At 43.9% G+C, this 210,236-nt stretch overlaps 2 protein-coding genes and 1 long non-coding RNA gene across 6 annotated transcripts; 1 reads left to right on the top strand and 2 right to left on the bottom strand.

Moving 5' to 3' along the window:
* Positions 1 to 26,424: 26,424 nt before the first annotated feature.
* LOC121282443 (ADP-ribosylation factor-like protein 6) lies at positions 26,425 to 79,425 on the bottom strand. The gene is made up of 6 exons (XM_041196150.1): positions 79,303 to 79,425; positions 58,182 to 58,243; positions 57,697 to 57,765; positions 28,364 to 28,458; positions 27,570 to 27,699; positions 26,425 to 26,473 (listed from the first exon to the last, which is right to left on the bottom strand). The coding sequence occupies exons 1-6, from the start codon at positions 79,423 to 79,425 to the stop codon at positions 26,425 to 26,427; spliced, it is 528 nt and encodes a 175-aa protein (XP_041052084.1).
* Positions 79,426 to 85,221: 5,796 nt separating this feature from the next.
* On the bottom strand, positions 85,222 to 125,629 carry LOC121281745. Of its 2 annotated transcripts, none has more exons than XR_005943922.1 (3): positions 125,523 to 125,629; positions 124,762 to 124,852; positions 85,222 to 85,648 (listed from the first exon to the last, which is right to left on the bottom strand). It is a non-coding gene; the product is annotated as an uncharacterized LOC121281745 (long non-coding RNA). The 2 variants fall into 2 exon arrangements; XR_005943923.1 differs by lacking the exon at positions 85,222 to 85,648 and adding an exon at positions 119,141 to 119,320.
* A 74-nt stretch (positions 125,630 to 125,703) lies between these two features.
* On the top strand, positions 125,704 to 209,103 carry fhdc2 (FH2 domain containing 2). 3 transcript variants are annotated; one of them, XM_041194676.1, is made up of 13 exons: positions 125,704 to 125,915; positions 144,733 to 145,342; positions 147,595 to 147,656; positions 156,390 to 156,492; positions 162,205 to 162,290; positions 165,082 to 165,182; positions 165,784 to 165,854; positions 166,212 to 166,319; positions 185,110 to 185,180; positions 187,505 to 187,622; positions 194,530 to 194,640; positions 199,039 to 199,200; positions 207,474 to 209,103. In XM_041194676.1, exons 2-13 carry the CDS (start codon positions 144,920 to 144,922, stop codon positions 208,761 to 208,763), a joined length of 2,706 nt encoding a protein of 901 aa, XP_041050610.1. In that variant the 5' UTR covers positions 125,704 to 125,915; positions 144,733 to 144,919; the 3' UTR covers positions 208,764 to 209,103. The 3 variants fall into 3 exon arrangements, with proteins under 3 accessions (XP_041050610.1, XP_041050611.1, XP_041050612.1); XM_041194677.1 differs by lacking the exon at positions 194,530 to 194,640; XM_041194678.1 differs by lacking the exons at positions 125,704 to 125,915; positions 144,733 to 145,342 and adding an exon at positions 145,487 to 145,548.
* The last annotated feature ends 1,133 nt before the right edge of the window (positions 209,104 to 210,236 follow it).

Genomic DNA, 210,236 nt, shown 5'->3' with positions numbered 1-210,236 from the left:
CAGATGCCTTACCCACTGACTGTTTTATAGGGAGCAGCTCAGGGGTGGGCGGGAAGGCAGAGACTAGCCACATGTCCTATTTTACGTGCCTTCCTCACCGCAAACACTCCCAACAGAGGGCCATAAATTCAGCCCCCTGCTTTTGAATAGTGGGTTGATATCTAGCACGGTACTTGCATCTGATGATAATGGAGTGGCAACCACCTTTCTTGCTGGTCCTCCTGTTAGCAGGTTGTGAGGAAAGCTAATGGCTTCTGCACATTTTTTTAAAGGATCTTTTTACATGCTAAACCCAGAGCACGAGCAGCTGAATTTAAAAGCATGGAAGAAATGCGTTGCCTTATGTGCTGCTTGGCATGCAAGGGAATTATGATGTCCTACCACTCAGAATACATCACAATGAAGTAACAATGACAACTTCCCAGTGACAAAATGTGCTGTAAGTGTTCCAAACTGGGCTTATGTACAACACTTCTATAGCAATTGTGAGCAAATTTAATTGGACTTTAAAATCAAAAATGTGGAATACAAAATAAAACTAGCTTGCCTTTCTCCATTCAATCACATCAGAATTATTTACTACTTCATTTAGTGTTAGATAAAACAGAAACATACGCTTACACTGATTAAATTCTCTATTGCACTGCATCATTTATAGAGGTGCTAACTAAGGTTAATCTTCTGTAGATGATTTCAAACTGCAAAGATTCATGTTACAATTAACCCTGAAATTGACATCACGCAACAACTGCATTTCCACTCTGACACCTACCACTGACTATCACATCAATTTATTTCAGGACAAAATCAGTAACCTCGATTTATTTTAAGGTTTTAATATCATTTGGTAGTTTCAGTTTACAGACAGCATCACTCAGGTCTTGCTAATTTGGACACCATCGAAATCTCACAATTAGATCCCAGACTTTACCTCACTTGCTGATATTATTCTATGGGCAGGATTTTTCTTTTGTTGGGTGGATGCGACGGGCTGGCTGGGGCCAATTAGGAGCCGCCCTGCGTGAAATGAAAGAGCAGATGCAGGGGCCTGTAGGCTGCCAGGCCCAAGGGCGACCTGGCGGCTGGTTTAAAAGTGGTAAAGGCAGCCCCTGGAAGGCAGCCATGGAGGACATCCCCTGAACCTTTGCGATGGACCCGAGTGCAGCTAGATGTGGCAGGCAGGGGTGCAGGTCAGGTGGGCACACGGCACCCCGCTTTTCTGATGAGGGCCTCACCGTCCTCCTGGAGGAGGTGGCTGCAAGGATGGACACCTTTGTCCACAGGGATGGGAGGAGCAGGCCATCGCATTCACCAAGAGGGCATGGGAGGATGCGGCAGTAATGGTGAGCAGCCATGATGTGGTGCGGCGCACATGGGTGCAGTGCCAGAAGTGCTTCAATGACCCGCTGCACTCAGGAAGGCTGAGTACCATGTTGGCGTGGATCAGTGTGCAGATGTGTTAAGGTCAAGCCGTTCCCCCCACCCCCCCGTGGACCTCAGGGGTGCTAGAGTCTGAGTACCAACTGTCATTCACGCCGGAACTGGCCGAGGGGGTGAGCCCTGGCTGCTTGGACTGAGTACCTTGTGGCTCAAGGACCACGATTTGCAAGTGCCCTGCCAGGTGGTCCTCAGCTGGGGTTGGCCAGACTGCAATGGTGCCGCAGCTACAGAGTGAACTAATCAATGCTCATCTGTTGTTTCAGGAGAAGATGGCCCACAACAAAATAGAAAGGTCGCAGACTGGCGGAGGCCCCGCTAGCCTCCTATTCCTATCGAGATACAAGCAAGATGCCTTGCAGCTCGAGAGCCAGCATGCCCCACATGCAACCGCGCATGGAGAAGCTGAGGTGCCAGACCAAGTTAAGAGTCCAGCGCACAGATTGCTTGTGCAACCATTCTAGTGTAGTCTCTTCATTGATGTAAGCCTCAAACCTGAAGTCCCCATTGATCATTGGAAGATGATGGCACCGTGATGCTGATCTCCATTGTCTCACCAGGGTACCTGGCATGCACAGTGACAGTGTGATGACTTAAACTAATGACATGCCTTTCTTCTCCCTTTTAGGTTCGCCAGCTGGCGTTCGCTCTCCAGAGCCTGAAAGGCCACCCCTAATACCAGAGGACCACCGGGCATCATTTGCACCTGCGTCACACCCGCTCTCTGAAGCAGGCACCAGCGCAGATACCAGCACCTCAGTGGGCATTAGAGTGGTGGCTAGTATCTCGGTGCACATTGGTGAGGGCACTTCACAATCGCTTGAGGTGCAGGCAGAGACAGAGAGTGCCCAGGGCGCCGACAGTCAGAGGACTGCTGGGGACCAGGACGATGCTCGGTCGAAGGCTGATGATGAGCCTCCGGAGTTGTCTATTAGGCAGCAATGCTGGATGTCCAGTGAGATATGCAGGAGGATCTGACGGAGATCCATGAGGGTATGCAAGCCATGGTCTCTGTTGTGGAGGAGTCCATGTGGAGCATGAGCACTGTATTAATCATCATGGTTGAGTGCACTGCCTCCTCCATTGAGTGGCAAGTCTCTTGGAGATGCAGCTCCAGGGTCAGAATCAGAGTACCTGGGGTTGTGTTAGGACCTGCAAGCCCTCACACAGGCACTGACCTCAGGTGGTCAGTGTCAAAGTGGGAGGTCGATGAGGCACCCAGTATCCCAGCTAGGTGCTTGTCCATCAGTGGTGTGCAGGGAGGTCTACAGCAACTCGCTTTGGCACATGAGCTTCCAATCGTCTCTGAGGGCTCCTCTCAGAGCACTCTAAATGATGGCAGCAGCTCCTTCGCCCCTCCACCAGTGTCATGAAGCTATTTATGTATAATGTTATTGAAAATTATTTTTAAATTGGACTTGTTGTAGGGTCTGTATCTGTGGGTGTGTGGCTTAATTAGATTAAAGCCAGATAGTCTGGGTGCTTTGATGTATAGTAGTTTTGAGATGTTAACTGGGTGAACAGTAAGCTAAAGCGTATATTTGCAGTTGTTGAATAAACCATTCAAAAGAAGGGAGTAAAATCTTGCACCTAGCTAGGAGACACCAAGCAATATATTACTCATAAAATTGGTGCTATGAAAGGGATTTTTTTGTTGGAAGAGGTGGAGTTCAAAGCCCTAGAGATACCATGAGAATTTACATTCAAAGGGAAAACTAGTTATAAAGAAACCAAAGGAACCAAATTGTAAGGGACCTCATTTTGAATTCGTAAGATAAAATGTGCTTTGCTTGGTGTCTGTTTAAAGTCTATGGGTTGTTGTTGCCTTGGTGAAGATTTACCTGGGAGTGATTAATTTGGGCATTTGTTTAAAAACGATTATGGTAGTAATTTGTAGACATGTGTATGTGTTTAATTAGCTGTTAAAGTTTTATGTAAAAAAAACCTCTTGAGACTTGGAGGTTTAATTTCTGAATTCAGAGCTCATCTCAAACATACTAATTGAAAATATAGGTTATGACAGTTGTTCATGTTTCCCTCTGGGATTTAAACAACTCAGCCTTTACCAACAGCTAGGTCATAACAGACAGTGACCATGGCATCTGATGAGGCTGTGGTGACTGGGGAGATGTCAGCTGTGGCACTGGCCACTCCCTCCCAGGCAGGGCCAGCACAGGTCCACTGGCCAGAGGATGACCGCCAAGGTCATCAAGGCCAACAAGGCAGCAGGCTATCTCCAGGGGTGAGCACCTAGACACAGCACTCACAAACGTAAGTTAAAGGCACCATGAGCACAAAAGGACAGGTCACGGGTGATTTTATGTTCAGTTTTGTTTATTTTATGTATATAGGTCTGATGTTGAATACCAGAAATGTTTCTGTTATGATTTTTGAACTGTCAGAATGTCGTAAATTGTATTGTTGTCATCATTGCGTGAGTATGCTTCACCTTTTTATTTCACTGGTGTGGGGAACGCAAGTCTGTAATGCTAGACATAAGTGGCTCTGAACTTTATTGCACAGGCGCTGAGTGTTCAGACATCCGGGATGAAGACAGCAGCCCTAGCAAGTGGTTGAAGCTGACCTTTGGTAACCTAGCTGAAGGAACGTTGGATCAAGGCGTCCCTGGTGTCCCTGCCGCCCTGCAGTTACTGAGTTCTGGCTCCAAGTCTTCAGCATTCTCCTCACTGTGCTCCTCTTTGGACTCACTACTGGACACACCATCTGTGGCCTGTGCAGCTATATCAAGATCCTCTTCCTCCAGTGGGTCCCCCTTGCCAGTGCCAGACTATGGAGAGTGCAGCATGCAACAACCATCAGTGACACCCGCTCTGGGAAGTATTGTAGTGCTCCCCCTGAACGGTCCAGCCATTGGAAGCGCATCTTGAGAAGACCTATGGTTCTCTCTACCACCGCCCTTGTGGTTGTCATATTGTAACGCATCTGTGCCTCTGTTCTTGGGTGGCTGAGAGGCATCATGAGCCACTTTTCAAGAGATAGCCCTTGTCACCCAGCAGCCATCCATCCAGTCAGGCTGAAGTACTGAAGAGCCTCAGCACCTGGGAGTCTCAGGATATAAGCATCATGGGAGCTGCCACGGTACCTTGCACAGACTTGCAGAATCTGTATCCTGTGGTCACACAGTATCTGCATGTTCATGGAGTGGAATCCCTTCCTGTTGACAAAGGCACCTACCTGAACTACTGGAGCCTTGATGGCCATATGTGTGCAGTCGATGGCACCCTGGATGCGGGGGAAACTAGCAATCGCTGCCAAGCCTCTCGCTCACTCAGCCTGACTGGCCTCGTCCGTATGGTAAAGAATAAAGGTCAGTACCTGCCTGAACAGAGCTTCTGTCACCAGTTTTACGCAACTGTGGACAGCTGATTGGGAGACTCCACACTGATCCACTACTGAGCCCTGGGAAGAGTCGGAGGTATAGAAGTTGAGGGCCACTGTAACCTTCAAAGCAACTGGCATAAGATTTTCACCCACATAGTAAGAGCTGATCTCAGGCCCAATCATCTGGCAAATGGAGGTCATGTTTTTCCCTTGAGAGGCAGAGCCTCCTTCAGCATTGCATCTCAGACATATTGAGGTAGCTACATCGCTGCCTGTAAACCCTGGCAGCAGGATAGTGGCGTCTTCTTCGGCCTCTTCCATCTTGGACAATCTGCTGGCCCTGCACCCCTTGTGCTTGCACCTCTCCTCCCACAGGCCCCTGCTCTTGAAGCTGCACAGGTACACGTGGCCTGCTCTCTCTTTTGCCCCTCTCTTCCTCCTCAGAAAGGTGCCTCAAGCGGAGACCCCAATCCCCAATATCAGGGTAACAGAATTTTGTCTGATATCTGGAAGGGTCCACATGGTCTGAATCCTCCAAGGGCCTTGCAGACAACAATTAGTCCTGAAATGAAGCTGGAAATGCTAAGAATGAAGCCCCAAACAGAGATGAGGCTGTCAAGTACCAATAAGCAACCAGCAGCAAACTATCTCCTCACTCTTCACTACTCACGCTGGCAATGCTGCTGACCCTTTTTATCCCGTCCTTGGATGAGGTTTGTGAAAATGCTGGCTGGCCGCCTGCCCGTTTTGTCCATGCGGTGAGCTGGAAATCGCATGGGCAAGGAAAAATCGCATCCAATTGGACTCTTAAGGGCCTTAAGTGGCCGCTTAATTAATGACAGGTGCTGCTCCGGCCCAACCATCTTCAGCTGCTTCATCAATGACCTTCTTTGCATCATAAGCCTATGTCAACAAGGGTATACTTAAGATGTTCGTTGATGATTGCACAATATTCAGAACCATTCGTGACTCCTCAGATCCTGAAGCAGTCCATGTCCATATGCAGCAAGACGTAGACAATATTCAGACTTGGGCTGATAAGTGGCAAGTAACATTCACAACACAAAAGTGCCAGGCAATGGCAACCATATCCAACACGAGAGAATCTAAAAACCTCTACTTTACATTCGATGGCATTACCATAATTGAATCCCCCAAAATAAACATCCCGGTGTTATCATTGGCCATAAGGTGAACTGGACCAGCTACATAAATACTATGGCTACAAGAGCTGGTCAGAGGCTGGGAATTCTGCAGAGAGTTACTCACCTTCTAATTCCCCAAAGCCTAGCTACCATCTACAAGGCACAAATTAGGAGTGTGAGGTAATACTCTCCACTTGCCTGGATGAGTGCAGCTCCAACAGCACTCAAGAAGCTTTACACCATCCAGGACAAAGCAGCCCACTTGACTGGCACCCCATTCAACACCTGAAACATTCACTTCCTCCACCACTGACGGACAGTGGCAGCAGTGTGTACCATCTACAAGATGCACTGCAGCAACTCACCAAGGCTCTTTTGACAGCACATTTCAAACCCCCGACCTCTGATGTCTAGAAGGACAAGGACAGCAGATGCATGGGAACACAACCACCTGCAAGCTCCTCTCCAAGTCTCCCACTATCCTGACTTGGAACTATATCACCATTTCTTCATTGACGCTGGGTCAAAACCTGGAACTCCCTTCCTAACACCTCTGTGGATAACCTACACCACTTGGACTGCAGCGGTTCAAGACGGCAGCAGACCACTACTTTCTCAGGGGTAATTAGGGATGGACCTAGCCAGCGATGCCCTCATCCCATGAGCAAATGCAGCAAAAACTAATGGCTTTCTCAGCTGTTTCAGAAGGCAGTTAAGAATCAATCGCATTGCTGTGGGTCTAGAGTTATGTTCAGGCTAGACTAAGTAAGGACAGCAGAATAATGTCCTGCAAACACTTGTGAACCAGGCAGGATTTTTACGACCATCCAGTGGTTACATGGGCCTGAATTTTTCCTGCGTCGGGTGGGCTCAGCAGGAGTGGGTGGGGGGGTCGCGGAGCTGGCCACTGCCCACGGTTGGCTCCTCACCAGCGGCAGCATTGAGCACTGCCTGTGCGGGCAGGGGAGAGGAGGGAAAGAAGCATGTGCGTGAAAGAGCGCTTGAATCTCCCTGAGGCCATGGTCACCATTACTGATACAACCTTTTTTTTTAAATATTCCAGATTCATATAATTAATTTATATAATTAGGGGGAGGCGATGTTGTAGTAGTATTGTTGCTGGACTAGTAATCCAGAGACCCAGGGTAATACTCTGGGGACCTGGGTTTGAATCCCGACATGGCAGATGGTGGAATTTGAATTCAATAATTATCTGGAATTAAAAGTCCAATGATGACCAGGAAATCATTGTCAATTGTTGTAAAAACCCATCTGATGCACTAAAGTCCTTCAGGGAAAGAACTCTGTCATCCTTACCTGGTCTGACCTACATGTGACTCCAGACCCACAGCAATGCGGTTGATTTTTAAATGCCCTCTGAAATGGCCTAGCAAGCCACTCACAAAGACACAAAAAAGGAATGAAACCAGACAGACCACCCAGCATCGACCTAGGTACCATAAATGACAACAGCAATTGCAGACCTGTCGACCATGCAAAGTCCTCCTTACTAATATCTGGAGGCTGGTGCCAAAATTGGGAGAGCTGTCTCACAGACTAGTCAAGCAACAGCCTGACATAGTCATCCTCGCGGAATCATACCTTACAGATAATGTCCCAGATACCACTATCCCTGGGTAGGTCTAGTCCCACTGGCATGACAGACCCAGCAGAGGTGATGGCATAGTGGTATACAGTCAGGAGGGAGTTGCCCTGGGAGTTCTCAACATTGAATCCGGACCCCATGAAGTCTAATGGCATCAGGTCAAACAAGGGCAAGGAAACCCCCTGTTGATTACCACGTACCGCCCTCCCTCAGCTGATGAATCAGTGTTCCTCCATGCTGAACATCACTTGGAGGAAGCACTGAGGGTGGCAAGGGAGCAGAATGTTCTTGGGGTGGGGGACTTCAATGTCCATCACCAAGAGTGGCTCGGTAGCACCACTACTGACTGAGCTGGCCGAGTTCTAAATGACATAGCTGCTAGACTGGGTCTGCGGCAGATGGTGAGGGAACCAACAAGAGGGAATAACATACTCGACCTCATTCTCACCAATCTGCCTGCCGCAGATGCATCTGACCATGACATTATTGGTAGGAGTGACCACTGCACAGCCATTGTGGAGACAAAGTCCCGTCTTCACATTGAGGATACCCTCCATCGTGTTGTGTGGCACTACCACCGTGCTACATGGGATGGATTTCAAACAGATCTAGCAACTCAAGACTGGGCATCCATGAGGCACTGTGGGCCATCAGCAGCAGCAGAATTGTACTTGAACACAATCTGTAACCTCATGGCATGGCATATCCCCCACTCTACCACTATCATCAAGACAGGGGATCAACCCTGGTTCAATGAAGAGTGCAGGAGGGAGGACGTGTCAGAGGCAGCACTATGCATACCTAAAAATGTGGTGTCAACCTGGTGAAGCTATAAAACAGGACTAACTGCGTGCCAAACAGCATAAGCAGCAAGTGATAGACAGAGCTAAGCGATCCCACAACCAACGGATTAGATCTAAGCTCTGCAGTCCTGCCATATCCAGTCGTGAAAGGTGGTGGACAATTAAACAACTCACTGAAGGAGGAGGCTCCACAAACATCCCCATCCTCAATGACGGAGGAGCCCAACACAGCAGTGCAAAAGATAGGGCTGAAGCATTCGCAAAAATCTTCAGCCAGAAGTGCTGAGTGGATGATCCATCTCGGCCTCCTCCAGAGGTCTCCAGCATCACGGATGCCAGTCTTCTGCCAATTTGATTCACTCCACATGGTATCAAGAAACAGCTGAAGGCACTGGATACTGCAAAGGCAATGGGCCCTGACAACATTCCGGCAATAGTACTGAAGACTTGTGCTCCAGAACTTGCTGCGCCCTTAGCCAAGCTGTTCCAGTAGAGCTACAACACTGGCGTTTACCCGGCTCTGTGGAAAATTGCCCAGATATGTCCTGTACACAAAAAGCAGGACAAATCTAACCCAGCCAATTACTGCCCCACGAATCTACTCTCCATCATCAGTAAAGAAATGGAAGGGGTCATCAACAGTGCCATGAAGCAGCACTTGCTTAGGACTAACCTGCTCACTGATGCCCAGTTTGGGTTCTGCCAGGGTCACTTAGCACCTGATTCGTTACAGCCTTGATTCAAACATGGGCAAAAGAGTTGAACTCCCGAGGTGAGTTGAGAGTGACTGCCTTTGATATCAAAGCAGCATTTGACCAAGTGTAGCATCAAGGAGTCCTAACAAAACTGGAATCAATGGGAAACAAGGGGGGAAACACCCTCAACCGTGTCCGGCCCATCTCCCGCGCATCCACCCTCACGCCTTCTCCTCCCTCCCAGAAACATGATAGGGTCACCCTTGTCCTCACTTATCACCCCACCAGCCGCCGCATTCAAAGGATCATCCTCCGCCATTTCCGCCAACTCCAGCATGATGCCACCACCAAACACATCTTCCCTTCACCCCCACTGTCGGCATTCCGTAGGGATCGTTCCCTCCAGGACACCCTGGTCCACTCCTCCATCACCCCCTACTCCCCAACCCCCACCTATGGCACCACCCCATTCCCACGCAAAAGATGTAACACCTGCCCCTTCACTTCCTCTCTCCTCACTGTCCAAGGGCCCAAACACTCCTTTCAAGTGAAGCAACATTTCACTTGCATTTCCCCCAACTTAGTCTACTGCATTCGTTGCTCCCAATGCGGTCTCCTCTACATTGGAGAGACCAAACGTAAACTGGGCGACTGCTTTGCAGAACACCTGCGGTCTGTCTGCAAGAATGACCCAAACCTCCCTGTCGCTTGCCATTTCAACACTCCACCCTGCTCTCTTGCCCACATGTCTGTCCTTGGCTTGCTGCATTGTTCCAGTAAAGCCCAACGCAAACTGAAGGAACAACACCTCATCTTCCGACTAGGCACTTTACAGCCTTCCGGACTGAATATTGAATTCAACAACTTTAGGTCTTGACCTCCCTCCTCCATCCCCACCCCCTTTCTGTTTATTCCCCCTTCCTTTTGTTTTTTTCCAATAAATTATATAGATTTTTCTTTTCCCACCTATTTCCATTATTTTTAAATATTTTAAAATCTTTTATGCTCCCCCCACCCCCCCACTAGAGCTATACCTTGAGTGCGCTGCCATCCATTCTTAATTAGCACATTCGTTTAGATAATATCACCAACTTCGACATCTATGTGTTCTTTTGTTCTGTTGTCTGTGACATCTTTTGATGATCTGCTTCTATCACTGCTTTTGCCTACAACCACACCACCCCCCCTCCACTTCTCTCCCCCACCCAACCCCCCCCCCACCACCTTAAACCAGCTTATATTTCACCCCTTCCTGGGATTCAGCTAGTTCTGTTGAAGGGTCATGAGGACTCGAAATGTCAACTCTTTTCTTCTCCGCCGATGCTGCCAGACCTGCTGAGTTTTTCCAGGTAATTCTGTTTTTGTTTTGGGAAACCCTCCACTGGTTGGAGTCATACCTAGCACAAAGGAAGATGGTTGTAATTGTTGGAGGTTGGTCATCTCAGCTCCAGGACATCACTGCAGGAGTTCCTCAGGATAGTGTCCTCAGCCCAACCATCTTCACCTGCTTCATCAATGACTGTCCTTCCATCATAAGGTCAAAAGTGGAGATGTTCGCTGATGACTGCACAATGCTCAGCACCATTTGTGACTCCTCAGATACTGGGGCAGTCCATGTCCAAATGCAGCAAGACCCGGACAATATCCAGGCTTGGGCTGACAAGTGGCAAATAACATTTGCGCCACTCAAGTGTCAAGCAATGACCATCTCCAACAAGAGAGAATCCAACCATAGCCCCTTGATGTTCAATGGCATTACCGTCACTGAATTCCCCACGATCAACATCCTGGTGATGACCATTGACAAGAAACTGAACTGGACTAGCCACATAAATAATGTGGCCATAGGAGAAGGTCAGAGGCTAGGAAGAGTGTGACGAATAACTTACCTCCTGACTCCCGAAACCTGTTCACCATCTACAAGGCACAAGTCAGGAGTGTGATAGAATAATCCCCACTTGCCTGGATGAGTGCAGCTCCTACAACACCAAAGAAGCTGGACACCATCCAGGACAAAACAGTCCGCTTGATTGGCACCACATCCACAAACATGCACTCCCTCCACCACCGTTGCACAGTTGTAGCAGTATGTAACATTTACAAAATGCAGTGCAGGAATACACCATGGCTCCTTAGACAGCACCTTCCAAACCCATGACCACTACCACCTAGAAGAACAAGGGCAACAGATAAATGGGAACACCAACACCTGGAAGTTCCCCTCCAAGCCACTCACCATCCTGACTTGGAAATATATTGCTATTCCTTCACTGTTGCTGGGTCAAAACACTCTAACTCCCTTCCTAATAGCACTGTGGGTGTACTTACATGACATGGATTGCAGCGGTTCAAGAAGATAGCTCACCATCAATAAATGTTGGCCCAGCCAGCGAAGCCCACATCCTGTAAATGAATAAATAAAAAACTGAGTTTAAATTCCCCAGTTACTATGGTGGGACTTTAACTTGTATCTCCATATCATTAGTGCAGGGCTCTGGATCACCAGTCTAGTAACGTAACCAATATATTACATTTCCTGGTAAACTGAGGAAGAACCTTGCATTCCCCCTCTAAACTTTTTAGGAACTGAAGTTTAGATGCCAAATAATGTATTCAAGGCTCAAAATAAGGAAGAGGAACTTGAGTTAACCTTGAAACATTACGACCTTCCTCTGTACAATCCATTAATGTAAGCAAGAGTTTGCTTTAGTAACAAAATAGACAACCTGAGATTGCCAATCACCTGCACTTCTGCTTGTAAAGCTCCTTAGTGACCCATTTAGCTACTAGTCACCATGTCCAACTGTTGGCCATGAGCATGTGCACAAGATGCTATCATGTTTAACCTTATAAATGCATAAATATGTTAATGAATTCTATGACATGGATTTTATTCACAATGTGCACAAGTTTCAATTTCTGCTGGCTTCTTTAGTTAGTTCAGGCTTTGCAGTTCAGTTTCTCAGTTTTGGTAACTCTTCACTGCTTCATGGATCTGATCTGATCTGGAAAATATATATATATATTTTGAACACATAATGATGAGAGGTGTTTGTTTGCTTAACAGATTATAAACATTGGGTCCAAATTGTGGATCAGGTCCACTTTAAGATATATGCCATTTTTACAGCCTACTACAGCTGCATCTTGTTGTTGTGCCAGATATACTTTCAACAAGAAAATTCATCATCCTGTTTGCTTGTTGCTACAACTTGGTGGCCTTAGGTTAGTGAATTTCCTCAGTATGAGAGTTTGAGCAATCTTAACTATATCCTTGTTGACATCGGCTTGTAGCAAGTATACTCAACTGCAATGAGATGGTCAAATCACACTAAACACGGTTTCATGTGAAAAATAGAAATGTTCTGCCCTTCTAGTTGGTTGAAATGATTGTTAGTATTCCTCCTTTTGCAACTTGCTGAGTGGAAACAATAATAAGCAAAATCAGCTTTGTCATGCCAAGCAGTTATGAGGACATTACACATTTTTTAAAAATTGTATGCCTGTTTTAAAAAAGGGCACTGCTGATCTTTAAGGTGGCTGCCACAGGTCACCTTACTTTTGGAACAGGAAGTTAGCCAACCTTCTGGAAGCTTCTAAAAGGTGGATTACAATGAACATACCTGCACCACATTTTTGTCGAATGTCGCACCTGCCTATGTCAGGAATTACCCCAAAATAGCAAAGAAAATAAGACTGACCTCATGCTTTCTGTCTCTAGGACTACCAGGTAATAAAGGGGAGCTAACAAAGCTGATTACACCCAAGAAAGTGCCAAGGATCTCTATCTGCCTGTATTGTATGTCAATGGTTTTGACCATGGGAGGTGGAAGCTTCTTCATTAATATGAACATACTGTTGATTGTTTTCCATCATATATCAATGGCCAATTGTCACATGACCAGAAGACTTTAATTTTTGAAAGCCTTTCTCTGTAGGCCCTGCTTGCTTTTTGCAGCACACAGCAGATTGCAGAATGCAGGAATAACGTCAGAAGGAATATCACTGCTGCAATCAGGCAATAACCATCTCCAACAGGACAGAATCCAACCATCGCCCCTTGATATTCAATGGCAATACCATCACTGAATCCCCAACTATCAACATCCTGGGGGTTACCATTGACCAGAAACTGAACTTGACTAGCCATATAAATACCGCGGCTAGAACAGCAGCTCAGAGACTCGGAATCATGCAACGATTAACTCACCTCCTGACTCCCAAAGCTTGTCCACCATCTACAAGGCACAAGTCAGGAGTGTGATGGAATGCTCCCTACTTACCTGGAGGAGTGCAGCTCCCACAACACTCAAGTTTGAAATCATCCAGGACAAAGCAGCAAGCTTGACTGGCACCACATTCAGAAACATTCTGTCCCTCTACCATCGACACACAGTAGCAGCAGCATGTACCATCTACAAGATGCACTGCAAAAATTCACCAAGGCTCCTTCAACAGCACCTTCCAAACCTATGACCACTACCATCTAGAAGGACAAGGGCAGCAGATAGATAGCACCTAGCCACTCCAAGCCACTCACTATCCTGACTTGGAAACATATCGTTGTTCCTTCACAGTCGCTGGCTCAAAATCCTGGAATTCCCTTCCTAACAGCACTATAGGTGTACCGACACCACATGGACTGCAGTGGTTCAAGAAGGCAGCTCACCACCACTTTCTCGAGGGCAATTAGGGATGGGCAATAAATGCTGGTCCAGCCAGCAAAGCCCACATCCCGTGAATGAATTTAAAAAAAACTAGCCTTCTACCAAGCCACAGGGTTAAAGTTTTAAAGCCTCCTTGGAAGCCTATTTCCAAAAGATCCTGAGTTTGCCTGGAAAAGGGAAACTGGTCCTCTGGTTACAAGTATTATCAAGGCTATCTACTCTACTTGCTATTCATCTCTTATTCCGAAGAAACACCACAAAGTCCTTTCTTCAGCTATCTGGACTCGTACTTCGATAAAAACAAAAAAACTGCGGATGCTGGAAATCCAAAACAAAAACAGAATTACCTGGAAAACTCAGCAGGTCTGGCAGCATCGGCGGAGAAGAAAAGAGTTGATGTTTCGAGTCCTCATGACCCTTCAACAGAACTAGGTGAATCCAAGGAAGGGGTGAAATATAAGCTGGTTTAAGGTGTGTGTTGGGGGGGGGGGGGAGGTTTGGGTGGGGGGAGAGAAGTGGAGGGGGGGCGGTGTGAACCTCAGATTTCTAACCAACACATTTACTTACTGTTCTACTTGAATTTTAAATATTGTTGAGAATATTAGTTCATAATTCATGTTTTAGAATATAACTTTTAGTTTTAAGAATTAAAGTTCTAACTAGATAAATGGGACATCCAGTTGAGAAACTGGTAAATACAACTCTGATGTAAATGTAACTCAAACAAGCCTGTGTTTATTGCACTTAAAAGGTGTTTATCTTGCAAGGTCAAAGTTGTTAGTGAAAAAAACTTGAACAAACATGATCCAGCTCTAAGATTGTAAAGGAGCCAGGGAACCTGGAGAGAGTGCAATTACACAAACTAGAAATATAAATTATTAATATGGGTTACAGAATCAAACAGTTGTGTTGAAGGTAAAATAATTAATTTACACTTCTGTTCAAGACATTCCAAAGCATGCCATATTCTCATAGAGATGGGGCTGTGGGGGTAAAAGGTTCTTTTGTTTAAGTTATCTGTGTACTTGCTTAGAAAGTATGCAGTTGCAATTGTGCTTTGATGTTGACTGGAACTCACTGGATTGAGAAAGCCAGTAGGAGATGATTGTTAGTCAGCCTGCACTTTAAGCAGCGAAAATGCTAACTTTATCATTCACTATGCGGAACGTGGGTGGGGCTCAAATTCAGTTTGGATTTTGTGAAGGAAGAAGCACCTGGAAGCATCTAGTTTGAAGCAAGATAAAGAAATCTACAGTGGCCCTCACAGTGAAAGACAGTTAGCCTTGTGGCATAAGTGAGTCAGTTTGGAGACTTGGAATTTATGAAGGGAGAAAGAAGCTGGAATATTTACCTTGCTTGGTGCTGGAGCAAGAAATCTACAGTAACCCTCATAGCAAAAGCCAGCAGTTAACTTAGAGGATGAAGTTAAGCCTAAGTGTGAGCTGAGAAATCCACAGTCATGAGGCCTTACTGAAAAGTTAGAGGATTGATTACCAAAAGCTAATGGAAGGATCCTCATGATATTTCATACCTCAGAGAAAGCTGGAATACTGAGGAGAATTAGAGTGAATTCCAGAGGGCTGTGGCATACCTTTGAGTTGATGTCTAAAGAAATGAATGACCCTTCAAGATTCTTGTAATGAATAAGGGAACTCTTGGGAGGTAGATAAAAAGTAGAACTGAGTTCATAGCATAAGAAGTTAATGTTTACTTTGCATAAGTCTATGTACATTAAAGTTTGTTTTTATATGAAAACATGAAATCTTGTGCCACAGGGTTTTAGGATTTCTCATTAAACATTAGCAGTCTCTAACAGGATCATACACTGACAGAATCGAAGAAAACAAAATGAAAAAAGAGTAGGCAAATAAACGTGAATATGAAATGAAAAGCAATGGATACAAAATGTTAAATTACTTACAATTTCATAATTCTCCATTATCTAAGCAACATATGACTCAGCCGTGCACACTAAGATCTCAATCCTGATTGGGTTGCCCATGAAAGTCACTAAATGAGTCATAATACTCCCAAAAGTAGGGATGATCAAACCAGGTGGCTTGTATCTTTTCTATGGGCCAGCTAAATTGACATTGATCAACCCTTTGGAGCAGACATAAAAGAAATGCTGTGAGGCACTTCAGAGGTGGAGTATGGATGGTAAAGAGGAGAGAATAGGTTAAATTAGGTTAATACAGGCTAATTAATTTTCATATACGTCTGTCTTCCTCCTCCTCTTTGGTTTCCCTGCATCATCCCAGATGAGAAGACTGAGAAATGACCTGTTCTCTTATGCTACTCTCTGAACCAGTAGATGACATGTAAGTGTAGTTTGTGGTGACCCTCCAACCTGATTGCTTCTGTCAAGAATGCTGAACTTTACAAGATGGTTATGTTTTGAAATGTACCTTTAACTCAAAGTAAAACAGAGAATTCTGAATAAAGACCCCAACTCAGAAACATGCCTATATGATCCAATTGCCATGGGGAGAGAAACTCAAACAGAGACCCATTGAGGTGGGATGGCAGTTTTAACATCTTTCACAGTATCTTACAAACAAAGGACAACTGATGTTTGAGACACAGAAACAAAGGAGCTACTGCTGTGGGAAACCAGAGAGAACTGTTTTGTGTTAACAACCAAGCAGGATGCTGGTTAAAGTTCAATTTCTGTTCAAAAGAAACAGGACAGAATAGATGGGGCTCTTGGAGATTTGAGGAATGGAGAGATGTACCTTGATGGAGGTAATCATATCTGGGAAAACTCAGGCTTAGGGGAAGATTGTTAAAGGACACTGGAAGTTTCAACCTGGTTTGGTGAGGAAAAGTGAATCTCAGCTGGAGAACTGTAGGACTGTTCCTGTAATGCTACATGTCTGACAGAGGCATGGCATTGCATAAAAGCATTTCATAAGACATATTTCGTTGTGTTAATGAATGTGAAGCTTAAATTTACTTTAGTTTGATGTATTAGTTGCCTCTTAATTGACGTTCAATCTTTGTTAATTTTAGTTTGTTTGTTACAATAAAAGTCATAATATGTGAAATCTTGTCCTTCGGTTCTTTCCATTGGTCATTGGGAAACTCATCTCTTTTTACAAATTATCTGTCTCTACGAGGATCGTAACACTTTGCACATCCACTCAGCATCTCTCCATAATAGCATGCTTCAGAATAGAACCTAACATCTACAGAATATTTTTATTTATTTATTTATTTTTAATTATATTTCATTGTGCAGCAGATTGTCTGATAGATAGTATACACAACTTTGTAAAGATAATTGGTGAAGTATGATATTTCTGGTGACCATACCAAACTTGCCCTGGTTAGGGAAGCTGATGTTTTGAGTAATGCTGCAAATACTGTCTACTTCTGCATTGGATGATCAGACCACACTAGTCACTACTTATTTCAAGAGTTCAAACCAATCTCTTAGATCACTGCACCACTCAGCCAACTGTTAAAACATAAAAATATTAAAATAGAAAATCAAACAAGTTGATCAACAAAGGTTATCTAAAATATTACCTTGTAGCCACTCAACTCCATCATGTAGTCCGTCTCCTTTTAGAGCACTGCAGGCACTAAGGGATAAAACATAAGGATAAAAACGAGAATACTGCTCACAAACTCTTCTTGATTTGGAAGAGGCATTGGATGTCCAAATTAGGGAAAGAAAGCAACTTTAAATGTAAGTAAGATAATTAATGCTCAATCCATTGAAATGAAAAAAAAGCCTCCAATTTTGTTTTTCAAAAGAATTGACTCATGGCAACAAGGTAGTAAGGAATGACAAAAGGTCATGCAAACCATTGAAGCTCCTCTCTTCAATGCAATAATTTTCATTCATGGCGCTAATTGTGTTTTGAATTCACATTTCATGGTTGCTGAAAACTTACTTTTGCCCTCATCAAACCTTTTCATTCATTTGTTGATGATTCCACTTTGCATTCACCACCTTTGTTCAGATCAAATGCACTAGGTGTTCATGTTCTCCTGAATTATTGAATTATTACATATGTATCCTCACAAAAGCTCCTAAATGGGGCAATGGAAATCTTATCACTTTATTTTTCAATAATTTATTTTATTTCTTAAGTCTAGCCAACAGTTTCACTTCTACCTTTGATGGCCATTCCACTTTTAGCGGTACAGCAGATATTTCTCTTGTGCACTATGCTGAAGAGCACTCTCACAGTAAGCCTTCTCTCCCTAAAAATTTGAACATGACTTTATATATTCGATATATGATAATATAACATTGTTCAGGGGTAAACAAAAACTCCTGTTGCTGCAATTATCTTAATGAATTGACACAAGCCTCACATCCTCCTTGTCTTCGGATAGCAAATCCGACTTAAACCATAGACCACAAATCACAAGGTAAAAAAAACAGACATTAGCTGAAAATCATAACAGGCTTCACTTAATCATGGAATGTTCAAGTTGCACCTCATTCGATATATAACAATAAAAGATGATACACTTTGCTAACTCTAACCACAATGGACAGTCCAACTTCCATCTCTTTGGGTTCAAAAGCACTCAGTCCCCTCAATCTTCATAATAACCACTCCTAGCTACAGATTTCTCTATCATGTATAATTCAAAGGAGTACGGTCTTCTATCCAGTCTTTTATCTATACCTTGATATGAGAACTCCCTGACATGCTAAGTCAATGATTTAGTTCTGCCTCCAGTTAGGTAACTAATTCTTTGTGAATCCATACTGAGTCCTCAGTCTAGACATTTGTGATCTTCTGGATTAAAATTACATTTTCATATCAGAAAGCAATGATGTATTCCTCCCAACATGGAGAAAACAAGTCAGCAAATTGCGACAAACAGCTGAAAGATTCTCAGTATGAAGCAATAGAAATTTAGAGTGGCCACATCTCAAGTATTAAAAATTATGGTATTAATTTTGATTTGAAATTTGACAACATTTTCATCAGACTCTGTTGGGGAAGGAAACAGTTAACTCACAAGGAGTTCAACTGCTAATTATCAGCTAACAACCTAAGTACCCATTTGAATGTATAAAAGGGAAAAAACGTGAAGCAAGTTCTTTCTGTAGAGTTTTATGCACCAAAAATAAAACTCTGTTTGAAAAAGCTGGTCTCGGTCTCAGTCTTTATTGTCAAACAGCTATTGGAGCTTAACAGTGGTAGCAGAGGATGGTTGTTACTTGTTAGCAGAAGATTGGAAACTAAGCTTCCTTCAGACCAAAGACTGTATTTGGAGTTAACTTTGAGAAGAATGGTTTGGAGTAATTTTGGAGAATAGCTGAATCAAAATGTAGAGTTTCAGGGTATGATTACCCACTGATGTTTTCTGAGAGTGAATCCTATCAGCAATGGAAGAATGAAATAACCATGTGGACACTGGTTACATCCTTGGCGAAGAAAAAATAAGGAATCGCCTTGGCACTTTTGTTGCCGTACAAAAGCAAAATAAGATGCAAAGTATTTTTGGACTTGAAGCCTGAGAATTTGAACATGTATGAAGGTTTGGAAACATTATTAGATTTTATGGATAAGATCTACCAGAAGGATGACTTACGAAGCATAGTCAGATCTTGACAAATTTAGAAAGTTGGAGGATAGTTCCATAGAAAATTACATAATGGAATTCAGTAAACTATATGCAAGATTCCCCAATCAGCGCTGGCATTTAAGTTACTAGGCTGTGCCAAGGTATCAGATATGGGCAGGCTTCTAGTTTTGACGGGAGTTAAATTTGTGGAAAGACACACACTGCTAGAACAGATGTCAGAAGCTCTTAAAATAAGTTCCTCAGGAAACATTCCTTTCGGTCAGCGTTCATGATGCAAATGAGCCATTTGGCGTGAAGACAAAAAAATGGATTATACAATGTGAACAGGATGGCGAGATCATCTAGAAACAGGACACAGGTATCAGTACAAAAGGAGATTTGTAACCAGAAAAAGAGGACAGAAACACCTTTAACAATTATGGCAGGAGAAAAGAATTGGGAAATTCCAACAAAAAAATTGAACCCCAGAAATGCCTAGGGTGTGGCCAATTGGGGTTTTAAATGCAATTCAAAATACCATTATGAACTGTCCTAAACAATATAATAAGGTGTTCGAAATTAAACATGAGACAGAAGGCTTAGAAGAAAATGGAGATATTGACCAAAGAGAGGGCACTGTATTAGTTACAAAAAGTTTCAGCCCAGTGATGAATATCTGGGTTGCAGAGTCCTTCAATTGTGTAGTGCTAGATAGCAGATGCACGTCCACTGTGTGCGCAATAGACTAGTTAAAATGCTACCTGGACTCCTTTAAATGACAAGGACCAGAATAAGTTTAAGGAATTTGAGAGTTCCACCAGTTTTAGATTTGAAGGTGATAAGACCTTTAAATCTTTAAAAGGGTAGTGATTCCCTGTAAGATAACTGGAATCAATCATTTCATCAGCACAGACGCTAGTGTCTAGCAAAATAACATTACTGTTGAGCAGGCCATCAATGAAAGCGCAAATGAAGCTGGACATGGAAAATGAAAAGGTCATTGTATTTGGAAAACCTGTGGATTTACAATCTACTCAATCTGGACACTGCTCTATTCCTTTAATGAAACTTTTTTTTTACCAAGGAAATTAAAGAAGTGCGATTAGCATCAGGGAATAAGAATTTACAGGACAGAAAGCTAATTGTGTTAAAATTGCATCGGCAGTTTAACCACCCCTCTTCCCAAAGATTAAAAATTTTGTTAAGGGATGCAGGAATAAGGGATGGAGAGTACACTAAACTTATAAAGGAGATAAGCGATAGATGTGATATATGTAAGAAATACAGAAAGACACAGTCATGGCCGATAGTGAGTCTGCCCTTAGCAAGGGATTTCAATAAAGCTGTAGTGATGGATTTAAAGGTGTGGGATAAAGAAAAGAACATTTTTATTTTACACTTCCTAGATTTGGCAACAAGGTTTAGCATATAGTAAAGAAAATGGTCATGGAAAAGTGGATAGGGACCGGATTGGGACCACCAATGACATTCCTCACTGATGATGGGGGGGAATTTGCGAATGATGAGTTTTTGGATAAGTGCAAAAACATGAATATAATAGGTATGAATACAGCAGCAGAAAGCCCTTTTAGTAACCGAGTGAATGAACGGAATCACGCAGTGATAGGTGAGATGCTTCGTAAAACATTGACAGATAGACCAAGCTGTAAATTAACATCAGCTCTAGCATGGGCTGTCCGTGCCAAGAATTCACTGCAGATGGTTGGGGGCTATAGTCCATATCAGTTGGTTTTTGATAGAAACCCAAAAATTCCTTCAGTCCTGAGTTACCATTCCCCAGCTTGAGAGAGAACTACGATTAGCTCTACCTTCTCTGAGCATTTAAATGTACCTCAGGTGGGTAAAACAGCGTTCCATAAAGCTGAAGTTTCAGAGATTTGTGGGTCTGGAAAGGGTTGTAGGAAGGGATGAGGAACCGCGTACTTCTCATACCGATATGTTGCACGATTGTGAGGACCAGTTGCTGAAGTTGACAGGGTATTTGAAGATGGACACAGTAATTCGGACGAACAAGATGAGGTGATTTGTCCCAGAGGGCAGCTGCCAAAAAGCTGGCACTAAAGTTACATACTTGCCAGAAGGGGCCAGTCAATTGCAGAATGCAACAATTGTAGGTAGAGTAGAGAAGGCCACTGGAAAATATAAAAACTGGTTAAATGTACGTGATAAGGGACAGGAGGTTAGGCCTATGGATTGGGAACATGAAGTACAAAAATAGAAGGCATGGAAACATAGTATCAGGTCAGACAGTGGGTCTAGGAGTGAACATGCCTCTAGGGAGAGATCGTGAACGGTTGAAAGAACATCAATAAATGGGAGAGGGAGGTCAAACAGTAACAGTCCGGAGCGTGATAGAGGGCGTCGCTTAACAAGGTCAAGGAATATGGCACAGACTGGTAATGCTACAAGGAATAGAAGCCCATGTGAACGAGAAGTCTTAATAGCTTCAAACAAATTAGATGATAAATTAATAAATGATGCCAAACAGCAAGAACTACATAGTTGGAAAGAATTTGGGGTATACAAGGAGATGCCAGAAAGGGGACAACCAGCTCTGTCTCATAGATGAATATGCACAGAAAAGGTGCCTCCTGATGGGACTTATAAAGTTAAAGCCAGACTAGTGGCACAAGGGTTTGAAGAAAAATTGGGTGACCAGGATATAAGAGTAGATTCACCTATGGCAGGAAAAGCTATTCTGAAGATCATTTTAGCTCTGTTAGCTACAAATGCTTGGGAATGTATGTCCATTGATCTTAAACCTGCCTTTTTGCAGGGACACCAACTTCAAAGGGAAGTTTTTCTCCATCTACCGAAAGAGGCGCCAAACGCATAAGCTAAAAAAATGCATTTATGGCTTAAGTAACACCTCCAGAATTTGGTATTTCTCATTGAGTTCAATTTTGTCAAAGTTGGGCTGTCCTCAGTTGGAAGCAGACCCGGCAATGTTTTATTGGCACCGTGGAGGGAAACTTGCAGGCACCTTTATGATGCATGTAGACGATTTTTTGTGGGTAGCAAATTTGAAATAGTTGTCACTAATAGGCTCAGGACAGAGTTTAAAACTGGAAGTCAGGCTTCTGGTGCGTTTAAATACATTGGACTGGAAATCAGGCAGAGCTGATCACATGTCATTTTACATCAGCAATCCTACTTGGAACCTCAATCCCATTGCAATTAGTTATGGTAGGGCCTCCCTGAAAGATATAGCGGCTTCTGAAATGGAAAAAGAGGAACTCAGAAGTCTAATTGGGCAACTCAATTGGCTAGGCAAACAAACAAGGCCGGATGTCAGTTTTGACATTTTGGAATTGAGCACTAAATGAATAATCCCAAGGTTAAAGAAATCATTTGAGCAAACAAAACATTAACAAAATTAAAAATGGTGTAGTGTGTTTTCAAATTCTTATCCTTGGGTGATCTTAGAAAAAACTGATTGCGTTTAGTGATGCGTATTATGCAAACCTATGTGATAGATTTTCAAGTGCTGGAGGATTTATAATATTTCTCATGGGAGGAAAGGGTAAATGTTATCCTTTGGCATGGGAATCTAAAAAGATAGGAAGAGTTGAAAAAGTATGTTAGCAGCGGAAACTCTAGCCCTTGTTGAGGCAGTAGATGTGGCATTCTTTATGTCAAAGATGCTGGCAGAAATTTTAAATGGGACAAAGGGTAGAGTCTATTAAGTTCCAATAGGGTTTGGCTATGAGGACCGAGACCAAGACTTGGCTTCTTCAAACAAAGTTTATTTCTGGTGCATAAAACTGTACAGAGAGAACTTGCCTCACCTGTTTTCCCTTTTACTCTTATGAGCAATCAAATAAACTAAATTAAAGAAAACGAGGGACGAAGTAAGAAGCAAACCCAATTTAATGACATATAGACAGTAAGTCACTTTGGGGAAAATGTTCACTCTACAAAATGCATTAATGAAAAGTGTTTGCAAATTGACATTGCAAGCTTAAAACAGATGCTAGAGAACAAGGAGATTGCCAAGATCAAATGGACTGATAGCAGCTACCAATTATCTAACTGCTTCACGAAAAGAGGAGTGAGCTCCAAAAAGTTACTGGAGATCCTCAATGAAAGACATCTTTTCCTTTGAGAAGATCAGAAAAAATATCCTTTTAGTGTGGACATTTCTATACATGTGTTTTTTTTAAGAAGGGGGAATAAGGTGGATTTATTAAATGGAAAACAAATATATTGATCTTTGTTATGGAAGAGAAGATCTATCTTTTTTTTTTGTTCATGATTATATATACTTAAGGGTTTCTTAAGAAGAGGGGAATCTGTTGGGAAAGGAAACAGTTAACTCACAATGAGTTCTATTGCTAATTATCAGTTAACAACCTAAGTACCCATTTGGCCAACACTGGGCCTGACCAAGTTGGCCATCAGCAGGTCCAGGCTGTGGGTGACCGAGGGGGTCATCTGGCCCGACTGTCTGCCTCTCTCCTTGGTAACGTTCGCGGCCGGGTGTCCCTGGAGAGGGAGCACATGGTGTCCGCCGGCACCATCGAAGCCTTCCATGCTAGGTGGGCACCGCAGAGACTGGAGTGCTTTGTTGACCCCTTGAACCACATTTTAATTTGATTGTTGTAAGTTTCCTTTAAGATTAGATTTTCCTTTTGCAAAGGGGCTGTTTCTTACTTTGTCCCTCCTTTTCTTTAATTTAGTTTATTTGGCTGCTCAAAAGAGTAAAAGGGAAAACAGGTGAGGCAAGTTTTCTCTCTGTAGAGTTTTATGCACCAAAAATGAAACTCTGTTTGAAGAAGCCAGTCTTGGTCTCGGTCATTAATGCCAAACAGCTATTGGAGCTTAACAGACTCCACCCTTTGTTCCTCATCAATTGACATGTCTGACCGCATTATGTCTTAAAATCAAGCTCCCTAATGTTCTCCATTATGAAAACCAGCTTCAAGTTTAATTTACTTTTTTCGTCAACCATATCTTTGGTCATTGGCAAATCTGTACTCGTTAGTATCATTGATTATTATTCCTTATTAGAAACAGTATATTGTTAATTATGATCATTGTTAGCTCTTTTAAGACTAAGAAATGCACATTTCCATTCTAGCAGGTGAAAGCCAATTAATATGTCTCCAATTTCCATTAAACAAGGTGAAAATTTCCTACATTACAAGTGACCACACTTCAGAAGAATTTCATTGGCTGTCAAGCACTTCAAGACATCCTGTGATTGTGAAAATCATGATATATATGGAAGTCTTTCCATTTTTTATTAATGTAGATACATCAGTAAGTCAGTGATTGATTCCTGTTGAAACAAAATATGCTAATGTATTTAATAAGCAAAGGCAATTAGATGTATCTCTTTTACAATATTTTTAATGGGTTTCCAATCATCTCATATTCCAACTGGGGACTTCATGCCATCATCTTAAAGAATAGTTAACTATCTAATTTAATTGAGAAATACAGTCTTCTTGAATGAACTGTTTCAGTATATTTTCAAGGGATCTGAAGTGGTACTTTATTTATAATATGTAAGTCAGAATTGTGCACAGTGCTCTCTGTGGTCTAATCAAAGTGTTGTAACTGGTATGTATTTCTATGCAGTATAGAATGTTTTGTCACAGGGAGTAGCTGAGGCAGAGAGCAATGCATCTTATAATAGAGAATTGAAGAAATATGCAAAGAAAATTGAAGATACAGTAACTTGGGCAGAAAGTGGGCAATAAAATTGGACTGTCACAAGGGCCAAATGACCCATGCCTTGCAAACTTCCTTGATTGCACAATATTGCGGCTTAATTCTCGATCCAATACAGAGTACATTCAAACCACCTACTCAAGACAAGGAGAATCATTTGGTGACACTAATATATTCCAGTAAGCTGGTATACAGTGATAAGGACAGTCAGTTCAAATCCTGGGTCTTGCCATCATTTACCTAGGTATTGGGCAGATTGTGAAGGATGCAAAATCTGCTTATGGAATGGCTGTTGACATTGAAGCAGGATAGAATACCTAATGTAAAAGTGAAAACCATGACACTCTTAAACAACTCTTCATAAACCTGAAGGTTTAAATACTCCAATATTAGAGAGAATTTTCCTCTCTCCCTACCTATCTTGTGTTTATTTTGCCAATTCTACTATGGTAGCGTTTCTCTGAACTTTCTGATTGTCCCTTATGAACTCGTAGTATAGCATCCTACTTCCTCTACCTTCTCTTTTCATCCCTGAAGTAAAGATGTAACAGTCTTCTACTCAACCATTCTTTTTGCAAGTCCTCAAACTGTGGAATTCTTTGGTTCCCTCGGGTCTTTTTCTCCTACAGCCTTTAGATTTTTTCACTTAAGTTTGGTGTCAACTAATCGCCCATTTCTGAGTTACCTTGTTTTCTCTTTTCAACCTTGGTTGGTCATCTGCATGGTGGACCTTGGTTTATTGATTAACTAGATTTAAAATTTTCACCCTACAGTATATGGTTCTAAAACAAAGTTGTTCAATTATCCTAGTATAATTCAGTGTTTGAATATGTGGGTTGCTGATCAAAAGTCACAAGTTTAGCATTTTGGACCATGAATGACCTTATTCGTACAGGTGTCTGAATTTTAAGATGATGCATTTGGTATATACCTAAAATGCTTAATGGAGTTCTGAGATATTGTATTCTGACATAGGTGACTAGGTACAATTGATTATCAACATGATCAACATCAATCTGACCAAGGTAAAATTGAAACATGAAGCAGAAATACTTGTATTTTCTATCCATTCACATCTAAATTCCCCACATGCTACACACTAGAACACACCTAAGAAGAATCAGTCAACCCATCCCAGATCTGTTTCTCTACCTACTTGGAGGTCTACCAAAAGGGTATAGTTAGCTCAACCTCTCGATCTGTCAGAAACTTGCTCATATGCCTTTCCTAAAACTAATTGTCATTCTTGTCAGTAGATTTGAATAAAACTGTCGGGATCAATAGTTTGCAAAGTTTTTTTAAGGTGCCTCATGCCTTTATAGTTTTGTATAGTTAAGTTAATAAATCTACAAAAAAAATCTTGGTACCCTCCTCTACATTGATTCCCAACTCTCCAATTCTATCATTTTTTGATTTCTTTCTCTTCACTTGTCCCACTATCTCAGTTTATTTTTCACTTTCTATTTTCTTGTCCTTTCTTGCTTCCAAGGCTGTTTACTCTTGCCTCTGCAGCACATAGTATTTGAGCAGTTGGGCAGAGAAACTACAAAGGCAAATATGGACAAGTTGAGAGAGCTATACAGGTCTCTCAATCACTCATAAAGCAGGCCTTTAAAAGCAGTCCTCGAAAATAGAAAAACTTGCTCATGCTATCTTTTGGTCATGACTTTTCCAATTGTCTCAAGTAGTGGAAGCATAACACTTTACTCCCTTCCACCATTGAGGAAGCCAATGTTAAGCAGTCTTCGGTAGTCATTCCTTATGAAAGCCCAGACAATGAGGATGAACACGTGTTTTGAACTTGTGTGCCCCAGTACAAAGCACCATCTACTTCTCACCTGACATCTACATGTACTTTTCAGCAGTCTTCACTGAATAGCTTTCAGAACACAGGAACAAAAGTAGGCCATTCAGTGCCTTGAAATCTGTTTTTTGACTGTATTTACCTGCTTTTCCTCATATATTCACTTACCTTACTCAAAAAAAACTAGCAGTCTATGACTTCAAAATTATAATTTACTTAGCATTACACAGCCTGTTGCACAGGGAATTGCAGTTTTCCTCTACCCTTAATGTGAAAAAAAGTTCCCAATTTCACCAATCGGTTAGCCAAGCTCTAATGCCCCCTCTTTCTGGTTTCCCCCACCAAAGGAACAGGTTTCTTTGTATCTACCATAACAAATCCCTTTGTTATTTTAAACACTTTGATTAGATGGATTATCCCTTAACCTTCTAAACTCAAGGGAATACATACCAAGATTATGCCAACTGTCCCCTTGGTATCAATCTGGTGAATCTGCAACATATCTTTCATGAGACCAGGGCCCAAAAACTGAATGCATCCTTTCCCAGCTTTTACAGACCAATCCTCTTAAGATAAAGATCAACATTCCATTCACCTTTTTGATGATTAAGGAACCCAGGTTGACTTTTCTCTCTACCATAGCCCAAGGATGACAAGTCCAACAATATTAACCAAGTGTTACCTAGCAGAGGTCAGCTAAACTAGTACAAACCAGGCTTTAAACCTGGGACTTGCCCTACAATTTTTTGAATGAAGATCAGTAACAAACCAAAGGTCAGTTACTCTATCGACTAAACCCAACCATATGACATGTTTCTGCCATCCATTCACCTACCATATGTGCCAAGGTCTGTCCTTGATGTTATTAAGCTCCAACATCTGGGACACCATAACTGATGACAAAGCATCGCTCAGGTCCATTTTATTTGCAAAAAAGAGAATAGGGGTTGGTCTGTGCTTGACATCTGCAAGCACAAAGATGATATTCTTTTAGTTTCTGTGCAAAACAAGTTTACGTCTGCACCCGAAATCAGAAACACAGTATCCAGTTTCTCAAATACCTGGATCAACAGTGTTTCTTTTAAATTCCTCTGCTCCTTTCTCCTGAAAACACTCACTCGTGTAAGGGCATGGTTTTAGAAGCACCAGGAACCCTTTAGTCTTTTAAATTCCTATTCTTCACGTGCAAATCTAGGCAGTGAACAAATTTCAAGCTGTCCAACCACTGAGGGCATCACCACTCAGTTGTTTATTTTCCACTTATACACACAAGTGTGCTTGCTAGCAGGGATCACAGGAGTGACAAATCACAGTTCGGCCATTGAGCACAAAAGTGAAGTGGAGTAGAGGATCCAACTGAAAGGAAAATTCAGCAGATCTTCTACCATGAGTTACGATTAGCACTTCTGCTAACTGACAAAAGTCAAGGAATCCTCCTATCAGTCAGAGTATGCAAAGCATACCTCTAGATTCTGCCAAAGACAGGAAAGAAAATTCAACTTAAAAGAACAGGAAAAAGTACTAACATAATCTGACATGAAAATCTACACCTTTATCTGAATTCAATTATGTACCAAGGAGTTCACTGCAATATCTAAAATAGAGACCAGACATTGAGTCCTACATTACCTGGATGTATGAGGATGGTGTCTAATTCTTGTTTAGCCACGATAATTCTCAGTTTGTCCCCACAGTCAATAACAAAAATAATAGCATGGGCATCCCTGCAATGATGGAAATGTTGTAACTTTTAGGTGAAAGAATTGCACTAATATTCACCTTTTTTGGTCAGAAAACTCACTTCCCTGATGTTAACAGTTCTGTGAATCAAACAAAATATTTGTAGCTGCCTAGTTAGGGTTTTTCATTCTTCAAATGTGCACTATTCTAATGAAGCTCAATGTAAACTTGAGAAACAGCATCTCAAATTGTGGTTATACAATTTACAACCTTGCAGATTCAATATTGAGTTCAACAATTTCTTATCATAACCACTGCCCCCAGTTTTTCAGATGGCAGCTATTAGTTGGCGATGATTCTGCTTTCCCCATTTACAGCTACTCTAGACCCTCTTTTGTTTATTTATTTGAAACAATATCATCTCCTTTTGCTTTGCACCATCATCCATTTTGTCTTGCTTTCTACCTAATTACAAACCTTTCCCCTCCCCCTTCTGTGCCTCTACTTGTTTAAAACCTGTTACATTTCTAAGTTTTTCCAGTTCAGATGGAAGATCATCAACCCAAAACATTCATTCTGCTTCTCTCACCACAGATACTGATTGATCTGTTTAGTATTTCCAGTGTTCTCTGTCTTTATTTCCGATTTCCAACATCCGCAGGATTTGGTTTTGTCCCATTAATGTAATTAGAGTGTGTAGGGCATCTGGTAACTATTCAACTTTTGTCTCCAAGCTAAGATACTTTAACTTGCTATTAGTTTACTAAATTCGTAACTAGTTAACCAATCAAAAAAAATAGGATTACAAAGAGTAAACAACCAAGAGAAACAGGCCATTTGGTTCAACCAGTTCATGCCAGTGTTTATGCTCCACTCGAGCTATGTTTCATCATCTAAATCTACCATTGTAACCTTCTATCCCCTTCTCCCTCAAATGCTCTAGCTTCCCCTCAAATGCATCTGTACTTCAACTACTCCCTGCGGTAGCAAATTCCACATGCTCACATCCCTTTGGGTGAAGAAATTTCTCCTGAATTCCCTATTGGATTTCCTGGTGATTATCATATTGATAGCCTCTAGTTATGCTCTTCCCCACAAGAAGAAACATTCTCCCTGTGTCCAAGACCTTTCATAATTTAAAATACCTCTATCAGGTCATCCCTCGCCTTTCTTTTTTCAAGTAAAAGAAACCCAGCCTGTCCATTCTTTCCTGATATGGAAACCCATGCATTTCTAGTATCTAGTATCCGAGTAAATCTTTTCTGCATCCTCTCCAATGTCTCTATACCCTTTTTATAATATGGTAATCAGAACTGCACACTGTACTCTTGAGTATGGTTCAATATAAGTTTAGTATAACTTCCCTATTTTTCAACTTTATCTCTCTGGGAATAAAGCCTAGTGTTTGGTTTGCTTTTATTATGGCTCTGCTAACCTGCAGTGCAACTTTTAGTGATTGATGTATTTATACTCTGAGGTCCCTTTGTTCCTCTATCCCACCTAGACTTGCATCTTCTCAGAGATAAGTGACCTTCCTATTCATCCTACCAAAATGTACCACCTCACATTTATCTGTTTTCAACTTAGTTTGCCCATTCTGCAGGTTTATTAATGTTCTCCTGGAATTTGTTGCAGTTGTTATGATCCCAGCTGACGTTACTACTGGATAAGCCAGATTTCAGGGTGCAACCCAGCTTGATAGATTCTAACTTTTATTTTTTGTTTAGAAACATAGAGAGTGGCTACTCAACAGAGCCACAGGAGTCAGCTGATGAACTTTTAACAAAAGACTAAAACATTTATTAAACAAGAAAAGCCTAACGATATGACAATACTCCTTCCCCCAAACTATGGCCAGGATTTTCCAGTCGTTGGGCGGGCTCGGCGAGAGCAGGTGGGAGTGGTTGCGGAGCCGACTGCCACCCGCGCTCGGCTCTGCACCACAATTTCACAGAGGCGGGCCAATTAAGACCCACCCTGCGTGGATCACGAGCAGGAGCACTAGTGCTACCTGTGCGAGCGGGGGGAGGAGGGAGAGTCGGGTCCAGTGCGCAGTTCGCGCATGCATGCGAAAGATCGCTTCAATCTCCCTAAGGCATGGAACTACCTCAGGAAGATTGAAGCGCTTTTGAAAAAAAAATTAGTAAAAGTTTAATGAAACATGTGCCCTCATGTGACTGTGTCACATGAGATGGGACATGTTTTTATTTTCAAAATAAAATTTTTATTTCATCAGTATTAGTTTTAGGAAACCTCATCCCGCTCATGGATGAGGTTTCCTAAAAAACACAAAGGCCGCTTGACCTTTTCGCCTGTCTGCCAACTGTAAGGTTGGATGGGCAGTGTAAAATTCAACTTAATTACCTAGTTAATGGCCTTAATAGGCTGTTCAATTATCGGCAGGCATGCAGCCGACTCCAGCATGCGCCCGCCGAATGAAATATCACGCGAATTCACAATGATATCGGGATGCACGCCCAACATCATCGCACGTTATTTTACATTCCGGCATGTTGGGTGCATGCCTGCACTCCGAATGTAATATTCTGCCCTATATCTTTACAGATATATACTGATGTGTAAGGATAACATAAGTTATATTCACAGTAAACACACAGTCCATGTAAACCAATAGGCGACCTGTGATCAGGCGCACCACACTCTGAAACCAATTCAAAGATGCCATCCCAAACAGATGCTATGGATCCCTCATCAATTCCCCCCCAGACGCTTGTTACACTGTAAGCCAAACGGTCTCATTGAACTCCGTCTTTCACATGAGGGTTTCCATCTCAATGCTCGAAGAACTTGCTTTGGAATCTTCTCCCAAAATGCTTTCTCTCACACGCTTTCCACAAGGGTCCATCTCCAGGGTTATGATCTGTCCTTCCAATGTTCCTCTGCCCTGGATCACCATGTGCATTCAAGCTTTGCCTTCCACGCACTCTCCCTGAGGTACTTAGCCATGCCAACAGAACACCATTGCTTCACATGCCCAGAATAAGCAGTCACCAAACTTCTGCTGTCTCCTAGGATCTTCTGGCTTCTCGCAAGCCTATTTTGCTTTAAATCTGCATCCAGCAGCTTTCTCCCTTAAAGCTTGGAGCCTTTCTCTGCTCCTCACTCAACTTCACTTAACAGGAGCTTTTCCAGGTTCCTGTTCATTCCCTTTGATAGAAGGTCTTCTTGGGACCCCACTTATTCTGTTCTTTGGGGAAACCTTCCTGCAGCTCCCTCCTGTCCAGCTTCTCCGAACTCCTGTTTCCAACTTTAGCTTGGGACTTGCTATCTGTCCATCTCCTATGCTGCTTCTGCTGGCTGCTTCCAACCTTACAGGATAATTCAACTGAACTGAAACTACATTTTCTGTTTTTTTCGGTCTCTGTGGTCCCTGTGTGGGCCTTCTGTTGCTAGGCAACAGCCCAGTCTTCTTCTGCGTCATGTCTGTTTTAACTCCCCTTCAAGAGTGGCAAGCCTCATTAAAATGCAGACATCTTTTAAAATGAAACTAAAACTTAGGTTCCACATTTCTTAACACATAAATACAGAAATACAAATTATACTTAAAGCTAATACTCGTTCCTAATACCCACAAATATAAATATAACTTACTGAAATTACTTCTAGTTCCTAATACAGTTCTTTTCAGGATTAACTATCCCACCCTCAAATTGGTGACATCCACAAATTTAGAAATTGTGCTTTTGATTTCAAAGTCCAAATTGTTAAAGTAACATGTAATTATTTTCAATTCATTCACAGGATGTGGGCTTCTCTGGGTGGGCCAGCATTTATTGTCCAGCCCTAGTTGCCCTTGAGGTGGTAGTGCACTGCCTTCATGAACCGCTGTAGCCCATGCAGTATAGGTACACCCAAAGCGCTGTTAGGAAGGGAGTTCCAGGATTTTAACCCAGCGATAGTGAAGGAACGGCGATATATATCCAAGTCAGGGTGGTGAGTTACTTCTGGGAGAACCTCCAGGTGATGGTGTTCCCATCTACCTGCAGCCCTTGCCCTTCCAGGTGGTAGAGTCGTCGTGAGTTTGGAAGGTGCAGTTGAAGGAGCCTTGGTGAATTCCTGCAGTACATCTTGTAGATGGTACACACTGCTATGCTCGGTGATGGAGGGAGTGAATGTTTATGGACGTGGTGCCAATCAAGTGGGCTGCTTTGTCCTGGATGGTGTCCAGCTTCTTCAATGTTGTGGGAGCTGCACTCATCCAGGCAAGTAGGGTGTATTCCATCACACTCTTGACTTGTGCCTTGTAAATGGTGGATAGGATTTGGGGAGTCAGCAGGTGAGTTACTCGTTGCACGATTCCTTGCCTCTGACCTGCTCCTTTAGCCACAGTATTTATGGCTAGTCCAGTTCAGTTTCTGGTCAACGGTAACCCCCAGGATGTTGATAGTGGGGGGTTCAGTGATGGTAATGCCATTGAACATCAAGGGGCGATGGTTGGATTCTCTCATGTTGGAGATGGTCATTGCCTGACATTTGTGTGGCACGAATGTTACTTGCTACTTGTCAGCCCAAGCCTGGATATTGTCCAGGTCTTGCTGCATTTGGGCAGGGACTGCTTCAGTATCTGAGGAGTCATGAATGGAGCAGAACATTGTGCAATCATCAGCGAACATCCCCATTTCTGACCTTATGATGGAAGGACAGTCATTGATGAAGCAGCTGAAGATGGTTGGGCCTAGGACACTACCCTGAGGAACTCCTGCAGTGATGTCCTGGAGCTGAGATGACTGACCTCCAACAACCACAACCATCTACCTTTGTGCTAGATATGACTCCAGCCAGCAGAGGTTTTTCCCCCTGATTCCCATTGACTCTAGTTTTGCTTGGGCTCCTTGATGCCACACTTGGTCAAATGCTGCCTTGATGTCTAGGGCAGTCACTCTCAGCTTCCCTCGGGAGTTGAGCACTTTTGTCCATGTTTGAACCAAGGCTGTAATGTGGTCAGGAGCTGAGTGGCGCTGGCAGAACCCAAACTGGGCGCCAGTGAGCAGGTGCCGCTTGATAGCACTGTTGATGACCCCTTCCATTACTTTACTGATGATCGAGAGTAGGCTGATTCATCAATGACCTAATTGGCTGGGTTAGATTTGTCCTGCTTTTTATGTACCGAACATACCTGAGCAATTTTCCACATAGCCGGGTGAATGCCAGTGTTGTAGCTGTACTGGAACAGCTTGGCTCAGGGCGCAGCAAGTCCTGGAGCACAAGTCTTCAGTACTATTGCCAGAATATTGTCAGGACCCATAGCTTTTGCACTATCCAGTGCCTTCAGCTGTTTCTTGATATCACATGGAGTGAATCAAATTGACTGAAGACTGGCAAACATGATGCTGGGGACCTCCGGCACTTCTGGCTGATTATTGTTGCGAACACCTTATCTTTTGCATTGCTGTGCTGGGCTCCTCCATCATTGAGGATGGGGATATTTGTGGAGTCTCCTCCTCCAGTGAATTGTTTAATTGTCCATCACCATTCACAACTGGATGTGGTAGGTCTGCAGAGCTTAGATCTGATCCATTAGTTGTGGGATCGCTTAGCTTTGTCTATCATTTGCTGCTTATGCTGTTTGGCATGCAGGTAGTCCTATGTTATAGCTTCACCAGGTTGACACCTTTAGGTATGCCTAATGGTGCTCCTGCCACACCCTCCTGCATTCTTCATTGAACCAGGGTTGATCCCCTGGCTTGATGGGAATGGTAGAATTGGGGATATGCTGGGCCATGAGGTTACAGATTGTGTTCAAGTACAATTCTGCTGCTGCTGATGACCCACAGTGCCTCATGGAAGCCCAGTCTTGAATTGCTAGATATGTTCGAAATCTGTCCCATTTAGCATGGTGATAGTGCCACACAGCACGATGGAGGGTATCCTCAATGTGAAGGCGGGACTTCATCTCCACAATAACTGTGCAGTGGTCACTCCTACCGATAATGTCATGGACAAATGCATCTACCGCAGACAGGTTGGTGAGGATGGAGTCAAGTATGTTTTTCCTTCTTCCCTCACTACCGGTCACAGCACCAGTCTAGCAGCTATTGTGAACAGCAGCGGTCCCAACGCTGATCTGTGTGGAACACCACTTCCCATCTTCTGTCATTCTGAATAAATACCCTTTACTCCCATTCTCTGCTTTCTGTCTTGAATCCAGCTATCAATCCATTCTGCCTCTTGACCGCAACTCCATATTCTCTAACCTTATTCATTTGTCTATTATGGGCACATCAGACTTAACCAAGACAGATTCTTAGTATGCCCATGCTAACCCACACATCTCTCTCTTTCATCCTGCAGAAGGAGTACATCAGGATCATGGAGCCTGGTGACCTAGCTGTGTGCTTCATGGCTTACAGAGACTGAAGACAACAGAAAAGAGAGAAACTGAGGCGCCAGGCTGCACAGAAGAAGGAGCAGCACCCTCTCGAAGAAGGGGCGGCTGGGGCTCCCAGGCATGCCGCCAAAGAGCCATAGCGAGCCATTGCTGGTCGGCATCTAGCTAAACCCAGGGTCTATAGACACCACCTTTCATTCCTGGAGATGACCAAGAACCAATGTCGCCAATGACTGTGCATGTCCAAGGAACAGGCCAGTTGCCTCTGCCAGCTACTGCAGGATTTGACGCCACGGGGACATGGAGGACATCCACTGCCAGTGGCTGTGAAAGTGACAGCGGCACTCGATTTCTATGCCAGTGGGTCTTTTCAGTGATCCACAGGTGACCTATGTGGGATATCACAAGCCTCCATCTACAAATGTGTCCATGAGGTCACTGATGCCATCTTCGCAAGGGCACACGACTTTGTGCATTTTGTCCGGGACTAGGAAGGCCAGGTTGCAAGAGTGATTGGATTTGCCTAGATTGAGTTCCCACCGGCGCAGGGTGCCATCCACTGCACTCACGTGGTGCTCAGATCTCTGTCGCAACACGTGGTCAAGTATGTCAACTGCAAGGGTTTCCATTTGCTGAATGTGCAGCTGGTGTGCAACCATCACAAACACATCCTGCAGGTCTGCTCCCAGTTTACAAGAAGTGTCCACGACTCCTCCATTCTCAGTCGGTCACAGTTCCCCGAAGCCTTCCAGGGGCCACAGAAGCTGCAGGGATGGCGCCTTGGGAACAAGGGCTATCTGCAGAGGAAGTGGCTGATATCACCCGCGTGGTGGCCTCAGAATGCAGCAGAGCAAAGGTATAACGAGGCTCATGTGGCAACTCGCAACTTGGTGGAGCAGACCATCAGGATGCTGAAAATGAGGTTCTCGTGCCTGGTCCAGTCTGGTGGAGCCCTGCAATATATTCCACAGAGGGTGTCACACATCATCGTCATCTGCTGCGCCCTTTACAAGCTGGCGCTTCAACAGGGAGAGGAGCTGGCTGAGGAGGAGCTGGACATCTCCTCCGATGAGGAGCATGTTGACTGAGGGTGGGGAGGTCCTTGGAGGTGACAATGACGGGAATTAGGCCCTTGCACTGGCTAGGTGAGACAGGTGTGCTTGGGAGGCCTTCATAGCAGCTAGATTTGTGGATGATGAAGATGACATGCAGTGGGGTGACCCCATAGATCCTCACATTGCATCTATGAAAGTTTGATTCCAGTCTGGCTTATGGCAACGTACATACTCTCTGTGAAAATGCTCCTGTCATGGAGACGCAGTGGAGGTCCTAACAGCCACTTGATTCCAGGAGGATGATGACGTCATGCAGTGAGGACACTCTGTAGATCTTCACATAGCCTCTGAGAGTGCCTGACTCCTGTCTGGCCAAGAACAACTCGCTTGAGCTCTGTGACCAGGGTCATATCATAGAGACGCAGCCATGAAACTTTAAACGTATGTGATCCTTTGTCCGCCTTCAGCACCTGAGCCTTTCAGGAGCACAGCATCACTGGTCGCAGATGCTGAAGAGATGGGGCCAGCCCCACCTTAAAAGCACATAGAAAGACAGTACTCTGTGACGCCTGCCCACAACAGCAATGACCAGCACCACCAACATGCAGGCATTAGTAATGTGTCCAGGAAGTGTGAGGCCAGACCATCACTTTGGTCTGAAGGCTGTACAAGGCACAGGGAAGAGGCCCTGGACTGAGACACCTGTCTTTATCTTATGTAGAAAGGTTTCACATCTGAGTGAACAGTGCTCATCAGAACATGGAGCCATAGGCAGGGAGACATTCTTGGGAGTTCATCAACAATAGTGAACCGTTATGTACAAGTGATTAACACCCATGCCCAGCTGTGCAACTACACCTTCTTAACTTTCCTAACCCTGCCACTATGTCTTGGGTGCTCTCTGGCCATCCACAGCAGAGGTGGAGGCAGCCTGCTGATTGCTACACCCTGTCTGTGACCTTGGCAGGCGTCCTCTAGAGGGTCGAGACCTGGAGGACCCCTGACTGTTTTTCGGGCCCTGCTGTGTCTGTGGAGCTGCAGCTGCTGTGATCACAGGAAGAGGGGATTTGGATGGGCTGGACACTCCCGGAGTCACTTGGATGGATGGCCCCGAGAAGGTACACCTGCTGATCCTCCTCCTTATAGGTGCCCAAGGGCTGTGGCTGACTCCTTGAGGAGAAGAAGTAGCTGGAGTGAGATTGAGCTGCCCTGCACCCCTCTTGTGTACATGCTGGAAGCCAACTATGGCATCAGCAATGGAGTTGAGCCCACGCAGCAGTGCAGGAGCGATGTCCTGGACCAAGGTCTCCATGGTGGCTACCATCCTACCAGCGCTGACCTTGGTGAATTGGCATGCCAGCTGTTATGTTTCTTCTATTGGGTTGCTTTGCTCAGTGAACACAGTTGCACACCTATCTACTGATGAGTGAGTTGGTAAACAAGACACTGCAGACGCAGAGACCCATGTAAGATGAAGTAGTTGTTGTTTATTAACACAAGTAACAGAGCACTAACACATGTGCTTCTCAAACCAGACCCTATTCTAAACTACTGATTAACATTGTAGCCCGCACTACACAGCAATGGGTAATGCGATCACGTGGTCAATCTGCTCACATTCTCTTAAGGGTGTATTGCACCTCAGATTACCACATCCCTCCCCTTTACTCGAAAGTACAATTTACAATCCTTACAAAATATCAACTGTTTACATGAATAAACTATTTATAAATTAAGTCTTTCTGGAGGCTTCTTCAAACACGTCAAACGTCGCAGTTCTATGACTTCGGATGGTTTATCCGAGGCCTCCCTCTCATCTGTCCACTAGGCTCTCCAGCAGGAACCTGTAAGTTTGTTTCTTCAACTCTCTCAGGCTCAACAGATCCAACAGGCACTTCCAGACCAAGTGGAGTTCCTTCCACATGTGGTGTAAACTCCAACGGGAATGCTTTCACCCTCTTTTGAGCCCCATCACATACACTCCTGCTGCCCCTCCCCTCCAAGTTCAACTATATGAAGGGCAACTGTCAGGAAGGTTCTGAGAATCAGGATGTTGGGCAACTCTAAATGAAACACAGCTATGATCAACTTCTTGTTGTGTAAAAAAAAATTTCGGGGCCTTGTTAGTAATTCTGCTTTTTCTTTCTACGGGTCTTCTTTTGATGGGTTTCCTTCTCGGCACTGCTGAACTTAATCAGCCTTCTTTTCAATTTCAATATTGGCCAGACTAGGCTCAGGTATAAGCTCAACTTGAGTGAACTCAGTGGTTGAGTCTTCCAGCATTTCCTCTTCTGTCAGCTCCTTTGGAAACTCAGGGGTCTCTATTTTTAAATCTTCTTGGCTTTCACATAGCTGATTCTTCAGCTCTTCCATTTCTTTTTTATATTTGTTAGTTGTTTCCTGGAGACTTAAGCATTCTTGTGCTTTCTCGGCTAATTGATTCTTCATCTTGGCCAGAGATATGCTGAATTCTTTCTGTTCTTCCTCATACCTTTTTAGTGGTACAAATTGGGATCTGAGGGAATCTTGTAATATGCGAAAGCCCTTCAGCAGGTTTTCTTTTTCTTTTTGGAGGTTACTGATTTCAATTCGAACTCTGTCCTGAAGCATCACCTCTATGAGTTCCTTTTGTTGAGTCTTTACATACTTCTTTTTCCAAACAGTAACATTTCCTGCTTCTGATTGAGATCTCAGTAGTCTCTCAAGATTAATCTCTCTTAACCAGCTCCTTCTGAGGAGACTCGATCCTCTGCCTGCTATCACTATTAGGGGTAGATTAACATACTGATTTCCATACTGTACTGGAACCTTATATATACCTCTGACTCATATGTCCTCACCAGTATACGTCATTAATTTAGCACCTGAATTTTCCAGGTTTAATGAGTGGTCTCCATTCAGATATTTGAACGTACATTTGCTCCATGAACATGGCTGCACGCCTATCTACCGGTGAGTGAGCTGGTAAACAAGATACTGCAGACACAGAGGCCCATGTAAGATGAAACACATGCTGTTTATTAACACAAGTAACTGAACACTAACACATGTGCTTCTCAAACCAGACCCTATTCTAAATGACTGATTAATATTGTAGCCTATGCTACCCACAGCAATTGGGTAATGCAATCACACGGTCAATCTCCTCATATTCTCTTAAAGATGTGTGCACCTCAGATTACCACACCGGCACAATCACCTCCACCTGAAGGCCGACGGGCTGCTCCATTGTGCCTTGCAATCTGAGGAGTGCAGCGGACATCCCTTCCTGATCCTGAGCTTGCCTTTGCAGCTTCAGCAACTGTGACATGATCAACTCCACATGCTCGTCATCTGACTCAGATTCAGCAAACTTCTGGCCTCCAGCAGTCCTCTGAGTGCCGGACACCTGGGTACCTGGTACACACTGTTTCTACCTGCAATGGATCAGAAAGTGCGGTGTGCTCACCAGACTGTGATCTCGAGGCTACTGTAAAGCGAGATCCCACCAAGGTATGTGCCTCTGAGCTGGTGGAGAGTGTGGGTGAGCACTGTGATAGGACGTCAAGGCGGGTGCATCCAGACTCTCTTTCAGTGGTTTCTTCAGGGCTTGGTTGGGGGGTCTGGGTCGCAGACTCCATCAGCTGTTTCCCAGATTTGCCTGCAGAAGGGTGGGGAGATAATTAGTGAATGGCAGTGGCCTGTGAAACAGGACACATCAGTCACAGCATGGTTGTCTGATGGATGTTGCACTGCTGGATCCTCACTTGTTAGAGCACCACCGACCTCACTGTCAGACCAGGGACGGTCCAGATCCTCCCAGGCCAGCTGGATGGCTCTGTTTTCAAAGTTCATGTGGGCCTTGATTTCAGGCATTCTTCCACCAGTCTGCGATCTTTCCCTCTTGTTGTGTGCCAGCTTGTCCTCCATGAATAGAGATGGAGAAAGTGTAAGCAGGACGCCTGCCAGGCAAGATGATAAGCATAAAAGCAAAATACAGGGATGCTGGAAATCCGAAACAAAAACAAAAATATCTGGAAAAACTCAGCAGGTCTAACAGCATTTGCGGAGAGGGATACAGTTGATGTTTCGATCCGTATGACCCTTCATCGGAAATAAGACATATAGAAATGAGATGAAATATAAGCTGGTGGAAGTGGGTGGGACAGGAGAGCTTGATAGGGGGCCAGTGATAAGTGGAGGCCAAGAAGAGACTGCCAAAGATGTCATAGACAAAAGGACAAAGGGGTGTTGATGGTGGTGATATTATCTAAAGGATATGCTAATGGGGACATTAAGGGAAGCAAGCTAGTGGCAGATGGCCCTAGTGTGGGTGGGGTGGGGGGAAGGGATCAAAATGGGCTAAAAGGTGGACATGAAACAATAGATCAAAATAAATTTAAAAATAGGAGGGAAACAAAAAAAAATAGTGTAAAAAAAAATTATAAATTATTGGAAAAAGGGAGATCAGAAAGGGGGGGTGGGAATGGAGGAGAGAGTTCATGATCTAAAATTGTTGAACTCAATATTAAGTCCAGAAGACTGCAAAGTGCCGGAAGATGAGGTGCTGTTCCTCCAGTTCGCGTTGAGCTTCACTGGAACACTGCAGCAGGCAGTGGACATGTGTGCATGAGAGCAGGGTGGTGTGTTGAAATGGCAAGCGACAGGGTGGTCTGAGTCATGCTTGCGGATAGACCGAAGGTGTTCCGCAAGGGGTCAGCCAGTCTGCGTTTGGTCTTTCCAATATAGAGGAGACCGCATTGGGAGCAGCAAATGCAGTAGACTAAATTGAGGGAAGTGCAAGTGAAATGCTGCTTCACTTGAAAGGAGTGTTTGGGCCCTTGGAGGAGAGGGGAAGTAAAGGGGCAGGTGTTGCACCTTCTGCGGTTGCATGGGAAGGTGCCGTGGTAGGGGGTTGAGATGCAAAGGGTAATGGAGGAGTGGACCAGGGTATCCCGAGGGGAACAATCCCTGCAGAAAGTCGCCAGTGGGGGGGGGTGGGGGGGCTGAAGGGAAGATGTGTTTGGTGGTGGCATTATGCTGGAGTTGGCGGAAATGGCAGAGGATGATCCTTTGAATGCGGAGGCTGGTGGGGTGATAAGTGAGGACAAGGTGGACCCTATCATGGTTCTGGAAGGGAGAGGAAGGTGTGAGGGCGGATGCACGGGAGATGGGCTGGACACGGTTGAGGGCCCTGTCAACCATTGTGGGTGGAAAACCTCAGTTAAGGAAGAAGGAAAACATGTCAGAGGAACTGTTTTGGAAAGTGGCTTCATCAGAACAGACACAATGGAGGCGAAGGAACTGAGAGAATGGGATAGAGTCCTATAGGAAGCCGGGTGTGAGAAGCTGTAGTCGAGGTAGCTGTGGGAGTCGGTAGGCTTGTAATGAATATTGGTATACAGCCTATCACCAGAAATTGAGACAGAGAGGTCAAGGAAGGGAAGGGAAGTGTTAGTGATGGACCAGGTGAAAATAATGGAGAGGTGCAAATTGGAAGCAAAATCAATAAATTTTTCGGATCCAGACGAGAGCATGAAGCTGCTTCAGTGCCACTCAATGCAAACCGGAGGAACAGCACCTCATCTTCCAACCAGGCACTTCGCAGCCTTCCGGACTTAATATTGAGTTTAACAATTTCAGATCATGAACTCTCTCCTCCATCCCCCCCCCCCTCTCCGATCCCCCTTTTTCCAATAATTTATAATTTTTTTAACACTATATTTTTTTCTATTTTTAAATTTATTTTGATCTATTGTTTCATCTCCACCTTTTAGCCCATTTTGATCCCTTCCCCCCACCCCACCCGCACTAGGGCCATCTGCCACTAGCTTGCTTCCCTTAATGTCCCCATTAGCATATCCTTTAGTTAATATCACCACCATCAACACTCCTTTGTCCTTTTGTCTATGACATCTTTGGCAGTCTCTTTTTGGCCTCCACCTATCACTGGCCCCCTATCAAGCTCTCCTGTCCCACCCACTTCTACCAGCTTATATTTCATCTCATTTCTATATGTCTTAGTTCTGCTGAAGGGTCATACAGACTTGAAACATCAACTGTATCCCTCTCTGCAGATGCTGTCAAACCTGCTGAGTTTTTCCAAGATGATAAGCATGTTTGGCATGCGTGGGTGGTGAGTGGTCCCATAGATGGGATGAGGACAATGAAGGCGTGAGCGAGTGAATGGTGATGTCCCTTGAACCGGCAGTGAGAGAGGGCTCTGTGGATGTGTGATTGGTTGGTGAGTGTGAGAGTTGAGTGATGAGAAGAGTGACTTGCCCAAATGGAATGGAGATCATTCATCTTCTTGCAGCACTGAGTGCTGTCCTCTTTGAAGGGAGTTGGCACTGGCCATCGCAACCCAAGCTGCCAGCTCACTGAGGCTGCTGCCCATCCTGCAGCCAAACTAAGGGTAGAGGATATCATAGCGAGCCTCCACTGCATCCAAAAGGCACTCGAGGGACCTGTCACTGATCCTGGGGGCTGCAGTCTTTTTGCCTTTCAGGGCCATGCATTCTTTGCAGCAGTTGTAGGCTGGAAGCATTGAGATGTGTGTGTGCAGCTGGACTTTAAATATGGCGCCCAGCGTACTGAAGCAGAGGCGATGGCATGGAATTGGCGTGTTTCCCAGAAATGCATAATTAACATGGAGGGTTTGAGACGATACGGCGTGAAAAGCAACCATGGCGGCAGGCAGGTAAAACATCATTTTACAATCCACCCACTACTGCTCTTAGGGCGGAATCATCCCAAATTTGCACTATATTTTTCACTCAACTTCCTAATTTGACTGCATATTTCTTCCTTCACCTCCCTTCCACTATTAGGTGGTCTATAGACTACATTATTGATCCTTTATTATCTATTATCTCTATGCATATGGATTCTATTTTTGTGTTGCTGTTAACTGTGTCCCTTTTTTCTACTTCCCTAATGTTTTCCTTAATATGGAATATGTACAGCGACTCCACCTCCCCTTTTTCCCTCCCTATATTTTCTCAGTTTGTTATACCCTTATTATAAATAATGATAGACAGGTATGGCAGGACAGGTGGTGTGCCATGACTGCAACATATGGGAGTCTGTGGAAAGCACTACAATCCCAGACAAACACATCTGCAGTAATTGTCTACACCTCGAGCAACTTTACCTCAGAGTTACTGAACTGGAGTCCAAGCTGAAGGCATTGTGGGCATCATGGGGAGTTACCTAGGCACTTTGCATCAGGGAACAGTCACACCCTTTACGTTAAAGAGAACTTTAGAGTTAGCCAATGGTCAAGGACAGGAGGGTATGACTGCAAGTCAGGGAGGTATAGGGATCCAGGATGCAGTGATGGAGGAGCCTTGTGCTTGACTTTGATCAGCAGACATGAGGTATTTGTGTTATGACTTCCAACATATCTTCTCGTGGAGTGGAGATTGGGAACTCCAAGTGCCAATGAGCCTCGGGACTTTCAAACGCGTGCAGAGTCAGCGATGCATGCGCAGTACAGCATTTGAAGTTCTGTGGACTGAGGGCATGGGCTCAGTGTGTCTGCGCAAAAAGAAAATGGCACGAAATCCTGATCATGCACCATAATCAGAAAGGAGAGCCCAGACAGTGGACAGGGAGAGGGGACAGGAAGAGGCCAGAGTTAAGAAGAAAGAGGAGCAGAAAAAAGGACTCAAAGCAGAGAAAGGTTGGCAGATCTTAAGTGGAGAGGGCTCAGGAAAATCTGTGGTGCTTCAAGAGGGCTCAGTAGAAGCCCTGGCAATCAAAGGGCTGAGGAGAAGCCATGAAGATCTAAGAAGGCAGTAGAATGCTGTGGGCTTTTGGGGCAAGGTACTCCTTCGGAGCAGTAATATTCTGCTCGCGCAGCTGAAGAGCTGAAGTTGAGCTTGTGAGTCCATGCTGAAGAACAAACTTGGGATCAGGGGAATGGAGTTTTGGGAGATGAGATTGAAACCATACGAGTTTTGGATAGACTTCCAAGATGAAGACTGGAATCTGGATTGGGAGAGCCCAGCATTTAATGCAAAAGTTAAGGCTGAAGCATTTGCAAAAATCTTCAGCCAGAAGTGCCAAGTCAATGAACCATCTCCACTTCCTCCGCAGGTCCCCAGCATTACAGATGCCAGTCTTCAGCAAATTCGATCCACTGCATGTGATATCAAGAAACAACTGAAGGCACTAGATACTGCAAAGACTATGGGCCTTGACAATATTCTGGCAATAGTACTGAAGAATTGTGCTCCAGAACTTGCCACGCCCCTCGCCAAGCTGTTCCAGTACAGCTACAACACTGGCATCTACCCGGCTATGTGGAAAATTGCCCAGGTATGTCCCATCCACAGAAAGCAGGACAAATCCAACCCGGCTAATTACCACCCCACCAGTCTACTCTCGATCATCAGTAAAGAGATGGAAGGGGTCATCAACAGTGCCATCAAGTGGCACTTGCTTAGCAATAACCTCACTGACACTCAGTTTGGGTTCCGCCAGGATGACTTAGCTCTTGACCTCATTACAGCCTTGGTTCCAATATGGACAAAAGAGCTGACCTCCTGAGGTGAGGTGAGAGTGACTACCCTTTACATCAAGGCAGGCTTTGACAGAGTGTGGCATCAAGGAGCCCAAGCAAAACTGGAGTCAATGGGAATCAGGGGGAAAACTCTCCACTGGCTGGAGTCATAACTCGCAAAAAAGAAGATGGTTGCGGTTGTTGGAGGTCAATCAGCACAGTTCCAGGATATCACTGCATGATCTCTTCAGGGTAGTGTCCTTGGCCCAACCACCCTCAGCTGCTTCATCAATGACTTTTCTTCCATCATTAGGTCAGAAGTGGGGTTGATCGCTGATGATTGCACAATGTCCAGCACCATTTGGGACTCCTCAGATACAGTCTGTGTCCAAGTGCAGCAAAGGCTTGGGCTGGCAAGTGGCAAGTAACATTCGCACCACACAAGTGTCAGGCAATGACCATCTCCAACAAGAGAGAATCTAACCATCGTACCTCGACATTCAATGGCATTACCATTGCTGAATCCCCCACTATTAACATCCTTGGGGTTAGCATTGACCAGAAACTGAACTGGACCTGCCATATACATACAATGGCTACAAGAGCAGGTCAGAGGCTAGGAATCCTGTGATGAGTAACTCACCTCCTGACTCCCCGAATCCTGTCCACCATCTACAAGGCACAAGCCAGGGGTGTGATGGAATACTTTCCATTTGCCTGGATAAGTGCAGCTTCAACAACGCTCAAGATGCTCGACACCATCCAAGATAAAGGAGCCTGCTTAACTGGCGTCCCATCCACAAACATCCTTTCCCTCCAGCACCAATGCACAGTGGCAGCAGCATGTACCATCTACAAGATGCACTGCAGGATCTCACCAAGGCTCCTTAGGCAGCACCTTCCACACACATGACTGCTACCATCTAGAAGGACAGGGGCAGCAGATGCATGTGAAATTCACCACCTGGAAGTTTCCCTGTAAGCCACTCATCAACCTGACTTGGAAATATATTGCCGTTGCTTCACTGTTGCTGGGTCAAAATCCTGGAACTCCCTCCCTAATAGTACTGTGGGTCCACCTACACCACATGGACTGCAGCAGTTCAAGAAGACAGCTCACCATCTCCTTCTCAAGGACAACTGGGGATAGGCAATAAATGTTGACCTAGCCAGTGATGCTGAAATCCCATGAATGAATAAAGAAAATTCACAGTTTTGCTGACATCTGGGGGGTTGTTGAGAAATCCATGGAATCTGTCTTGGTTGCATCCGCCATTCATTGTGCAGAGTGTATTATCTATGTTCGACCACAGTTTGCCTGTTAATTCACATGTACCTCATATTAACCCTAAATGTTAGAATATAAGTTAGGTATTGTAAATAGTTTTTTTTCCAACCTTGTCTAGTAAAGTTTATTTTTGCTTGTTCAAAACCGTGGAATCTTGTGGCTTTACTCTCTTAGCAAGTGTCTCAAATTTTGTCCAATTTTTAAAAAAAAGTTATTGGTCCCTCACCGGATCTTAACAAAAACATGGGAGTCTGGTCAAGGATCATAACATAAAATGGGGGCTTGTGCAGGATTTTTAATCCACAGAAAGATACAAGTGCTGGTACTTGCTGGGATTAAGGTTGATCAGATTTCCACAATGAATTTTACTATACTTATTGAAAAGCAGAATGGCTTTGTCAATTGTTATGACTTTTCTGGATGGGAAGATTTATCCCTGTGTAATTTGCAACAATTTACCAAGGTTAGATCAATCACATTAGCAGAAAAGTTGAAGTTAGAGGTAAAAGCAGGGGCTAAGAAAGCAGATATCATCGAGGTAATGGCAGAGAATTTGGGATTGCAAGAAGAAAAAGTTATTCCATTTAGCAATTCAGTTGAGTTGGTTAGAATTTGACTGCAGATGAAGCAGCTTGTGATGGAAAGAGATGGAGAAAAGCAAAACCTTGAATTTGAAAAAGAAGTGGAAATGCAAAAGTTTGATGTTGAGCTTCAAAGAGAGAAAGACATCAGACAGCATGAACTGGCTAGAGAAAAGCTTGGGTTACAGGTTGAAAGAGATGAGTAGTTCAGATAAGGAATCGGGTCCCACTCCAACCTTTGATAAATCAATGAGTCTTCGCATTGTGTCTAAATTCACTGAAGACAGAGTTGAGAGATATTTTATCTCATTTAAAAAGGAAAAAGGTGGCTACAAATTCAAGTGACCAAAGGATACACGGAGTCTCATTTTGCAAATCGTTTTAGTCGGGAAAGCTATGGATGTATATTCCAGCCTTTCGGAATAACAATCCTCAGATTATGGGATAATTAAAACTGTGGTATTTAAGGCATACTAGCTTGTCCCTGAAGTATATCAGCTGAAATTCCAGATTTTAAAAAGACTGAATGAATCATTTGCTGAATTTGCTGGGGAGATGGAAATGTTGTTTGACAGGTGGTTTCGATCACTGAAGTTAGAAAGTTAGAATAAACTTTTGAGAATGTGAGAGAGCTAATAGTACTGGAAGAATTTTGAAACAATATCCTAATGTCTTTCAGGTCACACCTGGGAGACCATAGGATTTCTAAGGTAAGGAAAACAGTAGTTTTGGCAGATGTGTATGATATTTCACATAGGCAGCTAGGGGGCAGTAGATCTCCATTTGTAAACCCACAGGGAAGTTGGAAGAATAGAAATGAGGATAACTTTAGGGAGCAGGCAGAAGCTGTTCCAATCAATAGGAATGTGGGTGTAAAGGATAGTAGTGATAGAAAGAAACCAGTATGCTCTTATTGCCATAAGATGGGGCATATAAAAGCAAATTGTCAGGAGCTGAATGGTAAATCAGCATCAGTAATAAGGAGGCCTAAGGAGTCTTTGAGAAGGGCTGTACCAGTAAATGAAACCAGTGGTAAAACATAGCAGTGGTACACTTGAAATGTGTTCCCCAGAACCTACTAGAAAGGGAATATAGCTCAATATGGTCAAGGGGACTTTCCTTGGATACTGCTAAAGTGAGGCTGTTTGCTGAAGGTTATAGAGACTTTGTCTTGAAGGGAGAAGTGTTCCATTATTCCTTCAATAAAACAAGTCAACAAATTGATATTGTGAGAACTACTGGGGCAGGTCAGTCATTGATGGTGGCTGATGATACGATTTGTGTTCCAGATGGGTTGATGAAAGAGTAAGCATTAATAGGGGATCTTTATGAAACTTATGAACCTGTTCCCTTGTGTAAAGTTAATTTATGAAGTGACTTAGTAAATGGAATTGTTGCTGTGGCAATTGTTTCTAGTTTACCTATTGAAGGGGTAAATTTCATGTTAGGTAGCGATTTAACTAACATAGATGAAAACACGGCGACGACTGTGTTGCAGCAGTTGCTTGTTCATTCTGACCTTGCCAAACACCCCAAAATTACTGTGGTCAAAAATGAGAAGCTTATTGCTGATAACAAACAATTGAAGGATTTTTCTTATTCTTTCATGGGACGTTGACATTGCTGACAAGGCCAACATTTGTTGCCCATCTCTCATTGCACTTGAAATGAATGGCTGGCTAGGCCATTTCAGATAGCAGTTAAGAGTCAACCGCATTGCTGCGGGTCTGGAGTCACATGAAGTTCAGACCGGGTAAGGATGGCAAGTTTCCTTCCCTAAAGGACATTAGTGAACTAGATGGTTAGATCAGTGTAGGGAACCAACTTTTAGGCATGAAAGATGAGTTTATTAACGAAAAATGAGAACTGGTTAGAACACTGGATTTATTGGCCACAGGAAGTAGAACACTTAAATGAGGGCTTGAAACGTCTAAATGATAAACTTGTTGAAAAAAATTCAACAAGGATAGACTATCAATTAAAACTTGGTGAACTTCAAGTATCAGAAGTCAGTATCGTGAAAAATGCCTTGAACAGGTAAAGGAACTGCTGATGAATCAGAACAGTTGGTTGAATGTGGAATTAAAAACCAAGACCGATGAACTGTAGGTATGTCATTGTGAAAAGTGCAATGAAATTCTCAAACTCCGATGCATTCTGGAGAACAAGAAACATGAGATGTGTGGTTTGAAAGTGCAGATCCAGACCTAAAGGCAAATAAGGATAATTTGAAGAAACAAACTGAGGAAGTAACAAATGAATTGAAAAAGTCTAAGGAGCAGTCAGTAACCATGGAAGAAAGATTCCGAAATGAACTAAGTGCCCATTAGAAATTGTTAAATTTGTATTAGGGTTCTGCAGATGATTCTGAAACAAAGGCAACTGAATTGACCAGAGCAGTTGCTGAGCTGAATGAAAAGATTAAAAAACTTGGAAAAGAATTGGAAAATAAGAGAGTAAAGAAATATTTGGATGAAATTGTGAGAGGAATTGAGATGAGGGTTCCAAGTTTGTGTCAGTGAGAATATAAACTTGTGCAGAAGTCTATAGCACATCTCTCGGATAAGGTAGAAAATGACTTGAGCAAAGAGAGGAAAATGCCCTCAGTGCAGGTTTATTCATCTGGATCAAAACAATGGAACGACAAAATCTGTTATGAAAGAAGTGAGTGAAGAAGATAATTCTGAAACTGGTTGTCATTCAGACATATATTCTGTAGCAAATTTAAAGGACTCATTGAAGGCATATTTCCATTAACAGAGGAGAAGAGTAAGAAAAACCCCATGTTCTTCTGTATTAAAGTTGAGAAACATAGACAAAGGTTATTTGTATCTCATAGTGTGACTAATTTATATCTACATGGGAAGAGTAGAAGATGGCCAGTGTATCAGTTTGCATTTACACCAGAAAGGTTGAACGCCCATGGTACAAAATAGAAATGCAAGCTGGTCAAGATGTTTCTAAAGAAAACTTTAAATGTATTTTCATTATCTTTGGTTAACCATGTAAAGATTTTGGAAACAATCCTATAATTGTTGATATTCAAAGTGGATAGGAAAAAAGGCAGGTTCTAAGCTATGATGATTCTATTATGTTTGAAATCTGTTAATCCTACTTGTTACATTACTGGCTTTTGTTTTGGTTCAGCCTTTATAACTTTATAATACAATATGTGTAATTGGGGAATAAAATGAAAAGATTTTCTGTACAGTATTTGATAAGCTATTTGTTACAAGTTTTTATAAGTATTTCTTGGAAAGATATTATTAAAAAACCTTCCCTATGATGAAGCTTCCTCTCTCCCAAGGGAAGGAAGTTTGAGATCCAACTTACTCTCTCATGGAGTGGAGGTTGGGAACTCCAAGTGCTGATGAGCCTCTGGAGTTTGCATATATGGGCACCAGGAGTGGGAAACACATGAACAATACAGCATTTGAAGTTCTTCAGGCCGAGAACACAGCCCCAGTGTGCCTGGGCAAAAAAGAAACCGGTGCGAAAACCCTGACTATGGGATTGGGAGCAGAGCACCATAATCAGATGGAAGTCCCAGGCAGACGACAGGGAGAGGCTCCAAGCAGGGGATAGGGAGAGTGGACATGAAGAGATCCCAAAGGAAGTTCCAGACAAGGGAGAGAAAGATGGGGCAGAGAGAGGTTGCTGTTAAGAAAGAGGAGCACAGAGAGTGGATCCAAGCAGATAAAGGGCCACTGATGGCAAACCTTAAGTGGAGAGGGCTTGGGAGAAGCTCTGGCGAAGAAAGCGGGCTCTAGAGAAGAACTGAAGATCTAAGAAGGCAGCAGAAGGTTAGTGGTTTTGTGCTGCAGGCCACTGGGGCAAAGGTACCCCTTTGGAGCAGTAGTATTCTGCTCAGCATAGCTGAAGAGCTGCAGTTGTTCTTGTGATTTGGGCTGGAGGGCAGACTTGGGAATCCAATGGAACAGAGTCTCAGACGATGAGATTGAAACCCTGTGAGGTGGGCCATTGTTGAGGTCACCAGAGTTGGAGCGACTTTTGGAGAGAATTCCAAGGCGAGATCTTTGAAGGTGAAGACTGGAATCCCTTGTAAGCGAGACAAGGCAGGGATTTTCCGGCCCCGTTGCGGGTGGGACCCGTCATAGGCGAGGCGGCACCCCAACCAGAAGTCCATTGACTTACAGCAGGACCAGACGATCCCAGCAGCGGGTAGGTGCAGAAAATCCCTCCCAGAGCTTCAACAAATTTGAGTGACTCACAGTATTTACTGATGTCTGGGTTGTTGAGAGATCCGTGGAATCGGTCTTGTTCACGTCTGCCATTTATTGTGCAGAGTGGTATGTTCAATCACTGTTTACCTATTAATTCATATGTACTTACCAATCAGCAAGGCCATCTAGCAAATCCTTTTGGATTTGTCTTCAGCCTACTGAGGCAGGGCAGGGACTCTCTAATGCTCAGGCACACTTTACCTGATCAAGGGAACCAATATTGGGAATGGGGGTCTCATGGGAACGCATCCCCTGCCCTTGCTGGCACCCCCTCTTCCCTGGTATCCCAATTCTGTGCCACCTACCTTTGTCCAGGGATCCAGCATTGATCCAAGAGAAATACTGGCAATGGCCACCACTCCCAATGGCACTGCCAGTGCTGGAGAGCTGTTGGTCTCTGATTTCCACCCTGCTTAGAGCTTAATTCAACGGGATGCCTGACGTTGTGCAGCTAAGTGCTAGATTGCCTTGAAATAGTATCATGGCTCCCAAAATTGTTCAACACAGGGTTCCCACTGGTTTTGCAATCTGTAGTCATTAACCCTGCCTGAAACATTAATTCCCTCTCATGGTTACAAGGTGACCAAGGTTGGGAAATAAATATTCCAGGGTACACAACATTTCAAAAAGGTAGACAGAATGGAAGAGGATGGGGAGTAGCCCCGCTATTAAAGGATGGCATAAGGCCATTAATGAGAAAGGATCTTGGCTCAGAAGGCTGGAAGTAGAATCAGCATAGTTAGAGATTAGGAATTCAAAGGGCAGAAATTGCTGGTGGAAGTAGTTTATAGGCCACTAATGGCAGTTATAACTTTGGAGCTTGTAACAAAGGCAGTGTAATAATCATATGGCACTTCAATCTTGATATAAACTAGACAAATCAAAATGGCAAAGGAAGTCTGGAGTTTGAGTTTGTAGAATGCTTTTGGGACAGCTTCATGGAACAATATATGATGGAACCAACTAGGAATAGAGCTAGCTTAAATCTGGTGTTGTGCAATGTGGCAAGTCTATTCGTAATGTCATGGTAAAAGAGCCTCTGGGAGTAAATGATCATAATGCAATTCTATTCACTATTAAATTTGAAAGCCACATATTCCAGTCCCAGACAAAAATCTTAAATTGAAACAAAACCAATTACATAGGTATAAGAGGAGAGCTAGTTGAGTTTAATTGGGTAAATAGACCAAAGACACAACAATAAATAAAGTGGGATACATCTAAGGAAACAATTCAAAAGGTTCAACAAAAACACAATTCATTGAAAAACAAAATCAGAGCAAAGAGCAACCAAAAGGTTTTTAATGATAGAAAACTTAGAACATGACAGTAAACTAATTAGGAATATAAAAACAGATTGGTAGAGCTTGGAGTGCTGCTTTGGACTGCATTAGAGTGCTTCAGTTGGAGTTTGGTGAGAGACCGACTTTTAAGGGTTAGTTTCTATCTAAAGTCGAATCTTTATTTAATTTAGCAACTAATTAAAAGGTGCTCATTGGGTTTGGAGAAGGTGAGTTTTAGTCTAACTAGAAAATAAGTTATGCAGGCTCTGCTTGCAGGTGGTAAACTGGTTAACTGGCTTAAACAGGTTTTCAGAAGCTAAATTCAGACAGCATAAAAGCAAGTCATCGACAGTGCTGTTTTCATCTGCACTGGAGTGCTGCTTTGGGCTGCATTAGAGTACTTCAGTTGGAGCTTGGTGAGAGAGGGAGTTTGCTAAAGAGGGTAGGAAGTGGTCCTTTCATTTTTTACATTTCCTCAGTAAAAAGAGTGGTGACCTTGTTAAGGAGGACCTGGTAAGTATTTCTTGTGTCCTTAATATTCTCCAAAACTAGAGGAAGTAAAAGTAAAGGGAGTAATTTGAGGGTAAGTCATGGCAGGGTAGCTCAGCCAAATGGTATGCTCCTCCTGTGCCATGTGGGAAGTCAGGGACACTTCCAGTGTCCAGGGTGACCATTTGTGCAGGAAGTGACTCCAGCTGCAGCTACTCGAAGCTGGAACTGCACCTGGAGTCACTGTAGAGCATCTGCAAGGATGAGATTTTTGTGGATAACACATATAGTGAAGTGGTCACACCACAGGAAAAGAATGCACAGGCAGAAAGGGAATGGGTGACTGGCAGCCTGAGTAAATGCACTAGGCAGGTAGTGCAGGAGTCCTCTGTGTCCATCTCCCTTTCCAACAGATTTTCCATTTTGGATACTGTTGGGGTATGATGGTTTCTCAGGGGAATGCAGCAAGAGCCAAGTCTGTGGCACCATGAGTGACTCAGCTACACAGAGGAGGGGAAAAAAGAGTGGGAGAGCAATAGTGATAGGGGTTTCTATCATAAGGGGAACAGATAGAAATTCCTGCAGCTGCAGACTTGACACCAGCATGGTGTGTTGCCTCCCTGGTGCCAGGGTCAAGGATGTCACTGAGCAGCTACAGGTCATTCTGAAGGGGGAGGTTGAACAGGCAGAGGCTGTAGTCCATATCAGGGCAATGACATAGGTAAAGAGGGATGAAGTCCTGAAAGCAGAATACAGGGAGCCAGGAAATAAATTAAAAAGCAGGACGTCAAAGGCAGTAGAGTAGTCTGATATGAAACTAGGGTCCTAAATCTTAACAAAGGAAACTATGACGGTGTTGGGCGAGTTGGCTAAGATGGATTGGGGAACTTAATTAAAAGGTGGATTGACAATGGCTAATGTTAAGGAACGAATGTATACATTGCAAAAATTATACATTCCTTTCTGATGCAAAAACACAATAGGAAAAATGCCCCAACCATGGTTAACAAAAGAAATTAAGGATAGTATTAGATCACAAGAGAAGTCATATACAGTTCATGGAAAAAGTAGCAAGCCTGAGGATTGGGAGCAGTTTGGAATTCAGCAAAGGAGGACCAAGAGATTGATTAAGAAGGGAGTAAACTAAGCATGAGAATAAAGTTGCGAGGAACATAAATGGATTGTAAAAGCTTCTATAAGTGTATAAAAAGAAAAAGATTAGCGAAGAGAAATGTAGGTCCCTTGCAATCCAACATGGGAGAATTTATAACAGAGAACAAGAACAAGGACATGGCAGAGCAATTAAACAACTACTTTAGTTCTGTCTTCATGGAGGAAGATACAAATAATTTCCCAGAAATGCTCTGGAGCCAAGGGTCTAGTGAGAAGGAGGAATTGAAGGGAATTAGTATTGCTAAAAAAATAGTGCTGGAGAAATTAATGGGACTGAAAGCTGATAAATCCCCAAGGCCCAATAATCTATATCCCAGGGTACTAAAGGAGGTGACCATGGAAATAGTGGATACGCTGGTTGTCATCTTCCAAAATTCTGTAGATTCTGGAACAGATTGGACAGATTGCAGGGTGGCAAATGTAACCCTACTATTTAAAGACAGAAGGAGGGATAAAACAGTGAAATTACACTACCAGTAGCAGTGAAAATGCTATAATACAGGTTGTGATAACAGGACACTTAGAAAATATCAACAGGATTAGACAAAGTCAGCATGGATTTATGAAAGGGAAATCATGTTTGACAAACCTACTGGAGTTTTTTGAGGAAGTAATTAGCACAATAGATTACAAAGAACCAGATTACGTGGTGTATTTGGATTTTCAGAAAGCTTTTGATAAAGTTCCACATAAGAGGTTAGTGTGTAAAATTAAAGCACATGGGATTGGGAGTAACACATTGGCATGGATTGAGAGTTGGTTAACAGACAGGAAACAGAGTATAGGAATAAATGGGTCTTTTCTGGAGTGGCAGGCGGTGACTAGTGGGGTGCCTCAGGGATCAGTGCTAGGCCCCAGCTATTCACAATATATATATCAATGATTTGGATGAGGGAACCCAATGTAATGTTTCCAAGTTTGCTGATCACATGAAACTTGGTGGGAAAGTGAGTGATGAGGAGGGTGTTGAGAAGCTTCAAAGTGCTTTAGACATGTTGAGTGAGTGGACAAATACATGGCAGATGCAGTATAGCATGGATAAGTTTTAAGTTATCCACCTTGGTAGGAAAAACAAAATGGCAGAGTATTATTTAAATGGTGATAGATTGAGAAATGTTGACATAAAAAGGGACCTGGGTGCCCTTGTACACCAATCACTGAAAGCAAGCATGCAGGTGCAGCAAGCAGTTAAGAAGGCAAATGGTACGTTGGCCTTCATTGTGAGAGTATTTCAGTACAGGAACAAGGATGTCTTACTGCAGTGTACAGGTCCTTGGTGAGACCACACCTGAAGTATTGTGAGTATTGTCTCCTTACCTAAGAAAGGATACACTTACCATATAGGGAGTGCAGCGAAGTTCCACCAGACTGATTCCTGGGATGGCAGGATTGTTGTATGAGGAGAAATTGGGCCAACTAAGTCTGGAGTTTAGAAGAATGAGAGATCTCATTGAAACATATAAAGTTCTGATAGGGATGGACAGACTGGATGCAGGGATGATATTTCCTCTGTCTAGGGGGGTCTAGAACAAGGGGTCACAGTCTCAGGTTACAGGGTAGACCATTTAGGACTGAGATGAGGAGAAACTTCTTCACTCAGAGGGTGGTGAACTTGTGGAATTATATGCCACAGAAGGCTGTGGAGGCCAAGTCACTAAATATATTTAAAAAGGAAACAGATAGATTTCTGGACTCTTAAGGCGTCAAGGGGTATGGGGAGAATGCGGCAGTACGGCATTGAGATGAGGATCAGCCATGATCATACTGAATGGTGGAGCAGGCTCAAAAGACCAAATGACCTATTGCCCCTATTTTCTATGTTTCGATGAGTAAATAAAAAGGAGAGTAGCCAAAGTAGATGTTACCTAGAGGTAGAGACAGGTGAAGTTAGCATTGTGAATGAGGAAATGGCAGAGAATTGAACAAATATTTTGTGTCTTCACAGTAGAAGACACAAATTATATACCGAAATGGAGGATAATCAACTGGCTAATAACAGTGAGGAACTTAAGGTATTTCATATCAGTGGAAAAAAAGTATTGGAGAACCTTAAGGGCTACAAGCCGACAAATCTGCAGGATAAGGTGCCAATGAAAAGATTAATACACAAAATGAGGGCTCATGGAGTTGGGGTAATCTATTAGCATCAATGGAATATTAGTTAACAAACAAGAAACAGAAAGTAGGGATAAACGGGGCATTTTCAATTTGGCAGGCTCTAACTGGTGGAGTACCTTAAGAATTAGTGTTGGGGTCTCAGCAATTTACAATCGATATTACTAACTTGAGGAGACTGAAACTAATGTATCAAAGTTTGTTGACAATACAAAGTTATATGAGAATGTAAACTAAGGAGAATACAAAGAGACTGCAAAGAGATATCGACAGACTAAATGAGCGGTCATCAAGCTAGCAAATACAATATAATGGTGGGGAAATGTGGTGGAGGAAATTTGGTAGTCAGAATTGAAAAGCAAATATTTTTGAAAAGATGTGAAACTTTTAAATGTTGATGTTCAGAGAGACTTGGGAGTATTCATACAAGGAACACAAAGTTAGCAATCAGGTACAGCATGCAATTAGGAAGGCAAATATCATGTTGGCTTTTATTGCAAGGGGATTGGAGTAGAAGAATAAGGAAGTTTTTCTACAACTGCACAGTGCTTTGGAGTACTGTGCATTATTTTGGTATCCATATCTAGGGATGGATATACCTGCCATCGAGGCGGTACTGTGAAGGTTCACTAGATTGATTCCTGGAATGTGATGGTTGTCCTATCATGAGAGGTTGAGTAAATTGCACTTATACTCTCTGGAGTTTAGAGAAGAGAAAGGTGATCTCACTGAAACATAGAAGCTTCTGAAGGGAGTTGACAGGGTAAACACCAGTTGTTTCCCCTGGTTAGCAAATCTAGAAAATGGAAGCACAATCTCAAAATAAGGGTTCAATCGTTTAGGACTAAGATGAAGAGAAATTTCTTCACTCAGAGGTTATGGACCTTTGGAATTGTCTGCCCCACAGAGTTGTGTCTGTGTCATCATTGAGTATATTCAAGACTGAGATTGATAGATTATTAATCCATCAGTGAATCATGGAATATGGGGAGCAGGCTAGAAATTGGAGTTGAGGAAGATGATCAAGCCTGATCATATTGAATGGCAGAGCAGGCTTGAGGGACAGCATGGTCTACTCCTGCTCCTATTTCTTATATTCTTATTCTGGACAACTCAAGCAAATGACTGACTCCACTGAACTCAAGAAGGTATCTACTGCATTCCTAAGTTTGTAACTTACCCATTCTCTCTCAGTTAATGCTGCCATTCTCCTTTATTCTCCTACTCCAAAGCACTGCTCCCAGCATCCACCCGCTTCCTCCCCCACTCTCAGCACCACTCCCAGCTTATCTATTTTTCATTCATTCATGGGATGTGGGCTTTGCTGGCTGGGCCAGCATTTATTGTCCATCCCTAGTTGCCCTTAAGAAGGTGGTGGTAAGCTGCCTTCTTGAACCGCTGCAGTCCATGTGGTGTAAGTACACCTATAGTGCTGTTAGGAAGGAAGTTCCAGGATTTTGCCCAAGCGGCAATGAAGGAACGGTGATATATTTGAAATCAGGATGGTGAGTGGCTTGGACGGGAACTTCCAGGTGGTGGCATTCCCATTTGTCTGCTGCCCTTGTCCTTCTAGATAGTAGCACTCATGAGTTTGGAAGTGCTGTCTAAGGAGCCTTGATGAATTACTGCAGTGCATCTTGTAGATGGTACATCTTGTCGATGCTGCTACTGTGCGTTGGTGGTGGAGGAAGTGAATGTTTGTGGATGTGGTGCCTATCAAGTAGGCTGCTTTGTCCTGGATGGTGTCAAGCTTCTCGAGTGTTGTGGGAGCTGCACTCATCCAGGCAAGTAGGGAGTATTCCATCATAGTCCTGACTTGTGCCTTGGAGATGGTGGACAGGCTTTGGGGAGTCAGGAAGTGAGTTACTCATCACAGAAGTCCTAGCCTCTGACCTGCTTTTGTCACCACAGTATTTATATGGTTAGTCTAGTTCAGTTTCTGGTCAATGGTAACCCCCAGGATGTTGAAGTGGGGGATTCAGTGATGGTGATGCCACTGAACGTCAAGGGGCATGCTTTAATTTCCCGTTTTTCTTTCCCATCATTGTCATCTAGTACCTTTTTAAACTGTAACTCATCGAATTACACTGAAGAATATATCTAATGATACATGTAAGTCAGAACAAATGCCATAAATTAACAATTCACAGATTCTGTACAAAATACACAATTGCACTCATGCATTTTACATATCATTTGATTTACTGTCATCTTACTTACTTATAGTAGTTTTCCCAGAGGCTTCGATATCTTCCCTGGCCAGACATATCAAACACAGTGAAGGACAATCTGAAATTGAACAAAGTAACCAACAGAAAAAAAGTGATAGATAATAATGTATGATTACTTTAATTTAGTGAAGGCTTGTTTTAATCTTTATCTATCCTAGCCACGTGAAGCTGTGAGCGGAGGGCAAGTGCAAATACAGAGAAAAACCAAAAGAGAAGTTTGTGATCCCACTGGTTTAATACATCGTCCTTTCATCTTTCAGCTTTGAGCCTGAATTCAGTCCACAATAATACCTCTGCCTGCCAATGGTAATGATGCTAACTAAAATGGATTGGGGAAGTCTCAATGGCCCACCACTAGAAAAGGTCCAGAATTTGGACATTTTTCTCCAGAGGCCACATAGATAGTGCAAAAAAAAGAGGTGGGGCAGTGTGGGAAAAGAGAGAGCATTATTTATATAAATCCAATTACTGTACCTTGATGTAGAGAATTTCTCCACACTAAATCCAATTGTCGGAAAAAGCTCCTCAGCTTGTGCCTGAAGAATGAGGGGAAAAGGTTTAAATCAATTTAAAACACTTAGTATATAGAGATTTTGTTTAACTATCCCTACCTTTTTACTTCAGATATCACATTTTACGGACACTAAAATCACAATGTGACATTCAATAGTCTACTGAAATGTAAATTAAAGGGACCTAGTTTCAATTCTCAATTTGTGCAACTTTTCCCTGCCCGCAGTGTAGATACACTCTTGGGATAAGGAGAAGGAAAGTCACTTTGGGTTCTCATTCTTGTCCACTTTCCATTGACTCTGAAGAAGAGTCATACAGACTCGAAACATTAACTCTGTTTCTCTCTCCAGAGATCCTGCCAGACCTCTTGAATTTTTTCAGCATTTTTAGTTTTTACTTCAGATTTCCAGCATCCGCAGTATTTCGTTTTAATTCCAGTATTGATTCCTGCTGTGTTCACCTCTCCTGTAACCTCCAGTTTGAATTCTTCCAGTTTTATGCCCCTCAAAATAAAACCTAAATAGGCATAACCAAAGGCATAATTCTTCATCCTCCTTGGCCTGCAGCTTTTGACACACCAACTTCCTTCAACAGTCTTCAGTCTAGCTCCAAGTGACTGTCTTCGATTGGTTCCACGCTTATCTATTCAAACAAAGCAAGAGTATCTCCAGCAATGTCTTCTCTTCTGTACAGCACCAATCATTTCCAGAGACTCCCAGTAATCCACTTTTGAACCCTCAGCTTCTCCATCTAGATAAGATGATAAGAAATAGGAGCAGGAGTAGGTCATACAGTCCCTCAAGCCTACTCTGGCATTTATCAAGCTAATGGCTGATCATCGATCTCAACTCCACTTTCACACCCAATCACCATTATCCCTTCTTTCCCTTACGAATCCAAAAAGCAATCAAGGTTAGCCTTGGATATACTCAATGACTGAGCATGCACAGCTCTCTGATGTAGAGAATTCCAAAGATTCATAGACCTGAGTGAAAAAATGTCCTCATCTCAGTCCAAAATGGCCGACCCCTTATCCTGGATAATGCTAGTTCTAGACTCTCCAGCTAAGGGAAACAGCCTTTCAGTATATATCTTGTCAAGCCGTCTCAGAATCTCATATGTTTCAATGAGATTACCTTTCATTCTTCTACACTCACAATATCTTCTGATAGAGCAACCCTCTCATCCTGGGTGTCAATCAAGTGAACCTTCCTGCATCTCTTCAAAGGCAAGTCTATCTTTAGTGACATCGATTAAAACGGTACACAATACTCCAGGTGTGGTTTCACCAAAGCCCCATACAAATTTTTTTAATATTCGCTCATGGGATGTGGGTGTCGCTGGCTAGGCCAGCATTTATTTCCCATCCCTAATTCCCCTTGAGAAGGTTGTGGTGCTTCTTGAACCACCACAGACCCCGTGGTGAGGTACAGTGCTGTTAAAGAGATAGTTCCAGGATTTTGACCCAGTGACAGTGAAGGAACAGCAATCTAGTTTTAAGTCAGGATGGTGTGTGACTTGAAGGGGTGCTTGCAAGTGGCAGTGTTCCCATGCATCTGCTGCCCTTGTGCTTCTAGGTGGTAGAGATCGCAGGTTTGGAAGGTACTTTTGAAGGAGCATTGGTGAATCACTTCAGTGCATCTTGTAGATGGTACACACTGCTACCACTATGTGTGAGTGGTGGAGCAGGTGAATACTTAAGGCGGTGCCAATCAAGTGGGTTGCTTTGTCCTGGATGGTGTTGAGCTTCTTGAGTGTTGTTGGAGCTGCATTCATCCAGACACAACTGCTTCAAGACTTCCTTATTCTTGTACTCCAACCCCCTTACAATAAAGGCCAACATAACATTTGCCTTTTGAATTGTTTGCTGTACTTTCAGGTTAACTTTCTGTGTTTCATGTACTAGGTCACCCACATTCCTCTGAACAACAAACTTAAAAAGTTTCTCAGCATTTAAATTATTTTCTATTTTCCCTTTCAAAAACATTTCCCCACATGAAACTCAATTCGCCATATTCTTGCCCACTCACTGAACCCAGCTATATCCTTTTGCAGCCTCTTTGGGCTGAACATTGCCACAAGCAATGGGGAACCGATCCCCTGCATTCTAGTAGAGTGCCCGCTAGTTTAATGTTATGGGATGCGGCCAGTGAGCGGTAGCCAATTTGTAGGCCATCTCACAATTTACTATCCAATTAAGGACAGTGAGCGGGGTGCAGAAGGAGGGACAATCAGAATGCCCAAAGTGAAGGGGAACCAGAAGCCTCATTGTGAAGGCTGTGTGCTGCTGATCTGAATGGAGCAGGAGATGGCAAACGATGGACGTGCAATAATGATGATCTGACTAGCAGCCAATTCTCCCCCCGAACACTACCTAGTGTATCCGGCTACAGGTACAGCATATCCATTTGCAAGCCTTTACAAGTGGATGGCCTGAGGATTGCCAGTTTAATCCTTCAAGATGAAAACTTCAAATTCACCTCATGGTGCCCTGACTCCCCACTATGCACTTGCCTTATGAGAGTAGACAAGCTGCAAACAAAGCGGGGGCCCCATCTGCCTTTAGCAAAATTGCAGTCCATTCAAAAAAATGCCTGCTAATTACAGCAATAATTACTGTGACTATCTGGCTGCTGCTGCCAGGCACGTTGCCATTACTGCTGCGCTCCTGCACTCCAGGAAATGCATGAGGAGGTGGGAACATGTCAGGAAGGCAGCCTTTCACTTTTTTTCCTAAATTTTCCAGCCACACCCAGCATCCAGAGCCACCACCACGGGGCTGGGAAAATTCTACCCTTTGCATCCTTCTTACAGGTTACTTTCACCTTACTTACCCCAACAGCATCATTGTCGTAATCCATGGGGTCAGCCAATGACATCCAGTTCTACCTCTTGACAGCCTCTCAAATCGCTCCCTTATCTCTTACATCCAGTTGAACATCACACATAATCTGATAGTGCTATGTTGACTTTTAAATGAACCTTTCATTATATGGAATTATATTATACTAAGATAGTTAAAATAAAAACGTGTTTAAAATATTTATTTTAAGATAGCTTAGTCGGGATTTATTTTATTTTAAAACAATTTTAAGGGGAGGCGGTGGCATAGTTGCAATGTCACTGTACTAATAAACCAGAGAGGCAGGCTAATGCTCTGGGGACATGGGTTAAAATCTCACCATTACAGCTGGTGGAATTTAAATTCAATTAATAAATCTGGAATTAAAAACTAAACTCAGTAATGTGCCATGAAATTATCATGGATTGTTGTAAAAACCCACCTGGTTCACTAATGTCCTTTAGGGAAGGAAATCTGCCATCCCTATCTGGTCTGGCCCACAATGTGACTCCAGACCCACAGCAATGTCGTTGACTCAAATGCCCTCTGAAATGGCCTAACAAACCCCTCAATTGTATCAAACCACTATGAAGTCTAAAAGGAATGAAACCAGACAGACTACCTGGAATCAACCTAGGCACCAGAATCGACAGCAGCAAACCCAGCCCTGTCAACCCTATAAAGTCCTCCTTACTGACATCTGGGAGCCTGTGCCAAAATTGGGAGAACTGTCCCACAGACAAGTCAAGCAACAGCCTGACATAGTCACCAAATCATACCTTATAGACTCTGTCCCAGACACCACCATCACCATCCCTGGGCAGGTCGACGAGAATGGTTCAAGAGACAGGAGACTTCATTTACATAGACAGTCTGGAGAAGCTGAGGTTATTCTCCTTACAGAATAGAAGGTTGAGAGGAGGTTTGGTAGAGGTGTTCAAAATCATGAAGGTCTAGACAGAGTAGATAAAGAGAAACCATTCCTATTAATGGAAGGAGGAATTGGTGAATGGGAGGACATAGATGTAAGATAATTGACAAAAGAAACAAAGGTAACATGAGGAAAAACTTTTATGCAGTGAGTGGTTACACTTTGGAATGTACTGCCTGAAAGGGTGGTGGAGGCACATTCAAACTCGAGTTTCAAAAGGGAATTTGCTAAGCACCCGAAAGAAAAAAAAAATGGCAGGGCTACAGTGTAAGTGCAGGGTAGCCAGACTAGCTAAATTGCTCTTGCAGAGAGTCAGCACGGGCTCGATAGGCCAAATGGCCTCCTTCTGTGCTGTAACCATTTTATGATTTCATGATTCAAGGCACAGATGGATGTAACTTAGCTTGCTCCATTAACATTATAAGCACAAATTGCTGTGAAGGATGTCTTTGAATAAATTAGAGATCAGTTTCTCCTGAACACATTCTGAGCTCAATTATAATAACAACTAGCATTTATTTAGCACCTTTAATATAGTAAAATGTCCCAGGCACTTCACAAGAGTGCTATCAAAGAAAACTTGACAAAATTTGATACCGAGCCACATAAATGGGATATTAGGTCAGGTGGCCACAAACCTGGTAAAAATTTTAAGGAGCATCTTTAAGGAGAAAAGAGAGGTGCAGAGGTTTATGGAAGGAATTCCAGAGTGCAGGATCTAGGAGCTAAAGACATGGCTGCCAATGTTGGAGCATTAAAAATCAGGTGCGCAAAAGAGGCCAGAATTGGCTAAATGTAGAGATCTTAGAAGGTAGAACCTAAGAGTACAGCACTGCTCATGCAGAGAGCACATGACCCACACCCAGGTTCAGTTGAGTGTTGGACAGAGTTGTGTGTATCAGCAAGCATGAAGACAGCTCCTAGCTGTACCCTTTACTGTATATTTGTAAAGAGCTCTAAGAGTCAATAAGGACCTACAATTAACCTACGTATGCCTATGAAGACTTCTTCAGACCTACGAAACTATAACCAACACCCTACAGCAAACAGGACCTCGCACATGTTAGGATACAAGGAGAAGAATTTTTCATTAATTCAAGTTTATGGAGGTTGTAATGTGAGATTCCTGTCAGAACAGCATTGGAATGGTCGGGCCCAGAGGTAACAAAGGCACAGGTGAGGATTTCAAAAGCAGGTAAGCTGAGGTACAGTGGAGATGGGCAACCTTATGGAGGTGGAGGTGGGCAGATCTGGTAATGGAGACGATATGAAGTCAGAAGCTCAGCTGAGAGACAAATAGGATGGCAAGGTTTCAAACAGTCTATTCAGCCTCGGGCAGTAGCCAGGTAGAGGTATGGAGTTTGTGGGGCAGGAACCAAAGACAACAGCTTAGATCTTCAGAATATTTAATTAAGGGAACTTCATGCTTGTCCAACACTGGATGTTGCGCAAGTGGCATGACAAATCAGAGGCAGTGGAGAGGTCAAGAGCGGCAGTGATGAGGCACAGCTGGACATCATCAGCATACTTCAGGAATTTCATGTGTTTTAGATGATATTGCAGAGGAGCTGCATGTAAATAATAGGAGGGGACAAAGGACAGGTCCTTGGGGAGTTCCAGATGTAACTGTGCACAAGCAGGAAGAGGAGCCATTGCAGGAGATTCTCTGGCTATGACTGAATAGATAGTAATGGAGCCAGATAAGGGCAGCCTCATAAAAAGAGGAGAGGTGTTGGAGGAGCATGGCAGAGTCAACCACATCAAATGCTACAGGTTGTTCAAAAAGGATGAGGAAGGATAGCTCACCATGGCCACAGTCACATAGGATGTCGGTAATGCATTTGACAAGGGCCATATCAGCGCTGTTGCGGGGCAGAAAACTGATTGGAGCTGCTCAAACATGGAATAGTGGACAAGATGGTTACAGATTTAAGTAGGACTCTTTCTAAAAACTCTGGCCAGAAATTTTCCGTCGGCGAGTTGGGGGCAGGGCCTGCTCGCCAATGTGAAAATGATGCAGGTCAATGTTGGGGGTTCCCCCTGATGTCGTCCCGCCCCATTTAAATATTCAGGAAGGCAGGCGGACAGCGAAATCAGCTGTCCGCCCGCCGACCTGTCAATGGCCAATTGAGGATAATTAAGCCACTTAAAGGACCTGCCCGTCCAATCTTAAGGCTGGCGGGCAGGCCAGGAACCCCAGCAGGCTTTTGAAAAAGCATGAAACCTCATCCACTGGTGGGATGAGGTTTCACGTCTATTTAAAAAATCTTTAATAAAGCTTTTGTCATATTTACTAACATGTCCCATCTCATGTGACATTGTCACATGAGGGGGACAAGTTAATTTTTTCATTATTTTATTTTTGAGGTTTATGACACTTTCACTGATCTCCCTGAGACAGCAAAAGAGCGCACTCTGAGAGTTGGGGAATCCCTCCTCCCCTGCACAGGAAGTACATAGCGCTTCTTGTTGGGCAGCCCCCGGGCGGGCCTTAATTGGCCCACCCACTCAAAATGGCGATGGGGCCCGCTTCATCTGCCCGCCTGCCGCTGAGCCGGTCCGGCCCGCCTGCCCATCAAAGGCAAAATTCTGCCCTCTGCTTCTGCTTCTTTTGCTTTGGTTGTGTCACATCACGGACGAACATCTGTATTCCGTCAACATTTATGAATGTGGTTAGCGCAAACTGAACCAGACATGACGTGCTGTTATGGTAGTCATGATAATGGAAATACTTATAAATGGGGATGATCTAAAGTTGTACTTTGAAGATTTCAAGTGATGGGGCTGTGACTATTTCTTTTGGCAGCTTGTTCCACTATGGGATTGTTCCTGGAAAGAAAGGTTGTGATACACTATATTGGAAACAAGTGGCCTTTGTAGTTTGTCTGGGTGACTGCCTTATGTTTTGTCATTGCCAGGGGCACTAGGTAATTAGTTCTGTCAATTCCCACCAGTTCATTCCACATTTTATAGAACATAACCAGTTTCCTTTTCTCCCTGAGATAAAAACAAAAAAACTGCGGATGCTGGAAATCCAAAACAAAAACAGAATTACCTGGAAAAACTCAGCAGGTCTGGCAGCATCGGCGGAGAAGAAAAGAGTTGACGTTTCGAGTCCTCATGACCCTTCGACAGAACTTGAGTTCGAGTCCAGGAAAGAGCTGAAATATAAGCTGGTTTAAAGTGCGTGTGTGGGGGGCGGAGAGATAGAGAGACAGAGAGGTGGAGGGGGGGGGTGTGGTTGTAGGGACAAACAAGCAGTGATAGATAAAAACAAAAAAACTGCGGATGCTGGAAAGCAGTGATAGAAGCAGATCATCAAAAGATGTCAACGACAATAGTACAATAGAACACATAGGTGTTAAAGTTAAAGTTGGTGATATTATCTAAACGAATGTGCTAATTAAGAATGGATGGTAGGGCACTCAAGGTATAGCTCTAGTGGGGTTTTTTTTATAATGGAAATAGGTGGGAAAAGGAAAATCTTTATAATTTATTGGAAAAAAAAGGAAGGGGGAAACAGAAAGGGGGTGGGGATGGGGGAGGGAGCTCACGACCTAAAGTTGTTGAATTCAATATTCAGTCCGGAAGGCTGTAAAGTCCCTAGTCGGAAGATGAGGTGTTGTTCCTCCTGTTTGCGTTGGGCTTCACTGGAACAATGCAGCAAGCCAAGGACAGACATGTGGGCAAGAGAGCAGGGTGGAGTGTTAAAATGGCAAGCGACAGGGAGGTTTGGGTCATTCTTGCGGACAGACCGCAGGTGTTCTGCAAAGCGGTCGCCCAGTTTACGTTTGGTCTCTCCAATGTAGAGGAGACCACATTGGGAGCAACGAATGCAGTAGACTAAGTTGGGGGAAATGCAAGTGAAATGCTGCTTCACTTGAAAGGAGTGTTTGGGTCCTTGGACGATGAGGAGAGAGGAAGTGAAGGGGCAGGTGTTGCATCTTTTGCGTGGGCATGGCGTTGTGCCATAGGAGGGGGTTGAGGAGTAGGGGGTGATGGAGGAGTGGACCAGGGTGTCCCGGAGGGAGCGATCCCTACGGAATGCCGATAAGGGGGGTGAAGGGAAGATGTGTTTGGTGGTGGCATCATGCTGGAGTTGGCGGAAATGGCGGAGGATGATCCTTTGAATGCGGAGGCTGGTGGGGTGATAAGTGAGGACAAGGGGGACCCTATCATGTTTCTGGGAGGGAGGAGAAGGCGTGAGGGCAGATGCGCGGGAGATGGGCCGGACACGGTTGAGGGCCCTGTCAACGACCGTGGGTGGAAAACCTCGGTTAAGGAAGAAGGAGGACATGTCAGAGGTTTCCGTATCTCTCTGTTGCCTTGTTCACCTTCATTGCTTTCCATTTCCCTCCTAGTGTTTGACAAGGTGTTTACTAAAACCCGCTTTCACAGCCATATCTCCTTTCTCAGTGACTGTCTCCGTCTCCGACTTACCCCACGTGGATTTCAACTGAAATTCCACCCCTCATGTTTCGAACCCACCCAGGATTACAGGTATCTCCGGGACATAAAATGTTTCTCGGACTGCTGTTCCCGTCACATTCTGAAATCCACTCTCAGTGCCATGCGCCGCCATATGAACACACTCGACCTCTCCCTCCAGCAGCACCGCCGTACCCTTTTTCAAAGCTGCGCGTGCCCTCAGTTTCATTTTATCCTTCGGCTCATCCGACGCCTCAACAAGAAACTTTTTCTCTTTCTCTCAAGTGCTAAGGAACGCAAGCTCCAACAACTCATCGACACCAACACCCATCTAGGACCCTCCACCCCTGCCTGTCCCTCCGTCCCCACCCTTTCTTCCAGTCCCAACCCCAGCCGTGTATTCACTATACCCCCTGACCTTCCCCTCTCCGATGCTGAACGTTCAGTGCTCAGCAAAGGACTTAGTTTCATACCCTTACGCCCTCACCTCAATGAATTTCGGGCTCGGCATGATACTGAACTCTTCTTCCGCCGTCTTCGTCTCCGGGTTCACTTCTTTGGGCAGGAGTCCTCTCCCAGTTCAACGGATCCTTTTACCCATCTCCAATATTCTCCCTCCACCTGGACCCCTCCCTCTGGATTCTTACCTTCTCTCGATCTTTTCATTGAGAACTGTCGGCGCGACATTAGTCGTCTCAATTTCTCTGCTCCTCTCACCCATTCTAACCTGTCTCTCTCTGAACTTACTGCACTCCATTCTCTCAGGTCCAACCCTGACATTGTCATCAAACCCGCTGACAAGGGTGGTGCTGTTGTTGTCTGGCGCACTGACCTCTACCTCGCGGAGGCTGAGCGTCAACTCGCAGACACTTCCTCCTACCTCTCCCTGGACCATGACCCCACCACTGAACATCAAGCCACTGTTTCCAGGACTGTCACTGACCTCATCTCCTCTGGGGATCTTCCTCCCACAGCTTCCAACCTGATAGTCGCCCAACCTCGGAGAGCCCGCTTCTATCTCCTACCCAAAATCCACAAACAGAACTGCCCCGGTAGACCGATCGTGTCAGCTTGCTCCTGCCCCACAGAACTCATTTCTCGTTATCTTGACTCCTTTCTCTCTCCCCTTGTCCAGTCCCTTCCCACCTACATCCGTGATTCCTCTGACACCTTACGTCACATCAACAATTTCCAGTTCCCTGGCCCCTACCGCTTCCTCTTCACCATGGACGTCCAATCCCTCTACACCTCCATCCCCCACCAGGATGGTCTGAGGGCCCTTAGCTTCTTCCTCGAACAGAGGCCCGAACAATCCCCATCCACCACTACTCTCCTCCGTCTGGCTGAACTTGTTCTCACACTGAACAATTTCTCCTTCAACTCCTCTCACTTCCTCCAAATAAAAGGTGTGGCTATGGGTACCCGCATGGGCCCCAGCTATGCCTGTCTCTTTATGGGGTATGTGGAACATTCCTTGTTGCAGTCCTACTCCGGCCCCCTTCCACAACTCTTTCTCAGGTACATCGATGATTACTTCGGTGCCGCTTCATGCTCTCGTCAGGACTTGGAAAAATTTATTAATTTTGCTTCCAATCTCCACCCCTCCATCATTTTCACGTGGTCCATCTCTGATACTTCCCTTCCCTTCCTTGACCTCTCTGTCTCAATCTCTGGTGATAGACTGTCCACCAATATCCATTACAAACCCACCGACTCCCACAGCTATCTCGACTACAGCTCCTCACACCCCGCTTCCTGTAAGGACTCCATCCCATTCTCTCAGTTCCTTCGCCTCCGTTGCATCTGTTCCGATGATGCTACATTCAAAAACAGTTCCTCTGACATGTCCTCCTTCTTCCTTAACCGAGGTTTTCCACCCACGGTCGTTGACAGGGCCCTCAACCGTGTCCGGCCCATCTCCCGCGCATCCGCCCTCACGCCTTCCCCTCCCTCCCAGAAACATGTTAGGGTCCCCCTTGTCCTCACTTATCACCCCACCAGCCTCCGCATTCAAAGGATCATCCTCCGCCATTTCCGCCAACTCCAGCATGATGCCACCACCAAACACATCTTCCCTTCACCCCCCTTATCAGCATTCCGTAGGGATTGCTCCCTCCGGGACACCCTGGTCCACTCCTCCATCACCCCCTACTCCTCAACCCCCTCCTATGGCACAACGCCATGCCCATGCAAAAGATGCAACACCTGCCCCTTCACTTCCTCTCTCCTCACCGTCCAAGGACCCAAACACTCCTTTCAAGTGAAGCAGCATTTCACTTGCATTTCCCCCAACTTAGTCTACTGCATTCGTTGCTCCCAATGTGGTCTCCTCTACATTGGAGTGACCAAACGTAAACTGGGCGACCGCTTTGCAGAACACCTGCGGTCTGTCCGCAAGAATGACCCAAACCTCCCTGTCGCTTGCCATTTTAACACTCCACCCTGCTCTCTTGCCCACATGTCTGTCCTTGGCTTGCTGCATTGTTCCAGTGAAGCCCAACGCAAACTGGAGGAACAACACCTCATCTTCCGACTAGGGACTTTACAGCCTTCCGGACTGAATATTGAATTCAACAACTTTAGGTCGTGAGCTCCCTCCCCCATCCCCACCCCCTTTCTGTTTCCCCCTTCCTTTTTTTTTCCAATAAATTATAAAGATTTTCCTTTTCCCACCTATTTCCATTATAAAAAAAACCCCACTAGAGCTATACCTTGAGTGCCCTACCATCCATTCTTAATTAGCAAATTCGTTTAGATAATATCACCAACTTTAACTTTAACACCTATGTGTTCTATTGTACTATTGTCGTTGACATCTTTTGATGATCTGCTTCTATCACTGCTTTCCAGCATCCGCAGTTTTTTTGTTTTTATCTATCACTGCTTGTTTGTCCCTACAACCACACCCCCCCCCCTCCACCTCTCTGTCTCTCTATCTCTCCGCCCCCACACACACACCTTAAACCAGCTTATATTTCAGCTCTTTCCTGGACTCGAACTCAAGTTCTGTCGAAGGGCCATGAGGACTCGAAACGTCAACTCTTTTCTTCTCCGCCGATGCTGCCAGACCTGCTGAGTTTTTCCAGGTAATTCTGTTTTTGTTTTCCTTTTCTCCCTCTTTGCTGTAGTGATTCCCATTCTAAATCTTTGATCAAGGATGTGACACTAGTGTATTTCCCATACTGATTCATGCAGAATCATGCATGTTTGAATTGCTTCCATCTTATTTATGTCTCTAGCCATATGAGGATCCCCCACACAGCTTGCATAATCCAAGACTGTACAAACAAGTTTGATAAACTGCAACTCTAATATTTTTGTTGCGATACCAAAGATTCCTCCTCAGAAATCCAAAAGCCCTGTTTGCTTTGGATATTATCTGCTGAATGTAAAATCCCCATTGAAGAATGTTTCGAAGGTGAACCTCCAAGTACGCTGAAGAATTTGATTACAGCATTTACAGCAATCTGTTGGTGAACCCTATTTGTTGGTGATGCACATAACGTAGTATTTTTTGGCATTGAATACCATCTTCTATTGGTCCTGCCATTTCTGCAATTCCAGAAGCTCATCTGGCAAGCAATTTATATGATTTTGAGTTTTCCCTGATGCGTAGACCACAGTCATCTGCAAATAGTCTAATGCAACCATAATCATATGGAAATTTAAAGCACTTCGTTTGATTAATTGATTGATTTTATCTCAGTATAGCTTAAGAATGCAACCACATTCTTTGCATCACTGTTGTCCAGTAGAAGCCCCAGGTATGGGGTGCATTTTAGCAACACGCACTGATTTTAGTAGAACTCTTCTTACATAGAATACAAGCAAATGTATTTCACATGTATATTTATTTAAATGCATACTGCCATTCAATGTGAAAATTTACGATCTTTCTCCTTCACCAATGTTTGGAATGATATGAATTTATCAACAAAAGACACATCTTAGTAAAGTTTATAGGTTTTTGACAGGCAATTGTTAGCAGTATTTTATCTTCATCTGAATGACTTTTAAGAAAATAAAAACATAAGGAGCAGGAGTATGCCATTAGGCCATTCAAGCCTGTTCTCCCATTCAACACAACCATGGCTGATCTACCTCAATTCCACCTTCCTCCACTATCCCCATATACCTTAATTCCCTAAGTATTCAAAAACCTATTGATATCTGTCTTGAACATATTTAACAGCTAAGCATCCACGGTTTTAAGGGTAAAGAATTCCAAAGATCCTAATCCTATGAGTGAAGAAATTTTTCCTCATCTCTGTCCTAAATTGGCAATGAAATTTCTAAGTCTGTGAGCCCTAGTTCCAAACACAAAAGGCCAGGGGAAACAGCATCTGCCCTAAGAAGCCCTTTAAGAGCTTGATACGTTTCCACGAGACCACCTCTCATTCATCAAAATTCCAAGGAATAGAGCCCCAGCCTACTCAATTTCTCCTCAAAATGCAATTTTCTCATCCTAGGAATCAATCTAATGAACCTTGGTTGGACTATCTTCGAGGCTGTTATATCCTTCCTTGGGTAAGGAGACCAAAACTGTACTTAGTACACTAGATGTGGTGTCACCAAAATTCTAGACAATTACAGGAAGACTTCTCAGGCAAAACTGTAATCGAACATTGGGCTGCAACTAAATAGGAGATGGTTTGGCTACAATCAAGGTACATTGCCATGAGAAAGAAAGGTAGGGCAAACAGAACCAGAGCTCCCTGGATAAGAAAGAAATAGAGTGTAAGATGAAGCAGATAAGGATGCAGATGTTAACTTGATTATATAAATGAGAACCAGGCTGAATACAGAAAGTTCAGAGGGCAAGTGAAAACGGAAATAAGGGGAACAATGAGAGAGTATGAGGAGCGACTGGTAGCTGACATCAAAAGAAATCCAACAGTCTTCTATGTGTATATAAATAGCAGGCGGGTAGTATGAGGAATGATGGTGCCAATTAGCAACCAAAAAGGAGACTTACAACTAGTGAAAAAGGGCATGGTTGAGGTACCAAGTGAGTACTTTGCATTTGTTCTTACCAAGGAAGAGGATACTGCCAAAATCATAATGAAAGAGATAGCTGAAATGCTGAAAAGGCTAAAAATCAATAAAGAGGATGGACTAAAAAGATTGGCTGTACTTAATGTTGATAAGTCAGCAGGACCAGAAGGGATGCATTTGAGGATGCTAAGGTAAGTAAGAGTGGAAATTGTGGAGGCACTGGCCATATCTTCCAATCCTTCATAGTTCCAAGGGTGGTGCCAGAGGACTGGAGAATTGCAAAATGTTAGAGCTTTGTTCAAAAAAGAGTGTAAGAATAAACCCAGTAAACCAGTCAGTTTAACCTCAGTGATGGGAAAGATTTTAGAAACAATAATCACAGGACAAAATTAATAGTCACTTAGGCAAGGATAGATAAATGAAGGAAAGATAGCATGGATTTGTAGAGGTATAATGTGTTTAACTAACCTGATTGAGCTTTTTAATGAGGTAAAAGAGAGTGTTGAATGAGGGTAAGGCAGTTGATGTGATATGTATGGACTTCCAAAAGGTGTTTGATAAAGTGACACATAATAGGCTTGCCAGCAAAGTGAAGCCCATGGAATAAAAGGGACAGTGCCAGCATGCTCCAAAGTTGGCTGAAAAACAAGGTACTGAGAGTAGTGTGGACATTTGTTTCTCGGACTGGAGGAAAGTATACAGCGGTGTTCCCCAGGAGTTGATTCGAGGACCATTGTTTTTCTCGATATATATTGACTTGGACTTGGATGTACAAGACACAATTTCAAAATTTTCAGATGATACAAAACCTGGAAGTAGACTGTGAGGAGAACAGTGAAAGGCTTCAAGAGAATATAGACAGGCTTGTGTGATGGTGAACATATGGCAGATGAAATTTGATGCAGAGAAGTGCAAAAGAATGAGGAGAGGCAAAATATAAGAAGTAAAAGGCAGAATTTTAAAGGTGCTTCAGGAATAAAGAGATTGAGAAGGATATATGCACTAATCTTTGAAGATGACAGGGCAGGATGAGAAAGTGGTTAAAAAGGCATATGGGATCAGGGCTTTATAAATAGAGGAATAGAGTACAAAACTAAGAAGGTTATAATTAACCTTTATAAAACTTATTTGACCTCACCTGGAATATTGTGTCCAATTCAGGGCACTGCACTTTAGGATCGGCAGGTCACCCACTACTATATGCATCTCCTCCCTTCATCACTGATGTACCTTGACTGAAGTGTGTAATATCTACAGGACGCACTGCTGCAACTCACCAAGGCTCCTACATGGCACCAAGTTCCACTCCAAGTCACATATCATCCTGACATGGAGATATATGACTATTCCTCCATGGTAACTGGGTCAAAATTCTGATAACTTCCTACCTTACAGCACCGTGGGAGTACTATACAGTCTGCAGAGGGTCAAGAAAGCAGCTTACTGCCACCTTAAGGGCAATGTGAGGTGGACAATAAATGCGGTGTTGTCAACGTAGGCAACAAACCAACAATGAAGTAGTGAATGAATCCCCTCCTAATATGGTACTGAAAGAAAAATGAATAGCACAGTGTCAAATACAATGAAATGTTTTCTTTTAAAAAAAATTTTAAAATTTTGCATTGATACATAAGAATACAAGCCAAAGCTACACAGGTAACTGCATGAGGAAAGGGATAGCAACAACTGGCCAGTTAGGAGAACATTGGCAGGCTTAGAAGCCATTAAATCAAGCTGAAGAATCGCAGATAACATGCATCTTAGCATGCTGTAAGTAGGAGCTACAGGTCTGTGCAGGGGATCTCTACATTTTACTCCTAGAAGCATGTGATGATCCATCCACCTTTTAAAACAATATTATAGAACCATAGAAAAGTTACAGCACAGAAAGAGGCTTTCCAGCCCATCGTGTCTGCACCAGCTGAAATGAAAAAGTAATAAAAATTTAACAAACACTAGCTGCCCATTTTAATCCTACCTTCCAGAACCTGCTCCTTAGCCTTGCAGGTTACAGCACTTTAGGTGCAGATCCAGGTGTCTCTTAAACGAGTTGAGGGTTTCTGCCTCCATCACCAAACCAGGTAGTGAATTGCAAATAACCGCTTCCCTCTGGGTGAAGACATTTTTCCTCAGGTCCCCTTTAATCCTGCTACCAATCACATTAAATCTGTGCCAAAATATCAAAATATTTATTTTGGTGCTGCTATATCCTGACATCCAGTTCCTACTCTTTAGAAGAGACCTTTCCTACTGCTTCCAGACACTATGATCACCCACTAAGTACTTTCACAACCCTCCACAGGATTCATTCAGATCCTTGCATCCTCTTTCATGATCCCCTTCTCTGGAAATCTTACTGTACCCTCTTCTCTTATGCTAGAATCTATTATTAAGGAGGTAGTAGTAGGACATTTAGAATATCATAATAGTTAGGCAGAGTCAATATGGTTCTGTGAAGGGAAAATTGTATCTGGCAAATTTAATAGAGCTCTTTAAGGATGTAACAAGAAGGTTGGACAAAGTGGAACACATAGGTGTGTATTTAGATTTCCAAAAGGCATTTGATAATGTTCCATGTAAAAGGTTACTGCACAAGAGAAGTGCCCATGGTCTTGGTGGTGATTATATTAGCATGGAGAGGGGATTAGCTAACTAACAGGAAACAAAGAGTCAGGATATTTTCAGGTTAGCAAACTGTAATGAATGGTGTGCTACAGGGATCAATGCTGAGACCTCAAGTAGTTACAAATTATATTAACAGCTTGAATGAAGGGACACCTGTATTGCAACCAAATTTGCTGATGGTACAAAGATAGGCAGAAAAGCAAATTCTGAGGAGGATACAAAGAATCGGAAAAAGAATATAGAAAGGTTATGTGAGTGGGCAAAAATTTGGTAGACGGAGTATGATTTGGAAAAATGTGAGGTTGTCCACTTTGACAGGAGGAACAGAGAAGCAGAGTTCCCCAGCATCACAGATGCCAGTCTTCAACCAATTCAATTCACTCCACGTGATATCAAGAAATGGCTGAAGGCACTGGATACTGCAAAGGCTATGGGCCCTGACAACATTCCGGTAATAGCACTGAAGAATTGTGCTCCAGGATTAGCTGCACCCCTAGCCAAGCTGTTCCAGTACAGCTACAACACTGGCATCGACCCAGCAATGTGGGAAATTGCCTAGGTACGTCCTGTCCACAAAAAACAGGACAAATCCAACCAGGCCAATTACTATGCCATCAGTCAACTCTTGATCATCAGCAAAGTGATGGAAAGGGTCATCAACAGTGCTATCAAGTGACATTTACTCAGCAATACCCTGCTCACTGATGTTCAGTTTAGGTATTGTCAGGTCTACACAGCTCCTGACGTCCTTACAGCCTTGGTTCAAACATAGACAAATAAGCTGAACTCCAGAAGTGAGGTGAGAGTAACTGTCCTTTGTCATCAAGACATCATTTGATTAAGCGTGGCATCAAGGAGCCTGAGCAAAACTGGACTCATTGGGAATCAGGGGGAAAACTCTCCAATGGCTGGAGTCATACCTAGCACAAAGGAAGATGGTTGTGGTTTTTGGAGATTAATCACCACTGCCCAGCCATCTTCAGCTGCTTCAGAAATGACCTTCCTTCCATCATAAGGTCACTGAATTTGTGCAGTTTTCAGCACCATTCACAGCTCCTCAGAACATATACAACAAGACCTGGAAAACATTAAGGCTTGGGCTGTCAAATGGCAAGTAACATTCATGCCACACATGTGCTGTGCAATGACACCTCCAACAAGAGTGGATCTAACCGTTTCCCCTTCACATTCAATGGCATTACCATCGCTGAATCTCACTCTATCAACATCTTGGGGGTTACCATTGACCAGAAACTGAACTGGACCTGCCATTTAAATGCTGTGACTACAAGAGCTGGTCAGAGGCTAGGAATTCTGCCATGAGTAACTCACTTCCTGACTCCCTAAAGTCTGTCCACCATCTACAAGGTTCAAATCAGGAGTGCGATGGAATACTCTCCACTTTCCTGGCTGAGTGTAGCTCCAACGGCACTCAAGAAGCTTGACACCATCCAGGAAAAAATAGCCCATTTGATTGGCACCTCATCCATCACCCTGAACATTCAGTCCCTCTTCCGCTGATACACAGTGGCAGCACTGTGTGACATCTACAAGATGCACTGCAGCAATTTACCAAACTTTGACAAACCCACAACCGCTACCACCTCAAAGGACAAGTGCAGCAGATGCATGAGAACACCACCACCTGCAAGTTCTCCTCCAACCCTCACCCCATCCTCACTTGGAACTATATCACCGTTCCTTCACTGTCAGTGGTCAAAATCATGGAACCCACTTCCTACACCACAAGGCCTGCAGCATTTCAAGAAGGTGGCACACCACCATCTTCTCAAGGACGATTGGATATGGGCAATAAATGTTGACCTAGCCAACGACACTCGCACCCTGTGGAAAGAATTTAAAAAATAGTTAATTAGAGACAGACTGCAGAATGCTGCCATATAGAGGGTTCTTGGTGTCCTTGTTGCAGGTACAGCAAGTAACCAGGATGGTAAATGGAATGTTGGCCTTTATTGCAAGTGGGATGGAGTATAAAACTAAGGAAGTCTTACTACAACTGTATAGGGCACTGGTGAGACTGCACCTGGAGTAGTGTGTGCAGCTTTGGTCTCCTTATTTAAGGAAGAATATAATTATTTGGAAGCAGTTCAGAGTAGGTTCACTAGGTTGATTCCTGGAATGAAGGAGTTGTCTTATGAGGAAAGGTTCAGCCTATACTCATCAGAGTTTAGAAGAATGAAAGGTGATCTTATTGAAACATAAAGGATTGTGCTTGCAGGAATCTAGAACTAGGGGGCACAATTTAAAGATAAGGAGTATCCGAATTAGGAAGGAAAGGAGGAGGAATTTCTCCTCTCAATGGGTTGTTAGCTTTTGGAATTCTCTTCCACAGAGAGCAGTGGAGACTGGGTCATTGAATATATTCAAGGTTGAATTAGACAGATTATTGAGTGATGATGGAGTCAAGAGTCACGGAGGAAGGGCAAGAAAGTGCCATTGAGGCCAAAATCAGATCAGCCATGATCCTATGATGGAGCAGTCACAATGGGCCGAATAACCTATTCCTTCCTACTCTTATGGTCTTATGATCAAGGAGGGCAACAGAAGTAAACCAAAAATCCAGAAGCAGCACGTGTGGAAGAGGCAGACAGGAAGAGACTTCCAAGAGAAACAGATAGTGAAAAAATAAACAGAGGGCCAGTGAACACAACAGACTAAAAGTGGAAACAAGCAGAGGGAAAGAAAAAGTCAATGCCTATGGCATGATAGAAAACAGTGAGAAAGTAAGGATTCAGCCTTCCAGTCAATGAAAACTACCTGATTTTGCTGAATTTGTTTAAATTTATCATACAGTCAGCAACACGATTGACAATTTTGCAATTAAAAGCCAACTCCTCCAACAACAACAACCACCACCCCCCCATGCCCCACCACCACCAGGTTCTGAACATTCTGAACAATCAATTGAGAACAAGCCAAGTATTTTGGGTCACATTCTCCTGTGCCTCCTCAATACTACCAAAGCCCTGTAGACCTCGCAGCTCTATTCAAAGCTCCATTGTTTTACCCTTCCACCAGAAGAAACAAGCCTGCTAGTGAGATCTTGGGAATTTTTAGAAAAAGCACTGGCTGTGTTTTCCACTCTGTCATAAGGAGTAACTAGCATTTGTTTCTTGCAGTCCCGCCTCAATTAGGACTCAATTCAAGAACTCCAAATCAGGTCAGCTTATACAAGCAGACTTTCCCCCAGAGAAGAGTACTTTTCATGACTAACACTCATTTTACTTTAATATAAAAGCAAAAAACTACAGATGCTGGAAATCCAAAACAAAAATAAAAATACCTGGAAAAACTCAGCAGGTCTGGCAGCATCTGTGGAGAGGAACACAGTTAGCGTTTCGAGTCCGTATGACTCTTCAATAGAACTAAGTAAAAATAGAAGAGAGGTGAAATATAAGTTGGTTTACTGAGAGCTGCGAAGGAGGTGTGGGAACAAAAGAAAGATACCCTGGAGCCACTGATTGGCCTTGGCTCTCAAAGGCCAAAGCTGAAAATCCCTTCACTCCCCCGGCAGCATTCCATAGGGATCGTTTCCTCCGTGACATCCTGGTCCACTCCTCCATTAGCCCCTACTCCTCAACCCCCTCCCATGGCACCCTCCCATGCGACCGTAGAAGATGCAACACCTGCCCCTTTACTTCCTCTCTCCTCACCGACAAAGGACCCAAACATTCCTTTCAAGTGAAGCAGCTTTTCACTTGCACTTCCTTCAGCTTAGTCTACTGCATTCGTTGCTCCCATTGCGGTTTCCTCTACATTGGAGAGACCAAACGCAGACTGGGTGACCGCTTTGCAGAACACCTTTGGTCTGTCCGCAAGCATTACCCAGACCTTCCTGTCGCTTGCCATTTCAACACTCCACCCTGCTCTCTTGCTCACATGTCTGTCCTTGGCTTGCTGCATTGTTCCAGTGAAGCTCAACAGAAACTGGAGGAACAGCACCTCATCTTCCGACTAGGCACTTTACAGCCTTCCGGACTGAATATTGAGTTCAACAATTTTAGATCTTGAACTCTCTCCTCCATCCCCACTCCCCCTTCCCGTTTCTTCCTCCTCCTTTTTGTTTTTTCCAATAATTTATAAGGATTTTTTCCCACCTATTTCCATTATTTTTAAATGTATTTCCACCCATTGTTTATTTCTACCTTTTAGTATTCCCCCACCCCCACTAGAGCTATCTGTACCTTATCTGTCTTGTCTTCTACTCTTAATTAGCACATTCTTTTAGATAATATCACCACTTTCAACACCTCTTTGTTCTTTTGTCTGTGACAGCTTTTGGTTATCTCCACCTATTACTGGCTGCTTGTCCCAACAACTAATTCCCACCCACCCCGCACCCCCCCCCACCCCACCTCCCCACTTAAACCAGCTTATATTTCACCCCTTTCCTATTTTTACTTAGTTCTGTTGAAGGGTCATGAGGACTCGAAACGTCAACTGTGCTCTCAGCCGCCGATGCTGCCAGACCTGCTGAGTTTTTCCAGGTATTTCTGTTTCTGTTTTGAAATTGCGAGCAACCCTGTCCCAAAGGCACATACCAGCTGTCAGACTCCACCCACATTATGAGTGATTCCACCAGGAGGTGGTGGCTGCTGTGGGAACCTGGCAGTTATTTATCTGAGTAGACAGCAGGGGAAATTTACCAGTCCTCTGAAGGCTTCCCAATATTGAAAAAGGGTCTGTAAATCTAAATTATCAACAGACTAGAAGGAAAGTAAGTTATTATAATGGCTTGAAGATCACTAGACAGAAAGAAGGGTGGGGAATTGTGACGCCAGATGGGAAAGGGGAGCGGGGACAGATAGTGGGTTTCCACAACTTTTCAGCTCTTTTCATAAGTGCTCTGCAATGGGCCTCATGAAAACAAAGGGGGGAGGGGGAAGGTTCGCGCCTGTCTGCCATTGCACGGCCAGGCAATTTTTTTAAAAGAGATGCTCCAAAGCGAGACACACACAGTTTGGATGCTTCGATTCTTTATCTAAAATGGAGTTGTGTAACATTGCCAGCCACTTAACTAAAAAGGTTTTAAGTTGTCAGACGTATTCGATTCCTGAAATTTTATTGGAATATACATAACGTCAGACTGCAGCAAAGTCAATTGAATGTTCGTTGTGTAAAGAGGAGGTTTCAATTATATATGGGGAAGGATAAACTACGCGCCCTTGACGGGGCGGGACAGGATGTATTTATAATGCATGAATGAGGGGATTAATCGCCACGTTATCTTCCGTACTCACACTGGCAGGCTTCAAGCGGTTGATGATTGTGCTCTTCCCGCTGTTATCCAGCCCCAAGCAAAGGACATTCACGTCCCTACGCTTCATCCTCAGCCAAACGGCTAATTTATCCAACAAACCCATAGTTGGATTGGGCAGCAGTGACCCGGCTCTCCTATTTGGTTGCCAGGTCGCGCTGCTCTCTCTTGTGTGTGTCTGCAGTGACGCCACTGCAAAGCTCAACCTCACTGTACCTGCACTGGGGACCCAGGCATCAACTTTGCTGCTCGCACCCTGTGCTGGGATATCTACCCTGAAAAAGAACAAGGTTGCAGCCTGGGGACAAGGAGCCAGGGGACACCATATGTCCCGTTTTTTTAAAACGACATGCGTGTTGTGCCTGTGTTGCAATCAAACAGCAGCTGCACCACCACAAAATACGGTTTCTGCTGGCTTTCAGTTAACTGAGCAGTCTTGAAGAAAGAGCACGAATCCAGACTGTAATAAAGATTGCTTTATATTGGTATTCTTAGATTGTAGTCGACGAATCTGACTCTTAACCGAACCCTTAGAGGCACTGAGTGGCCCTCAATGTCACCAAGCTAAATGAAGGGACACAGTTTCAAAGTAAGAGGTCTCCCATTTGGAACAAAGATGAGGAAGAATTTCTTCTGTCAGGAGGGTTATTAATCTTTGGAATTCTTTACCCCAGAGAGTAGTAAAGGCTGGGTCATTGAATATATATAAGGCTGAGTTAGACGGAGTGAAGAGTTAGGGGAGGCAAGTGGTAAAGTGGAATTGAGGCCACAATCAGATCAGTTATGATCTTAGTGAAAGATGAAGCAGGCTTACTGGGCTGAATGACCTACTCCTGCTCCAATTTCTTATGTTCTTACAAAAGAAATCCAACAAAAGTGCCCATTTTTTAGAAGGATATAAACACCCAAATCATAGCAAAGAAGAAAGAATTGAGCAAATTAAATCATAATATTTTCTGTATCAACTATGCACTGCAGTCTCCGTTGTGCCAACTGTTTGTGAAAGCCCTCATGTGTAACAGCAGGCACTGTCTGCTCCTTCTGCAGGGTCACCCAGGCACAGACATAGCCACAGAAGAGAAACAGGCAGCCAGTGTGACCACACACACAGGCCACAACTGCCTTAGCCTCTGGATGGCTACCTTGAGTTAACAAGCGTATGGTTGAAAATAATAGACGTTGTAGAATATAAAACTTGCACTTTAGGGATTTATATTGTATTGCAAGGGCAGTGTTGGCCAATATATAAACCATGAGAAGCATGTGGCTATTTGGGAATCCAGGGGCAGAATTTTGGCCTTATCGGGTGCGCTAGGCAGAGGCGAGCAGAAGCAGCCGCAGAAGCAACCGCCACCCTCGATCGGAGCCTGACTGCGTTTTCATGCTGGAGGGCCAATTAAGAGCCGCTAAGTGTGAAACGGGCGTGGCAGCGTTCAGCATTGCCTGTGTGGGAGGGGGGGGGGGGAGGAGTGCGAGCGTGGAAGTTTGCGGATGCATGCTGGAAAAGCTCCTTGAGGTACCTCAGGGAGATGCAGATATTTGAAAATTATAAAGTAAGAATTTTAAAATGTTAAAAACATGTCCTCTCATGAGCAGGTATTGTTTTTTATTGATTCATGGGATATGAGCTTCATTGGCTGGGCCAGCATTTATTGCCCATCCCTAACAGCCCTTGAGAAGGTGGTAGTGAGCTGCCTTCTTGAACCACTGCAGTCCATTTGGTGTAGGTACACCCGCAGTGCTGTTAGGAGGGAATTCCAGGATTTGACCCAGCGACAATGAAGGAACGGCAATATATTTTCAAGTCAGGATGGTGAGTGGCTTGGAGGGGAACTGCAAAGTGGTGGTGTTCCCATCTACCTGCTGCCCTTGTCTTTCTAGGTGGTATTGGGTGTGGGTTTAGAAGGCACTGTCTAAGGAGCCTTGGTGAATTCCTGCAATGCATCTTGTACATGGTATACACTGCTGCTACTGTTCATCGGTGTTGGAGGGAGTGCATGTTTGTAGAATCAGGCGGGCTACTTTGTTCTGGATGGTGTCTGGCTTCTTGAGTGTTGTGGGAGCTGCACTCATCCATGTAAGTGTGGAGCATTCTATTACACTCCTGACTTGTGCCTTGTAGATGGTGGACAGACTTTGGGGAGTCAGGAGGTGGGTTACTCACCGTACAATTCCTAACCTCTGACCTGGTCTTGTAGCCACAGTATTTATATGCTAGTCCAGTTCAGTTTCTGGTCAATGGTAACCCCCAGGATGTTGATAGTGGGGGATTCAGTGATGGTAATGCCATTGAACATCAAGGGGCGATGGCTGGATTCTCTCTTGTTGGAGATGGTCATTGCCTGACACTTGTGTAGTGCGAATGTTACTTGCCACTCGTCATCCCAAGCCTGGATATTGTCCAGGTCTTGCTGTATTTGGACATGGACTGCTCCAGTATCTGAGGAGTCATGAATGGTGCAATCATCAGCGAACATCCCCACTTCTGACTTTATGATGGAAGGACAGTCATTGATGAAGCAGCTGAAGATAGTTGGGCCAAGGGCACTACCCTGAGGAATTCCTGCGGTGATGTCCTGGAACTGAGAAGACTGACCACCAGCAACCACAACCATCTTCCTTTTTGCTAGGTATGACTCCAACCAGTGGAGAGTTTTCCCCCTGATTCTAACTGACTCTAGTTTTGCTCGGGCTCCTTGATGCCACACTCTGCCAAATGTGGCCTTGATGTCAAGGGCAGTCACTCTCACTTCATCTCAGGAGTTCAGCTCTTTTGTCCATGTTTGAACCAAGGCTGTAATGAGGTCAGGAGCTGAGTGGTCTTGGCAGAGCCCAAACTGGGCATCAGTGAGCAGGTTATTGCTAATCAAGTGCCACTTGATAGCACTGTTGATGACCCCTTCCATTACTTTACTGATGATGGAGAGTAGACTGATGGGGTCGTAATTGGCCAGATTGGATTTGTCCTGCTTTTTGTGTACAGGACGTACCTGGGCAATTTTACACGTAGCCGGGTAGATGCCAGTGTTGTAGCTGCACTGAAACAGCTTGGCTAGGGGTGTGGCAAGTTCTGGAGCACAAGTCTTCAGTACTATTGCCGGAATATTGTCAGGGCCCATAGCCTTTGCGGTATTTAGTGCCTTCAACCATTTCTTGATATCACATGGAGTAAATCGAATGGGCTGAAGACTGGCATTTGCAAAGCTGGGAACCTACGCAGGAGGGCTAGATGGATCATCCTGTTGTCACATCTGATTGAAGACTGTAGCAAATACTTCAGCCTTATCTTTTGCACTGATGTGCTCGGCTCCTCCTTCATTGAGGATGGGGATATTTGTGTACCTCTTCCTCCAGTGAGTTGTTTAATTGTCCACCACCATTCACAACTGGATGTGACAGGACTGCAGAGCTTAGATCTGATCCATTGGTTGTGGGATCGCTTATCACTGTCTATCATTTGCTGTTTATGCTGTTTGGCATGCAAGTAGTCCTGTGTTATAGCTTCACCAGGTTGACACCTCATTTTTAGGTATGCCTGGTGCTGCTCCTGGCATGCGTTTCTGCACTCTTCATTGAATCTGGCTTGATGGTAATGGTAGAGTAGGGGATATGCTGGGCCATGAGGTTACAGATTGTGTTCAAGTACAATTCTGCTGCTGATGGCCCACAGTGCCTCATGGATGCATAGTCTTGAGTTGCTAGAAGTATTTGAAATCTAGCCCATTTAGCATGGTGGTAGTGCCACACAACACAATGGAGAGTATCCTTAATGTGAAGACGGGACTTTGTCTCCATAATGACTGTGCAGTGGTCACTTCCACTGATACTGTCATGGACATCTGCGGCAGGAGGATGAGGTCAAATATGTTTTTCCCTCTTGTTGATTCCCTCACCACCTGCCGCAGACCCAGTCTAGCAGCTATATCATTTAGAACTCGGCCAGCTCAGTCAGTAGTGGTGCTACCATGCCACTCTTGATGATGGACATTGAAGTCCCCCACCCAGAATACATTCTGCATCCTTACCACCCTCAGTGCTTCCTCCAAGTGGTGTTCAACATAGAGGAGCACTGATTCATCAGCTGAACGAGGGTGGTACATGGTAATCAGCAGGGGGTTTCCTTGCCTGTGTTTAACCTGATGCCATGAGACATCATAGGGTCCGGAATCCATGTTGAGGACTTCCAGGGCAACTCCCTCCCGACTGTATACCACTGTGCCGCCACCTCTTCTAGGGCTGTCCTGCCAGTGGGACAGGACATACCCAGGGATGGTGATGGTGGTGTCTGGGACATTATCTGTAGGGTATGATTCCGTGAGGATGACTATGTCAGGCTGTAGCTTGACTAGTCTGAGACAGCTCTCCCAATTTTGGCACTAGTTGTTGCCCCCAGATGTTGGTAAGGAGGACTTTGCAGGGCTGAGATTGCCATTGTCGTTTCTGGTGCCTAGGTCGATGCCAGGTGGTCTGTCCAGTTTCATTCCTTTTTTGAGACTTTTTGTAGCAGTTTGTTACAACTATTAGCTTGCTAGGCTATTTCAGAGGACATTTAAGAGTTAACCACAGCAGATTTCCTTCCCTAAAGGACATTCCTGAACCAGATAGGTTCTTACAACAATCGGCAATGGTTTCATGGTTAGCTGCTGTGGCAGGATTCAAACCCGGGTCCCCAGAGCAGTACCCTGGATCTCTGGCTCACCAGTCCAGCAAGAATACCACAACATCATGTTATGAATGATATTTAAACATTTTTATTTAATTTTCATTTGCTGCTGGAAACCTCATCCTGCCCATGGATGAGGTTTCTTAAAATATCCAAAGGCCGCTTGGCCTTTTCACCTGCCTGCCAACTGTAAAGTAGGACAGGCAGTGACAAAGTGAATTTAATTATTACTTTAATGACCTTAATAGGCTTAATTGTCAGTAGGCACGCTGCCGACTCCCATGTGTGCCCGCCGACCGAAATATTGCGCAAGTGTGCAATGACGTTGGGACGTTCATCCGACATCATCACACGTCATTTTACACTTGTTTGGGTTGGGCGCACGCCCACCGACGAGTGGAAAATTCTGCCCCAGTTGTGGCAATTTTACATTTTTGATTTATAAGTTAGAAATGAGTTGTTATGGACAGGAGGGGTTTAGTTTAAACAGCCCTGATTTCTCCTTTCACCACCCGTCCATAGACAGAAAGGTGTTTTACCCCCTTTATGAGTGTTTATCCCCAACTTCTCAGTTTTGGAGTGATCCAATCCTCTATTAATGATGCCACAGCAAACTCAAGTTACAGTAAAATCAGAGGGTTAGTTTATTTTACACACGCTCAAAACACCAGGAGGGCGGTCACTCCGTAACCCTAGTACATTCACACAATAAAAGAGGGATAAGGGAAAGAAAGAGGTACAGGGCAAAGACCACAGGAAAAAAGAAAAGAATTATTTTTTACTTGAGCCCAGAGTCCAGTAAATCACTTCCTAAGGAAGGTTATTTCAGTTGGTTTTGCCTGGCAGAAGTCCTGGGCCAGGATTTTCTGGTCGTTGGGCGGGGTTGAGTGGGAGCAGCTGCAAATCGGACCGCCGGCCGAGATCAGGCTGCAACCACCATTTAACGCTGGCTGGCCAATTAACCCTTCTGCCAGCTTGAATCGTGCGCTGCAGCACTCACGCTGCCTGTGTTGTGGGTGGTGGGGGAGGAGGGCGAGTGCGTGAGTGCGCACAGGAAAAGCTGCCTCAGGAAGTTAAAGACTTTTGAACATAAAAGATAAAGAATTTTATAATGTTAATAACATGTCCCCTCATGTGAATCTGTTACGTGGGCAGGGACATGTTACAAATTAGTTTGAAAAATTTTTATTTGCTTTTAAAACTCTGATCGAAACCTCATCCCGCCCGTGGGTGACATTTTGTAAAAAATCCAAAGGCCGCTTGGCATTTTCGCCCACCCACCAGCCGTAAGGTTGGACAGGCAGTGAAAAATTTTATTTAATTAGAACTATAATGGTCTTAATAGGTCTGTTAATTGTCAGCATGCATGCTGCAAGCTCCCTCGTGCACCCACCGACCAAAATATCGCACGAGTGTGTGATGATGTCGAGATGCTTGTCCAACGGTGGTCATGCGTCACTTTACACTCGTTCAGGTCGGGCACGTGCCTGCCCAACGAGCGCAATATTCTGCCGCTGGTCTCTTTCCTAGGAGCTTGGTTGAAGGCTGAGGCAAGTGAAGATGCAGCAAAGTATTCTTGTATTCTGGGAATTAGTTTACTTTGTAGGCAAAATTCAGGATTCTTTCTGGAGACCAGGCTTTGAGAGAGACGGAGGTCAGAGGCAGGCTGGAAGTGAAACAAATTTCTTTTAGGTTTTTTTTTCATGTCTTCTTGGCAGATTAAAAAAAGTACTTGCATCTCTATTACACTTTTCATAATTTCATGATACCCTAAATGCTTTAGAGCCAGTTACATACTTTTAAATTATAGTCATTGCTGTGGTGCAGGGAAAGACACCAACCATTTGCAGATAACAAGGTCCCACAAACAGCAATGTGATAATGACCTGATAATATGTTTCTTATTAAAGTGATTTAATTCATCTCACTGGGAAAATTCTTCTGCTCTTTTTTGAATCATGCCGTGGGATCTTTTATATTCACATGAGAGGGCGCTGAGGCCGTGGTTTAATGTCCCATCTGAAAAATGACACCTCCAACAACAAAACATTCCATTGGTACTGCAGTGAAGTGTTGATCCAATGTGGGAATTGAATCCACAACAAACTAATAGAAGTGAGAATGCTACTTAGTGAAGACAGACACGGTCATTGGACATATGATCTCAATGCTCATATTTACATGCCATATGTGTGGCCTTTCACCAGAACTGGAAAAAGTTAGATATGGAATAGTCTTGCAGACCTTCTTTTAGTCCTTGTCCCACCCATACCTTGCTCAAAATTTATTATATCGTAAACTTTTCCTGGTTCTGGTGAAAGGTCACAGACCTGAAACATTTACTCTGTTTCTCTCTCCATAGGTGCTGCCATGACCAGCTGAGTGTTCCCAGCATTTTCTGTTTTTATTTCAGATTTCTAGCATCCACAGTATCCTGCTTTTCAATTACTGTTACAATTAATACTAGGAGTAATTTGTCCAGTTTTGGTATCCACATACCACAATATCAAGACTAAAGAGACGATACAGAGGAGTAGCTAAAATTATACACATTTTTGTGAATTTTAGTTATTAGGGTGGCTCCACATGTTGGGGCTATGTTTATTGGTGAAACATAAATTTAGAGGAGATATGATGTTTATTAATGATAAAAGGATTGGATTTAGTTTGGTTGCTAGGTTATTTAAAGTGAATAGTTAAGTGTAGAGCTATTTTACAAAATCCTTGGGCTAAGACTTGGATTAGTTATCAGAAAACGTACTTTTTTCTTCTGAATATCATTTGCCTCTGGGACAATTAACCGTATACATGGTGAATATGAATTCCTGAAGTCTTTCAAGAGCTGGACAAGTTCATGAGAGAGGATATTTCCAGTTATAGAGGGTAAATTGCATGTTAGGATTTAAAAGCTATTGTTGGTTCCAAGAGCTTTGCCTTAAGGACTCAAAAGAATCTCCTACAGTTTTTCCTCAATTAATCTATTTTATCCTCTCACAGCAGATTGCATTTTAGAGGGCTCAGTTTAAAAATATCTAGAAATCAATTCATATATATCATATCATAGGTTTATATTTAGTACTTGTACCATGGTGAAACATTCCAAGAGTTACAGGAGGTAACCAAAGAGGTAGTCAAAGAAATACATTTTAAAGATACTTTTGAAGGTCAGAGATATCATAAGACCACAAAATAGATACCAATAAATAGAAATAAATGAGTGTGGAGCAATCGAGTTGAATTAACAGACAGGAGAGTGGGAAATAAGGCTGAAGGGGCTTTTTTATTTGTTCATGGGATGTGAGCATCACTGGCTAGGCCAACATTTATTGCCCATCCTTAATTGCCCTTGAGAAGCTGGTGGTGAGCTGTCTTGAACTGCAGCAGTGCATGTGGTATAAGTACACCCACAGTGCTGTTAGGGAGGGAGCTCCAGGATTTTGATCCAGTGACAGTGAAAGCAGAGATAGGGTAGCACAAGACCATAGAAGGATCTTTCATTGAGAATAAGGATTTTAAAATCAATTTTCTGGGAGACAAGGAACCAGTGAACGTGGGTGAAGTATAGAAAAGGATTTTGGAGTTTATGTATTACGGATCTGGGATGGACAGTGGATGAGGATTACCAAAGAACTTGAAGTAAATGCAGCAACAGGAACAGACATGGCCCTGAACCAAATGTGGCATTTGAAGCTCAGCTCAGAGTGAAACTGGACACCCATGTTACATAGAGTAATTTACAATGCAGAAGGAGGCCATTCACCCCTTTGAATCTTTCCCAGCTCTCCATAGAGCAATCCAGTCAGTTCCATTCTCCCACTCTACCCCTATAGACTTGCAAATTTATTTTCTTCAAGTGCCCATCCAAGTTCCTTTCAAAATCATTCATCATCTCTGCTTCCATTACCCTCATGGGCAGCAAGTTCCAGGTCATTAACACACACTGTGTAAAAAAGTTTCCCTTGCATCTCCCTTGCAGGTCTTGCCCAAAACCTTAAATCTGTGTTCCCCAATCCTTGTACCATCAGGTATTGGGAACAAATTTTCCTTGTGTACCTTATCTAAATCTAGCAAATTTCTCCTCAAGAACAACCTCATCTTCTCCAACCTTACCTTTATTTAAAATTCCTCATCCTTGGGAACCATACTGGTAAATGTCTTCTGCATCCTCTCAAGGACTTCCACACCCTTTTCCTAAAGTGCAATGACCAGGGCTGGAAGCAGTATTCTAGCTGTGTCCTAAACATAGCTTTACAAAGATTCAGTATAACTTTCCTGCTTTGGTACTTAATACCTTTAGTAATGAATCCCAAGATCATGCATACTTTGCTAACCAATCTCTCAATATATCCTGCCACCTTCAAAGATCTATGCACATGCACCCCCAGGTCCCTCTGTTCCTGCAAACTCTTCAGTACTGTACCACCACCAGGGGTCAAAACACATTTTCTAGTGGCTCTTTTTGAGAAAAAGAACTGCCAGCTTAATTTTCTTGAAGGCTACTTTTTTATCTGCAGGAGCTACTTCATGGTTTTCTGGGGCTCCCTTTACCATTTTCACCAATTCCTTTATTAGGTGATACAGTCACCTTATGTGATCTTATGATGCAGATTATTATGTCACCTTATGATGGAGATACCTTGTGTATTTGTGTTGAATTTTTTTCATTATTTAAATAAATAAGATAGCACAAATATCAAATGGAAGGAAGCTATATATAAAATAATCACAGACACATGTCTAAAATGGCCATTTTCAACACTAAACAAAGGAAATCCTGAAATAAGAACAAACCTGCATCTATACAGTACCTGTCATGACCTTAGGAATTCCCAAATCGCTTTACAGCCAATGCAGTGGTTTTGAATTGTACTCACTGTTGTAACACAGCAGCCAATTTATACATAAGTTTCCACAGCAGAAAATTGATAATGACCAGATATTCTGTTTTTGCAATTTGCTCCCCCGTATGGGATGGTGAGGAGAAGAAGGGGAATAAATTTGGGGGGAGTTTGGTGATGCCACTGTCCTCTATGTTTAACCCTAACCTCAGTTAATGGGAGAGATAGCCTCCTTTCCCACTGCTGGTTTGAAGGATACTGTATGGAACAATATTTGAACAGCCTTAAGCCCAGTCCGTATTGAGTTTGGGGCACACCAGGTCTGCAAATACAGCTCCAGATTTCCAACATTGTGTAACAGGCCACGTGAATGGCTGTGTGCAAAATGAAAGGTCTCATTGTGCCGATAGATAGTCATCTTCATTTGGAACAGGGTGAATGGAATTTAGCTGTTTGTTGTACATCCGGCCTTGATGCCAGCCTGAAATAAGAAAAAGTTCCATTCCCTCAACATTGACAGATTCACTTACTTTGAAAACAACACAATAATGAAGTCTTAGAAATTTTATTTAGGAAAATTCTCTTTAGATAAAAATTATGAAGTCAATCTTGACTTTTGGGAGCTTTTGCTTCTTAAGAGCTTTGGAGGCAAGAATTTAATTCAAAAAGGAAGGTTTTCTGAGCAGCTTTTGATTAAGGGCTTGCAATCTACAGGTCAGGAAACATAACCTGACATGATCTTTACCCCGCACCTTGTTACTGGGTTTCCAGCCGCCTCTTCCCTCTTCTTGTTATCCCGCAGCTGGTTGAAGCAATTGTGATGGCTCGGCCTAAAGTCTCCTACATGGCGGCAGGGAAACCAGCCAGAATGACTGCTCCTTAACCTTGAATCACAGGTTCCCTCCCTCCTGCCCTTGTTGTTCCTCCAATTATAGATTCTGTCTCTTGAAGAACAGCAGAAGCAGGAGGGAGGGAACCTGTCATTGGAGGAGCTGAAGCAGCAAGCTTGGGTGAAACAGATCTATGATTGGAGGCGGAGCTCCTCATAGATTCTGTCTCTGCCACTCTAGCTACTTCTCCAATCAAAAGAGATGAGGGGTTGGAGTTGACATCTCTTTCAATATTTTGAATTTTTTGCCCCCCTCTGATTTTTTGTAGGCTATTTGTGAGGGTTCAAAGGTGAATTTGCCCACTGCCCTGGTGTATTTTGAACCCTGCTGCACACTTCTTTATATTAAGTTCCAACTTCCACTTATCTGCCCATTATGCAGGCCTATGTGTGTCCTGTTGTCGTCAATTTGTATCATCTTCACAGTCTGCCACACATCCATGTTGGGGATGATCAGCAAATGTGGAAATTTTACTCTGTATTCCAATAACAAAGCTAGTAACATGTAACAAGAAAAGCAATGGTCCTAGCACTGACCCTTGGGGAACCCCACTGCCTACCATCCTCCAGTCTGAAAAGCAACTATTTACCACGATTCTGTTTTCTGTCCTTAAGCCAATTTTTTTAATCAAGCTTACAGTGACCCCCTATTTCTTGAGCCACAATTTTGCTAAACAGCCTTTTATGTGGTACTTTGTCAAATACTTTCTTAAAATTCATATCCACAACATGCATTGCATTCCCTTCATCCCTCTGTAGCTTAACCAAAAAATTCAATTATATTAAGCACGATCTGTCTTTTACGAATCCATGCTGGCTATCCTTAATTAATTCAAACCTCTCCAACTGCCTGTTGATTTTTTTCCCCCTGATTATTGTTTCTAAAACCTTATCCACTGCTGATATTAAACTAATTAGCCTGTAGTTACTAGGATTGTCCTTGCACCCTTTCTTGAACAAGGGTGTCACATTTGTCACTCTTCAACCTTTTGGCACTTGCCCCATATTTGGAAGTTTATCACTATCTCTGCCCTCACTTTCTTTAACAACCTGTAGTGCATGTCATCTGGATTAGACGACATGTTAACTCTAAGCCTAGCCACCCTTTCCAGTACCTCCTGCCTCTCAATTTTCACCCTATTACATTAGCTCCACCATCTCCATTTCTAGCAATATTTTGTCAGCATGCTCTTCCTTAGTAAACAATGATGCAATGATACAATGTAGTTATTAAGTATTCTAGGCTTTCCCTGCGCCTCTAAGTATATATCACTCTGTCCCTAAAAGGACCCAATCTACCTCTTACTACTTGCTTACAATTTACTTGCCGGTGGAAGATTTTTGAATTCCCTTTTATGTTGACTGCCATCCTATTCTCATATTCTCTCTTTGCCAGTCTTATGTTTCACTTCACTTCTCCTGCTGCTTATTGTATTTGATCTGATTCTCACTTGAAGAATTCACCTGACATGCATCATACACCCTCTTTTTTTCCTATCATATTCTCTATCTCCTTTGTCATCCAAGGAGCGAGCCCTGGCTTTGGTTCCCCTACCTTTCACCCTTGCTGGAATGTACCTGATGCATCTTCTCCTTAAAGATCGCCCATTGTTCCATTACTGTTTTTCCTGTCAGTTTTTAATTCAATTTTATCCTGGCTAGATCCCTTCTCATCCCATTGAAATTAGCCCACTTCCAATTTAGATACAGCATGGAATTCAGCCTCAGCATTCAGGCAGAAGAGTTCATGGAAGGGAAAATCAGTGTCTACAGTGTGGAATTTCTGACGGGGCACAAATAAGGTGCAGTTGGTCTTCCTAATCATGAGTTTATGTTCTGGCTCACCCTTAACTTAGTATCAGACAATGTGACTGACACAAAAGCAAAATACTACAAAAGCTGGAAATCTGAAATAAAAATGTTACTTGTTACATCTCTAACTTTATCCAGTTCTGATGACAGGTCATCGATCTGATACATTAACTCTGTTTCTCTTTCCACAGACACTGCCTGACCTGCTGAATATTATGAGCAGTTTCTGTTGATTCTGCTTTTCCCATTTACACCTCCTGTAGACACACCTTTGGTTCTTTATTTGCCCCATTACCATCTCCTCTTGCCTTGCACCATCAGGCCTTTTGTCATTTAATCTGGTGTCCACTCTATCAGAGACCATCCTTTTTGTTCCCTCCCACCCTCCCCACCAACACCCCCCCCCCGCCCAACCCCACTTCTCTACTTGCTTAAAAACTGTTACATCTTAATGTTTTCCAGTTCTGACAAAAGGTCATCAACCTAAAACATGAACTGTTTCTCTTTCTACCGATGCTGTCAGACCCACGAAGAACGTCCTGCATTTCTGGTTGATTTAAAGTGGCTCACATCATGCTTATGAAAAATGTCAGAATGATAAACAAAAGGACCCTATAGCTGGAGCTTTGGAGCATACTGGAAATAACTGCAATAACTGAAGAAGAAGCCATTAGATGCATCCCACATTCTCCAATTAATTTCTTTCAAATTGGCAACCATGCACTGTTGGGTATCAGGGGCGGGGGGGAGGGGGGGGGGGGGCAGGCGGGGGGGAGATGGTAACTGGAACAGGAGATTGAGGGAACTAATTTCCAGGCTAGACATGAATTTTGAGCTCAAAAAACGGTGCAACAGTGACCAATTTCTATTTCAGTTTTGCATCATTTATATTTCATTTGTACTGTTGATATGTACCATGAAACTGAAATATTATTCTGGTAAAAGAACTCATGAAGGTGCAAGCACCATTGGAAAAAGCCAATTAGGTCCTGAAGAGTAAAATGAGTGTATTTATCTTTGGGTGGTATGCACCCCATCAAATTGTACTGCCACTCACCACAAATATGTTTGGTTTTCTGGTTCTTACCCCACAATTCAAATCCAACAACAGCCATGATCAAATACTTTAAAGGATGAGGTGATGTGGGTGGTCCAACATCATCTCCAACAGCTTTCACATGGCCTTCCTGACCTGAATCTTAATATTCCTAATGATTTAATATGGTCTGGCCTTTCTTAATTGGTGAGACTTTCAGCTATATTTAGGAGGCTTCCTTGCTCCTGCTTAGTCACAAAACTGTCTGCTCACACCTCTTCTCCACTAACCTTCATCTGACTGCTAAATTCAGTTCTAACCACCATCTCATAATTTATAAATATTTTTGTGGCATAGTTAGTGAGCTAAAAAATACATTCTTTGCACTCAGCTTGTAAACATTAATTATTTGAACTACTTTTCAATAATTAACTGCTAAAATGTCATTGTCAAATTCTGAATGATCAGCACACTTCCTGATTTAATGAGTATTTTAGAAGAATAAATTACCAACCACTACACATGATGTCACCCTCCTGCCTGAACAGTCTTTATCTTTGTGTAGAAGCTAAAAAGCATCTCAGCAGTAACGAAGATTTGAGTTTTCAGCATGACATCATCTATTCCACTGGAACTTTCTAAACTGTCTATTTCTTATTATTTGACTTTTGAAGTGTAATTATCTCATGCCATAAACTTGGAAAATTCTGTAATAACATTCAATCTGTATCAAATGAAAGATAAAAATATCTAACAGTTACAGATGTTCAACATTCACTCATCTTAGGTGGGTAGTGGGCGCAGGGAATCTCATTAATCAGGAAAAGGAAGCTCGCTGTAAATTTCCCCAGTCAAGAAAGGCCAGCCCAAATTAAACCTTTAGGAATATTAGGATTCAGGTCAGGGAGGCCATGGGAAACTTTAGGAGATGATGGCGGACCACCCACAGTGGCGTGAGGACTGAATCACTTTTGGGTTTGGACCTTATTTGTATTGGGTTGGCAAGAGTGTTGAATGAATGTTATGGGCAGCTCACTGATTTGGGGGAACAGGAAACCCGGCAGCTCCACAGTAGAGCCAAGCTGGAAGAAAACTTTAAAAGCGGATCACATTACTTCAGTAATGTGACTAAAAGGAGCAATACTATCCTAATTTATACACATTATCAGTGGCTGTTTTGTTAGTATAAGAAACAGGAGCAAGGATAGGCCATTTGGCCCTTTGAGCCTACTCCATCATTCAACAAGATTATGTCTGATCTATCTTAACAACATCTTCCTGCATTATTCCCCTATCCCTTAATTCCCTTAGTACCCCAAAATCTATTGAAACAACTAACAGTCCTTAGAGGTAAGTCATTCAATGCCCAGTACCAATGTGTGGAATGTGCATTGGCATGCTCCACCCATTGGCACTAAAAATTGTAGACAGAGCCCTACAATCAATGTGGTACCCCAATTTCAATATTAAAGTAGACTTCTCCTGTTTCAGGTGGGGACTCTGGCCACCCATTTCCAGGCTTGTCTGAAAGTCAGATTATCTCAGTGATTTAAAAATAATGAGCAATTACATGCTGCTCCAGTTTCCAGCGTTAACAGCATGGATGATCAGTGAAATTACCCTCTTTGTTTTTGAAGCGACCAATGTGTCCATTCACCCAATTAACAACTACAATCTTTCTTTTTCTCCAGCTTTTTTTTTGCTTTCTCTTGCTCTTTCATTTTTGGCTCCACGTCTCTACTTCTGTCATTTACTCTTGTTTGTGCCCTGTTTTAATTTCTCTTTCTGTTTGATTTTTCTCAACAAAACTGCACATTCACAGGTTGTTAACAGGCATTGGGCACTTTCTAAATAGCGAAAAACCAGAAACAGTGGAGATCCAGAGAGATGAGGGGGTCCATGCACAAAGATCATTAAAATACCATCAACACGTGCAGAAAATAATCAAAAAGGCTAATGGAATTCTGGCATTTATATCTAGAAGACTAGAATACAAGGGAAGAAGTAGTGTTTCAGCTTTGGTTAGATCACAGGACTGTGAGGACTGTGAACAATTCTGGGCACCACACCTTAGGAATGCAATATAGGTCTTGGGGGAGTACAACATAATTACAAGGAGAGGCTATACATACTAGAGTTGTGTTCCCTGGAATTTAGAAGGTTAAGAAGTGATTTGATTGAAGTTTTCAAGATTTTAAGGGAACAGATGGATAGGTAGAAAGAGAGAAACATTTTCTGTTAGTTGGGGAGTCTAAGACAAAGTATGATAGACTAAAAATTAGAGCCAGATCCTTCAGGGGTGAAATTAAGAAAAACATTGACATACAAAGGGTAGTAAATTAGGAAGCCTCTTTAACAGACAGCAATTGATGTTGGATCAATTGTGCACGTAATTTTCTGCTCCTGCCAGCAACAAGAATCGTGGCGGGTGGGGGCACTAAATTTGGGGCATGAAGGAAAAAGTCAGTTTCCTGGCGGCAGGAAATAAATTTGGAATTTTGTTCTCTTGACTTTCAAGGTGGGTTAAAGGTGGGTTGAGCTTCCTGATGAACAATATCAGAACCCTATTTGCATGCATTAGCATCTCATACACGTTCATTAAAAAGCACCTCATCGGAATTAAGCTCCCCCTCCAAATTAAGTTCCAGCCAGTGAGAATTTAGAACGTTCAGTTTTACGACTGTATATAAGAGGCATGCACCTGGTGAGCTTCCATGAATTTGAGGTCCCTAGATGTTGCTTTCTCCTTCTTGAGGACCTTGCATAACTTCATCATATCGAGTGCTGTTAGCAAATGCAGTGCCAAGGCTGGACAAGGGAGGCAGGCAAAGGCTAGAAGTGGGGGTGGGGTAGGGCGGATGGTTGGAGTGAAGCCCGGACAGGGGTGGGAAAGTGCCCAGGGAATGGTGGGTGTGGAATCAGGGGAAGGGGGGGGGGAAGAAAATGCCCGGGAAAGTTGGGGGGGGAGGGATGGTGCGGGTGGTGAGAGTGCCCAAGGGAGGCAGGAAGGAAATGTCTTAGAGGGCGGGGTCAATGATGATGATGGAGGGGTCCTTAGGAAGAACTCAGGTTACAGGCAATAGGAGGGAACAGTCGCAGTCAGAGGGAAGAGTGGGATACGATGGGGTGGCAGGTCCAGGGTGAGAGTCTGGTAGGTGAAGGTGTCATCAGACGGATCATGGCCAAGGATAAGACAGGTGGCTCGGTAACGGGAGGGGGCAGGGTCAGGATGGACAAGGGGACGGTAATGGATGTCGGCTGTGAGAGGAGGAAAGGCATGTGGTAGGGTCCAGGGTAACAGTGGGGGGGTTTCAAGGGTGACAGAGAGGAAAGGAATGGTGATATTGGGTGAGTCTATGGTGATGGGAGAAAATTTCTGGGTGACTCAGGGCAAGTAGAAGGTGGTGGACCAAGTTTGAAAGGTGACGCACACCATTTTTCAAATCTGACCTTGACCACGCAATTAGTCAGTCAGTGGGATCCCTCGAGATGGGAGGAGGGTCTTTTTGGGTGGGTGGAGTTCAAGGTCAGCATATGTGGTGAACTAAAGGGACACCCTAAGGATTATGAGGCAAACGGATGTCAAAGATGCTCACTTGTGTTCTCTTCTCTATGGTGAAGCCCGCATTGCAGCAAATTTGTTCCTGACTCATGGGTCTCATAACATCGAGATCCAAGCAAGGTGTGGAGCTGCTGTTCATCCTGTGCCATTTGCCATCGGCTGCAGTCAGAGGCAGGGTGAAGGGAGGGAGGGAGGTGGAATGCCTCCAAGGGGCACGGCTGGTGCAGGACAGCCAACTTGCAACTCCAAAACTCCATTCTGCCAGGTGAATGGTCATGGCTGACAAGGGATCATGGGGTTAGTCTTTCTATGCTGCCAAGGCAGTGGTCTCTTTATAGAATTTTGAGGGTGGTGGAGACAAGTGGAAAAGTGTCTGCTTCAGGCTTCTTGCACATGGCTCTCGTTACCCTGGTAAAAGAGTAATGTCTCCATGCGCAGTCACATATTAACAGGAGGAACACACATCCTCTGGTCCTCCAGGATGTCCTGTACCTGGAAGGAGTGGGGTGAGATGCCATATCTAGGCGAAGGCCAGGTGAAGAGCTTAGCATTGGCCTATTGCCTTTGATATGGAGGGAAACCTGTAAAGGACATGGTAACTAAATGTCTCACTTCAATTCTTTCGCACATCCACTGAGGCGTTGATGGTACAGGCTGCAGACAACCCTGCCTTGGTAATGGCTCTCATCCGGATGAGGAGAAGGAGGGCCCATCGCAGGTTGGCACAGGTCCCAGGAGGAGCAAGGGCCTGAGCAGCAAGAGGCAGCAGACCCTCCATAAGGTTAAGAGGTTGGTGAACATGGAACATTGCAATGGCAAGCATTGGCCCAAACATGGATGTATCACCGGCAGTGCTTTTATCTAGAGATGAGCGAAAGGTAATGCTGGAGGTGCCCTCGTATGTCCTGGGATGTGGTTGCTCACATCTGTCAGCTTCTCCAATACGAGCTGCAGCCGTAAGGACTTTATAGGAGAATGGGTGCCCTTTAAATATGGCATCAGTGACCTTCGACCACATGAGGTAATGGCAGGGCGGGAGACTTCTTGCCCGTCCACCATGAGATTCGCCAAACTCCTTGCAATGCATAATTAATGAGCTGACAAGCAGAAGATTGCACATGTTCACCCGAACAATGGGAACCATGTCAACTTTCCTACCTACCATGGGACTTACTCTCCAGAATGGAAATTCCACCCTACAAATTTGATCATGTTTTGTTATCCAAAGATATTGAGGGGTATGAGGCAAAGGCAGGTATATGGAGTTAAGTTACAGACCAGCCAAGATCTCTAGAGGAACAATGATTGAAATCCTGTGGTTTGACATAATGGTACAAACTTTTGTCAATGAATTGCCATCAAGATATTCTTCCCAAAAAATGCCAGTTCCAATTACCACTTGTCCATTGGCACTTAAATGGAGTGGGCAAAGTTGTAGGGGGGTAGTGGGGGGCAGTGAGGAGGTGGAAGTGGCCAAGCCCTTTTGACTCTCAGTACCTCAAATGGAAGCCAAGTAAATGCAACAATAGAAATGGCATTATCAACAATATAGCAATGTCCCAGAGTAGATATTACAGAATTGGTCATTTTCAGTCAACTGTGTAAATCTTTTCCAGAAGAGTGATATTTTTTGGCCATCGGGCTGTGCAACGTTAGCAGAGTTCTCCTACCATTTAAAGTGTGTTCTGGATAAATTTGAGCTTTGCAGTGGCTAGATGGATTTCCCTATAGCTGCAGTTCTGCCTGGAGGCTATTGAGGAATTATGCCAGCTGTTGACTGAAGACATAGATTTCACATGCAGGAGGAACACACAAATATTTGTAATGGTAAAGTTACCACTGCAATGATTTCTAAAAATCACTGGACCTTTCCAAACCACGTTAGATGACTTTTGTCATAATAGTCAGCACTGAAAAAGGATACTTTATTCAGGTTCAAATCCCACCATGGCAGCTGGTGGAATTTAAATTCAATTAATAAATCTGGAATATAAAGTTAGTCTCAGTGATGGTGACCATGAAACTATCATCGATTGTTGTTAAAACCCATCAGGTTCACTAATGTCCTTTAGGGAAGGAAATCTGCCATCTTTACCCGTTCTGGCCTACATGTGACTCTAGATCCATAGCAATGTGGTTGACTCTTAACTGCCCTCTGAAATGTTCAGTTCAAGGGCAATTAGGGATGGGTAACAAATGCAGGATTTGCCAACGACGCCTGCATCCCATGAAAGAATTTTGAAAAAGGTGGCATCCCGAATTTTTATTTTCCCACACAACACGCAAAACAAAGAACACAATAGTTTAGTTCTACAAAGTAGCAGGATACTTATAGGTTCAGGGACCAATTAACAGCACACATATGGCCTTGAAAATCCCCTATAGCAAATCACTCAGCTTCATTAACAGGAAGGGATTTTACCTGATTAACTTCAAGATAGAGTTTGATACCCCAATCACTATGTTTATGCCCACCACCCAGGAATTGTATGACTTCAAAGGCACCTACATTCCTAAAAGCTGCTGACTATTATCTCATTGGTAGGAAACACACTTCACTAAATAGAATAGATTCAGAAAACTTAATGAAAAAAATAACATTTCAATTACACCTAAAATGATCTGTGCCCACTGCACCTGCTAATTTACCTTACTCAAGTTTTTAATTCTGCGAGCTGATCCCTGACTGACAGGAAGTTGAAAGGTGGGTCTTGGGATAGTTTCTTGAAACCTTTGAGAACTGTCTCAATGAAACCGTGTGCCTGAGGGACCTGCTTCAAGTGGTCTTTCTCTTGCAATACTATGGGGTCCCAGGTCTCAAGCCCCCTCGTTTGCTGTAGGACATTAATGGAAATGAAAATCAGGCAGGTTTTATAATGGTGCCAGCATCAGTTTTACACCCTGGCTCCAATTTAAAAATCTACCTTTTTGTATTGTTGCAAGTAATAAAAGGTAATCTGAGACATTAATTTAATTTAAGTATAGAAAAACAAAAAAACTGCTGGAAATCCAAAACAAAATTAGAATTACCTGGAAAAACTCAGCAGGTCTGGCAGCATCGGCGGAGAAGAAAAGAGTTGACGTTTTGAGTCCTCATGACCCTTCGACAGAACTTGAGTGAATCCAAGAAAGGGGTGAAATATAAGTTGGTTTAAGGTGTGTGGGGGAGGGGGGGTGGGGTTGGGTGGGGGGAGAGAAGTGGAGAGGGGGGTGTGGTTGTAGGGACAAACAAGCTGTGATAGAAGCAGATCATCAAAAGATGTCACAGACAACAGAACAAAAGAACACATAGTTGTTAAAGTTGGTGATATTATCTAAACGAATGTGCTAATTAAGAATGGATGGTAGGGCACTCAAGGTATAGCTCTAGTGGGGGTGGGGGGAGCATAAAAGATTTAAAAATATTTAAAAATAATGGAAATAGGTGGGAAAAGAAAAATCTATATAATTTATTGGAAAAAAAAAGGAAGGGGGAAGAAACAGAAAGGGGGTGGGGATGGAGGAGGGAGCTCAAGACCTAAAGTTGTTGAATTCAATATTCAATCAGGAAGGCTGTAAAGTGCCTAGTTGGAAGATGAGGTGTTGTTTCTCCAGTTTGTGTTGGGCTTCACTGGAACAATGCAGCAAGCCAAGGACAGACATGTGGGCAAGAGAGCAGGGTGGAGTGTTGAAATGGCAAGCGACAGGGAGGTTTGGGTCATTCTTGCGGACAGTCTGCAGGTGTTCTGCAAAGCGGTCACCCAGTTTACGTTTGGTCTCTCCAATGTAGAGGAGACCACATTGGGAGCAACGAATGCAGTAGACTAAGTTGGGGGAAATACAAGTGAAATGCTGCTTCACTTGAAAGGAGTGTTTGGACCCTTGGACGGTGAGGAGAGAGGAAGTGAAGGGGCAGGTGTTACATCTTTTGCGTGGGCATGGGGAGGTGCCATAGGTGGGGGTTGAGGAGTAGGGGGTGATGGAGGAGTGGACCAGGGTGTCCCGGAGGGAATGATCCCTACGGAATGCCGATAGCGGGGGTGAAGGGAAGATGCGTTTGGTGGTGGCATCATGCTGGAGTTGGCGGAAATGGCGGAGGATGATCCTTTGAATGCAGAGGCTGGTGGGGTGATAAGTGAGGACAAGGGGGACCCTATCATGTTTCTGGGAGAGAGGAGAAGGCGTGAGGGCGGATGCGCGGGAGATGGGCCGGACACAGTTGAGGGCCCTGTCAACGACCGTGGGTGGAAAACCTCGGTTAAGGAAGAAGGAGGACGTGTCAGAGGAACTGTTTTTGAAGGTAGCATCATCGGAACAGATGTGACAGAGGCGAAGGAACTGAGAGAATGGGATGGAGTCCTTACAGGAAGTGGAGTGTGGGGAGCTGTAGTCGAGGTAGCTGTGGGAGTCGGTAGGCTTGTAATGGATATTGGTGGACAGTCTATCACCAGAGATTGAGACAGAGAGGGCAAGGAAGGGACGGGAAGTATCAGAGTTGGACCACGTGAAAATGATGGAGGGGTGGAGATTGGAAGCAAAATTAATAAATTTTTCCAAGTCCCGACGAGAGCATGAAGCAGCACCGAAGTAATCATCGATGTACCGGAGAAAGAGTTGTGGAAGGGGGCCGGAGTAGGACTGGAACAAGGAATGTTCCACATACCCCATAAAGAGACAGGCATAGCTGAGGCCCATGCGGGTACCCATAGCCACATTTTTATTTGGAGGAAGTGAGAGGAGTTGAAGGAGAAATTGTTCAGTGTGAGAACAAGTTCAGCCAGACGGAGGAGAGTAGTGGTGGATGGGGATTGTTCGGGCCTCTGTTCGAGGAAGAAGCTAAGGGCCCTCAGACCATCTTGGTGGGGGATGGAGGTGCAGATGGATTGGACGTCTATGGTGAAGAGGACTCCCTTGACTCTCTTGACTCCCTTCTCTCTCCCCTTGTCCAGTCCCTTCCCACCTACATCCGTGATTCCTCTGACACCTTACGTCACATCAACAATTTCCAGTTCCCTGGCCCCAACCGCTTCCTCTTCACCATGGACGTCCAATCCCTCTACACGTCCATCGCCCACCAGGATGGTCTGAGGGCCCTTAGCTTCTTCCTCGAACAGAGGCCCGAACAATCTCCATCCACCACTACTCTCCTCCATCTGGCTGAACTTATTCTCACACTGAACAATTTCTCCTTCAACTCCTCTCACTTCCTCCAAATAAAAGATGTGGCTATGGGTACCCGCATGGGCCTCAGCTATGCCTGTCTCTTTATGGGGTATGTGGAACATTCCTTGTTCCAGTCCTACTCCGACCCCCCTCCACAACTCTTTCTCCAGTACATCGATGATTACTTCGGTGCTGCTTCATGCTCTCGTCGGGATTTGGAAAAATTTATTAATTTTGCTTCCAATCTCCACCCCTCCATTTTCACGTGGTCCATCTCTGATACTTCCCTTCCCTTCCTTGACCTCTCTGTCTCAATCTCTGGTGATAGACTGTCCACCAATATCCATTACAAACCTACTGACTCCTACAGCTACCTCGACTACAGCTCCTCAGACCCCGCTTCCTGTAAGGATTCCATCCCATTCTCTCAGTTCCTTCGCCTCCGTCGCATCTGTTCCGATGATGCTACCTTCAAAAACAGTTCCTCTGACATGTCCTCCTTCTTCCTTAACTGAGGTTTTCCATCCACGGTCATTGACAGGGCCCTCAACCGTGTCCGGCCCATCTCCCGCGCATCCGCCCTCACGCCTTCTCCTCCCTCCCAGAAACATGATAGGGTCCCCCTTGTCCTCACTTATCACCCCACCAGCCTCCGCATTCAAAGGATCATCCTCCGCCATTTCCGCCAACTCCAGCATGATGCCATCACCAAACACATCTTCCCTTCACGCCCCCTATCGGGCATTCCATTGGGATCGTTCCCTCCAGGACACCCTGGTCCACTCCTCCATCACCCCCTACTCCTCAACCCCCTCCAATGGCACCACCCCATGCCCACGCAAAAGATGTAACACCTGCCCCTTCACTTCCTCTCTCCTCACCGTCCAAGGGTCCAAACACTCCTTTCAAGTGAAGCAGCATTTCACTTGCATTTCCCCCAACTTAGTCTACTGCATTCGTTGTTCCCAATGTGGTCTCCTCTACATTGGAGAGACCAAATGTAAACTGGGCGACCGCTTTGCAGGTCTGTCCGCAAGAATGACCCAAACCTCCCTGTCGCTTGCCATTTCAACACTCCACCCTGCTCTCTTGCCCACATGTCTGTCCTTGGCTTGCTGCATTGTTCCAGTGAAGCCCAACGCAAACTGGAGGAACAACACCTCATCTTCCAACTAGGCACTTTACAGCCTTCCGGACTGAATACTGAATTCAACAACTTTAGGTCTTGACCTCCCTCCTCCATCCCCACCCCCTTTCTGTTTCTTCCCCCTTCCTTTTTTTTCCAATAAATTATATAGATTTTTCTTTTCCCACCTATTTCCATTATTTTTAAATATTTTTAAATCTTTTATGCTCCCCCCACCCCCACTAGAGCTATACCTTGAGTGCCCTACCATCCATTCTTAATTAGCACATTCGTTTAGATAATATCACCAACTTTAACACCTATGTGTTCTTTTGTTCTGTTGTCTGTGACATCTTTTGATGATCTGCTTCTATCACTGCTTGTTTGTCCCTACAACCACCCCCCCCTCCACTTCTCTCCCCCAACCCAACCCCCCCACCACCCCCCACACCCCCCACCCCCCCCCACACCTTAAACCGGCTTATATTTCACCCCTTTCTTGGATTCACTCAAGTTCTGTCGAAGGGTCATGAGGACTCGAAACGTCAACTCTTTTCTTCTCCGCCAATGCTGCCAGACCTGCTGAGTTTTTCCAGGTAATTCTGTTTTTGTTTTGAATTTAATTTAAGTGTCAATTGTGGCTCAGTGGGTAGTTCTGCTGCCTCTGAGTCATGAGGTTTTTGGGTTCAATTCCTACTCTAGACCTTGAGGGCAAAAATCAAGGGTGACAGTCCAGTGCAGTACTAAAGGAGCACTGTACTGTCAGAGGTGCTGTCTTTTGGGTGAGACATTAAACTGAGATCCCATCTGCCTGCTTAGGTGGATGAAAGATTCCATGGCATTAATTCAAAGGACAGCAAAGGAGTTATCTCTAATGTCCTGGCCAATGTTTTTCCCTCAATCAACTTCACAAAGCATAGATGATCTGGTCATTATCACAGTGCTGTTTGTGGAAGTTTAGTGTGCACATGTTGGCTGCTGTGCTTCCTATATTACAACAGTGATTCGACTTCAAAAATTGCTCAGTTGGCTGCAACATGCTTTGAAACATCCAGTGGTTGTGAAAAGTGCTATATAAATGCAAGTCTTTTTTTAATGAAACCAAAAGCAAAATATTGCAGATCCTGGCAATCAGAAAATTATAGAAATACTCAGTAGATCACTGTGGAAAGAGAAACAGAATTCACGTTTCACCTTTCATCAAAACTGGAAAATGTTAGACGTGTAACAAGTTTTAAGCAAGTGCGAGTAAGGGGGGAAAGATCGAAAGGGAATGCCTGTGATAGGGTGAAGGCAGGAGAGATCAAAAAAGGATGATGGTGCAAGGCAAAAGAATATGGCAATGGAAAAGTAAAAAAACCAAAAGATAGATGCAGAGGAGGTGTGAATGAGGAAGCGGAATTATCAGCAATAGCTGCCATCCGAAAAAAATTAGGACAAGAGTTATGATCTGAAATTGTTCAATACAAACCTGAGACAAAAGATCTGTGAAATGCTTAATAGAAAGCTGAAATGCTTTTGCTCGAGGTTATGTTGAGTTTCATCAGAATACTATAGGAGGCGGAGGACAGAGAAATCAGCGTATGATTGGGGCAGACAAAATAGCAAGCGTGCAGCACACTTACAGGCTGAATGGAGCAAAACAGTCAACCAATCTATGTTTGGTTTCCCCAATGCAGAGGAAACCACACCATGAGCAGTGAATACAATATACTAAACTGAAAGAAGTACAAGTAAATCACTTCTTCACCTGGAAGGAGAGTTTGAGCTCTGGATGGTGAGGAGAGGAGATAAAGTGGCAGCTGTTGCATCTCCTGTGCTTGCATGAGGAGATGCTGTGGGAAGGTGGAGGAGTGGACTAGGTTGTTGTGGATGGAATCGTGCCTTCAGAATGCTGAAATGGGAGGGAAGTAGAAGATGTGCTTGGTAGTAGAATCATGCTGGAGGTGGTGTAAAATGATCCGTTGAATGTGAGATTGGTGGGGTAGAAGGTGAGGAGGAGGGGAACTCTACCATGGTTCCAGGAGGGAAGTTGAATACAGAAGTTCAGGTAAAAGGAGTGGACACAGCCAAGGGCCCTGTTTTTCATGCTGAAGGGAACTAATCAGTTGAGGAAAAAAAGAGGACATATGGGAAGCATTAGTCCGGAAGCTGGCATTGTCAGAACAGATGCAACAGAGATGGAGAAATTGAGAGAATGGAATAAAGTCCTTACAGAAAGTGGGAGGATGCACAGTTAAGGTAGCTGTGGGAGTCAGTGGGCTTATAGTGCGTATTGGTCAATAGCCTATCTCCAGAAATGTTAATGAATTTGCTTTGGTGTTGTTTTCTTATAGACTGCAAATAACAAGCATTTTTTGCTTCTATGTGTTAATGATTGAGCACACCATATCCATTGCTTTTTGATCTTTTCCTGAATGAGAATAGAAAATAAGGAATAAAGCACAGTAACAGAATCCTATAAGGCAGTCGAGTTTTTTTGCACCAGAGCAACTGCTGAGGTGGAAAGGTCTCAAAATCAGCAGGTTCAGAAAAGTCAGAATGTAAAAAAGTTAGTCTATTTTATGTCAGAAAACAAGTTGCCCCAGTCACACCATCCTGACTTGGAACTATATCATCATTAGTTCATTGTTGCTGGGCTAAAAACCTGGAAATCCCATACTAATAGCACTGTGGACTGCAGTGGTCCAAGAAGGAAGCTAGCCACCACCTTCTCAAGATCAATTAGGGATTGGTGATAAATGCTGGTCTTGCCAGTGACATTTACATCCCGTGAATGAATAAAAGAAAATGACCCAATGAAGTCAGGTGCTCATTATTTCCATGTTATTGCACTATGACAAGTTGCATTGGTGGAAATAAGCACATTTGAGTAGAACTATTGCTTTATAAGCTCACCTTGTTGTAAATAAGACAGCTTAATAATATAAGCCAAGCTTTGTCTCATCTAATATCAACTTTGCTTTCAATGAGCTTGAAGAAACACATGTGAAAGACATGAGAATCCAATCCTGGACAGAAGGGGGTGCTATCGTTACATCCTGACATTGTGAACCAGCTTCCAAAAAAGGGTCATTGAAGGATCATGAGGACTCAAAACGTCAACTCTTTTCTTCTCTGCCGATGCTGCCAGACCTGCTGACTTTTTCCAGCTAATTCTGTTTTTGTTTCAGCTTCCATAAAAGATGTTCAGATCGCTTAAGGGGACAACTGATGCCATTGAACCTAAGAAAATATCTGCAGCAGGCCTGAATTTGCAACATTCATATTGAACGGACCTTATACACTGAGCTATTTGATACTGCTAAGGTATCAGTATTAAGGGAAGACCTTCAATTTTTGAGCTGTAGGATTTCAAGTTACATTTTGAATGGAGATTTGTAGAACAGGTTAGTTTTACTACTCTTTTAGTACCAGGTTATTTTCCTAAGCTTTGGAAGAGACCTGGCTGAAATAATTTTAGTTGTATCATCTTCAATTTACAGTTTTGGTATCCCACAGTGCACATGGTAGACCTATACCCACATTGCTGTTAGGTGTAGAGTTCCAGTGATGATGAAGTGACAGTGATATATTTCCAAGTTGGGATGCCATGGCGTGTAACTTGGAGTGGAACTTACAAATGGTAGTGCTCCCATGTGGCTGCTACCCTTGTTCTTTGAGGTGGTAGGCATCATGAGTTTGGAAATTGCTGTTGAAGAAGTCTTGGTAAGATGCTGCTTACCAACAACAACAGTGCACTGTGAAAGGAGTGAATGTTTAGGTAGTAAATGGGGTGGCAATCAAGCAGACTGCTATGATCTAGATGGTTTTGAGCTTTTTGAATATTGTTGGAGCTGCACTTATCCAGGCATTGGAGACTATTCCATCACACTCCTGACTTGTGCCTTGTGGATGGTGGAAAGGCTTTTGGGAATGAGGAAATTAGTTAATTGTGACAGAAGATCTAGCCTCTGACCTGCTCATGTAGCCACAGTATTTATTTGGCTGGTCCTATTAGGTTTGTGTGGCATTTCTGCACACCAGCCAAGCACAAATATGGTAAGGCTCATACATTTACCAGATGCACTATCAAGCAAACAAAAATCATGTAAAAGTAGTGCTTCTCAAGCCTTTACAGGTCCGACAGTATAACCCAGAGTTTTCCAAATCATCATGGTCTAATTCTCCATAATATCATTTATGAAAGAAGCTCCCTCATGCAGCAGCTTCCAAAAGGCCTCAGAAAAACAATTCGAGGACATGGCTGAGGAGAAAAATTAAGTAACAGCACGAACATTTTGCCAACTGCAGGAACAACCCATCAGATCTTAATGCAGAAACTTCCTCAAAAACTTCAAGAATCTCTGATGAAACATTTTGATGAAAGGTGAACCTGACCTACTGAGTTTTTCCATCATTTTTGTTCTTACTTCAAGAACCTGTTCCAGCTCTCCCAGCATATTTCCAATCCTCCAATAAACAACATTTCCAACATTAGGATTCCTACTCCACTTATCTGTTTGCTCATTTGTTTCCCTAGCCCCACAAATGAAATGGTGCAAGCACTTCCAATACCTTGCAACTATCATTTATTTTAAAAAGTCATGTCCCTAAAACTAGTTCTTGCTACCTCAAAGTTTTACCTTCCTATCAATAGTGTGTGGAAAACTCAACCACATAATCCTTCTGCTTCTTAGTGCAATCACTGTGGTAGCTGTGTACCTATCTGAGAGAGGTTCCTGAGATCCAGGCAATTCTTGAACTCTATGAGTATGGCTCCATGATGAGCCAGTTTTAGGCTGTTGCTATTCTTCAGCAATCAGGACAGCCTAACATTGCCTTATTGTTAGCACATCATAAGGGGTGACAGAGTCGTGAGATCTTGCCTGTCTCTTCTCCTGGGCTTCATGTCATCACGCTCAATGAATTATGGGCCATCAGACCCTATGGCAACAATGATATTATTAGAGTCCCTGGTTCTCTCCATTCGATCAGACATCTTAGGCTGGATTTTACTAGCCCATTGGGTGGCAAGGGTGCAAAATGTACTCTGGGTGGGGGACTTCAATGTCCATCACCAAGAATGGCTCGGTAGCATCACTACTGACCGAGCTGGCCAAGTCCTAACGGGCATAGCCGCTAGACTGGGTCTGCGGCAGGTGGTGAGGGAACCAACAAAAGGGAAAAACACACTTGATCTCATCCTCATCAACCTGCCTGATGCAGATGCATCTGTCCATGACAGCATCGGTAGGAGTGACCACTGCATGGTTATTGTGGAGACAAAGTGCCACCTTCACATTAAGGATACCCACCATTGTGTTGTGTGGCACTACCACTGTGCTAAATGGGCTAGATTTTGAACACATCTAGCAACTCAAGACTGGGCGCTGTGGGCCATCAACAGCAGCAGAATTGTACTCTAACGCAATCTGTAACCTCATGGCCTGGGATATCCCCCACTCTACCATTACCATCAATCAGGGGATCAACTCTGGTTCAATGAAGAGTGCAGGGGGGCATGCCAGGAGCAGCACCAGGCATACCTAAAAATGAAGTGTCAACCTGGTGAAGCTATAACACAGGACTACTTGCATGCCAAATAGCACAAGCAGCAAGTGATAGATAGTGCTAAGCGATTCCACAACCAACGGATCAGATCTAAGTTCTGCATTCCTGCCACATCCAGCCATGAATGGTGGTAGATAATTAAATAACTCACTGGAGGAGGAGGAGGCTCCACAAATATCCCCATCCTCAATGATGGAGGAGCCCAGCACATCAGTGCAAAAGATAAGGCTGAAGCATTTGCTACAATCTTCAGCCGGAAGTGCCGAGTGGATGATCCATCTTAGCTTCCTCCAGAGGTGCCCAGCATCATAGATGCCAGTCTTCAGCCAATTCGATTCACCTCAAGTGATATCAAGAAATGGCTGAAGGCACAGGATACTGCAAAGGCTATGGGCCCTGACAATATTCTGGCAATTGTACTGAAGACTTGTGCTCCAAAACTCGCCTTGCCCCTAACCAAGCTGTTCCAGTACAGCTACAACACTGGCATCTACCTGGCTATGTATAAAATTACCCAGGTGTGTCCTGTACACAAAAGCAGGACATATCCAACCTGGTCAATTACGTCCCCATCAGTCTACTCTCCAGTAAAGTAATGGAAGAGGTCATCAACAGTGCTATCAAGTGGCACTTGATTAGCAATAACCTGCTCACTGACGCCCAGTTTGGGTTCTGCCAGGCCCATTCAGCTCCTGACCTCATTACAGCCTTGGTTCAAACTTGGGCAAAAGAGCTGAACTCCCGAGGTGAGGTGAGAGTGACTGCCCTTGACATCAAGGCAGCATTTGACCGAGTATGGCATCAAGGAGCCCTAGCAAAACTGGTGTCAGTGGGAATCAGAGGGAAAACTCTCCGCTGGTTGGAGTCATACCTAGCACAAAGGAAGATGTTTGTGGTTGGAGGTCAGTCATTTCAGCTCCAGGTCATCGCTGCGGAAGTTCCTCAGGGTAGTGTCCTTGGCCTAACCAACTTTAGCTGCTTCAACAATGACCTTCCTTCCATCATAAGGTTAGAAATGGGGATGTTCGCTGATGATTGCACAATGTTCAGCACCATTTGTGACTCCTCAGATACTGGAGCAATCCATGTCCAAATACAGCAAGACCTGGACAATATCCAGGCTTGGGCTGACAAGTGGCAAGTAAGATTTGTGCCACACAAGTGTCAGGCAATGACCATCTCCAACAAGAGAGAATCCAACCATCGCCCCTTGATGTTCAAAAGCATTACCATCACTGAATCTCCCACTATCAACATCCTGGGGGTTATCATTGACCAGAAACTGAACTGGACTAGCCATATAAATACTGTGGTTACAAGAGCAGATCAGAGGCTAGGAATTATGCGTCGAGTAACCCACCTCCTGACTCCCCAAAGCCTGTTCACCATCTACAAGGCACAAGTCAGGAGTGTGATGGAATACTCCCCACTTGCCAGGATGAGTGCAGCTCCCATAACACTCAAGAAGCTTGACACCGTCCAGGGCAAAGCAGCCCGCTTGATTGGCACCACATCCACAAACATGCACTCCCTCCATCACCGACACACAGTAGCAGCAGTGTGTACCATCTACAAGATGCACTGCAGGAATTCACCAAGGGTCCTTTGACAGCACCTTCCAAACCCATGACCACTACCACATAGAAGGACAAGAGCAGCAGATACATGGGAAGTCCACCACTCAGAAGTTCCTCCCCAAGTCACTTACCATCCTGACTTAGGAATATATTGCTGTTCCTTTACTGTCACTGGGTCAAAATCCTGGAACTCCCTCCCAACAGCACGGTGGGTGTACCTACGCCACATGGACTACAGTGGTTCAAGAAGGCAGCTCACTACCACCTTCTCAAGGGCAATTAGGGATGGGCAACAAATGCTGGCCTAGCCAGCAAAGCCCACATCCCATGAATGAATAAAAAAAATTGGAGATGGGATGGAAGGGGGGATGGATGGTAAATTGTGTCACGAGGGAAGCAGATGTGTTACCACCATCAGGAACAGCAGTGGCCAATTAATTAGTCTATCGATGGCCATTTTACCACAATTCCAGAATTTTACTGGCATTGTACAGCCCCAGTCATGTGGACAGACTGCCAGCCAAATTGGGACAGCCTCCCGGCTTCCCTAAGGAAGAGAGGCCTTCCTTCCCAGATGCTCCATGCGGTGTGGCACCCAGCAGCACTGGCTGCCCCCACAGCTCCATTGCCACCACTGGAAGATTCATCCCTCCAATTGCCAAGGCCTACTGCCTGGCCCGGGCACACCAAAAAAATTCTTACTGGCGCTTTGAGAGTATGTCAACATGGAGCCACCCCTCTCCTCTTTGCAGCCTCAACAGCCAGCTCTTTCAGTGACGTTGAGGCTGCAGAGCTGCTGGCCCTCTGATTGGGCCAAAAGCTAGAAAAAGCAGGCTGCCAGCCTTAAGTTGTTGGTGGTCCTGGCAGCGGCCTCTTAATTGCTTGTAAAATTACTGCTGCAATTCCACAGTGTACTAGTAAAATTCTGGCCCTTGTCTTAGGAGTCACTGTGTTGGCCACCGAAGAACCGTATGGCGGCATTATGAGAGATGTAAAGACTGGCATGATGGTCTCTCTCATGAGGGACTCTATTGCAGATATCTTTGGTGCTGCCCCTCCCACCCCCCCAATGTTGCCTGCATGCTTTTAATCCTGTGCATTAGAGCATCACATGTGCAGGAGTGGAATCCTCCACACCTGCACCATAGAGTATGTTGAAAGTTACTAGATAAAACTCAAATCATCCACCCATGCTTCAAAGGCCTGCCTTGAACAGCTATGGATAGAGGTGACCTCACCCTCTAGCCAGGTGATTTCTGTTCCTAATGGGTTATCAGCAGCTGTTCTTGCACGCTTTCTCCTTTGGATCACATAGTCTGTTGCCTCATACTGTCTGACTATCTAAATCCCCAATGTGGGTGGCTCTCCACTGGATCTAGTCAGAGTAAAATTGAGACGCAGAGAATTTCTGCAAGAGTCCATGTTTCAAGGACTAAGCCAACTGCGTTTGCCATATTTGCAAGAATAGAAATGTGTTAGGAATGCTGTTTGGTAGCAGTTTACTGATCAGCAGCCTTTGCCAATAGTGGACACAAATCTATTTATGCATTCTTGTGTAAGCAAACTTTTATATCAGGAATTCTATGAATTAATTGGATGGAGTATAAAGTGATATACAAGCCCTGATCTGGAAGTATGCCACCTGTTTCTCTGTTTCTTACCTGCTGCTCCTCCAAATCATATAAGGAATTTGGATGATCTGCTCCTCACATGAAGCCAGAGGATACAAAGCTGCTGTTCCCCAAGCAGCTGCAGAGAACTACCTCCTACAATGATGTACATTCTTCTAATAGAAGCATGCATTGGTTATGACTGACAGATTGAAATCTTCCTATTCCTAAATGCTCTGTGTGGCTTGTGAAGAAAGGAAGCTATAGCTTGCAGGTACCAATCACTGACAGGTTTATCAGTGGATTCTGCAGCTTTCTGCTAAAGGAAATGGAGCAACACATAATTGGCCCATCCACATAAAATGACAGCACGTAGTCGATCATGGGCAGCGATCCACCCCATGCCCACCCGTGCCCACTCCCACCCAGCCTGCCCGACATGCTGAAAATTCTCCCCAGGAGAAACAACCTTACAGCATCTACTTGCTTATACCCCCACAAGATCTTATAAATTTCAATGAGATCACCTCTCATTCTTTTAAAGTCCAGAGTGTATAGGCTAATCTATTCAATATCTCATCATCGGACAACCATCTCATTCCAGGAATCAATCGATTGAACCTTTACTGCACCACCTCCAAGTCAAGTATATCCTACTTAGATAAAGGGATCAAAACTTTGCATAATTCTCCAGATGTGGTCTCATCAAAGCTCTGTACAATAGTAGCAAGACTTCCATACTCTGGTACTCCAGTTCCCTTTCAATAAAGGTCAACATGCCATTTGCCTTCCTAAATGCTTGCTGTACCTGCAAGCTAACTTTATGTTTCTTGTCTCTAAACATTGACATTTAAATTTTCTTACCATTTAAAAATATTTTGGTTTTTTATTCTTCCTACCAAAGTGAATAACCTCACACTCTTCCATATTATGCTCCATCTGCCACCTTGTTGTCCACTCACTTACCCATCTCTCCCTTTGCAGCCTCTTGTATCCTCCTCACAGCTTACAGTCCCACCTCGCTTTGTATCATCAGCATACTTGAACACATTACTCTTGGTACCTCATCTAAATAATTAATAGACTGTAAACAACTGAGGCCCCAGCACTAATCCTTGTGGCACCCATTAGTTACAACCTGCCAACCTGAAGATGCTCTATTTGTTCATGTCCTTTAACCAATCCTCATTCCATTTTCATACATTATTCCAAATCCATGAGCTCCTGTGTCATAGACTTTTATATAGCATTTTATCAAATGCCTTTTGGAAATCCAGATACACTACATCCACTGATTCTCCTTTATCCACCTTGTTAGTTACATCCTCAGAAAACTCTAATAAATTTGTCAGACATGATTTCCCTTTCTTAAAATCATGTTGATTCTGTCTAATCATAATATTATTTTTCTAAATGCCTTGTTTATACCCCTTTAATAATAGATTCCAGCATTTTCCTGATAACTGATGTCAGGCTAATGGGCTGTAATTCCCTGTTTTCTCATTTTCTTTTTCTTGAATAATGGTGTTATATTTGCAACCAATCTATTGGTACGGAATTTTGGAAGATCACAACCAGTGTATACAAAGTCTCTGCAGCCACCTCTATCAGTACCCTCAGATGTAAAGGGCTGCATTTTTAGGGTCCAGTAGCGACTAAAGAGCTACTAACTACCCTTAACATTATGGTTAGTTAATTGGGAGAGTGGCACAAATGGGGTTACAGCATAACATTGTCCTTGAAGGACTAATCCCTGGAGGCCATCAATAGGAGGGCCAGGTCATTATACTTGATGAAGATGGACAGTCATGGGGAAAGGTATAGACCATCTTTGAGGTTATTGAGCAACCATAAAGATTTACAGGCAACCCAGCTGGATTATTCTAATTTGATTTAATTCTAGGGCCTTAATAAGTCTCAGTGTGCATACTATCTGCGCTCAAAGTGCTTACATTGTTCAGTGCTATTGGCCTCAGGCATCAAAACTCCATAATATGGGGTACCCTTTAACAGCAGCTAGAAATTTGAAATGTTGTACATGTTAAACATATTACAATTATTCAAAATATATATAAATTCACAAAACTGTGGCTGCTAAAGTTGAAAAACTTGTAGTATTTTACGTGCTGATGGCTAGACTTTCTGCTTTCTTCCACCAAAGTACAGGCACTTACTGCGATTTATAAAGGAGTTTAGGAAGTATTATGTTAATGATGTTTGTGTTTCTGAAAGGCCACAGGCCATGAATAAAGCCCAGCAGGAAACCAAGCTTGTTTGCAAAAAAGCATTCATACTCAGCCAACATCCAAGAGACCCATTCTCTTTCTCTTTTCACTTGTTTTCTGGCTGTGACACAATGTAAAACCATTTGTGAAAACCACGTCTTGCACGTCACCCTGCACAACAAAACTACAAGCTTTAATATTGCTCCTAATGAGCTGAAACATGAGGTCAGAGTTGAGTAAAATTGCCACTTAATCTGAACACAATCAGTTTCCTCAGTCTGTGAGGAAAGAGCGAGTTGTATGGACAGACATAGGGACCATGTCCTGTGTCATGTGCATGCGCAGATCAGCTGTTTACTCATCTTTGATTCAAACACCATTCACACCATCACAAACCTGGAGATGATGGCAGATGCTTTCAAGCAGAGAAATTATAAAGTATTATTTATTAACAAAAATTCAGTATATTAGAGATGCAGACAAGATTTTCTCAAAATTGAGATCCTAATTATGTTTAAAATCTAGTGAGGAGGAACATCTGTTTTGGGTATTTTAAAACATTGTAGTGAGCAATCTTCTTGTTTTGAATAAGGAAAAATAATTTGATGAGATGATTATAAACAAAGGAAGTTGAATGAAAACATAAAAAATAACTTCTTCATGCAATCATTGACAGAATCAGACTCCCATTCAACTACTGTCTTAGCTCAAGCCATCAAAAGGTAATTAGGTCAATTACTGATTCAGATGAGAGTAGAGAAAATGTGTTTGAGGTAATGAGAAAATAAAATATGGTCCAGTTGTTTCCTTAAGTTGGATGGCCTGCTTGGTCTTTTCTTATTCCTACAATTTTGCTGTTGTGTTTGAACAACTAATTGACATAAAGACTAATTTTGTAGCTGTTACAGTGTGGAATTACTGCCATTAGTACAATGGTCTGCCCCTGCCCTAGTTTTCTAGGTACATACTACTAGCCCAGGTCAAAGGAGCATGTTGGTCGAAAGGTTGGGCTCCACAAATAATGAGGTGGCTACTTAAAAGAGAGTGGTAACGCAGAATGTTATAAATTTGGGTCTTGGCTTAGACTTCCTCTCAAAGACAGTAAATCCTCTAAGCAGTCTGAACATCTTACGCTTAATAAGTGTCCCTGTGCTGGCCAATGTCTAACCCAGTGTACAACTCAAGTAGCTATGATCTGAACTGAACACATGACTTTAGTATGCACCATCACATGCGCTGCTCTAATCTTTTCAAAGGTAAATTGAGAAAACATTTGGTCAAACCAGCCCAGATATGAATCATTAAATGGTTTTAATTCACAGCAAGTGAATATATGGAACAAAAATTATGTTGGGACTCACTGTTCAATCAGTTCAACTTAGCTTTCCATAATAATACAAAAACAATGAACTTGCAATACTTACCCATGTCATTGGCTCAATTCGCTTGGCTTAAATAAAATGTAACTTACTTCCTAAATTCTTATTTTCTGAGACTGACAAAAAGCTTGCCCATGCAGCTTTCTGTTTACAAAACTAACTGCCTGCATTTCTGCCCTTCTTCATATCTTCCTGCTGGGGACAGGGTGAGTTGCTTATTGGACATGATTGTCATCCAGATGTCATACTGAAAGGTAGAGGCAGTCCATGGTAGAATCCAGGAGTCACACACAGCTAAAGTCTGAGACGAAGCTTGTGATGCACGCTGGCCTGTCAGATGGTGCTTATGGCCCCTCATGTACTCACCACCATGCACCCCACCCCACCTGTGAGCAAACAAAAGACACAAGTCCATTTCACTGTGCATGAAGTGTGTTGTAGAACAGTTTCCCAAACAACTTTTTTCCCTATGTGGCTAACACACTGTCCCAGAATGTGTCCTTTTAAATTTAGCCTGTGAGATGCAGAGTGAGCTTTCTGATTGCCAGCCTGCACTTTATGATCCCAATCACCTCTTCCCTGAAATGCTTGATTTTAATTCGCAAATTACCTATGGATTGGATGTATCCAAAAATACTGGAGGAAGTAAGGGTGGAATTTGCAGAGGCACTGACCATAATTTTCCAATCCTCCTTAAAATAAAGGATGGTGCCAGAGAACTGGAGAATTGCAAATGTTACAACCTTGTTCAAGAATGGTTGTAAGGATAAGTCCAGCAAATACAGGAAGTCAGTTTAACCACAGTGCTGGGAAAGCTTTTAGAAATAATAATCCAGGACAAAATTAACAGTCACTTAGACAAATGTGGATTAATTAAGGAGAGCTAGCACAGATTTGTTAAGGCAAATCATGTTTAATTAATTTGATTAAGTTTTCAATTAGGTAACAGGATGAATGAGGGTAATGCATTCGATGTAGTATATATGGCCTTCCAAAAGATGTTTGATAATGTGCCACATAACAGACTTGTCAGCAAAGTTGAAGCCCATGGAATAAACAGGATAATGGTAAAGAGAGAAAAGAGTGGTTGTTTTTCAGACGGGCAGAAGGTATATAGTGGGATACCCCAGGGGTTGGTGTTAGGACCACTGTTTTTCTTGATCTATAGTAATAACCTAGACTTGGGTGTACATGGCACAATTTCAAAATTTGCAGATGACATAAAACTTGGAAATATTGTGAATTGTGAGGAGGATAGTGATAAACATCAAGAGGATATAGACAGACTGGTGGAATGGGCCAAAAAATGGCAGGTGAAATTTAATGCAGAGAAGAAGTGTGAAGTGATTAATTTTGGTAGAAAGATCAAGGATTGGCAATACAAATTAAAGGGTACAATTCTAGAGAGGGTCCAGGAACAGAGAGACCTGGGGGTATATGTGCACAAATTAATGAAGGTTGCAGGGCAGGTTGAAAAGTCAGTTAACAAAGCATATGGAATCTAATTTAAAAAGTTCCTCTTTTTATTAACAGGGGGGTAGAGTACAAAACAAGGAAGTTAAGATAAATGTGTAATAACCACTGGTTTGGCTTCAATTGGAGTATTATGTCCCATTCTGGGCACCACACTTTAGGAAGGAGGTGAAGGTGTTTAGAGGCGGTGCAAAAAAGATTAATGAGAATGGTTCCAGGGATGAGGGACTTTGATTATATGAATAGGTTGGAGAAACTGGGGCTGTTCTCCTGGAAAAGAGAAGATTAAGAGGAAATTTTATAGAAATGTTCAAAATTTTGGGGGTCTAGACAGAATTGATAGAGAGAAACTGTTCTCATTAGCAGAAGGATCCAGAACCAGGGGACATCGATTTTAGGATGATTGGCAAAAGACACAATGGCGACATGAGGAAAAGCTTTTTTATGCACAGAGTGGTCAGGATCTTGAATTCATTGCCTGAGAATATGGTGGAAACAGATTCAACAGATACCTTCAAAAGAGAATTGGATAATTACCTGAAGAGAAAATAATTGCAGGGCTATGGGGAAAAGATGGGGGTGTGGGACTTAAGTTAGTTGCTCTTGCAGAGAGCCAGCATTGACACAACAGATCAAAAGGCTCCTTCTGTGCTATAACCATTTGATGATTCCAGGAGTTACATGGATAAATTGGCAAAACTATGGCTATTCTCCATAGAGAAGGGAAGAGTAAGAGGTGCTTTGGTAAAGGTGTACAAAATCATGGGACATCTAGACAGGGTTGATAGGCAGAAATTGTTCCCATTGACTGAAGGATTGATAACCAGAGGCTACTAATTTAAGATAATTGACATATAAAAACCAGAGGCAACATCATGCAGTGGGTAGTTAGAATCTGGAATGAACTGCTGGAGATTGTGGTAGTGGCAGTTCAATCGTGGATTTCAAAAGGGAATTGGATAATCATCTGCAAAGAAAAAATTGCAGATGGGGAAAAGGTGGGGAACTGGAGATGGCAGAGTTGCTATTCAGAGAGCTGGCACGAACAAGATGGATCAAATGGCCTCCTCCTGCACCTTCCGTGATTCCCTATTACAACCTCAAAAATATGGATGAATTAACTATGATTCCTGCACATGCAGATTTTTTCAACCAAACTCTAGCCACCTGTATTTCTATGGTTATCCTCACCACCTGAGTGTGGGAACTTATCATTTATATAAATAGTAGTCCTTTACCAGACCACTATGTCCCATTAAGAAAAAGCAGCCAGTATCATGCAGCCTGCTTATGTATGACCCACTTACCACATTTAGTTGATGGTAAGGAGCCAACCTGTCTATATCAGTGATATTGCCTAACTGGTCATATCCTATCTTAGAAATCTCCCCTCCAGCTTCATCTGCAGCAGGCAAAACAACTGGCTTGTTGAGTGTATTGTATTCCCTGGTTTTGCTGTATTTCCCATACATCTGATTTATCTCAGAGCAATACAGAAATAACACTAGTTCGAAGTCCACAACAGGTTTATCTAGAGTACTTTAAAGTATTTCAGCCCATATTCCAGGGCCTTCTACAAGGTGTCAGTTACTTAAGCTCTCTCGCCTCACCGCAGGCTTAAGCAATTAAGCACAGTGAACATAGATCGATAAAACAGACTAACACAATCAAATGCCGATCAGTTAAACCATTGAACACCACACTGAGCAGTTTGTCCTTACTGTAATGCATTTGGTCTCCCACCTGTACAATTACTCAGCTGAACTTGCAGAACCATAAAGATTAATACATATGCCTACCTGCTTGAGAATTTTACATTTTCCTCAGGTAGCTAGATTCTTAAATTGTATGAAACAGTTTTAGGAATATGTTCCATAGTCTGTTATACCTTTGCTTTCCAGGTACATCTTTCTTTCAACTGGATAGCCATTTCCTCATAAGTGCCGAACACAGTATGGATGGATTTTCAGCTTCTGGCCAATATGGGCACAAGTCTATAGAATGGCTGCCCCACCAGACTGGAGCTGCAAGGCTGCAAAAGTTTTTTTTGGGTCAAATTTGAATGGAGCCATGAGCTGTGTTTAAATTTTAAAATTGAAATGAATTACTGAAAGTTATGAAAAGTAAAAGAGAATGAGCACCAGGACTCAGAAAGAACAACATTTGGGAACTACAATTCACCCTTGTGGCAGCAGAAGAAAATGACAGAGATGATCTTACCAGTTAGATATGCCTGAACGTGAGGCTGTAAAAGAGCAGTTCCATAACACAGAGGCTTCTTGCAAGTACAAGGAAACTTAACAAAATGGCAAGAAAGAAAAGGATTGTCAGCGATAGAACAATGCACAGGAAAAGGAAAACTGGAACCGATGTTCACTTGAACTGGCTGAGACATTAATTAGTAGATGGGTAAATAGGGTCCAGTTAATCAGCCTGTAACTCTTCTACTAAATCTAATCTTCACTAAGTTTAAATAAGCACACAACATTGATGAACTTTTAAGATAGGATAGTGAAGTTTTTTGTAGAAGGGTGGTACCATCACTTAGTCTTAAACCACTTTCTATGTGGGCCACAGACTGAGTAAATTATGATATTGTAAGCATTTTTGATTACCACTACCTATCTGTTGATGCCAAAAAGAATGCAAGCAGAAATTGCAAATGTTATGGAAAGTAGAGGATCGTGTTCGGTACAGACATAAACTAACCATCTCCCTTTGACATTCAATGGATGAATCCCTAACTATCAACATTCTGGGAGTTACCATTGACCAGAAACTGAACTGAACCAGCCATATAAATACTTTGGCTATGACAGCAGGTCAGAGGCTGGAAATTCTGCAGAGAGTAACTCACCTCTTGACCCCCTAAGCCTGTCAGCCATCTACAAAGCACAAGTCAGGAATGTGATGGAATATTTTCAACTTGCCATGATGAGTGCGGCTCCAACAACACTCAAGAAGCTTGACATCATCCAGGACAATGCAGTCCACTTGATTGGTATTCCAGCCTCCGCATTAAGAATTTACTCTGTCCACCACCGACACACAATGGCAGCGGTGTGTACCATCTACTTTTCACATGGTTAGCCCTAATACACAGAGGACTTTCTGTCCTAAGGAAACAAAGGAGAGAAAAAGATGTACTGCAGCAATTCAGCAAGACTCCTTCAACAGCACCTTCCAAGCCCGTGACCTCTATTACCAAGAATGACAAGGGCAGCAGATGTATGGGAGCAGTACCACCTGCAATGGCCCATCCAAGCCACGCACCATCCTGACTTGGAACTATATCACAGTACCTTCACTGTCGCTGGGATAGTGAAGGAACAAAATCCTGGAACTCCCCTCCAAACAGCACAGTGGGTATATCTTCTTCACATGGACTGCAGCAGTTCAGGAAGGTAGCTCACAACCATTTTATTAAGGGAAATTAGAGATGGGCATTAAATGCTGGCCTAGCCAGCAACGCCCACGTCCCATGAACGAATAAATAAACTAGCCATAAAAATGGAAGCTCTTTAGAAATTGTCATTATGAGTGAGAGAATGTACCAGGTTATACAGTATAAGGCAATAATGTTAAGAAATCATTTTAGAGAGCAGTTTAAGGGGTATACTTGATTCATCAAAAGTATATGTCTTTCAGTCAGCTGTCATAGTGGGCTGATCGTTTGGTGCTCACAATCACAGGGAAGCTGAAGAGTCAATGGGAAGGCAAATATATCACATGGATAAATTTGCAGGAAACTAAGATCCAGACGATCAGCCTGTACCTTGTGAACATGTGCCCAGTAGTCTGGCAACTCATACGGCAATGCCACAAATATTAACTGTTACACAATAACTAGGCATAATTTTGGGAGCATGGTCAAATGTGTGTTTTGTTAATGCTAACACATCAAATTTCCCTAGATTAATGGACACTTTTCATGTGCTTTAGCCCTAATACACAGAGAACTTTCTGTCCAAAGGAGACAAAGAAGGAAAAAGTAGCCAGACACTGGCAGAGTTGAGATACAAAGTGACAAAAGACAGACAAGCAGAGATAAAGATTGAGAAATAAAGAAAAAATACACAGGAAGACACGGGAAGGAAAACAAAAATGCAGACATGGAAAGAAAGACATGGAGATGTTCCATGTATATTACTGAAATGTTTTACAATATCAGTTTTGAATTGACAGGTGATAAAGTAGCTACACAATAAATCAGAATAGATTTTTATAGGGTATACCAAGTCAACTTTTGAAGGCAATAAGATGAAATAAGTGGAAAATAAAGACGTTTTTGTTTCACTGAAACAGAGGCTGAGATGAGCAAGATCTGTGTCATGACACTGGCAGACAGTCAAACAAAGCTGAAAGAGATTGTTTTTTCTTGAAAATTCACAAGGATCAGGGCTGTTTTTACAGCCTCACATGGACAGGATATTGATTCACCCTCACCAACTGGAGTCTGGAACATACTGATCTTATCCATCTAAAAACCTATCCGCAATCAAGACACAGTTGCCAGCTACCGATCCTAATCCAGCAACTCTGATGATATTAAAACATTTAGATGGTTAAGTTTTGTTTTTATTTAGGCAGAAAGAATGAAACAGTGAGCCCTGCTACAGAAACATTTGCCTGGAACATTTCCAAATCACTACTGGTGTCTCAGATTAGGGTGTATGTTACATTATCAATTGATTTGTGCTGCATTTTTGTCTATGATCATTAGAAATAGAAATGTTAGTATCAGAAAAGACTATTTGGCTGTGTTGCTTTCCTCATGAACAGATTTAACACAATTCAATTTTCCTGCTTTCTCCCTGCACCTTTTTCTAATTAAAAATCTCATTTTCCTCCATAATTACTTTTTAAAACCTGTCTGCATAACATATATTGATTTATGCATCTTGTTCTTCCTTGGCAAAACTTACCATTTAAATGATTTTTAAAATTCTTTTGAAGTATGATTTCACATTTTTCTTTACAATTGATTGCTGTAATTGAATTAACATTCATAACTACTTGTACATAAACATTCCATATACTGTTAAGTCTGAGTGAAAACATTCTTCATTATTTACCCTAATGCAGAACAAAAGAAATAGGAGCAGGACTAAGATATCTGGCCTGTCAAGTGCCTAAACAATGCCTTTCTGCACTATCCCCAGGTCCATGATTCTCTTAGTCACCAAAAGTCTATCAATTTCTGACTTGCACATACTCAATGACTCAGTTCTCTGGGATAGATACCGTATATACTCATGTAAAATTTTTGAGACTAAATTTTTAAGGAAAAATTTAAGGTTTGACTTTTACATGAATAATATTTTTGAGGGGTGACATGTGTGCTTGATTTGGGCCCAGACAGCATGAAACTTTGTTTTTTTCCCTCTCTCATTCATGGTGCTTACTGCCCTTGAAGGAAGAACATTAGAATTAGGAGCAGGAGTAGGCCACTTGGCCCCTCGAGCCTGCTTCTCCATTCAATAAGATCATGGCTGATCTGATTGTAACCTCAACACCACATTCCACCTACCCTCGATAACCTTTCATCCCCTTGCTTATCAAGAATCTATCTACCTTTGCCTTAAAAATATTCAAAGACTCTGTTTCCACTGCCTTTTGAGGAAGAGCGTTCCAAAGATTCACTCCCCTCTGAGAGAAAATATTTCTCCTCATCTTTGTCTTAAATGGATGACCCCTTATTTTTAAACAATGACCCCTGGTTCTAGATTCTCCCCAAGAGAAAACACCCCTTCCTCATCAAGCCTGTCAAGACCTCTTAGGATCTTATATGTCTCAATGAAGTCGCCTCTTAATCTTCTAAACTCCAGTGGATACAAGCCTAGCCTGTCCTACGTTTCCTCATAAGACAACACTCCCCTTCCAGGTATTAGTCTACTAAACCTTCTCTGAACTGCTTCCAATGTATTTACATCCTTCCTTAAATAAGGAGACCAATACACAGTACTCCAGATATGGTCTCACTAATGCCCTGTATAACTGAAGTCTTTCCTCTCTACTGTTATATTCAATTCCCCTCGCAATAAACAACAACATTCTATTAGCTTTCCTAATTACTTGCTGTACCTGCATATTAACCTTTTGAGATTCACGCCCTAGGACACCCAGATCCCTTTGCATCTCAGAGCTCTACAATCTCTTGCCATTTAGATAAAATTTTAAGCCAAAAATCAGATAAATACAGTAGCAATTTAGAGGGATTGGTAAATCACAAATGAGCAAGGTCTAGTGAAAAGAAGAGGCAAAGAGACAGTTTGTATGAGAGCAAGTTACTTTCACTGCTATGGATAATGCATGGCTAGCTGGAAGAAAGGATTGTGGGTCTTGCTGGAAGATGCTGCTCAGGTCCTTGACAGCCTCTCTGTTGAAGTGCAGCACTCTTCTAAAAATTGGAGGTAGGTGACTCTGGGCCTATAGACCCTATGGGAAAGGTAAGGATGGCTATGAGCAGCCTCCTGCCTTCTAGTCTTGTCACAGGTCTGGTAGCAGCTGAGTTTCCCAGATCTGCTACTACTGCTGTTTCTCTCCCTCCAACGAAAGCAGGGTAGCCAGATTGACTCTCATGTTGAACTTCTGATTCCCAGCATTCCAACATTTAAGACCATTTAATTTTTTAATCGGCAAATCAATTAGATATATTTTTATATCTGTTAGACGGTTTCAACTCTTATTGTATGCTAAATAAGACAGTTATTTTGAAGTGACTATTTATTATACTGGCATAGTGCTTCATTTCCTGACACAGCCTTTCCTCTTCTTTTGGAAAGAATTGTTTCCATAGCAACCTAATAAGAGTCTGAGAACAATTTTCTCTATATTAAAAATTAATGTTAAATATCAGCTCTACTTCTTAATAGTTTGCATTATAGGCAATCCAGGGAAATAGATTTGAAATCATGCTTGAGTATTAATTTGTTTGATTTCATAAAATATTTACATGTGGTGATAAAAGTCTCCATTTAGAATGTCCGTTCAGTAATAACCCTTTGTTACTCATTGGAAATTCATTACTCATTACAAAAATAAAAAAACCTGGAAAAACTCAGCAGGTCTGACAGCATCTGCGGAGAGGAACACAGTTAACGTTTCGAGTCTGTATGACTCTTCAACTGAACTAAGGAAAAATAGAAGAGAGGTGAAATATAAGCTGGTTTAAGGGGGGAGGGTGGGACAAGTAGAGCTGGATAGAGGGCCAGTGATTACTCATTAGTTTGGTGAAGATAATATTTACCAAAAGGTTGTAAAACAATGTTTTGACTGTATCAGTTCAAATCCCAGGGGAAGAGAGAGTGAAAGGTGTTGTTCTATGAACAAACCAGTCTTAACTAACAGGAAGAAAATGTAATTTTCAGCGTTAAACCCAAGGGAAAAGTCTCATGGAGTAAGAGTAACCTTGTAAAGGACAATGATTCAGTCCCACCTACAGCACTGTATACAGTTCCAGTCACTACAGTAGGAACATCTTAGCTTTAGAGAGGTTAGAGAATGACGGGCTAGTGGCTAACTTCCTTATGGTGCATACTTCCAACAGGATCTTAATGGAGCATGTTTCTGCAAACCTCTGATACTTTGACAGAGGAGTGCTAGAGTACAACCAAGACAAGATTCCAAGTTAATTGAAGCCTGTTGTGTTCAGTACTTTTCTCCACAAAGGAGCCTAACCATGGAGCAGATAGGACAAGAAATGCTGAAACAAGAGAGGAAAATGACAGGATCAGCTACAGGTTAAAATAATTGATTGTGCGACCATGAGCTCCAGTCAGCAAGAATCATCAGACAGGTTCTAACAGAGAAACTTAAGTGTTTTAAATTTCCAAAACAGAATAGCCATCTCCACATGTACCCAGTATCTGGCCTACTGAAACTTTCCTTCAACTGAACTTAGCTTTATATCCATACCTCTGCATGCTCCATCATTTTTGCATAATAGCCTTCATGTCTCCCATACCAAAAGAAAACTGGCAGGACTCATTACAGTTTTACGCAATCCAACTTTTCTCAAACCATAAAACTTTTGGCACTGCTGTATTTCAACCTGGTCTTTCCCCTTTTTGAAAATGTATGGTTTATGTCTTCTACTTCCTATCCACATGCTCTTTGAGGAATCTCACACTGGGAGGAGGAATTGACATGGATGGCCGCTGGGCATTCCCTCAGCATAGCTATAGATCTGTATGAGAACAGCCAGCTGCACAGCCATGAAGGGCTCTGTGAGGGCTGCTTCTCCACCTCAGCAAAGGACATGAGTCCAAGATATGCAGGCCCCCAGTTATAATACTGTGAGGGTATCTTTGCCCTTGGGCAAGGATAGGGTGTCCACTGCATAAGCAGCCTACTCCTCATTTGTCTTTTTCTTCCACCATTTCCTCCCTCCTGCAACTCTTGAATTTACTTTCTTGCCAAAATAGGAGTGTGTGATGCAGGATGCTGTGAGGTGCTTAACTGTATGTTGAGCTTGGCCACCTCCTCTCCTGGCCATTTGAAACAGTAGAGGAAGGACACACTTACTCAAAAACATTCCTTAAAAACATCATCTCACCTGCAGTTTAATGAAATACTGCAATGTCTACCAATGGCACTGGTGATCCCTTCTCGCATCTATGTTGGCCCATGTTATCTGCAAATTTCTCCTATAAGCAAAAACGTGACAGATGTTGGAAAGAAAAGCTTGAGAGACAAAGTGCTCCATCCAAGCCAACAGGACACTGGCTACCTTATTTAAGTATGTGAACATACACGTTTAAACTTTTGTGTTGGGTCTCACTTAGAATTTGTCACTTGCTACATTTAATGGTTAACAGATACACTATGTCCTAGAAGAACGTTAAGTATGTCTATGCATTTAAAAAAAACACGCAAAGGACGATGGTCTATATTCCCTGTGATGGTACACCAAGTTTACAATAAAAAGTAGTTTAGGTCCTTTACAAGGCAACCTACTCCGACGATGCTACATATTTGTACACTTAACGTAACAATCTTGCGCAGTACAAGTTTTCCTTTCACCTCTACCCGTTTTGCAACACATCACATCACCATCCATGCTGCTCTGTCAGTACTTCTCCTTAAGTAAAGCCACAATTCGCTGCAGCGCCTCCAATAATTGATTAATATGTCAATATAATTTATTTCTTAACATATCGTAATAGTTTTCAGGGAAAGAGAATTATCCCAATAATCTTATTATATTTCAAAATTAGTCGATATATATTGAAACTATTTACTATTTTAATCTTACAGTGTTGCACACTGGTTAGAAAGGCTGTCATACATTCATCACTTAAATAATATGGTATTTACTCTGTTTATTGTTTCACTGGTCGGAGGACTGACGGTGGACTTTGCTCAGCATTCCTCTCACTTATCTCATTCATCGAGGTCGTAGCGCTGAGTTCCTACTGTTGCAGTTCCGCAGCGTCTTTTATTGCGCCAGATCTCCGAAGACTTTCATTCCGTCATCGACCCACCTGTTGATGGACACTCCCATTTGCTGAGCCAAGTGCGTGATGTGATCGCTGTGATCCGCAGCTATTCAGTGGGTTCGTATCCCAAAGGCAGTCCTTTCTCGCGGATTCAAACTTTTAAGACTTTGAAAGAACAGAAAATTCAGGAAAAGGAAACCGGATGAGAAGGGAGGGCAATGGAAAAGAGAAAAGTAGAGATCGGGATATAAGGGAAGAGCGATTTCGACCGGTAAGAATCTGATCGCAACCCAGAGAAAAGTTTCTGGAGTTGAAATTGGAGGTTGGGTCGGGGGTGGGGTGGTCGAGTGCGGTGGTGGCTGATGTTGGAGGTACGGTTTTGGAGATCTGGGATTGATTTAGAAAATAAATACGACCCAATTCCTTGATACCATTGGAGGTGGATAGACTTGTCCCAAAGTACAGTCGGAGCAGAAACAGACACGTCCTCGTTCACTCCAAGATCCACATTAAGTCTCACTCTAATGCGGGCCCGCCGATCAAACCCATAACATTTGGAAAGCTTCGTTCAGAAACCTACGGTTTTAAATGTTAATCTTGACATTTTATTTACTTTTTGATGTTCTGGAATTATGCATCAGGGTTAGCAAGATGATTCTACTCTCACAATGTTCCAGAATTATACTGTATATAATTATAGCATAGAATCCAGAATATTACTGTAAAGAATTATACTGCATAGAATCCAGAATTATACTCTATAGCAGTACTGAGCTATTTGGCGACAACTTTTAATGTTGCAATCAAGTTTATTTTTGGTCCGATTTATGGTTCTTGCTTGCTTTCTAGAGTGCTGCTGTAATTTTGCATATTTTCAGGCAATACCTTTAGGTATAATATTTGCTATTTGAGGTTTATTATGTTGGCGTTGTCAAAGCTAAATAATCATATCTGATCAACATTAAACCTTATGGACTGGAAGATCGCAGATTTGATTCCCTGTCTGTGCTGACTTAACTGGTTTCCTGGCAGTTTTAAAGTATCTCAAATATGAAAATAAAAACATTTGTGCCCGTTCAGAATCTCATGATAGCCCAAAGGGAGAAGAGTGATTACTTGGCAGGAAAAAGAGTAGGCTGATAGCCCATTGGAAATAATTGGATAAAGCTTTAAGTAATGGACAGAAAAATCTAATTGAGTGTGTTTGACTTATTATTGGCAACAGTAATGTCCAGCCCGTGTTCCTTCTTTGACCTAGCTCTTTCGTACTGGAAATAAAAGTCACAGCACATTGTGGCTGTGGGAGAAGGAACAAAAGACACAAGAACAATACATCATCAAGTGTTGAATTTTATGCTGTCAGGTCGATCTAACTGGCAGCCTCCAGTCTGAGGTTTGCAATCTATTGTTGATTATGAACATAAATCCTTACATTTTCCCAAGGACATTGGTGTCTCCAATATGGATAGTGTCTGTTGCCCCCTGTAACTACAGGGTAACAAAACTGTCCACAGGTCCATGCAAGATTATAACAAATGAGAGCAGGAGTGCACCATGTGGCCCCTTGAACCTGCTCCACCATCCTACAATCATGGCAGATCTTCAGCCTCAACTCCACTTTCTCACCTGCTCTCTGTATACTTTGATTCCCTGAGAGACCAAATATCTGTCTACATTAGCCTTAAATATGTTCATTATTGGAGCATCCACAGCCTTTTGGGATAGAGATTTCTAAAGATTCACAACCCACACGTTTCTCCTCACCTTATTGTTAAATGATCAGCTCCTTACCCTGAATCTGTGCTCTTCTGTTCTAGATTCACCAGCTACCTCTAGGGATCCAATGTTTATTTTAGCCAATTCTTTTTATATACTTGTAAAAGATCTTAGAATCGTTTTATATTCCTGGATGGTTTACTCTCATTCTATATTTCCCCTTTATATCAACTTTTTGGTGGTCCATCGGTGGTTTCTAAAACACTCCATATTCTCAGACTTACTATTATTCTTCGCAACATCATAAATCTCTTTTAATCTAATACTATCCTAAACATCCTTGGTAAACTACAGATTGATCTTTCTTGCTGAGTTTTTGATTTTTAATGGAATGTATTTTTGTTGAACATTTTAAATTGTTTACTTAAATCCTTCCATTGCTTATTTATTGCCATGGCTTTCAGTCTATTTACCCACCAACCTTAGGCAGCTCTCCCTTCATACCGATATAATTGGCTTTATTTAATTTTAAGCCTTGTTTGGGACTGGAGTATGTCACTTTCAAATTTAAAATGGAATTCAATTTTATTATGTTCATTAAAAATGGCTTTCAAAATTACATAGCACAATCAGGTGCTGCACACAATTGTGGCAGTAATGCTTAAATAAAATCTGTTAATGCATTCACAGCAGCAGGCATCCTCCTTATAAAGAAACTACAGCTGTTCTTAATATATAAAAATAAAGAAAAGGGGGGGTGGGTGGGATCCATGGAAAATTATGCTAAGAAAAATAAAAAGTCTTAAAAACTTTCATTATTTATTATATATAACATCAGGAAAGATGTTGAGGTATTAGGAAGGGTACAGAGGAGGTTTCCCTTGATATTACCAGGAATAAGGGAATGCAGTTATGAGGAGAGGTTGGAAAGGTAGGACTGTTCTCCTCAGAACAGAGAAGGTTAAGGAGGTGACCTAATAGAGGTTTGCAAGATAAGAGGTGTTGATAGGATAAATAGAAAAAAATATTCCCTGTGTTGAGTGGTCACATATTCAGAATCATTGGCAAAAGATCTAAAGGAGAAATGAGGTGAATTTTTTTCACCCAGAGTTGTTGGGATCTGGAATGCTGAAAAGGGGATGGAAGCTGTTTCTAAAAGTAATTTCAAAAGTGAGTTGGACAGGTACTTGAGGATGAGGAGCTTACAGAGTTACAGACAAAAAGTGAGATTATGTCACTAAGCATGACTGCTTCTCAAAGAGTGTGCACAGATCTGATGGGCCAAACGGCCTCCTCCTGTGCTGTAAATTTGTATAATTGCATAGAAATGTCAGACAAAGCTTCAGATTTAGATTCCTTTTAGATTCATGAGTGAAAATTCTTTGAATGAGATGCTCATTTTGTATTCATTCATGGGATGTAAACATCGCTGGCAAGGCCAGCATTTATTACCCACGCCTAATTTCCCTTCAGAAGCCGCAGTCCACATGGTGTTGATGCACTCACAGTGCTGTTAGGGAGAGATTTTGGCCCTGTGACAGTGAAGCAGTGGCAATATAGTTCCAAGTCATGGTGGTGTGTGACTTTGAGGGGAACTTGCAGAGATGTGTTCCTATGCAGCTGCTGCCCATGTTTTTCTAGGTGGTAGAGTTTGGTTAAGCAACGATGGTGTTAAAGGAACCTGGGTGGGTTTCTGCAGTGCATCTTGTAGATGCTATACACTGCAGTTTCTGTGTGCTGGTGATAAAGGAAGGTTAAGGCAGTGATGGGCTGCCAATTAAATGGGCTGCTTTGTCCTGAATGGAGTCAAGCTTCTTGAGTGTTGTTGGACCTGCACTCATCCAGGCAAGAGGAGCGTATTCCATCCACTCCTAACTTGTGCTTTGGAGAATGGACAGGCTTTGGGGAGTCTGGAGATGAGCTGCAGAATTCCCAGCCTTTGACCTGCTCTTGTGGCCATAGTGTTTGTATGGCTGATCCAATTAAGTTTCTGGCCAATGGTAACACCAAGGTGTTAATAGTTGGGGATTCAGCAATGGTGATGCAGAACTTTAAGGGGAGATGGTTAGATTATTTCATGTTGCAGATAGTCATTGTCTGGCACTTGCAAATGTTATTTGCCATGTACCTGCCCATGCCTGAATATTGCCCATGTGGGCTTGGACTGCTTTAACATCTGAGGAGTTGCGAAAGGTACTGAACACGGGTAGCCATCAGCGAACATCTCCACTTCTGCCCTTATGATGGAGGGAAGGTCATGGATGAAGCAGCTGAAGATAGCTGGACACTACCCTGAGGAACTCCTGCAGAAATGTCCTGGGGTCTGAGATGATTGGCTTTCAACAATCTCTATGGGTACCCACATGGGCCCCAGTTATGCCTGTCTCTTTATGGGGTATTTGGAACATTCCTTGTTCCAGTCCTACTCAGGTCCGCTCCCACAACTCTTTCTCCGGTACATCGATGACTGCTTCGGTGCTGCTTCATGCTCTCGTCTGGACCTGGAAAAATTTATTAATTTTGCTTCCAATTTCCACCCCTCCATTATTTTCACATGGTCCATCACTGACACTTCCCTTCCCTTCCTTGATTTCTCTGTCTCAATTTCTGGTGATAGACTGTCCACCAATATTTATTATAAGCCTACCGACTCCCACAGCTACCTCAAGTACAGCTCCTCACACCCCGCTCCCTCACACTCCATCCCATTCTCTCAGTTCCTTCCCCTGCGTCGCATCTGTTCTGATGATGCCACTTGCCAAAACAGTTCCTCTGACATGTCTTCCTTCTTCCTTAACCAAGGTTTTCCACCCACGGTGGTTGACAGGGCCCTCAACCATGTCCGGCCCATCTCCTGCACATCCGCCCTCACACCTTCCTCTCCTCCCAGAATCATGATAGGGTCCACCTTGTCCTCTGTCCTCATCACCCCACCAGCCTCCGCAATCAAAGGATCATGCTCCGCCATTTCCGCCAACTCCAGCATGATGCCACCACCAAACGCATCTTCCCTTCATCCCCCCAGTGGCATTCCACAGGGATCGTTCCTTCCGGGACACCCTGGACCACTCATCCATCACCCCCTATACGTCAACCCCCCCTCCCACGGCATCTTCCCATGCAACCGCAGAAGGTGCAACACCTGCCCCTTTACTTCCCCCCTCCTCACCGTCCAAGGGCCCAAACACTCCTTTCAAGTGAAGCAGCACTTCACTTGCACGTCCCTCAATTTAGTCTGTTGCATTCGCTGCTCCCAAAGCGGTCTCCTCGACATTGGAGAGACCAAATGTAGACTGGGTGACCGCTTTGTGGAACACCTTCGGTCTGTCCACAAGCATGATCCAGGCCTCCCTGTTGCTTGCCATTTCAATGCACCACCCTGCTCTCATGCCCATATGTCTGTCCTTGGCCTGCTGCAATGTTCCAGTGAAGCTCAGTGCAAACTGGAGGAACAGCACCTCATCTTCCGGTTAGGCACTTTACAGCCTTCCGGACTTAACATCGAGTTCACCAACCTCAGATCATGAACTCTCTCCTCCATCCCAACCCCATTTCTGATCCCCCTTTTTCCAATAATTCATAATTTTTTACATTTATTTTTCTTTTCCCACCTATTTCCATTATTTTTAAATTTATTTCCATCTATTGTTTTATTTCCACCTTTTAGCCTATTTCGATCCCCCAACCCCACCCCCACTCGGGCTATCTGTCACTTGCTCGTCCTGCTTTCTACCCTTAATGTCACCATTAGCACATTCCTTAGCTAATATCACCACCGTCAACACCCCTTTGTACTTTTGTCTATGACATCTTTGGCAATCTCTTCTTTGCCTCCACTGGCCCTCTATCCAGCTCTACCTGTCCCACCCCCCTCAACCAGCTTATATTTCTATATTTCCTTAGTTCTGATGAAGAGTCATACGGACTCAAAACGTTAACTGTAAACCTATCCACAGATGCTGTCAGACTGCTGATTTTTTCCAGCTATTTGTGTTTTTGTTTCAGATTTACAGCATCTGCAGTATTTTACTTTTACCTCAACCATCCTCCTTTGAGCTAGGTATGATTCCAACCAGAGGAGTTTGCATCCTGAGTCATGGTCCTTGTGCCACACTTGGTCAAATGCTGCCTTGATATCAAGGGAAGTCACTGTCACCTCACCTCTACATATTTTATGCCCATGCATAGTTTATAAACATCTCAACTTAATAAGGTTGTTTTATTTTCATATTGTAATTCTGCTATTTTTGAAAATCTGGTATCAACTTGGATAACTTTCATTCTTCTTCCAGAAAAAGGCAGGTGTGAAGGAAATAAGTAATATTTGAGCTGAATGCTCCTCTGAATTATCACTCAGGCTACATCCTCAAAATTGCTGCTAAAACGCTGCACCAAAATTATCTTCCCAAAAAAAGTGATAGTTGTTGCTCACTGGGGAACTCTTCCATTGTATGTAAATGGCATTAAGGGCTAACCTCTCTGACCCATTTCCCCAAATTCTGCCCAAACGCACCCCAAATAATTCCTGTCATTTTGTAAGTTTACTCTGGAGCTGCAGAAGTTATTGCTGAGTTGTATACCACATTGAGGGTTGCTCTATGTGCTGCTACAGAAGGTTGTGATTACTTTATCTGCATATCAGCCTCTTCAATACCAAGGCAGTTCAGTCAGAATTTTTGTTGCTAGTTTAATTTAGTTCAGCTCAATGTATAGTATTGCACTGAGGACAAGGAATATCTCCACGGCAATTCCTCTATTATGCAATGAAGAGGAGAAGGAGAATGACATGGAAGGGCTTGACAGGAGACTTGTAGAGGGAAAAATTTGTTTACAGTGCTACACAGACTTAAAAGCAAAGAACTGCGGATACTGGAAATCCAAAACAAAAACAAAAACAGAAATAGCTGGAAAAACTCAGCAGGTCTGGCAGCATCGGTGGAGAAGAGCACAGTTGACATTTCGAGTCCTCATGACCCTTCAACAGAACTAAATAAAAATAGGAAAGGGGTGAAATATAAGCTGGTTTAAGGGGTGGGGGGTGTTGGGACAAGAAGAACTAGGTAAAGAACCAGTGATAGCTGGAGATAACCAAAAGATGTCACAGACAAAAGGACAAAGAGGTGTTGAAGGTGATGATATTATCTAAAGGAATGTGCTAATTAAGGGTAGAAAGCAGGACAAACAAGGTACAGGTAGCTCTAGTGGGGGTGGGGTGGGGTGAAGGAATACTAAAAAGGCTAAAAGGTAGAGATAAAACAATGGATGGGAATATATTTAAAAATAATGGAAATAGGTGGGAAAAGAAAAATCTATATAAATTATTGGACAAACCAAAAAGAAGGGGGAAAAATGGAAAGAGGGTGGTGATGGATGAGAGAGTTCATGATCTAAAATTGTGAACTCAATATTCAGTCCAGAAGGCTGTAAAGTGTCTAGTCGGAAGATGAGGTGCTGTTCCTCCAGTTTGCGTTGAGCTTCACTGGAACAATGCAGCAAGCCAAGGATGGACAGTTCCAGTTCTGTCGAAGGGTCATGAGGACTCGAAACGTCAACTCTTTTCTTCTCCGTCGATGCTGCCAGACCTGCTGAGTTTTTCCAGGTAATTCTGTTTTTGTTTTGGATTTCCAGCATCCGCAGTTTTTTGTTTTTATCAAGGATGGACATGTGGGCATGAAAGCAGGGTGGAGTGTTGAAATGGCAAGCGACAGGGAGGTCCGGGTAATGCTTGCGGACAGACCGAAGGTGTTCTGCAAAGCAGTCACCCAGTCTGCGTTTGGTCTCTCCAATGTAGAGGAAACCACATTGGGAGCAATGAATGCAGTAGACTAAGTTGAGGGAAGTGCAAATGAAATGCTGCTTCACTTGAAAAGAGTGTTTGGGCCCTTGGACGGTGAGGAGAGGGGAAGTGAAGGGGCAGGTGTTGCATCTTCTGCATTGCGTGGGAAGGTGCTGTGATAGGGGGTTGAAGGGTACGGGGTGATGGAGGAGTAGACCAAGGTGTCATGGAGGGAATGATCCCAATGGAATGCCGCCGGGGGGTGGGGGGTGAAGGGAAGATGTGTTTGGTGGTAGGAGTTGGCGGAAATGGGGGAGGATGATCCTTTGAATGTGGAGGCTGGTATGGTGATAAGTGAGGACAAGGGGGACCCTATCATGTTTCTGGAAGGGAGGAGAAGTTGTGGGGCGGATGCGCGGGAGATGGGACTGACACGGTTGAGGGCCCTGTCAACCACCGTGGGTGGAAAGCCTCAGTTAAGGAAGAAGGAGGACATGTCAGAAGAACTGTTTTGGAAAGTGGCATCATCAGAACAGATGCGACGGAGGTGAAGGAACTGAGAGAATGGGATGGAGTCCTTACAGGAAGCGGGATATGAGGAGCTGTAGTTGAGGGAGCTGTGGGAGTCGGTAGGCTTGAAATGGATATTGGTGGACAGTCTATCACCAGAAATTGAGACAGAGGTCAAGGAAGGGAAGGGAAGTGTCAGAGATGGACCATGTGAAAATGATGGAGGGGTGGAAATTGGAAGCAAAATTAATAAATTTTTCCAGGTCTCGAAAAGAGCATGAAGCAGCACCGCAGAAATCATCAATGTACCGGAGAAAGAGTTGTGGGACGGGGTCGGAGTAGGACTGGAACAAGGAAGGTTCCACATACCCCATAAAGAGACAGGCACAGCTGGGACACATGCGGGTACCCAAAGCCACACCTTTTATTTGGAGGAAGTGAGAGGAGTTAAAGGAGAAGTTGTTCAGTGTGAGAACAAGTTCAGCCAGATGGAGGAGAGTAGTGGTGGATGGGGATTGTTCGGGCCTCTGTTCGAGGAAGAAGCGGTGAGCCACCAGACCATCCCGGTGGGGGATGGACGTGTAGAGGGTTTGGACATCCATGGTGAAGAGGAGGCGGTTGGGGCCAGGGAATTGGAAATTGTTGATGTGACTTAGGGTGTCAGAGGAATCATGGATGTAGGTGGGAAGGAACTGGACAAGGGGAGAAAGAAGGGAGTCAAGATAGCGAGAAATGAGTTCCGTGGGGCAGGAACAGGCTGACATGATCGGTCTACCGGGGCAGTCCTGTTTGTGGATTTTGGGTAGGAGGTAGAAGCGGGCCGTCCGAGGTTGGGTGACTATCAGGTTGGAAGCTGTGAAAGGAAGATCTCCAGAGGAGATGAGGTCAGTGACAGTCCTGGAAACAATGGCTTGATGTTCAGTGGTGGGGTCATGGTCCAGGGAGCGGTAGGAGGAAGTGCCTGCGAGTTGACGCTCAGCCTCTGCGAGGTAGAGGTCAGTGCGCCAGACAACAACAGCACCACACTTGTCAGCAGTTTTGATGACAATGTCAGGGTTGGACCTGAGAGAACAGAGTGCAGCAAGTTCAGAGAGAGACAGGTTAGAATGGGTGAGAGGAGCAGAGAAATTGAAACGACTAATGTCACGCTGACACTTCTCAATAAAAAGATCAAGAGAAGATAAGAATCCAGAGGGAGGGGTCCAGGTGGAGGGAGAATATTGGAGGTGGGTAAAAGGATCCATTGAACGGGGAGAGGACTCCTGCCCAAAGAAGTGAGCACGAAGACAAAGGCGGGGAAGAAGAGTTCAGCATCATGCCGAGCCCGAAATTCATTGAGATAAGGGCGTAAGGGTATGAAACTAAGTCCTTTGCTGAGCACTGAACGTTCAGCGTCGGAGAGGGGAAGGTCAGGGGGTATGGTGAATACACGGCCCGGGCTGGGATGGGGACTGAGGGACAGGCAGGGATGGAGCGTCCTGGATGGATGTTGGTGTCGATGAGTTGTTGGAGCTTGCGTTCCTTAGCACTTGAGAGAAAGAGAAAAAGTTTCTTGTTGAGGCGTCGGATGAGACGAAGAATAAAATGAAACTGGGGGCGTGCGCAGCTTTGGAAAAAGGTGCAGCAGTGCTGCTGGAGGGAGAGGTCAAGTGTGTTCATATGGCGGCTAATGGCACTGAGTGTGGATCTCAGAATACGACGAGAACAGCAGTCCGAGGAGCGTTGTATGTCCCGGAGATACCTGTAATCCTGGGCGGATTCGAAACATGAGGAATGGAATTTCAGTTGAAATCCACGTGGGGTAGTCGGAGACGGAGACAGTCACTGAGAAAGGAAATATGGCTGTGAAAGTCTTGTCCCAACAAACCCCTCGCCCTTAAACCAGCTTATATTTCACCCCTTTCCTATTTTTACTTCGTTCCGTTGAAGGGTCATGAGGACTCGAAATGTCAACTGTGCTCTTCTGTTTTTGTTTTTGTTTTGGATTTCCAGCATCTGCAGTTCTTTGCTTTTATCTCTGTGTTTAATTGACTGTCACTTCTCTTCAAGGAATGCCTACCTTGAAGAAGTTTTATTCTACTCTCCGTCAGCATTTTCGTATCTCTCTTTTGCCTTGTTCACCTTCATTGCTTTCCATTTCTCTCCTGGTGTTTTAACAAGGTGTTTACTAAAACCTGCTTTCACAGCCAAATTTCCTTTCTCGGTGACTGTCTCCGTCTCCGACTTATCCCATGTGGATTTCAACTGAAATTCCATCCCTCATTTTTTGAACCCGCCCAGGATTACAGGTATCTCCGGGACATACAACGCTCTTCGGACTGCTGTTCTTGTCGCATTCTGAGATACACATTCAGTGCCATGCGCCGCCATATGAATACACTCGACCTCTCCCTCCAGCAGCACTGCCGCACCCTTTTTCAAAGCTGCGTGTGCCCCTAGTTTCATTTTATTCTTCGTCTCATCTGACACCTCAACAAGAAACTTTTTCTCTTTCTCTCAAGTGTTAAGGAATGCAAGCTCCAACAACTCATCGACACCAACACTCATCCAGGACCCTCCACCCCTGCCTGTCCCTCTCTCCCCATGCCGTCTTCCAATCCCAGCCCCAGCCGTGTATTCACCATACCCCCTGACCTTCCCCTCTCCGACACTGAACGTTCAGTGCTCAGCAAAGGACTTAGTTTCATACGCTTATGGCCTCATCTCAATGAATTTCGGGCTCGGCATGATGCTGAACTCTTCTTCCGCCGCCTTCACTTCTTTGGGCAGGAGTCCTCTCCCCATTCAACGGATCCTTTTACCTACCTCCAATATTCTACCTCCACCTGGACCCCTCCCTCTGGATTCTTACCTTCTCTTGATCTTTTCTTTGAGAACTGTCAGCGTGACATTAGTTGTCTCAATTTCTCTGCTCCTCTCACCCATTCTAACCTGTCTCTCTCTGAACTTGCTGCACTCCATTCTCTCAAGTCCAACCCTGACATTGTCATCAAACCCGCTGACAAGGGTGGTGGTGTTATTGTCTGGCGCACTGACCTCTACCTCGCAGAGGCTGAGCGTCAATTTGCAGACACTTCCTCCTACCTCTCCCTGGACCATGACCCCACCACTGAACATCAAGCCATTGTTTCCAGGACTGTCACTGACCTCATCTCCTCTGGAGATCTTCCTTCCACAGCTTCCAACCTGATAGTCACCCAACCTCGGACGGCCCGCTTCTACCTCCTAACCAAAATCCACAAACAGGACTGCCCCGGCAGACCGATCGTGTCAGCCTGTTCCTGCCCCACGGAACTCATATCTCGCTATCTTAACTCCCTTCTCTCTCCCCTTGTCCAGTTCCTTCCCACCTACATCCATGATTCCTCTGACACCCTACGTCACATCAACAATTTCCAATTCCCTGGCCCCCAACCGCCTCCTCTTCACCATGGATGTCCAGTCTCTCTACACCTCCATCCCCCTCCGGGATGGTCTGGTGGCTTTCCGCTTCTTCCTTGAACAGAGGCCCGAACAATCCCCATCCACCACTACTCTCCTCCGTCTGGCTCTACTTGCTCTCACACTGAACAATTTCTCCTTTAACTTCCTCCAAATAATAGGTGTGGCTAGGGGTACCCGCATGGGCCCCAGTTATGCCTGTCTCTTTATAGGGTATGTGGAACATTCCTTGTTCCAGTCTTATTCCGGCCCCCTCCCTCAACTCTTTCTCCGGTACATCGATGATTACTTCGGTGTTGCTTCATGCTCTCATCGGGACCTGGAAAGATTTATTAATTTTGCTTCCAATTCCCACCCCTCCATCATTTTCACATGGTCCATCTCTGACACTTCCCTTCCCTTCCTTGACCTCTCTGTCCACCAATATCCATTTCAAGCCTACCGACTCCCACAGCTACCTCGACTACAGCTCCTCACACTTTGCTTCCTGTAAGGACTCCATTCCATTCTCTCAGTTCCTGTGCCTCCGTTGCATCTGTTCTGATGATGCCACTTTCAAAAACAGTTCCTCTGACATGTCCTCCTCCTTCCTTAACCGAAGTTTTGCACCCACGGTGGTTGACAGTGCCCTCAACCGTGTCCGGCCCATCTCCCGCGGATCCACCCTCACACCTTCTCCTCCCTCCCAGAAACATGATAGGGTCCCCCTTGTCCTCACTTATCACCCCACCAGCCTCCGCATTCAAAGGATCATCCTCCCCCATTTCTGCCAACTCCAGCATGATGCCACCACCAAACACACACACACACCTCCCCCCCCGCCGGCGGCATTCCATAGCGATCGTTCCCTCCGTGACACCCCCTACTCCTCAACCCCCCCCCCACGGCACCTTCCCATGCAACCGCAGAAGATGCAACACCTGCCCCTTCACTTCCCCTCTCCTCACCGTCCAAGGGCCCAAACACTCTTTTCAAGTGAAGCAGCATTTCACTTGCACTTCCCTCAACTTATTCTACTGCATTTGTTGCTCCCAATGCGGTTTCCTCTACATTGGAGAGACCAAACGCAGACTGGGTGACTGCTTTGCAGAACACCTTCGGTCTGTCCGCAAGCATTACCCAAACCTCCCTGTTGCTTGCCATTTTAACACTCCATCCTGCTCTCATGCCAACATGTCCATCCTTGGCTTGCTGCATTGTTCCAGTGAAGCTCAACGCAAACTGGAGGAACAGCACGTCATCTTCCGACTAGGCACTTTACAGCCTTCTGGACTGAATATTGAGTTCAACAATTTTAGATCATGAACTCTCTCCTCCATCCCCGCCCTCTTTCCATTTTTTCCCCCTACTTTTTGGTTTGTCCAATAATTTATATAGATTTTTCTTTTCCCACCTATTTCCATTATTTTTAAATGTATTCCCATCCATTGTTTTATCTCTACCTTTTAGCCTTTTTAATATTCCTTCACCCCACTCCACCCCCATTAGAGCTATCTGTACCTTGTTTGTCCTGCTTTCTACCCTTAATTAGCACATTCCTTTAGATAATATCACCACCTTCAACACCTCTTTGTCCTTTTGCCTGTGACATCTTTTGGTTATCTCCAGCTATCACTGGTTCTTTACCTAGCTCTTCTTGTCCCAACACCCACCCCTCCTTAAACCAGCTTATATTTCACCCCTTTCCTATTTTTACTTAGTTCTGTTGAAGGGTCATGAGGACTCGAAACGTCAACTGTGCTCTTCTCCACTGATGCTGCCAGACCTGCTGAGTTTTTCCAGGTATTTCTGTTTTTGTTTTTGTTTTTGTTTTTGCTACACAGACTTAAATTGATTTCCTAGAGGCAACCAGCTCTGTGGTGTTATCAGTATTATCAGTGAAAAATGCTAGGAGGGCTGCACAGATAGTGGGCCCATGGTGTTGCCTGCCCTGGTTAATCAACGGTAGTGTGCAGTGATGCTACGCAAACACAAATTTCTCTCCCCTAGTGTGTGGCAACCCATATTTTTCTAAGGTGAGGATATATTACCTAGATTTTTCTGAACATCAGTGTCTCAGAAGGCTTTGCCTTCCAATGGCTGTTACCCCTCCCCAGGAGGTATTGGGGAGATATGTCAACTATTGACTGTAGGTCTACAGCTCATTTCCACATGAAGAATGCACTCCTGGTCAGCGTCTCACTTTGAACTCTCCATAAACTTGAGGTCATCCAAACTCTGCTGTGTGTCCTAACTTGGCTTTGGAACCAGTACCATCACAGCGCACCAATTCGTTAGCTCTTTTACAGGTGAAATGACTCATTGTCTTACCACTGAGTTGATCTTTTTCTTTACCATTGGAAGTTAAGGGTGTGGAACCCTTCTGGGGTATATAAACATATTGGTTTTTCTTCTGGGCTTCGTGTTATACGACATGCTGTTTTTAGCTCTCACAATCCTGTAAATAACTTAGGAAATTCTGTTCTGAAATCTCCTGACTGACCTTCGCCATTCTTTTTCTTCTTTTCTGCAAATTATATTCAATTCCATCCAAGTCTTTCTGCTTAAAAGTGAACAACTCTGATCTTGAATTACATACAGTACTTCATTAATTACGCTCTCTCTGTGTTTTAAAGTAGCTGATAGTTGTCCCATAACTTTTACTTCTGTTTCTCCTGATCCATGTAACTTTTTGCAGGATGGTTGAAGAACTCTGTTGTTTAACCATGGTTCAGCAACTGAATGAACCAAAACTGCTGCACCAGGACCTCTGCATTCCAATAGTTTCCACTTACTTCTTTAATCTTTTCTAAGAAGTATACCTCAGTGTCTTGTGAATCCTCAACTTCATGGACTCAGTTTCTTTTTAAAACCTTATATTTGTTCTGCCATTTTTTTACTGTGACATACTGCCTGAAAATGCCCCATCTTTTTTGCACTAGTGACATTGCGCATCTTTGACGGGACAACTCCCATGATTGTACCTTCTGCTTTTGTACCAGCAACAGCTAGTCTGGGCTCCAGCCATAAATTGCTTTACTTGCTGTACATGTCTCCTTATCTCTATTTTTCCCTTTTTCATGTCTGACAAATTCAACTGCATCTGTTACTTTGGGATTCAGGCTGTCTCCCTCTCCTCTGACAACCAATTGATTCTGCCTCCTGATCTCGACTTGCCTATTTAATTGAATCGCCTTGCCAGATTTCAGCCTTCCTGAGACTGCAAATTATCTGATAATGCACCATCCATTACTCCAACAGCTACTGGCTAATTGGCTCTACCTTCAGATTACTGTACTCACGGTTTTCAGCTAATCAGTACATAACATTAATAAATGTGTTGATGCTTTCCCTGTATCTCTGGGTACGTTTATTGAATTTGCACCTTCCACAATGGTATATCTTGCAAAGATTGAAATATATCTCCAATGCATCAATGATGTTGGCATATGTAGCTTTACTCTCATCAATTCCTAGGATAACTAAAATTTCATCCGCACAGTTGCCCATTGTGTACAAAAATGTACTGACATGCTAACAGTCTGGCTTTGCTGTGAGACTCAATGTAGTGTGAAATTGACTTGGAGCAGTTTTGCCATGCTTCAGCCTGATTAGGCCCGCAACATTCTAGAAAAACTCTGGTAGAGGTAGAGATTTTTAAATTACCACCTTTTTGCCGCTTTCCATCATATACTATTGTGTTGCTGGGTTGGAGGAGTTTCAGTGAACTGAATTTTACCTTTGGCGGGCCTAGGAGCGGCCGGATAATGGACCGCCAACCATGATAAGCCCCCGACTGCGATTTCACACTGGCTGGCCAATTAATGGCCAGTGAGCATAAAACGTGCCCTGAAAAGCTCAGTGCTGCTGGGGTGGGGGGTGGGAAGAGGGTGGGTGATGACATCACTGCAGGCGTGGGTGAGCACTGCGAGACAGCTCCCTGAAGGCAGACAGCAGTCTCAGGGAGCTGCAGATCTTCAGATGATGAAATAAATGTTTAAACAGCTGCAAAGAAAAGTCCATGCATCACAATCAAGCACCTGAAAAAATGCTGTCCACAGATATTTATTTTTATTTTATTTCACAATGGAGATTTCACCCTGCCCTTGGATAAGTTTTGATGAAAAATGTAAAGGCCACTTGGCTGATTTGCCCATCTGCCAACTGTAAGGTTGGACAGGCCACGAAAAATCAGAGATAATTGTGCTGTTAATGGGCTTAACTGCCCTCTTAATTATTGGCAGGCGCACTTCCGACTTTTGCACCCGCCCGTCGAGCGAAATATCGCACGAGTGATGACATCAGGATGCTCGCCCAACATCATCTTGCCCTATTTTATGCCTGATTGGGTTGGGTGTGCGCCCGCCCACGGCACGTAAAATTTTGCCCAATAATTCCCGAAGACTGCAAACACAATGGCTGAGAGTTTCTGGCCCCATTGGGCAGGACACTCTGCAGGAGATTCAGCGGCCCACGATTGCCTTTCGGCAGGGCTGGAAAATCCCACCCTATAACTTTATTGTAACATATTTATAGTTATGAGAACACTCCCAAAACTTCATTTCATGCTGCTTTCTCCTCGAGTCTTAGATCACATAAGTGAGTATATGTCACTTCCTTCTATTACATCACAGATTATTACTGTTAACCCTTTATGGTACTTAGTTTAACATACTTCATAATTCTACAAAACAAAAACAGAATTACCTGGAAAAACTCAGCAGGTCTGGCAGCATCGACGGAGAAGAAGAAAGTTGACGTTTCGAGTCCTCATGACCCTTCAACAGAACTGGGTGAAATTAGGAGAGAGGTGAAATATAAGCTGGTTTAAGGTGGGTGGGGGGAGGTGAGAGAGGATGGGGGGCGGGGAGAGAAGTGGGGGCGTGTGGTTGTAGGGACAAGCAAGCAGTGATAGGAGCAGATAATCAAAAGATGTCACAGACAGAAGAACAAAGAGGTGTTGAAGGTGGTGATATTATCTAAACGAATGTGCTAATTAAGAATGGATGGCAGGACACACAAGGTACAGCTCTAGTGGGGGTGGGGTGGAATAAGACTAACCGGGCATAAAAGGTATAGATTTAAAAATAATGGAAATAGTTGGGAAAAGAAAAATCTATATAAATTATTGGAAAAAACAAAAGGGAGGGCGAAGAAACAGAAAGGGGGTGGGGATGGAGGAGGGAGCTTAAGATCTAAAGTTGTTGAATTCAATATTCAGTCTGGAAGGCTGTAAAGTACCTAGTCGGAAGATGAGGTGCTGTTCCTCCAGTTTGCTTTGAGCTTCACTGGCACAATGCAGCAAGCCAAGGACAGACATGTGGGCAAGAGAGCAGGGTGGAATATTAAAATGGCAAGCAACAGGGAGGTTTGGGTCTTTCTTGCAGACAGACCGCAGGTGTTCTGCAAAGCGGTCGCCCAGTTTGCGTTTGGTCTCTCCAATGTAGAGGAGACAGCATTGGGAGCAACGAATGCAGTAGACTAAGTTGGGGGAAAGTGCAAGTGAAATGCTGCTTCACTTGAAAGGAGTATTTGGGCCCTTGGACGGTGAGGAGAGAGGAAGTGAAGGGGCAGGTGTTACATCTTTTGCATTTGCATGGGGAGGTGCCATAGGTGGGGGGCTGAGGAGTAGGGGGTGATGGAGGAGTGGACCAGGGTGTCCTGGAGGGAACGATCCCAACGGAATGCCGCCGGTGGGGTGAAGGGACCAAACACATCTCCCCTTCACCCCCCCCCCCCCACCCCGCCACCGGCGGCATTCCCTAGGGATCATTCCCTCCGGGACACCCTGGTCCACTTCTACATCTGTTGAAGGGTCATGAGGACTCAAAACGTCAACTTTCTTCTCAGCTGATGCTGCCAGACCAGCTGAGTTTTTCCGGGTAATTCTGTTTTTGTTTTGGATTTCCAGCATCCGCAGTTTTTTGTTTTTATTCATTACACTACACTCTGTTCTTCTCTTTTTGGCTTTAAAATGCTCCTTAAAACCTAACTTTTTGACTAAGCTTGTGTTATCTGCCTTAGAAACTCCTGATATGGCTCCATGCCAAATTTTATTTGATTATGCTCCTGTGAATCAACTAGGGATGTTTTGCTACTTTAAACATGTGATTATAGATACTAGTTGTATTTAACCACTGCCTTAAATTTCTTTGTTACTCAGTCCTTCCAGGTATGATTAGGTGACTATTGCTGAATTAGTCAAGCAACTGCTCTTCTTTGCATCTAGGGGGTTACTGATACTCTATTGTGGAGGCTACACAATTCTTATCATTACCAATGGAACCATATAAACAACATGAGAGAGCTATCTAGGTCTATAAACTGTCAAGATTTCAACGTGCAAGAAGCAATTGACAGAATGCATGTGCCACTCAAGGTCCCATATGATAACCCATTAAATGTGATGAACAGGAAAAGCTTTCATTTAATAAGTATAAAGCTGGTGTACAATGCCAATTACCTTGGCAGTGTCTAACATGACTCAGCAAGCCCTTTCACCTGCGACTTATTGCAAGAAAATAGGGTGTTCTGTCATACAACTTTTATGGAAAAAGGCCAGCAACCATATTCCAGCACTGGTGATTCTGAATCCCTCCTCCCCTCTCCCCTGTCCTTTGCTTGAAAAAGACCAGCCATTTACAATTTGACACAGTCAGTAGCCTAGTGTATCTACGTTGAACCCTCTCTGACATCTCAATATCCTTCCAATGGTACAGAGTCCAATATTATAATACCCACAGTACTGTAACTGAAGCCTTATTAATATTCTAGATAGGTTCATTATCCTTGGTTATTAGAAGGATTGAATGTGAATCACTCTGAATTGAAACACATCCCAGTTTAGCGCCTTCTCAAAGTGCAGCAGCAAATTACGCATTAAAATAAAACATATCCATTTATATCAATTAAAAAAGTTGTATAATCACTAGTTTTTACCTTAAAAATTATTCTGACAGGCAAAGAAAAGGTACATAGTACTTCTAGTTGACTGCTAGATGCAGAGGATTTATAATTTCATTTAATGCTTCTTTTGGTTCTTGCATTTAGTTATTGAGGGTGTTTTGCATTAGTTGGCTCATTTACTGAGGGTTGCTAGACTGTCAGGAAAACTTCCATCAATTGAGAATATTGGTAGAAAGTGTTGCCAAGCAGCCCAAGATTCTAAGATTCTACTTCCAGGAAGTGATGAGATGGGAAATTCAACAAAGTAGAAGTGAATGTGCCGTCCACTGCTCTCTGATAACATGGGTCAGTGGTCAAACATTTCACGCCAAATCTCCTATAAATGACAAACTGATTTGTAACAGGCAACATTCCTGATGAGACAGTTAAATGACTGTAAAGCCTAATTTTGGATGCATCTGCTTTGCTCATCAAACAATATACTTCTTTCTTGTGTTCTGTTCCCAATCCATTATGAGGATATATATGGGAATGCCCATAGTGAACTTCATGGTAAGGACTCCATGACAGAAGCAACAGAGTCCTCTGTATTAATTGCTGAAAAGAGCTTGCAGAATCATTTTTTTGTTGCAAAGAAGAGAATTAATTTTTCTTATTGTTTTCTATCTCCATGCTACCAAGGACTAAGCAATTGAATAATAAATGTAAATCTTGGGAAGCCAAATACTTTGCTAATAGCCTGTATTTTCTCTTATTTAAGGATGGAAACAATGAAGGATCTGTGGTCACATTAAATGAAGAACTGCAAATGATAGCTGAATACAGAAACTATCGAGTTTCTGCATACACAGAATGATAATGGAAGTTTGCATCTCAGGATGCTGACTAATGTTCATCCTGATGATGAAGACTGTCATTGATGCTTCTCAACAAAAGGCTATAATGAGATGATTATGGAAATGACAGTAGCAACCAAATGTGCTGAATCTATCAAACTTTCCCCACCTTCCCTTCTCTGTCCTCCAACACCATTTTCTTCAGTCCCCAATGTTGGTACTCCCCTAGTACCAAATGGAAGCCTCCCAATGACACTAATACCACCACCACCACCACCACCACCTTTTGGGTCATCATCTTCTTCAAGTTCTGTTCGGAAATCAAAATTGAAAAAGGTGAACTGGATCACAATTCCAAAAGACAGGGTTTTGGGGAAAGACAACATCTGGACAACGGACAAGTATGATGATGACTTTCAGTTAAACACTTTAATAATGGAGGAGTTATTCGAACAGGTGGAGAATGTTTCACTCCATGGCTGTAAACATCGGAGAAGCTTTAAAAACAATTGCCTAGATCCCACCAGTGAAAGAGTAAGTCAGCTTGAGTCAAAAAGTTTAAGTACCTGACCTGGTGGAATTCACTTCTTGTGCCTGATGGTCTCTGGTGGAAGAGTGTCTCTGAGTGGAAGGTTTTGGTGTAGCCGTATCCTGCATCCCTCTGTTGTTACTTCTTTCTTGTGTTCTATTCCAAATCCATTATGAGGATGTTTATGGGAATGCCCGTAGTGAACTTCATGGTAAGGACTCCATGACAGGAGGGTGGGAAGCAATAGAGTCCTCTGTATTAAATTGCTGAAAAGAGTTTGCAGAATCATTTTTTCATTGCAAAGAAGAGAATTAATTTTTCTTATTGTTTTCTATCTCCATGCTACCAAGGACTAAGCAACAAGAAGTGAAAATACTTCAGGAGGGCAGGCAAGGGTAGCATGTCACCCTGGTACTACTGCACTCTTCATGTTTAGCCACGGGTTCAGTTGGTAGCACTCTTACCTCTGAGTTACACGGTTGTGGGTTCAGGATCCATTCCAGAGCTTGAGTACACAAATCAGAGCTGACATTCCAGTGAGGGAGTGCTGCACTGTTGAAGGTGCCATTTTCAGGTAAGACATTAAACCAAAGCTTGGTCTGCCCTCTTAAATGGATGTAAAAGATCCCATGACACTATGTTGAAGAAGAGCAGGGGAGTTATTCCTAAGCCAAATTTGACCTGTCAATCAATATCATGAAAACAGATTATTTGGTCATTATCACATTGCTGTTTATGAAAGCTTGCTGTTTGCAAATTAACTGCAACAGTGACATTACAACAGTGTCCACGCTTCAAAAGTACTTCATTGGCTGTAAAGTGCTTTGGGACATCCTGTGGTTTGAAAGGCACATTATAAATGCAGGTCTTTCTTTTCTTTTGTTCTGCTGTATAATGCCTCTTGCCACCTCCTGATCTTTCTGTGGATGGCAAATTGCAGCATGTTGTGAATGTTGCTCGCTCCCACTTGGAAGAAGTCAGTTGTGAAGAATAAAAGAATGATGGTGATCTTCACAACACTAGGAGCTCTATCCTCATCCAGGTTTTAGGTTCCAGGTCTTTCTGAAGGACATGACACAACTCCGTCACTTCATCTTTAGTGAAACAATGCCTCCTGGATCATCCAACGTAAGACTGGTGCTCCTGGAAGACTGTCTCAATGTAGAGCTTTCTGAGGAGGGCTCTCCTTCTCTTCCCACCTTGCACAGGTTCTCATCTTTGCCTCTTCCTCTGCTGTCCTTCTCATGTTTCAGAGCAAATGGCATTGCAGATCCTGGTCCCAAACATGTAATTATGTATTTTGAAGTGTGGACACTTGTAATGTCACTGTTGCAGCAAGCTTCCATAAACAGCAATGTGATAATGACCAAATAATCTGTTTTTGTGATATTGATTGAGGTCAAATTTGGCTTTGGAATAACTTCCCTGCTCTTCTTCAACATAGTGTCATGGGATCTTTTACATCCATTTGAGAGGGCAGACCAAGCTTTGGTTTAATGTCTTACCTGAAAAATGGCACCTTCAACAGTGCAGCACTCCCTCACTGGAACGTCAGTTCTGATTTGTGTACTCAATCTCTGAAATGGATTCTGAACCCACAACCTTGCAACTCAGAGGTAGGAGGCAAGGCATGTAATTTTCTGCCACTTTGTGGTCAGCAGAAACCTTCAAATTCCTCCAGCAACTCACCACAGTGCTTCCAACAACTTTGCCTGAGCACAAATAAATCAAATGCAACTTGTTGCCCTTTAAATAATCTGGAATAAGGCCCATCTTGATTCCTAATGCCTGTTGTTTCAAAACTGAATAAGGAAAGCATTCCATGCACATTCATTGGCAATTTTAGTATTCATGCATTGTATCAACCCTGCTGACACATGATCTCACCCTTTCATAATCTTATAGGCGAATGCAGGGGACTTGCGTGTGCCACTCCAGTTGCCTCACACCTCAGAGGCCATGTGGAAAGTGACCAATGGCACCTCCTGTGCTTCAACTCTGTAGTCCCACTAGAAGCAGCACTAAATAAATGAATTTTGTGGCCAGCAACCATTTCTCACACAGCAAGGTCTGACTAACAGCAATGAGATTTGTTCTTTTTCTCTTTTCTGTTTCTTTCTGTAAGTTATATCATGCTTTCACACTGTTTTCTTTTCATGCTGTTTCTCACTTTCACAGTAACTCTCATGAATTCTCCCCCTCCTCCCCTACCAGCACTTCTCACTGTGACCATTGGATTTGTTTGTTTTCTTTGTAGATATCTCTCCTGGATTCCAGAAGAAGCATGAATGTGGGGATATTTCTCAAACAGTTTAAAAGGTAGAATGCAGCCAGATTTTAATTCTGATAGTTGACGCATATTAATGTCCAAATTAGTGTCCTGTGAGATCTTTCAAAAATTGTTTGCAGTGTTGTTGGTTCACTATCTGGCTTCTTTACCTTAAGCATTCTGAAGAATGGAATTTTCTGAAATTCAGTTCTTTTGCACATTACACTTGGGCACAGTGTTTTAATGTGGAGGCACTGGATTGTGTAATAGTCTCTTGCACTCAATGCCAGGATTTTCCTGTCCTGACGCAGGCAGGCCCCACTGCGGGCGAGGCGGCACCCCAGCCAGAAGTCCATTGACTTGCGGCAGGACCGGAAGATCCTGGCAGCGGGCGGGTGCAGAAAATCCTGCCCAATGTTTCTTGTTGGAAAGAGAATAAGGCCTCATGAATGACCTACCCTACTGTAACAAGGTTCTATCTGTTTGCTTTACTGCAGCAATACATTTCAGCCACCTTTGTCAGAGATGGCCAAGCGTTTGGGTAAAGACCAACCTCTATTAAGCATGATTGCTATTTGTTTGACCTATACCTTTTGTCTTTCCTGCCATAGTAAGTCTTATTGGCAAAAAAGGAATTGTTAATATCGCTGTTTAGACCTCGGAAGCATGCAACCTCTGAACTGCAGTCAAGAAAGAGACTGCTTTTTACAGATATAGTATCTCAGCAAGGGGTGGGGGTTGGTGGGTGGGTCAGTTGCCTCGGTTGGCCAGATGGTTCAGAATAATGCCGACAGCATAGTTCAATTCCCATTTCAGCTGAGGTAGACTTGGGATCTGCCCTCTCACCCTGCCCCTGAGCGTGGAAAGCCATGGCAAATCACTACTGACAAAAGCTGTCAAGAAAACAGCTTAGGATGAAGCATCAGCAGACTATGAGCCAAGGTCCTGTCTTCAGGCAGAATGCACAAAAATGAATGTATCTGAGCTAATGCTTTCCTAATAACTATAATGATATTATCTTATTCATTTCATGTTTTGTCAGTCCCACTGTCTTCATCCAGCTCTTCAGTTCACTGCTTAATCCAGCCATAAAACAATGTGAAGAGGGTTTTCTTCCTCCCTCTCAAAAGACGATCTGAGTCCATATAGTCATAATTTTGGAGGGCATTTAGCTAACTGGCAGCAAATTAGAAACTCATGAATGTAACCTGTTCCAAGAATACCTTTTAAGAACTGGTGAGAGGACGTCTCAAAGGAAAGAAGACCTTTTTATTATATCTGGCCTGTTCCGTTATATAATCAGATGGGTAGGAAATGAATCAACTGCATCCAACTGAGAATGCTAAACAGGATTGACTATAGCAAAACTGATTAAGGTGGGATTTGATGAAATCAATTCAAGCACCTTAACCAGATTGGTAGATGTAGAACTGTGCAGAGGAGGATGTATACAGTTTCTCCTGTCATGGAATTTAATATGACGCTTTCCATCTCATAAGTTAATAACTACGTTTCAAATGTATTATTTAGTTTAGATCAGTTGGATTCTACCAATAATGCATTAATTACTCCAGTGCTGCAGGACCTTAATGCACACTAGTGTATTTCAATGCAGTACTAAGGGAGATAAAACAAAATACTGCAGATTTTGGAAATCTGAAACAAAAACAAAAATTGCTGGAAAAACTCAGCAGATCTGATAGTATCTGTGGAGAGAAAGACAGATTTAACATTTCGAGTCCTGATGACTCTTCTTCAAAACTAAAGTAGAAATGTGGTGAAATATATACTGGGATTTTCCATGCCCGATGTTTGGTGGCGTGAACGGACAATATGGCAAGAAGGCCAAAAGTCGGTTTCACGATGTTGTGAAACCACTTTGCGATCTTCCGTTCAGCCTGTTGATGGCTGGCTGTGTTTCCCACCATCAGACGTCGGGAACCTCATTGTTACATCAGCATATCATTATAAGGTCAGCCCTCTGGACTCATCCCCCCTGCTGGATCGTCCGCCTCTAACAGCATATATAAAGCATGCACTTGGCAGGCTGCACTTTGAGGGGAACTCAGAGGTGATTGCACAGTAACGTTGCAGAGCGTTTGGGAGGGGTTCCTGTTGGACTTAAAGGTTGAGGCGCGTTGGGGTGAGGGTGGGGGTGGGGAGGAGAGGCAAAGGCTGCCCTGCAATTGAGGTGACTTTGGTTGGGGGATGGTGGGGGTGCAAAGACTGTCCTGTGTTTGAGGCGACTTGGGGGGGGTGGGGGGGTGGCAAAGGCTGCCCTGCAGTTGAAGGTAACACACAAGCACATGCAGGGTTGAGTGGGGGGGATGGGTGAAGGAAGCAGCCACACATTAGGGACACCTTGTACCAAGTGACAATTCCTCTGAAGCTGAGACAGTTCAGGCTCAGCCACATTGATGTGACTGGAGTCAGGTCTCCAGCTTATCTGCCCATTCAAGCAACGCTGAGGCATCGAAGTGCTCCAGAGCTTTTCATCCCTCGGGCACAGGCTGCAAACTAATGAGCTTTAGTGGACCGCAGAACAGTTGGACAACTGGGCATGTTGTACAATCTCCTTGCTAAAGCTGGCCGTGGAACAGAGACTGGTGGAGGCACTCACAGCCTCTTGTAATGTCATCATCCCAGTTTGGAGCAGTCACCCCCATGGTTCAAGCTAACAGTGCAGCTTTGCAGCATGGGTTAAGAGAATGCCTGTATCTGAGCTGAGAACACAGTGTGCAGTCCAATGGGCTAAGCTGCTGCCAATCGGTTAGACGGAGTGGGGTGGAGGAAGGTGGGGTTTTAGGCAGCCATGCAGCGCACTAATCTCAGGCCATCCAAATGACCTGCACTTTCTGGGATGCGTTAGGGGACTTCAGACTTAACCAAGAGATGTTCTTTAGTACACCCATGCTAACCCACACATCTCTCTCTTTCATCCTGCAGTAAGAGTACATCAGGATCGTGGAGCCTGGTGAACTAGCTGTATGCCTCGTGGCCTGCAGAGAGTGAAGACAATGGAGAAGAAAGTGACTGGGGCGCCTAGTTGCACAGAGGGAGCAGCAGCACCCTCCAGAAGAAGGGGCAGCTGAGGCTCCAGCACACACCACCAAAGAGCCACAGCAAGCCGTCGCTGGTCAGTGCCTAGCTAGACCCAGGGTCTATAGATGCTGCCTTTCATTCCTGCAGGTGACCAAGAGCCAGTGTCACCAAAGACTTTGCATGTTCAGGGAACTGGTTGGTCACATCTGCCAGCTACTGCAGGATTTTGCGCCATGTGGACATGGAGGGCATCCACTGCCAGTTGTTGTGAAAGTGACAGCGGCACTCAATTTCTATGCGAGTGGCTCCTTTCAGGGCTGCACAGCTGACCTCTGTAGGATATCACAAGCCTCCATCTTAACCACCATGAGGTCACGGATGCCATCTTCACGAGGGCACACGAATTTGCGCATTTTGCCCAGGACCAGGAGAGCCAGGATGCAAGAGCAATTGGATTTGCCCAGCTTTCAGTTTTCCCACAGGTGCAGGGTGCCATTGACTATGCTCATGTGGCGCTCAGATCTCCGTCACGATACACGGTCAACTATGTCAACCGCAAGGACCTCCATTCGCTGAATGTGCAGCTGGTGTGCGACCATCCTGCAGGTCTGCACATAGATTCCAGGGAGTGTGCACGACTGCTGCATTCTCCATCGGCACAGATCCCTGATGTCATCCAGTGTCCATAGACGCCGTAGGGATGGCTCCCAGGGGACAAGGGCTGCCTGCAGATCACGTGGCTGATGACACCCGTCTGGTGGCCTCAGACTGCAGCAGAGCGAACGTATAATGAGACTCATGCTGCAATTCGCAACTTGTTGGAATAGACCATCGGGGTGCTGAAAGTGAGACTCTAGTACCTGGATCAGTCTGGTGAAGCCCTGCAATATAGTCCACAGAAGGTGTCACACATTGTCGTCACCTGCCTGCATGCTTTACAACCTGGTGCTGCAATTGGGATAGGAGCTGGCTGAGGCGGAGATAGAGGAGCTGGAGGTCTCCTCCAATGAGGAGGATGTTGACAGGAATGAGGTGAGGAGGTCCTCGAAGGCGATGATGACGGCAATGAGGCCCTCGCACTGGCCAGCTGAGGTGGGCGCATTCGACAAGCCCTCATAGCTGCTAGATTTGTGGAGGGTGATAACAACATGCAGTGAGGAGACACCATAAGATCCTCACATTGCATCTATGAATGTTTGACTCCAGTCTGACTTATGGCAGCACTCATATCCTCTGTGATAATCATGGAGACTCAGTGGAGGCCCTAATAATTGCTCGATTGCAGGAGGACGATGACAACATGCAGTGAGGACACTCCATAAATCTTCACATAGCTTCTGAGAATGTCTGACTCATGTCTGGCCTAGGACAGCTCACTTACGCTCTGTGATCAGGGTCATATCATGGAGATGCAGCCATGAAACTTTAAAAGCACCTGATCCTTTGTCTGCCTTTAGCACCTGAGCCCTTCAGGAGCACAGTGTCACTGGTCACAGATGCTGAAGAGATGGGAGCCAGCCCCACTTTATAGGTGCTGAGAGCACACAGAGAGAATGACGGAACTCTGCAATGTTTGCCCACAAAATTCTGGCAGCAATGACAAACACTGCCGAGGTGCAGGCATCAGTAATGTGTCCAGGGAGTGTGAGGCCAGACCATCACTTTCCTAACCCTGCTGCTACATCTTGGGGCTCCCTGACCTTGGCAGGCGTCCTCTGGAGGGACAAGATCTGGAGGCCCAAGATCTGGTGGGCCCTGGCCTGCTTTTGGGGACCTGATGTGTGGCAGTGGCACCCTCCTCAGCGTGTGCAGCTAGAGCTGCTGAGATCACAGGAAGAGGGGATTCTGATGGGCTGCACACTCCTGGAGTCACCTGGGTGGATGGGCCTGAAGTATGCACCTGCTGATCCTCCTCCCTATGGGTACCCTTGAGGAGAAGGAGTAGATGGAGTGAGATTGAGCTGCCCTGCACCCCTCTCGCTTACATGGTGTTGGAGGCCAACTATGGCATCAGCGATGGAGTTCAGCTTGCATAGCAGTGCAGGAACAACGTCCTGGACCAAGGTCTCCATGGTGACCACCATCCTACCACTGTTGACCTCGGTGCGTTGGCATGCCGGCACTATCATCTCACAGTGGAGCCAATCGGACTCCTCCATTGTGCCTTGCAATCTGAGGAGTGCAGTGGACATCCCTTCCTGATGTTCCCGAGCTTGCCTTTGCAGCTCCAGCAACTGTGACATGACGGAGTCCACAGGCTCGTCCTGTGACTTGGACTCAGCAGATCTTTGGCCTCGAGTAGTCCTCTGGGTGCCAGATACCTGGGAAGTCACTGCTGCTGCCTGCTGCGCATCATAAAGTGTGATGTGCTCACCCGATTGTGATCCTGAGGCTACTCTAATGCTAGGTCCCACCGAGGGGTGTGTCTCTGCACTGCTGAAGAGCGTGGGTGAGTGCTGTGACATGACTTCAAGGAGGGTGCCTTCAGAGGTTTCTTTGGGGCTTGATTGGAGGCCCTGGGTCGTGGACTCTATTGGCTGTTTGGCAGATGTGCCTGCGAAAGCAGGGAGAGATAATTAATGCATGGCAGTGGCCTGTGGAACAGGACACATCAGTCACAGCATGGTTGTCAGATGGACATTGCACTGCTGGATCCTCACTTGGCACATCATGCCGACCTCACCATCAGCACAGGAACAGTCCAGATCCTCACCGGCCAGCTGGGTGGCTCTGTTTTCAAAGTCAGGTATTCCTCCACTGATAAGTGACCTCTCCCTCTTGTTGTGCGCCAACTGGTCCTGCGTAAGTAGAGATGGAGAGAGTGTAAGAGTGACACCTGCCAGGGCCAGATGATCAGTAGGCCCGGCTTGTGCGGGTGGTGAGTGGTCCCATGGATGGGATGAGGACAGTGAAGGTGTGTATGAGAGAGTGAATGGTGATGTCCCTTAAACTGGCAGTGTGTGAGGGCCCTGTGGATGTGTGATGGGTTTGAGTGTGTGAGTTGAGAGTAATGGGAAGAGTGACTTATTCTGTTGGAACGAGAGAGACCATAAATCCTCTTCCGGCACTTGGTGGCTGCCCTCTTTTGCAGCGCGTTGGCGCTGACCACCGCTGCCACCACCTCCCAAGCCAGATTAGTGGTGTTTTGGCCAGAGCTGGGGTAGAGGACATCACGGCGAGCCTCACTACATCCAAAAGGCGTTTGAGGGACGCATCATTGAACCTGGGGACTTCAGTCTTCTTTTCTTTCAGGGCCATGTCTTCTTTGCAGCAGTTGTGAGCTGGAAGCACTGAGAGGTGTGCACGCGGTTGCACTTTAAATATGGTGCCCAACATGATGAAGCGACGAGAGAATGGTGTGGCAGGTGAATGAGAGACTGCCTGCCATTGAAATGGTGTGTTTCCTGGGAAAGCATAATTAATGTGGCGTGTTTGGGACAATTTAGGGGGGGGGGGGGGGCGGTTAGGAGCTTACCAGAAGGGGACTGCAGCATCTTTATGTTCTAACTCCCATGTAGGATTTGTTGCTGTCCATTGTTGGAATGCCATTGCTGAGGCCATTGCTATTCGCAGGCCTCAAACCATTGAAGATGATGGTATCCTCATACCTGATCCTTCTTCTCATATCCCACTTTCTCCTCATCCCACACTCCCTTCTAATTTACAAGCTGCTGATGGTATAAGCATACTTCCCCACCTCTGCCACTCTCAGCACCACAAACTTACTGTCCCTTTTTCAGATACCCATGAGTTGCAGCCTGGCCAGGCAGTGGAGGAACATCAAGAAGAGAGCAATGATGAAGACACATAATCATTAATTGATTTCAAACTCACAGCCAACAGCTCAGATATGAACACTACACATATTTTCAAGGAAAGATTAGAGGTGGGGTCTGCACATGGTTAGATACTGGGCGCAAGTGGGCTGCAGCCAGGATGGGGAGGGGCAGTGTTAGTTGCTAGCTCACCAAAGGGCGAGGTCACACATTAGTTTCACTGCTGAGGACTCAGATCAGGAGTTTGATGGATCAGCCTACAAAAGAAAGCTGATGGCTCTGCACACCTAAATGCTTGGTGCATTGGGAAACCTGCCAGAAAGCTTACAGTCAATGTCAAGGAGCATGAAAGAGTCAGCATCAACTTGGCACAGGGCTTTCCGCAAAGCTTGGAGGCTGTCATTTGCAGCATGCAAGTGGTGGCTAATTCTGTTCACACAGTCATGGACCCAACCATAGTGCAGCAACTAATAGCTAATGTCTCAGCTTCCACTGCAGCATAAGCAACTTCCAGCCAATATCTGTCTGCTGCAGTGGAAGCTTAGACTGCTGTCATGCAAGGCCAGCTTGCTGCCGTTCAAGCTGAGACTGCTGCCATCATGGCTGTGGGTTACAATGTATAGAGGGGCTTTTGGGATGTCCCAGCAGTCCTGCAGCATGTCTTCCAACATGTTACTAAAATTGCTGAGGTGCCACCCCAGAGGAATGGCAGTGGCTCCAGGGAGTATGAACCTGCTGTTCTCTCTCAGAAAGACAGCACTTATCCTCCCATTCTGCCAGTGCCCTTGCTGTTGCCTGTCAGCCAGCTGGCTCAGACTGCTGCTGTTTATGCTGCAATGGTTTGTCCGTGACCGGTCCTTTTAGGCCCAGAGCTGCTCGAAATCATCCTCCAAGACTAATTGCAGTCTTTCACTGAAAGTCAGCAGCCTTCTGCCAGCCACACCCCAGCCAATCAAGTAGCATTGTGTAGGAATACTTGGACAGGCAAAGGCAGGAAGGGAATGCACAAGCGTGATTAGTTGACTTTTGCATGCAAACTACCGTGATTTCATTTATGAATTTGGTTTGGAATGTTTATTTTGTGGTCACTTATATTTCAGCACTGTGGTCAAGTGATAGTTGTGATTAATGCCAGAGGGAAGTTAAGATGTGGGACTGTAAGTGAATGGGGAATTGTGGTTGCGGTTACTGGTATTGCACTCGGTTGAGTTCTTCACATACAGACCAGCCGGAAAGGACCTGTTTATGTTGTCTCCTCCCTTTGTACTTGTCATGGGTGCCATTTTGGAGCTCTAGGGCCAGTCCGAACATCCAATAAAATGGGTCCCACAAGCCCAATTTCTCACCCCAGATCTCTGCAGAGGTAAAATCCCTGATTTCCAGAAAATAAAATTTCAAAATATCTCCTTTGGTGACCCATTGGGATCAGGAGGAGATAACAGCTGCTGTAATATGTGGAGAAAAAGACTGAATGCAGTTGCTTAAAGGAAAACAAGCTAATAATTTTGATGAGACCGTTCTACCGTATAAGGAGAGCCACTGGAAATGTTTCTTCTCTTTGCAGAGGTACTGTGTATTTCCAGCATTATTCGTTTTCTTTTTGTTTTATATTATCCATCACACGCTGGATTTGTTGTTTTAAGGTTTGCCTAACTGGACCAACTGGCTACCAATAAGAGGAGATAAAATTTTCCTTCAGCCTGAGCACAAATTTTGTTCAGTAGAAATTTGCTTGAGGTTTCAAGAATGAAGGTTTGAATAATTAGAAAGGAACTAAAAACTAGAGAAAAGGACAAGCTTTTTTAAATCTTTTCCTCCGATCTGAGGAGTGTGGTGCCAGTTGTGTAACTGAAGCAGGCTAGGAAAATTGGGCCAAAGGAACTTTTCCTATTATTTTTCAAACACTGTAGCCATCACTATGAAAGTAGTATTATACTGAATTTGATCATTTCTTTCCCTCCCAAGATCGGTGTGGGAAATTGTGGAAGATATTAAAAAAGGAACTGCTGAAGGATATGGGGCTGAGGAATTGAATAAGCTGCTGAAACTACTGCCAGAAGCTGAAGAGGTAAACTTGTCAATTACGAGCACTATTGTAAGATGGATATCTCATGAATTTGGTTTATTGGAGTTTGTAAAACTCGAAACTAAAATCTATTTCTCCCAGTTTGTGTGCTCTAGTTGCAAGAATTTCTCTCATGGAGGACAGTAACATTGTGATAATGTTACTGGGCTAGTAATCCAGGGGTCTAGATGAATGCTTTGGTGATATGAATTCAAGTCCCCCCAAGGCTGGGGAATTTAAATTCAATTAATTAAAAAATCTGGAATAAGATTACAGTCTTTGTCATTAAAAACTATTTAGTTTATTAACGTCCTGAAGGGGAAGAAATCTGTCATCCTTAGTGATCTGACCTACATGCAATTCCTGATCATCAACAATGTGGTTGACTCTTAAATGCCCTTTGAAATGGCATAACCATTCAGTTGTATAAAACCGCTACAGAAAAAAAAGCACTGTGGTTGTGCATACACCACATGAACTTCAGCAGTTCAAGAAAGTGGCTCAGTACCAACTTCTCAAGGGCAGCTAAGAGTGGACAATAAACGCTGGCCTTGCTTGTGATGCTCAGATCCTAAGAACAAATAAAAAAAAAGCAACTTGCAATAATTGTGATCCTTCACATAATGTGCTTTAGCCCAACTCGAATAAGTACAACAGCTTGGCTTTTATTCTATTTTACTGCAGAATTATTAAAAGAACAAAAAATAGATTTCCCCTTGAAACTGTTTCTACCCCTCACTCTGTACATTGGATGTTATAGTCTGCACAATTGGATTTCACTTCGTAGTTGGATAATGTTCTGGATGTAATAATTCAGTTTCATTTTTTTAAATTTCTTGCCCTAAGTGGCAGTTGATTGGTTCAAGCCTTGTCATCAGATTGTGATTGGTATAGATGGAGAATTCAATGAGAAACCATTCTGGTGGCATTGAACTGTGGAGGCAGCATTTTAACGATCCCCAAATAGTGGGAACAGAGAGGGGGATGGGGCCAGTAAAATAGTGGGTGCCACATCAGGATGGCTCCTGATGCAATGCCACTGCCGGAGGATTTTCCTAGTGTTGGGTTGCAAAGCAGAGTGGCTGCCTGCTCTAATGAAGAGTGCAGCCGATTTGCATTCTTAAAGGCCCCTTTAAGGGCCGTTTTCAGAGGCAGATGGCATTTTACCAATGGTGGGGCAGCCCCGCATGCGGAGGCTGCCAATTCCATAGTTCACCCTTGCTCCCTGCAGCAGCCTTGTGGGCCATTGGAGCTGGAGGCCACAAGGCCCAAAGAGCGGGCCATGGGCAGAGCAGGTCACCTCCACTGCCCTACTGAGCCATCCTGAGGGACTTCCCCATTTCCCCTCCATCTTGAGGGGCTTACCACCCTTCACCCTGTAAATTTTAATTTTCAAATACTTCTTTGAGGGTGCTTCCATTTAGAGGTGCCCCTGAAATCTCCTGCCTGCCTCAGCAGCACCCATATCTCCCAGTGGTGCCGTTGGGACTTCAGAGCTGTCAGTCCTCAGATTGGGCTGGCAGCATCAGGAGCCCATTCACCATCCTTAATTGAATGGCTGGCCTGCAGGTGGCGCTTGTCCTGCTGCCAACAAGTGCGGACTTGGGACCTGCTTTTCGCACTGACATCAGGGTCCGTGGTAAAACTCAGCCCCTGGCTTTCAGGATAACCCTTGGGTTAACATTGTGATTGATATTTGTCAAAAAGGTTGCAGTAGATGGGATTTCATTCTTTTGTGAGATTCCACACTACATTTATCAGCTTTCTTCATATTGGCTACTTTCAGTGCTCATAAACTTCATTTCTCTTACAAGTGCAATTGTTTAAGACTAAAGTTTAGAAATTATTTTTGTTGCAATTTGTGTTATATTTCTACACTATTTTATCTGAGTTGTTATACGATGCAAAATAAATACCAATATTGCCAGCAGTAACCTCGAGGCTTAAATCACAATTTCTTCCGTGGCATTTGATGGGGGATATTTCTTTAAGTTCTTTGTAAACACTTCATTTATATCATTCGCAACTCCAACCAACAGCTATCACTTCTCACTTTTAATGTTCCCACCCTTACTTCATCTTTAAGTACAGACCTTTTTCAGTTTATTAACTCCTCTGATCATATTCCCTCTATTGTAAAACTACTTTGGGTTTCATTGCTCTTGCCAAGTATTTTTTTAACTGAACTGTTCTATGAAGCCCAAGGATGACTGAGACTTCGAAACTGCCCTCCATTTAGGATGATATTTCAGAATTCCTCTTCAACTCATGAACAGGAAAAAAAAACTTCCGATCTTATAGTCATCTCTAACTTCATTTCTCTCCCCTCTCTTTCTATTTCTCTCTCTTGTAACATTTTTGCCTTTCTCTTTTTTATCAATATCATCATGGTCATAGTAGCCTGTTCTTCTCTTGTTTCTGTTAAACCCCTAAAATGTTGTCCTCCATGATCTTCCTTCCATTTCTCTCACAGTGTTAAAATCAAGACTCATCTTACCTGTATCTTGTTCTTTCCCATGATCTTAAAAACTGAAAATCTAGCTCTTGCAGTCTTTCCTTATCCCTACAATTTATTGGTTTTGAAAGCACAGGTTTAATATTACCAAATTACTACTCTTGATTTGCCTTGACGTTGGCCAGAATTTTCTGGGATTTGGCAGTGAGTGTCATGGTGGATGGGAGGGACAATATGGCGAAAGAGCCAAAATTGGTTTCACACCGGCATGAAAGCACAGCGGGATCATTCAATGGTGCCTGCCGTGGCGGAACACCAATCCCACTGGAGCCTGGTGTGAACCTGCTTTGCATCTCACTAATGGAATGAAAAGGAAGGCCTGACTGGAATCGTCCCCACATGCAAGATTTACCATTACGCCGTTGGGAAAACACACTGGCCTCGAACACATCTGGACAAGTGTGATGTGGAGAAGTTCAGACTCACCATTAGTGCCTAGCTCAGATCGTGGACATCCTAGGAGCAGAAGATGCTGGGGCCCGCCAGCTACCGGACCCTGGAGGAACACATGCATCGCATACCAGGTGGATTGTCATGGACACGGCTCCACCACTAAACAGCTCTCGGAAGGTGGGAAGTGTCCATTGATGTCTCGGGTCTGTTTCGAAACATCACATTCTTGGCCATAGGCTGCTACGGATGATTGTGGGGGTAGGGGGGAGAGAAACGTCAAGTTGTGAGTGGGAGAAGAAGGTTTAGGTTGATTGGGTATACTGCGGTGGGATAGGGGGAGGTTGGGAGGGGTGGACGAAGGTGTTGAGGGGTGAGGTTAGTGGGGATACAAAGGTGCCAGGGGGTGAGGTTGGGAGGGGGAGGAGGGTGTAACGGGGGAGAAAGCTGCAGGTGGGGAGGTAGATGTAAGGGGGGAGGAAGGTATAAGGGAAGGAGTTCTGAGGAGGCAAAGTGTTCACAGTGGGGAAGGACTTCGGGGGAGGAAGGAATTTGGGGGGAGGAAGGATTCCAGGAGGAGAAAGAAGTTTGGGAGGGGGAAAGGATTCTCGAGGGAGGAAAGAGTCCAGGGGGAAGAAGGAGTTCAGCTTGCTGAAGGAGTCCAGAACGAGGAAGGAATAAGGGTGGTGGAGGGATTAATTGTGGAGGAGGGAATAAGTGGGGAGCAATGCCCAGGTTAATGTGCAAGGGTGGGGTCTGTAGAGTCAATGACTGCTTCCTAGAGAGTGAAGTGAGGGTGGGTGTGGTAAGAGGGAATGGTGAGTATGAGAGGGGGCAGAGTGAGCTAGTAGGGTAGGAGGGTAAGGGTGTGACAGTAGTGGTAGAAGGGATGGCAAGGGTGGTTGGTGAGGCCTTGGAGGCAGACATGGACCGTGGGGGTGGGAAGAGGAGGTCAATGTGGATGGGGGTGGGATTCTCAGGAAGGTAGGGAATGCGCACGTTGACCTGGACATCCTGGAAGGAAAAGGGTTCTGGTTGGTAGGTGACAGTGGAGAGGTGGAAGGTTATGCTGGGGGGGTCAACAGTGATGGGGAAAAGGTCATGGGTGACTCGGGAAGGGGAAAGGATGGAGGAACATATGAGAAACTTGACTACGACCATGTTTTTCAAATGGAAAGCGAGCAGAGCCTCGTGTTGGACGAGCATAGGTGCCGCATGGGAGTGCAGTCAGTGGGTGGGCAGAGATGCAGGTCAGCTCAGATAGACGACTGAAAGAGAACTCCAGCAGGCAGCAATGAAAATGCTCAGGACATTAAGATGGGTGTGATGGAGGAATGCTCGGCGTGAGTGGGAGAATGCTTGCACGAGGCTCCACAAGGCCTTGCTAAACACACACTTCCCCCTCCAGAATCACTTGTGGTCCGGCAGCATGCAGATGAACTGCTGGTGGGGGATATGCAAGGGGAAGACTCACGAGGACTGTAAATGAAGCTGAAAGACACCATTGCACATTATTCAGTGAAAGTGAATATATTTTCAAGTTATAAAGTGACAAAATGCATTCACACGTGCAACCACATGTGATCAGAAATTCTTAACTTTTTTAGGCTTCCCACTTCTTACAGGTGCTGCCCTGACAGCTGCAGGAGGGGTGGAGACAGCTTGTGCAATGGTTGACCCTGTTGCCTCTGATGACTTCGGCATGGGTCCTCTGGAGAGCCAAGGCCTTGTGGGACCCCGACCTGCTTTGGTTGATTTCCAGTGGGCCAGAGAGCAAGTAGAGGAGGTCACAGGCGAAGGGAGAGGACAGCCTTTGGGGTTCCTGAGTGGATGGCCCAGGGGTGTCCAGCTGCTGCACCTTCTCCCTTTGGGCGCCTGAGGGCCACAGCCTGACTCTTTGAGGGCAAAGAGCACCTGAAGGGACGTTGAGATTCCCTATTTCACTCTCACATTGCCACTGCAGGAATTCACCCATGGCTACTGTGATGGAGTGCAGGGCTGCATGCATCTCCGCTGTCTGCTGGACCAGGGTCTCCATGGCATCCGCCATTCTTCCCATGGAGACCTCCATATGTGCACATATGAGCACCACTTCATCAGAGAGTAAGCAGACACACACCTCTGCCTTGCATGCCACTCCGTTGAGGGCTTCCAACAGTTCTGCATAATGCTCCCTTGCCTACTGCTGACTCTCTGCGATAAGTTGGGAGGCCGAATTCAGAGGCTCGTCACCTGACTTGGACCTCACAAATGCATCTTCCCCAGCCGTCCTCTTAGTGCCGGGAAGCTCAGCTGAACCTGCCTCCTCATGATGTGGAGAATTGCCCATGCCGTAATCACCAGATTGTGAACCTGAGTCTGCTCTAGATCTAGGTCCCAACAAGTTGTGTCTCTCTGTGCTGGTGGAGGGTGTAGGTATGCGCTATGACAGGTCTTCTAGGCTGCTTATTTCTAGCTCTTCAATGGAGGAGGTGCCCGCTTGGCTGGAGGTGAGGACCTGGGTGGAGTTGAGGGACTGGCTGACTGAGGGTGTTGGTCGCTTGGCGGAACTCCCTGTGAACCAAAGTAGAGATAATTACTGCATGGCAGCAGAGTCAAAAGCAGGACAAAGAGCACTCACAGTTGCGTTGGGCGGGAAGGTGGTGGGATGGGAGACCGCCCTATTTTACGTGCCCCCCTTGCAGGAAACACACCCGTTGCGGGCACATAAAATTGAGCCCGTAGTAAACATCAGGTACCACATTCAAGGTACCATGCTGAGGTGAGCATTTAGATCACTAACTTTATTTGAATTTATTGTACTATTTCAGGTAAAACGCCTCAAAGAGTTTGAAGGAGACCAGAGTAAACTGTCTAAGGCAGACCTCTTTATGATGCTGTTGGTGAGAGTGCCAAGGTAGGATTATAACATTTTAGCAAATAATCCATTTTGTTAATGTTCATAAGGAATCAATTAGCATAAGGACTGTATCTGTTCAACTGTGAATTTATTGGAGCTTTTCAGTAGATTGCACTTGGAAGCCACACACAGGGCAGATTTACACTGAGAGAAAGAGCATGTACTACATTTACAAAATTGTGCAACCACCAGGTCCCATATGGTATATCACCCTCAGTTCTCTACTTGTGACTTTAGAACTGAGGGCTGCAGGCACAGAAACACATTAATTATAGCCCACTGTCAGATGTAACTGGGCCATCACCATTTCTTTGTGGCCAAAACCTACACTCCAGATAATACTGACAGGCAAGGGCAATTCTAAACTCCTCATTTACATCACAGACCACCTCATCTGGTGCCCCGGCATCATCGGCCTTTCTTACCCCTGCCCAACATCCACTCCGCAACACTGCCCTTTTATTCCCAAACCCAACCACCACTTGGCAACACTGTTGTTCCTGCCCCAGCTCCCTTTAGTTCTTGTTATAGGTTCAGCCTTTTCACAAAGACAAGATCTTGTGAAACTCCCGGGAGCAGGAAACAAGGTAAGCAGGGATACTTCATTGAGCGGGGGGTAAAATGTCAGTGTCCGGGTGGTGGAATCAAAGTTAGTTATGAAGTTGCTGGCAGATTGAGGGATGATCGTGCCTCCCGACAGCAAATGCTGGGAACCTCTTTTTAGTACAATGGCATGCCATGCATGCTCATTAAAGTAAATTTGCCAGATTAAGTCATACCTTTGGAATTAAGCATGCAGCAACGAGAACCATGTACCTTCAGATTCACAAGTGGTTAAAGGCGGCATGCAGTAGGCGGGGTAGTCTTCCTGGTAGATCTGGACTGAATAGGAGCTGCTTTTCATGTATGGGGAATTTTGTTGAACCAGTGGGGAGGAAGCATTGATGCACTGAGATCAGGTAGTGGCTGGAAAAGGAGGATGGGGCATGGCTGAGTGAGGGAGGAAGGGAGATGGCAGCCCCACAAAGGCATGTGTAAGACAGAAGAGGAAGCTGACTACATAGGGAAGATCAATATCTACAGATGGTAGGTCAAGCATGAATGTGGGATGATCAAGGGCTATGCAGGGAAGGTCAACGGTGAGGTCCTGAGATTGAGGGTAACAGAGGGCAGGTCAAGGATGATGAATGGCAGGTCAAGGGTAACGTGGGCAGTTCCAGTGTGCTGGGGGCTGACTGTTGGTGATCGGGGAAGCTCTAAGATGAATGATAGTTGGTCATGAGTGATATGGGGGTGGGTCAAAGGTCACTGAAGGCAGGGCAAGGGTGATGGAGGGAAGATCAAAGGTGCCTGAGGGAGGATACAGTGTGATTTCTTCCAGTTCCAGGGAACCAGGTGGCTGACAGATCTGAAGGGGGCAGGGGATGGTCACAGAAGATCTAGGGATTACAAACTCCTCACATACAGCCAGACTGATGCTGTTGGGTGGCAAGCAGTAGATGCCTGTCCAAGCGCAATTTAAATATGGCACTTGGATCTTCAGCCCTGTGAGGTAACAATGGAGCTGGTGACTTCCTGTCCATCCCCACTGTATGATTGGCTGAGGCCCTTGCGTCATTGACTGGCCGTATCATGATTGTGTATGGCCAGCTGCTCCACCTCCAAATGCAGGCACATCCAGTCCTGGCGCAGGGACCTTCAACGCAAGAAAATTCCACCCTATATCTTTTCTCAAACTTATGGTTTGAGAACAGTTTCAATGAGCAGACCATGTTCTTTATAAACTCTGCTGTGTAGGGATTAGCATAGCCTTGGTCTAATGACTAATCTGAATTACAATAAATCACTTTTCTAGTGAGTAATTAGAATGCTCACCATGTTTTCCTGTCACCCGAGAAGGCAGAATGTATTACTGAAACACAATGTAGGTCAAAATACTGTCAGGATTTATTTATTGTAAAATAGTACAAAGAAGTAGAAAGGTTGGATAGATGCTAGCCAGAACAATGAAATAAAGCTTACAACAAAGGCTGAATTATTAGTATTTAATTTACAAAATAAAAATAAACCTTGGATTAGGGTGACTGATTTGTTTAGACTGGTGTGCCTCATCCCTGACTGACTCATCTTTTTAGCACCATAACACGGTCCACACTGAAAAAACATTGCTACATTCCAAAATCAATGCCCATATGTGGTGGGAGCACAGATGATCTAGTCAATATTAGGATTAATATTTTCATTGCATGAAGTAAGCTAGTGGAAGACAACAAGCATCATATTAGTGTGATGAAAAGAAGCTGACACAACTCTTCTAGCAAACGGCTAAGGTTCTAAGTGTATGAACTTATGTCAATAACGTGATAGTGTCACTTTATTTAATTTTATAGGACAGCTCCAGCAGACACCCTTCAGGTGCAAAGTGCTGTTGTGTTTGTTGTATTAAATTGATCCCCAGCAATACTGATCTCCAGCAAAAAAAGCTCCAAAGTTGTGTGCAATACAATGGCTGTTCAATATTGTAGTGGATCCTTGGTTTAACACCAACTCCAGAGGATCGATGAGTCAGGTATCCCTACTGCAGCACTGGTTCATTGGTTATTATGAAATAAAATCACAGATTTAACAACAAAGACCGACAATGCACTGTTGCATTACTCACCTAATTGTTTCTCTCTGTGCATGTCTGGAAGGAAAAATTATGAATATGTTGCTGACCCTGGTGTTTGGAGGAAATCTTTATTTTGCTGTTTCTGATACATGGGAATAAATATGGTTTATTTTGCAGTTACTGCTTGCATTTGGAAGCCATGATTCTTAAGGATGAATTTGAGCCACAAATAAAATCGCTTCAGACATCTATTTGTATATTGATAAAGGCTGCACATGGTAAGATCCTGAAACTGAATCAGGGTATGCATTTCTGTGAATGTGAATACACATGCAGCTACATTCAGATCTTTATAATTAATTACTAACATTGTTTCCTAAATTCATGTTTAACCATTCACTAACTTTTTATGATTGTGTCATCTTGTATGCACAGAATTGAAGTACAACATTGAATGAAGCAACCCTACTGGTGTCTAACTCAGAGACAAAACCTAAAGTAAAACAAGGAAAATTCACAAATATTTAAAAGACTTGTAATTTATATCGCACTTTTCATGACCATATGATGTCCCAAAGTACTTGACAGCCAATGAAGTACCTTTGAAGTGTAGTCACTGCTATAAATTTTGCATCTCAGTTTGAAAATCAGTTTATCTTCCTTAACATTTTCATAACCCCAGGCAGAAGTCTTGCCCCACTAGACATGCCCCTCAATCACAAAGTCTGTAACAATGCATCTAAATTGTGAACAGGAATTCATACCTGCAATATTATTTGTATATTTGTTTTTTCTATGCGTGTAGCTGTTAGTGTACTGCAAGCTGTGCATGTGTGAGAGACAGTTCTGAATGTGCATAAAGCCTTCGCTGTCTTGCAGAACTACGGAACTGTGATGAGTTGCATAATATCTTGAGGCTGGTGTTGAAAGCTGGAAACCACATGAATGCTGTAAGTACTTTGAACTGAGTAAATGTACCAGCACAATATTTATGATCATCCTTTACTTTTACATGCTCACTACCAAAAATGCAATTTTTCAGTTCCTTCGAAGTCAATCCACAACCAGCAGTTTACCACCTCTACTGAAAATTAAAATTACTCAGTGTCAGTAATGCATTGAGGGTTTACTGCTAATCATGCTTTTGTTAATAAGTATGATGACCTGTCTTGTCATATGTTTTCATATTAATATTCCTTTTTAAAGATTGCAAAGCAATGTGTGAAACACTGTTACACTTACACAAGCTTGTAATATATCTCTGGATAAGAATGCAAATTTATCTTGTGTTCTTATTCCATTTACAGGGAGGATATTCAGGAAATGCTGCAGGATTTCGGATTGCATCACTGTTGAAGCTTGCTGACATAAAAGCAAACAAACCTGGCATGAACCTGATGCACTTTGTGGTCATGGTAAGCATTTTGAACACAGGGCACTGCCAAGAGATCTGTCCCTGGGCCCTATTGTTGGAACATTGGTCACTTCGCTATTGGTCTATAAGCAGAAACACATTAGGAAGTAAAATTTGTTCTGGTTTTAAAAACAGGAAATTAAATAACCCTTTGGGAACTAAAATTCATTGAGATGAATTCACTTCATTTTGTAGTATGGAATAATGATAGCAACAAATGCTTAATGACTGTGGTATCTGTGGCTCAGTGCTGGCGCTCTTGTCTTCAAGTTAGAAGGATGCGGTCCCATTCTAGAGGCTTGAGCACATAACATAGGCTGACACTTCCATGCAGTACTGAGATAATGCTGCACAGTTTGAAGTGCCATCTTTCAGATGAGACGTTAAAGTGCTTTCTCAGCAAGATGTAAAAGATTCCATGGCAGCATTTGAAAAAGAGTAGGGGAGTTCTCCCAGTGTCCTGGCCAACAATTATCCTTTATCCAGAACCTAGAACTGATAATTTATTAATTTATTTCATTGCTTGTAGGAACTTGCTATGTGCCTTTTGTCTACTGTATTTTCTACATTACATTAGTGACTAAAATGAAAAATATTTCATTAGTTGTAAAGTGCTCTGAGAGGTTCTGAAGTCACAAATGATGCTACATAAATGCACATAATTCTTTCTAATAGGGTATAAATGCACATTTATAAAGGGGCATATTTCATTACCTCTGCCATTTTCTATCGATAGGGAGACTTAAGTCATAAGTTGGCTTTTGTAACTGGCAACAAATTTAGTTAATATGTTTATAGCACACAGATGAATGGCCTGTGGCATTGCATATGATAAGTTAATGCCTCTGAAGCATGTCTCTTGCATCTTCTTGTTGAGATTTCTGTCTGTCTTCATTCCTCTTGTGCATTTGTGCCTTTCTCTTTTGTTCCTCTTTCAATATAATTTTTCTTACTCATTCCTCTGCTCTCTTCTGCTGTATCTGTTTTTTTCTCAGAATGAAGGATCTTGCATGGTTTGGTGAGCCCTGATGGCTACAAGCTGCATTTTACAGTGGTGAGCTTGAGGAAATTGCAGTTTGCATTGCTCAGGGGTTCTTTTCCCATCACCTCTCCCTATGCTGCTTGCTTTCCCTCCAGCCCTTAATTTCTATTGGGTCTCCCACTTCTTTGATTTCTCTGATTTTTCCCTCCTGTACACTCTGCTGCACATCTTTCTTCTCCATGGCTCCTTCCCTCACCAAGTATCCTCTCATATTTGTCATGTTTTTATAATGATTTAAAGGCACCAGTCACTCATAAGGGATTTGATAAACACATTGTGGGTTCATTTATATGGCAGAATTACCCCGCCCCTAACCCCGCCAGCAGCAGGCATCATGGTGGGTGGGGCTGAATAATCCCGTGGGAACAGGAAAATCAGTTTCCTAACAGTGAAATTTGACAACGGGAACTTGCAGTCCTGAATGTCTTGGTGGGATAATGGTCTGTCACCAATCTGGCCATAGGCCATTGGGAAGCCCTACTGCATTCCATTGACTGGATTTAAATTAACCCCTGACTGGAATTCCACCCCACCCCCCTGCCCCCCTCACCCCCACCGCCTAGTCATTCCCCCCGCCATCGTGATATCCTGGCAGTTTGGAACACGTCCGGATCAAAGTGCTGTGCACTTGTCAGGACTTACCTGGAAGGAGGCCAGGGACAGCTGTTGGACGCTGGAAAAGATGGAGGACTCTGAAGCTGGTGGTTTCCTGAGCACCACATGGTCTATCGATTAGGTAGGCCATCGCTCACGTGGCTTCTACGAGCAGCATTCACATTGATCAGGTGTACTCTATGAGAAGCTGTCACATCGCTTCGGTGGACTGTCCAGCAGGTGAGCAGCAGCATGAGGTTGTGTGGCATGGCGATGGTCTTCATATTGTGGGGACAAGGAAATTGGGAGGAAAGGAAAGAAGAGGTGAGGTGGGTGTGGAGGTCTAGAGGTGGGCGGGGAATGTTGGGTGTCATAAGGGAGGGAAAGAATGAAAAGTTCAATGCAGAGAAGTGTGAAGTGATTCATTTTGGCAGGAAGAATATGGATGGACAGTATAAAATAAAGGGGGGAAACTCTAAAGGAGCTGCAGGAACAGAGGGACCTAGGTGTATATGTACATAAGTCATTGAAGATGACAGGGCATGTTGAGTGAGCAGTTAATAAAGCATATAGTATCTTAGGCTTTATTAATAGGGGCATTGAGTACAACAGTAAGGAGGTTATGTTGAACTTCTATATGACAACAGTTAGGCCTCATCTGGAGTACTGCGTCCAGCTCTGGGCGCCATACTTGAGGAAGGATGTGAAGGCATTGGAGAGAGTACAGAGGAGATTCACAAAAATGATTCCAGGGATGGAAAACTGTAGCTGTGAGGATAGATTAGAGAGGTTGGGTCTGTTTTCCTTGGAGAAAAGAAGGCTGAGAGGAGACTTGATAGAGGCATTCAAGATCCTGAGGGGTATGGACAGGGTAAACAGAGAGAAACTGTTCCCATTCAAAGGAGCATCAAGAACTAGAGGGCATAGGTTCAAACTAATTGGCAAAAGGAGTAGAAGGAATGTGAGGAAAGCTTTTTTCACCCAGAGGGTGGTTGGAGTCTGGAACAAACTTCCTGAGTGTGGCAAAGACAAGTTCGATCAAGGTATTCAAAAAGGAATTGGATGGCTATCTGAAAAGAAAGAATGTGCAAGGTTACAGGGATAAGGCAGGGCAATGGGACGAAGTAGAATGGTCTTTCAGAGAGCCAGTGCAGACTTGATGGGCTGAATGGCCTCCTTCTACTTTGTAAAGATTCTGTGATTCTATGAAAAGCTGCAGAGTTCTAGGATAGGTGAGGTGGTTTATGGAGCATGGGAAGGGCCGTGGTGGAGCCCAGGCAGTAAGTGGGTGGGGACGGGGGTGGGGGGGGGGGGGGGGGGGGGGGGGGGGGGTGCGGGCGCGTGATGTGCAGGTGTGAACGGGCAGTGAGGTGTGGCGAAAAGATTCAGAGGGAGGGGTTTGTGGTGTTTACTGCTGAATCCTGGGAGGGCAACCTGAGGGAATTGTTGGTATCAAGGGATGATGAGGGTTAAAGGGGGCAGTGGGATCCTGTAGGCTTGGAGGGTGAGGATCCTGTGATGGTAGGTGAAGGGGTGCAGAGGGTTGTTGGAGGGCAGACAGATATAAATGTGGATCCTGGGAGTTGGCAGGATGAGGGGGGCATCTCTACAATTATTGGGGTGGGCTCCTCAAGGAAAGAACGTTAACGTCAACCCACACTGGACGAAAGGTGATGGGGGCAGGGGCGGGTTCTAGGGTGACTGTGGGGAGGTAAAAGGTTGCACTAGGAGTATCAATGGTTATGTGGGGGAGGGCATGGATAATGGGGGGAGGTTGAAAGGTATTGGACTGTGCCTCAAAAGTGACTCGCACCATGGCCGCTCACAACTATCCAGTGCCTCATGGTGGAGATGTTGAGATGTTGAATGGGATTTGGGTCATTGGGTGGATGGAGCTACAGGTCAGCTTAACTGGACAACTGAAGGGGAACCCCAGCATGTAGCTGTGCCAAAGCAAAAGCTTGGGAAATGAGGGTGTCAATGGCAAAGGAGCAGCGTGCATGGAAGGCTTCTCGCACATTGTTGGCAAGGCCCCTGGCAAAGATCAATGCCTCCCTGTGCAAGCATGCTTCGAGGGAACATAGACTCAGCCTGGGTTGTCCTCCTGAACATAGGTGCTGCACATAGGCTTAACAACTGGGAAATGCAATCAAAACATATCAGACCTTCTAAAAGTGCAGGTGACAATATATTTACAAAAGTCTATCAACTTTGTGAACCAGTGCAACCACATGTGACATCAGAACTTGTTAATTTTTCTTTGCCTGCCACTGCATCTAGGTGCCACCCCAACATCCGCAGCAGGGGTGGAGGCAGCCTGCTGACTCCTATGCCCTGTTATCCTTGAAATCTTTAGTGGGCGTCTTCTATGTCCTCAAGGCCTGGAGGGCCCCGACTTACTTTGGGTTTCCTGCTTTTGTGCAGCTGCACCCTCTGTGGTCACAGAGGCCAAAGCTGATGGGGTCACAGACAAAGAAGAATCCGAAGGGCCGCACACTCTCTGAGAGTCCTGAGTGGAGATCCTGGGGCGTCAGCCTGCAGCTCCTCTTCCCTTTGGGAGCCTGGGGGCACCTCCCTGGCTCCTTGAGGAGAAGGGGCACCTGGTTGAAGGTTGAGGTGCCCTGTCCCCCTCTCGCATAGCCACTGTGAAACCTCACCAATGGAAACTATGATGGAGTGCAGGTCTGCGCACAACGCCATCAGAAAGTGTGTTCTGTTGGACGAGTCTCCATGACATCTGCCACCCTCCCCAAGAGATCTCAATGCATGCACATGTCAGTACCACCTCAACATATAGCAGGCAGACAGACTCCTCCACCTCACGTGCCACTCTATCGAGGGCCTCAAACATCTCTGCCTGATGGTCAACCGCCTCTTGCTGCATCTTAAGCATCTTGTCTAGGACCACTCCCAGAGCCTCGTTATCTGATTCGGACTTTGCAGGGGCCTCTTTTCCAGCAGTCCTGTCTCAGTCGAGTGCCTGTGAGCTTGGCTACCCCTGCCTGCTCCTGCTGTGTCCATGCGGTGACCACCAGAATTGAGACCCTGCCTGAACTAATTCTCGTATCCACTGAGGAGCGTGTCTCTGGGCTGGCGCAGGATGCAGGTGACTGCTGTGGCAGCTCTACAGGTCCAATCTCGACGGTGTTCCCGTCATCCTTGCTCCTCTGTGGGCTGGCGCTGGTGGTGGAGTCGGGTTTGGTGTCTGGCCTCAGCCTCTTCTTGCTGGCATCTGCAAGTGCAAGAGGACAGAGTGAGTAACTGCATGGGCTGCCTACAGCATGGCACCACACATTACCCTTAGGTTTTTCAGTGGAGACATTAAGCATTGTTTCTTACTGGATGGAGGGAGGACACCTAACTCACCGTCTCCACATGCCCAGTCCCAATCCTCCCCTGCCATTTCAACAGCCCTATATTCGGATGGCATGAACTGCCTGAGTTGAGCCATGCCTCTTCCCATCCTCCCTCTCTCGCCGCTAGTTGCACGTCAACTTGTCCTGCACAAGGAGAGAAGATGGTTTGAGAGAATTTGGAATGCAGATGGCATACACATGCTGCCATTCAACAGCAGCAACCCTCTGGCTTTACTTTTATTTGTTCACAGGATGTGGATGTCGTTGGCTAGGCCAGCATTTAGTGCCCATCCCTAATTGCCCTTGAGAACATTGTGGTGAGCTGCCTTCCTGAACCGCAGCAGTCCATGTAGTGTAGGTACACCCACAATGCGGTTAGGGAGGGAGTTCCAGGATTTTGACCCAGCGACAGTAAAAGAACAGCAATATATTTCCAAGTCAGGTTACTGAGTGGCTTGGAGGGGAACTTACAGGTGGTGGTGTTCCCATCTTTCTGCTGTCTTGTCCTTCTAGATGATAGCAGTCATGGGTTTGGAAGGTGTTGTCTAAGGACCCTTGGCGATTTCCTGCCGTGCATCTTGCAGATGGTATATACTGCTGCCACTGTGTGCCACCTGCATCCCAAATGCTCTCAAACCATGGAGGGAGTGAATGTTTGTGGATGGGGTGTCAATCAAGCAGGCTGCTTTGACGTGGATGGGTCAAGCTTCTTGAGTGTTGTTGGAGCTGCACTCATCGAGGCAAGTGGAGAATATTTCATCATGCTCCTGACTTGTGCCTTGTAGATGGTGGACAGGCTTTGGGGAGTTGGGAGGTGAGTTGCTCGCCACAGGATTCCTAGTCTTGATGCTATCCTGAGGAACTCCTGCAGTAATATGCTGGAACTGAGACGACTGACCTCCAACAACCACAATCATCTTCCTTTGCGCTAGGTATGACTCCAACCAGTGGAGAATTTTCTTCTTGATTCCCATTGACGCCAGTTTGGCTAGAGCTCCTTGATGTCACACTTAGTTAAATTCTGCCTTGATGTCAAGAGCAGTCATTCTCACCTCACCTCTGGAGTTGAGTTCTTTTGTCCCAGTTTGAACCAAGGCTGTTAAGAGGTCAGGAGCTGAGTGGCCCTAGCGGATCCCAATCACATTGCTAACCACATGCTGCTTGACAGGACTGTTGATGATCCCCTCTATTACTTTATTGATGATTGAAAGTAGACTGATGGGGTGGTAATTGACCGGGTTGGACTTTTTGTGTACAGGACATACCTGGGCAATTTTCCATATTGCCAGGTAAATGCCAGTGTTGTAGCTGTACAGGAACAGCTTGGCTAGGGATGCCGGAATATTGTCAGAGCCCAAAGCCTTTGAAGTATCTAGTGTCTTCAACTATTTCTTGATATCCTATGGAGTGAATCAAATTGGTTGAAGACTGGCATCTATGATGCTGGGGACTTCCAGAGGAGGCAGAGATGGATCAGCCACTCGGCACTTCTGGCTGAGGATTGTTGCAAGTTCTTCAGCCTTATCTTTTGCACTGATGTGCTGGGCTCCCCTCATTTTTGAGGGTGAGGATATTTGTAGAGTCTCCTCTTCCAATGATTTGTTTAATTGTCCACCACCGTTCACAGCTGGATGTGGCAGGACTGCAGAGATCTGATCTGTTGGTTGTGGAATCGCTTTGTTCTGTATATCACTTGCTACCTATGCTGTTTGGCATGCAACTTCACCAGGTGTTGTAATTTCACCAGATTGACAACTTATTTTTAGGTATGTTTGGTGCTGCTCCTGGCATGCCTTCCTGCATTCTTCATGTCTACTGTATGCAATGTGAAAAATGCACTATAGCTAGTCCATTAGGGTTCCAGACTGGTGAGAGCACATGTGGAAAGAAGGATAGGCACAAGGAGGCATGGCATCAGTTGTCCTTGCTGGTGCCCTCTATGCCAGGCAGCCCCCTCCCCTACATACACTTCTAGAATATGAGCTCTCTGTGTAGCAGGGTCAAGGACTCGCAGTCACCTCTCTACCTGCAGAGTACATGGACTGCACTATGGCTATGAGGCATCAACACATCACGTTGAGAAGCCCTTTATACATGGGCAGCACAGATGGTGGCCTGGCCACTGGGGCCCATGTCCCACTTTCCACTCCATGAGGTGAGTTCAATTACCCTTGCAGCACAGATGAGGTAATTCATCCTTTTTCTACATTCCAGGGCTGTCCTCTGGTGTGCACTATTCATACTCACCACCCTGGGAACTGCCTTCCATGCAGTGTTTGTGAGTTGGATGGGCCTCTTCCTCCCATACCTGGGTTACAGGACATCTTTCCTGTCCTCCACTGCATTCAGCAGTATTTCTAGGGATGATTTGCTGAATCTTTGTGCCACTGCTGCCTGGGGTCTCTGAGCTACATAGACCACAGTTCAGAGTGGAATAAAGCTGCATCTGTCTTTTAAATATGGTGTTTAGTTATGACAGTGAGACTTGCAACTTCCTGCCTGGTCCACTGCTGACAAGATCAAGAAACACCCAGCTGCATAAGTTATGAATCTAGAATCACGCGATTAGGTGTGATTTCCTGCCATGGGACTTAGGCCCAGAGTGAAAAATCCTGGCCATTGAAACTAGGCACATGAGAACATATGTACATCGATAGAAAGCTTGAAGACATCAAAGCTGTGTTGTGTTCTGCTCACAGACAAAAGTGAAACTAAAACTTCCCTTCTAGTGATGTCTTGCTGCTATCCCTTAAAGAAATATTACAACATCCCCTTTTCTTTTTAAAGGTACTTACCCCCCTTCCAAAGTAGTCAAACTTGTTGTCCCTACTGTAAACTCGGCAATCCTGTACCTGCATTTTTATCGTGATTGGTCATCTTCTGCTGCAGTTTTAAAAGCTGCTTTCTAGTTTTTTAGAGAGCAGAATGGGTAAGAATAGGTAAATAGGTATACACTGCTCTGCTGAACATGGCTACCAGTGAAAGAGTTGTTGTACTTAAAGGTGTCCTCTCAGATGTAATATTGCAATGTGTAGATCTTGCTTGGCCTGTCTATATTTGAGAATTAGGAATTTTACTGTACAAATCATTTGTTCAGTTAGGCCATTAGATCTAGAGTAATGAGGAGAAGAAGTAGTGTGATCGATATTTCACTTCTCGCACAGATCCTGAAATGGCTTACCCATAAATTGCGGCCTGTTATCCATAATGATCTCTCTAAGCACACCAAATAAACTGAAAATAGCAATTAGACTGTGCACAACAGTTGTACTTGACGTATTGTGCAATTGTTAAATGGGGTACTTGGTAAAGTAGTTGATGATGACAATGAAGTGCCATGGACATGAAAGAGATTGGATGCGATTTTGGACCAAGGATAGGTAGGAACTTCATATGGAATCAATGGTTCTTTGTTCAGACTTGGCATATGCTCTTGGCATGCCTCGCACTTCTTGACAATGACTTCAATACCTGGCCAATAGGCTGTCTTTCTTGCGAGTTTTCTTGTTCAATCTATGCCCATTTGTGAGTGATAAAGCTGTTGAAGAATATCAGGTTACAAAGATTTCAGTATGATGACCTGTGTGTCTTTAAAAATGACTCCCCGGGAGATGCCCAGCTCTTCCCAGTAAGGCCAAAATGGTCTCATGTGTTCATTGACATGCCAAATTGAATCAGGCCATCCTTTGGTGATGGTTTTTGACAGTTTCTGTAATGTGGGATCTTTTACCATTTCTGTTTGTAGCTGCTGACATTTGTGTTGTGCAAAATGTACCCAATCAATGGACAGACTTGCATTCTCCTGCAAGTGTAATGTTGCAGCTCCCCTGAAACTGCCAATTTTGTTGAAATATTCTGGATATTTTGATGCTAGGTCATGAACTGAGGTGATAGTAGTTTTTGACGTTGATCTGCCTTGTGATGTCTGACTAATTCCATGGATTGTCACTAGTTTGAAGTCACAATCGCTGGGCCTTCAGTCTCCTTGATGTAGAACACCTGTGATACCCAGGAGGATTGATTGTACTTGCACTCCAGGACTATGAATCCTGCACATGGAATTAGTGAACCGTTGTATGCTGAAAGTTACACAGTAGAAGGTTTCACCATGGCCTTCCATGTCTGTGGATACATATCTTTTAGAATTCACAGAGGTAGCATGTTGGCACTTGCTGCTGTGTCAACCTTGGCCAATAATGAATAGTTGCCAACTTTCTTGGAGCAGATAATTTGGATCCTGGCAAATAATTCGGAAAATGTGATGGTACGTATGTTTCCCATTAGTTGAAACACGTGTTCACTGCTCTTTGTCTCGTTGTGCACATCATTGTCATTATCTGGTTTGTCAGTCACCTCATGTACATGTTTCTGATGGGATATTGGATGGTTATTCTTATTGCTTGAAGGTATCTGTTGTGTACGGTATGTTTGGATCAGTGCACAGCTCTTCGTAGTTGCATCAGCCTTTGCTCTAGTGCACTGCTGCCAATGGCCCATGCTGCCACATGCATAATAGAATAGATTAAAAGCTGGGCATTTCCTTGATGCATGCAGGCAGCCATACCTTCCACATGAATTGCTAGCTTTGAGTGTTCTAGTGAATACGTCAACAATTGGGGTGGGACTTAGGACCTGTAAGCTTTGTCAATCTGCGAGGATTGCTGCGCACTTACGTCCATCCTTGAATAGGTCTTCGATGCTATACGTTTTGGCCTTGCCCAGCACATCCTACTGGAATGCTTCTGTGGGGGTGGATGTGATCACAGATTCAACAGTTCTGTCTGCTAGTTCTGCCTTTGAAAAATCACAGTATGGTACCCTCTTCTCTGCATCTGCTGATGAAATGGTCTATGAATTCTGCAGGCTGTTGTCAAAATGACACGAGCTCTAGTGGATGAAGACAGACGTTTAACCTGATTCTGAACCAGTCTTCCAATGTGGTCCATATCTTTTGGGATCCTTTAGCTCATCTGCTGTTAATCCTGACATGTTCAGCCTGTGTAGACCTTCAATCCCATTTGCTAGGCAAACTTTTATGGCTTGCTTGTCTGGTTCAGGCATACCTCCATCAAGAAACTTTAGTTCTGTGTGCTGTTTAAAAATTTTGAATCCAGATAGTAAGTCAGCTGCATCCCAATTCAAGCTGGGGAGTTTTGTTGACATTTTGACAATATCCCTTTGATCTTTTTCTATGGCATCTGGGATGAGTGTCGTGTGCTATTCTGAAGCTCCACCCATTATAATCACAACCTTCTCTGGCCCGATTTTTATGACAGTTTTGTTTGTTTTTTTTGTTTGACTCTCCCTCACTCGCTATTTCTCCAGCTCACACCTTGGTCACTCGCCTTTCACGACTGACCTAACCCGGTGCTGGTCCTCTCAACACACTGTTCCATTCATGGAACTGATAGACTTTGTGCTGCAATCTCCCCACAAGGGATCTGTCTGTTTACCAGCTCTTTATTTGAACAGTATCTCTGCACTGTGTCTTCAGAGCTTTTCTGTGTAGTGACCACACTGTGACTTCAACACCCTCTGATGCTGCGAACTCTTTAGTCTGACCAAAATGTCAAGAGTCATCTCATGCCATGTAGCATGATCTAAGGCTGTTCATCATTTTGTATCTATACTTAATCTTGCAGTCAGGCTGTTTGACCACCGTATTGTATTTTTATGATATAAAGGCACCAATCAATCATAAGGGATTTAATAAACGTGTTGTGGGTTCATTTATTTAAACTAGGCACATGAGAAGATGTATACCTGGATAGAAAGCTTGAAGACATCAGAACTGTGCTGTGTTCTGCTAACAGGCAAAAGTAAAGTGAAAGCTGGATCACATGACTTGCTTCCCTTAAAGTGATGATATGCTGCTATCCCAATATCTACCCCATTTCTTCTCCTCCATGTTCATTAGCCTTGGTTGCCTCATCTCCTCTCCTCCCTCAGGCAGAATAATGCCTCACCCTCATATTTGTAATTCCACAATCCCCTCACAGTAGCCAAAGGAAAGTGGGCATCCCAGCACTAAGCTAAAAAAAAATGACATTGTTTTTAAAGTGCTTCTGGCACAATAAATAAAATATAGGGAAGAATTTTAACCCACTCTGCCTGAAGGGAAGAGGGCTGGGGCCTTTAAAATTGAGATTTAGCCTCATCGTCCCATTAATGCTGGAACCTTGCTGGCCAATGTTTTAATTGTTCATTGAAGCAGGTGGAAGAATAATAATTATTTGCAAATCAATGTTCAGTTACATCAATGGGCCTGAGCAGTGAATTCACTGCAGCTTCCTTGTCAGGTGAAGGCAGGTCAGAAGCTGTTGAGAAGCCAAGAAGGTCCTCCAAAGTAAACTATAAAACCTTTCGGAAGCCAAGAGGAGCAGGAGTCATCCGTGATACCCCACCTGAACCCTCTCTCCACCACTTGCCTTCTTGTCAGTGAGTCTTCTTTTGGAACAAAAAATTAAAAATTCCTGGAAAAACTCAGCAGGTCTGGCAGCATCGGCAAAGAGTACAGTTGAGTTTTGAGTCCTCATGAACCTTCAACAGAACTAAGTAAAAATAGGAGAGGGGTGAAATTTAAGCTGGTTTAAGGTGGGGGGGGGAGAGAAGGGGGTGGGGGGTGGTGGTTGTTGGGTCAAGCAAGCAGTGATAGAAGGAGATGACCAAAAGATGTCACAGACAAAAGAACAAAGAGGTGTTGAAGGTGGTGATATTATCTAAAAGAATGTGCTAATTAAGAATGGATAGCAGGACAAACAAGGTATCTCTAGTGGGGGTGGGGTGAAGTAAAACTAAAAGCGCATAAAAGGTATAGATAAAATAATGGAAATAGGTGGGTAAAGAAAAATCTACATAAATTATAGGAAAAAACAAAGAGGAGGGGGAAGAAACGGAAAGGGGGTGGGGATGGAGGAGGGAGTTTAAGATCTAAAATTGTTGAACTCAATATTCAGTCCGGAAGGCTGTAAAGTGCCTAGTCGGAAGATGAGGTGCTGTTCCTCCAGTTTGCGCTGAGCTTCACTGAAACAATGCAGCAAGCCAAGGACAGACATGTGGGCAAGAGAGGAGGGTGGAGTGTTAAAATGGCAAGCAACAGGGAGGTCTGGGTGATGCTTGCGGACAGACCGAAGGTGTTCTGCAAAGCGGTCACCCAGTCTGCGTTTGGTCTCTCCAATGTAGAGGAAACCGCATTGGGAGCAACGAATGCAGTAGACTAATTTGAAGGAAATGCAAGTGAAATGCTGCTTTACTTGAAAGGAGTGTTTGGGCCCTTAGACAGTGAGGAGAGAGGAAGTGAAGGGGCAGGTGTTGCATATCTTGCGTTCAGGAACGATCCCTACGGAATGCCGATAGGGGGGGTGAAGGGAAGATGTGTTTGGTGGTGGCATCATGCTGGAGTTGGCAGAAATGGCGGAGGATGATCCTTTGAATGTGGCAGCTGGTGGGGTGATAAGTGAGGACAAGGGGGACCCTATCATGTTTCTGGGAGGGAGGAGAAGGCGTGAGGGTGGATGCGCGGGAGATGGGCTGGACACGGTTGAGGGCCCTGTCAGCTACAGTGGGTGGAAAACCTCAGTGAAGGAAGAAGGAGGACATGTCAGAGGAACTGTTTTTGAAGGTAGCATCATCAGAACAGATGCGACGGAGGCGAAGGAACTGAAAGAATGGGATGGAGTCCTTACAGGAAGTGGGGTGTGAGGAGCTGTAGTCGAGGTAGCCGTGGGAGTCGGTAGGCTTGTAATGGATATTGGTGGACAGTCTATCACCAGAAATTGAGACAGAGAGGTCAAGGAAGGGAAGTGAAGTGTCAGAGATGGACCATGTGAAAATGATGGAGGGGTGGAGATTGGAAACAAAATTAATAAATTTTTCCAGGTCCTGACGAGAGCATGAGCAGCACCGAAGTAATCATCGATGTACCGGAGAAAGAGTTGGGGAGGGGGTTTACTTCATCTATTTGCATCAGTGAAGAAAGAAAAAATATTTCTTCAGCACTTCTCATGATTTCAGGATGTCCCAGAGTTCCTTGCTGTTTTTTGAAGTGTGGTCACTGCTATAATGTGGAGAATTTATTTTTTATTCATTCACGGGATGTGGGCTTCACTGGCTGGGCTAGCATTTATTGCCCATTTCTAGGTCCCCCTGAGAAGGTGGTGGTGAGCTGCCTTCTTGAACCACTGCAGCCTGTGTGGTGTAGGTACACCAACGGTACTGTTAGGAAGGGAGTTCCAGGATTTTGACCCTACAACAGTGAAGGAACAGCAATATATTTCCAAGTCAGGATAGTGATTGGCTTGGAGGGGAACTTCCAGATGGCGGTGTTCCCATCTATCTGCTGCCCTTGTCCTTCTAGATGGTGGTGGTCAAGGGTTTGGAAGGTGCTGTCGAAGGAGCCTTGGTGAACTTCTGCATTGCATCTTGTAGATGGTACACACTGCTGCTTCTGTGTGTTCGTGGTGGAGGGAGTGAATGTTGGTGGATGTGATGCCAATCAAGCGGGCTGCTTTGTCCTGGATGGTGTCAAACTCCTTGAGTGTTGTGGGAGCTGCACTCATCCAGGCAAGTAGGGAATATTCCACCACACTCCTGATTTGCACCTTGTAAATGGGGGACAGGCTTTGGGGAGTCAGGAGGTGAGTTACTCTTCGCACTATTCCTAGCGTCTAACCTCCTCTTGTAGCCACAGTATTTGTATGGCTAGTCCAGCTCAGTTTCTGGTTAGTGGTAACCCCTAGGATGTTGACAGTGGGGGATTCAGTGATGGAAATGCCATTGAACATCAAGGGGCGATGGTTAGATTCTCTCTTGTTGGAGATGGTCATTGCCTGACACTTGCGTGGCGCGAATGTTACTTGCCACTTGTCAGTCTAAGCCTGGATATTGTCCAGGTCTTGCTGCATTTGGACATGGGCTGCTTCAGTATCTGAGGAGCCGCGAATGGTGCTGAACATTGTGCGATCATCAGCGAACATCCCCACTTCTGACCTTATGATGGAAGGAAGGTAATTAATGAAGCAGCTGAAGATGGTTGGGCCTAGGGTACTATCCTGAGAAATTCCTGCAGTAATTTCCTGGATCTGAGACGACTGACCTCCAACAACCACAGTCACTTTCCTTTGTGCTAGGTATGACTCCAGCCCGTGGAGAATTTTCCTCCTGATTCTCATTGACTCCAGTTTTGCTAAGGCTCCTTGATGCCACACTCAGTCAAATGCGACTTTGATGTCAAGGGGAGTTACTCTCACCTCACCTCGGGAGTTCAGCTCTTTTGTCCATGTTTGAACCAAGGCTGTAATTAGGTCAAGAGCTAAGTAGCCTTGGCGGAACCCAAATTGGGTATCAGTGAGCAGGTTATTGCTAAGCAAGTGCACTTGATAGCACTGTTGATGACTCCTTCAATTACTTTACTGATGATGGAGAGTAGACTGATGGGGCGGTAATTGGCCGGGTTGGATTTGTCCTTTTTGTGTACAGGACATACCTGGACAATTTCCCAAATATCAGGGTAGATACCAGTGTTGTAGATGTACTGGAACAGCTTGACTAAGGGTACGGCAAGTTCTGGGGCAGAAATCTTCAGTACTATTGCCGGAATATTGCCAGGGCCCATAGCCTTTGCATCATCCAGTGCCTGCAGCCGTTTCTTGATATCACGTGGAGTGAATCAAATTTGCTGAAAACTGGGATCTATGATGGTGGGGACCTCCAGAGGAGGCTGAGATGGATCATCCATTTGGCACTTCTGGCTGAAGATTGTAGCAAATTCATCAGCCTTATCTTTTGCACTGATGTGCTGGGCTCCTCCATCATTGAGAATGGGGATATTTGAGGAGCCTACTCCTTCAGTAAGTTGTTTAACTGTCCACCACTATTAACGACTGGACTGCAGAGCTTAGATTTCTTCCGTTGGTTGTGGGATCGTTTAACTCTATCATTTGCTGCTTATGCTGTTTGGCACACAAGTAGTCCTGTGATATAGCGTCACCAGGTTGACACCTCATTTTTAGGTATACCTGGTGCTGCTCCTGATATGCCCTCCTGTGTGCTGGCCAGCCAGTTTGAGCACACAGGCTCCCGTAGACAGTAATGTTGTATCTTTAACATACATCTGAGAGGTGGTTGTGGTCTCAGATTAGCATCTCACCTGAGTACTGGCACCACGGACAGTGCAGCACTCTCCCTGGACGTGCTCAACTCTCTGGAGTGGGACTTCAACCCATAACCCACTGAACTCCAGAGAGCAGAATGCTCCAACATGGTAGATGCCCATGTCATTAAGGGTACATCTGGCCTATCTGCCATTGTAGCAGCTCTGGACTGCCCTGCCGAGGTGGCGCAGCTTGGTCTAGTGGCTGTTGTGGAGGGCGAATTGAGGGAGGGGGTGCTGTGGGCTGCAACTAAAGTGTGATTGTTCCCTTTTGTAGGGGAATTTTTTTTTTTTAATTGTTTTTACTTATGCAGGGATCTGATCATATTCCATATCTACTGCTGGATCAGTTGGGACATTTCCAATGACAAACCTGCAGTATCTGTATGCTGGGTCATAATGAAGGCCTGGGTTATCAAGAGTCTGATATTCAGAGAGCCCCTACTCTCAGCTCAACATCCCGCCCTCCCCTTATGATTACAGTGGTAATATGCCAAATGGTCATGGATTTTCAAGGCCAATATCTTTTGTAAACGTCAATGTTCCCATGGTCTATACAGACTGATCTATTTTGTTAGAACTTTGGCACAGATTTGTAGGTGGATCAGAGGGAAATCTGGCAAAACTCAGAAATATGACAGTAGCAAAATCACAAAGAAAATGAAAGTGCTTGTGCTCCAGGGGCCTTTAATCCTGCCCTTGCATAGCAATTTGATTAAAACGTGCTGCTAGGCTACCTGTTTTGCTTGTGCGATGAGTGCAAAATCCCCCAGGCAGTGTAAAATCGCGGTCAATAGGCTTTTTAGTTGCATTAATTGGCCCTTTAATTGTTGGCAGGCATGCCTACCAACCTCAACATTGCATGCATGCACAATGATATTGGGATGAAATTCCAATGTCATTTTGTGCAATTTTATGTACATTCACCTCAGGATGTAAAATTCAGGCCAAAGATTCACAACCCTCTGAGAGATGAAATTCCTTCTCACCTCCATCTTAAATGGGCGACCCATTATCTTGAAAATATGTCCCGTAGTCTTTAGATTCCCCCAGAAGGAGAAATATCCTATCAGCATCTACCCTGTCAAACCCTCTCAGAATCTTATATATATTTCAAAATGATCACCTCTCATTCTTCTAAATTCCAAAGACTATAGGCCCAACCTGCTTAATCTTTCCTCTTAATACATCCTGGGGAGTTATCATTAACCAGAAACTGAACTGGACCAGCCATATAAATACTGTGGCTACGAGAGGAAGTCAGAGGCTAGGAATCCCACAATGAGTAACTCACCTCCTGACTTCCCAAAGCCTATCCACCTTCTACAAGGCACAAGTCAGAACTGTGGTGAAATACTCTCCACTTGCCTGGATGGGTACAGCTCCAACAACACTCAGGAACCTCAACACCATCCAGGACAAAGCAGCCCGCTTGATTGGCACCCCATCCACAAACACTCACTCCCCCCACCACTGACTGTGCACAGCAGTGTGTACAATCTGCAAGATGCACTGCAGGAACTCATCAACCCGCCTTAGACAGCACCTTCCAAACCCATGACCACTACCAGCTAGAAGGACAAGGGCAGCAGATAGATGGGAACACCACCACCTGGAAGTTCCCCTCCAAGCCAATCACCAACCTGACTTGGAAATATATTGCCATTCCTTCACTGTTGCTGGGTCAAAATCCTGAAACTCCCTCCCTAACAGCACTGTGGGTATACCTACACCGCATGGACTACAGCAGTTGAAGAAAGCAGCTCACCAACACCTTCTCAAGGGCAATTAGGGATGGGCAATAAATGCTGGCCTAGCCAGCGACGTTCACATCCCATGAACGATCAACCTAGTGAACCTTCAATGATTCTTCAATGAAATTAAATGGAGTATGAATGGAATGAAATATTCCCAAATAAGCCTCATTAAATAATTTGTATAAAGTGTTCAATTGAATAAAATGTGCTCCAGTGTCACAACTTATAGAGGAGTTAACTGTGGTTAGAGCTGGGAGGTGGAATTTGGAGGCACAGCAATGCCCCCGAGCATTGGAAGGCCTGCAAGAATGTAGAAGATCATATATGTGACTTACAATTTAATTTAAAAGTGGTTCGAAGTATCATATCCAATTGTAGCTACCAGGTTTGACAAAATTGTAACATAGATAGTGTGAGAAATGGAGCATATACTAGACGCAACACTTCTAACATTCTCTGAACACATGGTAGGATTACATTCTGGAAGACACAGGAAAAATAGGCAATTGAAATACTGCTGTATAAAATGCATTTTGAGCTGGTTAAACTTAAGAAATATTCCAGTTACGTGAAAAGTTGCAAGAAGCCAAATGGATTTGGGCGGGATGTGAAAAGAGATTCAGAATAATAAAAAGGCATGCACAATGTTTTTAAATCTGTATGGACTTATTTAAATAAATTCATTAATCCACTACATTGGGAATGTTTTATAGACACTGCATGTATTTAAAATAATTTATTGTCATCTCAATGATATTCATTTACAACTAAAACTGACAGAAAACACTTGCCTGACTAATATCAGCAGTTGTTGTTGTCTTCCTCATGTTGAAGAAATGTGCTCTAAGGTTTAACTTTGCAGATATTGTATCAAACATTTTTCAAATTTTAAGTCATGACCTTTTTCTTTAATTGTTTACAGTTCTGGGTATTTAGGAAGCTTTTCATGATGTTTCAAGTCATTTGGCAATGTTTAGCTGTGGGAAAAGTTGTTGTTCCAAAAACAATATCTTTCAAAGTTATGCATTATTTTAATAATTAAAAAAATCAATCTCTGAAAAAGCACTGTCTTCCAAGTGGCTACTTTCTTCCCCTTGCTGTTACATGTCTTTTTGCTTGCGTGATTAAATTCTGTTTGTCGGAGCATAAATTTGATTGACTCTAACTAATTGGATGATTTTCATTTACAATGTGGTAAGTTAAGACATGAACCTGAGAATGGAATGTTTATAGCTCCGTAGTGATTATGTATGATTAGCATGGTTAGCACCTATCATAAGGATTTTTGTTCTCAACCCTCCTTAAATGAGGCCTTTCTGTTTCTTCAAGAGCAGGTATTTAAGAGAGCAAACAATAAACTTTAAATGCAGGTTTGGCTTTTTCTCTGCCTTTCATGTCCTTCTGAACTGTGTCATCAGGCTTCACTTTAATTGCATCTCATCTTCAGCTGTCACTGCAACCTTCCTCTTCACTTCAGTTCTCACTGCAGTCTTGCCCCTTCTCTTCCCCATCCTATCATCCCAATTTTGGTTGTGAGGAATCAATTCCAGGCCAGAAAAAAATTCCTTTCTATTTGTACATTGCATCTTTGTGAGAAGGTGCACAACCTGCCAATCATTCTGTAGGACAATAATCCAAGTGATGCAGCTACCAGAAATTCTGCAGGATGTTGAATTTAAATAGCAAGTCTGAAACCTCAGCTGGATTTGTTCTATTCAAATATCATTTATCTGCAATTGTTAATTTAATGATTAGCTGCATGAGTGCTTTATGTGCAGCATTCTGCAGAAGCAACATGAGGTTTCAGTCACTGGTATATTTGAGATTCTTCATGTAATAAATCCATTATAGCTGATTTCTTTAGCAGACTGGTATTTATTTTGTTAACACAGGAAGCAGAAAAAAAGGACAAAAAGCTTCTTTCCTTCCCAGATAAACTGGAACACATTGGAGCAGCTGCCAGGTATGGTAAAATTTTCTCCCCCACTATAGGCTGCACAAAATTATTTGCAAAACCATGCAGTTTTGACATCTGTCTTAATTACTACATACTTGCTAATATTTCACCAAGTAACACATATTTTAACAGCAACTAGTTACCTTCTCTAAATCTATCCTTGTAACTGAAATCCCTCATCTCTAGTACCATTCTTCTAAATCTTTCCTGTGCCCTCTTTGAAGCCTCTAAATCCTTCATAAAGTGCAGTGCCCAGAATTGGAGAAACCGAAACAGTGTTTTATAACGGTTCATCATCAGATCACTCAAAACTATGCATATCCATCTGCAACCTCCTCACGTCATCTTCACAACATACTTTCCTACCTATCTTTGTGTCATCTGCAAATTTAGCTGCCATATCTTCACTGCCGTCATCTAAGTCATTGATGTAAATCATAAAAAAGTTGAGGCCTGTGGTACGCCACTTATCACATCCTGCCAATCAGAAAAAGACCCACTTATGCATACTCTCTGCTTTCTGCTAGCCAGCCAATCTTCTATCCATGCTAATATGTTACCTACTACACCATGCGCTTTCATTTTTTGTAATAATCTTTGATGTGGCACCTTATCAAATGCCTTCTGGAAATCCAGTGTATGTCCACAGGCTCCCCTTTATCCATTGCACATGTTACTCCTTCAAAAAGCCCCAATAAATTGGTTAAACATGACCTTCAAAAAAACTCCAATAAATTGATTAAACATGATTTTCCTTTCACAAAACCATACTGATTCTTTCCAATTGCCTTAAGCTCTTCTAAGGGCCCAGCTATAAGCTCCTTAATGATCGATTCTAATAACTTCCCCACGATAGACGTCAAGCTAACTGGCCTACAGTTTCCTGTTTTCTGCCTCCCTCCCTTCTTGAATAGAGGGGTTATATTTGCTACTTTCCAATCTGATGGAACCTTTCTAGAATCTAGCAAACTTTGGAAAATTAACACCAGCGCATCAACGACCTCATTAGCCACCTCTTTTAAGACCCTAGGATGTAGTCCATCGGGACCCGGAGACTTGCCAGCCTGCAGCTTCATCAATTTGCTCAGTACCATTTCCCTGGTGATTTCAGTTTCACCAAGTTGCTTTCTCCTGTTCACCTCCTGATTTGCAGCTATTACTGGAATGTTTTTTGAATCCTCTATAGTGAACACAGAAGGAAAATATTTGTTCATTTCATCTGCCATTTCCTTATTATCTACTATTAACTCCCCACTGTCATTCTCTAGAGGACCAACACTCACTTTACTTACTCTTTTCCTTTTTAAGTACCTGTAAAAACTCTTGCTATCTGTTTTTACTTTTCTAGCTAGCTTCCTCTCATACTCTAATTTCTTTCTCCTGATTAACCTATTAGTCATTCTCTGTTGTTCTTTATATTCTGTCCAATCATCTGCCCTGCCACTCATCTTTGCGGTGTTGTATGCTTTTTCCTTAAGTTTGATGTTCCTTAACATCTCTAGTTAACCACGGATGGTGGATCCTCACCTTAGAATTTTTCTTTATAGTCAGAATGAATACTGTGAAACACCCCCTTAAATGTCTGCTACTGCTTCTCTATTGATCTACCCTCAACCATTCGGCACTAGTCTCTATTTCCAGTCTCTCATATGAGCTGGTTGTTAAAAAGGGCTTTCCTCAAATTTTCTTGAGTAATTGCTGCCCACCACCACCACCCCCCAACCCCAGCAAAAAAATTACGTATTTCACAGCTGGAGTTATGAACTTTTGCGTATTAATACTGGATTGAGAAGGATTAAGTGATCTGCATTGTAGGTGCTTAATGATTGGCTACTAGTTTCTAGTATCTGCCAACTACTAATAAAGTAACATTCCCATATTTTTTTAAAAAACATGCTTCTCTATAATTTTGTTTGTGTGTCATTAAATGTAAAGATAAACAGAGGAAACTTTAGCCACAGATGACGACTGAGGATTTGAGAAAGTGATTTTTGAATTAGGGATGAGAGGAACAGAGAAGATAGTTTATATCCAGGTTTGATCTGTTTGGCAATGGCAGAGATGGCCGCTAAGATTATATTACAAGTAACCAGTCAGAATTTGGCTAAGTTTTGCAGCTTCATAAAGGCTTCTATTTTAAGAGATAATACAGCAAATTTTAATTAGATATTGATTGATGTGTGGATATTTAATTTTACCTTTGATTGAAGCATATTGCAGGGCTGATTGACATACTGTAATGCACTAGCACAGAGTTTCCCAAATTATACATTTTGAACTGAGGAGAACCAGTAAAATGCATGATTAAATGTTCACTGTTTGACTTTCAGATTATCCGAAGATGGTATGACAGAGGAGCTAAATAAGCTGGCAGAAAGACTTGCCTCTCTGCAGACAAATTTAAATGAAGATCCAGAGCTTGAAGCACAGATGGCTCCCTTTCTACAGGTAAAAGTGGTTAAAGGTTTTAACACAAACTGATATAAATACTGTAAACTTCCCACTTATTTCCACAAAGATTGTTGAAATTGAAAACAGAAGAAAGTTAGAATTGAAGGCACTGAAACCTCTTTCCGAAGGACTGATAGTAAGTGTCATTTAATGTATAAAATATCTAAGGTTATGAGCTCATTAGCTTTGGTAGAAAGGTGCATTTTTGTGTTTGTGATCCTTACCCAGTTCTAACCTACTTATATTTGAGCTGAATCTGAAGTCTTTCTTGATTAAAAAGTAAAACAATTGTGTCCCCAGAGTCTGTACTGAATCCAGGTTCACAAGTCCAATTCTGTCCTTAAATTCAGCAGCATAGGAATTTCTTGTCCCAAAAGCCCTTGGCACTATAGTCACAGATTCTGGTCCATTTCTGCCCGACAGTATGGTTATGGATTTCCAATTTTTTCCCCATTTATTTCTGAGGTCTGGCCTGTATTTATTGTTAATCACTTTTTACCTTCAGAGCATTAAAAATCAACCATTTACTGTGAGACTGGAGTCATGTGTAGGCCGAATGAGATTAGGATATCAGGTTGCAATTGGATGTTAGTGAACCAATTGGACTTTTATGACAATCCAGAAGCTTTTATGGCCATTTTCTGTTCCAAACCCACAAATTACCACACTTAATTTCACAATCTTTGGTTGGTTGTCCAGTACCGTAACTGCTAGGCTGCCATACCCATTCTAGTGATACATGGTCACTGGCTCTGGTCCCAGTGCTGATTGTCACATAATAGGAAATTTCTGTATTCTATTTTTACATGATTTAATAAACAATGGGTTGTGATTTGAAAATTAGCTACAGTCAGTTATATCTTACTGTAAAATGGTAACGGTGACCAATGTATTAATTGGTTACTTAAATCAGATGATGGTTATAGAACATACCTGTCATTGGTGGATTTCCTTTGTTTGTGTCAACACATCCATTCCAAACCCAGTGAATTTTAAAATTTGTTTGATGGCTGGGACTAGCTGTTAACATTGTTAATTTATATGCAGTAAGAGATGGGGGATATTCATGGCTGAACCAGTAAAGAAAAATGTTTGGAGGAAGACAAATCTAACATGTTTCCCTACAATGTGAGTTCCGTTGTGCTCTTATGCAGCTCCTAGACTTAAGATATATACTTGAAACGTTTTCCATGACCTGAAAATACAGCTCCAATCATTCATCTTTAGTCCTATCTTGAGAATAGAATTCCATGGATGGAATATTGCATATTGGCATAATCCAAATATAATCTCACATTATAAAGGTCTATGAAAGAGAGTTACATCCAAGAATCAAGTCACATATCAAGCTGTAGAACAAATACGGTCTGGTACATTGATTCAATCAGTGCAATTTAAATATTGTACTTCTGGTAACTTATTGGCCCGGATTTTGTGGTGTAATGGTGAAAAAACTGTCAGCATTCGCTATCTTTACTCAACTAAAACTGAGTCTGGAGTCCGCACATGCACAGAATAACGTGAAAATGTGGAAGCTTCACCAATGATTCTAAGGTCTGGATTTTTACAACAGTATTATTATGAAAATGGTGGAAGAGTCCCAAATCCCGTCCCTGAACTCGGCACCTACCATTTTCACAGGGGCAGGAATAGGTATGAGTTGGGATTCACGCAGACTGCTGCCCATAGAAATCAGTAGCTGCCTCCACTCCTGTGATTTTGATGTGAGAGGTGGCTGAAACCTGATGTGCAGATTAGACCTGGTTGGAGTAGGTCTGAAGTTTGTGGGTTCATTTGGATAGCCAGGGTACCCATTTGGAGAGGTAAGGTATTCCTTTCGATATGGTCCCAGGACACCTTTGGGAGAGGTCAGTTGCCCTGTGGGGGATGTCAGATGCCCTTTAGATGAGGTAAAGTGTCGTTTGAGATACTAAAATTAGGCATGAATGTGTGTAAAAGGTGCCTAAACACATTGGAACTGTGAAGCTCATTGGAACTGTCAAAGACAACTGACAAAAGCGTCAAAAAGAACAGTCATGAGGAACTGCCAAAAACAATTATCAAAAATATCAAGAGGAACTGACAAAAACAACTGTTAGAAGTTTCAAGATGAACTGTCAAGAACGATTGTCAAAAGTGCCAGGATAAACTGTCAAAAGAGCTGTTAAGCTGTTAAGGCATTTAAAAGTCCCAGCCTTTAACTCTTTGAACCAACTGTCCGAGTGTTAAAAATAAAATGATTGCCTGTTATTTCACTCTGTCTGTTGACGTAAGCCTTAGGGATGCATGACTGATTTCACAACCGTCCATTATCACAGTAGGGTACCTGCCATTTTACAGTTTAATTGAAAGCTCCAAGTGGTATGGACTCTGAAATGGGACTACGAATTCCAATGCTTGTTTTTAGAAGGGGTTATGCAATTGAATGAAATATCTGTTGTCATAAGGGATAATGTAGTTGAAGGAATGTAAATGTAATAAATGGGTTTTTATGAATGAGAGGGTTTTTAAAAAATATTGTCTGCAATAGACACTGAGAACTTTATTTAATCTCAGCATGGGTCCTGAGGTCTGCCTTTGTTAGCTACTTGATGAGTTGGCATGGTAGGTGTAAGGGCAAAGGGTGATGCATAGGGGGCATATGTTGCCAGGGAGGTTATGAGATGCCATGAGGGTGGGCAGAGGGGCATGATTATGTATGGAGGGTGTGAGGGGCCATGAGGAGTGGGTGGGGGCATGAGGTGATATGGGTTGGCATGGACGGAGTATGGGGAAGGGATGCGGGGGGGGTGAGAGGATGTGAGGGGTGATTGCTGAAGACCTGTTTTATGTTTTTCTGGGTTTTTTAAAAACTTCAATACAGTGCTAGTGCACCAAAGTAGGCCTTCCGCCTAGCCCACCTCCACACCCGACATATTGCACACTTGTATGGGGTCGCCCAGCCCGACCCCTGGGGGAGTGGGGGGGTCCACCCCAGAATGAAAATCTGACTTTCTGGGCCACTTGCTCTGGGGTCATGTTTGCGGAGCCAGAAAATGTCCTGACTCTGTGCTCCCAACACAGGGGTGAAAATTCAGGCCTATGCTTCTCCAGAGAGTGTGCTATAGTGGCAATCTCAGACTGCAATCAATGGGAAATCTTATGAATTAATGGGAACTTCCACTCTTATATTGTTAACCTTAATGTAAAAAGCCCTTGAGAAAGTTGCATTCTGTTACATTTTGTTGAATGATGTGTAACTGGGATTTTAACATCATACTGACTTTATAATTACTGCCAAACACCCTCACTGGCCCTGAGAAAGCTAATTTTATAGTTGTAGAATGCCAAATGATTAAATATGATTAAAAGGTTCCGCATATTTTTAAAATAATAATTTTTGAAGTTTGTTGATACTGGTATTTTAACTTCAGTCCAAAAATAATCATAATCATTTATTTCACTGTCTGAAATTTAAATTAAAAGTGAAGGAGAGAAGAACATAATAACATAAGAAATAGAAATAGGAGTAGACCATTTGGCCCCTTGAACCTGCTCCGCCATTCAAGAAGATTATGGCTGATCTTCTTGTGTTTTGATTTCCACACTCCCATCTAACCTCAATAACCTTTGATTCCCTTACCTAACAAGAATCTATCTACCTCTGCCTTAAAATATTCAATGGTCCCACTTCCACCACCTTCTGAGGCAGAGAATTCAAAAGTCGCACAACCCTCTGAGAGAAAAAAATTCTCCTCATCTCTGTCCCCTAGCTCTGGACTCACCCACAAGAGGAAAAATCCTTTTAACAACCACCTTATCAAGTCTGTTCAGGATCTTTTATACTTCAATCAAACCACCTTTCACTCTTCTAAACTCCAGTGGAAACAAGCCCAGTCTGTCCAACCTTTCCTCATAAAACAACCCACTCATTCCAGGTATCAATCTGGTAAACCTCCTTTGAACCGCCTCCAATGCATTTACATCCTTCCCTAAATAAGGAGTCCAAAGCTGCACACAGTATTCAAGCTGCAGTCTCACCAATGCCCTCGGTGATGCATAACATCCTTACTTTTATGTTCAATCTCTCTTGTAATGAAGGATAGCATTCCATTAGCCTTCTTAATTACTTGTTGTACCTGCATACTAAATGTATAACTATATATAAACAGTTTTAACTCCCTGGTTCGCTATGTGTGAACACCTCACCAAGCTGCTTACCTGTTTGTTGATAACTGTTGTGGTACACCGAGATATCCCTTTCACTTGATGTCAGATTTAAATTCCTGTCAAACGAGGAAGAATTATTCCACAGAAATCAAGAGATCTTTGTGGGCAGTTTTAATTGAAGTTAGCGATGAGCACTGTTGCTTTGTCATTGACTTTTTCTATTATTTCACAGGATGTGGGCATTGCTGGCTAGGCCAGCATTTGTTGCCCATCCCTGATTGCCCTTGAGAAGGGGGTGGTGAGCCGTTTTTTTGAACCGCTGCAGGCCATGTGGTGTAGGTACACCCATGGTGCTGTTAGGAAAGGAGTTCCAGGATTTTGACCCAGCGGCAATGAAGGAACGGTTATAGTTCCAAGTCAGGATGGTGTGTGGCTTGGAGGGGAACTTGCAGGTAGTAATGTTCCCATGCAAATGCTGTCCTTGTCCTTCTACTTGGTGGAGGCCATGGGTTTGAAGGTGTTGTCGAAGGAGCCTTGGTGAATTGCTGCAGTGCATCTTGTAGATGCCACACACTGCTGTCATTGTGTGTCAGTAGTGGAGGGAGTGAATATTGAAGCTGGTGGATGGGGTGTCAGTCAAGCGGGCTCCTTCGTCCTGGAAGGTGTTGAGGTTTTTGAGTGTTGTTGGAGCTGCACCTATCGAGGCAAGTGGAGAGTATTTCATTATGCTCCTGACTTGTGCCTTGTAGATGGTGGCCAGACTTTGGGAAGTCAGGAGGTGAGTTACTCACTGCAGAATTCCCAGCCTCTGACCTGCTCTTGTAGCCACAGTATGTATATGGCTGGTACAGTTCAGTTTCTGATCAATGGTAACCCCCAAGATGTTGATAGAGGGAGATTCAGTGATGGTAATGCCATTGAATGTCAAGGGGAGATGGCTGGATTCTCTCTTGTTGGAGACGGTGATTGCCTGGCAATTGTGTAGCAAAAATATTACTAGCCGCTTATCAACCTAAGCCAGAATGTTGTCCAGGTCTTGCTACATATGAGCATGGACTGCTTCAGAATCTGAGGAGTCGCAAATGGTGCTGAACATTGTGCAATTCTCAGCAAACACCTCCACTTCCGACCTTATGATGGAAGGAAGGTCATTGATGAAACAGCTGAAGATGGACACTAAGACACTATTCTGAGGAACTCCTGCAGCAATGTCCTGGGGCTGAGATGATTGATATCCAACAACCACAACCACCTTCCTTTGCGTTAGGTATGACTCCAACATGTGGAGAGTTTACCCCGATTCCCATTGACTCCAGTTTTGCTATGGTTCCCTGATACCATACGCTGTCACATGCTGCCTTGATGTCAGGGGTAGTTGTTCTCACCTCACCTCTTGAGTTCAGCTCTTTTGTCCATGTTTGGAGCAAGGCGATAGTGAGGTCAGTAGCTGAGTGGCCCTGTCGAAACCCAAGCTGGGCATCAGTGAGCAGGTTATTGCTGAGTAATTGTTGCTTGATAGCACTGTCGACAACATCTTCCATCACATTGCTGATGATCGAGAGTGGACTGATGGGTTGGCCGGGTTGGATTTGTCCTGCTTTTTTGGAACAGGACATACCTGGCAATTTTCCACATTGCAGGATAGCTGTCAGTGTTACAGCTGTACTGGAACAGCTTGGCTAGGGGTGCAGCTAGTTCTGGAGCACAAGACTTCAGTACTATTGCAGGAATGTTGTTAGGGCCCATAGCTTTTGCAGTATCCAGTGCCTTCAGCTATTTCTTGATATCACACGGAGTCAAGCAAATCTGACTGCAAAATGCAAGTCATTACCTCTTAAGAGCTTCTGTGTATTATTCTACTTGTAAATAAATTTGACTACTAGCTTTAACGTAAATGCTAAACGCTATTTACATCATTCAAATGTAATAAGAAGAGTATTGTTGTCAGAGGGAAACTGCATGGTATATGATAGTTGAGAACTCTGTTCAGAAATTAGTAACAAATAAGAAGGCAATTCTTTTCACCTTAGTTTGCTTATCAAGGATAAAGCTCACAATTCATCTGCTGTAGCATCTATTTGTTAGTTAAGTAATTCCAGGGTCAATTGCTCTACTACCCTTTCTGGAAGTCCATTTCATGTTTTTATAACACTTCGTACGGAATTTGAACCTACATTCCCCAGTCCTACTTCCACAATTTAATTTGAAGTAAAATCACCTTTACAATTGCCTTGATCACTCTGTATATTTCTAAAAGATCTAGGGGTAGGAATTTGTCTCAGTTGGTGCCTGATGTTCAGTTGCATTGCAATTAATTGAATTAAATATCAGAAGCTGCATATAACAGTGGCAGATCAGACACCATCCATTTTGCGCCATTGACTGGACCAGTTTCTACACCCCCTACTCTCGGGTGTCTTCTTTTAAGGCTGAAAAGCCCATGTTTCTCAAGGTTTTTCGCATAATTTGACTCTTTCTCCTCAGGCTTAGCTTTGTGGCCCTTCTCTGCATTATGCTTGAATGTCTCCCTTGCTTCTTGGCAACCAGAAATAAGCACAATATTCACAATCTGATTAGAGCACTATGTAGTTTGATAATGAATTCCTCTGACTTGTATTCTACTGTTTGAACTTTGTTGATTGTTTCAAAGCATTAATTGCTCTAGTTATCACTGAGTCTCTTCATCTTTCATCTCCACCCTTAGCTATTTGAACACTTTTCATGGATTAAATTGTCCAATTTTCCTTGTGTACAGTGCTTTATACTTTGGGCAGGAGAGAAAGCGGTGGTCAGTGTCAATGCTGCCCACAAAAGGTTGGCTATCCAGAGGAGAAAGAGGATGAATAATCTCATCTTTGCCAACAGGGTAAGTCAACCATCTCATCACTCTAAACTCACACACTCACAAACCCATCACATATTCACTGGCATCTCACTGACTGCCAGCGCAAGGGACATCACCACTATCTATCTCATCCACAGCCTCACATCCTCTCAGACAAAGGCTGCAAAACAGTGGCCACCAAGTTGGACTTTTACTTGTAATGTGCGTGTGTGTTTTTTAAATTGGAAAATACTTTGCCTTTCTACACTGGACATTTTTTTATATCTCTAAAGCCTCTCCATATGGCCTCATCTCCTCTGGAGATCGCATCCTTATCCCGTCCATGGCTCCACCTGGCACACACACACGCACACCTGGCATCCTTGTCATTTGGATGGGCATTTGCCTTGCTCACACTCTCCATCTGTCTTTATGCAGGATAAGGTCACGCACAATCACCGGGAGAGGTCCCAGACCGGGATGTGGTGCCAGACATCAAGGTCCTCACTCCCTTCGAAGACCATGCATTAGAGCTGACCAGAGAGGATGTGGACTGTTCCTGCAGTGTTGGCGAGGTTGACACAAAGCATCCAAGTGAGGACCATGCACCAGATCATCCCTCTGGCAACTCATGTGTGAATCCACTGTTCTATGTATTGCGACAGCCATGCACTAACAATCTCCACTTTCTCACATAGGCACATCTGCCCCGTCACCTTCAGGCAACCTTGGCCCTGACTCCATACTGACAGCACCTCGGATGAGGACCCTAAGGACACCTCCCTCAAACACCCGCCACAGCGCTCACCTACACCCTCCACGGTGACACACACCTTGGTGGGACCTACATGTACAGAAGACTCGGGTTCACTAACTGATTAGCACAGCATACAATCTATTCCACAGCAGGCTGAGGCAGGGGCACCTGAGGTTGATGGCACTTGGAGGAGTGCTGGAGGTTAGGGATCTGCTGAGTCCAAGTCAGATGACAAGCCTCTGGACTCGGTCCTTAATCAGTTGTTGGAGCTGCAGCGAATTCACGGAAACAGCAGGGAGGGATGACAGTTGACAGTTGCATTTCTCAGATGGCAAAACACGATGGAGGATTCCGTCCACCTTCAGTACGAGGTAATCAGGCCGTCATGCCAATTCACTGAGGTCAACACTGGTAGGATAGCAGCCGCCATGGAGAGCTTGGTCCAGGACAATGGTCCTGCACTGCTGTATGGGCTGAACTCCATCGCTGATGCCATAGTTGGCCTCCCACAGTGTCAATGCGAGAGGGCTGCAGGGCAGCTCAATCTCACTCCAGCTTCCCTTCTCCTCAAGGAGTTAACCAGGGCCCCATAGGGAGGAGGATCAGCAGGTGCATATCCCAGGGCCATCCACCCAGGTGACTCCGCGAGTGTCTGGCCCATCTGAATTCCTTCTTCCTGTGACCCCAGCAACTCCAATTCCACAGACTGAGGAGGGTGCCACTGCCACACAACAGGACCCCAAATACAGACCAGGCCCTCCATGTCTGATTTAAGCGAGCAGGGCTTATAGTTAAATGCAGATGTATTAAAATTATGTTCCCGATCTCCGGCAGCAGGAAACATGGCCTGCCGTTGACTGGTGGAGCAGATGATCACAAAGTGGTTTCATGATGTTGTGAAACCAATTTTTGGCCTTCCGCCATATTGTCCACTCACGCCCGCCATGACACCTGACGCCAATGGGGATGGAAAATTCCGCCTGATAGGTACTCACAGAGGACATCAGCAGCTAATTAATAACCTTAATTTTAGACATTAAAATGGATCTCAAAAGGATAACAATATCTTAAGTTATACAAAGCTGTAGATAAGTGTAGCTAAAACCATTCTTGTCACGTTCTCCTTTCCATTCTGGTTTCGTGAATGACTCACAATTCTGTATCTGAATGCTGTCAAAAAGATTATTCTTGGCACTGAACTTAACTAGAACTGGTAACCAAACGATTTGGGATGATGCATATCTAAATTTATCTACAAAAGATTTCAACCTGGTACAACCCCCAGTGGTCTGGCTGGAAGTAGAACTCATACCCTATTCCATTACTCCATGTGCCTGATTTTAACTCTGTGTAATTGAATGGATTTTGAGTGAGTTACAATCAGGCCCGTGCATAACTCTCGGGGGTGGGGGAAGGGAGATTTTATCAAGCCTACAAGGGTGGGATGCCGGGTGACTTAATTATGTGGAGTGTGAAATTTTGATTTCCCGATGGTGAGTTCAGATGCAGCAATAAACTCAGCAGCGTGTTTGCGGCGTGTTGAGCATTACGCTGGCTTGTGGCGGGTTCATACTTGTAATACATTTGCGTGCCATGAGTACTCATTGACATGAAATAGTTTTCAATAAAGTCCTATCGACAAAATAAAGTCAGTGGTGCATGAGAATTTCGTGGCACCTAGTGCAGGATCATTTAAAGGTGGTATGCACCTCTTGGCTTTGTGTAGTTATGTGTAAGATCAGCAGTTTTCTTTGTTCAACTTTAGGATCCAAGGGAGGGGGGCAGGAGAATGGACTCTTGCATGGGGCTCAGGATAGGCAAGTTAGTGGTTAGTGATGAGGGAGGTTGTGGAGGGTGTCAGGGGCATGGAGGAGTAGAAGAGAGATCCGGGGGAAGACAGAGGCTTTGGTCAGGGGCATGGAGAAGTAGAACAGGGATCAAGGGGAGGATAGAGGGTGGGGTCGGGGCCAAGGAAGAGTAAATTGGGAAGAGCCTGGTGTGCTGGGTGCGGTGGGGGTGGAGATGATGAGGACAGTCAATCAAGGTAAGAAAATGAGGGCCCTAAAGGGCGGTATCAGTGCTGTCCAAATGTGTGAACATCTCGGGGTGTTGGTTGGCAGGGTCCTCACAGAGCTTTTGAGTTCTCCTATAACATTTCAATTACTCTGCTGAAATTGCTCTTGGACAATGCCCTTTGGATGTAAAGAAGGGAGGGCCAGTTGAGCCTGTAAGATTAGCCATGTCTCACAGAGTGGTGAGTACAACACTGGACACTAATGTGAACATTCAATAAAGGGTGAATGCAAAAACACAACATCGTTTCTTCCACAATAAAGGAAATGCCCTTTATTGACAAAATGGAATAGACAAAATCCAGCCCTCTGTTGCTAATCTTCCTACATGACCTCATGCTTAATCATAAATAAACCCCTGTAGCCATTAATTCCAACCATGATGCACGCCAATAAGCTTAGCTGTCTGACAAAGTTAATATTAACAAATGACAATGATGTGCACATGAATAAAGTGAAATCAATGTAATGTAAAATATTTACAACTGAAACTTAATTTTGAAAAACACCTGTGCCACCTTTGTGCTCTCGAGTCTTATGTTAATAGGCAGCATTTTCTCCCTGTCGAGGGGGTTGTGCGGGAGCGGGCATGAGTGGGCAGGTTCCCAATCGGCATTCCCAAATGGGAGCACGCCACCATTTTACATGCGTGGGCCAATTAAGGCCCGCCCAGCATGATGTCCCCCCGGAAACACTGTGCGCTCCCTGTGCAGGTGGGGGGGATTTCCTGAGCTGGTCTGTGCGCTCTTTTGTGCATGTGCGCAGAAGAGCACACAGGTCTCCCTGATGCAAAGTGCTACCTCAGGGAGATCGGTTAAACTTATAAAAATTTATGAAAGAAAAAATCTTCCTGACATGTCCCCTCATGTGACACTGTCACATGAGCTGAGACATGTTCATTACAACTACTTAAAAATTTTCCGAACATTTTAAATCCCTCGTGAAATCCCATCCCGTCTATGGATGAGGTTTCATGCTTTTTTGGAAGGCCGCCTGGGCTCTTCACCTGCCTGCCAACCTTGACCGACGTCACTCCGCGTCATTTTATGCATTGGCAAGCAGCCCCCACCCCCCGCCCAGAAAATGATGCCCAATAGCTATGGAGTTGGGCAGGAAAGCTGTGGCCATGATGCAGACCCTCCCTGTTTGACCAGAAGACTCTTTATTAGGCTGCCTGTAGATGCAGTGTTGTCAGCTGATGGCGGTTTTCACCAATGAAAAGCTTCCCCATGTGTTAAATTGAATGTGTTTTGCATGCACATGGCTGGCAGTTAGAATTTTAATTATAATCGCATGGGAAAAGGCCAAAAGAGAGAAAGCAGAAGTGGTGTGCAGTTCTGGTTATGACATCAGGAATAGACAAAATCCAGCCCTCTGTTGCTAATCTTCCTACATGACCTCATGCTTAATCATAAATAAACTTCAGTTTGACTTGTATTCCAGTGCAGTCTGTGTATACTGGATGCGTATTTCTGACAGGGGATGGAAAAGGATAGGCTAAATTTAAAATTCATGGAGTTCAGAATGCTAAAAACTGAATGTTGTGAAGAATTAATCCATTGAGGCTTCAAATGACTTTTTGTAAGCCTTCTGTTTTCCTTCCTTTTGCAGACTGCAAAGGAAAAATTGAAAGAGATATGGAAAACAATGGAATTGTTCCAGAGTAAAAGACTGTCCTTGGCAGAATATTTCTGTGAAGATGAAAAGTTTAAACTCGAGGAATATTGTATTGTTCTCAAAAGCTTCTGTGAAAAATTCCTCAAAGCAATTCAGGTATGGTCAAGTATTTCTAACATTTTCAGGACAGAATTTAGTTACGATTGCTGTCAATACCGGACAATGTTATCATTAGCAATATTTTTGAACAGTTTTGTTCTGTGAGCTGAGACACCCCAGGATTTTCTCTGATGGTGCCCTCCAGTGCTGGCCTCGCTGGAGTTGGTGTGCACTTCATTTGCATGGATCAGGTTGCTGCAAGTGCCATATTTGGCACTTCACCAGCACCCAGTTGCTCATGTCTGTTGGAATCTCCAGCAACCCCTCCCCATCCTGAGTAAGGGTGATTTTGTTTTTTAAAATGTGTCTCCTCTTTAAAATGTGGAGACTGTTACTCCACTGCTAAAAGTCCCACTGGAGCCTGAGGAGCAGGAACTCACGAGTGCTGAAAGGAATATTCCATTGAGCTGCATGGCCCTGAAAGTTCCCACAGAGGCCATGCACAAATTGTCCCCTTTAAGTTATCATAAGTGCGCAACTGCACAAAAGAATTTAAAGGGGACACGCTTAAACAAATCACCTGTGCACTCCTGAAAAAAACAGGGTACGTCAGCTGAGAGTCCCCTTCCTTGGTTGTCATTTGCCTTGTGGAGATGACTGACATTCCACCTTGGAAATGGTGGAGATCCAGCAGACTGCCTTTTGTCCACCCCAATCCGAGGGCCAGGATTATTAGGATGGCGGGGTTTCCCCTCCTGCCATCCGAGGAGTTGTTAATTGGCTGGAGGCAGGATGTCCACCCCTGATGTCAGAAGGAAGTCACACCTCAGAGAGCTGCCAGCCAATCAGATGGGCTTGTAGCTTTCCAGTCCCAACAGTGCCAGAAGTTGCATGAACAGGACTGGAACTACAAGCAGTCCGCAGAGTCTATGTTCCAAGAATCCAGGACCAGCTAAGTGTTGGGGTCTCAAGGCAGGCAGGGAAAGTGAGGCCTGGTGGGGGCAGGGGGGGCGAGGTTTGTGGTCAGGGGATGGGTGTATGGGCAAAGTGAGGGTGGGGGTGTTGGTGGAGAGGCCAATGGGGAGTGAACACCTGCAGGAGATAGATCTTGTGAGGTTGGTGTCCGAAGTTGAAAGGAGGCCATGATCCCCACCCCCCCCCCCAAAAACACCGCACCCCACCACTTTCCCACCCGAGGTCTGAGCAGGGTCAGTTTCTGGTCTTCCCTCCTGCCCCTGAACTCCTCCCACCAGCCTGAAATTTGAGCCTGGGTGGGAAACAGCCCTTAAGTGGTCATTAATTGACCACTAAAGGCCTCAGTTGGAGCAAGAGTGGACAGACCGATGTAGGCCTTGCCTGCCCACCATCAATTTGTGGAGAAATTGGAGCAGGAGGGAGCCAAATGGGAAGGCCATCCAAGGAATTTTACAGACACCCCCCCCAACAGCAAATCCAATGATAGGGGAATGTAAAATTCTTCTCAAGGAATTTTGGACCCAAACAATGTTGATTTGATTGCATTGGCTCTGGCATGCACGTATGCCAGTGCTTTTAATGCCAACACTGGGGAATAATGACTGTGTAATGTTATGGTTCTTCCAGAATAAGTAGTCTTCCCTTTCCCATTCCAGTTTTAATATTTTGATATCTAAACTTGAATGCATAAGTACATAAATGGAAAGGAGACCAAAGTATGATTCTCCATGGGGTAAATATATCAACAAAGTATATTGGTGGTATTGTATTCATCAGTATTCGTCAAATTATTTTTTCTTCTTGGTGCTGATTTCATTTCTTTAAATAGCCAGTCCTTGGAAATTGCTGGTGATATTAACAAACACAAGATGTTGGTATAGCATTCTTCTGCACACTATTTTAAAGTACGCATTAATGTTTCTATTTTAAATTGGGTATTGCCTCCGCTAAAATAGCTGATATGGAAATTATATACGAACAAATTAAATGTTTGTCCCCTCATATCAGCAAAAGTAATTTCCAGGTTCCGATATCTGCAGCCACTACCTGCTGTGGCTGTTGCTTTCTTTTATTTGTTGCCGAGGAGAATATTGGTAACACGATAATGTTTTCAGGTACAATGGTAGTGCCTTGGGCCACAGTAGCTGTATTGCTAAATTTAGACGCAGTGTTACTAGACATATACAGGTCTATTAGCCATGCATAATGCCAACAGTCAAGGCCCGATTTTTGTGGAATCAGGCTGACCCAGGAGATTTTTAAAATGGCAAATGGGACCAGGATATGGAAGTCCCAAACCCATTCTCATAGATTCCATTTTTGCCGGGATGGTGAACGGGGCAGGACATGAATCACATAGGCAGGAAACCTGGGCAGGCCTTGCTCACCGGCACATAAAATAACACGCGGGGACATCAGGCGTACATCCCAACATCACTGCGCATCATTCCAATCTTCAGTTCGGTGGACGTGTACCGGAGTCAGCTGCTTGCCCACCAAACTGTCAAAGGCCTGTTAAGGCCATTTAAATACCAATTGAACTCATTAACAGGGCTGCCCGTCCAACTTTAAGGTTGGCGGGCAGGCAAAGAGCCCAGGCGGCCTTCGCATTTTTCATGGAATCTCATCCACGGGTGGGATGAGGTTTCATGAAGGGTTTATAAATTTAATAAAAATTTTTATTAAAATTCATTGACATGTCCCAGCTCATGTGACACTGTCTTTGATGCGATTACTGAACAGGACTTTGTTTTTATAACGATTGAACACTTGAGATTTAAAATTTTTGAATGGGTTTCATGAATGGGAGCTTTTTCAGTATCAAATGTGTATGAGTGAGAGTTCTATTAGATTGAGAAGTTAATTTTTTCTCCATCCCTATATGGTGCCTGAGGTCGGTCCTTAGTGCATAAAGGAGAGTGGCTATGGAGGTGGCATGGAGGAGGCATGAGTTGGGATGGAGGGGACATGGGGAGTGGGTGGAGGCCTGAGGGGTGTGAGAGGTGAAGGCTAGAGGGCCTAACAGCTTCTAAAATAACTGGGGTGAAGACCCAGAGAACCAAGGTGGGCCTTCTAACCAGCCTGCCTCAGCACTCACCCATCCCCATAGCCACCTACAATCTGTTTCCAGGGTCAACAGCCCTGACTCTATCCTGCCCCCCACCACCCCCTCCCCAGAGCAAAAATTGGGCCCTTTAAACAAAGCCAAGTCAGCAGAGAGGAGAAATTACCCAACTCGAGCAACAGACCTTGGTAGCAAAGTCTGGCCCTCAGTGTTTTGCAGGCTAGTACACATTCCCATATTTACAGTTTAAAATCAGCATATGGCAAATTCCTCTCTGCCTAGTGCAAGCTCCAGAACTTTTTCCCAAGATCTGTTGCTCCTGTAATTTATTCCTGCATCTGCAGTCTGTGAATAGGAATTATAGCATGATAAGGATTTCCTGCCCAGCGCATACAGTGAAGGAGAATTTATTTACAGGAACAACAGGCTTTGTTTAGGAGCTTTGGAATGGAACTGACGAGGTGCATAAGAAGTAGAACCCAAGAGCAAAAGAGGGGAGGTTAAGTAACACTTTTCATGGGGAAGCTGGAAACTGGGATTGGTGTTTTTTGATGGGGGAGAAAGGAGAGTGATCAACATTAACTGAATGCCAAGTGGAGAAAGAAAGTACCAGCAAAGACTTGTGTGGGAGAGGATGCCATAGAGTATAAGGGGCAGAGAGGAGAAGAAGGGTACCATAATGAACTGGCTGGAGCCAGTTGAGGGAATGTTGGTGTTGGTAGGAGAAGGAGAGTAATAGGTTAGACATAATATTAACCGTGAAGCAGTTCCACTACCAATGAATGGTTTAGGAAGAAAGAAGATAAGGTTGAATTGCTCCATGTGGACACTTCAGGTCACCACATGTGTGTTGGATGACCACGTGCATAAGAATTGCCTCTAGCTTTTTCAGTTTGAGCTTAAAATTTCTGTTTTTGAGGGGCAGCTGGAGTCACTGTGGAGCACCAGGGAGGCTTAGAGTTTCCTGGACCATACATTCCAGGAGGTGGCCACCCCACAGGCAGAGACATTTCAGAATAGTACATGGGTAGTCATCTGGAGGACTGGAAAGAGACAGGAAGTGTAGGAGTCTTCATGGTGTGTACTACTCTCAAATTGGTAGACTGAAGACTGCTGGGAGTGACGACACTTGCAATTGTGTAGTCCAGACCATGGCACCAATGGGCAAGGAACTGCAAAGCGGGAAACAGCAAAGCATAGAAATGCAGTTGTCATAGCTCATTCCATAGTACGAGGGACAGACAGACTTTTCTGTAACTGTCATTGTGAGTCTCACATGGTGCATTGCCTGCCTGGTGCCAGGGTAAAGTACATCACAGAGAAGTTGCAGATATTCTGCAGGAAATGGCAGTCAGCCAGAAGTTGTGGTACACATTGGTACCAATGACATAGAAAGGGCAGGCATTGAGATCTTACAATCAGTTTAGGAGCGAGGGAGGAAGTTAAACTGTAAGTAGCAGAGGGTTGATAGGGCTAATGCTGTTGATGTGTTAATGGACTTCCAAAAGAGAAATGATAAAATGTTGCACAACAGACTGTGAGCAAAGTTAGAGCTAATGGAATGAAGGGGACATTTGCAACATGGGTACAAAATTGGCTGAGTGACAGGAAACAAAAGGCAACACTTTCCCCCCCTTTGGGGGGGGAAGTACTGCAGTGGGCCCGGGTGGGCGGGCTTCTGATCGGCGCCCCCAGTTGGGGGCATGCCACAATTTTACATGGGCAGGCCAATGAAGGCCCGCCCAGTGTGACGTCCACCAGGAAGTGCTATGCACTCCCTGTGCGAGCAGGGATGTTTCCCTCAACAAAGTGCTGCCTCAAGGAGATCGGCTCCAATTTAAAACTTTCAATAATGGTGATTAAAAAATTTCCCCACCATGCTCCCTCATGTCACATGAGTTGGGGCATGTCCATAAATTTTATTTAAACATTTAATAAAAATTTAAATACCCTTATGAAACCTCAATCCTCCCCCATGGATGAGGTTTCATGTTTTTGCCAAAGCCTGCCTGGGCTCCCGGGCTGCCCATCAACCTTAAGGTTGGACAGGCAGGTCCATCAATCATGTTTACTAGTTTTTTAATGGCCTTAATAGGCTGAACTGAAAATCTAACTAACGCGGGGTGATGTCGGGACACACGTCTGATGTATCCCTGTGTCATTTTACACGTCGGTGAGCAGGCCCCACACCTGCTCACCGACCGGAAAAACCTGCCCAGAGAGTAGTGGTGAATGGTAGTTTTCCAGACTGGAGGAAGGTTAATTGTGGAGTTCCCCAGGGCTCAGTGTTAGGACCCCTGCTGTTCCTGATATATATTAATGACCTAGACCTTGGTGTACAGGGCACAGTTTCAAAATTTGCAGATCATTTGAAACTTGGAAGTAATGTGAACCATGAAGATGATAGTATAGAATTTCAAAAGATCATAGACAGGTTTGTGGACAGGTGACAAATGAAATTTAATGTAGAGAAGTGTGAAGTGATTCATTTTGCAGGAAGGATGCAGAAAGACAATACAAAATAAAGGGTACAATTATGAAGTGGGTGCAGGAGCAGACGGATGTAGATCTATATGTGCATAAATTATTGAAGATGGCAGGACAGATTGAGAGCACAGTTAATAAAACATTCAGCATCCTGGGGTTTATGAATAAGGCCTTTATTAATAGAGTATAAAAACAAGGAAGTTATGTTAAACCTGTATGAAACATCGGTTTGGCCTCAACTGGAGCACTGAGTCCAGTTCTGGCAATATTTTAGTAAGGATGTGAAGGCATTAGAGAGGGTCAGAAAAGATTCACGAGAATGATTCCAGGATGAGGAACTGTTACTTAGTAAGATTGGAATAGTTGGATCTCTTCTCCTTGGAGAAGAGAAAGTTGAGAGGAGATTTGATAGAGGTATTCAAAATCAAGAGAGGTCTGGACAGAAAAGATAGGGAGAAGCTATTCCCAGGGATTGAGAACCAGAGGGTACAGATGTAAGGTAATTGGCAAAAGAAGCAATGAAGACATGAGGAAAAACATTTTTACGCAGCAAGTGTTTAGGATCCTGAGTGTCTGAGAGTGTGGTGAGGCAGGGTCAATTGAGGCTTTCAAAAGGGAATTAGATTATCTGAAAAGGAAAAATTTGCAAGGCCAAGGGGAAAAGGCAGGGGAGTGGCACTAGGTGAATTGCTCCTTCAGTGAGCCAGCACAAACATAATGGGTCAAATCACAGAATCACACAGTGCAGAAGAGGCTCTTCGGCCTATCGAGTCTGCACCGACACGTGAGAAACACCTGACCTACCTGCCTGCCTAATCCTATTTACCAGCACTTGGCCCATAGCCTTGAATGTTATGACATGGCAAGTGCTTATCCAGGTACTTTTTAAAGGATGTGAGGCAACCTGCCTCCACCACTCTCCCACCAGGCAGCGCATTCCAGACCGTCACCACTCTGAATAAAAAAGTTTTTCCTCACATAATCACCTTATCCCTTTGATGATTTAAACCTTGCAGTCTGACTGTCTTCAGTCTAATTAGTCACACACACACACACACACACACACACACACCTACACACAGCCCCCACAAGCCTGCTTCACAGTATCCCACAGTAATACTAGGAAAAAATATTAAGGAGATTATACCTTGTAAAGAGAATATCATTCGAGCAATTTCCCTATGATAGATGTTAAGCTAACTGGCCTGTAGTTTCCTGCTTTCTGTCTCCCTCTTTTCTTGAATAATGGAGTCACATTCACAATTTTCCAATCTTGTTCTTTATTCTTTCATGGGATGAAATAGCCTCCTTCTGTGCTGAACCATTCTATGGCTCTATGATAGGATCATAAAGGTAGTAATCTCGGGATTACTTAGAGTTCCACGCACTAGACTAAGTAGAGATAGGAAGAAAGGGAGGATCTTTGCATGGCTTGCGGCATGGTGCAGGAGACAGGGTTTCAGATTCTTGGGACATTGGGACCCAGTTCTGGGACAGGTGGCACCTATTCAAAAGAGACAGGTTGACCCTTTACAGGACTGGTGCCAATGTCTTCATGGGGTGGTTCACTAATGTAGTTGGGAAGGGTTTGAACTAAATTGGCAGTGGGGTGGGCACCAGCATTTAGAAGTAGAAAAGAATAAAGTGGATAAAGGAATGTGAATGTTGGAGTGTACTACATGCATGAACTATGGAGTCGCTATATTGGCATTGACCTGAAACATTAACTCTGTTTCTCTGCTGTCTAATGTTGCCTAACCTCTTGCATTTTCTGTTTTGATTTCAGAGTTCCAGCATCTGCAGTATTTTGCTTTTGTATTAAGGCTAGGTTAGGATCTTTTGTTTGCCCTATTTTAAGAGAAAATGTAACTTTTCTTTCAATAACCAATTTCTTTCTCTGATTATCAAAAGATAATTTTAAACATTAAAAAAATCAGCCTCAAACAGGAAATTAAGCAGTGGAATTGGGTAAATTTCTCTACCATTTTACATTTTTAAAAAATTATTGGCTCTGTTCATTGTTGATAGCAAAATCCCAGAAAATGTTCCGCACTGTCAAAAATTAAAATTTTATGCGAGCATACCCATATCTGCCAAGGAAATAAATATTCTCCTTTGACACTGGTACCTTCCTTCAGACATTTATGTATTCTAATGGCTATTTTCCTCCAATAAAACCAAATAAACACTGAATATTCTTACAGCTTTAGTTACAAGCCAGAATCTCGCTGCATTTTCAGTGTAATTACTTCTTTTCATTTGACACAAGCTTATGTCATCGACTACTTTTGAATTGCCAGCTTTTTTGTAGGCAGTGTTAGCATCTTCAAAGTTGTTGGATAGCTTGTGTTAGTTACAAGATTGTTTCTTAGTTACATGAGTTGGAAAGGCTGTTCTCCTTGGAGCAAAGGAGATTGAGGGGAGATTTTAAAGAGGTGTACAAGATTATTACATACTTTCCATTAGCTGATTAAACTAGGATATAAGATATTAGGCAAGAATTGCAGGGGGAATGTAAGGAAACACTTTTTACGCAGCAAGTGGTAATGACCTGGAACTCACTGTTCACAAGATGGAGGATATGGAAACAATTGGATGTGTACTTGAAGGAAATAAACTTGCAGGGCTCTGGAGACTGAGTGGGGAATGGGACTGACTAGATTGCTGTGCAGGGAGCTGGCATGGACTTGATGGATTGAATGGCCTCCTTCTGTGTTGTTATATGACTGTATGAATAAAGGAATTTCCTAGGATTATTTTCCCCTGAAGTATTAGCAGTTAACATTATTTCTCTATTCCTCAGGAGAATACAAATCGTGAAATTGAGGAACTGAAGAGGCAACAGAGAGATAAGGAAATGGCAGAGAAGAGGCACTCAGTTGCTACTTGTTCCTCTATCGAAATTGAACTTGGTCAAGATGAGTTGGAGAGGTCACTTGCCAGAAGTCTACGAAGTCAGAGTATGAGGCAATGGGAACGCAGGTCTTTCGAACATGACTCTCGCTCTACTGCACATTGCACAAAAAAGCCGTACTCCTCTGGGGGAGTAACAGAGGTGGAACGAGACCATGACACAAACGGCATAATTAGTGACTTCATTGACAAGGAACTGGCAAATCTTATGCGGAAGGTGTCTGAGAAAGTTCTGAAACAACAGCTGAGTCACTGTGTTATGCAGGTAGGATATCCTATTCCAAAAGAAAGGGTAAACATTCTGAACCAGGAACCTGACACTATCAAAGAAACAGCAAAGCTTGTACAAGAACCTGGAGAATCCCAGCAAACTCTGCCATTGGTCAAAGAATATCCAGAGCTGAGTCGCCCAGCTGAGTGCAGAACTCCAGTCAAAAGACTTAAATCTTATGAAAATTTATCATTGAAAAAATCACAGCCTAGTCACTGCTCAAAGTGGAAGAGAGAGTCCTTGGAACAAAGAGGGGAACAAGATGCAGCTTCAAAAAGGAAACAATTTCACCAATCTTCACCCACTCCTAAAAAGACTTTGGGTGGAGTTGAAGCCAGAGTCGATCAGAAGGATCATGTTGCCAAGAAACTTATGACAGAGTTAAACAAAGGTGAAAGCAGGAGCTTGACTATAAACAGAAAATGCAAAATGAACAGTGATCCTACCAAGATCCACTCAATTCTGTCTCTGAAAGGCCAGAGGGCAACATCTTTGCGACATAAAGAACATTCACCTGAAAAACTTCTCTCTCCCACAACAACTTTAACACGAAGGAATTTGCCCAGTCCAGTACAAAGGAAATCTATCACAACAGGTATTAAACAAATGAGTAAAGCGAAGGAAATAAAAGAGACTCTCAAAGTACCTGAGCAGGCAACAATAACTGGGAGAAAATCTATCCAAAATCAAAAGGCAAACTGCAGCTCTTCGCAGTCAAATTTTACTATAACTTCTACAGTCACCAGTTCCAAGAATTTCTTAAACAAATCAGAAACTGTGACATCAGACTCCAGAAATCCTCATGCCAAACAACCTCTGCAACTCAAGAAACCAAACCCTGACAGAGTTACTATGGTAGGTCAACACACCAGGCCCCTAAAACAGAACAGACAGCCAGTGTGGCGGTGATACTAGCAGGCAGCTTGTATGGCAATGATAGTAGTGTTGGGAGTTGATTGGTATGCTGTCTTTTCAGTCCAGTCACGCTGAACAAAATTCTCAGCCAGAAAGATTTTACTGGCTAATGGGACGTTTGAGATATTCATCATAAGATTTGGTACAATGTTGCCTGTAACTAGACATAATGAAGAAAAGAAATAAAATGTGAAAGTGAGTCATTAAAATGGTTTGTTTTTCAGAAGAACACAAAAAAAGGAAAGGCCTGTTTTAGAAACTGTGAACAAGCCATTTATTCAGTTCCTTTTGCTTTGTACAGAAACAGGATTAAATAAATATTTTTCTGATCTTAGAATAACAGATTAAATGTGTTTTAAATGGTTCAGCTGGAAGGGAAATGTTTTTGGGTTGAGAGTGTGGAAGTGAGTCTGACTGGCACTTCCTGTTTTGATCTGAAATTTTGACTCCCAGGATTCAAGTCTTGGTCTAATAGCTTTGTAAGCTCATAGCTCTGAAATTATGGACAACAGAGTGTAAACATGCCAGTAAGTGCTGGATGATCAAGTCACACAGGTTAAACAGCTGCTGCTTTAAGCAAGAACTTCTATCTACCTCTGTAACATTTCTTGTTAGCAATGATTTTTAATGTTAAATTATTTGGTGTCAGGGATGAATACACAGCTACTTCAGGAAACATCAAAGGTGGAATTCAAAATGGTCTTCACCAAGTTTCAGCATCGAATTCACGCCAATCCACATACAATGGTAACCTGTAGACTCCACATACTGTTGCTACCTCTCTTTGATTGCATGTTGCAGTTATGAGTTGCTGTCACAGCTAGGGCTGAGCTCTGAAATAAAAATAGAAAATGCTGGAAAATACTGAGCAGATCAGGCAACTTTGGTGGAGGGAAAAGCCAAGGTCAGGATTTTCGGGTCATTGGGCGGGCATGCCCGGTGGACCCGGGACTGGCTGGGAAACAGCCCACTGCATACGATCAGCCCCGACCATGATTTCATGCTGGCTGGCCAATTAACAGCCAGCCAACGTGAAAGGTGCGCTGAGAAGCTCAGCACTGCTGGGATGGGGGCGGGAGGAGGGCAAGTGTTGATGTCAGTGCAGCCACAGGGAAGCACACAATGAAAGCTCCCTGAAGGCAGACAGCTGCCTCAGGGAACTGAAGTATTTTAAACCAATGAATGAAGTATTTAAAAATCTGGAAAAAATGTCCACACAGTGGACTCACACCTTAATATGTATATTTGAAAAATTCTGCCCAAATTTTTAAAATTTAATCATGGAAACCTTATCCTGCCCACGGATGAGTTTTCCTCAAAAATCCAAAGGCCATCTGGCCGATTTGCCTGCCCGCCAACTGTAATGTTGGACAGGCAGCGAAAAATACAGGTAATTAATTGTTTAATGGCCTTAACAGGCATTTTAATTGTCGGCGGGTATGCTGCCAACTCACGCCGCCAGCTGAA

This window comes from Carcharodon carcharias, chromosome 9, assembly GCF_017639515.1.
Source record: "Carcharodon carcharias isolate sCarCar2 chromosome 9, sCarCar2.pri, whole genome shotgun sequence".
In the NCBI taxonomy this organism is placed as follows: Eukaryota; Metazoa; Chordata; class Chondrichthyes; order Lamniformes; family Lamnidae; genus Carcharodon; species Carcharodon carcharias.
The sequence above is the reverse complement of the archived record's forward strand: the minus strand, read 5'-3'. Positions and strand labels throughout refer to the sequence as shown.

Coding starts and splice junctions, on each gene's coding strand:
- LOC121282443 (XM_041196150.1), bottom strand. CDS start 79,425: ATGGGTTTGTTGGATAAATTAGCCGTTTGGCTGAGGATGAAGCGTAGG. Junction 58,244..79,302: donor ACCGCTTGAAGCCTGCCAGT/GTGAGTACGGAA, acceptor CTCATTCTTCAG/GCACAAGCTGAGGAGCTTTT. Junction 27,700..28,363: donor CACCATCCTCATACATCCAG/GTAATGTAGGAC, acceptor TTGTGCTTGCAG/ATGTCAAGCACAGACCAACC.
- fhdc2 (XM_041194676.1), top strand. CDS start 144,920: ATGATTATGGAAATGACAGTAGCAACCAAATGTGCTGAATCTATCAAA. Junction 145,343..147,594: donor TAGATCCCACCAGTGAAAGA/GTAAGTCAGCTT, acceptor TTTTCTTTGTAG/ATATCTCTCCTGGATTCCAG. Junction 165,855..166,211: donor CTGGAAACCACATGAATGCT/GTAAGTACTTTG, acceptor TTCCATTTACAG/GGAGGATATTCAGGAAATGC.